General features: G+C 35.9%; 1 long non-coding RNA gene across 1 annotated transcript; it reads right to left on the bottom strand.

The window, feature by feature from the left end:
* Window positions 1–63,450: 63,450 nt before the first annotated feature.
* On the bottom strand, window positions 63,451–279,314 carry LOC141279065 (uncharacterized). The gene is made up of 3 exons (XR_012332817.1): window positions 279,153–279,314; window positions 220,496–220,586; window positions 63,451–63,516 (listed from the first exon to the last, which is right to left on the bottom strand). It is a non-coding gene; the product is annotated as an uncharacterized lncRNA (long non-coding RNA).
* Window positions 279,315–288,358: the final 9,044 nt, after the last annotated feature.

Raw genomic sequence — 288,358 nt, 5'->3', positions numbered from 1 at the left:
ATAGGGAACAGGGGAAAAAGGGACTTGGGCTTTTTTTAGTCATCAACCACAAGCAAAGAAGGTAACACATAGAGAATGTGAAGTAAATGGCAGGTAATTTTCACAAGAGAATTGAATAATAGTCATTTATATCCTACCATTTGATGGGAGAAGAAGAAGCATACCTCCACAAGTAGTTTCAAACCAAGGCAAAATGTGTACCAAATATCAAAAAAGGAGAAAATTGCCAACAAAAAGTAAAAGAAAGCAATACTAGAGCACTGATTTGAATGAACTCCAGCTATACAGATTTATTTTGCTCTCTAAAACAATGACCTAACCTAGGAAAACATAAAAGTGCAATGGGACTTCAACAACAAAATTCAAGATTAATAAAGCACAGCACATCTCAAAGATAACACAATCCAATTGCTACCTTTCTTATCTATGTAATTTCTCCTAAACAGATGGGTCACCAGAGAAGGGCATGGGATGTTAAGGCTGCTGCTGCTGCCACCAAGAAGCCTGTGTGCTAGCACAAGTCACTATGCACACCTACCCTCCATGGAGCCTGTGCAGCCCGCCACTGCCAGGGTCCCATGATCCAGGGACGACTTCCCCGGGAGAATGCACGGTGCGCCTCAGGCTGCTGCAAAGTCATGCTGGCCTCTGCTGCCCAGGCTCGCCCTGTATCCATACCCCTCCCTCCCCATGGGCTGAGGAAGCCAGAGGGGCCTAATCAGCTGCTATTTTAACCCCATCATGTCTGGGTAAAGAACAAATGCCCCCAGGCGACCTACATGAAGAGGTGGGTCCAAATCCAAAGCTGAACCCCGAGACCTGTGCGAACAAAGAAGAGAAAGGGAAATTTCTCCCAGCAGCCTCAGGAGCACAGGATTAAATCTCCACAATCAACTTGATGTGCCCTGCATCTGTGGAATATCTGAATAGACAACGAATCATCCCAAATTGAGGAGGTGGACTTTGAGAGCAAGATTTATTATTTTTTCCCCTTTTCCTCTTTTTCTGAGTGTGTATGTGTATGCTTCTGTGTGTGATTCTGACTGTAGAGCTTTGCTTTTACCATTTGTCCTAGGTATCTATCTTTTTTTTTTTTTTTGCTTTTTAACAATTATTCCTTAATAATTATTTTTTATTTTAATAACTTTATTTTATTTTACATTATCTTCTTTCTTTCATTCTTTTTATTTTTTCTCCCTTTTATTCTGAGCCGTGAGGATGAAAGGCTCTTGGTGCTCCAGCCAGGCAACAGGACTGTGCCTCTGAGGTGGGAGAACCAAGTTCAGGACACTGGTCCACAAGAGACCTCCCAGCTCCACATAATATCAATAGGTGAAAATCTCCCAGAGATCTCCACCTCAATGCCAAGACCCAGCTTCACTCAACGACCAGCAAGCTACAGTGCTGGACACCCTATGCCAAACAACTACCAAGACCGGAACACAACCCCATCCATTAGCAGAGAGGCTGCCTAAAATCGTAATAAGGCCACAGACACCCCAAAACACACCACCAGACATGGACCTGCCAACTAGAAAGACAAGATCCAGCCTCATCCATCAGAACACAGGCACCAGTCCCCTCCACCAGGAAGCCTACACAACCCACTGAACCAATCTTAGCCACTGGGGACAGACACCAAAAACAATGGGAACTACAAACTTGCAGCCTGTGAAAAGGAGACCCCAAACACAGCAAGTTAAGTAAAATGAGAAGACAGAAAAACACACAGCATATGAAGGAGCAAGATAAAAACCCACCAGACCTAACAAATGAAGAGGAAATAGGCAGTCTCCCTGAAAAAGAATTCAGAATAATGATAGTAAAGATGATCCAAAATCTTAGAAATAGAATAGAGAAAATAAAAGAAACGTTTAACAAGGACCTAGAAGAACGAAAGTGCAAACAAACAGTGATGAACAACACAATAAATGAAATTAAAAATTCTCTAGAAGGGAACAATAGCAGAATAACTGAGGCAGAAGAACAGATAACTAACCTGGAAGATAAAATAGTATAAATAACTACTGCAGAGCAGAATAAAGAAAAAAGAATGAAAACAACTGATGACAGTCTCAGAGACCTCTGGTACAACATTAAATGCACCAATATTCGAAATACAGGGGTCCCAGAAGAAGAAGAGAAAAAGAAAGGGACTGAGAAAATATTTGAAGACATTATAGTTGAAAACTTCCATAATATGGGAAAGGAAATAGTTAATCAAGGCCAGGAAGCACAGAGAGTCCCATACAGGATAAATCCAAGGAGAAACATGCCAAGACACATATTAATCAAACTATCAAAAATTAAATACAAAGAAAAAATATTAAAAGAAGCAAAGGAAAAACAACAAATGAGACACAAGGGAATCCCCATAAGGTTAACAGCTGATCTTTCAGCAGAAAGTCTGCAAGCCAGAAGGGAGTGGCAGGACATATTGAAAGTGATGAAGGAGAAAAACCTACAAACAAGATTACTCTACCCAGCAAGGATCTCATTCAAATTTGATGGAGAAATTAAAACCTTTACAGACAAGCAAAGGTAAGAGAATTCAGCACCACCAAACCAGCTTTACAACAAATGCTAAAAGAACTTCTCTAGGCAGGAAACACAAAAGAAGGAAAATTCCTACAATAACAAACCCAAAACAATTTAAAAAATGGGAACAGGAACATACATAACGATAATCACCTTAAATGTAAATGGATTAAATGCTCCAACCAAAAGACACAGACTGGCTGAATGGATATAAAAACAAGACCCGTATATATGCTGTCTACAAGAGACCCACTTCAGACCTAGGGACACATTCAGACTGAAAGTGAGGGGATGGAAAAAGGTATCCGATGCAAAAGGAAATCAAAAGAAAGCTGGAGCAGCAATTCTCATAACAGACAAAAGAGACTTTAAAATAAAGACTATTACAAGAGACAAAGAAGGACACTACATAATAATCAAGGGATCGACCCAAGAAGAAGATATAACAATTGTAAATATTTATACACCCACCACAGGAGACCCTCAATACATAAGGCAAATACTAACAGCCATAAAAGGGGAAATCGACAGTAACACAATCATAGTAGAGGACTTTAACACCCCTCTTTCAACAATGGACAGATCAAACCAAAATGAAAATAAATAAGGAAACACAAGCTTTAAATGATACATTAAACAAGATGGACTTAATGGATATTTATAGGACATTCCATCCAAAAACAACAGAATACACATTCTTCTCAAGTGCTCATGGAACATTCTCCAGGATAGATCATATCTTGGGTCACAAATCAAGCCTTAGTACATGTAAGAAAACTGAAATCATATCAAGTATCTTTTCCGACCACAACGCTATGAGACTAGATATCAATTACAGGACAAGATCTGTAAAAAATACAAACACATGGAGGCCAAACAGTACACTACTTAATAACCAAGAGATCACTGAAGAAATCAAAGCGGAAATCAAAAAATACCTAGAAACAAATGACAATGAAAACATGACGACCCAAAACCTATGGGATGCAGCAAAAGCAGTTCTAAGAGGGAAGTTTATAGCAATATAATCCTACATTAAGAAACAAGAAACAACTCAAATAAACAACCTAATCTTACACCTAAAGCAATTAGAGAAAGAAGAACAAAAAACCCTAAAGTTAGCAGAAGGAAAGAAATTATAAAGATCAGATCAGAGATAAATGAACAGGAAATGAAGGAAACGATAGCAAAGATCAATAAAACTAAAAGCTGGTTCTTTGACAAGATAAACAAAATTGATAAACCATTAGCCAGACTCATCAAGAAAAAAAGGAAGAAGACTCAAATCAACCGAATTAGAAATGAAAAAGGAGAAATAACAACTGACAGTGCAGAAATACAAAGGATCATGAGAGATTACTACAAGCAACACGATGCGAATAAAATGAATAACCTGGAAGAAATGGACAAATTCTTAGTAATGCACAACCTTCTGAGACTGAACCAGGAAGAAATAGAAAATATGAACAGACCTATCACAAGCACTGAAATTGAAACTGTGATTAAAAATCTTCCAACAAACAAAAGCCCAGGACCAGACGGCTTCACAGGAGAATTATATCAAACATTTAGAGACGAGCTAACAAGTATCCTTCTCAAACTCTTCCAAAATATAGCAGACAGAAGAACACTCCCAAACTCATTCTACGAGGCCACCATCACCCTAATACCTAAACCAGACAAAGATGTCACAAAGAAAGAAAACTACAGGCCAATATCACTGATGAGCATAGATGCAAATATCCTCAACAAAATACTAGCAAGCAAAATCCAACAGCACATTAAAAGGATCATACACCATGATCAAGTGGGGTTTATCCCAGAAATCCAAGGATTCTTCAGCATATGCAACACAATCAATGTGATACACCATATTCACCATTAAATTGAAGGAGAAAAACCATATGATCGTCTCAATAGAAGCAGAAAAAGCTTTCAACAAAATTCAACACCCACATATGATAAAAACCCTCCAGAAAGTAGGTATAGGGGGAACTTACCTCAACATAATAAAGGCCATATATGACAAACCCACAGCCAACATCCTCCTCAATGGAGAAAAATTGAAAGCATTTCCACTAAGATCAAGAACAAGACAACGATGCCCACTCTCACCACTAATATTCAACATAGTTTTGGAAGTTTTAGCCACAGCAATCAGGGAAGAAAAAGAAATAAAAGGAATCCAAATCAGAAAAGAAGAAGTAAAGCTGTCACTGTTTGCAGATGACATGATACTATACATAGAGAATCCTAAAGATGCTACCAGAAAACTACTAGAGCTAATCAATGAATTTGGTAAAGTAGCAGGATACAATATTAATGCACAGAAGTCTCTAGCATTGCTATACAGTAATGATGAAAAATCTTAAAGAGAAATTAAGGAAACACTCCCATTTACCATTGCAACAAAAAGAACAAAATACCTACGAATAGGGCTTACCTGGTGGCGCAGTGGTTGAGAGTCCGCCTGCCAATGCAGGGGACACGGGTTCATTTCCTGGTCCAGGAAGATCCCACATGCCGCGGAGCTGCTGGGCCTGTGAACCATGGCCGCTGAGCCTGCGCATCCGGAGCCTGTGCTCCGCAACAGGAGAGGCCACAACAGTGAGATGCCTGCGTACTGCAAAAAAAAAAAAAAAAAAAAAAAAAAACTAATAAATCTACCTAAGGAGACAAAAGACCTGTATGCAGAAAACTATAAGATACTGATGAAAGAAATTAAAGATGATACAAATAGATGGAGAGATATACCATGTTCTTTAACTGAATGAATCAACAGTGTGAAAATGACTGTACTACCCTAAGCAATGTACAGATTCAATGCAATCCCTATCAAACTGCCACTTGTATTTTTCACAGAACTAGAACAAAAAATTTCACAATTTGTATGGAAACACAAAAGACCCCGAAAAGCCCAAGCAATCTTGAGAACGAAAAATGGAGCTGGAGGAATCAGGCTCCCTGACTTCAGACCATACTAGAAAGCTACAGTAATCAAGACAGTATGGTAATGGCACAAAAACAGAAATATAGATCAGTGCAACAGGATAGAAAGCCCACAGATAAACCCGTGCACATATGGTCACCTTATCTTTGATAAAGGAGGCAAGAATATACAGTGGAGAAAAAACAGCCTCTTCAATAAGTGGTGCTGGGAAAACTGGACAGCTACATGTAAAAGTATGAAATTAGAACACTCCCTAACACCATACACAAAAATAAACTCAAAAAGGATTAAAGACTTAAATGTAAGGCCAGACATTATCAAAATCTTAGAGGAAAAAACAGGCAGAACACTCTATGACATAAATCACAGCAAGATCCTTTTTGACCCACTTCCTAGAGAAATGGAAATAAAAACAAAAAATAAACATGTGGGACCTTATGAAACTTAAAAGGTTTTGCACAGCAAAGGAAACCATAAACAAGATGAAAAGACAACCCTCAGAATGGGAGAAAATATTTGCAAATGAAGCAACTGACAAAGGATTAATCTCCAAAATTTACAAGCAGCTCATACAGCTCAATATCAAAAAAATAAACAACCCAATCCAAAAATGGGCGAAGACCTAAATAAACATTTCTCCAAAGAAGATATACAGACTGCCAACAAACACATGAAAGAATGCTTAACATCATTAATCATTAGAGAGATGCAAATCAACACTACAATGAGATATCATCTCACACCGGTCAGAATGGCCATTATCAAAAAATCTACAAACAATAAATGCTGGATCAGGTGTGGAGAAAATGGAACCCTCTGGCACTGTTGGTGGGAATGTAAACTGATACAGCCACTATGGAGAACAGTATGGAGTTTCCTTAAAAAACTAAAAATAGAACAAACACACGACCCAGCAATCCCACTACTGGGCATATACCCTGAGAAAACCATAATTCAAAAAGAGACATGTACCAAAATGTTCACTGCAGCTCTATTTACAATAGCCAGGAGATGGAAGCAACCTAAGTGTCCATCAACAGATGAATGGATAAAGAAGATGTGGCACATATATACAATGGAATATTACTCAGCCATAAAAAGAAACGAAATTGAGTTATTTTAGTGACTTGGATGGACCTAGAGTTTGTCATACAGAGTGAAGTAAGTCAGAAAGAGAAGAACAAATACCATATGCTAACACATATATATAGAACCTTAAGGGAAAAAAATGGTCATGAAGATCTTAGTGGCAAGATGGGAATAAAGACACAGACCTACTTGAGGATATGGGGAGAGGCAAGGGTAAGGTGTGACAAAGCGAGACAGTGGCATGGACATATATACACTACCAAACGCAAAATAGATAGCTAGTGGGAAGTAGCTGCATAACACAGGGAGATCAGCTCGGTGCTTTGTGACCACCTAGCAGGGTGGGATAGGGAGGGTGGGAGGGAGGGAGACGTACGAGGGAAGAGATATGGGAACATATGTATAGGTATGACTGATTTACTTTGTTATAAAGCAGAAACTAACACACCATTGTAAAGCAACTATACTCCAATAAAGATGTTAAAAATAAATAAAATATAAAAAGATGGATCAAAGAGAATGTGTATATGAAATAGGACACTCAGTCCTTTATTAAGATCAGAAATGTCTATAATATATTGGAAGTTTCCATACTTAAAAATGTAATTGTTGGGTATTTTGAAAGAAGGAAAATAGTTTTGTCTGATTCTTTTTGACTTTTCACCAATTTAACGGAAATAGAATATATTCTTTTTAATGACTGAGCAAGAGATGCCCTGAATATATGAGCTTACAGTGTCCAAACACACACACATGCACACACACACACATACATGCACACAGGAGGCAGAATAAATACTATAAATATCTTCTAATCATCTGAGTTTTAATAGCAAACACTGCCTTTCTCTTGGTTTACAGCAAAGGTTTGAAAAGCATGATTTAATGTTTCATTTTAATCAAGATATACCAATAATCTTACTCCAAAATTCAAAAGCATTTCTCTGAAATATCACAAGTAGCAGTAGCATAGATAAAAAAAAAAAAAAAAAAAAAAAGATGCCCCATAAGAGATAAGAGAAAATCATAGCTGTGTACAGAGACTCTAAGAAACATATAAGCTTTCACAGGAACTAATGTTTCCATGTAATTTAGTTTCCAGTGACATTTTTCAAAACCCACAGATGCCCTGACTATCCCCACCACAGTTGTTCTACTCTAAAAACAATGAATCTGAGCACAGAAAAATAACACTTTATCTCAAGTATACTGAAAACATCACTCACACATCACCAAACCCAGTATGTGAACTGATAGTCAAACACTCAATTACATGTCAGTCACAACCATGAAACCTCAGATAGAACAGAAACCAGTGGGTTGTAGACTGGTAGAAAATAACCTTGAAGATTTTTTGCCATGAAAGCAAATCCAAGTTGGCCTTTGTAAAAAAACTAGTGAAACAGTACTTTTTTCAGTTATGTAAAAATTGTTTATTGTCTTATATGAAAGACACAGATATGATTCTTTTGTAAAATAATTTGTTATTTGATTAATTCTATCTTTTCATCTAATGTTCAGGACTGGATTAGATTTGCTTAGCTCATATAACAACCTGTCTCTCCCTATTAATTTTTCATTTTACCATACAAATAGTAGCACATTAATCAACAAAACTCCAGTAACTTAACTGAGTCATTTCATGATTCAGTGAGTTAAATCACAACTTGAAATATTCCCGAGTTGAGAAAATTTATCAATATTACTTGGTCACTCTTCGCTATCTCTCGTCTTCATCTATGAAATAAATAAAATTGTGATATATTTTATTTTCTAAATATGGGACATAAGCTCTGTATTTAACTGCAAATTTAATTGACTCTCCCTGTTTAAGTAATTTCATGAATATCCACTGGAATAATTATTTTTGGTGGCATGGAATATTCTTTGAATGTTAATGTAATAATAGAAAATGATTTCTTCCATCTTATAAAGAGCTGTATATCAAAGGTCATTTTTCCACATATATATTTATTAGGAATATTAAATAATAGGTCATTTTTATTCCTTTATTGTCTGAGTTCAACTGGACACAACCTTATCCTAGCCTGCAAAATTCTAATAGGTATATTATGGAAGAGATGCAAACAGTAAAAGAAAATTACATACGTTGGCTGACTTAAATCTTTTTTAAAGCGTTGCTTGAAAGTCAAAAGTGAGCAGCTTTCTACCAGGACATTAAAACTTGGTACAACAATGTTTTTACTAAACCTGTATGCAGGAAACAGTTTGTCATTAGAGATGATATCTTCTAGAAAACTGAAATTGAGGTTATAACAATTTGCTGGGAAAGGGGGGTAGGGGTGCAGGTACCATTCTATGGAGTCATTTTCAGGAATGAGACAAATACTCCTATATACTGCCCAGTTCCCAGGCTACAACAGATTCCCTAGCAAATGTTTAGGATATATTATTATTTCAAGTTTTGTCTTCTGAAGATATTGTTATATAAAATAAGGATTAAAGTTAATTAGCTTAGAAGAAAAACAAAGTAATGGGAAAAAAGGACAGAATTAAACCTAAAGGTATCCACATTCCACTTTTTTTCCTGAATGAGAGTAATTCATCAATTGTTGAATCAACCTAGTGTATACAACATAAAGGACAATAAATAGTAAATGTTAATTCCTGTGTAAAAGAAATGAAGCAAGCATAGTGAACAATTTCATTATGCTTACATGGAGATACAGCCTTTATAGTTCTTGAACTAAAATTTTGATGATAAGATCAAATGCAAGTCATATAAACTTCATTCAAGAGAGTAGAAGTATTTTTACATTTTTTCCTAGCCTTAGATACAAACACTGTATTACTTATTGCCCATGTATATTAGCAAATGGTGCAGAGATGCTGTGTGTAGCTGACGACCCTTCATCTTGGCAGTGGGGCTACGGTGAACAGCTGAACATTAAGCACTGTTGACACACCCCCAATCTGTCTAGAATGCAGATACAGCTGGAACTGGCACTGGGGTGGTGCTAAATGTTGTTTTGCTCAAAACCTGGAGTGCTTTTAAAGTGACAGTTAATAATCTGTGAATCATATAAAATTGAAAATTCATGTTCTTCTCCTTGATCCCCTATGACCTAGATCATTTCTCACAATAACTAATGTTTAAACACTACTTATGTGTTGAAGTATTTATATGGATTCACTCAGTTACCAATGAATTGTTATTAGGCTATTTGAGTACATTCACATTTTTCAGATTGAAAAAAAAATTAACCATCAATTTGGCTTACTAACATTCAGACTCAATTCAAGATAAAATGAGTAGTCTTGAATATAGAATCATTACAAATGTTCAAATATTGGTTGAATGACAACTTGAAAAATATATTGATTCATTGTATGTGACTTTAAAGTTAATATTTAAATCTGATTTCAGATTTTTCTCAGTAGTCAGATTATTTAACTTAAGAGTAATCTTTCATCCTATTCATTTTTTCACTATATATATGTATAGATACATACGTATACATGTATATGTAGGGTATGCATTTTTTAAATAGTGGAATTGAAATCTCAACATTGCATTTTTGTTTTTGAAATGACTACTGCTTCCTGAAGCTATGTGCACAGTGATATCAAAGGCATAATATTTTTCTTTTAATAAACTTGTTGAAATTTTAGGTATTTGTATTGGTTAAATTGGCCTGGAAGATTACAGGTTGATATCACTGATGAATGTATACACAAAAATTCTCAACAAAGTACTAGCAAAATGAATGAAACAATACATTAAAAGGACCATACACCATGATCAAGTCAGATTTATCCCAGGGATGAGTTTTTCAATATTTTCAAATTAATCAGTATGATACACCACATTAACAACTTCAAGAATAAAAATACATATGATCAGCTCAATAGGTGCAGAAAAAGCTTTTGATAAAATTCAACATCCAATTATGATAAAAACTCTCAAGAATGTGGGCAAAAAGGAAACATACTTCAACATAATAAAGCCATATTATGACAAACCCACAACTAACATCATACTCAACAGTGAAAAGCTGAAAGCATTCCCTCTAAGATCAGGACAAGGATGTCTATCCTCACCACTTTTATTCAACATAGCTTTGGAAGTCCTACCCACAGCAATCAGAGAAAAAAAAGAAATAAAAAGAATCCAAATTGAAAAGGGAGAAGTAAAACTGTCACTGTTAGATAATATGATACTATACATAGAAAATCCTAAAGACACCACAAGAAAACTACTAGAGCTCATCAATGAATTTGGTAAAGTTGCAAGATACAAAATTAATGTAGAGAAATATGTTGCATTCCTATACACTAACAATGAAATATCAGAAAGGGAAATTAAGGAAACAATACTATTTACCATCACATCAAAAAGAATAAAATACCTAGGAGGCAAAAGACCTGTACTACCTAAGGAGGCAAAAGATCTGTACTCCAGAAACTATAAGATGCTGAGGAAAGAAACTGAAGACGACACAAACAGATGGAAATATATAACATGTTCTTGAATTGGAAGAATCAATATTGTTAAAATGACCATACTACCCAAGGCAATCTACAGATTCAATGCAATACCTATCAAATTACCAATGGCATTTTTCACAGAACTAGAACAAGTAATTTTACAATTTGTATGGAAACATGAAAGACCTTGAATAGCCAAAACAATCTTGAGAAAGAAGAATGGAGCTGGAGTAATCAGGCTGCCTGACTTCAGACTATACTACAAAGCTACAGTAATCAAAACAGTATGGGGCTTCCCTGGTGGCTCAGCGGTTGAGACAGGTTCGTGCCCCGGTCCGGGAAGATCCCACATGCCGCGGAGTGGCTTGGTCCGTGAGCCATGGTCGCTGAGCCTGTGCGTCCGGAGCCTGTGCTCCACAACGGGAGAGGCCACAACAGTGAGAGGCCCGCATACAGCAAAACAAAAACAAAAACAAAAAACAGTATGGTACGGGCACAAAAACAGACATACTGATCAACAGAACAGGATACAAAGCCCAGAAATAAACCCACGAACTTATGGTCAATTAATCTATTACAAAGGAGGCAAGAATATACAATGGAAAAAAGACAGTTTTTCAAAAGTACTGCTGGGAAAACTAGACAGCTCCATGTAAAAGAATGAAATTAGAATCTTCTCTAACACCATATACAAAGATAAACTCAAAATGGATTAAAGACCTAAATTTAAGACCAGACACTATAAAACCCATACAGGAAAACATAGATAGAACACTCTTTGACATAAATTGCAGGAATATTGTTTTAGATCAGTCTCCTAAAGTAATGGAAATAAAAGTAAAAATAAACAAACGGGACCTAATTAAATTTAAAAGCTTTTGCACAACAAAGGAAACCATAAACAAAATGAGAAGAGAACCTACAAAATAGGAGAAAATATTTGAAAGTGATGTGACTGACAAGGGATTAATTTCCAAAATATACAAACAGTTCATACAGTTCAATATCAGAAAACAAAAATTCCAATCAAAAAATGGGTGGAAGACCTAAACAGACATTTCTACCAAGGAGGCATATAGATGGCCAACAGTCATATAAAAAGATGCTCACTGGTCAAAATGGCCATTATCAAAAAAAAATCTAGAAACAATAAATGCTGGAAAGGGTGTGATGAAAAGGGAACCCTCCTGCACTGTTGGTGGGAATGTAAATTGATACAACCACTATGGAGAAGAGTATGGAGGTTCCTTAAAAAACTAAAAATAGAACTACCACATGACTCAGCAATCCCACTACTGGCCATATACCCTGAGAAAACCATAATTCAAAAAGAGTCATGTACCACAATGTTCACTGCAGCTCTATTTACAATAGCCAGGACATGGAAGCAACCTAAGTGGCCATCGACAGATGAATGGATAAAGAAGATGTGGTACATATATACAGTGGAATATTACTCAGCCATAAAAAGAAATGAAATTGAGTTATTTGTAGTGAGGTAGATGGATCTAGAGTCTGTCATACAGAGTGAAGTAAGTCAGAAAGAGAAAAACAAATACCGTATGCTAACACATATATATGGGATCTAAAAAAAAAAAAAAAAAAAAAATGGTTCTGAAGAACCCAGGGGCAGGACAGGAATAAAGATGCAGACGTAGAGAATGGACTTGAGGACACAGGGAGGGGGAAGGGTAAGCTGGGACCAAGTGAGAGAGTAGCAATGACATATATATACTACCAAATGTAAAATAGCTAGTGGGAAGTAGCAGCATAGCACAGGGAGATCAGTGCGGTGCTTTGCAACAACCTACAGGGGCGGGATAGGGAAGGTGGGAGAGAGGTTCAAGAAGGAGGGGATATGAGGATATATGTATGCATATGGCTGATTCACCCTGTACAACAGAAACTAACACAGCATTGTGAAGCAATTATATTCCAATAAAGTATTAAAAAAAAAAAGAAATGCAAATCAAAACTACAGTGAGGTATCATCTCACACCTGTCAGAATGGGTATCATTAAAGTCTACAAATAATAAACGTTGGAGAGGATATGGAGAAAAGGTAATCCTCTTGTGCTGTTGGTGGATGTAATGTAAATTGGTGCAGCCACTATGGAGAGCAATAGGGAGGTTCCTTAAAAAAACCTCCCTATTCCTTAAAAAATATTCCTTTAAGGAACTCCCAGGTTCCTTAAAAAACTAAAAATAGAGTTACCGGGCTTCCCTGGTGGTGCAGTGGTTGAGAGTCCACCTGCCGATGCAGGGTACATGGGTTCGTGCCCCAGTCCGGGAAGATCCCATATGCCGCGGAGCAGCTGGGCCCATGAGCCATGGCTGCTGAGCCTGTGCATCCAGAGCCTGTGCTCCATAACGGGAGAGGCCACAACAGTTAGAGGCCCGCGTACCACCAAAAAAAAAAAAAAAAATAGCGTTACCATATGATCCAGCAATCCCACTCCTGGACATATATCTGGAATAGAAAAAACTCTAATTTGAAAAGATACATGCACCCCAATGTTCATAGCAGCACTATTTAGAATAGCCAAGACATGGAAGGAACCTAAACAGATAAAGAAGATGTAATACACACACACACACACACACACACACACACACACACACAATGGAATATTACTCAGCCATAAAAACGAATGAAATAATGCCATTTGCAGCAACATGGATGGACTTAGAGATTATCCTACTGAGTGAAGTAGGTCAGAGAAAGACAAATATCATATCACTTTTATGTGGAATCTAAAAAAAAATAATACAAATGAACTTATTTATAAAACTGAAATAGACTCACAGGCATAGAAAACAAACTTATGGTTACCAAAAGGGAAAAGATGGGGGAGGAAGGGACAGATTAGGAGTTTGAGTTTAACAGATACACACTACTATACATAAAACAGATAAACAGCAAGGTCCTACTGTATAGCACAGGGAATTATATTTAATATATTGTAATAACCTATAATGGAAAAGAATCTGAAAAAGAATACATATATATGAATCACTTTCCTGTACACCTGAAACTAACACAACATTGTAAATCAACTATACTTCAATTTAAAAAAAAATTAATATTGCATTTTAGTTTCTGAAATGACTATTGCTTCCCAAACTTATTTCCATGATGATGTCAAAGGCATAACATTTTTCTTTTAAGAAATTTGGTAAAATTGTAGGTATTGGTTAACTTGATAATTAGTTTGATTGTTAGTGTTAAGAAGACAGTTTCTATTGAAATTTTCTATTTCTTTTTTAATCTTTTATCATTTCTTTTTTGACATATTTATTATACCCTACTAATTTAAGGATTCTTTGAAAACCCTAGCTTTTGACTCTTATATTTACTTCACAGAAAAAAAGAACATTATTACAAATTAATATTTTGCTTTGTACAGGAGAAATTTTGTTATACAGTTAAAGATTTGTCATTTTTATAGAAATAACATAGAACTCTAAGCATAAATCATGCGTTTGACTAATGCAGAATCTCTGAGTTTCTGAGCGAAGTTCTTCTGGCAAAAATTCATTTTATGATTCTTATTCTATTTGTTATTAAATTGTATGTTTTCCTAAATGCTTTTTTTTTTTTTTTTTGGTACGCGGGCCTCTCACTGTTGTGGCCTCTCCCGTTGCGGAGCACAGGCTCCGGACGCGCAGGCTCAGCGGCCATGGCTCGTGGGCCCAGCCGCTCCACGGCATGTGGGATCTTCCCAGACCGGGGCACGAACCCGTGTCCCCTGCATCGGCAGGTGGACTCTCAACCACTGCGCCACCAGGGAAGCCCCTAAGTGCTTTTTACTGAGATACATTTAAGGTGATCCTATCTACCCCTACTTTACACCTGTGCAACTTCTAAAAATGAATTAGGAAAATAGTAGAAATCTAATTTCCCCCTCTTATTTCATTTTTTGACCTAGCTTATATTTTCACCTTCATCTTATTTCTTCATGTGGTGAGTGCTATACTGACCCTCAATTTCTCAAATTTTTAGTTCTTACAGGAATGATCAACCTCTTGACTAAAAAGTAGAGTCACAATTTCATTGTGGCTCACAGTAGCTGACAAATCCACTGTTGTAATACAGGGTGAAATCCAGATACCTGAAAAATATAAAAGCTACACATTTAAATCTGTCAGAGTTGATCTCTATAATTTTGCTTTGTTTTATTTATTGATAGTTTTTTGGTTCTCTATTCTTGCTAGAAAAAACAAACAAACAAACAAACAAAAACAACAAGAAAAAACCCAAGAGCCAAGTTCTTTTGCTGTCTAGCTACCCTGGCACTAACTGACCAGGATGGTTTCTGGTAAAGGTTTTCGCTATAGAAATCAGTTAAATGATTAACAGAGACAAACCTACATCAAATTTTAAAAACTGATATAATTTAAAAGTGCTTATAGCAACTCTATCAAATAGGTGGATTGAATTGCTACACCCATTGGTTACATGTGACAGTCTCAGAGAAGTTGAATACATGCTCAAAGTCAGAGAGCAAGTCAGTGGCCAATCAGAACTAAAATGCTGCGGCTTGATTTCTGAACAATTTTGTAGCTTACATGAGGCACTTCCTGGGATTTCAGTGCATTTGCCTTAAACACAATTTCTTATCTGGTCATCTAAGAAATTCACTAAGTTATGCCAAAGTCACTGGAAAATATAATTCTTCCTATAGAAGTAAATGGGCCAAATATGTTATTTATTACAGTAGAAAATATGCCATCAGTTAGACAAAGACAGTGTGTCAGTTGTTTCCCTTCCAGAGAATAATTATGAAAAACTAAATCTCAAGGAGTACATGGATGAACAGAGAATAAAGGGACAGAATAATTTGACTTACTTCATGGTCTCTATTCTCTTTAATCAACTGATGGCTAGAGTTTGGTGTTTGAAGTTCAAATGGGTCTTTTCAAAGATGCACCAGAAAAGACATTTAGTAAAAAATTCTGAGCACATTTTGAAATGTTAAAATTAATATGATAAATTATACAAGAGAATTAAGTATAAAAAGTATAACAAAATTTAGAATATTTTATTATTTATTTAAAGATTGGCTTATAATCAAATTATTTATTAACTAATAAATATAATATATTACTTTAAGTTTTCCTTCCTTCATTAAGATTTTCCCACATCAGGAATAATATTTTGCAGCTTATGATCTTTTAATGATATATCTTAAAAACTGAAAGTGCATCAATATCTAAGGAGGAAAGTTATAGTCACAAAGGTATGAGAATTAGAAATTAAATTTCTAATTAACATCAAAGGTGAATTTAGAAAGAAGATACAGTAAAACTTTGATTAACAGAAACCTACAGCCTAGGCTTTCATTAATAAAGATTTTCCTTAACTTTAAGATGAGAACCATATTATAAGAAAATGATCTTATATTAAAAATTTGGTTAAAAAATAATTTAAATTTTGGACTAACTATATTGCTGTTCAGTCTTCTACATCACATATCGTCTAAGAGTAAGTGATACAGAGATCATAATCCTATAGCATGTAATCTCCTTAGTCCTCGCTGAGGATCAACTTGTTAGAATGTCTAAAATCCAATGATTAATGCTCAATTGACTTTCAGACAGGGATGCCTACTTCACCTTTGTTAATGTTGATTAACCAAACTAACAGAAGAGCACTATCTGTGTATAAGTGTTCTTAAGAGTAACAGGCACAATAATGCCTATGATTATTGAAATGCTAAATTAATGCAAAATTATCTAGACACATTTTCATCAATTACACATTCAAATGTTAAAATAATACTTTAAGTCTTAATGATCTTTTCATGCAGAGATAGGTCATTCTTTCACCTTTGTTAAAGCTACTTATATAGGAGATCTGATTTCCACTTAGGGGATATAGAGGCCATGAGATAGTTGATTTATTGCCTTGCTCAGAAAGTCAGGAAAATGATGCTGCGTGAAGATCATGCATATCCTAATTTTATGGAAACAAAATACTCATGAGTGTTTCAAGAATCAGAAATACACTGAGATAGAGACAATTGGAACTTTATAAGGAGCCGTCTAAGTGCCATTAAACAACCAGGGATTCCAGCAAGATAAGTCTCTGTGGAGTGAATGACTGGTGGTTCAGTGTGAGGGATCTCTCTTTCACCATTTTCCTGAACTTTTCACTCTTTCCAAGTGTTCTCTCAGGAGTCCCTTCATGATAATTCTGCCAAAAGAGATATATCTCTCCACCTCTACAAACACGTAGCATGGCTCTTCAGAGTACATACCTTTTCAGAGATAGGCCTCTCATGAAATATTCTTTTCCTCTCATTTCCCACTCTCACCCATTTCTACTTCTTGAAATGGGTGAGAAGGTTAAAGAGTCATGTTTTGTTTTGCTCTTTTTCTCTGAAAATTCTGCAGATGGAGATTTGTCTAATTTGTGCTTTAGTATATCTATGATACCAGCTCCTCAGTGAAAAAAAGGAGGTAAAAATAGTTTTGTTCTAATATCCTGTTATACCAATTCATGGCATTATAAGTGGTATTTATTTATTCAACATTATTAAACACTACTTATATGCTAGTTTCTGAGAATAGAATGGTGGACCAAATAAAGGTGGTATCTAACTTCATCTACCTTACAGCCTAGTTCAGAGATAGTACTCACGTGGCACTCATGAGGCCACACTCCTCTCACAGAGGCTTAGAGGGCAAAGCTAATTGACTTATGTCTCAGTTCAGCACAATTTCAGAGTAGTCACTGCCAATTCATTAAAACTGTCATCAGATAAGACATGTTTTTTTATTGTCATTTGTTAATAGTCAACTATAAACTGAAAGCAGGGAGTAAGCTACCATAATATGCCACAGAACACAGCACCATTTGATCAATAAATATTTCTTTATTTGTACAATAAGTATTTCTTGAATTAAATTAGTGTTATTGATGACTGGTTTTTACTTTAGAGTAATATTAAACAAATATTATGTGTCTATTGAATTACAGAAGAAGATGAGCTTATATATCTTCCTAAGTAAATTTGGAAAGGCCGAAGAGGGAAATTCTGCTATAAATGCATAGCAATTATAAATGCATTTATTAACTCATTTTATTGAGCACCTACTCTTATCCTAGCACTGTTTTAGCCTTTTTTGGAATCATCAATGAACAAAACAGACAGAACCCTGCCTTTATGGGGCTTACCTCATGGTGGGAGAGAAAAAGAGTACAGAGTAAACATAATAAATAAGCAAAATATATAGCATATAATAACATGGTAAAAGAAAGAAAAGAAGTATTGGGGAATAGGGTGAGAAACAAGGGAGATGTGCAGGATTAAATAGGTTGGTCAGTGTAAGCATTATCAAAGACTAAACTTAAGCAAATACTTGAAGGAAGTAAGGAAGGTTTCCAAGTAGTAAAAGGAAGTAGTAGTGGAGGAAGACTATTAAAAGCAATTGATCAATATTTTTAGAGCTGTCTAGGAGCAGGGGAAGCTGGGGGTGAAGAGGGGCAAAATTATACTTTAAATTATATCTGTCTCCGTAAGTTGCTGATATGTTAATAGAATAAGGAATTGAGGATAGGAAAGAAAGGTAGATAAGGTAGATGGCAGAACAGAAAATGTATTTTAACAAAAATAAGTAATCAGAGACAAAAAAGTACCATGGCCACATTTCTAAGTGTTTAAATAAGGGAGCTGAGAAGTGGGTATTTTAATGGGCTTTGAAATGATCTATCATAAATTCATCAGAGAAGGAGGTGGAGGCTATAAAAGAAAGGAGTTGAAAAGCTCTTGAATATCTCCCCTTTGGCTATGCTGTATGAATTATATTTAATGTTTATCTGTTTTTAACGCTTTCCCTATACATGAGCATCTACTCACCCATATTCTGCTTTGCCTCCTCTATTATAGATTACCGATCTATTTTCCTAATTGAATCCAACCTTACACTTCTGCACTAGATTGCTTTACCTATTTTTACCTCATTTTTTCTCTCTCCATTGGTTCTTTCCAATCAACATGCAAAATTATTCATTTTCCCTCTGAACAACAATTTTTAAAAAAGCAAAAAAACCAGAAACAAACCAAAAAAAACCTCTCTAAACTCCTCACATTCTGCTTGTAAACTCTTCCGGTCTTTGGCCCTGCTCTTCTACTGAAACTGCTCTTGTGAAAGTCATCACTGATTTTACAAAACCCAGAGATCACTCCTGCTTCCTCATCAATTCTATCAGCAACATTTGACACGGGTGATATGTCCCCACCTTTTGCATGACCATCATCTTTTAGCTTATAAGGAGCTATCTTTCTGGATTTCCCCCACTTCCCTGGCTGTCTTCTTTTCTGGTTTGCCCTAAAATTCCTAACCTCTAATTACCAGAGGGATTTCAATGTTTAATTCTTGGATGTTATTGCAGGTTCAGTTCTCTGAAAAAAATGACACTGAGGTGGAGTTAGGCATGTAAAATATTTATTAGAGATCAACATCTGTGAAAGGAAGAGAAAAACAGAAGGATTGGGAAGTGGGAGAAGTGGGGTTGCAGTGCAGAGTTATGGCAGTCTCGGTGGACTCCACTGGAAACAGAGTCAGAGTTGCCCTGAATTGAGCTGAAATAGAACAGGCCATCGGTCACTGGATGTGGAAGGCCCAAATAGGGTAGCTGAGGCAAAATCTGAAGTAGCTTTCAGATGGAGGCTGTGCACTGACAGCACTTCCAAACTCTTAAGGGGGACCAGGGCAACTCATCCCCATGTCTAACACAGATGTCTTCTTTACCTACATGCAATCTCTTTTTATCTCATGCATTCTTAGAGCTTTATTCCAAAAATACATAAAGTATTTCATGTTCATGGTCAATCCCAAAATGATACAAACCTCAAATAAAATATACCCAAAACTAGAGGAGGGAGATCAAGATGGCAGAGTGGGAGGACTCTGAGCTCACCTCACCCATGAAAACATCAAAAATACATCTACTGGGCTTCCCTGGTGGCGCAGTGGTTGAGAGTCCGCCTGCCGATGCAGGGGACACGGGTTCGTGCCCCAGTCCGGGAGGATCCCACATGCCGTGGAGCGGCTAGGCCCGTGAGCCATGGCCGCTGAGCCTGCACGTCCGGAGCCTGTGCTCCGCAACAGGAGAGGCCACAACAGTGAGAGGCTTGCGTACCACAAACAAAACAAAACAAAACAAAACAAAACCATCTACCTGTGGAACAACTGTCACTGAAAACAACCTGGAGACTAGCAGAAAGGCCCTTCTACAGCCAAGGCTATAAAGAAGGATCCACACAGAGTCAGGTAGGTAAGGAAAACCAATTGGGTTGTGACCCATGCCCCTGGCAGGGGACACAGAAGAGGAGATCCTCCCTGGGGACTGAGGGGTTTGAGCCACATATTGGACACCCTAGCCCTGGAATCCAAAATTGGGAGGACAATTCCCCTTAGCTGGTTTGAAAACCAGTGGGACTTATCAACGGACTGTAAGAAACCTAGACTCTGATCCTGAAGAACACAAACACACTTATTTACTACCAGTAACAGCAAGGAGGAAGCAGAATGAAATATGCCTGGGCTTTTGCCCATTACCTGTGATCACCTCAGTGCACACCCCAGTCCTCACTGGGCACCTACTCTAGCCCCTATTGCCCAGGTGCTGTTCTCCACTAGTGCAGAGGCTGCAGGTGCCACTTAGAGGGAATAGAACCAGCTCAGACCTAACACTCAGGGCTTCTGCTCTGGGCCTCAATACTGCACCCTATAGGGTAGTGACCGACACTGAACACAGGAGAAGCCTCAGCCCACACCTGATTCTGGCTCTAGCCCCTTCTTCTCCAGCCCTACCTACCCCCAAGGTGGTAGCTGCAGACACACCTTGAGGGAAAATGTGACTGTGCCCACTTCAGATCTAGCAGTTCCCCCACTGGGCACAGGCAGACTGCTTAGGGATGCACTCATAGAAGGACACCCCTTCATAACTAGGAAAGCTTAACTGTCTCACCCAAGTTCACAGACACAGAGAAAGTTAACCAAAATGAGAAGACAGAATTACATAAGGTAATATGAAATTTTAAAATATGTTTTTCAACTGTTAAGCATGACTTTTCCTTAAAAAATGTAAAAAAATGAGCATTATATCTTTTTGTTTTCTCCCAATGCCAGGCACAGATTTAGGCTTTGCAAAGGGTGACCCAGAGGGCTGGAAACACAGACTGCAAGTTCAAACTAGATGTCCTTTGGGGTAAACTGAAGCCAACAAGAGACAGAACACAGGAAGAACCCATCAGATCAATTTCTTGCTCATCAAGTAGGAGGTTCATGCAGCTTCTTCTAAGACCTTCCACATGGCCAGGTCTGTTTTCTGGTGAAGCTATAACCAACTCTAGAAGGTCCCATGTTATCTCTACTTTCCCTCCTTTTTTGTGTCACTTCCCTTTTTCCGTTACCATTGCACTGAATTACACCTTTCAAGAAAGAGTAGACATATAAGTGATTGCTCAGGTTTAATTTTGCTCTAGGGAAAAAAGGCTAGAACACCTTACTATCCCAGAACAATTACTCCAACAAGTAAACGAGGTGACTATTACTTGAAAGGAGTCTACAATCTCTAGTTAGTAATGCAGAGGAGACAAAAATGTTAAATTACAGAATAAAGAATTGGAGTCTAAATTCATATGCAAAAGTGTATGTGGTATAGATAATAACAGTAAGAGTCTGGAGAAGCAGTGTGATTGTTATAGGGTAAATTTATCAGGGAATATTGATCTTAAAGGATTTAAAGATATGACTTGGAAGAGCATAAATTTCAGGGTTCTAGCCTGGAGAAATAGTTGGACCAGGGAATGTTATGGGGGTATAAATGCATAAAAGGGAGAGGAGAATTTGTTTCAGGTAATAATAAAAAGCAACTAAAATAGGTAAGGTATAGATTGAATGCACAGGAATTTACTAAGGATATGTGCTAAAAAGTATGATAATCAAATATAGCTTCACACATTTACAAGAAGAGAGATGATTTCTCTTTCAATGAGATGAGTAGACAGTATGGTACACTATAAGACTTTCCCAAGAATTTCCCATAAAGTTCTCCTGACTTCATACTCAATATGTATATATTTCTACACACATATTTCTACTAAAATAACACCATTCATTTCTTTGTATTATTCTATTAAAATTCAACTTACATAGAAAATTGATATTTTAATAGATAAGAACAGATAAGTGAAATTGGGAGGTGTAAAGCTGCAACATGGATCATTTTTGGTAATGCAAGCCAAGGAGGAAAGATAAAATGAAGGGTTCTGTGATCCACAGAAGCTGATAATAGTCCAGAGACTTCAGTAATTCTGCCATGAGTGGATGAAGGCCACAGAAAAGAATGCCAAAGAATGCCTGAGATTCCATCTATCTTACAGTGTTGTGCAGGAACAACCCTGACATAGACTAAATGTAATTAAAAATAATCTAAGAGTGGTAATGCATTGGTGATAAAAAGGCATATAAATAGTAGATAGCATTCACTCTACTCAGCATAACTCATACACATTTACTGTCTTGTCATAGATTGGCAACTTGACAAAAGCCTGCACTGGACAGTGAAATCCATGGAGCCAGCAACCATTACTGCCTTATGTATCACTATATACCAGAACTTAGAACAGCACCCATCACATAGGATTCAAACAGTATTTATTGAATCAATGGTTTGATTATCTCAGAGCCTTCCCAAATATCTCAGTTCTCTGTAATGTGGGCTGTCAGTAATTTTTATGGCCTCCTTAAACCAAAATAAATAGCTAACAATTCTGTCTATTAAATAGTTAGATCCAAATATCTAATAAGTGTTTGTGCCCTAACAGCATGGCACCTGTTTCTCACTACATAAAATCTCAAACCTCCATTCCCTATTCAACACTGATTTCATCCCATACTTGCTTCTTATCACAACAACTGCTAAAAACCCACTTTCACAAATATACAACATCATCAAAAAGAATATTGCGATCTAATATGGAAACTACTTGATATCTGACAGAGATTACTAGATTTCCCAAGAAATTTAAAAGATCTCTCAGTGCTCCTGGAATTTGTTATGGTTCACTGCTTGGGAACCTCACAATTTAAAATAAATGAAAAAGTTAGTTATTAAATTTTAAATTTCAGAATTTTCCAAGAATTGGTTGTTAGCATTATATATACACACACAGAAAGTTAATTATATAGAAAAATAAGCCATTGTTTTACATCTTCATTGTAGAAAGAAAAAAGAAAAATAAGTACTTACAAAAAAATATAAAAATTAGGAAGCATATCCTGATTGATGTTACTTGCTTACCCAATGGAATTTTTGTAATTACATGCTGATATTAAATATTTTATATTTAATAAAATATAAAACTGAACTGTCACAAAAACTGTAAATATTTTTTATTCCCTACCACCCCACCTCTGACAACCACCAGTCTGTTCTCTGTATGAGCTTGTTTTATTTCTTTATCTTTTAGATTCCACATATAAGTGAGATATATGGTATATGTCTTTCTCTGTCTGACTTACTTCATTCAGCATAATGCCCTAAAGGTCCATCCATGTTGTCACAAATGGCAATATCTCCTTTTTTATGGCTAAATAATATTCATACACACACACACAGAACACATTTTCTTTATCCATTCATTTGTCAATGGACAATAAGGTTGTTTCCATATCTTGGCTATTGTAAGCAATGCTGCAGTGAATATAGGGGAGCATATATCTCTTCAAATTAGTATTTTTGTTTTCTTTGGATAAATACCCAGAAGTGGAATTGCTGGGCCATATGGTAATTCTATTTTTAATTTTTTGAGGAACCTCCATACAGTTTTCCATAGTGGTTGAACCAATTTACATTCCCACCAACAGTGCACAAGGGTTCCTTTTTCTCCACATTCTTACCAGCATTTGATATCTCTTATCTTTTTGATAACAGCCATTCTAACAGGTGTGAGGTGATATCACATTGTGGTTTTGATTTGCATTTCCCTGATGATTAGTGGTGTTGAGCACTTTTCATGTGCCTATTGGCCATCTGTATATCTTCTTTGGAAAAATGTCTATTCAGATCCTCTGTTCATCTTTTTTTTTTGCGGGCCTCTCACTGTTGTGGCCTCTCCCGTTGAGGAGCACAGGCTCCAGACGCGCAGGCCCAGCAGCCATGGCTCACGGGCCCAGCCGCTCCGTGGCATGTGGGATCTTCCCGGACCGGGGCACGAACCCATGTCCCCTGCATTGGCAGCTGGACCCTCAACCACTGTGCCACCAGAGAAGCCTCTCTGCTCATTTTTTAATCTGATTGTTTGTTTTTTGCTACTAAGTTATATGAGTTCTTTATATATTTATCAGATGTAAGATTTGCAAATATTTTCTCCTATTCCATAGGCTATCATTTCATTTTGTTGATGGTTTCCTTTGCTCTGCAAAGCCTTCCTTTTTAGTTTGATATAGTCCCACTTGTTTATTTTTGCTTCATTGCCTTTGTTTTTGGTGTCAAATCCACAAACTATAAATATGATCGTTGTTATTATCTTTATTATCAAATAGAAGAAAATTACTGATCTTTAACAATTCAACAACATATAGATTCTATATCCAAGGCATTTGTGCCCTGTATTATATAGTAGGGCACCTGGACTCTGGTATCACTCCTAAGTGATAAACTATTGGAATATGTTCTGTGTAGGACGTATAGCAACTGAGTAATTCAATCACTTCATTCTTAAAGTATTTAAGTTAATATTGTCTAGTAGGTCCTATGTGAAGAAAAACAAGTGAAAAAAACAAAATAAACTTCTATTGATGCCATAATCCACTTAAGCTACTATTCTATCTCTCTATTCCTCTTATAACCAAAATTTAAAAGATTTTTTGGGGGTAGGAACTTAATCCACAATTGGATGTACAAAGGAGTATGTATTGATCAGGGTTCTCCAGGAAAACAAAACCAATAGCATATGTGTGTATGTGTGTGTGTATTATAACTATTTAAGGAATAATACCTATAGAAGTATGTCTGTATCCTAAAAATACATATAATAGTTCTTTAAAACTTACCTGCAAAAACAAACCAAAAATAAAACACATATGTATAAGTAGTAGACATGATTGTACAAAGTCCAAAGGAGGAACTGGAGCTCCTCAGTGTGTAAGTATATTCCTTATAAGGAATATATTGCAACGCATAAGAGCTCTGTGACCTGATAATTTATTTCACATCTTGCAGCCTAATTTTATTCATCAGTAAAATAGAAATAATAATGAATCTCTGAAAAGAGCCTGAGCCAATAAATGTTTGCCTATCTCCTTCTATATCATCCTTGGGTTTCTGTATTTCTTCCAGATCCCTGAAGTACACAACCTAGTGTCGCTATAAAAATAGTTCACCTTGGGGCTTCCCTGGTGGCGCAGTGGTTGAGAGTCCGCCTGCCGATGCAGGGGACACGGGTTCGTGCCCCGGTCCGGGAGGATCCCACATGCCGTGGAGCGGCTGGGCCCGTGAGCCATGGCCGCTGGGCCTGCGCGTCCGGAGCCTGTGCTCCACAACGGGAGTGGCCGCAACAGTGAGAGGCCCGCGTACCGCCAAAAAAAAAAAAAAAAATAGTTCACCTTGGAACTGCTATTTCCCTTATGTCCAATTATTTATTTTTCTTTTTATCTACTATTCATTCTTCTTACTGTTTTTCCCACTCATTACCACCTTCATTTACATTTATCCAAAATATATATAACATTTTTATGTATCTAGATTTGATTTGTCCAAAATATGTACACACTTAGGTTTAATAAATTAATAAGTTTTCTATTTTATATTATATATATAGAGAGAGATTAAGACTGCTGTTCTTTCACAAAAATACAGAAACACTGTAGTTTTCAGCGTTTCCATTATCAAAGAACATATAATAGATTAGCTTTCACAAGCTAAGCTATGGGGCTTCCCTGGTGGCGCAGTGGTTGAGAGTCCGCCTGCTGATGCAGGGGATGCAGGTTCGTGCCCCGGTCCGGGAGGATCCCACAAGCTAAGCTAAGTTGGACTCCTTTAAGTTCAAATAATTTTAATTAATTACATTCTTTTATTTAAATATTGTATACAAGAATTCATTTTATGCTACTGATTATAGTGCCATTCTGTAGTGTGTCCTCAAGTCAACTACTTAGAATCCTGACTGCTCTCAGAGAAGCTGTGGCTAACCAAATAGCAGCAGTAGGTAGGAAAATGCTTTTAGGAATATCACAAACATATTTACACTTCAGCATAGGGCTTTACTGCATATACTTCTTACGTACTTACAGTAACAATTTTCCAGAGACCATAGTTCTAAAAAATAGCTAGCTGATTTTCTATCATCATTCAGACAAAATTCAGAAGTAGTAAGATAGCATGGAAGGATGGATAAGGTTGAGAGAGAGAGGTAGTAAAAACATGAAAGCAAGTTTTTATATAGGGTGATAGCCTAGTTTATTGTAAGCAAATTCTTAGTTATTTCTATTGTTGATCACACAATATTGAAAACACTGGGCATGGTCATTTAATTCTACTCAATGACTTAGTAAATGTAATGTTCTCCTTTTACCTCATATCCTCCGATTTTGACTAAAATATAGAATCAAGTTTACATGTATGCTCATAGGTGAATGAATCTAAGTCTAAGGAGGAATCTACCCCTGTCAATTATTCTTCAGTATTTCTGGAACCTTTAAAAAGACACTACATCCACACACAAACTTGACTGTCAGCTAGAGTCATCACAAGCAGCCAAGATCTCTCTCTCCCTCTTTGACCCTGGCTCTACCTGTAGACATACACTGTGTGACTATATCTGAAGATTAACATTGTTGCCATTATTGATTTCACTGTACCTGTATTACTCTGTAGAATAGGTGTCTTTTAGCAGAATAAAATAAATCATTTATCCATTTACTATCATTTTAAACACACTTAGGTGAAGAAAGCCATAAGACAACAGGCATTCCATGGTGTGATGTACCTTTGAGTACATTAAAATACTTCTGTCTACTTGAGGTTTTATTATTGATCTAAAAGTTTATTTTCTTTTGCAGCATTTTTATCATCCTGTATAATTTTCCAACACTGTATTACGTCCTCAGGCATTAGCTGTCCACTACTCCCAATGCATCATCTCATGCCTGAAGATATTTCTCAAATATGTGTTTCATTACAATGATTTGATCCTTCATTATTGTGAATGTTATCATAGATGATAAAGTTAAGATCAGACCATGAGTTTTTCAGAAGCTTTTGTAAAATTCAGGTCAATTTAAAATGACTATTTTTTAATTTAAATATTTAAAATGGTGTTAATTTTCAGATGTCTACTTTAAAGCTGTGTGTCCAGCTTGCCCCACCCTCCTTGGACCAGTGAACTAGCTGGGCATATTTTTCTCATAACAATGATAGAAGCACAAGAGGGCACACCTCTTACATATGCATATTTCAAGCACTGACCAAAGAAGTCTTTCACTCTCCAGTTCATTCTCCCAAGGCTAAGTAATGGAGAATTACACTAGCCCAAGAAAAGTGAGGGAAGAGTGAACCAAATATTCTTAAAAATAATCTAATCAGGAGAAGGGTCAATTATATGTTTCAGTTGAGCCAGGATTGTAGCTTGGTGAAAGGGGCAAACATGAAGAGAACTGTAAGATTTAGGATATGCAGAGGGTAATATAAATGGGACATAGGCATGGGCTATGATTAGGTGGAGGGGGTTTGTTGAGGTGTCAAGCATTATTTCTGGGAGTATGAATTCAATAACTTGATGCCTAGTGTGGCTATCCATATGGATAGTGAACAGTGGAAGAGGTGAGGGTGGTTTCCTAGGTGGGAGTGGGGGCTTAAAAGTAATTGTCATCATTTTTATTGTTGTTATTATCATCATTATTATTGTTATTAGTGGTTTGGAAAATTGAAGAGAGTAGATAGTCTTCAGCACTACATTTCCCATGCTTGGTCATAAGTTGACTTAAGGAGCCTGAAATCATTCAGCTTTGTCCAGGTCTATCAGCATCTTTTCTTCTACAAAACAGCCCCTATAATATCATCCATCCAGACTTCCCTCTCATCTTGATATTGCCATGGATACCTTAACAGTAAAAATTACTGCATCTATTCACTGTTCTGTGCAGAAATTACCTTAGATCCCATCTCTGCCTTCTGTTTTAAACTAGATGTGTGTGCATGTAGGTATACATAAACACATGTGATTTGCTTTGTTGCACACCTGAAACTAACACAACATTGTAAATCAATTATACTCTAGTATAAGACAAATTTAAAAATTAAAAAAATAAACACATGTGTGCTTCAAGTGAATTTTCCCATTTTCTGTCCCATGGACTTTATATGTATTTTACTCTGATTCCCTAATTAACCACTTTCAGACTAGTAAATTGGTTTGATGTGAACACCAGATTTTGTCACAAATATGTTACTTCTAATATTTCTCTCTTGGTTCATCAATTGCAGCCATAAAGCAGGCATCACGGCATCTCCCATACTAACCCTGGGCTTTGAGATACTCTACCCCCTGTTGGCCTCAGCATCCTGGGCCCCTACTTATCCAGGAGACAGGATAGAAAAGAAATTTTATATAGATTTCCATTTGTTATCTCTAATGTGCCAGAAGGGTTTCCATTTTGATGAAAATTTGAAACATTAGGTTTGGATTACATTTTGGTAAATTTTTTAAAATATAGAATACTTTTACTCTGATAATCATGACAATAAGCTCTGCTTAGAAATCAAAATGAAGCTTAAAAATTGGATTAAGAAAATAAAGCTTACTTCCACTTAAAATGTTTTTGCAACTGAAGTGATCAAATTACATTTTGATCTATTAATGAGCAGTACCACTTAGGTCAGTACCAGCATAAGTGCATCTAGATCACACACACACACAATTTCTGTTTAATTATTTAACATTTTCAGCACAGCTGCACTATGTGAGTATTTATTAATTGCCTGTAAAATCAGCAAAATATGTTCAGTAAGTGCCAGCTTGGCATTGTACATAATCACACATTTGAGCCACAGAGCTGTTTACGTCATTTTATAATCATGCTAATAATTACCAGACAACTAAATTATTCAGCAAACTATAAATGTTACATTTACTTTATCAGTTTTGTGTGTTGCCATGGAGATCAAATTGCTACCTCGATCCATAAATTCAGTTCTTTTATAATTTCCATCTTTATCGATATGAATGTGGAATGAAGTAATGACACTGGAAAGCACATGCAAACAAGTTAGTATTTTTTAGGTATGTTTTCTATTCACACAGCTTCTATATGATGCTATGAAAATTTATCAGGTTCTCTCTAACATCTTCAAAGCATTCCTGAGCTGTGAAATTAAAGGGAGAGAAATAAAATAAATCTTTATAAGGTACAATTTCCACCTTCTGTCAGGAACAAACTGATTAGAAAACTCTTTATAGGTTAAACTAACCATTACATTTTTATAGTTCTGTGTATTTCCAAACATAAAGAATAAAGCTTTCTCACTATAAACTATCCTCATACAGTAAACACTAGCATGGTCCACAGCAGCAGTCTATGTAACAATTTATCATATATCTAGTTTCATTTTTCTACAGTATCATTTTTATAGGCCTGCAAATTTCCCTCAGAATATTCCTGCATCTAAAATCGCTTATAACTTAAAACTATCTTGTGATAAATACTGAATGTGTGCCAATCCTTCCCATAAAGCACCCAGCATCCATTTTACACCATTTTCAGTATAAGAAACTTGGGTCATTTAAAGTGAGTTACTCTTTGTGTGGGTAACAGGTATGAAAGAATCCAAAGGTATACTCAGGGCCTTAACATCACTGGAAGATTATAGTTATATTGAAAACTTTAAAACTATATTACAATTTAATCAAATCTTAGCACTTTATATATAGAATTCTAACATGTCAGTGGTCTTTATGGGTGATAGACATCACCAAGCCTCTTGGGCTTATCTGTCCAGTACATATCTGGGGCGATATTCATATTAAAATGCCTCAACGCACTTTTGGCCTGTTTATGAATAGGGCAAGCCTAAGAGACTAGAGATGTCCAAACTTTGGATTGGGTTAGATACATGCTATTCATTAATTCATGCATAAATGTTCATTTATCTAATTGCTGATAAAACATGAATTTTGAAGATACTTGATAAAATAATAATATATTTGTTAAAGATTTATAAGTACTTTTACAGATATTTTTCCAATATATAACTGAATATTCAAAAATTAATAATAACAGTGGTCGAAATTTCAACAAATATTGGGAAAAGGGTATAAGTGAATTCAAGAAACCATAGTAGGAGATGGAATGTTATTAATGCCATAAGAAACAATACTATATAAATTCAAAAGAGAGAAAATTCAAATTCTTTCAAGTTCCTGGGGAGACAAAATTTTTTCTTCATAAAGTTGAGAGCTTCATAGGATAAAATGTAATCAAATATCAAAACATGAGGCCAGATCATGCAAGGCAACATTAAATCTTGCCTGGATTATTGATAAAGTCTCCCATCTGATTTTACTGCTTCTAGTCAGCCCCTTTCCAAGCCAAACTCTGTACAGATGTTGGCGACATTTTTCTAGAGAACAAATTATATATATAAGACCATTTCAACACTTAAAATCTGTCTACTGTTCTAAGCTTTCTCTAGAATTAACATTAAAACCATTGATATGACACACAAGTCAATTCAAAATGGTGCCCTTGCTTAACTTTCTTGTTTCCTATCTTGTCATTTTCCCTTCACATTCTATACATACCAGGCATAATGAATTTTTGCTTACTTCTCAAATATATCACATTTAATTTAGCTTCTGGATCTTTGTCTATGTAATCTCTTCTTTCTAAAAATATACTTTACTCTCTCTTTCCCTGGACAATTTCTAGTCAAGCTTTCTGCCTCTGATTATGTGTCAGTCCTTAAAATGTTCCCTAGTACTTGAAAACTGTATTAGGCACCTTCACTATATCCTCATTTAGTACCTGTGCTTCACCCATAATAATACATATAATGCTGAATTTTCTTTCTCTTTTTATTTTTCTGTTTTCTCTATTAGACTATAATATCTTTGAGGGTTTGCAATTCTCAGCTCTGGTATGAAATTTCTCATGGTTTTAGATAATAAGCAAATAAATATTATTACTTATTATTCAATAAACATTAAAATAAAATACAGATTAACAACCCTTCTTCTAATAAAGATCCTCAAGTCTAAAATCTTAAACTTGAAAGAAAAGGAAATTCTTAATGTAAATATCGTCCTCCAGCATTTATGAATCTTATGCAGCTTCAATTATCTGATCCATTAATAAGGCTAAAATATGGAGAGAAATTAATTGTAGTGAAGATTACAATTAATTTGGCACCTAATCAATATATAACTAAGTGAGCAATTGCTCATAAGAAAATACAGTATTTAAAAAATAAGAATCAAGATATTTATAATATTCTTCCTTATGTTATTCATATTTTAGATTAAATTAGGAAAAGATAAGCAAATTATCAGGGAAATGAGATATAAAAATCACTGTGACATACACAAAAGAGTTTCTGTTATTTATTTTATCAATAAAAAGATGAGTTAAAATTGTGTAATACGTTTTAAAGCCATCTTTATATACATTATGGTATACATTATGCTGACTAAATATGTTATTCACATTTTGTACCTAATAGATTACTTCACATCCTAACTCTTCCCCTGTCAACCTTTTCCTCTCTTCAGGTACCATCTTTTTCATTGCTTGCTAACCAACAAACTGCCAAAGTGTCCCTGGAGGCTTCTCTGTAGTGTGGTGAGACAGCCACTCTCTCAGAGAGCCCTGGAACTTTGATACTGATATGTCTCCCTAGGGGCTGCAGTGAAGATAAATTACTAGTTGTCATTTTTTAAAAGTGCCTTTTAGCTCTTCAGACTATAGTAAATGAATAAAATGACTTAAAATAGTAATAAATTGGGGTTTATCATTAATGTCATCCCTGCAGTGGCATGTCAATATCAAAGGGCACACTAGCAAAGAAAACCACTAATATTAAACTTCAAGCTGAGATACAGATAATATCTGTGCACTTGCTTAACAACTGAGGGGAAAAAAATCAAGCATCATGAAGGGAATAACAAGTGATCAGCAGGAAAATTAAGAACCAAAAGGGAACGCATAGAGATTTGGGAAAAGACAAATTCTATGTTTAAATTCAGAATTAGGCCAGAGAGCCCTTTTCTAGTACAGTTGACAATTCAGGTGCTTAGATCAGAATAAAAGGTCTCAGTATAAATTCAAGCTGTGCAAATTTCTACCTGTTGAAAAGTTGGCTCTCTATAAGCACTGCTGTAATCATTAGTTTGGATAAGTCTGGAATTCTACCGTAGATTTATCCAGTTAAAAGACTGGTAATCTCTTTGGAAAGAAGCAATCCTAGATGAATGAAAGTAGGAAAGTTTAGGTGTCACATGGTGACCTTTGTTGAATTACTAGCAACTCAGATCCAAGGCCATATATCTGATTCTTGAGCAAGAGAAGCTGCAACTAGAAATAGAAAAGGCTGCTTCACTAAAAGTTCTGCTATCAGAGGCATAAGGAAACACTTCTTTGGGTATAATGCTAAGCAAATGAAGTGAGAGAGGAGAATTATTCTCATTTTAGTGGGAGTACCACATAAACCTTATATGTCAAGAGCACTAGAGTATAGAGTGCAAAACTGGTATGCATTGGAGAGGTATAGCAACTTCTATAGAGAAACTTAGGGCACCTGAGTTTCTCGAGATGGTATGAGACAACACTCTTGATGCAGATAAGTGGCATTATGTACATCTGGCAATTAAGAGGGTTTAATGTATGTGAAAATGCCTAGCACATAGTAAAGCTCAATAAATACCATCATTATATTTTTTCTTCTATCTACATATACACTCACATTGTTTTTCATAACTTTAAACACCATCTATAACCTTAGGATTGACTTTGAAAGTGAAATTAACAGGATTTGCCTGGATTGGCTATGGAGGTTGGTGGAAAGAGAGGGAAAAGTCAAAGATGACTCTAAGGTGCCTTGCCTGACCAAGGAAGGATGGAATAATTTACAGAAATGGAAAAAAAAAGTAGAAATGGGAGCAAAATTTCTGACTAGAATATATTGTTCAATCAAGTATTACAAAGGCAAGCTGAATCTGGAGTCCAAAAGAGCAGTCAGTGTTATATATAAATTTAGAACTCATCAAGTATGAGAATTAATGAAATCATCAAAGAAAGGTATGTTGATAAAAAATGAAAAAAGTTCCCAAAGTCTGAGTGCCTGGACACACAAAAGTTTAGAGGTCTGAGAGGTGAGGAAATCAGCAAAAATGGACAATGGTCACAATGGTGTTAAAAGAGAACCTAGGAGGATGCATTGTACTAGAAGCAGAGTAGGAGAAAGTGTTCAACCGCTGACAAATGCTGCTTCTAGACCAAGATGATTTCTCAGAATCAGTCACTGAAGTTAGATAGATGGATAATCACTGGTGACACTGATAAACACATCGTGTATACTGTCCCTTTGTACAAATTAGGAAAAATATGTTGTTTCTGCTGGGTGGATAAAAACCCACTACGGCGTGCATGGTTTGGTGAGTAGAACACAAGTTAGATTTCATCCTCTACATGCTAAGTACCCCTGAGTAGTGAGAACATGGAGAACTGTAAGCTGCAGCCATGCAGATTATGAACTGTTTCAGTGATGTGGTGGGCCTGAGAAAATAACTGGGCAGATTAGAGAGGGAAAATGATGAAATAAACTAGAAATACAATATTAAAGATTTATTAAAAGGAGTTTTGCTTTAAAAAGGATAGAAATAGGGCAGTAGCTGGAGGGAATAGAGGATTTTATTTATTTATTTTTATTTTTAGCAGATGCTGTGAGTGTCCTGTCCATATACCTGCACTTTCATTTTTCTTGTACACACTGATGGCTTTTTATTATGACCTCATTCACTGCCTGAGGGCTTTTACTGTTTGCAGGAGCTTATGAGTCTGTTAGGATATGGTGGAGAATAACTACACCAAGGGTCATTATTAACCAATCAGTGTGGATGGATATTGGTAAGTAAATACCCCAGTACCCCAAATTCTTATTTTATGGCTAATGTTCAAACTCAGGGACCTTCTTAGAGTGTGTAAAAAATAATCTCATGTTTTGTAGTAGAGCAAATCAGTACAGCCTGTGGTCATTGGAATGTAGCTGTTACCCCAGTGAATGATTTTTCCTCCACTGCAATTTATTGGGTTGGCCAAAAAGTTCATTCGGTTTTAAGTAAAAATAAAAGACATTTTTCATTTTCACAAAGAACCAAACGAACTTTTTGGCCAACCCAATACATAGGACACCATAAGCAGTTTGCTTTTACTTGGCAAGAAGAGGAGCATATCATTCTTCCTTGGGGATGCATCAACTTTTTGCTTTATATCCCATTTCGCTTATAAGGATTTGGCACTTCACCATCCAACTGAATATCTTTATGCAATCACCAATAGAACTTAGAGACTGGGAGGTAGCAAGCACCTTTGGTGCCTTTGGACCACTCGTGGATGGAAGATAAACCCCATCATAGAACAGGTACTTTCCATCTCAGTGATGTTTCTGAGGCAGGCTGAAAATTTTTCTCCAAAAAAAGAACCAAAGAGGGAAAGCAGTGGGGGGTGGGGGTGAGGCGGGGGGCGGGGTATGAATTGGGAGACTGGGATTGACATGTATACACTAATATGTATAAACTAGATAACTAATAAGAACCTGATGTAGAGCACAGGCAACTCCACTTCGCTGTACAGTAGACACTAACACAACATTGTAAAACAACTATACCCAATTAAAAAAAAAAATCACTATATAATTCAATCTACTTAGTTATACTGTTTTTATTAATACAGATATGAGTTTTGGGGATTTTAAAGTGCATTGTTAATGACAATTAACAATCTTTAATAGCATAAATTAAAAATAAATAACTTGACAATTTTAAAATACATTTTTATTTTATACTTAAGTAAAATAGATTCTGTAAAATGGAATTTCCTTAAAGCATGTACATATAACAAGGGAAAAACACACGCTGAAAGATTATATGTTCCACTAATAACAAATGAGAGTTATTTTTTTCCAAGATATAGTGTTAAGGGTTTAAAATATTGAAAATATATTTTTATGTTATTAAACAAAATTTAGATTTTTATTCCTAATGAAAACATCAAAACATTTATGCAGAGAAGCTAAGCACTTCTAATTTTTAAATCACTGTTATTAGACTGATTTTAGAAGTAGTTTATAAAGAACCAATACCATAGCATAAGCAGTATCCAGGAATAGGAAACCACTTTCAGATATGAATATGAAATAAAATGTTTCTGAAAACTGTAAATCCTTAACTTTTTTCTTAATACTAAATATAAACCTTTTTAAAAACTTGTTATATTTAGTGAATTTCCATCTGATTCTTCTGTGTTGCTCTGGGAGATTGAACAGTTTTTATTTCATCAAAGAATAAAAAACATTATTATCCATTGAGTTAGACATAAATATATGTCAGCATATATCCGAAGGAACAGATTTGTCTTTAATGTTTTATTTTTACACATTTTAATTTATTGTTAGTAATTTGCCTTTAATAAGCTGTACTCTACTTGTCAGAAAGATTATTTAATCAAGTTTTAAATTATAAGTAATATGGGTCAATTATATAAATATATAACAGGTCTTAAAATGGGTTAAAAAAGGATATTTAACAGCATTCATGTAATATAAATAAACATAATGGATTAATATAATATGCATATCTATTAGTATATAAATGTAAACTAGTTTTATAATATATGGTGCAAAAATCTGTGAATTTGTACTACAAAACTATGTGGGAGGGCTCCCCTGGTGGCGCAGTGGTTGAGAGTCCGCCTGCCGATGCAGGGGACATGGGTTCGTGCCCCGGTCTGGGAAGATCCCACAAGCCGCGGAGCGGCTAGGCCAGTGAGCCATGGCCCTGAGCCTGCGCGTTCGGAGCCTGCGCGTCCGGAGCCTGTGCTCCGCAATGGGAGAGGCCACAACAGTGAGAGGCCCGCGTACCCAAAAAAAAAAAAAAAAAAAAAATACTATGTGGGAGATAGCTGTTCATTATATTTCATTCTCCTCTTCCCCTACCTCATTAGCTCCAAAAGAGACTTTCTTTGTCACTTTGAATATGATGGCATTTTATCACCTTTATACTTGGATAAGTAATTAATGGCGAGTAGATCACTTTTGTTATCGAGAATCTGAAAATGTTCACGATATCTTTATTGTTTCAAGTTTGGGAACTCAATTATTGGTACATGCAAAATAACTTACACTTCTATTAAAAATTTGTGTGGGCTTCCCTGGTGGCGCAGTGGTTGAGAATCTGCCTGCTAATGCAGGGGACACAGGGAAAAACGGAGCAACTAGGCCCGTGAGGCACAACTACTGAGCCTGCGCGTCTGGAGCCTGTGCTACGCTGTAACAAGACAGGCCGCGACAGTGAGAGGCCCACGCACTGCGATGAAGAGTGGCCCCTGCTTGCCACAACTAGAGAAAGCCCTTGCACAGAAACAAAGATCCAACACAGCCAAAAATTTAAAAAATTAATTAAAAGAAGGCTCAACATAAATAAAAAAAAAAATTTGTGTTACAGATGAAAGGTGCTGAAAAAACTTTTCCATTCATATCTAACAATATTCTTTATTCATCTTTATCATACAAAAAAAGTATTCCACTTTAAGTTTTAACTGAAGGTATCTTTTAGTCTGGTCAGATTAAGCAGAATGCATAAGCATCTAAGCCTCAGCTTGTAATAAATTTAGGTAATATTCCAGGAGGTTATACTCGTCCATTTGCATCTGCTTCAATGTGAGTAGAGAGGAAAACCTGTCTCCCTAACTGCCTCTTATGCTTCAGTTAAGTTTCTGCTTCTGCATAGAAGCAGAAATCCTAGCCTGGTTTGTTGTGAGCAATCAAATTTTGGCTATGAAGAGAAGAGTAAAAACATTTAATGCCTATTCAAGCCCAGGATAGCATAATTCTTAACTAAAATGTGGTGGTCCTTCTAGGATCAGCACTAAATAATATTCCATTGTATGAATTCACTAGTTGAAGAAAATCTTATTTGCTTTCAGTTCTTGGCCTATATGAATAAAGTTGTTATAAGCATTCTCATGGAGGTTTTTCTGTGAACATAAAATTTCAAATCATCTGGGTAAAAACCTAGAAGAGAGATTGCTAGATCTTTTGGGAAGCTATCAAACTGCCTTCCAAAGTGTCTGCAGTAGTTTGCACTCCCATGAGCAATGAATGCTCTACATCCTCGCCAAAAACATTTATTGTCTGTTTGGGGGATTTTAGATGTTCTAATAGGAGTGTAATGGTATCTTACTGTTGTTTTAACAATTGTTTTATTTGCAATTACCTAATGATAAATGATGAGCTTATTTTCATATACTTATTCATCACCTATGTATCTTATTTAGTGAGACTTCTATTCAGATCTGTTATCCATTTTTAAATTGTGAATTATTTGGTTTTTATTGTTTAGTTTTAAGAGTTCTTTGTTTATTTTGGATACAAGTTCTTTATTATGTATGTTTTCAAGTATTTTTTCTCAGTCTGAGCTTGACCTTTCATTCTCTTGATAGTGTTTTTCACAGAGCAAAAGTTCTAAATTTTAATCAAGTCTGAGCTTAGAAGATGACAGATCAGCAACCAGAAGTCAAAGACTATTTATTTTTATATTAATTTTATATTCTGTTAAGTTACTGAGTAGTTTTAAATTGTGTTAGGTTTATCATCGTTCCCCTTTTGTTTTCTAGCTTTACAATCATATCATCTGAAAGCAGAATTTTACTACCATTAATCTTATTCTTCTAATTGATTTCTCTTGTATGATTGTATTGACTAACAAATCCAAAACAATGTTAAACAGTGGAGGAGACAATGGACATCCTTGTTTTGTCCACACACACTTTAAATACCCATTGACAACTCCTGTACTTGCTACAATTTCCAGTTGATAGCAATTTTTTTCTCTACTGATAAAAATATAATAACTGATATTATTATTTATTATTATCCTATTATTTTCATTATTATTATTCTCTCAAATATATAGAAAAAATAATTATACTACCTGTCAAACTACATCATTGTTCTGTATAAGGCACTCCTCTTGTTTTATTTATTCTTTTAAAAATCGCACTCTTTGTTCTCAATTTATCCTCCCAAAAGCAAATACCCTACTGTACTGAATGCGTATCCTTGTGTTTTATGCATCCATTTAAAAATATGCCAGGATATGCTGTGAGAATAATTTAAATGCACATAAATTTTCTTGTGTTAAGATCACATTCTGTTTCTTACTTTATTCATTAAGCACTGTGTTCTTACAAGTTATTGGTACTGCTGAGTTTATACCTCGCTTGCTGTTTCTCATTTTTTTAGGGATCCAGAGCACACAGCCACTATATTTTATTTATACAATCTGCTCTTAGGGACATAAAGATCACTTTCAACTCCCCACTTCATTATGTTTGGCATTTTATGGTCCTGTTTGTGATATATACAGCTAGGTATGAAATAAATGTATACAGAGCATAAATATAAATAATCTGAAAATGTACTGCAGTGTTGCACCTTAGAATGGCCCAAACAGTATAAACTCCCACAAACTGCATGAACAGTCCAGTTTTCCAAAAGTCTTACCACCTCTTGACACTATCTATTTAATTCTTGCTAACCCAAAGGCCGTAAATGGGTAGCACCTTTTTAAACATTTTAATTTTTCTAATTATTTATGAGTTTAAATAGTTATTCATATACCTGCTAGTCATTTGTGTTTTCCTTTCTGGGAATTACCTGTTTGTACCTTTGCTCGACTTTTTTTTTTTCTGTTGGATTTCTTGTCCTTCATTTGTTGATTTTCAAGTGCTTCTTCTGTATTCTATCAACTCAGTGCTGGTTTAATATAGTGAACGTGTTCTCTTTCGATTGTTTGGTTATCCATTATCTCTGTCCACAGTGTTTTTGTTAAACCAAAATCCTTAATTTGGGTGAGAAGAAATCCATCTATTTTTCACTTACTGTTGTTACTTCTTAATTAATTAATTCTAACTCAATACGTATTTCTTATATTTAATATATATAATGATAAATTTCCTATTGAGTTATTTAATTCATCTGGAGTTGGGTGATATTTTTATAGTAAGTACGTAAATGAGTCAAGATATTTTACTTAAAATTTTACTCCCCCTATTGCATTTTTGTCTGGCTGAAGTGGATCTTTTAAAAGATCTCTTAGTGAAGCTCGGCAAGGTAAGTTTGCTTTACCAAGGGTATGTCTCACAGTGTATCCTCAAGGTCTTTGAACTGTCCTCTCATAATTCTTACCAGTGTACAGTGTCTGGGTGATTGTCTCAGAAAGATCAACCAAGTCATCATTTCTTATTTCAAGCATGACTAATATAGCTTTTATCCCAGACATTATTTTATAATTTTAATTATATATGTATGTATACACACATACACACACACACACACACACACACACACACACATATATGTATGGTTTCCAAGTCTTTTTTTTTTCACTGCTACCTGAAAACTTGGCTAGGCCAAAACACCCAGATTAATTTGTCAAACAGTGTTCTAGATGTTTATTTGAAGTTATTTTTTTGGATGGGATTAACATTTTTTTCCAGTTTCTTTGAGAAATAATTGATATATATCACTGTATAAGTTTAAGATACACAGCATGATGATCTAATTTTTCATTTATTGTGAAATGACTGCCACAATAGATTCAGCTATCATCCATCATCTCATAGATACAATAAAAAGAAAAGAAAAACAATTTCTTTTTGTGGTGACAGTTCTTAGGATCTACTCTCTTAACATCTTGTCTACAAATCATACAGCAGTGTTAACTATAGTCATCGTATTGTATTTTAAATCTTTTACTTGTCTTATAGCTTGAAGTTTGTACCTTTTGACCACCTTCCTCCAATTCTCCCTCCCCCACCCTCCCTTTACCTCTGGTAACAAGTTTGATCTCTTTTTCTATGAGTTTGTTTGCTTTTGTTTTTTTCAGATTACAAATATTAGTGACATTTGTCTTTCTCTGTCTGACTTATTTCACTTAGCATAATGCCTTCGAGGTCCGTCCATGTTGTCAAAAGTGGTAAGATTTCCTCATTTTTTATGGCTGATGGGATTAACATTTAAATCAGTAGGCTCTGAGTAAATCAAATTGTCTTCCATAATGTCAGTGGGCCTTATCCATTCAGTTGAGGTCCTTAAGAAAAAACACTGACCTCCCCCTAAAAGCAAGGAATCCTACCAGCCAAATGTCTCTGGACTTCAACTGCAAGTCTTTCTTGGGTCTCCAGTTTGCTGTCCTGCCCTGAAGATTTTGCATTTATCAGACTCCACAATAACATGAGCCAATTCCTCAAAATAATCTCAATAAATCTTTCTATTTTACTCTCTCTATCCTTCCTTCTCTCTTTCTCTCTCTCTCTCTCTCTCTCTCATTTTGTGTGTGTGTGTATTAAAATATGAAATAAACAACACTGCCAGACTCAGAATGAATAGGAATCAACTGAAGAGTGAATGAGTAAATATACAAATATAATTATATTTGTACTTTATATTTGTTAAGAAAGAGGATGGTAGAATACAGCAAATAAGAAATTATCATAATTCGACAGCTAAATAGGGTATGTCTGGTCATCTTATGAGTTTAGGGAACACTTAATGGAGGATGTGGGATTTTAAGAGCTGCATGAAAGAGGAAACAAGAGAGCTGAGTAGGCTAATAAAACAAAGAATTTCTTTTACCATATTATTTCACATATTAGTATTTACCTCTCTGTTGGTTTTGCAGCAGTCTGCCTTATGATGAGCTCTTTTTTGCTTACATAAGTATTTCTGAAGTTATAAACTCTTTAAGATGGTTTGACAAAAGGAAAAAAGCCTTCTCCTAACTAGAATTTCAAAGTTGTTTTGTTTTAACCATTCTTTTTCCCTTGTCTTTAGAAGAAAGGCTAAAGAATATTATCTGCTATGAGAGTTTTCTATCAGAAGGAAACTTGTATGCCCTAGTGGAAAACACGGTTGATGCCATTCACTCCCTTAAGACTTGTGATGTGAATAAATGCTAAGAATATATTAGATATACATTTAAATTGGTCTGGGTCAATTGGTTTTGGGAGAAAAAAAAGTAAGCCTTATAGATATTGTGTTCTTTATCTTCCTTTATGAGTGTTATTTCTGCAGAGATGTTCACTTCCTGATGATGCCATTACTTTAGCAATAGTTGGATTAAAAAGCTTCCTGGCTGAGATCTTGAACTGGGCATCAGAGGGATGGCTGAACTGATGATTTTAAAGAGTCCATAAACCATGAACTGATATGATACCTCAGATATCTGGCACTGTGATGTGGTGAAAAGAACAAGAAATTTTAAGTCATACTATATTGATTCTGTGTCTGATCTGTCATTTATACTAGTTGTATAAGCCTAACTTCCAAAAGCATCTGTCTCAGTTGGTAAAATGTGGATAAACAATGCAGCCTGTCTGTTGTGACTGTATATTGAGAGAAGAAATATAAAGCACGCACTAAAAATTAATTATATTTTCTCCCCTCTGTCAAATAAACGCTAACTAGGAAAGACTTAGTCATTTTGGTATTTACAAGACATTGAAATATAATTTTTAAGATACTGAAACATAATTACCTCACTGATGAATCAGATAATGGAAAACACACACAATTTCTCAGTCTTTCACAGCAACAACAACAACATTATCTTCAAGGATTATTTCAACAGTGTATTCCCACATCTTTCCTTCTTCGGTAATAGCTCAATTTTGAAACTAATAATGGTTTCTTTATTTATCATTAACATTACTACTTTAGGCTCTTATTACTGAATTGATGAATTCCACATTATATAATATGAGGATCAGTAAAGAAAAAATTTAAATATATGTCTATATTTTATAAACTAGTATATAAATATTTATAAGTAAACTATTTTATAAATATCTCTTGTCTTTACTGTTTTTCAAGCTCTTTCAGCTACAGTCTAAGATTGCATCACTGATTTATTCAACTCCTTTGGTTTAATGTACAATGGCATATCTACTTACCAACATAGCACATATCCTGATTGACAACATTGAATAGTCATTGGCATATCACTTTATGGCTTTAAAAGAAATATGTGTCCTGCTTAAAGTCACAAAAACTCAACTGAATAACAAACATGCAGTGACCATATCATTACATGATATCAAAACCACTTTTTCTAGCAATACAGAAAATTTTCCCAAGTTCTTGTATATGCAACTAAAATTTCTCTCATGGCATTTTATTTTTAATCTTCAAAGGAAATAGAGCATATTAGTTATTTAAATGTTCAGAATGGCAGAAGGAATATATTAGGCTGCTTCCAGTAACAAACCTTTCAAAAAACCTTTATAAAGAAACTTTTTGAACTAGCAAAAAATGAATTATTAAATGGCAGAAGCAAAGCAAGACTTGAGAGACATCGTGTTACCATAATAATGATAATGCTATCGTTTATCTTAATTCTCAGAACAGGCACTATTTTCCCTATTTTCACAGATGGAGAAACTGAGACATAGAGAGGCTAAGAAACTTGCCAAGGGCCAATGCAACACTAACTGTTGGAGCTGGGATTCAAACCCAGTAATCTGGCTCTGGAATCCGACCTTTTAAGCTCTATGCAGCCTCACATGTGCACCACAAAACTTACACCAAAAATACATGTGAAAACATCACCCAAGCTTCCTGACACATAACAATGTTTAGAGAATCTTAACATACAAACCAAAGCTTCTTTCAGTGACATAATCTACTACCACGGAGATTTTTAATACCAGGACTCCTTCATAGTTTCTGAAAATAATTAGGAAAAACTCACAGTTGGAAAGAGAGTGGTTGAGAACTTCTACTTTCTGGTCCCACACGTAAACAGCTCAGAAGTCGTCACTCAGATCCCCACAACAAGAAAAAAGGCGAACAAACTGAAAATCAACATCTCTTTGTAGATTCATCAGAGAACTGAGGCCTCAGGGGCAAACTACTGCCCAGAATCTGGAGAGACAGAAAGACCGATACAGAGAAGCATAGTTTACCAGGAGCAAAACCCAGGAGTAGTCACCAGCACCTGGAGTCAGTATCACAGCTGAAGCCAATATCAGTGGGATGACTTTAAATGGTAATTGATGAATTGTTGTAGGCTCAGGGTAGACTAGCTTGAAAGTTAAAAACTCTGTAGAGGCCCAGTATTAGCCCCCTCACCCTCCCAGTTTCTTTTCTTTTTTCTTTTTATTGGAGTATAGTTGACTTAACAATGTTGTGTTAGTTTCAGGTGTACAGCAAAGTGAATCCTTTTATATATATATATATATATATATATATATATATATATATATCTCCATTCTTTTTCAGATTCTCTTCCCATGTAGGTTATTACAGAATATTGAGCAGAGGTCCCTGTGCTATACAGTAGGTCCTTATTAGTAATCTATTCAATATATTCAATATATTGTAGTGTCTATATGTTAATCCCAATCTCCCAGTTTATCACTTTCCCCCCACATTTCCCTTTTGGTAACCATAAGTTTGACTTTGAGATCTGTCAGTTTCTGTTCTGTAAATAAATTCATTTGTAACATTTTTCATTAGATTCCACATACAAGTGATAGCATATGATATCTGTCTTTCTCTGTCTGACTTACTTCACTTAGTATGATAATCTCTAGGTCCATCCATGTTGCTGCAAATGGCATTATTTTGTTCTTTTTTATGGCTGAGTAATATTCCATTGTATATATGTACCACATCTTATTTATCTATTCCTCTGGGGCTTTTTAAAATAAATTTATTTGTTTGTTTATTTTATTTTTGGCTGCACTGGGTCCTCATTGCTGCACACAGACTTTCTTTTAGTTGCGGTGAGTGGGGGCTACACTTCATTATGGTCTGTGGGCTTCTCATTGCGGTGACTTCTCTTGTTGAGGAGCATGGGCTCTAGGCACACAGACTTCAGTAGTTGTGGCACGCTGGCTCAGCAGTTGCAGCACGTGGGCTCTAGAACACAGGCTTCAGTAGTTGTGGCCCATGGGCTTTAGTTGCTCTGTAGCATGCAGGATCTTCCCAGACCAGGTCTCAAACCCATGTCCCCTGCAGGCAGATTCTTAACCACTGCACCACCAGGGAAGCCCCTCCATTGCTCTGTTGATGGACATTTAGGTTGCTTCCATGTCCTGGCTATTGTAAACAGTGCTGCAAGGAACACTGGGGTGCATGTATCTTTTTGAATTACAGTTTTCTCCAGGTATATGTCCAGGAGTGGGATTGCCAGATCATATGGTAACTCTGTTTTTAGTTTCTTATGGAACCTCCATACTGTCCTCCATAATGGTTGTACCAATTTACATCCCCACCGACAGTGTAAGAGGATTTCCTTTTCTCCACACCCTCCCCAGCATTTATTGTTTGTAGATTTATTGATGATGGCCATTCTGACCGGTGTGAGGCAATACCTCATTGTAGTTTTGATTTGCATTTCTCTGATAATTAGTGATGTTGAGCATCTTTTCATGTGTGTTTTGGCCTTCTGTATGTCCTCCAGGACGCCTATTTCTGTCACTGTAAAGTTAGAGAAAAATCCCTTTGTACCTCATGCAGAAGGAGGGGAAAAGTAACCTTTTGAAATACACTCAGAGCTCTCCATTCTCCCCTCAAGGGAACCTATTGTACCACAGCCTAAACCTACTGGGGTTTTTACCAAAGATTAACCAAACTGGGAAAGAAAAATACCCAGTTCAAGCTCATTTAAAGACTTTGATACCTAATCATCGGATTATAGAACAATTCTCCTCCACCTACACCTTACTGCTATATCCGCAGGGCTCTGTTATAATAACAAGGAATTGAAGCTAAAAGAAAAGCAAGCCTCAGACTCTAATGAATCTTTAGAAAAACTCAAAACAACAGAAGAATCAGAAACAAGAACTCTAGAAGAAATTGTAGTCTCTGAAGACATAGTCACAGCAACCAATAAACATGGCCTAACTCCTAGCCAGATAAAAATAATCTTCACACTAAAGGCCTTTTACCTGATGTACAGTTATAAATATTAATTATTTGAGTAGATATTAATCTAGCTATATTAATAATCACTGTAATGAAAATGGAATAAATATGCCAGTAAAAAGACACAGACTGGGGCTTCCCTGGTGGTGCAGTGGTTAGGAGTCCACCTGCCAATTCAGGGGACACGGGTTCGAACCCTGGTCTGGGAAGATCCCACATGCCGCGTAGTGGCTGGGCCTGTGCACCACAACTACTGAGACTGCGTGCCACAGTTACTGAAGCCCGTGAGCCTGGAGCCCGTGCTCCACAGCAAGAGACTGCAACAAAGAGTAACCCCCGCTCACCACAACTAGAGAAAGCCCACGTGCAGCAATGAAGACCCAATGCAGCCAGAAGTAAATAAATAAATAAAAGACACAGACTGTCAAAGTGGACTAATAAAAACAAGACCGAAATATAAGTTGTCTATAAGAAAGATGTGTTTGGGCTCAAGATTCTTGTTCTTTAAGGAAGAATTATTTATTAATCCCCCTTGATACTGACTTTTTCCTTCATAAATTGTGGGGTTTTTTTAATAGATCTTTATTGGAGTATAATTGCTTCACAATACTGTGTTAGTTTCTATTGCACAACAAAGTGAATCAGCCATTTGCATACACCTGTCCCCATATCCCCTCCCTCCTGAGCGTCCCCCCCATCCTCCCTATCCCACCCCTCTAGGTCACTGCAAAGCACGGAGCTGATCTCCCTGTGCTATGCTGCTGCTTCCCACCAGCCAACTATTTTACATTCAGTAGTGTATATATGTCGATGTTACTCTCACTTCGCCCCAGCTTCGCCCTCCCACCCCATGTCATCAAGTCCATTCTCTACCTCTTTATTCCTCCCCTGCAACTAGGTTCATCAGTACCATTTTTTTTTTTTTTTAGATTCCATATATATGTGTTAGCATATGGTATTTGTTTTTCTCTTTCTGACTTACTTCACTCTGTATGACAAACTCTAGGTCCATCCACCTCACTACAAATAACTCAATTTTGCTTCTTTTTTTATATCTAGTGTATCTCTTAAATATGTTCCTTTGCAAATAAAAGAAATTCAGCTCAAACTAATGGAAGCAGAAAAGTGAACATTCCAGGTCATGGAATTCATTTATCCAAAACCTCAGGTCTTGGCTCAACCCAGCTCAAACTATATCACCAGAAGCTGGTTTCTCTGTTTCTCCACTACATTTCCTCTATGTGATTTTATTTTCAAATAGGTTTCAAGAGAGCTGTTAGAAATGCCCAGGTTCAAAGCCAACCAAAAACAATGAGATTCTTTCCCCACCATTTGGAACAAAACTCATTTTGTTTCATTGTTCTAAAGGTTTTGATGGCTGTCCTTAAACCCCCCATAGTAGCCTGAACAATGTAATGTGCTGTGTGGATTAGGTCTATATGGAGTAAATGCCATGGGAAATATGTGAGAGGAGAGGGAAGAATGTGTGATCTCTTGGACGGAAAACAGGTACAATTACCAGAACAACAATGTTTGAAAATACATGTCCACAACACCTATTGGACTATAACAACAGGTGTTTTTTTTCTACATTGAACTCAAATAATTTGCTCATTGTTTCTTTCTACATGGTTTCTAATATATTGCTGGAAAACTGAACTAATTTAAATTAAATCATACTGAGCTAGGCTGGGACCTGGGACCCTTCACCAGAGTGCTTGCACCTGGTAAATGTCTCCCCTGGCAACAGAGTACAAAAAAAACTCTAAGGGACTAAAAATAACTGCATGCATGTGCAGTCGGGGCAAGTATGAACAATAAGATACAAAAAGGCCACAAACCAATTGCCACTTCTGAGCTTCCAGGAGCAAAAGCAGGGTACTGCCATGATCCCTGCATACAGCACCACCAAGGGGTGGGCAGACCGCTTAGCTACCCCTCTGGCCTGACCCACCTATCTGCCCCTATCCTCACCCCATTTAAGGGACCAGCCTGCCCTCCTCAGAAAGCAACCAAGGTCACCTTTTTCTTGTTTTCCCTCCCTCCTGCTGCAGCACTAGTCCCATGAAAGCCTTGCCTGGCTTTCTCATCTGGCCTCTTATCAATTCCTATTGATTAAAGAGTCCAAGGACCCGGGTCAGTATCAACACTGAACTGAAAGAACATGAATTGAAATTAACTGAAGAAGTGAATATTAGAGATTCCTCCCAACTGCATGATTTTGTAGGGTAGAAAAGATTACAAGAATAAACTGGCCTTTCATTCTATTCCTCAGTGCAAAGTCAACAATAGTTTAAGCAAGAACAAATGGTAATGATCTAAAGCACGAAAGTGTTTTTTCCTACAATATCTGAGTTTAAAGTTGACAAATGGATCATTAGCTTTTGAGCTCTTTGTCATAATGCTGCCACATTCTTCTATGAAAGTTCTACATAATAACAATAAATCTTTCACAAAGAAAATATGTGAAAGAACAATTATAAGCTCTTCAGAAACATCTGAAGTTTCGGATATAGCATTTTTAGGATATGATTCACATCAGGTTCACCCTCTTCTCCATTCAGGCCTGCTCTTTTCATATTGAGAGCTTATATCAGATAGGTTACTGCACTCCAGAGATGGCTAATTAAACCATATTACAGAAAGCAAGAAAATAGGAAGAGAGAGAGGGAGAGAAAAGGAATGAAGGATGAATACATATTTTGTCTTGTGCATTTTTCTAATCAAACTAGTCACCTTCATGCAAGGCCTTCCCTGTTCCTGAAATGAGGCATAAGCAAACTTTACATTCTGGACATCAAATCACATGATGTGGGAAGACATTTGTAACAGTAAACACACCAAAGGAGCACTCTCAATCAGAATCAGAGCCAAATGTATTAAAAAATAAACTATCTTACCTAAAGACTGAATTTCCTAAACATTTTAAGTCCTAGAAAAATCAGCACTTTACCCTCAAACAGCCATATTACTGAAGCTTAAAAACTAACGAAATCTATAACATGGAAACACTGTAGGAAGAGAGTTATTAGCCAAGTCAGAAATTAATGTTAATTACAGTCCCATTATAATTTATAATTTTTTGCTTACTATGAAGTATTCTTACTTTATTAATAACATTCTCAAATATTATAAAAAGCATGGATTGCACAGCTTTGTATTTCTTATGAAATTTTCAGCTATGGTTAACTTCAGTACATAATGCCAGTTTTAAGGAACATAACCGGGCTCAAGTAACAATTATATTTCATAATAGAATAATAAAATAGTGTCAACACTATTTTATATAATATATATATTTTTCCTTCTGTTTTTTAAACAAGTCCCATATTTAGCTAAAATGTATGTTTTTAAAATTTACATTTTCATAATCCAAAATTACACAGTGAATAGGCACCTGAACTTTACCTGTTTCACAAAGACCCCAAACAGTTGCAATATAGATGAAAATTTACAGCTTTCAGGGCTTGCTGTGTGGGTGGTCACAGGATACCATCATTATTTGTTCTGTAGAGGCCACTGCATGGCTCCTGCATTTGCTCCTCTAGTACTTTCTCTCCCCTCTAACCAGCCTGACCTCTAACCTTATATCTTACTTGGAAAGCGAACCAGATTAGGATACCTGTAGTAGTCCAAAAATACTATAAACAGGGTGGCTTAAACATTAAATAAACATTTATTTCTCACAGTCTCAGAGCGGAGAAGTCTAGTAAGGCACTAGCAGATTCTGTGTCTGGCAAGGGCCTGCCTTCTGATTCACAGACAACTGTCTTTTTGCTGTGTCCTCACACAGCAGAGAAGGTAAGAGGGCTCTCGGTCTATTTGTTCTATTTTATGAGGATGTTAATCCTTGTAAAATTCATGAGGGCTCCACTCTCCTGACTTAATCACCTCCCAAAGACCCCCACCTCCTAATATCACCACATTGAGAGTTAGGATTTCAACATATGAATTGGGGAGGTTCACAAACATACAATCCGTAACAATAGCCGATGACTGTCTAGTTTGCATGTCAAACTCTATTCCTTATGGGCAGAGGATGTGGAGCCATGCTATAGTAACACTGCTTCAGGGAGTTGATCCTATCGGAGGATAAACAGAGCACTCAATGAAGAGTGGACATACAGATAATCTAATATGTTATTAAATCATACTAAAATCTTGCAGGAATAAAATATAAAGCCTATGAGTTAAGCTTTACCAAAACAAAACTACTCATATAACCTCTCACTGTTTAGTGGATTTAATAGAATGTGGGGGGGAAATCATAAGTATCACTCCACAAATAATATTTAGTATAATATCAATATCTTACAAGTTTTAAATACATATTCTATGATAAAAATATTCATAGTCAAATGTTTTAAAGTTAAATACAAAGTAATTTCTGCATACCTATTTATAAAAAGAAACTCCTGAAAGAGAAAGAGTAACAAATTAAATTAAAAAAACCCAGCATTTGACAAATGTATTTGATCACAGAAATTATTTTTTCAGATCACCTATTATAATCTCAGTTGATATGAATGTTTCACGGCACATAGCTTGAGATATCCCAAAATTTTAAAAATAGAGGCATGCTTTCAGTAATAACTCTGCCTACCAGCTTTGCAAGACGTTTCTGCAAAGGACTACCAAATGTTTTCATGGAAAAGAGCGCTGGTCGCATAAAGAAATATGGCTCTACCATTGATTTCGTATATAATTTTACACAAATCATCAGACTTCTATGGGCTTAATTCATCTACCTGTTAAACGGAAGTTTGGGGACCTCCAAGTGAAGATAGTATCTAGCTAATCACAGACAATCTTTCCTCTACCATTTCTCTTTTAAAAGACTAAACAAAACAAAACTGAAAGGAATGCAAAATCGCAGCTTGTCATCTTATTTTATATAAAACAAATTTTCTACCTTATAAAATAAGAGTGTTCAACTGAATAATTTCTGGAGTTTTTCTCTATCCAAGAAAAAAGAAACAACACACAACAAATACCTGTTGGTTATAAAAAATATTTAATGCTTAAAGAATAGAGAGCTATCCATTAGCCTAATGTGTAATCAAGTGGTAAATTATGTTTCTTTCTTCCTTTAGGACGTTTTTGAACTGTCATTTACCACTGAAAATATACTAAATTTCCTTAAATTTAAGGTATCATCAAATGCAAGAAACACCATTATTTTATGGTCCATTAATAAAAAAAAAATTTCTAGTTAAACTATATCATTATTGACTGAAAGATGTACACTACTTCAGAGATGCTAAAAGTGGGAAAAACTGTGCTCCTTAGAATCAACAAGATATATATATTTGGAGGAAGAAAAATTAAAATAACTTTCTTTGAACTTTGTAACACCTCTTATAATACATTTTTTGTAAAGCTACTTTCTCGAAGAGTCATTACAATATCCTTAAAAGCAGACCTTTAAGTAAGAAGGTGAAAAACTCCTTGATATCAACCTTGAAACATTTATGTTCAGCTGAGACTCCAAGATCCCATCATTTAGAAAGTGAAAAAATTCCCTTTAAAATGTATCTAATTCCTGAAAAAAAAAAGATTAGTGGCTCTTATTGTGCTAGGTAAAACTATAAATACAAATCTTCAAAATAACAGCAGTTATAATAACAAAGGCTTTACACCTGTGCTGATCAAGGAACCTGATAAATTAGCTACAGCGATGTCATAAAACCTCTTTCCAAAGTAAATACCAAATTAATTTAAATATCAATAACTGTAGATTAACGTATGTTTACATTAGAATGGCAGCAAAGTATCTTAGTCTGATCTCTTCACTAATTCTAAATTGTATCATTATCCAAGGATTAAAACCATCCAAACTTTCCCATAGCAATTAAAATGACATACAAAATCCTTACCATGGATTGCAAGTTGCTACATGCTCTGGCCCCTGCAGGGCTCTCTGACTGGGCTCTCACCTCTACCTCTTACTTACTCTTTCTCAGCCACAGTGACACTCTTTGTAACTTAATCAAGTTCATTGATCAACATGGGCATAAGTTTCAATTTTCAGAGTGCTAAGTATGGGCACAATCAATTAATCTTTGCTCCTACTATTTCCTGAACAGGGATCACTCTTACCCCAGACTTTAACATTACTGTTTAATCATTTTTTCTGTCTTAATGATTTACTCCAATGACTTGTCCTCCTAGAAGCTTTCACTAAGCACCATAGTTAACATCTTCCCATTTCCAGTAACTCCCAATTCTATCGCCCTATTTTATTCCCTTCATGTAGTTTTACCACTATCTAAAGTCATACAATAAGTCCCAATAAAAGGGTAGGTTTTTAAAAAATTTTTCTTTATCGCTCATTATTCTTTCCTTAGTAACTAAAATTGTGTGGCACTTCACTGATGGGTGACAGGTAAACAGGCTTGGATGGCTGAGGAAGGCACAAAAGGATCAAAACGGCAATGCTTACAAATCTGAAGTTATTTATCAAGAAAGGAAAAACACAGCAACAGCATCAAAGTCAGGGTATGTGTCACAGCAAAGGTTGCCTCAGGAGAGGGCTGCAAAGGCCAAGTGAGTACTACCACCCTCTCTCTGAAAGGCTGATATGCACACAGTTCTTTTTCTCAGATCAGGAACCACTGATATGTGTAGAGAACACCTCAGAACCAGGATGCCTAAAATAGAGTCTTTGCTGGGGTTTCTTGGGGTGTCTCACAGAGACCCTGGGCAAATTGTAAATCTCACTGTTACCGATAAACAATGCTGATAAGCTTGTACAAACTGCCTCAAAACTCCTAGAATCCGTAGTTAAAAACCAACACAATTATCAGTACATTTCATGTCATTCCTCAGGATTAGTGTCATGCAGGGACATTTCTTATTTCAGTCGAACAGTTCTGGCTAATTCCAGGTTGGAATTAATCCTACCAGCAGAGGCATAGAGTAGAAAATACGTGTGTGTGTGTGTATGTGTGTGTGTGTGTGTGTGTGTGTGTGTGAGAGAGACAGAGAAAGAGAGAGAGAGAGAGAGAGAGAGAGAGTATTGAATGAATTAATAAATGTTTACGTCAAGCTTTTTCTTAAGATTTGAAATTTTATCCTAGTTATCTCTACATAGAAAACAAACTTGGCTATATTTCATTCTGGTGACAAAGGCAACTAACTGTCCACCAATATTCGTGCTTCTGCTTCTGTAGCACAGAGAACTCGATGGGAAGCAGCTGCCCAGCCTAGGGCTACATTTCCAAACCCTCACCAAAGGAATATGAAAGAGATTTGTGTTGTTTCTGGGCTGAGGCAATTAAGAAGCAGGCATGGCTTCCCACCTATCTTTCCCCATGTATTAATACTTTCTTGATTCAGAGGACCTGAGAATCTAGGGGATGGTCAAATCATAAGATGGAAATTGATGCTGTCCAGGAACACCCTCATTTGCTGTTACATGTGTGAGAAATGGATCACTATTGTGCTAAATTGCTGATATGCTGGGACTTATTACTGCAGCTAGTGTTTTCTCTGCCAACACAGTTTCTACTAGAGAAGGGTACCAATAAAAAGAAGACTACTCAGTTAATCTCTGATGATTAGAGTTTACTTCATATAGTTGCCGAATTATAGCACATTAATTTTTGATTTAATAGCTGATATTTAAATTTCGATTCAGCAATCCATTTTTATATAATTTACTGGGCACATGTCAAATATGCTTCTCTTGTAATATTTTACTTAATGGGTAACGTAATATTTTATTATTGCTATTTGCTTGTGCATATGTGCTACATTTGATGTGTTCAAGATATTTTACAAAATAGACTGAAAGAACAGTCTCATATTTCTGTATTCATGCTTTGTACGTTGCCTACCAACAAAACATTTAAAAATGGGTTTTTCACCTTTTCCAAAGCATATTTTCACTCTGTATTTCTCCCCTTCCTAAACATAAATATTTATTCTATGTGATGCACAGTTTAGAATATATTAATAATCTGTATTATATCTTCCTCTAAATACCGCAACACAATATTAGGCCTTGAGCAAGTCGAATAAAATTTTCAACCGTTTTTGAATTGGTCATCTTACTTTGTGAAACAACCATTATTTAACTAATAATGCGTAAGCTAGTAACTACAGACAACTTTGTAATTACAGTGTAATTTATTATAAATAAACATCACTACTAGGTTCTTAGTAAGGTTACTTTTATATTATTTTGTTGAAGTATGTTATATTGTATAATATAGTATCCAGCATATAAATCTAACATTTAAAAACGCAATGAAGTATTGTGGATTATTCATTAAAGCAATCCTCTTCCTTTTGGAAGTTCTTTTAAAAAATACTTATAATCTTAGTATTATAAAGTTTTTTATGTCTCGATCTCTCCTTTATTTCTCTAAAAATAGAATGATGATTTGATGTATGTAATTTAGTCACTTGAATAAAACTACTTATTTAATGTTTTATCAAAAAGGAATGTAGGGCTTACCTGGTGGTGCAGTGGTTGAGAATCCGCCTGCCAATGCAGGGGACGCGAGTTCAATCCCTGGTCCGGGAGGATCCCACATGCCGCCGAGCAACTAAGCCCATGTGCCACAACTACTGAGCCTGTGCTCTGGAGCCCGTGAGCCACAACTACTGAGCCCATGTGCCACAACTACTGAAGCCCATGCGCCTAGAGCCCATGCTCCACAATGAGAAGCCACCACAATGAGAAGCCCGTGCACTGCAACTAAGAGTAGCCCCTGCTCGCCACAACTAGAGAAAGCCCGCGTGCAGCAGCGAAGACTCAACACAGCCAAAAATAAATAAAATAAATAAAAATTTATTTAAAAAGGAATGTAAATGTGCATATGGTAAATGTTTTTGATACCCCAAACAAGTGTTTAATAGAATAAAATACACCTTTCAGGTCCATTCCTTGTATTACTTTAAGAAAGTATTCCTGTTTTCTTCATTTTATTCATATCTTCCCCACTCCTTCCCCAAAGGCATTCAGTAATGAGATTCAGTTAAGAGTGGTAACAAAATTATTTCTGCTAAAGAAGAATAGGAATCAAAATTTTGTACATGCATTCTAGTTTCAAAAATTATCTGTCAAATAAAATTGCAGTGCTTATAAATCTAGTCATTACCAAATTCTGAATGACAATGCATCAACCATATGAAACACAAGTGCTTTGTTTTGTTTTGTCTGTTTTGTTTTGGGTCACTTTGCTTTTAAATCACAGTGCCTGCTAAACTGACTTCATCTTAAGATCTTCTTTCTTCCTAGAGACAGTGAATCTAGATACAGACAACCTTGCATTTGGTGTTTAGTGAAATTTTCTTTGTGAACAAAATACACAAATATGAACAACCTAGGACTACATAGTATCTTAAATCAATCACAGACTCACATTTAAAGGATAGTAAAATTGGGAATGTTTGAAAGCAGACTGAAGACTCAGTGATAATTGTAAAGGTTTCTATAGGAATTAGTCCTTATAGTAAAGAACTCCTGGGTGGAAGTCTTTGAAGTGATTGTTCTTATTTCTTCAATTGTGGAAATGGTTTACTTTACCTTCAAAGTTGGTAGGGTGAAAATTGTGGAAATGGTTTACTTTACCTCCAAAGCTGGTAGGGTGAATTAGTGTGACTAACTCTCTCAGAGAAAAAACAAACAAAGAAAACCAGAATTTTTAAATGTATGATTACCTGCATTACCATTGTGAACTGCTCCAGAAGTAGATCAAAGCAAGTCTCCCCTCCCAACTTGAGTATGGTATTAATTAATTATGTGGTTTAGATTATCTTAATTGATAACTGATGTGCTTATATTGTTATTTTTTAGATATGGTACATAGTAAGGTTTGAAAGGAGAATTCTTTATTGAATAAAAACAGAATAGTCAGTATCAGCAATTAAACACCAATTGCTCTCATGGTCGGCACCACCCCTGGTTCTAAATGTCAATGACCAGATTTAGATGATTCCACTTTGGAGTCAGGAGGAACAATAATCTGGAGCAATATGGAGTCATTGAAAGGAGTGGGGTTAGGATGAGCAGGCCTGAACTCCAAACTAGATGCTCAATAAGCTTAATAATACCACTAGAATAGAAGAATATTGTAAATGAAAAATTACTAATAGGTGGTTACCATTTTTCAGTTTGAAAAAACTCAGATATCTTTTTGTGCTTTAGTTACAATATAACTTAATTTCCTAGAAGGCTGCAACAACTCATTTGGGGAAAACAAAATAATAATTCTGAAAAGTAAGGAGAAAAAGGTTGTATTTTATGAGTACAATAAAAGTAATAAATATGTATTTTTTAACCCTAGGTAAAATAATGTATTCAGATAGATAAAATTTGAAAAAAAAAATTAAACTTAAATTAAGAATGACATATAAATAAATTCATCATGTGCCTATTAGCCACATGAATGTCTTCATTGGAGAAATGTCTATTTAGATCTTCCACTCATTTTTTGATCGGATTGCTTGGTTTTTTTGATATTGAGCTGTGTGAGCTGTTTGTATATTTTGGATATTAATCCCTTGTCAGTTGCTTCATTTGCAAATATTTTCTCCCATTCTGTGTGTTGTTTTTTCGTCTTATTTATGGTTTCCTTTGCTGTGCAAAAGGTTTTAAGTTTCATTAGGTCCCATTAGTTTATTTTTCTTTTTATTTCCATTTCTCTAGGAGGTGGATCACAAAAGATCTTGCTGTGATTTATGTCAAAGAGTGTTCTGCCGGGCTTCCCTGGTGGCGCAGTGGTTGGGAGTCCGCCTGCCGATGCAGGGGATGCGGGTTCGTGGCCCGGTCCGGGAGGATGCCGCGGAACGGCTGAGCCGGGGGGCGACGGCCGCTGAGCCTGCGTGTCTGTAGCCTGTGCTCCGCAACAGGAATGGCTGTGGCGGTGAGAGGCCCGCATACCGAAAAAAAAAAAAAAAGAGTGTTCTGCCAATGTTTTCCTCTAAGAGTTTTATAGTATCCGGTCTTACGTTTAGGTCTTTAATCCATTCTGAATTTATTTTTGTGTATGGTTTTAGAGAATGTTCTAATTTCATTCTTTTACATGTAGCTGTCCAGTTTTCCCAGCACCACTTATTGAAGAGACTGTCTTTTCTCCATTGTATATTCTTGCCTCTTTTGTTATAGATTAGGTGACCATAGGTGTGTGGGTTTATCTCTGGATTTGGTATCCTGTTCCATTGATCTATAAGTCTGTTTTTGTGCCAGTACCACACTGTTTTGATTATTGTAGCTTTGTAGTATAGTCTGAATTCAGGGTCCCTGATTCCTCCAGCTCTGTTTTTCTTTCTCAAGATTGCTTTGGCTATTTGTAATCTTTTGTGTTTCCATACAAATTGTAAAAAAAAAATTGTTCTAATTCTGTGAAAAATGCTATTGCTAATTTGAAGGGATTGCATTGAATCTGTAGATTTCTTGGGTAGTAGTCATTTTGACAATATTGATCTTCCAATCCAAGAACATGAAAAGATGCTCAATATCACTAATTACCAGAGAAATGCAAATCAAAACTACAATGAAGTATCACCTCACACCGGTCAGAATGGCAATCAACAATAAATCTACAAACAATAAATGCTGGAGAGGATGTGTAGAACAGGGAACCCTCCTACACTGTTGGTGGGGATGTAAATTGATACAGCCACTATGGAGAACAGTATGGAGGCTCCTTAAAAAACTAAAAATAGAACTATCATATGACCCAGGAATACCACTACTGGGCATATATCTGGAGAAAACCATAATTCAAAAAGGTACATGCACCCCAATGTTCACTGCAGCACTATTTACAATATCCAGGACATGGAAGCAACCTAAATGTCCATAGACAGATGAATGGATAAAGAAGACATGGTATATATATACAATGGAATATTACTCAGCCATAAAAAAGAACGAAATAATACCATTAGCAGCTACATGCATGGACCTACAGATTGTCATACTGGGTGAAGTAAGTCAGACACAGAAAGACAAATATCATGTGATACTGCCTATATGTGGAATCTAAAAATATGGTACAAATGAACCTATTTACAAAACAGAAATATAGTCACAGATGTAGAAAACAAACTTATGGTTACCAAGGGGGAAAGGGAAGAGAGGGATAAATTGGGAGATTGGGACTGACCTATACACACTACTATATAGAAAACAGATAACTAATAAGAACCTACCGTATAGCACAGGGAACTCTACTCAATACTCTGTAATGACCTATATGGTAATAGAATCTAAAAAAGAGTGGATATATGTATATGTGTAATTGATTCACTTTGCTGTATAGCAGAAACTAACACAACATTGTAAATCAACTATACTCTAATAAAAGTTAATTTAAAATATATGCACATATATAATATACATTTAGATATATGTACATATATAATATACATATACTAGTCAATCTCACATCAGGGAATGGTAAGTATTGTAATATTAGAGTTTCACATTACTCTTCTCCAACTCTCCAGTTCCTTTATTAATACTACTAGTAGGAATCCCTGGGTCATTCATTATAGTTGTTACTTTATCCACACTCCTAATAAAACTCACTTGCCTTCTATCAAAAGGCCATGTCTGAACCTTCCTAATGTATATTAATAGACTGCTACACTATCCCTCCACAGTAATATTTTGTTCTCTTTATCAGATGTTCAAATTATTTGAGACATTCTTATAGTAGGCCAACTAAATCAAATTCATAGAGTATGGCTTATTTTTTTTAAAAGGTAGCAGAGAGTAATTTTGTAAAGCCTTAATGATGATGATATTTTTCATATATTTCGAGAGAAGTATGTTCTCAGCCCCAGGATACAGTATGGGTAGGAGGTATATGAGTAATGGCTTGGCAGATCTCAGAGTGGACCCAGTTGATTACAGGCTGTTTGGCTTATACCAGCCAATGCAAGGACAATGATATTAAAAAGAATGTTAATAAATTAGCAAATACAAATTAAGACTTGAAGGGCTATTTGCTTGATACCTTTTCATCTATCATATTCTAATAACACTTTAAGAAAGTCAGATTAAAAGTGAGTTCAATTGTAATTACACTACAAACCATAAATCAACAAATTATGGTACTGCTTTTCTTTTGCATCACACAAATGAATCAAACTAAAAATCAAAATGGTGTGCAATATGTCAAATAAATGTCATGAATCATGTCATCCAAGCACTTCTTTTATGGAGAGTAATATATTTTCCCAAAGAACTCTCACCCTTCTCTGTTTAGAGCCCATAAAATATTTGATGGCTATGGTGGTTAGAGTCCTAGGATCAGAAGGCAGAAAGATCCTTGAGAAGACATTTACTTTTGAAACAATCAAGCTGGGTAATACTGGAAGCATCATTTACTGAACTTTTAAAGGAATGATATTTTATCAAAAATATTTAGAAACATTCTTTCATATTTTCTCTGTGAAACAAATTAAACCAGAATTTTTTAATTGAAAATAATAAATTTATTTTTAATTATTTTTTCATCAAATTTTTACTCCTTTTCTTCTTCCTTTAAAAGTTAGACACATTTTTCCATCCATATTCATCTGTACTATGCTCTAGGAAATACTTCTTTGTCTTTCTCCTTCAACTGTAATAATACCACCCCACCCCCACCCCCAATTTTATAACCATAGCTACAAAAGAAAGCTATTATCCTCAAATTTTGGTCAACTAAACACTTTCCAGATTTTGTAGTGCTGTCTTCTTGCCTTAATGGCCTTCTTCTTAAAAGGTTGATACTCTGTTTATCCTGGTAGTTTTCAAATAGCCTTCCTCGGAAGTATTCTTTGTAGGTTTCTATTTGTTTGTTTACAATTTATTCTGTTCCTCCTTTCTGCTCTCACACATTTTTTGCATGCATATATAGTTACACTATACATCACGTTCTACTTTCTTGAAATTATTTTTATAAATACCTCATTTGTTATAAGTTAATACAAATAAGCTATCTGGTCAGATATGCTGCTTCTCCTTTAGCTTGTGTACTTCAGCAATTATACTTTTTCATAATCTGTGCACCTCAGTATTTAATATCTGAGTCTTATACAACCTGATGTTTACTAAAAAGAACTAACATCTTGATTTGTTCTAAATTTTCCACTCCCAAGGTCTTTTAAATGCCTTTTTCATTGCATTTATATATTCTATAATATACATTTCATAGATTTCAAAATCATTTTTCTCAAGCTTTAATTTCAGTAATACATACCTATAATTGTAAGAAAATAAACTTCTTCTAACAAATCAAAATTCTCTGAATTATATTTAAACTATTTTATTTTTGTCTTCCTAGAGGTAGAAAGTTGCAGATTAGTATCCAAACTTGTATATATTTTTTAGGTGTACTCTCAACTTACCCTCTTCTCTGATTGAAATTACAAGTTTTCTTCCTATTTACATTTTTTACATGTGACTTGCAAAATGTTTTCAATCAACTGCTCCTGTTTATATTTATAAAATATAGTGTTGGTAAAAATTTTTGATAAATATTCAGATTATAATGATATTATTTCACCATTATACATTCATCTATCTAGAAAATCAATTCCAGAATAATAAGGACTTTGGCTTCTCTTTGTCCCTGGTTCCTGGGAGACAGTCTCTAAATCCTTGGTATTTTCCAGGTGATAGGAATATCTTTGTTAATCATGCTAGCATATGATAATGAGATGACTCATAATGGGGCCCTAGATAGTTTGTGCTAAAGAAGTTTGAGGACTGGCCATCCCAGAAAGTACGTTGGGATTTCAAGCTATGTGAAGCAACCAGACCTCCAGGGAGCAGAGGGGCACTAGAGACTGAGGTCAGCCACATAGCCAATGATTCAATCAATCATGCCTATGTATTGAAAACTCAATAAAAACTGTGGACATTAAGGGTCAGGTGAGCTTTCTTATTTGGCAATACTCTGGATATTGTCACAAATTGATGTGCCAGGATCGAGATGTGTCCTAACTCCACAGGGAGAGGACATGAAAGCTTTATGTCTGGAACCATTCCAGATCTCACCCTATTTGTCTCTTCTTTTGGCTCTGATTTGTATCCTTTGGCTATAATAAAACTTTAATCCTATGTATAATGTTTTCCTGAGTTCCGTAAGTTGTTCCAGTGAATTATCAAACCCTGAAGGGGTAAGGAGGAACCCTGAATTTATAGCCAGCTGGTCAGAGGTACAGACGGCCTGAGAACCCCCTGAACTTGCAGCTGGTATCTGAAGTAAGTTAGAATAATGCCCTTAACGTTGAAAGTTTGGCCTAACTCTGTATAGTTGGTTACAGAAGTGACTGCACCAATTAAATGGATTTCTGCATATGCTCACCATCCTCAACAGTGTGAACAAGTATTGCATACTTATTTAGATCAGAGTTTTTAAACCTCAGCATATTGACATTTTGAACTGGATAATTCCATTTTTGTGGTGGGCTTTCCTGTGCATTATAGGGACACTGCTAAATGCTGAGTGTTTGGGGAATCAACAGTTTACATATATGTGCCTTAAAGACAGGAGAGTGGAAATTCACACATATGAAAGTGATTTTGTATGTTAACACCAGCCGGAGTCAATAAATAAATAAATATATGTAATGATTATACTCTTATCTCATATAAGCATATATATTTCCAGAGAAATTTTCAATTTTTTTGCTGTTGTTGTAGCTTTTCTTTTTAATGGGACAGCACCTCTACTATACCTAGAACACAGATTCTGTGGGACCTCGCACAAAAATTGTTTATGTCGTAAATATTTTGTATTGCTTGTGTTTTCTCTAAAGCTATGTACTGAAATATTTCTTCAGCTGTTCCAAAAGCCATCTTATGTTCCCCATTTCCATAGGAAAGAAAAAGCAACATAAATATCATATTTCATAACTTTATACAGTTTCTGATCCAGTAATGGTTATCGTTCTTTTCAATGCCAAACATACCACCTAATTTTTTCTGTTTTTGGCAAACAGAAGGAGTTTGTAACCAAAGTATACATAATCAAAGAAATAAAACAATTTAAGTATATTTCAAGATGCATGTAAATATAATATTGTTTTAATATTACAATTTATTTAAATCTTGAGAGCATGCAATGGTTCAAAATTAGTCAATGTTCTAAAATTTTAGTTTCTCAATGATTTCTTCTTGACTAGCACTAATTGAATAGTTCCTTGTAACCTGGACCTATTCAAAAAACAGTTGAAGTAGGTTGATATACATCCTGTGAGATTAAAACTTATTAATTGAAGAAATCATATATAAGTGGGGAGGAAATGTATTTTGAGGATTTTTCAAGAGAAGCCCAAAGAAAGTAGTAGAGCAAAGAGAGAAGGGAAGAAATAACCAACTAGGTAAGAGTGTAAAGATTAAAAATAATAAGAAATCTAAACATCTTTATCCAGGGGCAGAAAAAAGGTAACAGAAAATGGGTTAACAATTTTGATACTGCTTTACATGCACATTGGAATTAAACAGTTAAGTAAATTGATAGTGGATGGTGGAAGCCAGGTTTCTCATTGTTGGCATTGGAGTTTACAGAAAAGGAAGGGGAGGGGACTATAATGATCCGTATGGTAACAGATTAGAGTTGAAGACAGCATGTTTAGCTTAATATATATACATACAGTTATATAGAGAAGTATTTATAGATAGCTAGATATACACAGATTAGTACAGACACATACTTTTTTTTTTTTTTTTTTGCTGTCAGCCAAGAGGGCCTAGAAGCAAGCACATCTCAGTTGCAACAAGGGCATCTGCACCCATCTCTTGGTTTCTAATTCCATTCTCCAATTTAAAAAAAAAACAGGGCTTCTTGGAGAAACAGAAGATTCTGGAATGGAGGCAGGAAATATATGAGATGAGACTGGAACATCTTGTAGTACCAGAAAGGAAATGCTAAATAATATAAATAAATAAACCAAAAAACAAAAACACACAATAATGGGTGTATGCCTGCCAAAGGGCCACAGGGGCCAACTGAAAGAGCCCCCAGTGGCCAAAAGTGGAACAACTGGAACAAGAAAAGAAAGAAGTTCTATTGAATTGTAACCCACAATAAAATAAATATCCTTGAGTCCATACTGATATAAATAAATAAATCATGAAGAAAAAAGCCTCCCATGAAGAAGAATTACAAATAATTTATGTAGAGACTCCTCCCTCAAGGAGAGGGAGCACATAAATCCTTACTCTTTAAAAAGCATCGCCACCTGTAACTCACCTGTATCAGTTTGCTCTAGGTACTAACATATGTCACATATCATTCTTTTTGGTCTTATAAAGCACCTTCATTAGTATAATCACATTTAAACTTTCCAATAGTTCTGTATACTAAGTAATCTGTTTACCATTTTGCAGAAAAGTAATTGAAGTTTTTAAAGGTCTCAGATATTTGACATATCCATGACGCAGGACTTGTTATTCTGACTCCATATCCAGTATCATTTCTCCTGTAACTCTCAATACCACACCTTGAAAAATATCCATCACCAATATGTTTAGGCCACACCTATAAGTATCAACGTATAGTGATAGTTTCAGAGAAGAACATACCCAAGAGTAAATGATATATAACTATACATTCCTCTATTTATGTAAGCTAAAACTGAGTTAGAATCACATACACAACGCACATAATTTTTCTTAAGTATACATGGAGATATACAGATAACGATAAATTATATGCATTACATGCATTACATTGCTTTTATATATCTGTGTGTATATATACATACACACACAGACACATATATGTAAAATCTTTATATTCACATAGATTGTTTTTTTGAATCAAATATATATAATTTCTCTAGTCTTTTAACTGCCTTAAAATGTTGCATTTTAATGCTTTATGTTAAACAATTTTCATTTGTTATTTTATTTCTATCTCAAAATGTTATTCTCTCCATTTTGTAGATGACAGAACAGCTTCTTTAGGGAAGTTATTAGCCTGTAAAGTTACTTAAATTATGATCATACAACCATTCAAGTGTTTAGCCCAGTCTTCTCTACATATATGGGGGAAACAAAGAATAAGTCATTTAAAAATGATATGTACAGAATATGTTAGCAGTCAGAAAGACAAACATAAGAATTAGTAATTTTTAGAAGTCTAGTAGCCTATAAATATTTAGCTTACTGCAACCAATTTTCCACTAGAGTGAATATAGACCTCAGAAGTGCAATATCATTGGCAAAAAAAATTTAACTTGAACTGAGTTTACCAACCTCATCATATCCTAGGTTAGTGAAGCAACCAAAGCTGATTTTTTTTTTTCTTGTTTAGTGCCAGTACTAAAAAAGAAAAGAAAAGGAAAGAAAGGACAACTCAATGTCAGGTATATTAATTTATAAATAGATATTTTACAAACTGCTGCAATACAACTTTGTAAGCAAAACAATTAACAGTAAAAATGTAACATTTCTATTTAATATTGTACGTGTTATTATCAGTATAAAATTTATTTTGCTAAAATGTTCAAAGAGATCTTTAAATTGTGTTTTGTGTTTATCCAGGAAGGTCAAATCACAGTACTTTCATTTTTCCTTTTTTCTGAGAACCCACTCATCAAGAGCCTTGGCATCAGTGCCTTGATGGCATTACCAGCTGCAATATCCTGACTTGTCTTTGAGAATTTTCTCTTATTTATACTGTAACCTCCTTACAATTTTTCATAGAGGGAAAAAGCAACACAGTAAAAAATCAGAAGTCTGACAGCCTCTGTTTGTTCAAAAATGACTGCTGCGAACATAAAAGGTCAGTATCTTTCTCATTGATTGTTTGAACAATAGCTGGACAGATTCTCAGCGTTTCATTTTCTCTTTCCCCCCAACTCCTTCAATCTGTGTCAATGCTTTGAAAAGCTTCAGCTTCAGAACAATTGTTCTCCAAGTCACGCTTTCCAAGGTGGGGTGGTATGGGGTGTGGGAGGCCCTCTTAAAAAGGAAATACTGTCTATAATTCATTTTGCTCATCCACCATCTTAAAAAATAAACAGATTATAAGAAACTTATTGGTAAGAAAGTTTAAAAGCTGACAACAAGAAACCAAAACCAAGAAAAAAAATGAGAGATTAAAATACACAAAATACACCTTTTTCCCTCCACATCTCCTACACTCTTTCCTTCTCCAAGGGATTATATTGAATATCACTCAACAGAACGTGTCAGTTGGGTTCTTGATATGCTCAAAAGCATTACTAAAAGATAAAAATATAGTTTGAAGCAGAATAAAGCAAACTGAAATAACCCAATTTCATTACCCTAGGTTAAAGTAAAGAAAATTAAGAAACTAACTTAAACATGCAACCACCATGAACAAACAGTAAAATGTTAAATTCAGGACTCGTATATTTAAATGTTTTAGTACGGAACTCACGCTTGACTTTACAATCAGCCTCCGTTCTTACCTGGAAACCTAACAGCACAAACTAGAATCCTATCCTTCCCTTTGTCAGTTGTGCCTTATTTTGTTGGTGAGAAATTAAGAGCTATCTGAATAGCACAAATATTCCTAATTAGCCTGTTCAGTTTATTTTAAATGTGCATATTATAGCATGATAGCAATAAAAGGATAATGAAAATGAGATATTTGGTCTACTTTGAAGGGAGAAGATAAATATCCCTCCCAGGGTTAAGAGCACTGGCAAAGGAAGAGCCCCAAAGGCTAAGCACTGAGTTAGATTTGAGGACAAGAAAGCAACAGTCCCCCAGGTCTCATTGAGAGAGCATCCACTCCCGTGTCAACTGTTATCACAGAGGAAAGATGAAAACTCATGGAAGAAAGTTCCCAAAGACACTTCCTACACTTCTGCATATCATCTACATAGAACAGTAGAGGTAAGGCTCAGACTTGGTGCTCTGGCGTATGGCCTAAGAGAATCTCGGAATTAACAATTCTTTCCTCAAAGGAAACACATAGTCTCACAGTGGAACGCTTAGTTGCTGGTTGAGTACAACAGAAGGTCTTCAATTGCCCCACCCTCCACCGAAGTGTCTGTTAGAGACTAGGAACAGGTACCAAAGAGCTTCCTGAATCATTTCCTGGGTGAAGCCTGGACTACTTATGTTTCAAACCAAACCAAGTTCTTTACTGTCTATCATATGGGTTTAGCATGTTGCTTGGAAATGTCAGGTGAGTAGCCATATGTGGCCTGTCAGTAGTACAAAAGTTCCCACAAGGATGAAAAAACAGCCTGCACAGGGGAGTTAAGATAACATCACTCTCTCTCTGTCCCCCAAGTTCTCTCTCACACAAATTTCTGGGCCTTCTGTTTCCTGTGCATGACCTGAACACAAATTGCAATTTTCTTTTGTTAAGCAATTCTTAAATCAGCTCCTGCTAGGATACACATGTCTGACAAGCCCCAGGTCAATCCCAGGTGGTGCTGGGTGGCAGGAGTGATTGTGTCAGCGTAGTAGCACTAGCAATATTCTTGGTAGTGGTAAATATTTATTCTTTGTTCTGTTCTATAAAATATACTTGGTACTTGATATTCATTGTGGTTCTCACAGCAATCTAGCAAGATATGCATTCTTTTTTATTAATAAGGCAAATAAGCCACACCACTCAATCTGTTTATTTACTGGACTTCTTACCCCATCACTTCAGCTCTCTAAATTTCTCTCGTGGTGATCACTATTAACTGTTCAGTATATATGCAATCAACTTTTTTTCCTACCTCTTCATCTCCCTATCTCTCACTAAACTGTCTTCTCTTCCATGAATTATGTCCATCTAAATATTCCTGTGAATAGTTAGATCAAAACATAACATAGTTTTTTATCATATATAGAGATCAAAACAAAGCACAGAGTATTTAGAACCTATATCTATATATATTTTATAACAGTAATTTTCTTTTTCTTTCCATGCTATGGGAAAGGCTAGGTATATAGGTCTGCAACTTGCTTTGACACTTATTTGATCACAGATGTTTCTCAAGGTGGTACACACAAATTACCCTATTTAAAGAAGACAAACATACCTACTGTTTATAATAGAGATGTACTACAACTGATATAAACATTCCTCCACAGATATATAGATTGAGATTTCAAGCAATGCTACAATGAACATACCCATATGAATCATTGTATTTTTCCAGGGATACATTCCTAAGCATTGATAAACTCTGCAAAAGTGTTGCAACAATCCAGATTCTCATCAACAGTGTGGAAGAGAGCTCAGTTTTCCATGCTCTTGGCAATACTACCCCTTAACTTTTTAAAATTTCGCCATACTAGGTAAGTTTTACTGTTTGGACTTAATTTGTGTTACTTTCATTATCAGTAGTGTTGAATATTTTTCATGTGTCTTGAACATTTGTAATTTTGTCATTTCCTAAACTGCATAGAAACATCCGGTACCTACTTTCTGTTGCTTGGCTCATTATATATTATTTCATTTTATATTTTATATATATTATACATCTTTGTTATTTTTCATTTACTTGTCCTGTCCTTTATTACATCAAGATTTTTTTGCTGATTATTTTTATTATTTCAAATAAATACTTATTTCAAATCACCCATGTCCTCTGATATATTATGGAAAGAGGAAAAGACAGGGGAAAGACATTTAAAATACTAGTGACTCCATTACATTGGCTAATGTGGTAGCTGTTCAGAAAAAAACAGATTAACAACTTCTTTACACAGCTGGTTCATCTTTTAAAGCATACTTAAAACAACACAGATGAAGCATGAGGCTTTTTTTTTTTTTAGCAGCCAGCATAACTGCTAATTTGCTTTCAAATTGCATTTTCAACTTTCTTTGGATTTATTAAAAAAGTGCATGTCAACAGACCAGAATTAAAAAGGTGACAAACTGTGAAGAATTAAAAGTTCTAATTTAACAGATGAGCAATTGCAAATAACAAAATCTCAGACAAACACAATTTAATGAAAGGTGACATGCTGGAGATTTTTTATTTTGTTTTGTTCCTTTTCATCAGGTAACAACAAATTAGTTTAGGAAGCCATACTAGAATGCCGTGATTGGGATAACCAGCTCCTAGCCCGTGCTGTTAGCTTTGTTCTTTGTGTTTCCTGAAACTATACATGACACTTCTTTTGTCCTAAGTAGATATTTTCTTCACTCAGATGTATCACAAGTTGTTCAAGTCCAGACTAGTTCTTATGTGTTATTGCTCTCAGATGCTATTCTTCTTGTGGTTCCCACTTCTGAAAATATATTTTTCTTAGTGTCCAGAACTATAGAGGACCTCATGGGCAAACAGTGAGAAAATATAAAAATATTTTTTTATGGGACAAAAGTAATATTTTGTGACTCATCAAAAAGAACATGGATTCTGTCTTGCCTTGCAAACTCAGAGAAAGCATTAATTTAAATTGGGAAAGGGGATTAAATGTGATTAAGGAATGGAGAACAATTGAATGTGATTAAGGAAATTCTTGTAATATCAGAATGTACAGAAATGTTCTTTTTTCATTTGTTCAGGCTTCTAATAAATGTTTGCTGATTAATTAGACAGATATGTATCCACCTGTTCCTTGTACATTTATAAAGCAGTAAGAGCAAAATGTTCATAATTTTAATGAGATTTGTATGCACAGCTCCCGCTTACACGTTTGTAAATGTGCACCTATGAATGTTCACCGTCCATCCCAGCACACTGATTCTGAACATTCAAGCATGCTTTCCTAGTTTCCCTTATTTTCTATTCAAACAGTTTCCACATTATTTTAAAGAGATAACAGGAATTAATACAATGAGAAAATAAACCTCCAACGAATATTTTTTCTTTTCATTTAAATGAAATTACAGCTTAAGGTTTTCTTTATTTTCCTTTAACATACACTTAATTCCTCTATTTAAATATGTATTTGTGGTTGACCTTGCAGAATATTCTAATTATCATTTTGCAAACATAATAGTATTCTAATTATTTGTAAACATATTTATTTGATATTTATTATTATACAAATTATATTAATAATATTGTTAAAATAAATTGCTTTAATATTTATTAACATATATTTATTATAAATTACATTTATAATAAATACTTATGTAATATTTATCATCTAACACAATAGTTCTCAACTGAGGGCAATCTGTCCCTCAGGAGATATTACCAGCTTCTAGAGGCAATTTTAATTGTCACAGCTGGGGAGTTCTACTGGCCAGTAGAACCTCTAATGGGCAGAGGTCAGGGATGCCACAAGGATCCTGCCATCCACAGAGCATTTCCCCACAAAAAAAGAGTTATCCATCCCAGAATGTCAATAGTGCTGAGGCTGAGAATTAAATTTATCTAAATTTGAGTTTGTGTTCATTTTCTAGAAGTGATGACACTATATACCCATGGCATAGAGTGACAGGAGATTAAAGAGGACTATGGAATGATATAGGTGGGTTTAGTTTCTTTGAGATTAATATCACCAACATTGTGAAGATAATGAATTAGAAAAACTTTGCCAGGCTTTGAGGTTACAAAGAAAACAAACTTAAAAAAATATAAGTTAACACATCATATAATAAGTATTTCAAATATATAAATCATTTCAGAAATAAATTTTGTCATTATTGATTGAAAGATAGAGTCTACAAAAAAAGTTTACCAATCAGTTAAATAAATTATTGAGGCAGGCTTTTTTTTTTTATTTTATTGGAGTAGAGTTGATTTACAATGTTGTATTAGTTTCAGGTATACAGCAAAGCGATTCAGTTATACATATACATATATTCATTCTTTTTAGATTGTTTTTTTCTCATATAGGTTATCCCAGAATATTGAATGGAGTTCCCTGTGCTATACAGTAGGTCCTTGTTGGTTATCTATCTTATATATAGTGGTGTGTGTATGTTCATACCAAGCTCCTGATTTATCCCTCCCCCCATGAGGTTCTATTCTGTAAAACAGAAAAATACAACTAAAATAGATTGTCTTGATATATTTCCGATCAATGAGAGCTAAAGTCTTTTTAATATCCTATATTAAAATAGCTATGGAGAAACTGGAAGATGTCAGCTGACTGAGGACTTTCTTTCCTCCTACCCTAAATATTTTTTAAAGACTAATTTTTAGAGCAGTGTTAGGTTCAAACTTAGCAAAACTGAGAGTATGGTACAGAGATTTCCCATGTGCCCCTTACATCCACACATGCCTAGCTTCCAGCATTATCAAAATCCCCCACCAGAGTGGTACATTTGTTACAGTTGATGACACTGACACATCATAATAAGCCAAAGTCCATAGTTTACATTAGGTCTCACTCTTTCCAAAATATTTTTATAAAATGATTTCATAATGGTGCCCATATATAACAAATATCTTTTTTTAAGTGTAAGAATTTTAATAGTGAGTAAAAGAAGACAGAATCAAAATGATGGAAAAAAGCAACTAGAGAAATGAAAAGCCAATAGATGAACAGTTAAAGGACAGCTGTAATGGGAGAGTGGCTCTGGGAGTGTCCCGAATCAAATTCAACAAATCAGGAGAGGTCAAAAGGGATCTCTGGGGAAAATCACTGTAAGTTTGTATATGATGAAACTTAAATGGTTAATTGAAAGAACTAAAATATGAAATATTCTGGTAAAGTCTGTGAGGAAAAAAAAACTGGAAACAAATATTTTTAGTTTCTAATGATAGTAACATATTATTTATCCAGTTATTATTTAAAACAGTCAGATGTGTTCACAGTGGATATGACAGCCATCCTATTAATTTTACCCCAGCTGCAGCATAGAGTTTTAATTGGTTTTCATCTCGTGAAGATTTTCTCTTTTTATCTTTTATTGTTGGGTTGAGAAGTGGTTGCCTGCAGTACCCCACAACTCCCTGAATTTGTAGACAGTATTCCACGGCATAAACGTTTACAAACTAGGCAATTATTTTCTGAACCTATTTTTTTTTTCTTAACACAACTTGCCAAACAGCAACTAACACACCACTAACACTCTGTTTGTCATCCTCTTTCTTAGAGTAATAAATTCCTTAGGTACACAATCTGCCTTCCATTGTACCACAGATGATATACCAGAGGACATCAACACGAAAAACTGAGCACTTGTTCTTTTTGTCTCATGCATGCCAAGAGTGACGCATAGTTTCTATTCATATTTACTTGGTCAAATCAATTCACAAGACCATATCTAACTTAACAAAGGCAGAAAAAATGGAATCCTATTATAATCCCATAAGGAGAAGACCTGGAAATATCAGTGAATATAGCTAATGATTACCACAGTCTCATTGATCCACACTAAATGTGAAATGTGAGCAAGTGAATTGAAGGAAAATCCTCCAGGACAAATGAAATCTGGAACCCAAGAATGATACCATCTTGGTTTCCAAATCTACATTTATATAATCAGAGAACTCTACTGTATAAACTTCTCTCACTAAGCCAACAATCCACCAAATGTTTATTGAGTCCTATTTTTAAACAACCATAATAGTACTAAATAATGGTAAAAGGAAAGTAGTAATATTTATGACATAGAGTCTCACAGTTTCACCAATGGCCACAAATAATTATGTTCCGTAAGTAAATACAGCATTTATATTATATGACAAAATTAATTTTTATTTTATGGGTGGTATACTCCAATAAACTTATAAGCAATGCATTCCTATCTGAATGGGGAACATCTAATTTAATTGGAAGTCCAATTTAGTGGAAGATGTGGTACAATTTATCCCTCTACACCAAGTAAATATTCTTAGTCAAGTAAAATCGTCTTGTCCTTAGAGTCAAAGTACCATTATATGAACTGTTGTATTGCCTAGCTTTGTAAATATTTTTTGCTGTTAGTTAAAATTTAAAGTGTTTTTAAATAATAAACACTAGAAATATATTGTTAGATGATATTTGCTTTATCAATCATATCCTGATTCCAAAAAGCATCCAACTTGCACTTACATGTCTTTCGTTCATATTTAGAAAAGGCATAAAGTCCTAACTGAAGATAATTTTTAAAATTAAAAAGAAAACATGGGGCTTCCCTGGTGGCGCAGTGGTTGAGCGTCTGCCTGCTGATGCAGGAGACACGGGTTCGTGCCCCAGTCTGGGAAGATCCCACATGCCGCAGAGCGGCTAGGCCCATGAGCCATGGTTGTTGAGCCTGTGCCCTGCAACGGGAGAGGCCACAACAGTGAGAGGCCTGCATATCGAAAGAAAAAAAAAGAAAACAGTTTTTGAGTTGTTCTAAGTTTAAGAATGATAACTGATAATCTCTATTTTCTTCAACCACCATTACCCCAAGGAAGATGAAAGCTCTTACATGAATCACTCTCCCAGGTTTCTTATCTCCCTACCTAGGAATCAGTCCATCAACAACTCTTCCTTGAGCACTTTCTACATGCAAAAATCCTATCACATACTGGAGATACAGCCCTCATGGAGCTAATTTTCAATGAGGACAGACATTTTTAAGAATCATACTATATATTTATAATTAAAAATTAACAGAAGTATTCTGAGAAGAAAAATAATTTGATGAGAAATAACACAAAGATGTAGGACGTGAAGCAAAGGCTTTTCTAAGAAAATAACATTTAAAATAAAATGTTTACTTAGGCAAGGTGTGGGGGAAAGAATATGTCAGGCAAAGGGAACATCATTTGCAAATGTTCTATTGTTAATTTCACCAGTGTGGAGAGGGAAAAATATCAGAAGTTCAATACCTAGGGACTAAGTCATATAGAGCTTCATAGACTGAGGTTTAAGTATTTTTAGATTTTAATACAGGTCAGAATTTTCTGAAAGGTTTTACACAGGGGAGTGAAATAATCCGATTTGTTTTGTAAATAATTCATTAGGTTTTAATGGGGATAATGGGCTGTGAGGAAGGAGAGGGATACAAATGGAAATGCTATTTAAGAGGTGCTCAGAGATATCTCTGAGAAAGGAGAGAGTGTCAGGAATTAAGATGATAGCAATAGAAGTAAGTATACAGATTCGAAAGCTACTTAATAGGTACACTTGGAATTTCTTAGTGCTTGTTAGGTGTGAATAGGAACAAAGAAAGAGGCTGCTATTCAGAAAGCCCAGTTCTGGAACCCAGCTAGAAAGCCTGAGCTTTACATTTCTCTTTTCTTAATAATTCACATTTCCTCATGAATTCTTCCATTACTATTTCATTTTTTTACGATACCTAATTTCTGGAATGTCTGATTTCTCTCCCCCCATGGCATAAAGGAAAGTTATTAGGGGATTTTGAAATCTACATTTCTAAGGATGTACCAATATATAGGTCTGCATAGCTGTAAGTCACGTGAATATCTTCACATGTCTGTAGTTACAACTGTTTACTATTATTTCATATGTTGAAATAATAAAAGTTATAAATAACTGAATATAAAAATACTTGCTGAAGAAAGAGTCTAAAAGTGAGCTAAGCTTTCCCATCATGATGGATCTTTAGAATCAGTGAGATCCACTCTGCAGGATTCTAGCTCCTGGGACTACCCACAGTGTGTCTGAATGGACAGAGAGACCTTATTTGAACCACATTAGGAGACAGCTATTGAAGAAGGTTAAAGGCAAAGATGGCTCCAACGGTAGAGGAAAACAACAAGTAGTCTTAATTTTTCTTGGCATTAAAAGGGAGTTTTGCTAGAAGTATGTGGATTTATACTTAAACACACTGAAAAAGACATATTATTATTTCCAAGCAAGTCAGGTATCCATCCCCACAGTACTCTATCAGGTCTCTCTTCCTAATTACGAACTGGACCACCTCTGCCACGTTTCCTTTTAGCTGCTTGCACTTGCTTTATTATCAGTCTCTCCCCAAGGAGTCATAGCTTGGTTCCCTAAAACCAAGTCCCTTTTAAATTCTGCTTCTCTTTTCTGTATATTTTGCGGTTAAGTAATTGGGGCATAACCTGACCTGGATATCTGTCTTAATATAGTAATGTACTATGTGTTTTTGATAACTAGTGAAGGAAATGTAATTCTGTTTTTTGCTTTTAGCAGACAAATCATTAAATGAACTACTGAATATGCATCTTGATGGTACCATGAAAAGATCTATGAAATAGAACATCTACCTGATTTTCTCTTAGTTATTAATGATGTAAAGCCATCCATAATGTTACTTCCTGTCAGGCAAGAAGAAGAAAAAGTTATAATAAGAACATTCATCTCCATATTTATTACAAAGTAGTAATTTAGAGGTAGTTACATTCTCTTATGAGTACCACTAGAGAGCTATTGAACTTTAAAAATTAGCAGCCTATACAATGGAATAATTACTCAACCATAAAAAGAAATGAAATTGAGTTATTTGTAGTGAGGTGGATGGACCTAGAGTCTGTCATACAGAGTGAAGTAGGTCAGAAAGAGAAAAACAAATACCGTATGCTAACACATAAATATGGAATCTAATAAAACAATAAAGAATCGTTCTGGAGAACCTAGGGGCAGGACAGGAATAAAGACGCAGACGTAGAGAATGGACTTGAGGACACGGGGAGGGGGAAGGGTAAGCTGGGACGAAGTAAGAGAGTGGCATGGACATATATACACTACCAAATGTAAAATAGATAGCTAGTGGGAAGCAGCCGCATAGCACAGAGAGATCAGCTCAGTGCTTTGTGACCCCCTAGAGGGGTGGGATAGGGAGGGTAGGAGGGAGATGCAGGAGGGAGGAGATATGGGGATATATGTATATGTATAGCTGATGCACTTTGTTATAAAGCAGAAACTAACACACCATTGTAAGCAATTATACTCCAATAAAGATGTTAAAAAAATTTGCAGCCTACTATAATAAATATTCAATTTCAATGTAAATGATTCCTCCAGAGCCTGCCATTTTAGAAATTTAGGAAGCCCGAAAGTCACGACACAAGAAGTAGTGTTAACAGGTGTTGTAAAGGAATCAGCAACCATTGATGTGGTTGGACATCCATAGAAACCGAGTTCCAGTACCATTACCAGAACTGATAGGTCAGGTGCAACTGCTCACTGCAAAAATGAGTCACTATAAAAAACAGCATTATAAATTTTGTGAAATTTAATTTCTGAATTTAAAACTTATTGTAGAATATTAAAGATAATCATTTAATGTAACTCATGAATTAATAATTCATATTAGGATTTGCATGAAGAACCTAATATGTAGGAAGTCATGATCTTAACTATCTTCAAGTAAGGGCACACAGGTTTTGTGTCTCTGTTTTCAATTATATATCTGTACATTTTAATAATTTGGATCCATCTTACAGTACAAATTTTCATAAAACTAAAGTGCATTATAATACATAATATTAAACAAGCTCAATCTTTAGTCACATTACTTCAAATGAGTAGGCGTTCTGTATGAGTAATTGGAATTATCTTTTATAGAAAAGTATATTTATATTCCACAGTATGTTTACACATTTGAAAGGCATCTGATCTTAGGAAAAGTGTTATACACACATACACATACACACACACACACACGTGTTAAGAAAACTTCTAGGAAATATGGCTGACTGAGCTGATGTGGAAACTTAAACACAAATAAAGCTACATATAATATTGTGTTTTTAACAGCTAAGCTCAAAATTAGGAATATAATATCCTTAGTCAATGAAGAGATAATTCAAACCCATAGTGGTGACTAGCAACTCATGGCTTGTGGCTTATGCGAGTTTTAGAACAAGACATTGAGGGTAGGAGTAAGCATAGGATAGGTTAGTGCCCATGATGGAATAGAAAAAAAAAAATGACTCCATAAGCTGTGTGGGGAAAGCAAAAAAGGAAAATAGCATTTTTCTGGCCCTGTACTAGAATGTTTCTTCATGCACAAGTGGGACCTCATTTACAGTACCCATGCTTTACACATAACACAAGCTGGTAAATGAGAAATCTCTTTCTCTCTTTTTCTCTCTCACTTTTTCTCTCTTCTCCTCTCCTCTCTCTCTCTCTCCCTCTCTCTCTCTCTCTCTCTATATATATATATATAGATATATAGATATAGATAATATTGACAGATATATATCACACATATATACACATGTGTGTGTAAATTCATATATATTACAATATATGTGTATAAGTATAGGTGTACACACACACACATATATATAACAACATTTAATAAATTAACAGATAGGCATTGCACATCAATGGCTAGTACCACCATGAAAAGAAATCCATGGAGATATATTGTGCCTCCTAAGGGAAGAACATACCACCACCCATGAAGTAGATCTGACAGACAAAAAAGTCTTCCTGAGTCTTTTCAGTTCATTAGATCCAACTACTAATACTGCACAGTAAATATAGAGACTAGAACATATTAATCATATGTTAGAAGCTATTAATCGTATCATTAATCAATTAAGAGACATAATCAGCAATGTCCAGACTGTAGAAAATAATGCAGATCATATGACCTAGTTATTTCAAAAAATAAATTATAAGAGAAAAAAGAGACAGAGTGAAAAATCTATAAATTAAAGGAGATAAGTAACATACAAACTAATCGCAATATGTGGACTTTATTTGGATCCTTAGGCAAATAAAATACTAAACACATATGACATTTATAAGATAACTGGACATTTTAATTGACTAGATATTTGATAATATTAAGAAATTATTTCATTTCTTATATTTAAAGGGTATTCTTTATTTTTAAGAAGGAAATATTGAACTGTTTATTAAGAAATTATGGAAATTTCTTTAAAATAATATGAGAGGGGAGAAAATGAGTGACATAGATGAGAAAACACCAGTCATGTGACGGTAACTGTTGAAACTGGGTGATAGATATTTGAAAGTTCACTATATTATTCAGTCTATATTTGTATGTTTGAAGTATAGTTCATAATAAAAAGATTAAGAATAAAATAAAATTATATATTTGGAGTGGTAAAATTTATTTGAAATAGGACTATAGTACACTACAATAAAAAATAAATGGTGGGCTTCCCTGGTGGCGCAGTGGTTGAGAGTCCGCCTGCCGATGCAGGGGACACGGGTTCGTGCCCCGGTCCGGGAGGATCCCACATGCCGCAAAGTAGCTGGGCCCGTGAGACATCGCTGCTGACCCTGCGTGTCCGGAGCCTGTGCTCCACAACGGGAGGGGCCACAACAGTGAGAGGCCCGTGTACCGCAAAAAATAAAAAAATAAAATAAATGGTAACTCAAGATATTATAATACAGACCATTCATTAAATAAAAAATAAAATATGTTAATCATTTTTAAAGATTAAATTGATAATTTAACCTTTCAAAGGCAGAAATTAAACTCTACACACTCTATAGGCCTCACAATTCTTGCCATGTAATAGTCACTGAATAATAATAATTTGATTTTATTTTTCCATATCAGAATATGAAAGAGACTTAGATGCTACAAGAGTAAGACATAATCAGTGAGAAATCCAAGTTGTATTTTCCACTTAATGATTTAGAAATACATGTATACTGATAAATGTGAGTATTCTTACAGCCAGAAAAAAGTAATGTTTATGTAAAAGTGAATTTTAAATATTTTTCATTAAGATGTTCATTAAGATGTTCTTTAAGGAAAATCAGTTAATATAAATTTCAGAATTGAAACATAATCCATTATTTTGAAAAAAGAAAACTACAATAAGCTAGAAGAAACTCATTGCTAACCCCATCTGAGAATTCTTAGGCCACCTATAAGCCAAGTTTCAATCTCTTATGGCATCATTCATAAACCACTAACCAAAATAACCACAAATGAGTGAAATATAATGAAAACATGAGCAATGAGCTTGATGCATTTTTTAAAAAGTAAATCACGTCAAGCAAACTCAATTACTTTCTCAATTGAAATACATAATTCATGGATGAAGTGAATGTAGTAGATGTGATAGATTTCTATTTCATAGAGTTGATGTAATGACTGAGAATTATGATTTGAAAAAAAGATCTAATTGTCTTACATGAGCTAGCATTTCATACTGAAAATTGAAACACCAATTAAATCTGTTGATAGAATGGATAGGGTCTACAAATTAGTAAGCAAGTCAACTCATAAATTCCTCCCTTATGAACCTTTGGTGAAAGATGACACACTGAGCTCTGCCATACCTCTCGAGTTCTCTAAAGACAGAAACCGAGACCAGGTAATCAAGGAACTAGGTGCAATCCAGGTGAAAAAGTAAATTTAAGCTAGGTAGGTCACCTGTACCCTTCTTCTTTCACTGAAGCTTTTTAATCATGGAATTTGAAAATATCTCTTGTCTCCACCTTTCCTGTAACTTTGAAAGAAAGCTCTAATAAAATCAGTGTCATTAAATGTTGGTAGATGAATGTGCTATGCCTCCTAGAAGGTTTGATGATATTTACATTTGAAAAAATTAATAGATAAAAAGCCTCTAAATTGGAAAGAAAAACTACCTTTATACATTATCATATATGAAAAATCCTAAAGAATAAACACACACACACACACACACACACACACACACACACAAAAATCAGAACTACTAAATTATCTCAGCAAGGTTACAGGACACAAGATCAATATATAAAAATAACTGTATATCTATACACTAGTAATAAACAATCCAAAAATAAAATTAATTAAAATTTTTCATTTATAATAATATAAAAACTAATAAAGTAGTTTGGAATAAACTTAACAAAAAAGGTGCAAGACTTAACACACTGAAAATTATAAGGCATTGGAGAAAACCTAAAAACAATGGAAAGATACTCCACATTCATGGATTGGAAGAATTAATTGTGTTAAGATGGCAATACTACAGATTCAACACAACCCCATGAAAATTGGAGCTGGCATTTTTACAGAAATTTACAAGCTGATCCTAACATTCATATGAAAATGTAAGGGACCCAGAATAGCCAAAGCAATCTTGAAAAAGAATAAATTTTGGAGACTCACATTTCTTAGTTACAAAACTTACTACAATACTACAGTAACCTAGGCTGGTACTGGCATAAGGATAGGCATAACCTTATGGGAGGGAACTGAGAGTCTAGAACTAAACCTTTACATTTATTTAGACAAGAGAGCCAAGACAAACAAATGGGGAAAGAATAGTATTTTTCAACAAATCATGTCTAGACAACTGAGTATCCACATGTAAAATCAAGGGATGATTTGTTAATAGTGAGTTTGCAGATGTTCATAAGGGAAGACTATTTTTGGACCAAAAGCTTACTAGAAGTTCTTAAAATCAAACTCACTAGTAAGCTAAAAGAATGGATACGCAGAGACTTATGCACCCCTCCATACACTGAAAAGACATTTTGATGTCTCACAATCAGCACTTCCACTGATTGTAATACTTCCCACTCTGGCTTTCTACGACACCCCTGAAAAAGCATGGCTGCCAGATCAGTACCCATCTCTATGGCTAATTGCCTTAATTTCCCTACTGTGAGTTAACATACATTTTATATTTATTCACTCTGCCTTGCACATAGTAAGAGCAAGTAGGTCACAGATGTAGGTATTTGTCTATTTATTCACTCATTCATCCATTCCATCCATTCATTCATTTAGTCAGTAAGCAATTATTGCATAAGTTTTCAATATCCTATATTATGATTTAGGAATAATAAATGTTTTAAGACCATAAGAATGTAAATTCCATGAGATCAGGGATTTTATCTTTTATCATCGTGCCCCCATGTCTAGAACAGTACCTTAGTAGGCACTCATTGAATATTTGTTAATGAATAAAAACAGCCAATACACTTTGAGCACTAGTATGTAAATCTCTGTTCTAAGTACTTTTATCTTTTTAAATCTCACAGCAACCCTTTGATAAAGATACCATTATCCACACTTCACACTTGAAACTACAGTACAGAGAATTTAAGTGTCTTGGACAATATCACACAGCTGGCAAATCTATGTTCTAACCAAGACAATCTGACTCGCAGAATTCAGAGATAATATAGACTACTTAGGTGTTCCCAACGTAGTTGGTCACGTAAAATACAACTATACACAGTGCAACCACATAAAATCAGACGAGTATGAAATCAGTTCCTACTTACTTCCCAATTTCAAAACTGCTATACACAAATACAAAATCTGCTGTAGAAGTGAAAAGAGAAAAAGTTATTGGCCACAAGAAGTAAGATAAATCAGTAAATTAATCAGCCCATTGGTGCCTGTGAATCCTGTTCATTTGCTTTATTAAAAACCTGGATATTTAGTTAGGTGGAATTTTCTTTTCCTCTACTGGAAAAAAAATCCCTTTTTTTCTCTAACCAAAAAATTAAGACCCCTCTTATATTTATCTTTTAAAAAAGTGCAGTCTATTTACAATAACACAGTTTATAAAAGATAATAAATCTAGCAAAAAAAAAATGTGCTTCAATGTGTGTCAATGCTTCTTTAGCTAAAGAAATACAATTTCTAGTCATTAGAGTTTAAAATGTGTTAATACTTAACATTTTAAAGAATTATTATATTTTGTTTAAATATCTTGTTTTAAAAATAGAATTGAGATATCTGCTGAGAAATGTTAGGGACACCCCCTTGATACTCCCTTGTTTTAAATTTTGTTTGTATCTATAACCTTGTAAGTACTGACTTGGGTGACTCCATTTTGATTACTATAGGTTCATAAAATCTTAAGACTGTAAGGGACCTTGAGAGGTCGTTTACATACCTACTCTCAGGAGGCACCTTACTTAACTGTCCCTGACAAATGTGCATCTATTCTACTTTTAAAGCTGCACTGCAAGAAGTTCATATAAATTAATCACACACATAGCTCTAGAGAACAGAGAGCTCAGAATGGCACTCCTGATTTAACCAATCAAATTATTATTGATTGCATCAGCACTTCCATGGTTCCGACTGCTTTTTGCTTATAAATCAGTAGCATCTTAAGGACTCAAAATTTTCATCTACTTCTGAGGATATAAGAGATCACTCCTCACTAGCATTTTTACTAACCAGACCAAGTTAGTAAAAGAAGAAGAGAAGCCAAAACAACTGTACCATTAGGGAATGCAAACTGGCAGTAAGTAAACTAGAATCCCTAATTCCAAATGATATCTTAAAATGGAAATCAGTAAAAGTCATGGTAAATATGGATATATATAAAATGCATTCTACTAAATGAATGCAAATACTGATAAAGATTTTCCCTACCTTAACTTTATATGATCTTTCCCTGTGGCCTTACTTCTATTGCACACATCATTCATTAGATTATGAAAACCATTAATGTCAAGAAGCAGAACAAAATGAATTCACTGAGGGGCTGCTATTAGCATATCAAGCAGCTATTTCTCACTAAGTATTCCTGACAGCTCTCATTACATATGATGGATGAACTTTATAAGTAGTAGTAGGTTTCTGAGGAAAATAAAATCTTTAGGCGTACTACAATGTGTGGCTGAATAACTAGCAATCATCTTTCAACAGTTTATATTTTTCCCTTTTTAATGGGAAAGGGTTATAAAATTCACAGGTAGGTTAAATGCCCGAGTCAAAATTCATTTAGAAACTGCAAGTCTAATTTATGACCTGAATATTTTAAGTGCTTTTAATTAAGATACATTGGAGCTAGTCATTCAAATACTCTACAAACATAGGAAATGACAGTAAACTGAGAAAAGCAGTTGAAAATCAGAATTTTGGTAACCACTGGTATTAGAGGGACTTAGAACAAGCAGGGAAACTCAGAACATTGGCTAAAAGGCAAAAATGTGATATTACTCCTTATGTTTTCACTAGAGCTTTAAGAAAACACTACAAACCTTTATAATAATATGAGTATAAAAAATAATAATAATTACAACAATATTGTTTGCTTTCCCAGCTCAAGTGAGAAGGGAGCATTGTAAGCCCAAAGGTATAACCATGTGACTCCCAGGCATTATATTATATACATCAGATTTCACAAACTGCGGCATAGATTGAATCCAGCCTGTAGAAGTATTCCATTTAGTCTGCACACTGTATTTTTAAAATTCAAATTTTCAGCATTTAAAAATCAAGGGATTTCTTATAACTGTCTAAATTTCTGGTTACTTCTTACAAATTTAGCAACAGTTGGTGGGAGCATCAGCATTTATTCACCCTTTTGCCACAAACTCCTCTCCATAGCATTCCTTGATGGGTAAGCAGAGCATCTGTTGTCTTTTATCATTAAGATAACACCATTATTTTTCTGATGGTAGAGAAATAGGTCTCTATGAAATGTGGAAAAACAAACAATAAACCGAGAGGTATATCTAAGTCATTGACTTAGGGTATCTAGTCTGGACTTATTTTAACTTTACGAAAGTGTTTAATATAATCTTTTAACATGTTAATTTCTTATTAACAATAGGAAATAAATTAATGTTCCAATAACAATATAGAATCGATTTTTACCTTAATATTATCTATATACCCTAGTATATGTTATACTTTATATATATGTGTGTATATATATATATTATGTGTGTATATATATATATAATATATATTACATATATATATATATTCACTACAGCTGTGTTTTCGAAATTGTAAAAAAGTAATTGTATGTGCACTTGTAAGCTACATAGACAGAAAACAAAATGTTTCAGTTAATCATATACACATTCCAAATATTTGGGTTAGTCATCCTGTTGACTAAACAAAACAACACATCTATATTGCTGAAAGCCTTTCTAAAACCAAAGAATTGGCCCTAACTCTCTTAACTATGTAACTTTAAAAGTACCCACTTATTCATAAAGAGGCTTACTTTTTCAGCCAAAGATAGTTAAGTACTGGTTAATTATTACTTTTATTATTTCAGTAATGTATTCCTTGGAAAGGAATATTTAAAGATGCATCTTTTTCATTTTTGTCGTTAGAATAATCTTTAGGAATTACTTCCGGATAAACCATATTCTAAAAAATTCATAGATGTTAATTTATCAACACACAAAACTATGTTTAGACTGAGCTAAAATAAACTTACATTAAAAGAAAAATAAAATTGGTTAATAAAATGCAATCTTATTTTCCATCCTCTTGTCCTATTTTACTTTTCTTTTGGGGGAAATGTATTTCGAATGCCATACAGAAACAGAGAGCCAATGAACACCTACTTAAGCATTTTACAGTGAGCATCGGTGTCTTATATAATGTAGTACCATCACTAGCACATAAAAATCTCAAATTTTCTTTTGTCTTATTGACAAAGACAGCTGGATGACAAAAATTCAAGTTCAAGCTCACAGAGGAAAAGTAAACTTTGATGATATATAATGTCAAATTGCACATAAACACCCCTTACTATGAACAAGAAGAGTGCTAAAGCTTTTAGATTCATGAAGAGAATGTAGAGCAATGGAGTTTACAACAGAGAATGCAAAAGGAAAATGGAATTATTTCAACTAACAATGTTTTCACACCCCAGCCTAAATACTACCAATGCTAGCGGTGGACAGCTGGAATATATATATTTAGTGCTTCCCTGCAATAGGATATAGACAGTAACTTCATTTTAATAAATGTGCAGTGGATATTCCTCTTCATCCCATGAACTCAGTTACACAAGAAGTACCCATTATACATATAAATCTGAGCTCTGGTCTAGTCAGGTTAGTGAAAAATTTGGAGAGACCTAGACTGAGAACAAAAAATAGAAGACAGGCTTCTGATCTTCAGTTTATCAGATTTGCTAGCCTCGTCTTCCATCTCACATCTGAAATTCAGCAGCACCTGATTTGGTGCCCCTTTAGAAGTGTGAATTTCTTTGCAGACCCTGGAAAACCAGGGTTTTCCAGAGTCTAGCCTCCCCCAGTGTAGTGAATGTTACTTCCAAGACTCATGAATGATACTAGGTATCCTTCTGTGTAGAAAGACATCTTACAGGAAATGGAGCATCGATCCCAGAAAGCTTAATTAGGAACAATGAACATATATGTTCAAGTAAGAAGAAAAATATTTACCAGGGGCTCCCAGGTCCCATTCAGGAATATTCTTCCTGAGAATCTCCAGAAAATAATATTATTTTTTAAAAAATGGGTTATAGAATTCATTTCCTCCCTGATTTCTCTCTATTTCCATTACCCTGAATTATTTGGCTACACAAAACAGAGGGAGGGAAGGAGTTATCAATAAGCAAATCATAATCAACTACTTCTGCAACCACCATCCTATGGTCTGGAGATGGACAGAAGTAAATAAGGCATGGATATGCCATTAAGAAACTTTATTTCACAGATGCAGGTAGAAACAATTAACTGCAATAAAGGCAAAAATTATACTGAAAAAGTTTCAAATGTGTTCTTAGAAAATACAAGGAAAAAATAACACCATCTTGGGGAAGCATGAGACAACATAGCATCACGAATAACAAATAGGAAATCAGCGCTGTCTTTTCTCTCCCTGGTCATTTCCCCAGGGATGTTCACCATGGAACGGTGTAGCTTCACATCAGGACCTTTTGAAGTAGGACGGAATTAAATGTAGACTTAAGAACAAATATTTGATGAAAATACAATTCAGCTTATTTTATAGAGTCTTACAATTGTGTATAAACTACTCATTATTTGAACATTACTTTTCTTTATTATAGATTATTCCCTGTCATAGGTCATAACTTTTTTCTACCATAGATGATAGATAGACAGGTAGGTAGTACATAGATAGATAGATAGATAGATAGATAGATAGATAGATAATTTAAAATGAGATTCTGGAACTCCATTCAAACTTGCATAGTTCTGAGAAATAAGTGCTGGAAAATTTTTTTTTTTAATATTGGGAGGAGATTTAAAATATGCTAATAATTGTTATCTCTGGGTAGTGGGTTTGCATGCAGTTTTTTTTTTCATTTTGTTTTGTTTTTTACTTTTTATTTTGAAATAATTTAAGATTCACAAGAAGTTGCAAAAATGACAGAGTCTTTATTTACCTTCACCCCACTTTCCCCAATGAACATCTTACATCTTATACAACCACAGTACATTTTCAAAACCAGGAAATTAACATGGACACTAACTAAAACTGCAGAATGTATTCAAATTTCACCAGTTTTTACGTGCACAGAATTTGTAGGTAATTTTAATTTTCTTAAATTTTTTGGCTTTTCACTTTTTTTTTAAATGTGCATAGGTATATGTAAGAAGATAGGTATGATGCAAATAAATATTACTTGCCCATTTTCTTTGCAGAAATGCCTCAACTGAGGTTTCCAAAGTAATGTCATATGTCATATACAATCATGTTTTAGGAACAGCCATATCCATTTTGATCACTTTTATATCCTTCCATATCACTAAGATAATTTAACAATAATTTCAGGATTTCCACAATGTTAACCATTCCATTGAAACACTGAACTTGTATGACAAAGCAATTTCCATTATTTAATATCTTAGCAATTAGGATTAATGTCATTATTTATGCATGCGAAACTGAAATATCCACACTGTTTTAATGTTTTGGTCAAATTTGATCATCTTCTTTCAAGGAAACTATGACTTATATGAACAATAAACTGAGCCAGGGTTATTTTACTATTTGACATTTTGAAGAACTGATTTTTACTTTGCCTCTGATTTTCTTCTCACTTTTTTTTTAAGAAATTTTCTCATGAAATGAAATGCTGCATTATTCATTCATCAACAAGTGTTGAATGAATGACATGTGAATGACAGTAGAGGAGTTAAAAAACATGATTAAGGTGTTATTCTTGCTGTCAAAGAGATAAAATGTGCACATAGATTACTGTAATGCAAGAGAGAAAGTATTAAGAGGCACTTAAGAGAAATGTAGAGAGAGTTCAGAGAGTTCCTTCCAATAAGAGAAAAGTAAGCCCAGTGGGAGGTTGTAGCACACTAAAGGGTTAGAGCACAAGCTCTTGTGCTGGATATAAATGCTCTGTTCCTTATTTGCCTTAGAGGAAACTTAGCTGTCTCTCTGGGTCTCATTTTTTCTAATCTGTAAAATGGGAATAATACTAATATATACCACTTGAGGTTGCTGTGTAGGTGAAAGAAAATATCATATGGAAAACACTTAGAAAGTACCTGACACATATATTTTACCTAATCCAACAGTGTTATGCATAATATTGGTTGAGAAAAAAAGGGGCATTGAGACTGCCCATTATGATAGAATTTGTGTGAAAGTTCTGAGCAAGCACTATTGTCCTGACCAAATCCTTTGTAAAATTTTTCTCTCCCTTTTTCACTATACACAACATATAAACAAGAAATTAAAATTCACTTTGTATCATTAGTTCTGAAATATTCTTTCATTCTTGTTTTTTTTTAATTTCTGTAAAAGCATTTCAAACTATTTCTATGGTTTTTCTCACAATGTTCATGTCTCCTGAGTGTTTTTCACTGCAATTACATTTAGAGGCAACCTTGGTTGGTTTGTATCGGGACAAGAGTCTGAGGAAAAAAGAGATAAAGATTCTAGAGGGCCTTTTGGTTTGTCTTGATTCTGATGATTCTAAAAAATTGCTATAAATTGCTTTTTGTCGATCTTGCACCCTCCTTCACATTGTTAGACATGCACGTGTCCATATCCTGGGTAGGATCGCAGATCACTGTATTGCAGGTGTGGCCACGCCCTCTGCATCTGCTGGAGCTGCAGTCCCTGTAGACTAGGGACTGTGCTCTCCTGGACTGAGTAAAGAGAACGACCCTCAACAATACATGTACATTTGCTGCTCTTTCTCTTCCCTTGCAAACTTGAATGGCACTTACTGAGTAGAAGGAAAAAAGAATCAGGGATGAGAATATGGCCCAGGGATAATTCGTGCTGAGTGTATTCAAACAACTCGAATTCAAGTGGGTGTGTTTCCGCCTCATCACAGATCTCCTTAAACTCTGCTCCCAGAACCTTGTCCAGTAGTGCTGTTTCAGAAAAGTTATCTTCAGAAAGTTTTCAGAAAGAAAAAATAAATGGTATTATCGACAGTGTGGGTTTGGGGTGAGACAAAGAGTGTCCCTAAATGTTGCATGAAACAAAAGCTTTCAAAAAATGGCAGTTTGCTATAAGATACTGGATTTTCTTTGCCTTAATGGAATTAAAAGGCAACTTAATGGACTCTTTCCACCTGAGCAATTTCAAATTTTCTCAAAACTCTTTAACAATTTTAGAAACACATTCTTCAGAATCCATTGCAAGTTTATTGAGCAATTTAATAATAAAAAGGAAACAAGGAAAATAAATCAATGGGAAGATTTTAGCCTAAAAACATTATCTCAACAGCATTATATCTGCAATATAACCACTCATATGTGGTGGCTTGTTAGCAACTGTGGTCATAAATCTTAGCGTCCAGGGTATTCAGAGAGGATGATATACTGCTGGTAGCTATCTATACACAAATACATTATCTTTTTTTTTTTTTTTTTTTTTTTGCGGTACGCAGGCCTCTTCCGCTGCGGAGCACAGGCTCCGGACGCGCAGGCTCAGCGGCCATGGCTCACGGACCCAGCCGCTCCGCGGCACATGGGATCCCCCCGGACCGGGCCACGAACCCGTGTCTCCGGCATCGGCAGGCGGACTCCCAACCACTGCGCCACCAGGGAAGCCCAATATCTGATCTTTTAATCTATGAACTGTAATCACTCCTCAGAACTGATGCCTTGAAAGCATCCTCCGTAGACAATTCACTTATGCATAACTTTCACTATGCCTTAGGTAGTAATTTCACTCCTTATCTGAGAGAATGTTACAGCACTGATTGTGTTCACTCAGCTTTCAGAGACCAAACCCTAACTGCTTTCCTACCTTTACACAGTCACACACTTGCCGCTGGCACTACCGATGGCCACCTGAAATCTAAGCCCTCCTCCCTGTTCTCAAAGCCAACCCTGAGTCCTGACAGGAGGAATAAACCACATCTAGCACTGGATTCCAAGGCCCACTTTCATGAGGTGTCCCTAACTAGCTTGTCAACTTCATAGAGCTGCTAACTGGGCTCCTTCCTTGCCCTCAGGTACCAATTTCCTTTCTTATCCAGTTTTTTTTCAGTTTGTATCAGTGGGCTTCAGTTTTACTTCTTATCCCAGTGGAATTTCAGTAATTTGGGGGGTTGTCATCTACTGAAATAGTGGAGATGTGACCTTTGGCACCAGGCACACCTAGGTTAGGATCCAGCCAGTATTGGCCATGTGAATTTAAGCAAATTTCTAAATCAGAGCCTTATTTCCTCATGACATAGAGGCTGTCATGATTAAATTCGTTGATATAATGTGTTTTATGTTTTTATGTGGTACTAAAAAGTACCACATGATGCCAAAAAAATTATTAGTTCCCTCTCTTCTTGCCATGACAGCAACTTCTAGATAGCTGGACAGCTGGGGCACCACTACACATGGATAGGTATGCCCAGTACTGAATGCAGGGATTTCAGAGTGCCCTCCTTCAGAGTGTCAAAGATAAACAGCTAGATACTAAAGTGGTAAGGACAGATTTTAATCAGTAATATACTGCTGCAATGGGAAAAAACTGTCCAAGGTGGACTAACTCAATAGAGTCAAGGAAGTGAAAAATTACAAAAAGTGGGAAAAAGGGATGATGGTCTATGTGAAACCCATATGAGTTTGCTAACTGGTGCTTATCAAAATTAGGTTCCTACCCTCTCACACAGACTGGGAAATGGAGCCCTATCTTTAGGTGTTTGCGGGAACAAACAGTAAACTCTTTTAGCAGCTTGAGTTTTCTCAGGCAAGTTCCTTTAGGATCATCCTTTAGGGTCATCCTGTGAATGCATCCTTGTGCTATATAAAACTGTAAGGGTTTTGTTCAAGTCTTTACAGGACAAGGTTGAAGCTTAGTTAAGAAAGGGCTCAGAGGGCTTCCCTGGTGGTGCAGTGGTTGAGAGTCCGCCTGCCGATGCAGGGGATACGGGTTCGTGCCCCGGTCCGGGAAGATCCCATATGCCGCGGAGCGGCTGGGCCCGTGAGCCATGGCCGCTGAGCCTGCGCATCCGGAGCCTGTGCTCCGAAACGGGAGAGGCCACAGCAGTGAGAGGCCCGCGTACCGCAAAAAAAAAAAAGAGAAAGGGCTCAGAGAAGCTTGCCTAGAGTTTGATCAGGAGAGAAACTTGTTACTCCTCTGCACCCCTCTTCCTTTTTATATGCCATCTGTTGAAATACAATTCTTCAGCCTGGTCCTCACCCCTACCTTGCCATTTCTAAAGAACCCAAAGAATGTTGTAATTTCTGAAAGAGTGGTTCTCCGTCAGCCTACGCTTCGCCTCTTAGCTCGAGCAAGCCAAAAACCTCGCGCCTCCTATCAGGTATCTGTCTTAAGAGCTAAATTCCTGCTTCCCTGTGTCACTACAAATGCCTGGGCTGACTGCCTTAAACCATGAGACAGAAAAAACATTCTTTATTTGCTCAATTCTGTTTGTGACAGCCAATTTTGTCCACCAGTAACTATCTAGTAAATAGTACATCTGTAAATTGTGTTTCAATATATATATTTTAATTCTCAATAAATTATATGTTTATATCTTAATTGAAGGCCTAAATAAATGATTTTTTGTGATTTGTCATCAGTCTTAACTTTTAGAGTCTAATATTCCTAACTGGAAATACATGTATATGTATGTGTATGTGTGTGTGTGTGTGTGTGTGTGTGTGTGTGTATACACACACACACACACACACACACACAGCTCTTTGAATTAGACTGCTTTAATTGTGGCCTTGATTTTTTTTAAAGGGTACACAAAAGTACATAATGTATTCAGTAGTCATTTTTCCCATTTTGGAACATCAGCTTAAATTGGGGTTTCAGCCAGTATATACGTAACATATGCATGATTAATAAATACACAGTGTATTTTCTTTCCTTTTTTTTTTAACTAGGCAAAGAATTTTATTCACTGAGGTCAGAGAATATGTTACACAACCAAAGGGGCTCAAAAGTTCTGTTCAGTTTTAGGTGAATCTGGTCAGCTCTCATTTCACCTGGATCTGATTTAAAGACTTCTCTCTCAAGCTCATCCCTGTAGGGCAGACTCGTATCTGGCTCCTCAGGTATCAGTGTATCAGCCCCAACCTCCTGTAGGGTGCCATTATAATCCTTTTTAGCTCCAGAGCAATTCTGTCCTGTGAGCCTAAGACATCAGATAACTATCATTTCCTAAGCTATTAAAATAAAGGCTTTTCAGCTTCCTCAGGTGCAGAATTGGAAAGAAGCCTAGAAGCCTGGAAGGCTTACCTGTCTGGCTAAGTCCCACGATCTATCAATTAAATGCAGAGTGGTTTATGTCACCAGTGCTCAATGGAATCTAATTTCTCATTCGAGCCTCTTAGCGCCATAGTCTCTATCTTCTGGTTTTTTGCTATTAAGTCTATTTGTTGCTGGTTTCCTGTTTCTTCTCCTTAAGTAGTACTATAATTAATGGATGCTATTGTTTCTCAGACTCTCTTGGGTTGCCGCTTAATCACTTTTACTTTGTATATTAAAGATAAGAAAGTTTTAGAAATATCATTAAATTGTTGCAACCCTACACCATTGCCGACAGCTATAAGCAGGTTACACAGTTTAATAATTACAGGTGGTAAGGATTATTATGGCAACTAAAGGTAAAAAGCAAACGTCTCGAATTAATTAATTTTATAGGTTCCATATATAGAAAAATATTCAGGAACTTTAAAGGTTCAAGAAAAATGCTCTACTACATTTGCACAAGTATTATTTAGACAAAGCGTTGACAACCGGAAGGATCTGGAAAAGAAGGACGTGCATGTGTTCTGTGAATGGTAGCATAGCTCCCCAAGTGAGTCCAATATAGTCTTTCTCTCTCTCTGCCCCCAGCTTCTTTAGAGAATAGACACATCATGATAAGACCAGTTTAGGAATGCTTTAAAGCCAACACTTCTCCATAAAGTCTCATCAATCTATATAGCTTTCATGAGCTGTGTTAAGTCTGACCATAAAATTTGCTGCTGTCTGAACAGCAAAGCATACATGGCCAGGTCATAATGGGATGATCCATGTAGCAAGAAAAAAGATCATCTTAGATGACACGTCGATATTAAACAAGCTCCCTTTTACCATCAAATTAATAAAACAAACGTATTTTCATGAAGATCTTTCAGGAACTATAAGTACCACTTGTTCTAAATAAATAAATATTGAAAAATGGTTAGAAATTTCAAAGTAATGAAAGGAAAGGCATTTTGTCTGCTGTCTGTCACTGGCATAGTTAAATGATATTCATCCCACAAAGAAAGGAAACTAGTAAAATATTTCTATTAATTCATTCTATTTTTAAAAATCATATTACCACTATGATTAAGAAGAATATTTAATGCATTTGAAAAAAATATCACAGTCTCTTTGCTAAGGAATGCTTTCTTGCTGAATAGAACCTGAGAATGTCCTGTTGGACTATTTCTAATTAAGGGATGATAAGTTTTAGCTGGAGAAGAACACAGGTTTAAAGGTGCTAATAGCAAAGAGTTTACCTCTCCTATTCAGCTTCCCTTTATCTTTATAGCTTTGGGTTTTAACTACATATTATAATTCTGAATAATATAGTTGGTTAGATATAATAAGAAATTCTGAGACATCGATTAAAGATGTTCTTTACACTGATCATGTAAAGGGTAATTTTTAGAGTAAGTATTAAAGAATAGAATGCTTTTGCAGTATCCCACTATGCTTACTTTGAAAGGAAAAAACATCAAAGTATGTGCAAACAGTATTTCACAATCTAAGGGTAGGAATAATCTTAGGTAATAGTATGGTTTTATAGTCAAGAAACCTAGGTTTGGAATCCATTTTCACACCTGACTTACCCAATTCATTGTCATCAAATATCTATCACTTCTTTCAATTACAAAACACAAAAAGTAAAAACATCTTCCCTCATAGAGATGGATTCCATAATCCATTTATTCATTCTTTTACCTTCAACTGCTATTCTTTCTTTCCATTTATCATTTAGGTTAAATCAAAACTCTTCCACCTCCATGGGTGAGAGAAGACTGGGAAAGGAAGTAAGACAAAGACTTTCTTTTGCTAGGAGGGGGGGCTATTTAAGGAGGGGCTCTATGAAGAGAAAGTACAGAAAAAAGAGGTAATATGCAAAAGTCTTCACTCCTTACTTCCCACTACAAACCACCAGAATAGGTATTTGGGATGGGGTGCATGCTTTGGTAGAAGCTCGCATAGAGGTTTGGGAAATCTGAGAACATGGCTACAACAAACATTACCTGAAAGACCATAGGATCCTCAGATTAGACCAAGGCCACACCCAAGATGATGTGCATGGGGAGGAAGCAGGGTCACAACAGCTGAATAAGTGCCAAAGGGCAGCCTCACAGTGGTCCCCAAAGCGTCCATGAGGTATAAAATGGCTTCCCATATTATTTCCATTGTCTCCCATTACTAGTGAATACATGTATTGGATAATTGGGTGTTCTCTTCTATGAATTTCCTATTTATAACCTTTTTACATTTTTAATTAGACTATCTTCTTTTTGTTGATTTGTAATAATTTTTAATTAGACTATCTTCTTTTTGTTGATTTGTAATAATTTTTATGTGTTCTGTATGTCAATTTTGTATATATTACAGCTATTTCCCCAGTTGGTTTATAGCTATGAACTATACTTATTGTATGTCTTGTTATGAAAAGTCTTCATTTTGGGGCTTCCCTGGTGGCGCAGTGGTTAAGAATCCTCCTGCCAATGCATGGGGCATGGGTTCGACCCTGGTCGGGGAAGATCCCACATGCCGCAGAGCAACTAAGCCCGTGCGCCACAATTACTGAGCCTGCACTCTACAGCCCACGAGACACAACTACTGAGCCTGCATGCCACAACTACTGAAGCGCGTGCACCTAGAGCCCATGCTCCACAACAAGAGAAGCCACTGCAATGAGAAGCCCACACACCGCAACAGAGTAGCCCCTGCTCGCCACAACTAGAGAAAGCCCGTGCACAGCAGCGAAGACCCAACACTGCCAAAATAAATAAATAATTTTTTTTAAGTCTTCATTTTGTTGTGACCAATATTATAATTTATTATGCACATGATTTCTTCTTTGTGTCTCTTTCATCAGGAACCCATCTCTACCTAGAATTCATTAAAATATTTGTTGATGCTTTCTAAAATTTTTAAAGTTATTTTTCACGTTAAGATCCTTAAACTGTCCGGAGTTTACTTTTTCAATATGGTGTGAGATTAGGATCTAATTTTACATTTACCACATGGAAACCTAATTGTTCTAATACCATTTATCAAATAATTCATCCTTTACTTACTTATTTTTAATGCCTCATCCATCATATGAATGCTTTTTTTGCTATTAAAATCATCTGATTCATCTTGTTTTTATTTGTTAGTATTAAATAACATTTATATAACTTCACTGATATTGAACAACTTTTGCTTTCCTGATATAAATGTTACTTAAATATGATCTACGAACATAAGAGTTTTTGATGTAACCGCTGCATTCAATTGGATACTATTTAGTCAGAATATTATATCTGTAGTCGAGTGAGATTGGTCTGTTGGTCCCTAAGTCCCTTTTTTTGTACTATTCATATTCGTATTTTCATATAGAAAAGTTTTTCTGTCATCCTAAAAGGTTATCCCAAAGATTTTTTAAAACTTGGATGTTTTAATATATTCCAGAATTAAATTCTTCAAAAGAATGCCTCTTTATCCTCTATCTGTTTCTTTAAGTATATTTCCAACCCCCTCCAAAAGATCTAAGCCATGGTTAATGGCAAACAAAACAAGTAGAAGTTAATAGTGTTATCAATGTGATAGAATATAAGATGCTATATTAACTTCACATTATTTAGTATAATGAAATGACACCATTTAATGAAATGTACAATGTACATTTTGCAGTCATACTGAACAATTTATAGTATCTTTTCTCTATTCATATATAAACACAAATATTTTAAACAAATTTATGTTTAATAATGGCAATGTATTCAAATGATTTATCTACAAAATTTTATACTTCGGAAAAAATCTGGTATGTTTATTTCCCATATTAATAAAATAAGTTATCTAATTATTTCTAAAGATTACAAAATATTCTAAACCAGTATACATGTTTTTCTCACCTATAGATATATAAAAGGAAGGATTCTTTCTAATGCTAGAGAAAATTCTTGACATAAGTCTTATAAAAATGTTGATATTAGAAATGTTTTAAGAGAAAAAATCATTTTCACCTCTAAAATATGTATCACCAAATATTTTTTTTCAGTGGCAAATCTGTTTTTTAACAAAAGCTATAACCAGAGGGCTGAGGTATGCCAAGTGGCACAGCTTATACAGTATAAGGTATAGGGATGGAGGTCTGGAGTATAAGTGTATTGATGAATTACTAGCTCTGACTCATTTGACTATATGGCTTTAGCAAGTCGCTTAACCTAAATACTATCCTGCAAGATCTCTTAGGAGACAGGTAGCAAGACTTTTTCTAGATCATCCCTTCTGTTTTCTGTTATTATGAAATTAAAGTGTATTATGGCACAGAATTAGGGAAAGTAGAACTTGGAAAAGACCTTTAAACTTTATCCAGGTCAAAATGTGATACAAAGAAGGATGCATCTAAATGATAACAGAAAGCTATACATCAAGGTTATTCTCAAAGACTTCTTTAGAATACTTCACAGTTTCCTGAATAGCTCCATTTCCCTGAAAGATCAATGACCAGCAGAGAAAATAATACCACTGGGCCAGTGTTATCTAAAGTGTGGCATTTCACCACAGGAAGGAGTGATTCAATTAGGTGATGGCCATACATATTTTCTACAATATTTGGCAATCCTAGAAAAGGTCTGAAAGAAGTCTGGATCATTATTGTCTTCAAACACTGTACTAGAAAGGCACCTTTGGTTGTTATGGCATCTAACACAGCACTCTTAAAAGCAGCACATCGGTCAGTTCCTCTGCACTGATTATTGGATGTCCCTGTTAAAACTAATACACCTCAATGAGTTTAAATTAGAAAGAAGGCAGCTATGGGTAAACCACAAGAAAATTAGCCCATGCAGGCTTTTATTCACTGTTATTCACTGTTATTCACTTATCATTTTGAAGCTTTTGGACAAATCCAGTAAGACTGGATCCTTTGCAATATAGTTCACAACAAAATGATCAACAATATAAGATGTAATGAAATCTGGGTAATACATTTCATATCACCAAACTATAAAACAAGTCAATTTCCGAAGTGACCAAATCAATACAATACAATTTATTGAGCTACCTACAAGATATAAGAAACCCCCAAAAAATGGACAACCGGGCTTCCCTGGTGGCGCAGTAGTTGAGAGTCCGCCTACCGATGCAGGGGACACGGGTTCATGCCCCGGTCTGGGAAGATCCCACATGCCGCGGAGCGGCTAGGCCCATAAGCCATGGCCGCTGAGCCTGTGGTTCTGGAGCCTGTGCTCCACAACTGGAGAGGCCACAACAGTGAGAGGCCTGCGTACCGCAAAAAAAAAAAAAAAAAAAAAAAAAACAGGACAACCAACGGACTGAGAGAAAAATTTGCAAACAATGCTGCCAACAGGGGATTAATTTCCAAAATATACAAACAGCTCCTACAATTCAATAAGAAAAAATAACCCAGTCAAAAAATGGGCAAAATACGTAAATAGACATTTCTCCAAAGAAGACATGATGGCCAATAGGTACATGAAAAGATGCTCATCATCACTAATTATTAGAGAAATGCAAATCAACACTACCATGAGGTATCACCTCACACCAGTCAGAATGGCCATCATAAAAAAGTCTACAAATAATGAATACTGGAGAGGGTGTGGTGAAAAAGGAACCCTCCTACACAGTTGGTGGGAATGTAAACTGATGCAGCCACTATGCAGAACAGTATGGAGGTATCTTAAAAAACTAAAAATAGAATTACCATATGATTTATTAATCCCACTCCCAGGCATATATGCAAAGAAAACTCTAATTCAAAAAGATACATGCACCCCAATGTTTGTAGCAGCACTATTTACAATAGCCAAGACATGGAAGCAAACTAAATGTCCATCGACAGATTAATGCATAAAGAAGATGTGGTGTATATATATATATATATAGAGAGAGAGAGAGAGAGAGAGAGAGAGAGATTACTCAGCCATAAAAAAGAATGAAATAATGCCATTTGCAGCAACATGGATGGACCTAGAGATTATCATACTAAGTGAAGTAAGTCAGACGGAGAAAGACAAATATCACACAATATCACTTATATGTGTAATCTAAAAAAATGAACTTATTTACAAAGCAGAAACAGACTCACAGACATAGAAAACAAACATGATTACCAAAGAACATAGTGGGGGTGGAGGGGGAGGGATAAATTAGGAGTTTGGGATTAACATATACACACTACAACATATAAAATAGATAAACGACAAGGACCTACTGCATAGCACAGGGAACCATACTCAACATCTTAAAATGACCTATAATGGAAAAGAATCTGAAAAAGAATATATATACACATATATATGTGTGTATATATGTATAACTTAGTCACTTTGCTATACACTTGAAACTAACACAAGATTGTAAATTAACTATACTTCAATAAAAAAAATTTTTAAAGAATCACAAAGATGGCCATTTGACCAAAGATACTATGTTCAGTCATTGCATATCATTACCATATATCATAGTAATTGAATATCCATTCACCACTAGAGGAAACAAGGAAGTATAATACTCATTTGTATAGAACTGAAACTTACATTCCAGTTGCAGGTATAAAGCTCATCCACTTAACTAAAAAACTCACAATAAAATGCAATATATAATTGTCAGATGAGCATTATGTATAAAAAGTATTGCCACATCACAATGAGGTGATATTATAAAGAAATATTTTTCTGATGATAAAAAATAATAGGCTTCAGATGAATGTAACATAGTCTAAGAAAAAAAGTGAGAAAAAGCCAAAGTGGTGCAAATGAATGTGAAGTGAAATACGTATCATTTGTGTTTCAGAAAAAGATCAAGTTGAGGATATCTGACTAGGATTGCCCAAGAACCAAGGATAAGCAAGGGAGTGAGATACAGAGAATATCTCTCTCAAGATACTCCACTATACATAGCTAATGGTCATTATCTGGTGGATTACTGGGTCTAAGCAATAGGTGTGTGTCAGTAGTATCTACCCTTATATGAAAAATCCTAGAATGCGTGGAAACCAGAACTACTAGTCCAAGGATCAGATCACAAGTTGTCAGCATCCTGATTCTTCTACTGCTTTAATCTGACTGCAGAAAACCAGCACAGTAAAAACCACTTAGAAACTCCCATTTCTATGTTTGCAATGCATAGTGACAGTTTCCTGACAGATTATATGACACTTCTGCAGACCACATCTATGGACCAAAAAGTTGTATCCAGATGCATTACAGGAATAGTCATTCAGTCTGAAGTTTCATTCTTTCTGTGGATGTCAGCAAATACTGTTAGTTAATAAGCAAAGAAAGAGAGAGTGACACAGAAAGAAACTAAAAAAAAAAAGCGCCAAGAAATCCATCCAGATAATTGACGACACATTAAGGTTAAGGCATAGCAAGAAAAGAGACTCCAGATACAAACCAAAAAAATAGAATCCAAATGAAAAAATGAAAGTTTTGAAATAAAGATTATGAAACAAGAATACCTTTGCCAGAATGATGAGTCATCATGGCATTTTTGTAGGGTACCAGTGGCCTCACACAAGGAATGGACTTGAGGCTGGACAACATAAAACAGAGAGATCACGTAGGTGATTATCAGAAACTTAAATTGAAAAGACAAGCTGTGGCTAGGTTTCAGAAGACCTCTAAGAAATTCTGCATCAGAATGGCTATATGCATCTGGATAGTCTACCTGAGACCTTTCACATGCTTCTTTCTACCCATAGCCTTCAGGAGAACATGTTGCTGTCCCCACATTCCTCAGGGCTTTTGCATTTAAAATTCTCTCTGTCTGAAATACCCTTCTCCCAGGTGTTCCCGTGGCCCACTCCCGCACCTCCTTCAGGGATTTTTAAAATGTCAAATTCTCAGTGAGGTCTTCCCTGACAACCTGTATAAAACTTCAACCTCACCCTCACCTGCCAGCGTGGCTTAATTCCTTTCCCTGCCCTGTAGCACTCTCTTTTATATACTAAATAATTGTACAGATGTCTTTATTTTCTATGCCTTTCACTAATTTGTGAGCTTAATGAACATAGACACCGTTAAGTTTTTGTTCCACTATTGAATCACCAGGTTCTAAAAAAGTACTTGTTGATACTCAAAATATGTGTGACTGTGATGTCTGGGTGTGAATAAGTAAAATGTTCCAAATAGAATTAGTGGCCTGAGCAAAGGGCAAAGGGATGCTTGAAAGCATAAAAGAAAGCCAACAATCCAGTTTGATAAGGATGTAAGGTACAGAGAGAAAGAGCCAAATACATAATGAGAACTTAGGTCCATAAAAAGGAATGACATGATAAGCCTAGGAAATAATATTAAAAGTTGAGATTATGTATCAATTACAATAAAAGAAAAATCATAGCCAGAGGTTTAAAACCTGAAAAATATTACTGTTGACCCAAACAAATTAAGTAAGGATTGTGTGCTAAAATACAGAAAATGAAAAGTGGTGTACATTTGCATTATATACTAAAATTCAAGAGGAAATATCCCTTTTTTTGGAATATAGATGATAGATAGATGGATAGATGTGAATGTATTTTAAAACAGAAGTAACATAAAGGGAGAGAAAATATTATTGTGTCCAGAAAATTTTACGTAAAACCTAAGAGCTCAAAAACAATTCCAGAGTTACAGTCTATCAACTTTATTCAAGTATTATAAGTCACCAGGAAACATTACTGTTACTTTGACACACATTACTTGTAACATAAACCCTAACTTGATTTCATTACTCTCCTTGAAATTTCTGATTTTTTTATTTTCTAAAAGACAAATTTTAGTATAACCTGGAAACAGAACAAGGTAACAGAGAGTCTATTGGGAAAATCTCGTATGTATGATGAACAAATGTATGAGAAATGAAGTTGGAGGTAGGAAAATTATAAAAGGAGTCTGAGAGTTTGTTTTTAATTTGAGTAAAGTGCCAGTTAATGAGGATGCCATTAGAAGTTCAAAATGTTAATTTAATGAAAACCTCTAATTATATTGTTAGATTTTCCTATTAACAATATCAACTTTTAGTAGTTCTCATTACATATTAAAACAATATCAAATAAATTAAAATAAAAGCCTTTAAACCTCTAGAATTAGGGTATATAACGACTAGCTGAATTCAAGAGTGAAATTTTATAAGAAGAGTTATAGTTCCCAGAAAGCAGAAAATTCTTTAAGACAAATGTAAAAAATTTATCCAAAATTTGTATCATAATTTCATCCCATGGTGCATATGCTGTAATTAGTCTAACCAGTGATTTAGACTTGCATTCTTCAATGTGGGTATTTTCACCCCACATTTTGGCCAATGTAGATGCCTACATATTGAAGGTGCCCACACTACTAGTTAGATAGGGCATAGGTAGAAACCATATATAAGACCCCCAAACTATCATTCAAGGACCTTGGTCTTTGATCCTAGATAGTAAATGTTTTAGAACCAAGTCTGGGGAATAAAGCCTTGATTTACATCTATTTCTGTGTTGTAAATTCGACCACTACCACAACCAATTCCAAGCCTTATATAAATCCCTGTTTTTTAAAGCTTTTACTCATTTGAAAGATTTTTTTTGACTGATATTTTCTATCTCTGTACTTGTTTTACTTTTAATGGTTAATATATGCATTTAATAAATAGTGTGTATTAATGAATATTTAAACAGTGCTGCAGTAAGTATCCTTGCCTATTCATCATTTTGTTGGTGTGTGGTATACGATATTTTAAATGCTTCATTAAATGTGTACTAGACACATCATGGCGCCATACTGACCACAGTCCAAAATTTTTGCTAAAGCAACAGACTTGTAAAGGCAAATTATTACATGACATGAGTTCCCTTTCTCAGCCTAGGAAACTGGAGTGTACGAGCTTCTGACTTCAGTAATCTACCAATCTATTGACTTGCCAACACTTATTACCATGATACAAGAGCATGAGCTCAGACAATTAGATTTTCTCTTTCAGAAAAAAAAATTGCTTAAAGATTTTAATTGTCTTATTACATTCTCCTATTCTCATCATCATCAAATATCTTTATTTTCTTGAATATATTAATTATTGCTATTTTAAAGCCCTTGTGTAATTATTTCACTGTGTCATCTGCACTTGTTTCCATTGTCTGTTTTGTTTTCTTTAGCTTTCAAAGTGCATGCTGAATACTGTATACGAAAAATGTTGAGGTTCTGATGATGTTTTCTTCATCCAGGGGAGGCTCCCCTTTCCTTTGATAAGCAGACAGAATGGAGGTTGATCACCTGCTTCCAACTAGGTGCTGACCTGAGGCTGAGCTACAGTCTGGTCTGTCAATCTTTGTTGTAGATCCCAGGGTGTATCTCTTTGTAGGTTTTAACTAAGTGAGGTGGGGGGCAGGTGTTTGCAGGGCCTCCCCACTGAATGCTTATCACCACCATGAGCCTGTAAAATCTCTGCTCTGCTTTTTATTCTCTCAGAAGAACGCTGCACTAAGCCCTTAGTTCTCTCTTATTATGAGGAATTCTGGTCCCTTAAATCTCAAATTTTTGTCTCTCGAGCCCTTGTGAGACTACCAAAATTTCCACCAGTTTCTCTGTCTCTGGGTAATATCAACTCTTATCCCATTCTGAGAATCAAAAATGCCCCGAGGGAGATAAATAATGGCTGCAGAATATCTTCTCCCTTCTGTGCTCAGAATCTGCTTTATCGGGATTTTGTCCCCTCAAGACCTGGTTGCTGCACAGATTACCCATTGCCTTCAGACATTTATTTTTCATCTGGCTTTCCAAATTTTCCTCAGTGAGAGCACTGGTCTACCACAAACTAGTCCATCACAGCAGGAAATTGAAATACCTCCCTTAGGAATCTGTACTAAGACAAAGCAAACCGACAGCAAGGAACAAAAGAATTAAATCATTTAGCAGTGGGTACTAAGACTGTAAGGACATGTAGGAAGGAGAAATTTGAGACAAAGTTAAGATTAATATGTTAGGCCAAAGTTATAAGAAAAATAAATAATACAGTAAAACAATAAAATAACATGAAGCCTATAGCAGCATCCCCTGAATTCAGTTCTCCTCAGAAAGTTGACAGATATTTGACAATAAAGGGTTCTGTAATACCAAAACCATTGTGAGAAATTAAGTTAAAGAAGGTCAAACTGGTTTTTTAAATACAGAAATCATCAGAGGCTTCAATATATTCACGTGTTTTCTGAATCTTCTAGATCTCTTATGCAATATTATCCCAAATGTATTCAATCGGAGAATCATTTCATTACAGAACTGTGAAAACTTGGACACATATGTGGTGCTGGACAAAATTCAATGACATTTGAAAAACTAAGTCTTAACATATAAAACAAACTAAAACAATATAGAGTAAATAGAAAAATGAGCGACTATTAGCAAGAAGCAGGAATTTATGCTATTGAGGTCCTACAAACACTTTACATGTGGGTATGGAGGCCTGTACTACTTTTTCTATTCATGAATTCCCCGGAACAGCCATACCTACCTAACAGCCCATAAAAATACCTGTAGTAACTACCTCCACCAAAAAAAGAACATATTTACTTATCAAGTGCAAAATAAAGTGTTTCAACCAGTATCTGTTACTTGATAAAAGTTTCTTTTCATTAAAAATTACGCACTACATTTACATGTTAATGAGAAATGCTTTGTTTCTTTGGACAAGTCTCATGGGCATTCCTCTGCACAGAAAAATTAGTCCTGCCCCCAAGTGGTGATGTTAATTATCATAGATTCTACTGATTTAATTAGTGTAAACACTGGGCTAGTAACTATCACCTCCTATGAAAGAAAAAAATAATGTATTTCTATAAAGACACACTTTTGACCTGAGAATGCTTCCATTATTTTGCATTCATTTAATATATTAATATTATTGTGAGGCTTTTATGTTAGGCTTTTATGTAGGCTTTTAAAGCTTTTATAGCTACTCTATAAAAATGAAACTTAAAATACCTTTTGTGAACAGCTAACAACACATAATTCAAGAATGAAATATCTCATAAAGCAAAGAAAAATGAGGAAACAAAAATCTACATTATTCATTTTCATTTGTGTTACACTGAAGAAAAACCCACTAAAGGTAATTAATTGAATTCTCTTCAGAGAAACTTTCAAGATGGCATATTGACCCAGTGTTCATTTTCCTGTTGCAAGCCAATGAAGTGTTATTATCAGGGTTTCTGCAAATGCATAAACTATTTTTATCCTTCATATATTAAATAGAACTTGAAGAGAAGTAGTGAATTTTACAAATGAGAACAAAACAGCAAAGGAAAACACCAGTGACAAAGTATTTTAGAACAAATAGTTTAGGCATCAAGAAGGTGGCCCAAGTATGTCCACTGTACCAGGTATAAGACAGAAGACAGTGGGACTGTGACAAATGAGGAAGCAGATGCTACATCCCCTATGCATCCCAATTTGGTGCGTACATAGTGTGTGGACAAAGCAAAATACAGCAAGCAAAGTGTAGATCCAGCACGCGGGTGGTCATTTTTCAACCTCTGCTTTAGACACTGCCAACCCCAAATAGTATTAAGAAGCAAGTTAGAGAAGATAAATTATATAATAGGAAGTAGCATCCATTGATTGCTTTCTACGGGCCAGGACTGTTGCAAATGTTTACCAGATATTATGTTAACATAACATCTTAAAAACATAAAATGGATAGATATGGGCTCTAGTAAAATTTGTGATTGGTCATTTTCTTTTGCTGAGCCTGGTCTTTGAAAAATAACTTATTTACTGAAGACTTACTCTGTATTCCAGGCACACTGCTAAGCATTATTTCATTTACTCCTTGTAACAAGCCTTTGGAGGGGGCTGTATCTGAGGAAACTGAAGCCCCAACAGCTTAAGTAGCCCAAGCAGTAAAGTGAGTAGGTCATAGGGGTGATTATTATATTACTGTTAGAAATCTACTTTTCTTGGTTCCATTGGTTTTTTGTTTTTTGCAACTTTGGCTTCACCACTCACTCCCTGCACCTACTTTTATTTATTTATTTATTTATTTATTGGCTGCATTGGGTCTTTGTTGCTGCGCGCGGGTTTTCTCTAGTTGAGGCGCGCGGGGGCTATTCTTCATTGTGGTGCGCGGGCTTCTCTTTGCGGTGGCTTCTCTTGCTGTGGAGCACGGGCTCTAGGCATGTGGGCTTCAGTAGTTGTGGCACATGGGCTCAGTAGTTGTGGCTCGCAGGCTCTAGAGCACAGGCTCAGTAGTTGTGGTGCACAGGCTTAGCTGCTCAGCGGCATGTGGGATCTTCCCGGACCAAGGCTTGAACCCATGTCCCCTGCATTGGCAGGTGGGTTCTTAACCACTGCGCCACCAGGGAAGTCCCATCCACTGTTTTTTTGATAAGTACTGGTGGACAACAGTACTGGCTCAGGGTGGACACAAGCCATGCAGTCATGCCCCTTGAGTCTCCCTGGTTTTTAATCTGTAGCCAGGGAGGCCAGTTAGAAAGCAACCCCATGTCATGTATATTTGCACTAAGTGACAAGGATATTCCAGTGTTTCAGCTGCCATTCTTAATCTGGTTTTTCTTAAGAATACACTAGCTGATGCTTCATAATTTTTTTAGAACTAGCCGTTTCTTTGAAATCCACACTATTTTAATAGGATACTCTTCACCACGAAGAAAATTTACTTCTGAAACATGCTTCTTTCAAAAGAAATTTGCAGACACCCACAGAAGTGATTAAGTGAAAGGAACACATTTTTCATGCATTTATGTAATGTCACATTTTTAGTCCAGTGTAATCTCTATAAATAAATTTGTATTGTCATGACAATGTGAAAATAATAACTGTTTCATTAGACATTTCAAAACTAAGCTTGTTTCTTTAAACCCAAAATCCTGTTTCTTTCCAAAAATAGTTCACTAGCCTTCTGTCTAAAAATCCCAGAAGATTCTCTCACTGCATGCCCCTCTGTAGTTAACTTTATCTCTGTATCTGACTCAATCCTCACTGTTTTCTCTCTTTATGTCCTACTTTCTGGCTGTTTTCCATCCCTATTCCTACTTCTCTCCCACCCACATTTCAGCACTTAAACCCACAATGCCTTATTCAATATCCAGGCTCTGGGGTGTTCACCAGTGTCATTGTGTTCCCCTCAAAGCTGGCTGCAACAGAAGGGTTTATCTATGAATGGAAATTTGTGACAATTACCCTTAGCAGAGCCATGAAATTTCTCACTGCCTTAGATTGCTAAAGTGCCATGTAAAAAAAATTAGCCTAGACCTCTAACCACAATAAAAGAAAATCTTTTCTCTCTGGAGATAACTATGATCAAGTGTGACATCTTTAAATTCACTTTATGTACTTTTGAGTCTCTATATCACAGGCCTCTAAGACTCTTGATCAAGAATTAAGATCAAGTTGTCTGAAAGAGAGATTTCTCGCAGAAATTCCAGAAATCCAACACTCCCAGCTCCACATGCCTCTCACCTCATCTTGCACAGTGACTGGTCACACTACTAGACTCTGCAGTCTTCTCATGATCTAGCATCTCTTTATAGGGCTTTCTTCCCCATTGTTTTAATTGTTAACATCCAACCCAAAATAAAACCCATTAAAAAATAAAATGTATCCAAGTAGCTCCCTCCATTTCCTTGCTTTAGCTGAAACCCAACCCTTCTCTAACATGACCACCTCTTCCTTATCCTCAGTCCTCTGGGTAGGAGCTGCTCATTCTCCAATATCCTGGGCTGCACTGACATTCCCCAAGCTCCCTACTAGTGGTTTCAAACCATAGATTCTTGACATTTGTACAAAAAACAAACAAGTAATTATAGTAACAATAATGAAAATAATAAACTTGAGATGATGACAGTTGGCTATGTGCCTTTTTCTACTGTTTAATTTTGCTGTCTTCTTCTGACCTCATGGTTATGCTTCTTCATTGGCCAAGTACCTTGGCTCATTAGCTTTCTTTCCTACCTGTTTCCATGTTTATGACCCACCAAGTAACCTAGGCTCAAATATCCTTGATGTCTTAATTGCCAAAAGACTTACACATATTCCTCGTGAGCATCCCTTCTTATGGCTTCTCCCTGACCTTACCATGGGATGGATAGGCCGAAGCATCATATCCAAACTACAGGTGAGAGTTTGTGGTGATTACAGCATAAAGTGTCTAGATATCTCAGGCTGCTAAGGTGAAACATGTAAAGAATTCAACCCAAAACTCCAGTCGAATTAGACATAAATCTTTCGAGAGTTGTTTCTCTTGAACAGATATACTCTTAAACTCTTTTTTCTTTTTTTGGCCAACTTTTTTTTTTTTTTTTTTTTTTTTTTTGGCGGTACGCGGGCCTCTCACTGTTGTGGCCTCTCCCGTTGCGGAGCACAGGCTCCGGACGCGCAGGCTCAGCGGCCATGGCTCACGGGCCCAGCCGCTTCGCGGCATGTGGGATCTTCCCAGACCGGGGCACGAAGCCGTGTCCCCTGCATCGGCAGGCGGACTCTCAACCACTGTGCCACCAGGGAAGCCTGAAACTCTTTTTTTTTTTTTAACATTAAACCATCAGCACTGTTGTTTCTTAAATTTATTTATTGTATTTATTTATTTTTGGCTGTGTTCGGTCTTCGTTGCTGCACGCAGCCTTTCTCTAGTTGCAGCGAGTTGGGGCTACTCATTTGCGGTGCGTGGGCTTCTCATTGCGGTGGCTTCTCTCGTTGCGGAGCATGGGCTCTAGGCACGCAGGCTTCAGTAGTTGCAGCACACGGGCTCAGTAGTTGTGGCTCGCAGGCTTCAGTAGTTGTGGCACGTGGGCTCTAGAGCGCAGGCTCACTAGTTGTGGCACACGGGCTTAGGTGTTCCATGGCATGTGGGATCTTCCTGGACCAGGGCTTGAACCTGTGTCCCCTGCGTTGGCGGGCAGATTCTTAACCTCTGCATCACCAGGGAAGCCCTATTCTTTTTGCACAGGCTCCGGACGCGCAGGCTCAGCGGCCATGGCTCACGGGCTCAGCCGCTCCGCGGTATGTGGGATCTTCCCGGACCGGGGCACAAAGCCATGTCCCCTGAATCAGCAGGCGGACTCTCAAACACTGCACCATCAGGGAAGCCCAGGGAAGCCCTATTCTTAAACTCTTAAAATTCAATCTATGAATCCCTAATCACCAACTTTCCACATCTCTTACACACTAAATCCCAGTGTTTGCATTCTTCAACTTTATCACAGCTATTTAGGGCCTTACCACTTCCTCTTTTTTTATATCAGTCTTGAAATATTTTCATTTTATTCCACGTCAAGCATACAATCCATGATTCGTAACTTCAATCACCTCTCTCTTTAGAATCATGTATTAGCCAACTCACATTCACCTTTCTTATTTAGCAATAAGACTTGGGTCCAGGTTCAACTCCTCCAGAAAGACTTTCCTGAACCTCACCTCCAAACAGGCAGAACTGCTCATTTTGCTGCCCACTGTACTCTACGTGAACTTCTACCAAATCTCTTACAATACTTTATTGGGCTTTTTTTGCATAGCTACTTCCCTCTCTAAGAGACTATAAGCTCTTTGACAGCAAAGATCATGTTTTATTTCTGAATCTCAGTTCCTGGCACAAAGATGAGTGCCAAGTATGCACTTAGCAAATGTCTCCTAGATTAATCAATAAATTATTCTTCAGAGAAACTGCATTGATTTCACTTGCCTCTGTCAGAAATGCTTAGTTGATCTCATTCACGTTTTTTTATTAATACTTAATTTTTAACAGTTTTAGGTTTACTGAAAAAAACTGAGAAGAAAGTACAAATAGTTCCCAAATGCCCCCACACCTCCCTCCCCATTTTCCCTTATTATTAACTCTTGATGATCATGATACATTTTTTTATATTTGATAAGCCAATATCGGTAGAGAATTATTAACTAAAGTCTGTAGTTTACTTTGGAAGTCACCCTGTGTGTTGTAGAGTTCTATGGGTTTTGACAAGTGCATAATGACATGTAGCCACTATTACAGTATCATACAGAATTGTTTCACTGCTCTAAAAAGGCCTTATGCTCCACCTATTCATCCCTCCCTCTCTCCCCTCCAAAACCACTGGCGACCACTGGTCTCTTTACTGTCTCCTTAGTTTTGCTTTTCCAGAATGTCTTAGAGTTGAAATCATATAATATGTAGCCCTTTATGACTGGCTTCTTTTACTCAGCAATTTTGCATTTAAGTTTCCTAAATGTCTTTGCATGGCTTGATAGCTCATTTCTTCTTACTGCTGAATAATCCTCCTTTGTATAGATATACCACAATTTGTTTATCCATTCAACTGTTGAAGAACATCCTGACTGCTTCCAAGTTTTGACAATTATAAATAAAACTCCTATAAACATACGTATGCAGGTTTGTGTGTGTGTGGACATAAGTTTTTAACTCATGTGGGTAAATACAGAGGAGCATGATTGCTGAATCATATGGTAAGAATAGGTTTAGTTATGTAAGAAACTGCCAAACTGTCTTCCTAAGTGGCCACTTTGCTTCCCCACCAACAATGAACAAAGAGTCCCTATCCCAGTACAGACACCTACTCTTAAACAAATGCTGATATAGCACTCTTTTTTTGAAGACTTATCTTTTCCAGTCATCATTCATTTCTGCTTCCTTTCTGATCTCATAACATTTGGTAGAAGTCCTTACACCACTTCCCACATAGCGCTTCCCATATGGTAGCATAAAGATGACCCTGCTACCCAAATGATGCAGGTCTCAGTTTTCTCTCTGTATTCCAAAACAATGTGTCTAAAGCAATGCCTGTAAGTTTTTGTTGTCTGCTTAATTAATTCATAAGTGTATAAATGAATGAATGTATAATAGGATATTTCTGTTTGCCTTCATGCACACTGGCACAGAAGGCTCTGAGTGAAAGTCTGGTTGTAAAAGTCTTCTCTGTTGTTTCTAAGTGGTAGAACTAAAGGACCAGTAGGATACTAGTAGAATTTGAATTAAGAGCTGGATCAGATTACAATGATGAATAATGCTACTGCTCTGGAGAAAAATACTACTGGAGAAAAAGCACTACCCAGAAGAGAATGGAGAAAGCTTATAACTAGGCTTTATGTTCTGTGCCCCTTTGTATAGGAACAAGCATATCTAACTCTAAGCACATCTAAGGGGGTGCAATAAACAGAACATTAAGCTGTGTGTCAGGAGAACTGGCTCTATCCCTGGCTCTGCTGGTGACCATCTGTGTGACCCTGGGCAAAGTCCTTACTTGGCTTTATCCTCTATTTCCTCATATGTAAAATGAAGGGTTTATTCAACCAACTTTAAAAAAATTGTATTGATTTCCTATTGTGTGTGTCCCAGATGCTTGGACCACAGCAGGACCCAAGCAAAGTCCCTACTTCAATGTGCTTACATTCTAGGGGTGAAGGAAGCAATGCAAAGAAGCAGTAAACAAAAGAGTACATATCAAATAACAATAAAAGGCATGAAGCAATGAAATGGAGAGAGCCTCCCCCATGGGATAATATGAAATTGAGTGGTCTGTCAACCTCTCTGAGGATATGGTGTTTAAGCTGAGTCCTGAGTGGTCAGAAAAAGCCAGCCAGCCTTATGAACATCTGAGGGGAAAAAAATTCTATCGTCTATGAAAAAAAGTGGAACAAAGTGCCTGAGACAGCCGCTGCTTCTAATTTCACTCTCATCTCTCAGATTCTGATTTTATTGTTGTTTGATCACGGCCATTGGAGGTGTGACATTTCACTAGTGCAGTTATACAAAAAAACTAATATTCTCCTTGGGAGGTCTGTGAATGGCAAACATGACTTTGCAAGGTAGTCTATCAGCCCACATTTAGTAATTTATAAATGTTATTTATGCCGTCATCCATCCTTACCCCTTCCTCATACAACAAATTTTAATACAATACAGCAAATTTTAAAAGTCCATCACTACACAATTGAGCACTTTGAACTGTTTTGTGTTCCAAAGATCATTTAACATTTGTTTTTGAGCTCACTTAATGATGGCTTAAGCGAAGAACTCTTTTGAAGTCATTAGTATTAAGCAAATCAAAATATGACTCAAATGCCAGGAAAATAAATTCTTATCTAATTTTCCTAGCTAAAGGGTCTTAATGAACTTTAATCAGTTTTGATGTTAAATTAGCAGAGCTAATGTTCTTGGTGAGTTTTATACATTCATTCATTTTCTTTATTTATTATATTCAATTTGATTCTTAGGTGATTATTATAGTCATTATTAGATGCAAAATAACCTCCTGAATTTACATAGCCCGTTGCATTCTTCACATAACTCACAAGAATACAATTACATATTATCTCCATTTCAGATATGAGGAAAGTGATGCTGAGGGAGATTAAAGAATTTTATGCAGTCTACAGTCAATCATAGAGAGAGCAAAGCTTGAAGGCCAGATCTTCCTTCCTTCCTTCCTTCTTTCCTTCCTTCCTTCCTTCCTTCCTTCCTCCCTCTCTCCCTTCCTTCCTTCCTTCCCACTATCCATGTGTCAGCCACTGGCAGTTCGGTCATGAATAAATCCAATCTCCGCCTTCAAATTCCTCACAAGGAGATAGAAAAAGACATACTTCCCCTTACTGTCAGCAAGGCTGCAGGAAGATATATACTCTATATATTATACCCATGGGAGCCTTCTCTCACAAGAGCCCACTGCCTTCCTTTCCATAATGTAAAAACAATGGGGCTGTATTTGCTTAAACATATCATTCACCATGAATCTGACTTATCGAATTGGAATCTCTACATTTGTTTCATTGAATAATAATAGCCACAGTCTGCATAAAAAAATTGGCCATAACAGAAGAGCTTTTTCAAATACAATTCAGTTAACTCTTCTCCAGTGTTGTTCTTAATTTGCAACAAAAGTTATATCTGATTAGGTTATATTGACTCGAATCTGGTAGGTCAGTTTTCCCATGCTAAATGTATGAACTTAACTAATTGTGTGGATAAAAAATTCCACAAAAACAGTAAAGTTGCTTTCAAATTTCGATTTAGAGAATATGAGCTTGGCTAACTTGTTCCCACCTCCTTCACATTTAACATGCATAGAAATAATACTTATTTTGGAAAGGAATAAAAAAAAGTAGTGTCTAAATAAATCAAGATTCTAAATTTGTTAACAAGGTAGCAGAGTCAATAGCATGAAGTTCGATTCAGATGGCTCTTGGGTCTTATCCTTGTGCTTCCACTTACTAACGGCATGGTAACTTACATTATTAGTAAAGTTGATTAAGCTTCATAAGCCTTGGTTTTCTCATCTGTAAAATGGGGATAGGGTCTATTTATTGGACTGATGCTAGGACTGTATGTATTAATATTTGTGTAATTCTCAGCACAGTTCCTAGTACATCCTAAATGCTCAACTAGATAATAGGAAGAATATAGTTCCTGTCCAGCAGAATTGCCCCCTGCATCCAATTCCCTTCAGTATTATAAACATCTACTACCCAAAATACTTCAAAGTAATAAAGCTTATATGAAATATTCATATCTACAACATCCATGATTATGATAATTAAAGACAAAAGGATCTAAAAGTCCACTTCTCTGTTAAGGACATTTTCTTTACAGTTAAGGTTAGTTTCTTTTTTTTTTCTATCTTTGAATATCACATTATGCTAAAGATCTTTAAATGACCAGCTCCAAACTCACTCGTTATTACAGGCCAATCATTTTATTATCCATCAGCCTATCCAACCTTCTTAACTATCCTAGTGTCTCAGAAGGCCTCAGAACAAATCAGGATGATAGTGGGATCATTCTGACTCTTTGTATTTGCCATAACATTCTCTTTCCTGGGTTCCAGGGTACCTCCTGAGGTTTTCCATTTGGTCCGAAGTAAATGGAAGCAGTATGGAGAATTTTAGACATCAAATACAATCGAGAATGAGTAGATATTGTTGTTCATAAACTGAGTTATTCTTGGCCATTAATTGTATTATTGCAACTACTTATAATTGTAATTCTTATTACAATGATACCAGATAGGCTCCTTTGGAAATGTCTTATTCAGAGAAGTGAAGGTCTCAACTAAATGAATGAAACCACCTAATTATCTTGTTTTTAAGTGGGTAAAGCAGCCAAACATCCATAAAAATAATTCACATTTCTGTCCCAATTCCACAGTACTGGGGATTGCAGCATGTGAAAGGGGTGAGGTAAAGGGGAAGTACAAGTCAGAATAGCATTCTGCAGTAACCATATTTATATGAAAGTCATCTGAAGTTAAGCAAAAGCCAACAGCAAATCATCTACACTAACAACAATGAAAGCACGTCACTGGGAATTTTTAAAGCTTCCAAGAACAACCTGAGCCAAATGAATGCAGTTAGTATTTCAGAAAAGATGGTACTGGTTTGTTAATAACTACTGCCTTTCCCCTGGACAGCTGTTTAAAAGCACCAAGTTTGAAATGTGCAACCACTCAGACTTGAAAGTGTTGGATTCCTTGTATTATTTGGAGTCACAAGCACTTGCTTCTAGAGGTTCCAAGAAAATGGGAAACATAATGAGAAATCAACATTATGTCCCAATCCCCTAGTATGTTAAATATTTGCTCCTATATAACATTTCCAAATGCCTGCTTTGCATTTGGGCTTTCCACCTGCCAGAGTCTGTCAAGAGAAGTCCCAGAGCACTTGCTGTTCATCCACTCTATGTGCCCTGCAGACTTATTTAATTGAAGTGCAGTTTACACACTTTGGAAGAATTCCTCCAGGACCAAACCCATGCACGAGAAATTGAGGACCAGCTCCCCAGAAAGTCATAGGCTTCATTTCATTGTCAGCCTCTGTAGAAAATGCTGCCAAAGAGCAAAGACATGCTACCTATGAATCTTATATCTCCATGTGGGTCAGCTTTCAATCAGTTGTAAGCAATCTATATCTGTTTAAGCAGATAGGGATAGTATCTTATCCTTTTCTATATCTGTGTATATCTATTCTTATCTTTAAGTAATATATTTGTACAATAAGACCACACACAAAAAGAAGCAGAAAAGGAATCAGTAATTTTTTTTAAATGACTGAGAATCTTCACGTCTTATCTTAAGATTTTCTTAGAAGGCAAATACTGCAGAATATCATCATCTAAAAAAAAAAAAAAACCCTCTTGATGCTTTGCATGTTAATTGCTGTTTGGGTTATTTTTTTATTGTAACTATTTCGCTAAGAACTTTGAGAAAGCTACAACATCTGAAGTGATTTTCCGTTTGTTTAGCTATTAAACTTCCTCCCATGCAATGTATGTTTACTTAAAGTATCTCTAAGTACACATTTACTATACGTTTGTTAAATTAGTTAAGAGACTTTAATTAGGCATTGGGGATTAGTTGCACTATTCCCAAATCTCTTTAAGAAAAATACATGAGACCAGTGAGCAGCTTATTCATAACATTGTTACTTTGAGCCATTAGTGATGCCATCATTTTCCCTCTTCATATTTTTAATATGTCAAACAAAATTCAATTCATAGCTCAGTTTGCTCATGTTTTATAAAGTAGCCTACAACAATTTTAAGTTAAATACGGTGCATCCACCTGCTAAATTTGGAACAGAAGAGGATGGGAAAGTTTCCAGAAAAGCTACATTAAAAGCGCAAATAGAATTTGTAATTTTTCTATTCATTGCCCATGGAAAGAATTTACAATAATATTCTTCTTCCATGTAAAAATATACAACATTATACTATCCTGCTTAATTTTGGGAAATTAAAACTAAAACCCAAGAGTATTTCCAGTGGGGAAAAGATTCTCCAACACTATTCCTATAACCATGAATCTGTGTTACTTCTATGTGTATTAAGAAGTAGATAATAACATCTTGTCACTTACTGCATTGTCTCAAAAAATTTTTGTGACGGCTGTGTGTCCAGAAGTCTGCTTGGCATATGATAATCATTAACACACAGTGAAGAAGTCTGACAAATTGAATCTTGCTTCCCTTATAGCCTGAAGGTATGAGTTCAGCCCAGAGAACAACCGGGTTCATACTTAGCCATCACACTGGAAGAAGGCATACTAAATCATCTCACTTCCAAAGGGATATTCCTCTGCAGGTTACATAGTCAAATTAGCCCTTAAAATGCACTGGGCCTTTGTTTCTCTCTAAATAAGGATTTCATGAAGCAATTCTCCCCATAACCTATCCTGATTTAGGCAAACCTGCATCAGCCTCCTCTGGGAGATGAAGATTGAGGCATGACCCACAAGTCCTTTGATCACAGCTTTAGCCTTACTCCCAACTGCTGTTAGTAGAAGGAGGAAAGTCCTACATTAAAACTACTGACCAAGAGGACTTTAACATTCCTCTCGGCTTGATTAAACATTAGACAGGGTTTGTCTTGACTATAGGCTCCTAACTTCTCTTTTCTTGGAGTATTTACTTTAGCACACTTGCTATTGAAATGTAAATCTTCTACAATCCAGAAATGTCTGTCTCAAGGTCCTGGAAGACACCTCTCTGAAATGTAATCATAAAGGAGAGAGCACCCTTATTTCCCAGTTTCTGTGGCAGGGTAGGAGCCTAACTTCAAGAAGCAAAAATCAGTAAAGGCAGATGGCCTAAGCACATTGATTAACCCACCCCTAACGTCCTCAAGGGCTTTCCATTAGCTCAGCCAAGAACTTAAAAATCCTCCCGCCATTGGTTTTAGCATAGTTGAGTCCAATCTCTCTCCCCTATTGCAATAGTTTCTCTCCTGTACTGAAATATTCTTGAACAAAACCTTCCTTGACTGTGTAACTCATCTGGTGCAATTTTTCTTTTACAATACTCAGTTTTTTTCTTAACAAGAGCAAGACAGATGCTCAAACCAAATTATTAGCAACTAGTCTTTTACTGCATGAATGGCAAAAAAAATTTAAAAGAAACTTACAAAATGAAAAAGTTCTGGCTACTACTGAAACTCCTTTCGTGGGAGATGAATTTATAAAGATTGCAGGCTACCTATGTTCTTATGGCTTTAATATGAATAAGTCAGGTCAGTACTCTTCCAACCTCTTTAATTCGAATATATCCACATAGACAGAATCCCAACATTTCTTTTTGACATACTGGGTCTGAGTCCTACTTGCATCCAAGTTTTTTGTTGCTTTCTTTTCTTTTTTACCTCCTCCTCTTCCTTCACCCTCAGGACACGATTCTATCCCACAGTTCTTAATGAATAACTCTTGATTGTTGCTTCCTGAGGATGAGGGCACCAGTGAGAAAGAAGTCTGAATGAAGATATGAGAAAATAATTTGTCTGTTATCTCTTTAATGATTCCCTAGTGGTGCCAATTCCCTCCAGTCCTGTAAAACCAGGCAGCAAAGATAAAAGTACACTCATGCTGATGAAGTCCTCTGCGATATGAAGAATAAATCTCATTGTGACTGACAGCAAAAGGTGAACAAAGAAAAGATTAACTTACATACAAAGGCTCCTTCCTCTTCCTTGGCCTTCAAAGTCTTCCATACAGAAGGAAAAGACTGCCAAGGAGGAAGAAGCCATTTATGACTTTCATGCAGAAATTCTAATATTTTTCTTTAATTTACTAATGCCGTGTTCTCCTTCATTTTTATGAACTTGTAAAGTCAACTAGATTAGGAGCAAAAATGTGTAACTAAGGTAATTGCTTCTATAAATCAAGGGAATGAAAAGTAGCAGCAATAAATTAAATGAAATAATAAAAATACTCTAAAAGTACTTTCCTATTAAACATGGTATGTACAAAATTGTGAGTTTATATTAGTCTCATTCCCTATGAACTCAAGATCTCACTTAGAAGACTTGCACTTGAATAATGAATAATGTGTATATCACACACATCCCTCAAATATTTCATATCATGTTATGCATGTACATATATACATGCTGTCAGTGAAGCTGCCATTAGATGAATTAGTCAATGCCATGAAATACTCTCTAGTGCCAAGAGAAAGAGCTGGTATTTACTGAAATTTATTTTTATAGCACAGGAGAAGTTCCACATGAGTCAAATAGTTCAGTATTAACAAAAATACACTAAATAGTGTGCATAAAAATAATGATCTGTGTTCCTTTCAGGAAATGAATGTGTATATTTAATTAATTTTAAAGAATAATTATGTCATTGAAAAAATAATGTCTTAATCAGATGTGTTAGCATCTGGAGAGTCAAAAATATCTAATACCATGAGTGGTAGGTATAAATGTAACGTAAGTGGGTGAAGCTATGTATTACAGTAAGAAGCAGGATACAATAAGGAGTATTATTCCACTTCTAAGCTAGAAGAATGTACCCTTCTAAGAACATTCAAAGTCATTTTAAAAACCACCTCCTGGGGGAATCTTCAAGGTGGCGGAGGAGTAAGACGTGGAGGTCACCTTCCTCCCCACAAATACATCAAAACTACATTTACAAGTGGAACAACTCCTACAGAACACCTACTGAATGCTGGCAGAAGACCTCAGACCTCCCAAAAGGCAAGAAACCTCCCACATACCTGGGTAGGGCAAAAGAAAAAAGAATAAACAGAGACAAAAGAATAGGGACGGGACCTGCGCCAGTGGGAGGGAGCTGAGAAGGAGGAAAGGTTTCCACACACTAGGAAGCCCCTTCACGGGCGGAGACTGCGGGTGGCAGAGGGGGAAGCTTCGGAGCCACGGTGGAGAGCACAGCAACAGGGGTGCGGAGGGCAAAGCGGGCAGATTCCCACACAGAGGCTCGGTGCCGACCAGCACTCACCAGCCCAGAGAGGCTTGTCTGCTCACCCGCCGGGGCGGGGGGGGGCTGGGAGTTGAGGCTTGGGCTTCAGAGGTCAAGAACCCAGGGAGAGGACTGGGGTTGGCTGCGTGAACACAGCCTTAAGGGGGCTAGTGCGCCACAGCTAGCCGAGAGGGAGTTCGGGAAAAAGTCTGAAACTGCCTAAGAGGCAAGAGACCATTGTTTTGGGGTACAGGAGGAGAGGGGATTCAGAGCACTGCCTGAATGAGCTCCAGAGACAGGCGTGAGCAGCGGCTAACAGGGCGGACACCAGAGACGGGCATGAGACGCTAAGGCTGCTGCTGCCGCCACCAACAAGCCTCTGCACAAGCACAGGTCACTATCCACACCTCCCTTCCGGGGAGCCTGTGCAGCCCGCCACTGCCAGGGTCCCGGGATCCAGGAACAACTTTCCCGGGAGAACGCACGGCACGCCTCAGGCTGCTGCAACGTCACGCCGGCCTCTGCCACCGCAGGCTCGCCCCGCATCCATACCCCTCCCTCCCCCGGCCTGAGTGAGCCAGAGCCCCCTAATCAGCTGCTCCTTTAACCCTGTCCTGTCTGAGCAAAGAACAGACACCCTCAGGTGGCCTATATGCAGAGGCGGGGCCAAATCCAAAGCTGAACCCCAGGAGCTGTGCGAACAAAGAAGAGAAAGGGAAATCTCTCCCAGAAGCCTCAGGAGCAGCGGATTAAATCTCCACAATCAACTTGATGTAGCCTGCATCTCTGGAATACCTGAAGAGACAAGGACTCATCCCTAAATTGAGGCAGTGGACTTTGGGAGAAACTGTAGACTTGGGGTTTCCTTTCTGCATCTAATTCGTTTCCAGTTTTATGTTTATCTTAGTTTAGTATTTAGAGCTTATTACTACTGGTAGATTTATTGATTGATTTCATTGTTCTTTCCCTTTTTTTTAATGTATATATATTTTTTCCTTTTTCTGTTTTCCTGAGTGCGTATGTGTATGCTTTTTTGTGTGATTGTGCCTGTATAGCATTGCTTTTACCATTTGTCCTAGGGTTCTGTCTGTCCGTTTTGTTTTGTTTTTTTAGCATAGTTTTTAGCACTTGTTATCATTGGTGGATTTCTTTATTGGTTTGGATACTCTCTTATTTCTTTCCTTCTTTTATTTTTATTACTTTTTAATTTTTTTCTTTTTAATAATATTTTTTATTTTACTAACTTTATTTTATTTTATTTATTTATATGTTATTTTTTCCTCCCTTTTCTTCTGAGCCATGAGGCTGACAGGGCCTTGGTGCTATGGCCAGGTGCCAGGTCTGAGCCTCTTAGCTGGGAGAGCTGAGTTCAGGACATTGGTACACCAGAAACCTCCCGGCGAAAGTACTCCAAGAGACCTCCATCTCAACACTAAGACCCAGCTCCACTCAACGACCAGCAAGCTACAGTGCTGGAAACCCCATGCCAAACAACTAGCAAGACAGGAACACAACCCCACCCATTAGCAAAGAGTCTGCCTAAAATCATACTAAGTTCACAGACACCCCCAAAACACACCACCAGATGCAGTCCTACCAACCAGAAAGACAAGTTCCAGCCTCATTCACCAGAACACAGGCACCAGTCCCCTCCACCAGGGAGCGTACACAGCCCACTGAACTAACCTTACCCACTGGGGGCAGACACCAAAATCAATGGGAACTGTGAACCTGCAGCCGGCAAAATGGAGACACCAAACACAGTAAGTTAAGCAAAATGAGAAGACAGAGAAATACAAAGCAGATGAAGGAGCTAAGCAAAAACCCACCAGACCAAACAAATGAAGAGGAAATACGCAGTCTCTTGAAAAAGAATTCAGAGTAATGATAGTAAAGATGATCCAAAATCTTGGAAATAGAATGGAGAGAATACAAGAAACATTTAACAAGGAGCTAGAAGAACTAAAGAGCAAACAAACAACAAGGAACAACACAATAAACAAAACTAAAAATTCTCTAGAAGGAATAAATAGCAGAATAACTGAGAGAGAAGAATGGATAAGTGACCTGGAAGATAAAAGAGTGGAAATAACTACGGCAGAACAGAATAAACAAAAAAGAATAAAAAGAATTGAGGACAGTCTCAGAGACTTGGGGACAACATTAAATGCACCAACATTCGAATTTCTCTTCTTCTGGGGTCCCAGAAGAAGAAAAAAAGAAAGGGACTGAGAAAATATTTGAAGATTATATTTGAGAACTTCCCTAATATGGGAAACGAAATATTCAATCAAGTCCAGGAAGCACAGAGAGTCCCATACAGGATAAATCCAAGGAAAAACATGCCAAGACACATATTAAACAAACTATAAAATTTAAATACAAAGAAAAATTATTAAAAGCAGCAAGGGAAAAGCAACAAATAACATACAAGGGAATCCCCATAAGGTTAACAGCTGATTTCTCAGCAATAAATTCTGCAAGTGAGAAGGGTGGGGCAGGACATATTTAAAGCGATGAAAGGGAAAAACCTACAACCAAGAGTACTCTATGCAGGAAGGATCTCATTCAGATTCGACAGAGAAATTAAAACCTTTACAGAGAAGCAAAAGTTAAGAGAATTCAGCACCACAAAACCAGCTTTACAACAAATGCTAAAGGAACTTCTCTAGGCGGGAAATACAAGAGAAGGAAAAGACCTACAAAAAGAAACCCTAAATAATTAAGAAAATGGTAATAGGAACATACATTTTGATACCTACCTTAAATATAAATGGATTAAATGCTCCAACCAAAAGACATAGACTGACTGAATAGATACAAAAACAAGACCCATGTATATGTTGTCTACAAGAGACCCAATTCAGACCTATGGACACATAGAGCCTGAAAGAAAGGGGATGGAAAAGGATATATCATGCAAAAGGAAATCAAAAGAAAGCTGGAGTAAATATACTAATATCAACAAAATAGACTTTAAATAAAGACTTTTACAAGAGACAAAGAAGGACACTACATAATGATCAAGGGATCAATCCAAGAAGATATAACAATTTTAAATATTTATGTACCCAACATAGGAGCACCTCAATAAATAAGACAAATAAAAGGGGAAATAAGCCATAATAAATAAGCCTCAATAAATAAGCCATAAAAGGGTAAATTGACAGTTACACAATAATACTAGAGGATTTTAACACCCCACTTTCACCAATGGACAGATCATCCAAAATGAAAATAAATAAGGGAACACAAGCTTTAAATGATACATTAAACAAGATGAACTTAATTCATATTTATAGGACATTCCATCAAAAACAACAGAGTACACTTTCTTCTCAAGTGCTCATGGAACAATCTCCAGGATATATCATATCTTGGGTCACAAATCAAGCCTCAGTAAATTTAAGAAAACTGAAATCATATCAAGGATCTTTCATGACCACAAAGCTATGAGACTAGATATCAATTTCAGGAAAATATCTGTAAAAAATAAAAACACATGGAGGCTAAACAATACAATACTAAATAACCTAGAGATCACTGAAGAAATCAAAGAGGAAATAAAAACATACCTAGAAACAAATGAGAATGAAAACATGATGATACAAAACCTATGGGATGCAGCAAAAGCAGTTCTAAGAAGGAAGTTTATATCGATATAATCCTACCTCGAGAAACAAGAAACATCTCAAATAAACAACCTAACCTTACACCTAAAGCAATTAGAGAAAGAAAAAACAAAAACCCAAGTTTAGCAGAAGGAAAGAAATCATAAAAATCAGAGCAGAAATAAATGAAAAAGAAATGAAGGAAACAATAGCAAAGATCAGTAAAACTAAAAGCTGGTTCTTTGACAAGATAAACAAAATTGATAAACCATTAGCCAGACTCATCAAGAAAAGATGGGAGAAGACGCAAATCAATAGAATTAGTAATGAAAAAGGAAAAGTAACAACTGACACTGCAGAAATACAAAGGATCATGAGAGATTACTACAAGCAACTCTATGCCAATAAAATGGACAACCTGGAAGAAATGTACAAATTCCTTGAAAAGCACAACATTTCCAAACTGAACCAGGAAGACATAGAAAATATAAACAGACCAATCACAAGCACTGAAATTGAAACTGTGGTTAAAAATCTTCCAACAAACAAAAGCCTAGGACCAGATAGCTTCACAGGCAAATTCTATCAAACATTTAAAGAGCTAACACCTATCCTTCTCAAACTCTTCCAAAATATAGCAGAGGGAGGAACACTCCCAAACTCATTCTACGAGGCCACCATCACCCTGATACCAAAACCAGAAAAAGATGTGACAAGAAGAGAAAACTACAGGCCAATATCACTATGATGAACATAGATGCAAAAATCCTCAACAAAATACTAGCAAGCAGAATCCAGCAGCTCATTAAAACAATCATACACTATGATCAAGAGGGGTTTATCCCAGGAATGCAAGGATTATTCAATATATGCAAATCAATTAATGTGATAAACCAACAAATATCAACAAATTGAAGGAGAAAAACTATATGATAATCTCAATAGAGGCAGAAAAAGCTTTTGACAAAATTCATCACCCATTTATGATAAAAACCCTACAGAAGTGGGCACAGAGGGAACTTACCTCAACATAATAAAGGCAATATATGACAAACCCACAGCCAACATCGTTCTTATTGGTGAAAAACTGAAACCAATTCCACTAAGATCAGGAACAAGACAAGGATGCCCACTCTCACCACTATTATTCAACTTAGTATTGGAACTTTTAGCCACAGCAATCAGAGAAGAAAAAGAAATAAAAGGAATCCTAATAGGAAAACAGGAAGTAAACTGTCACTGTTTGCAGATGACATGATACTATACAGAGAGAACCTGACGATGCTACCAGAAAACTACTAGAGCTAATCAATGAATTTGGTAAAGTTGTAGGATACAAAATTAATGCACAGAAATCTCTTGCATTCCTATACACTACGGGTGAAAAATCTGAAAGAGAAATTAAGGAAACACTCACACTTACCATTCCAGCAAAAATAATAAAATACCTATGAATAAACCTATCTAAGGAAACAAAAGACCTGTACACAGAAAACTGTAAGACACTGATGAAAGAAATTAAAGATGATGGAGAGATATACCATGTTCTTGGATTGGAAGAATCAACATTGTGAAAATGACTACACTACCCAAAGCAATCTAGAGATTCAATGCAATCCTTATCAAACTACCAATGGCATTTTTCACAGAGCTAGAAAAAAAAAAATTCACAGTTTGTATGGAAACACAAATGACCCCGAATAGCCAAAGCAATCTTCAGAAAGAAAAACACAGCTGGAGGAATCAGACTCTCTGAGTTCAGACTATACTACAAAGCTACAATAATCAAGACAGTATGGTACTGGCACAAAAACAGAAATATAGATCAATGAAACAGGACAGAAAGCCCAGAGATAAATCCACGAACATATGGTCACCTTATCTTTCATAAAGGAGGCAAGAATATACCATGGAGAAAAGACAGACTCTTCAATAAGTGGTGCTGGGACAACTGGACAGCTACATGTAAAAGAATGAAATTAGAACACTCCCTAGCACCATACACAAAAATAAACTCAAAATGGGTTAAAGACCCAAATTTAAGGCCAGACACTATAAAACTCTTAGAGGAAAACATAGGCACAACACTCCATGACATAAATCACAGCAAGATCCTTTTTGACCCACCTTCTAGAGAAATGGAAATAAAAACAAAAATAAACAAGTGGGACCTAATGAATCTTAAAAGCTTTTGCACAGCAAAGGAAACTATAAACAAGACGAAAAGACAACCCTCAGAATTGGAGAAAATATTTGCAAACGAAGCAACTGACAAAGGATTTATCTCCAAAATATACAAGCAGCTCATGCAGCTCAATATCAGAAAAACAAACAACCCAATCCAAAAATGGGCACAAGACCTAAATACATTTCTCCCAAGAAGATATACAGATTGCCCACAAACACATGAAAGGATGCTCAACATCACTAATCGTTAGAGCAATGCAAATCAAAACTACAATGAGGTGTCACCTCACACTGTTCAGAATGGCCATCATCAAAAATCTATAAACAATAAATGCTGGAGAGGGCGTGAAGAAAAGGGAACCCTCCTGCACTGTTGGTGGGAATGTTAATTGATACAGCCACTATGGAGGGTCCTTAAAAAACTAAAAATAGAACTATCATACGACCCAGCAATCCCACTACAAAAATAGGCATGTATCACAATGTTCACTGCAGCTTATTTTACAATAGCCAGGACATGGAAGCAACCTAAGTGTCCATCAACAGATGAATGGATAAAGAAGATGTGGCACATGTAGACAATGCAATATTACTCAGCCATAAAAAGGACTGAAATTATTTGTAGTGAGGTGGATGGACCTAGAGTCTGTTATACAGAGTGAAGTAAGTCAGAAAGAGAAAAACAAATACCGTATGCTAATACATATATACTGAATCTAAAAAAAGAAAAATGGTTCGAAGAACCGAGGGACAGGACAGTAATAAAGATGAAGAAGTAGAGAATGGACTTGGGGACATGGGGAGGGGGAAGGGTAAGCTACGATGAAGTAAGAGAGTGGTGTGGACATGTATACACTACTAAATGTAAAATAGATAGCTAATGGGAAGCAGCTGCATAGCACAGGGAGATCAGCTCGGTGCTTTGTGACCACCCAGGGGTGGGATAGGGAGGGTGGGAGGGAGACACAAGAGGGAGGAGACATGGGATATGTATATACGTATACTTGATTCACTTTGTTATACAGCCGAAACTAACACCATTGTAAAGCAATTATACTCCAATAAAGATGCTAAAAAATAAATAAATAAATATTCAAAAAAAAAAAAAGTCATCTCCTGGCCTTCACAAGTCTGCTGCCTATATATGTTCCCCAATGTCCATGTATGAAATCCTTGAAGTATTGATTGACCCTGTTTTGGGGGTATGAAATGTACATTTGCATAATTTAAGCATATTTTGGATATAAAAGTCCATTCTAGTTGTAATAATCATAAGTCAGGTCAATGAGTTGTATTTGAAGTGGTACTTGGTTTGCAAACAGAAGTATAAACAGATATAACATAAACTATGTTGACAGTTCTCTCTTTGCCCCTTTCCTCACTTTCTCCCATTCTTGATGCACACACCTGTAAATAAATATTAATGCCAATGTAATCTTCCCCTATTACTTCTGCATTTTTTCATTTGGATGTATTTTCTGGGGTGTATTTACCACATAAGCTCTTAATGAATTCATGACGGATATTTTAGAAATAGACTTTACTTCCAGGTCCTGTCATTTGAAATGTTTTATATTAGATGATTAGTTTGACCTTCATTATATTTCAGAAACTTTCACCCAAGTTCAAATCATTATTTGCAAAAGTGCTCTAAGCACTGGGGCTTCGAAATGGAAAGGAAGCAAGCCTAATAAGTTCTTTTAGCGTTTATAGAAGAAATCAAAAACTTGGAAGGAAGAAGAGGCAGTAAACTGACTGATGATCCCTGCATAATGCAACATACAACAAACCCATGAGGAGCTCACAAGTGTGCATTCTTTCAAATCCGTAGAAGGCTTTCAATGACTATGTAAGTTATATGCCATGTACCATAGTAAGCAGTCTAGGAATAGTAATTAATAAATAGCAACAAGTATATGTAAATTGAATTGCTATAAAATAAATATCTCTCAGTGCTTCTGAAAATAAAGACTGATTTAGTTACTACTTAAATCTAATTATAGAACAGATTTTGTTCTCACTAAAACTAGATTTTCTTCTACTAGATAACATTTGATATATTTTGGCACATGCCAACCTCTATCTCCTAAAGCAGTTATGTCAGATCCTCCCCCAAAGCCCTCCTAAACAAGAATTAAATTAAAAATCTAAAAGTCTCTGGGTAGTATATATCAGGGAACAGCAGCCGTGTTCCCAGTGAATAGACAGCTCAATGAAAAGCAGCTACTATTTTCACAATGTGTCTTGATCAATTTAGGACTTCAGGTTCTAGGAGCCCAGATTCATGCCCATCTGGCAGTGCTGAGAGGCATGCACTTAAATATCTGATGTGCAGCAGAGCTAACATTACCACACAGGAACCAGGCAGTCACTCACTCCTGATTTTCACCACTCACCAAGTGCAACATATTTCCCGATTTTGCTGTCCAAACCGCAGGAAGAGAGGCAAGGAAGAAGGAGACAAGATGGTAATGCAAGAAAGAGCTAATAAAAGAACCAAATGACTCACAACCAATCTGGCAAGCAGTGATCAGGCCTATTGTGCCTCCAGTCACTATTCTGGAGGCAAAACGGCCTTTATCTTTCCCTAAACAGAAAATGCTCCAATTGGGTTTCTCCTCCTGAAAGCTTGCAGATATTACCACAAAATGCCCCTCACCTGTCCTTAAGAGTGTAACGGGAGGAAGTTAGTGTCTTCTGGTATGATTTCAACAGACTTTATTCTTACAAATGTTCTGTATTCTAATATATGTTTTAAAAAATATGTATTTCTTTTCTTTTAGACAATTAGTTTATTATGCTAATGGCCCCATGTATAAAATTTTATTTTCCAATAGGGTTATGATTTTAATCCACAATTTAAAATATGAAACGTTTATCTTTTGCATTTTATGGTAACACATGCTTAAGAAAAATAAAAAAGATATTGCTTTCATTTTCTTACTGTTTGTGGATATGACATTTGGTAGCAACTCTTTAGCATTTACTTTAAGTGTAAGCAGTGTGGGTTGTTGCCAGGGTGGGAAGAATGAACAAAAAGGCCCCTTTCCTTGAAATTCTTCAGTAAAAGGTTGGATACATTTTTGAAGTTCCCTTATCTTTAAGAGTCCCCTATATAAACATAAAAACACAATGCAAAATCCAACAACTATTGAGTAAAGATATATAGAACTACATGTCATATAATTACAAATAGAGATTGAAAAATAAAATGTGGATTTAAATGTTTTATCACCCAAGTTATAGACTTTTCTGAGATAAATCAAAATACTTTCCACTTCTCAGTTATATTTTAAAAATATTTCCTACCCATCAAAAGTGTTTTCTAATTTTTGATAGATGTAATAAAGACATTAGAGGAAAACCTTAAACCATAACCATTCCTATAAATTTGAACCTCACCTATATACTTTATTAAAAGACAAAATATTCCCTTCCTTCTCTTTTTTCTTTCAAAAATATTAACTAAGCTCCTATATGTGCCAGAAACTGTTCCAGGCACTTGAAAGACATCCGTGAACAGAACAATAATTCCTGCCCTTGTGGAGCTCACAATCTAGACAGTAAAAAGACACCTCATGAAGGAAGAAGTAAAACTGCCACTGTTTGCAGCTGAGATGGAAAGATATATCATGTTCTTGGATTGGAAGAATCAATTTGTTAAGATACTTCCCAAGGCAATCTACAGCTTCAATGCAATCCCTATCAAATTACCAATGGCATTTTTCACAGAACTAGAACACATAATTTAAAAATTTATATGGAAACACAAAAGACCCTGAATAGTCAAAGCAATCTTGATAAAGAAGAACAGACCTGGAAGAATCACACTCCCTGACTTTAGATTATACTACAAAGCTACAGTAATCAAAACAGTATGGTACCGACACAAAAACAGACACATAAATGAGAGCCCAGAAATAAACCCATACCCTTATGATCAATTAATCTACAGCAAAGGTAGCAAGAATATACAGTGGATAAAAGACTGTCTCTTCAATAAGTGGTGTTGAGAAAACTAGACAGCTACATGTAAAAGAATGAAATTACAACATTCTCTAACACCATATTAAAAAATGAATTCGAAATGGATTAAAGATCTAAATATAAGACCAGATGTTACAAAACTCCTTGAGGAAAACATAGGTAGAACACTCACACAAATCACAGCAATATTTTTTTTAAATCTGTCTCCTAAAGTAAAGGAAATAAAAGCAAAATTAAACAAACTGGACCTAATTAAACTTAAAAGCTTTTGCAAGGCAAAGGAAACCACGGACAAAACAAAAACACAACCTACTGAATGGGAGAAAATATTTGCAAGTGATATAACTGATTAGGGATTAATATCCAACAAATATAAACAGCTCATACAACTCAACAACAACAAAAACAAAAACAACCTGATTAAAAAATGGGCAGAAGGGGACTTCCCTGGTGGTCCAGTGGCTAAGACTCCGCACTCCCAATGCAGGGGACCCAGGTTCAATCCCTGGTCAGGGAACTAGATCCCACATGCTGCAACTAAGAGTTCGCAAGCTGCAACTAAAGATCCTGCATGCTGCAACTAAGACCTCGTACAGCCAAATAAATAAATGTTAAAAAAAAAAAGTTAAAGGGATTCCCTTGTGGCGCAGTGGTTAAGAATCTGCCTGTCAGTGCAGGGAACACGGGTTCAATCCCTGGTCCGGGAAGATCCCACATGCCGTGGAGCAACTAAGCCCATGTGCCACAACTACCGAGCCTGTGCTCTGGAGCCCGCAAGCTACAGCTACTGAGCCCGCGTGCTATAACTACTGAAGCCCGTATGCCTAGAGCCCCTGCTCCGCAACAAGAGAAGCCACCGCAATGAGAAGCCCACACACTGCAACGAAGAGTAGCCCCCGCTCATCGCAACTAGAGAAAGCCCACATGCAGCAATGAAGATCCAATGCAGCCAAAAATAAATAAATAAAATAAATATTAAAAAAAATGGGCAGAAGAACTGAATAGATATTTTTCCAAAGAGGAAATGCAGGTGGCCAACAGGCATATGAAAAGATGCTCAACATTGCTAATCATCAGAGAAATGCAAATCAAAACCACAATGAGATATCACCTCACACTCGTCCGCAGGGCTATCATCAAAAAGAATACAAGCAACAAATGTTGGTAAGGATGTGGAGAAAAGGGGATCCTCATAGACTGTTGGTGAGAATGTAAATTGGGGCAACCACTGTGGAAAACAGTATGGAAGTTTCTCAAAAAACTAAAAATAAAACTATCATATGACCCAGGAATTCCACTCCTGGGTATATATCTGAAAAAATCAAAAACACTAGTTTGAAAAGATACATGCACTCCAATGTTCATAGCAGCATTATTTACAATCGCCAAGATATGGAAGTAAGCTAAGTGTCCATCAACAGATGAATAGATGAAGATGAGACACACACACACACATACACACACACACACACACACACACATATATACACACAATGTAACACTACTCAGCCTTAAGAAAGAATAAAATTTTGCCATTTGCAGAGACATGGATGGACTTGGAGGGCATTATGCTAAGTGAAATAAGTCAGACAAAAGAAGACAAATACTGTATATCATGTATGTGGAATCTAAAAAAATACAACAAACTAGTGACTGTAACAAAAAAGAAGCAGACTCACAGATACAGAGAACAAACTAGTGGTTACCAGTGGTGGGTGTGGGCAATAAAGAGGTAAGGGAGTGGGAAATACAAACTACTGGGTGTAATATAGGCTCAAGGATGTATTGTACAACATGAGGAATATAGCCAATATTTTGTAATAACTGTAAATGGAAAGTAACCTGTTAAAATTGTATTTAAATTGTTTTAAATTAAAAATTTAAAATAAAATTTTTTAAAAGACACAACATGAATAACTGCTGTGTGACCTTGTGCAAGGCACTTAAAATCTCTGTGCTTCAGTTTTTTCATCTACGGGGATATTAACAGTGTCTATACCATAGGGTTTTGGTAAGTATTAAACTAGTTATACATACAAAGTATCTTGCACAGAGTAAATCCTATATAAATGTTAGTTTTGCTTACCATTACTATTTTTTTCTAATTTATCTAAAAGTATAGAAAAATAAAAATATTAAGTTGAACCATTTGAAACTGACTTTTTTTAAAGCAACGGCATATAGTTCAACTTATAATTTAAGACAATAATTCTTATCTCTGGCTACACATTAGGATTAGCTGAGGGAACTTTAAAACTACCAGTTCCAGGGCCTGCCCTCTCCCCCACCTCAGATGTATTAAGTTACAGTTTTGTGGTTGAGATGCTGAGTGTCATTTTTTTTTCAAAATTACCAGGTGATTCCAAAGAACAGCCAGAGATGAGAATTACAGCTGTTTCTTTACACACTTTTTTCATAGGACATACTGAGAAAATCACAACAATGTGATGTCAAAGAAAGCAGAGGGAAAGAGGAAGGAATGGTCAATGATGCTAAATGCTCCAGAGAAGTCATATAAAAGTGAAATTGCCTAATCATATTTAGGGAGGCATATTCACTTAGGTGTGCCTTGAGTTAATGACTGCCTCCACTGGAAAACACAGCTACTTGAGTACTGCTCCTGTCCCATTTCTGATACTCAGAAGTCATCCAGAGTATAGGATTTAGGTAGTCAGTTGTGAGAAATATACATAAGGGAAAAAATTTTTAAAGAAAACTTTTTTTTTTTTTTTTTTTGGCTGTACGCGGGCCTCTCACTGTTGTGGCTTCTCCTGTTGCGGAGCACAGGCTCTGGACGCACAGGCTCAGTGGCCATGGCTCACGGGCCCAGCCGCTCCACAGCATGTGGGATCCTCCCGGACAGGGGCACAAACCCGCATCCCCTGCATTGGCAGGCGGACTCTCAACCACTGCGCCACCAGGGAAGCCCAAGAAAACATTTTTGATCCACATTCTCCTGTCACTGTAGCAGAGCATGAGTAAACAGATTCATAAGTAAATAGACAAAGAAAAAGTTATTAACAGGAAATAAAATATATTTAAATTTTTACTAAGATTTTTCTGTGTACAAATCTGAAAGTATAAAATAGAAAGACAGCATATTTTCAAACATCTACTCTTGAGAAACAAAATAATTGTGCTGTAATCCAAAATTTATCATAGGACAAGAAGATCAACATCTACCAATCCATGAGAAACAGTTTGAAGCTGGCTCTCTCAAACTGGAATATGGAAATATTGTTCTTAAAGTATAACGGGTTATTTTAAGAAAATCTTTATAATGTAAACAGTTCATCATCAACAATATGAAATCCTTATCTGAACTATGTAATGGTTGAATCAACCAGGGAAAAGGGATCTCAAAAACCTCAGTCCTTAGTCTTGTACTCTTCAACACTTTTAACATGAAGATACAATTTTCTTAAAGTAAGTTTATAAAATCTGTGAATGATAAGGAAATTTTGGAAAGAACATAATTTGTATGATAGGATAAACATCCAAATAGATCTTGACAGATATGAATAACAGGCCACATCTAAGAGCATGAAATGAAATAATAAAATAATTGCTCATCTCATCTCTTTGGTTGGGCTAACAGCCCAGTCTCTATGCTCATATAGCACCTTGTGCATATCTGAATCCCAGACACCATGTTAAAATAATACATTATGTCATAAAATCCCACAGCATTTTTCAATTATAAGTTTATCTGCTACTGCCCCAGCACAATATATGCCTATTCATTCTTACACTTTAAATTATCTAGCAGAGTACCTAACACATTGATAATTTTTGCAGAGCTGAACAGAAATATAATTTAATATACTACTACAAAAATGAACAACAGGGGCTTCCCTGGTGGCGCAGTGGCTGGGAGTCCGCCTGCCGATGCAGGGGACACGGGTTCGTGCCCCGGTCCGGGAAGATCCCACATGCTGCGGAGCGGCTGGGCCCGTGAGCCATGGTCGCCGAGCCTGCGCGTCCGGAGCCTGTGCTCCTCAACGGGAGAGGCCACAACAGTGAGAGGCCCGCGTACCGTAAAAAAAAAAAAAAAAAAAAAAAAAAAAAAAAAATTAACAACAAAATAGAGTAAATAGATGGCATTAGTAAAACAGAAAAAGTGTAAAATGGACATGTGGAAGGGATATGAGCTGCCTTCAAATATTTGAGATATTGTCATAGAGAAGCAGCCATAGAATCATTCTTCATAATTACAAGGTAGTAGAATTAGTTAATGTGTAGTATTTACAAGGACATAGATAAGAATCTTACATCAAGAGAAATAAAAAATAAACCCTTAAAGTGGAAGTTATGGCCATGTATTGTTTTCAGTTTCCTAGCCATGATGTTTTATAATACATATTGGTGGCCACTTCTGGTAGAAGAAAATTGGATATCATTCATTTAGTCAATAATGTTCTCTGTGTTCTGGGTAGAGTGCTGTGCTCTAAGGACATAGAGCCCGTGGTTCTACGCTCAGGAAACGTACAGTTTAATGGAGATACAAACAAGTAAATAGGCAATAATGATCATCTTGCGACAAATGCTACAGAGTGCAATAATGGGAGTGCATACAAAAGACAACCTCCTCTTGGGAGATCAGGGGAAAATTCCTTTTCCTGTCTCTACAATTTGGAAAATTGAGGTAGGTGATCTTCAATTTCTTTGAAAACCTGATTTGTCTAGTTCCACACACCCCACCAGTTAGAGTATTATGTACTGAAAGAGTTAGACTACTTACCTTGAAAGTCAGTTAGAGGTTTGAAGATGCTTTTTGCCTGAATGATAGCCCTTCATGACACATATCTGTCACTCCTCCCTCTGTTGTGCCGGCAATACAATTTCTATTATGTATACACACATATAAGAAATGTGGCTATTTCTACTGTCTTTAATTACATTGATTGGCATGTGACAGACAATATTCTGAGGACATAGTAATTTTTTGTTTTCATTTTCTAACACTGTTATCTATTAAAATAGCAAAACTTAGAACCGCACAATTATGTTAAAATAAATAGATATATAGGATTATAAAAGTTAATAACTCAACTAAGGTGATAATCTAATGATAATTCTTACATGAGGGACAATAACAAAACATCATATATATATATGTATATATATATATATATATATATATACTCTATTTTTTATACTTGAATGTTTTTATTAGTGATGTGGTCAGTTGTTTTTAATGAGGATTATAAAATGTGATCTATTCTGATTTTTATTTCTAAAATATTGAAATTGAAAACAATGTGTCCTAGAATTTTTTTTTTAAAAAACATGGAAATGCTAAGGAATAGCTTCTGGGTTCTTTGTATAATTCTAAGCCACAACAACATATTCTGAAAATCAAAATTTTTAAAGCTAAGGTTTTTTTTTTTTACACTTAACAAAAAAGTAAATGGATAAATGAACATATAGAGAGGCTGTTAAGGTCAAATTGAAATTTTCTAAATTTAGAAGCAGGTCTTCAAAAAAGGTTACACAGTTCACTGAATCAGCAATATGCTAAAGACATATTTCTATTTGAATGTGATTAAATAAAATAGTTAAAATAAAAATACTGTCCCTTCTATAACCTGAAGTTGGTTTTTATATGAGCTCAGATGGCAATTGCCATACTTCTCTTCAAGGTTCCTTAGATTTTTATAACACATAAACTAGCTCCTTGAGATTTATCACTTTCAAACTTGCAACAAAAATTTTAGGACACTGCATCAGAAGGATAGGTACTCTGATGTAGTAATTAACAGTACTTTCAGATATGTTTGACACACTTCTCCAAAAATACTGCAACATGAGAAATCTGGCAATTCTTTAAAACGTTTAGAACAATCTTGGCAACAGGATGTGAATACTTTAAGATGTGTTAAATAATCCATTCACGTTTACCTGTTGCTAATTGTGGCTTCACTTTCATCAGAAACATGGAAACTATCACAAACTCTGCTCCTCATGGTACATAGGTATTTTTAACTCTTGTCATTTTATTTTTTTCAGATCTGTATTCTGACTCTTAGCATTGTCCTGCTTTTTATATGCAATTACTATGTGTCTGGGGACAATGTATCCACTGCTGCAGGAAAGGGGAAAAGAAAAAACATCACCAACACCCAGCAAAAAGTTAGGAGACTTAAGCAAAAAAAAGATCAAACATATTCAATACTATGCTGCAAGATAAATTAAAAAAAAAAGGAAAAAGACATTTTTAAAAAGTAAAATTGCACCTCTAAAGAATGAGTAAAGGCAGAAGATGAAATAAGAAACGAGAAAATCGAAAAAATAAAGGCTCTTAATATATTAAGCTGAAGGTGAATAATTAAAAATATTAGTAGGACAAAGCACATTTCATGGTAACTAATTTGAAGTTAAAAATGAATAATTATATGTGAGCTTTATAATTAGATTGGACATATTACATAATTCTAGCTGTGTAGTCCTATGCCTTTTGTTAATGCCCAATTCTAATGTAAAAATAAGTAAATAATAGGTATTAAATATCCAGTATGATGTATATGAATGTAATAAATGGAGATATATATGTCAACTATTTTGAGTTATACTATCTAACGAATACTCTAGAGTATCCAAGTGATTAAGAAAAAGCAAAATTTGCTTGCATAGGTTAGCAATGCCTCTAAGATGTTATGTGACTACAAAAGTAAAACCAGCTATTCAGCATCACTCATAGTGATAAAGGAAGGAGAATTACAGGATCACAAATATTGAACACAAAAAGTTAAAATCCAATATGGATATATTAGTAAAGCAATATCACTTTGCAAAATGCTTTAGGATATATATATATATTGATTCTACTCAACAGAAACTTGAGAATTTTCAATTATCTAATTAAATTGGGCCATAAATTTTGGCTGACAAGAAGTAAGGGTTTTAAAATATATACCCAACGAAAATTCTGAGTTATCTGGATTGTCTTTATATGTGGATTAACAAATGTCAATATCATGTTTGCCACATTTATCTTCTCTTCATTGTGTACAAACAAGCCAATGTCATGTATAAAGAACCCAGTTCAAGATCGTTGGGGCTTTCATTTTAGCTATCTTTTCTCTAATACTAAATTATATTACAAATTTAAAATTAAGCATCATATTTTATCATATAATTTTAATATTTTCATTACAGTAAAATATATAACAATGTATTAATGTCTTTCTAAATAAAATTACACAAAAATATTAAAAGATCAGTCTAGAAAATGCAATCATTAAATAAATTAATTAAATTTTAGTTCACTTTTTCAGAATTGTTTGTTTGAATCTTTAAAATTAGTTCAAAATTATCAGGAGCCAAAAAAAAAAAGTCAAAATCAATTTAGACTACCTCCCTCCCAAGGTATTTTTTGTTGTTGCTGTTAACATTTTCTCAAGCATATAACTAATTTTAGGTCTTTATAGTGAGTTTGGTCTATCAGGCATTAATGAGCTAATAAAAGGGAAAGATCCTAAAGTTGAAATTTCTTCAAAATTATAACTCAAATTATTACCTAAAAAATTTTCTATATTCCTGCAGAGATAGATAGATGATAGATTACATAGATATACAGATAGATAAAAAATTAGACAGATCAATAGATTGATGATAGAAAGGACACGCACACATACACAAACACACACACACACACACACACACACACACACACACACAGATCATGCACATATAAAAAGAGAGCTCCCAATATATTTAAAGGTAGGTCTATACTCATTATATATGAAAATAATCATTATTTTAATAAATAATATTTTCATCGTAGTATATATACAATTAAAACATGTAGTATAAAAGAATATTTTCCCCAAATTTTGGATTTTGTTCTTATATAATTATAATCAGGCCCAGTTAGGAAGTGTTGGGCACTCAATATACACTAACTAAAATTAAAATAACTGGATTAATTTATAAACTGTGCATTAAGTCTTTTCCTTTGGACACTTTTATATTCATTTGTTATTCATCTCTTTAGCATAGTTCTTACCTTTGGATTAATATTTAATATAGGAGTGTCCTTTCACTTTGATTTATGCTCTATCCCCTCCATACATTACTGTTGCTTATATATAACACCATCCCGCCCCCCATTGGGAATGATATAGTCCCAGCATTTTCTGGTGGAAGCATAAATCAATGGCCTCACTAATTCATAACAACTTCACTTAGTGTGTGAGATCCTGCTGACCCAACAAAGCAAACCTTACAGTTGTCTCCCACATCCTCCTCTTTCAGAACACCATGCTTGTATTCCACATATGGAGCAGAACAAAAAAGGTAGGGAAAAGACTCTGCTATTTGCCTCTGAGAAGCTTCTTTGACATTCTATGATGAGACCATGTGCCTCTTAGATTGTCATATATGGAGAGTTCTAAAATATATGCTATGTATCACACAGGAAAATGCACATTCTTTATCTTTATCATAGAAATTCCCTATATCATGGTGGTTATAACCAGTATCAATACAGCAGTCACCTAGACCTCTCTTTGGTTGTCACATATTGTTTTTCATTGAGTGCAGAAAAAGGTTAAGGTACAATCCAGAATCATTCAAGGTTAGTTGATCTTTAATAATGACACACTGACAGATGCCTGCCACAAAATGGGAGAGAGGGCAAATTTAACAAGCAGTCTACAAGTTGGGTACCCAGAGAGCTTACTTCAAGTCCACTTAAGCACCCAAACATATTCAACTACATGTTTCAAATCCCACAGATCTCAAATGGAAGTATTCTATTTGAATAAAGTTGGAGAAATATTTATATTTTACTGTCAGGTTCACAAGGGATTATATTATATATATTGTATATATAAAATCATTTATAATCTTTATAGCAATCTTGTGAGGTACTCAGAACAGGAATTCTCATTTAAAAAACTAAAAAGATGAAGTTCAAAAAGGTTAAGTAGACCAAGATATGAGTGTGTGTGTATGTATCTGTGTGTATATATAAATATATATTAATATATATATAAATATATATATATATGTATCATCAATACTTACTAGTGTCTTCTCTGTACTAGCCTTGCTCTTGTTGAGCTTACGGTCTATGGGAGGAGTCAATCATTTAATTAATTACTTCATCAAATATTGAATTATGCTAATGATAACTGTTAAGAATGGAGAATCCAAGAATCACAACTAGCTGTTGGACAATCATCAACAGGAAGACACTGGAACTCACCAAAAAAGATACCCCACATCCAAAGACAAAGGAGAAGCCAAAATGAGATGGTAGGAGGGGTGCAATCACAGTAAAATCAAATCCCATTAACTGCTGGGTGGGTGACTCACAGACTGGAGAACACTTACACCACAGAAGTCCACCCACTGGAGTGAAGGTTCTGAGGCCCACGTCAGGCTTTCCAACCTGGGGGTCCGGCAACGGGAGGAGGAATTCCTAGAGAATCAGACTCTGAAGCCTAGTGGCATTTGATTGCAGGACTTTGACAGGACTGGGGAAAACAAACACTCCACTCTTGGAGGGCACACACAAAGTAGTGTGCACATCCGGGTCCAGGGGAAGGAGAAGTGACCCCAGAGGAGACTGAACCAGACCTAACTGCTAGGTGTGGAGGGTCTCCTGCAGAGGCGGGGGGTGGCTATGGCTCACCGTGGGGACAAAGAAACTGGCAGCAGAAGTTCTGGGAAGTACTCCTTGACATGAGCCCTCCCAGAGTCTGTCATTACCCCACAAAAGAGCCCAGGTAGGCTCCAGTGTTGGGTTGCCTCAGGCCAAACAACCAACTGGGAGGCAACCCAGTCCCACCACCCATCAAGAGTCAAGGGGATTAAAGTTTTATTGAGCTCTGCCCAGCAGAGCAACAGTGAGCTCTACCTACCACCAGGCCCTCCCATCAGGAAACTTAAACAAGCCTCTTAGGTAGCCTCATCCACCAGAGGGAAGACAGGAGAAGCAAGAAGAACTACAATCCTGCACCATGTGGAACAAAAACCACATTCACAGAAAGACAAGATGAAAAGGCAGAGGGCTATGTACCAGGTGAAGGAACAAGATAGAACCCCAGAAAAACAACTAAATGAAGTGAAGATAGGCAACCTTCCAGAAAAAGAATTCAGAATAATGATAGTGAAGATAATCCAGGACCTCGGAAAAAGAATGGAGGCAAAGATCGAGAAGATGCAAGAAATGTTTAACAAAGACCTAGAAGAATTAAGAACAAACAAACAGAGATGAACAATACAAGAACTGAAATGAAAACTAAACTAGAAGGAATCAATAGCAGAATAACTGAGGCAGAAGAACGGATAAGTGACGTGGAAGACAGAATGGTGGAATTCACTGCTGTGGAACAGAATAAATAAAAAAGAATGAAAAGAAATGAAGACAGCCTAAAAGACCTCTGGGACGACATTAAGCGCAATAATATTCGCATTATAGGGGTCCCAGAAGGAGAAGAGAGAGAGAAAGGACCAGAGAAAATATTTGAAGAGATTATAGTCGAAAACGTCCCTAACATGGGAAAGGAAATAGCCACCCAAACCCAGGAAGCGCAGCAAGTCCCATACAGGAAAAACCCAAGGAGAAATATGCCGAGACACATAGTAATCAAATTGGCAAAAATTAAAGACAAAAAATTACTGAAAGCAGCAAGGGAAAAATGACAAATAACATACAAGGAACTCGCATAAGGTTAACAGGTGATTTCTCAGCAGAAACTCTACAAGCCAGAAGGGAGTGGCGTCACATACTTAAAGTGATGAAAGGGAAGAACCTACACCAAGATTACTCTACCCAGCAAGGATCTCATTCAGATTCGATGGAGAAATCAAAAGCTTTACAGACAGGCCAAAGCTAAGAGGATTTACCACCACCAAACCAGCTCTACAACAAATGCTAAAGGAAATTCTCTAACTGGAAAACACAAGACAAGAAAAGGACCTACAAAAACAAACCCCCCAAAATTAAGAAAATGGTAACAGGAACATACATATCGATAATTACGTTAAACGTGAATGGATTAAATGCTCCAACCAAAAGACAAAGCCTTGCTGAATGGATACAAAAACAAGACTCATATATATGCTGTCTACACGAGACCAACTTCAGACCTAGGGACACATACAGACTGAAAGTGAGGGGATGGAAAAAGATATTCCATCCAAATGGAAATCAAAAGAAAGCTGGAGTAGCAATACTCATATCAGATAAAATAGACTTTAAAATGAAGAATGTTACAAGAGACAAGGAAGGACACTACATAATGATCAAGAGATCAATCCAAGAAGAAGTTATAACAATTATAAATATATATGCACCCAACATAGGAGCACCTCAATACATAACGCAAATGCTAACAGCTATAAAAGAGGAAATCGACAGTAACACAATGATAATGGGGGACTTTAACACCTCACTTACACCAATGGACATATCATCCAGACAGAAAATTAATAAGGAAACACAAGCTTTAAATGACACAACAGGCCAGATAGACTTAATTGATATTTATAGGACATTCCATCCAAAAACAGCAGATTACACTTTCTTCTCAAACGTACACGGAACATTCTCCAGGATAGATCACATCTTGGGTCACAAACCAAGCCTCAGTAAATTTAAGAAAACTGAAATCATATCAAGCATCTTTTCCGACAACAACGCTATGAGATTAGAAATCAGTTACTGGAAAAAAACTTAAAAGACACAAACACATGGAGGCTAAACAATATGTTACTAAATAACCAAGAGATCACTGAAGAAATCAAAGAGGAAATTAAAAAATGCCTAGAGACAAATGACAATGAAAACACAATGATCCAAAACCTATGGGATGCAGCAAAAGCAGATCTAAGAGGGAAGTTTATGGCAATACAATCCTACCTCAAGAAACAAGAAAAGCTCAAATAAACAATCTAAATCTACACCCAAAGGAACTAGAGAAAGGAGAACAAATAACACCCAAAGTTGTTAGAAGAAAGAAATCATAAAGATCACAGCAGAAATAAGTGAAATAGAAACAAAGAAAACAATTGCAAAGATCAATAAAACTAAAAGCTGGTTCTTTGAGAAGATAAACAAAATTGATAAACCTTTATCCAGACTCATCAAGAAAAAGAGGGAGAGGACTCAAATCAATAAAATTAGAAATGAAAAAGGAGACATTACAACAGACACTGCAGAAATACAAAGCATCATAAGAGACTTCTACAAGCAACTCTATGCCAATAAAATGAACAACCTGGAAGAAATGGACAAATTCTTAGAAAGATATAACCTTCTAAGATTGAACCAGGAAGAAATAGAAAATATGAACATACCAATCACAAGTAATGAAATTGAAACTGTGATTAAAAATATTCCAACAAACAAATGTCCAGGACCAGATGGTTTCACAGGTGAATTCTATGAAACATTTAGAGAAGAGCTAACACCATCCTTCTCAAATTCTTCCCAAAAACTGCAGAGGAAGGAACACTCCCAAATTCATTCTATGAGGCCACCATCACCCTGATACCAAACCAGACAAAGATACTACAAAAAAAGAAAATTACAGGCCAATATCACTGATGAATATAGATGCAAAAATCCTCAGCAAAATACTAGCAAACAGAATCCGACAACACGTTAAAAGGATCATACACCATGATCAAGTGGGATTTATTCCAGGGATGCAAGGATTCTTCAATATATGCAAATCAATGGGATGCACCATATTAACAAATTGAAGAATAAAAACCATATGATCCTCTCAATAGATGCAGAAAAACCTTTTGACAAAATTCATCACACATTTATGATAAAAACTCTCCAGAAAGTGGGCATAGAGAGAACCTACCTCAACATAATAAAGGCCATATATGACAAACCCACAGCAAACATCATTCTCAATGGTGAAAAAAACTGAAAGCACTTCCTCTAAGATCAGGAACAAGACAAGGAGGTCCACTCTCACCACTATTATTCAACACAGCTTTGGAAGTCTTAGCCACGGCAATCAGAGAAGAAAAAGAAATAAAAGGAATACAAATTGGAAAAGAAGAAGTAAAACTGTCTCTGTATGCAGATGACATGATACTATACACAGATAATCCTAAAGATGCCACCAGAAAACTACTAGAGCTAATCAATGAATTTGGTAAAGTTGCAGGATACAAAATTAACGCACAGAAATCTCTTGCATTCCTATACACTAGCAACGAAAGATCAGAAAGAGAAATTAATGGAACAATCCCATTCACCAATGCAACAAAAAGAATAAAATACCTAGGAATAAACCTACTGAAGGAGGTAAAAGACCTGTACTCAGAAAACTGTAAGACACTGATGAAAGAAATCAAAGATTACACAAACAGATGGAGAGATATACAATGTTCTTGGATTGGAAGAATCAATATTGCGAAAATGACTATACTACCCAAAGCAATCTACAAATTCAATGCACTCCTTATCAAAATTATCAACGGCATTTTTTATAGAACTAGAACAAAATATCCTAAAATTTCTATGGAGACACAAAAGACCCCAAATAGGCAAAGCAATCTAGAGGGAAAAAACGGAGCTGGAGGAATCAGACCCCCTGACTTCAGACTATACTACAAAGCTTTAGTCATCAAGACAATACAGTACTGGCACCAAAACAGAAATGTCAATCAGTGGAACAGGATAGAAAGCCCAGAGATAAACCCATGCACCTATGGTCAACTAATCTATGACAAAGGAGGCAAGGATATACAATGGAGAAAAGACAGTCTCTTCAATAAGTGGTGCTGAGAAAACTAGACAGCTCCATGTAAGAGAATGAAATTAGAACACTCCCTAGCAATGTATACAACAATAAACTCAAAATGGATTAAAGATCTAAATGTGAGGCCAGACACAATAAAACTCTTAGAGGAAAACATAGGCAAAACACTCTATGACATAAATCACGGCAAGATCCTTTTTGACCCACCTCCCAGAGAAACGGAAATAAAAACAAAAATAAACAAATGGGACTTAATTAAACTTAAAAGCTTTTGCACAGCAAAGGAAACCATAAACAAGATGAAAAGGCAACCATCACAATGGGAGAGAATACTTGCAAAGGAAGCAGCTGACAAAGGATTTATCTCCAAAATATACAAGCAGCTCATGCAGCTCAATAACAAAAAAACAAACAACCCAATCCAAAAATGGTGGAAGAACTACATAGACATTTCTCCATAGAAGATATACAGATTGCCAACAAACACATGAAAGGATGCTCAAGATCACTAATCATTAGAGAAATGCAAATCAAATCTACAATGAGGTATCACCTCACACCTGTCAGAATGTCCATCATCAGGAAATCTACAAACAACAAATACTGGAGAGGGTGTGGAGAAAAAGAAACCCTCTTGCACTGTTGGTAGGAATGTAAACTGATACAGTCACTATGGAGAACAGTATGGAAGTTCCTTAAAAAACTCAAAATGGAATTACCATCTGACCCAGCAACCCCACTATTGGGCATATACCCAGAGAAAACCATAATTGAGAAAGACACATGCACCCCAATATTCACTGCAGCACTATTTACAACAGCCAGGTCATGGAAACAACCTAAATGCCCATTGACAGATGAATGGATAAAGAAGATGTGGTATAATGGAATATTACTCAGCCATAAAAAGGAATGAAATTGGGTCATTTGTAGAGACGTGGATGGACCTAGAGACTGTCAGACAGAGTGAAGTAAGTCAGAAAAATATATATATATATCGTATATTAATGCATATATGTGGAATCTAGAAAAATGGTAAAGAAGAACCGGTTTGCAAGGCAGAAATAGAGACACAGATGTAGAGAACAAACATATGGACACTGAGGGGGGAAAGCAGGGGTGCAGGTGGTGGTGGTGGTATGATGAATTGGGAGATTGGGATTGACATGTATACACTAATATGTATAAAATTGATAACTAAAAGTACCTGTTGTATAAAAGATAAATAAATAAAGAAATAAAATTCAAATAAAAAGAAAAGAGATATATGATGAAGGACTGAGCGAAGGCAGGAAAGAGAAGAGATAGACACTGTAAATGTAGATACAGAGTAAAGTAGGGAAAACACATCACATGCCAGAGTCTGACATGAAATTTTCCTTATAAAAAAAGGAAATAATAAGTAATATTCCTATAAATTGAAAAAATAAAATCAAATCAGCAACTTATTGGCTAGAATACCAAGGCGGAACGGAGATGCTGGAAGCAGGCTTTAAAGACAAGAATAATGGATTCATTGTCAATAAGACCCTCCCTCTCTATCTACCCTCATAGCCCATCTCACCTTGCCTGTTTCCCTTTACGTGGTATTTGCATCCTCTCTTATTCAGGTAGTGGTAAGCATGCCTCCCAGGAGTCCATGTGTGGCCACTACAGCAGGTCATGTATCTTTTTCCCGACATACAAGTACATTCAAAAGAGATTTACTGAGTTCCTACTATGGGCAAATCACTTCTTTAGATGTTAGTGATACAGAGTCAAATTTAAAAAATAATCTTTCTGTGTTCATGAAGCTTCCATCTAGTGGAAGGAAGAAGAAAATTATTAAAAAAATAAAAATACAATATGTCAGATGGTGATGAGAACTATGGAGAAAAAAAGGAACCTAAGAATGTGATCTTATTTTGAAATAAGGTCTTTGTAGATGTAATTCGTTAACATGAGGTCATACTGGTTAGGATGGACCTTAAATCCAATGACTGGTGTCCTTATAAAAAACCTATGTGAAGACACAGAGACACACAGGGGAGAACCCTATGTGGCAAGAGAAGGAAAGATTGGAGTGATGCATCTACAAGCAAAGGAATGCCAAGTCTTGTTGGCAACCACCAGAAACTAAGAAGAGAACGTGAAGGATTCTTCCACAGCATCTTCAAAGGAAGCATGGGCCTGTTGACATCTTAAGTTCAGACTTCCAGCCCCAAGGAATCTGACAGAATACACTTCTGTTGTTTAAATCATCCAGTTTGTTATATCTTATTACAGCAGCCCTAGGAAACTAATAGAGAGGTCCTCTTATTTTACAGAAGATACTAAGATATGCACATTCCAGGTTTCCTCTTCATGCCATTTAGTAGATAATGCCAGACTACCACCAGAGAGTCATCTCCCCAAATGTCCTGTCACTTCATTGAGCAGAGAATCCTGACAAGACAGCACGGGCCTCAGTTCAAGGGAGTGCAGGGCTGTACTGCTCAACTCAGTCTGGGGTCTTCCATCTATAGATTCACCCAGCGCTGTCACCGAGTTCAAGTAATCACTGCAGTGCTGGCTGGACATGCCGAACTCCTGGCTCTTTTCCTTAAAGCAGCCGGTCTCAGCTACCTAGTCACCAGGAAAGTTGCCCGGATCCTCCAGTAGGTGGCTGATCAGAGATTAGATGTTTTCACTGTTCTCAAGAGGCACCCAGGTGTTCAATGTTTCTCAGCCCTGATGCGTCCGTAGGGAAGCCTTCACGCTCCACTCTGTGTGTTGGGACAGTCTTGCTCTCAGGTGTACTCTGTTTGCACAATCTTCATACTAACTCTTCCTCCACTCCAGCAATTCAGCTGTGTTATCCAATTCATCAGTTTCTATGGGGAGAGGTAGTGAGAACCCTTTAGTTTCAGTGAGCTACTACCCCTTCCTCTGATAATGAGGGGCTGCTGCCCTCAGTGAGCCAGTCTCCTGTCTCCTCTCAGCTCAGACTGCTGCTCCATCAGGTAATCTATGGAGAGATTTTTTTTTTATGGGAGGAAAACCCAAAGTTTGTTTTCACCTAGTCGTATTTTAACGGGAGACAGAGGTAGCAATCCCAACTTTGCTGCCTATGTGAAGAACTTGGGAAACATTGGTCAGTTAACCTCTCTATGGAGACTAATCCCCAAAATATTATCCTACAAAATGTGAGGAAAGTACCCCAATCGCTGCTTCCCAGAGTCCCATAGGAAGTCAGGACTAAGCACAGCTAGGATGAGCAGGCTCTGAGGGGAGAGAAAGATGAATGGATTGGGACAAGGGATTCCAATAGCTCAAGACCCTAATTTACTGATGGAATTTCACTACTGGGGACTCAAATCTTCTTCATCTGAGGCCAAACGAACTGCCAAAGGCTAAGAGTTGTATCCTAGTGTCCAAGTGTTCTCCACGCCTGGCTGTGGATATAGTTAGGCTTTAGCTCATGACGGACAACAGCAGGGAAAGGAAGTAAAGATGCAGACTCTGAAACTAAGGTGAATTAGTCACACTTGGGCCTATGCTAAATGTCAGTCCCATGCAGAAAATCATGGAACAGCCTCAAGGAAAAACTAAATTAAGATTCTAACAGTCACATGGTATGGGTCACTCAGATATAACAAATTCAAATATTCTTGTAGCTTCCAGATTTTCTAGGGAGAGAAAAGCTAAAACATCATTTTCATTTTGTTTAGTAAGAACCAGAAAAGGAAAGTGATCTCTCAAATATACATAGCAGAGCAGATGTACCACATTTTGTATCCAGAGTTACTCCAGTGTAACAGGTAAAATCTTTTTGAAATACCTATGCCCCATCTGCCATTACTAAATCCAGGAAAAGGAAGATGCCACCCTAGCAAGTATGACATAAGTGATTTTTCTGAACAGACAGAAAGAGGGAGGGGAAAGCCCAATCTTCTTTCCTTAGTGATTGCAGAATGAAGACAAGAAAGTAGAGGAGAAATAGATAAGAAGGCATATCATTCCCAATCACCCTTCTTTGCAGTGAACTCATGGAGAGGGACTGTGTTGGAGTGTTAGATGGGTTAAGATGAAAGTCATTGAATAGAGGGGGTTTGTGCTGTTTTTCCACTTGGAATTATAGCAGAAGTCAGTTTCACAGAGTATTACCAAAACAACCCAGGATAGCCCCAGGGTTAGGGAGATGAAGTCCTGACCTCCCCTCACTTGGACTTCCTAGAATCCCATTTGGTGCAAAAAGTATTGGCAGGCTTCTGTGGGGGGAGATCATTGCAATGAGTGATATTTGTTATTTATCTGAAATCCACAGGGTATACCTAAGGTTAGGGAGCAAAGATAAGTTACAACAGGACCTCAGAGGGGACTGATGTGAAGCCAAGACAGCAGGAAAGACTCCTAACCAACGTGAGAAATAACTACACAGGCAGGAGGTCCCTGCTATAGTCAGAGGATGCTAGCAGGACACTCAGCCACCAGGTAAGACCATCATTGCAAAGGTCAGAGAAGCCAGAAAAATCAAGCAAAGGCTTGTAGATGGAAATATTGAGATGTGTACTGCCTTCCTTGCTGCCAGATTACATAGCACCCGTGACACACACGTCACCCTGGAAAGAAGCAGGGAAGAGGAGGAAATCTACAAGACTGCATTATTCAAAAAAGACAAATACATGAAGAGACTGAATTTATGAGACTGAATTTATCAGACGGATCAAATTTAGTTTCATGAGTTTGTTTTTTTGTTTTCTTTTTTCCCCTTGCTGCACTGCAAGATCACATCAGATGTAGAAAACAAAGCATCCACATTGAGACTGCACATCAGAGTGCACCTCAAGTTATCTGAGATCGTAATACATGATAAAACAAAAGCAGACTACCAACGTTTCTTGCATTACTACAGGGGTTCTTGAGTTTTTCAAGAAAACACTGTCACAATGACCACTTGCAGATTTAATTCCATACTTTTAGGAACTAACAAAATAAAGGTGAGACAAAAGAAGTTGTTGAAGGCACAAATTCAAATTTCAATCAAAAAACGGATAGGGCAGGAAGACAAGGTACTATCTCCAGATTCCTTTCTAAATGTTACTCTTAATTGCTTCAGATTAAAACCATGTTAAAAGCATTTTAGGGGCTTCCCTGGTGGCGCAGTGGTTCAGGGTCCGCCTGCCGGTGCAGGGGACGCGGGTTCGTGCCCCCGTCCGGGAGGATCCCGCATGCCGCGGAGCGGCTGGGCCCCTGAGCCATGGCCGCTGAGCCTGTGCGTCCGGAACCTGTGCTTCGCAACGGGAGAGGCCACAACAGTGAGAGGCCTGCGTACCGCAAAAAAAAAAAAAAAAAAAAGCATTTTGCATAAAATTAGCCATTCGCAATGAAAACTGTCAGAACTCAAATAGATCAACTTTCTAAGGTCTCTCTTTCCAGAGGGTAAATAGTTGCTAAATATAGTGCCAGCTTTAAACAGTTGGTCTGATATAAGAAAAGAGATCCTCTGAGTTTGAAAGGAGCATGAGGTAACCTATTTGGAAGATTCAGCAATACATTCTAAAGAAGTATTTTGACAAATGTCAGCTGGTGGTAGAAGTAAAAATTGATCAGTTGAATCTTAAGTGGAGTTGATGTGTCTTCTACATGTTAAATTCTTGCGATTTTAATCAAATGATTTATGTAAAAAATACTGCACTAATATATACCTTACAAGGACATTCATATTTAAAGCACACGATTATCTGCAATATTCAATCAGCTTTTTATTCTGTAACTAGAATGTGGTGGAAAAGAATAGAGGCTTATTTTATGTGAGCAGCAAGTAATTTTCACTAGAGAGGTACTTTACTATTCCATATCTTTCTCCCTAAGGCAATACAAATCACTGTGTTAAAAAATTATAAATTTCAAATTAAATGGTAATATTTAAAAATAGCATAGAAATGTGAAATACAAGTGGAATAATTTTTAAGGAAGAGAAATATGCTTCTTCTTCAATATGTCTAGTCGTGCAAGCCACTCTAGACTTCTAGACATTATTTTTACAAACTAAATTAGAAACAGCTCCCACAACTCTAAGGCTATTCATGTGCTGAATTGTGCCCTGCTCTTGCTGAGAACCCAAAATCCAGCATCAAATTTCACACTGATTAAATGCAAAACAAATATGTGTTGACATGATTCTATTTGTCTTGAAGGAAAATATTTCCTTTTTATCAAGTGTATATGTACATATAGTTCAAAATTAGAAACTCTTTCCAAAACCAATTTTTTAAGTTGGAGTTATTTAATTGGGAGTCTATTTTCATTCCAGTTATTTTTTCCCCCAGTAGGTTAAGTAACACATCATTTTAGAGAATTCTAAAGACATTCTCATTATAAGTAGTACTTAGGATTTACAAGAGGTTAGGGGAATAGCTTTTTAATCTGGTAATTGCTTTTATGTGTATTCACTGCCCTGTTGCCCCAGAAACTCAGTGAAATGCTACTTGCTCCCTGGAGAAATGATCAGATCTCCATATTGATAAGATACCACATATATCCAGTTTTAACTTTTTTAACATTAATTCCAGGGAAACAAGAACAATGGTAATGAGATTTCTTTAAAACTTGGCTTTATTCCTCGTTTCCTTGGCTAGTGAATGACCTGAGAGATTGCCTCCTCCAGCCCTGCCTCTGCCTTGTGTGGTATCTGAACAATTCAAAAAAGAAGCCTTCTACCTTTCCCAAACCTATTAATTTTATGGCCTATATCCAAGCAAGATGAATATGACTTCCTTAAAATTAAAGATTTTAAAATGTCACCCTAATTGGACTATCAGCTGGATTTCACAAATAAATTAATAAATACAAAAGTTAAAGTGCATTAAAACAGATTATACAGGTTTTGTTTATAAAGCAGCCTTACCCTTTGGAATTTTCACTTTTTAAACATGAGCTATTCTCAGGCACTGCTCTGTGTCTGTACTGAGCTAATTTCAGAAACAATCAGCTGCTTGCAGCCCCTCCATATGTCTACAAATATCTGTAGGTGTGAAAATGTCATAAACAAAAGAAAAAGTTCCTATATTAAGCCCACACACCTTACTGTGAAATGAATTAGATCAGAAAATGAAAATCAAATTTTCCATTAAGTATTTCTGCAGCCAGGTTACTGAAGAATTTATTGTTCTTGAAGCAAAGAATTTCAGATAAACAAAAGAGGCCCAAACTCAGAAATTATCAGGGTTTTTTCTTATCATTCTGTTTTTGTTTGGAACCAACAAAAGTCCACCAGCCTACTTTATTAACTGAGAAGCAAGAGAAAGAAAGAAAAGGAAAAACTCACACTTTAGAAAGGAACTCCCTTCCCCTATTACACTGAAAATTAAATGATAGAGGAGAATCAGTACCTGTTTATTTTTCTCCTCAGCTTTGCGCATATCACAACTACTGATGCTGAGGGTTATGGTGACTCTGGTTAGTCATCCTCAGCAAGGAAAATTTCAAAACCAAGGAAATCTAAGATATTCTTCTCTGACTTGCTAATTCAACTTTATATGAAAATTACTAGAAAAAAATCATTCCGGTCTTTTTGGTCACAGAAAATGAAACTGAAGATTTATATCCTGTAGTAGGTAAACTGAGCATTACTATGAAAAATGAAGAGAGGGAAACGACCAAGCAAGGAGATTATTTACAATTAAACAAACAAAAGGATTGCTTTAAGAAATGAGTCTTGATCAGGGAATTTGGTGAACTCAGTTTCAAGTTATCAGCCAGAAAAAGAAAACAAAATTTCCTGAAACTTCTAGAACTACACAATTTTAAATTTTAATGCTTTTCTTGTTGCCTCCCATTAAGTTGTTGAATGTCAGTGTACAAAAAGGAACTGTGGTACAAGACAGACTGACAATCACCTATTTCTGTTACCTTGGCCTCTGTAGTAAATGCTTATGGATTATATATTTGAGGAAACTCAAAATCTAGAGAGTATGGGGAAAATGTATATGCATTTGGTAGAAATGATGCAATTCTACCACATTCTCTTTGCTTGCTCCAAATATTAAGTAAGTAAATTTATTGGAAAAATTCAATCTGAAGTTTATATAAAATCTATGCTTTAGGGAAAATGGAGATAAAAATAATATTTTTTAGGTAAGTATATCCTCTGAAGGAGAGAGATGCCAACTTCCTAGTCAACAAAGTGGTTACAAGCTTGGGTATTGGTATCCACAGTCCTCAATTCAAGTACAGCTTCCTACATTCATAGCTGTATAATGGGGAAAGTTACCGAAGTTTTCTGAATTGGAGTTTCTGCTTATTCATGATTTTTTAAAATAACACTTTCCTCTTAGAGCTGTGTTATGGACGGAATGTTTGTATCCCCCTCAAATTCACATGTTGAAATCCTAACCCTCAATGTGATGACATAAAGAGGTAGAAACTTTGGGAGGTAATTAGGTCATGAGGGTAGAGCCCTCATAAATGGCATTAGTCCCCCTTAAGAGACCCCAGAGAGCTTTCTCTCTCACCCTTTCTACCAAGTGGGGACACAGCAAGAAGACAGTCATCTATGAACCATAAAGTGGGCTCTCACTAGACAGTGAATCTGCCAGTCCCTTGATCTGGAACTTCCCAGCCACCAGAACTGTAAGAAATAAATTTCTGTTGTCTATAAACTACCCAGTCTATAGTATTCTGTTACAGCCGTCCAAACAGAGTAAGACAAGTTGTTACGAACATGACATTAAATTGCTTATGTTAATGTGTTGCACAGTATTTAGCATATAGTATGTGTGCTTTTATTTCTGGAATTGAGATTAACATGATTTTCAAAAGGATAATTTAGGTCACAATCATTGTATTATCAGTCAGTTAATAAAATGGCTCATATCAAAGGTCACTATAAATTTTATTTTATAAATATATCTGTCATACTTTTCTGTTATAACTCCCTTAGGACACAGTAACAACAGTAACAACAACAGCAAAAATCATTATATAAGAATGTAGGCCATTTTAGCTTTTCATAGAATCGGTAAAGCCCAAAACTTAAATATATCAAAAATCCTGTCTAGAATAATTCTTTTCATGCCGTTTCTCAGGTGAAATCTACCTACCTGCTTTTTTCCCATTTAATCAAATGTTTATTCAATGAAAGTATGTATAAAAACTTACAAATCTGATAACTCAACTATGTATGAGATAGGATGATGGGATATTCCGTTTTTAACATATACGTACAGCACAGTTATTAACTGTTTTTCCCTTTCTGCTTCGGTCCTTATTTCTGGCTCCTGTTTTGTTGTGTGAGACCATTCTGGTATTGGCTTAAGGGAAGATTAATGGACAACTTTTATCACTTTCAGGCCAAGGGAGGAAATTTTAGGTGTTAAAAAAAATTGGAGACTACCTGTTAAGGTAGCATAGAAATTGCTTAGAAAATAACTTGAACTCATTCTGTGAATCTTGTTCTTAAAAACTTTGTGAAACTCCTTTGTAGCTCATGGGTTAATGTGATATCACAAATTTCTAATAAAATTTCAAGACCATATTACACAATGGTTAAAAACCACTGGGTTTAGATCAGATAGAAGTGACGAGCCTCCTAGTTCTAATGCTTCCTGGCTTGGTGATTTGGGCAACTTATTTAATCATCTGTAAAATGGGGATAATAAAAATCTAACTTAAAAGGACTACTATGTGGATGAAAGAAGATGATGTATATAAAAATACTACAATATGTCATATATAAATGCTGAACAATTGTAAGTTGCTGGTAATATTAATTTTTATAGTCTTTTGACTATATATTTAAAAAAATGTTATTAAGTTGCAAGCAAATGTGTTATGTTTTCTTGGAGAACTTCTAAGTGCAACAGGTAGAAAAGTGTTTTATTAATACTAGATACCCCGCTTTACATTTTCTCCATTCTTTGGCAAAAGAAGAAATCCATTTTTCTTCCAAAGCTACTTCTACAGAATTTCTGTTTCCTTGAGGCTCTTACTAATGGTCATCTACAAAGAGCTTTTTCTCAAAGGACCTTATGCTGAAAGTAGGAGATGAAATAATGTCTATTCATAAGTACATGATTACCAAATAGGGCAGTGTATGTTTTCATTCCTGTGAATCTATGTTGCACAGCCTCTTTGAAATTAATGTCTCTCGTATTTTCCATTGTTCTCAATTTATAGAAAGATTATATTCTGTTTTATAATCTATTGCTTATCCAACTTCCAGAAAATAGATAGCTGAGATATACTTGCTTTGAAAACATATATAGCTATATTTAGTACCACCACCTACATGATCTAAGTTTAGATCAATACAGGGGTCTCAAACTTCAAGTCCCAAATGTTAAAACAGTAAGTCTCAGAACTCATGCATACATCTGAACACTAAATTTCACAATGGAGTTCTAGGTATTTTTATTTTATTTTATCTTATTTTACCTACTCCATCTAACTTTAGGTCAGTCACTAGAGTTCTCTCCACATCTTATTATACCATTGAGTTGAAGGTGTAATAGAAGTACCAAGAATACTGAAATAAGCTAAATAGGTTACTCTTATAAATAATAAACAGTTGAAGAAGTATTACAAAGTGATATACCCGAGAATACAAATGAACAGAGTATTAATTATGCATCTGACTAAATCTGGCCACAGAAATGATCAAAGGAGACCAGTCAGAAAAGCTTCCTGAAAAAAATGCACCTTTGAAGTTGGAAAGGCAAGTGCAAGAAAAGGCCTGGAGGCAGAAACATAACAACATGCAAACCAGGATGAAGAGCTTAGATAGGGCAGAAGATTCCCCCATTGATTAACCAGACAAAAAACTTGATGAGTAAATGTAGAAAAAAATGAGCCCCTAGGATGCACTTTTAACAAGTAGTTTTTCATGAAAAGATCAGAAAATTAGTCTTTCCCCTAGCCAGTGTTAATTGAAAATGCAAAGGTCTTTCATGAGCTGATGCAGGTTTCTGAGCCATGTTGTTTTGGTTGTTTTTTTTCTGAATGGTGGCTATAGTATTTCAAAATGACACACGGCATTAGGTCACTGGAGGTATCCAGTTAAATAGCAATCAGCAAACCATGTGACTGCAATTGTTTCCTCCACCCCACCTCTCAGAGAAGCCATTCCTGGATACCATTTGTTACCTGAATGATTTTACAATGTTGATGAAATTGTTTTGTCAATGTTTGCAAGCTTTCATGCTATTAGCTAGGTTTTCAGCAGAAAAGGGACTGGTTATATGTTCTTTTAAGTGCTAAAGCAGCAGGCACCCACAAAATACAGCTTCATTGATAAATTGTTATCATCCTATGACTTTCAGATGTTAAGCATGCACCTGTTGCCTGCATTAGGAGGGCAAATTAACAGAAAAACATCAGTTTTGTTATATTTTTGAACTGTAGTGGTAAAATATATCAGAACTTGCCTGAAAATAACAAAACATTCTCATATCAATCATAAAACTCATGCTCCTCAGCTTCCTCAGACAGAGTTTCAATTTGCCCAGAAGAGAGATGGATTTCTCTCAGCCAGGTGAGATGACAGGTATGAACTAAATGAGCCCAATTTGGGGGCCTTGGCAGAGATAAGGTCTTCAGGATGAGAAGTCAGACTGGCACTTATGACTTTTATCAGAGACATACCTTTTGTACCAATATAACGAGTAAGTTCATTCAGAAAAATATCTGTGCAGTGATAGCAAGATAGATTATGCAAGAATGATAATGCCTGAAGGAGGTAGCTTTACCTTAGGATTTAGGAAGACAGCAAAAGGATTTGCTGAAAGTGACTAAATCACAGGTCTAGATAAGAATTCTAAATAACTGATTACAAAACATCACACAGAAGTATATGCAGCCACAATGGATCTACATTGACCTGTGATGTACGTGTGTATGTTCATCTGTGTGTACAGACATACTTCTAGTTTCTACTCAATAAAGAACTAATGGAGACATTTAGCAAGTATTTTTCTTTTATAAATTTATTTATTTATTTATGTTTGGCTGTGTTGGGCCTTCTCTAGTTGCAGGGATTGCTGCGTGCAGGCTTTCTCTAGTTGCGGCGAGCGGGGGCTACTCTTTGTTGTGGTGCGCGGGCTTCTCATTACGGTGGCTTCTCTTGTTGCGGAGCATGGGCTCTAGGCATGCGGGCTTCAGTAGTTGTGATACGCAGTCTCAGTAGTTGTGGCACACGGGCTTAGTTGCTCCGAGGCATGTGGGATCTTCCCAGACCAGGGCTCGAACCCGTGTCCCCTGCACTGGCAGGTGGATTCTTAACCACTGTGCCACCAGGGAAGCCCTAGCAAGTATTTTTATTCATCCTGTATTCTTCTCCTTCCACATTTTTAGAACCACCACTCTTCTTATAACACATCATTTACTGTAAGAGTAGCTGTTTCCTTATTTCAGGACTCCTTTTTCTATTTGCAGAAGTCTTTAGTCATTCTATTTGCAAAAGCTCATTTCCCATACAGACTCCATCAATGGATTGCATAAAGGCTTTGCTTATCTCCAATGTACTTTACAAAATGTGAACTGCCTGCTTTTCTTAATGAAGTGTTGGACGCTTCAGATCCCTACAATTCTGAGCACAGGATGCTGCATGGCTTCTGTCACAATCATAATTCTCTCTAGATCTTTGCTAGAATAATTATATCTGACCCAACTATGGCAGGTATAAACCTGACTATGGTCCACACTAAAAACAAATCTTTCCTTCCTCATTCTCAACACAATGACCCTTCTTGCATCACTTTAGTCAATATTTCTGCACCAACAAGCCTCATAAAGAAATTCAGTGGCGTTCAAGTTTAATGACTCCAAACATACCAAGATGTAGGCTGACACAGGATAATTTTACTTTTCAAAATATTGAGAGTTTCGATCAAGAATAAAATATTTAGGAGGAAATACATAAGTTATAACTGAATATTTTGTCCACAGAAGAGTCATCTATAGTGAAAGAAGGTAAAGATGAAGAAGAAAAATAATATACTAAACAAATTAGTACAAGACCTCATAAAAACACCTACAGTTTAATTATAGAATTAGGGCTACCTTTCCTTAATATTTCATCATAAGTTAGATATATTTGTCATATACTATATAAGTTGAATCTTATATATAAGATTATATCAATATATTGTAAAATTTAGTCAAAGTGGCCAGTTCTAGAAAATATATTATCAGAGCTGAAGGAAAGCTGAATTGTAACTGCCTACAAGGTATGGAGGAGGGGACAATGGAAAACAAGCTGATTTTCATCATAAAATGTGTCAGGTGCAGAAAGTAAGATGGAGTTAACAGAAGCATTCTTTAAAAGCCTGTTTAATGAGGAGTTGTACTCCCAGATTGCTCCCCTCCCCAGCCCACTGTCACCTAACATAGCAGAAGATGGGAGGTTTTACCTCTGCAGTTGAAGGAGACATGGTCTGAATTGAACTTTGAGGCAGAGCTGAGGGTGGGACTGGATAACATTCTGGAACCAGGCACATTAAGTAACAGTTTGCACATTAAACTTTGATACCCCTTCCTAGTCCCTGTACTTTTCCCAGAATGTTTGTAGGTTGGTTTATACCATCACAGGCAGAAGAAAGAAAAAAATGTCCCATAGAAAGACTTATAGATACTATTATTTGGGGATTCCTCACTGAAAGGATCAGATCCTCTTTGGATCACCTTCCTGTGAAGCATACCAATTGATAAGTTTCTTTTCTGAACAGAAAACTTCCACTTTTCCAGCCATATTATTTATATTTTCAAATAACACTATGATACAATATTATGTTATAATTATTGTAATAATTTTAATGAGACAAGTTGTCAAAACATTTAGGAACTGTTATTGTTTTGAATCGTTCAGGAGCACTTAGTATTGTGATCGATAGTTAAAATATTCAAGATAATTCAACTTAAAATAATTTGTGGTTTACTAGTCATGTAAACAGTATTTAAATGTTTGAGAAAGTGCTTAATAAAATATGTTTTTTTTAATTGGGTATTACATATAAATAGTAGCTGTATTCTTCTCACATGCAAAGAAAGGCCTCTTGAGCAACATCAACCCTAGAGACAATTAACAAAGCTCAACAAAAGCACGTGAGACAAAGTTCCGAAGCAGTTGGGGGGGAAACACTGCTTTTGAGATAAATGTCTATAGAATATCCAGGCAGAAATACCCAATAGTTAGCTGAAAATACAGATAATATGTATCTGGAGTTTATAAGTGATGTTGGGGGTGAAGTATCAGTGCCAAGATAGTAGTTATAGTCAAAAGAGTTGATGAGATGTTCTAGAAAGGTGGCATTTGAAAGCCCTAGGATTTTAGTTCAATCTTAGTTTTTCTGGAAGTACCTTAATGGCAATGTCCTCAAACCTAGTACCACATAGAAGTGAACTGCTATTTCAAAAATTCTAAAAGATCAAGACTTGAATTCAGGCAATTTAGGATATACTTATTAGTAATAAACTTGTTATATGATCTTGAACAGGTATTTTCCACCTGTTGGATTCAGTCACATTATGAATTGAATAATTATGTTTTACTAGGTAGTTTCAAAGAAAACTCTTCTATTCAATGATTCTATGAAATCTTATGACATAAACAGCATAGAACTCTAATTTAGCCCTGATCACAAGTCAGAAATTAACTGTCACAAGTTTTGATATTTCCATATCACAATGATATTTTTAAAAAATGGACTTGAGGCTATGGGGAGGGGGAAGGGTAAACGGTGACAAAGCGATAAAGAGGCATGGACATATATACACTACCAAACGTAAGGTAGATAGCTAGTGGGAAGCAGCCGCATAGCACAGGGAGATCAGCTCGGTGCTTTGTGACCGCCTGGAGGGGTGGGATAGGGCGGGTGGGAGGGAGGGAGACGCAAGCGGGAAGAGATATGGGAATATATGTATATATATAACTGATTCATTTTGTTGTGAAGCTGAAACTAACATACCATTGTAAAGCAATTATACTCCAATAAAGATGTTAAAAAAAAAAATGAGTCGGGCTTCTTAGTATTGAAATAATGCTAAAGTATTATTTTAGTGGCTCTAATTTTAGTGACACTATTATTAGTAATCTATATTAACAAAACCTTTTCTCTATAAAATTTAATGTGTTTTCACCTGGAAAAATATTTATACAATATTAAAAAGATTAAGAGGTCTTGATTAGAGACACAACTATTCAGTCATCTCTATTTATAATTTCTATGAATTATAGTTATATATATACAAATTCTAAGACAGATCCATTATCTAATAAACCCACCCCTTTTAGTTAGAAAATACTCAGCTTTAACTCATTATTACTAAATTCAAACCACAAGTATAGTGACGTATCTTCAGTTCTAAATAGTTTTTAAATTTTTGGTTATTGTAATGCTTAAACTTTTGGAATATCAGAGCCAGTATCCTTTGTTACAGTTATTCATTATTTTTATAGCCAAACTAAGAAAATTAATATATGCTATCAGATCATAAAAATGATAGACTTGTATCTATCATTTAGACTATAGTTTTGTTCATCTGAATATAAAAGTCCTTAAGCAACAAGATTTTTCTATTTGATTAACTACCCAGAGAAAATGAAAGCCTGAAAATCTTTTTTTGCACTACTGTAGAAAGCTAGGTGTTTAAAATGAAGAGCATGATTTACTATAAAAAGACTTCTGAAATTATTCATTAAAAGAATACGATAAGGTATATTTTAAAATGTCTTCTTTCAGCTGAAAATTTTCACCTAATTTATTCAACTATATTTCTGAAGACAAAGTATTATTGTATTCCTCCATCCTGTCCTTTAGGAAACAAGTGCATTAATGTCTATTATTCATAGTTATTCTTCTAGATTTGAAAGCATAGTGCAATGCAATACTGACCTGAATTGAATAATGCACATGCAAGTGCCTTTACTTCCATCTCCTTACCCTCACTGTTTTTTGTCTTCAAAGTTATCTTATGGCAGCATTTGAATATGGAAAGCTACATTGCACAGTTTCAATCTGACAAAGAATGCAAAGCATTTGAGGTAGACTGACAAAGGGAAAGATTGCACGATCCTTAAACTTGAAGGAATCAGGAATAAAAAGAAAAGAAACATAACAATGGAGAGAAAGAAGATGAGAATAACCAGCTGGCAATAGAGAAATCAGATTTTACTTCTAAATCCATTTTTGATAACTTTTTGTATATTGCTGAATTTTTATATAATTTCATGCATAGAGAAAAGCTGCAAGAATAGTACAAGGAACTCCTCATACCTTGTATCAACATTCAACAAATTTTTTTACATTTTGCTCAATTTGCCTTATTAATCCATCCTCTTCTATCTCTACCCACCACCTCTCTTCTGTCTCATCTCTCCCCACCTCTCATGTGTGTGCACAAATACACACATACACATATGATTTCTTCTGAGTTTTTGAAATTAAGTTGGAAACATCATGTCCCTTTACTCTTACATTATTCAGTGTACACTGCATAAGAACAAGACCACTGTCTTAAATAACCCATAATTCAATGAGCAAAACAGTAAAATACAACATGGATTCAATACCATTATTTAACACATAGTCCATAATCAAATTTTACTAATTGATCCAATAATATCCTATATAACTATTATTTTTCATCTGCCCAGGATTCATCCAGGACTTTGTATTACATTTATTAGTCATGCCTCTTAAAACTCTTTTGGTCTGGGACAGTTTATCAACATTTCATTGTCTTTCTTGACCCTGACATTTTTGAAAAGTTGAGGCAGTTATTTGGTAGAAGAGCAGTTTAGGTTGTCTGATGTCTCCTGATGAGAGTCGGGTTATATATTTTGGCAAACTTTATTTATGTCCTTCTCAGTGCATCATATCAGCAACACATGACGTCAGTTGTCCCAATTTTTTAATGTCAACTTCGATCAGTTGGTTAAGTGATGTTTATCTGGTTTCTTCACTGTATTTTTCACTTTGTAATTGATAAGCAATCTTAGCAGAGATACTTTGATACTCTATAAATAGCCTGTTCCTAATCAAACTTCCACTCACTAATGTTAAATCATTTTGATTTTCTAACTCTATCATTCCTTCCACAGTTATTATTCAGCATTCTTCTATAAGGAGCTTTTCCTTCTCCCTCATTAATTACTTTATTTATTGTGTTATATAAGTATAAATTCTCAGAATTTTTCATTAGTCAATGACTTATAATTCATTACTATCATTATTTTATGCTAAAGATTGTATAATTGAAATGTACAAGGAGAGAACTTAAATGTCTCACAAAAAATAGTATATATATATATGAGATGATAGATGTTTTAATTAACTTGATGGGGGAATCTTTTTGCAATGTATATATATATATTTATATATATATATATATATATATAAAATCATCACTTGTACACTTTAAATATCTTACAATTTCAATTATACCTCAATAAAGCTAGAGAAAACAAAGAAAAATCTCAAATAAATAAGCTAACTTTACATTTTAAGGGATTCTAAAAGGAAGAAGAAACCGAGCCCAACTCTAGCAGAAGGAAAGAAATAACAAAGATCAGAGCAGAAAAAAATAGAGACTAGAAAAACAATAGAAAAGATCAACAAAACTACGAGTTGGTTTTAGAAAAGATAAACAAAATTGACAAATCTTTGGCTAGACTAAGAAAAAAGAGACAAGACTCAAATAAATAAAATCAGAAATGAAGGAGAAGATATTACAACTGACCACAGAAATTTAAAAATCATCAGGGAAATGCAAATCAAAACCACAATGAGATATCACTTCACGCCTGTTAGAAATGCTATCATCAAAATGAACACAGATAATAAGTGTTGGCAAGGATGTGGAGAAAACAGAATCCTTGTACACTGTTGGCGGGAATATACGCTGGTGCAGCCACTATGGAAAACAGTGCGGAGGCTCCTCAAAAACTAAAAATGGAACTACCATATGATTCAGTAGTTGCTCTTCTAGAGTATATCCAAAGGAAATGAAATCAGTATCTTGAAGAGATATCTGCAATCTCATGCTCATTACAGTATTGTCCACCAATAACAAAGATACGGTTATCAACCTAATTTTCCGTCACAGATGAATGGATAAAGAAAATGTCATTCTAATATAAACTATTACTCAGTCTTTAAAAAGAACAAAATCCTGTCATTTGTGACAACATGAATGAACATGGAGGACATTATACTAAGTGAAACAAGCCTGGCACAGAAAGACAAATGCTGCATGAGCTCACTTATAGGTATAATCTAAAAAGGTCAAACTCATGGAGCAGAGGATAGAATGGTGTTTGTCAAGATCTAGACGGTGGTGAAAATGAGATGTCAGTCAACGGGTACAAAGTTTCAGTTATGTAGATAAGTTCTGGAGAGCTAATGTACAGCATGAGTATAGTTAGTAATACTATATTATATACTTGAAAATTTCTAAGAGAGAGATCTTACGTGCTTTCACCACACACAAAAAAGTGAAAACTATGTGAGGTGATGGATGTATTAATTAGCTTGATAGTGGTAATCATTTCACAATGTAAATGTATATCAAAACATCATATTATTCGTTGTCATCAAATGTAACCCAGAATTTTGAGGTAAAACCTAAGGATGTCTTCCAACACAGCAGCAACATTAGGTGTTACACTTCTTTTGTATTTATTTTAGTCACCACCTTCATCCTCTAACTCATTTAACATGTTAAACGATTACTTTTCAGTGATTATACAGTGGTGTTTGGTTATAATCTATATCTAAAGCACTTTGACTATAGTATGTTTTATCTCTATTGATTTGAACTGATAAAAACTGAGTGTCTGCAAACAAGATGGAGATACTCTTATTGCCATCTATGCAGTGTGAGGTAACCTCAGATTCAATTTCAGTAACGAAAATTGAATTTAGAAATTCAATTTCTAAATTTACCAAATAGAAATTTACCAAACTGCAAAGCAAGCATGAATTGGCCCCATTGCTGTAACTGTTCTGGAAAGATAAGAACATGAAGTTTCAGTAGACAGTTTGCTTAAAAGCCCTGCTCTGCGACCCCAGATAATTAAAAGTGATTTCAGTCTGTCCATGTTAGCCAGTCTCTACTCCACCCCACCTCAAAACGCCACCTCAAAATTATACATGTACCAGTCCCAATCCTATAAAACTTTCTTTGTAACTTTCCAAGACCTTGTATTTATTTGTTGGCAAGATTATTAATAAAATCAACTTGTTTTTTGGTAATGGTTTTCCTGGTGATTTTTGTGGGGGCTTTTACAATTTCATGAGGCTCCACGGTAATCTATCTACCTTACATGGCTTAAGACCTTTGATTTGGGACTCTGTGGCACTTCCAAGACCCACCTGAGCCACTCTTACCAGAAGCCTATCCTAGGCTGCTGTGGTGAATAACTTTCTAGCAATATATATGACTCTGATTTTTATAAAGTAAGCCCTCTGCTCCATTTAACTTGTATCCTCAGAATTGGTCCTTCAGGAATATTTTAACATCTAATTAAAATAAATACTATTTTCCTTGGTGAAAACTGCCTACTGTCACTTTTGCATCCTTATTTGTCATGTCTAAAGAATGTCATTCTCTGTTGTGCACTGACATAAGGAAACTCATAGGATAGAAGACAGACATACTACCTACTAAGCCTATTCTCCAAAACTTCCCTGAAGACTAATAAAAAGTTCTCCTTGGACTGTCATCCTTCCTACAACGAACTATGCCTTAAGTCACCATCAAAACTATTAAGAATCCACCTCATGTTGACTTGTGTCGAGGACCTTAATCTTGGAGAAATTGTTTCCCCACAAATTCTGCCTGTCAGGGGCCACTAACTGGTTAGTTGGTGTCTAGACATGGCCTGATCATCAGGATTGGGGGAGAGGGGACTCGAGACATGGAATATTATAAGCAGACACTTTTAATCAACTGCATTTGTTATTCATGGGTATGTATAACAGTAAATATAAACATTTCCTAGAATCAGGTTCTTAAATGTGTTCACATCCCAATCTCACTTCATGTACATATCACTCTAAATGGCATAATTTTTTATCAAGGACCATTTGGAATTATAGTAGCCATTTTGTGGAACATCTGATATATCTAATATTATATATCTTTGAGGTGGACAATGAAAGAAAGGTAGTAAGATTCTAAACATCCAATAATCATTTTTCCAACTTTATTAAGGAATTATTGACAAATATAATTGTATATGTTTAAAGTGTACAATGGTGATTTGATATATGTATGTATTGTGGAATGATTACCAAGATCAAGATAATTAACACATCCATCACCTCATATAGTTAACTCTTTGCATGTTTGTGTATATGATGAGAATGCTTAAGATCTACTCTCAGTAACTCTCAAGTATACAACACTTAATTATTAACTATCCAATAATCATTTTTCAATTGATACGCAACAATCTTCAAAAGAAATACAGAATTCAAATTGGCATCCTCAAAGCTCTCTTTGGCAAAGTTTAAAGAGAAAGTCATTTCAATCTTAGATATACTACTCTCTATAGGCCTGTCTCTTCCACTTTATCTTGGACTACCTTCTACTTATCCTTCTGCCACTCTTTCAGCCTCTACAAGAATGATTCTCTACGAAAAGCCTCTATAAGAATGTTCTTTTCCTCAGAAAGTTCCCTAGAAGGAACCTTTCTAATTTCCCTTAAGGTCTAATAATCCTCAAATCAGGCCTATTATGCAGGTAAAAATTCAATATTTGCAGATGGAAATTCAATATTTGTTTCAGGCTGAACTTCGTGTCATTATCAAAGAATTTTGTAAACAAAAAGAAGAGAAAACTAAATAACACCCCTGTCAATTTTATCATCAGAGACTTATTGTATAGTAAATGGACTTTCAAAAGAGTCTTTTTAGAAGCCCCAGAAAATTTGTCTACCTATGAACAATTTATTGCTGAGTCGGTCGTCTTTGTTTGTACCATGTAAGCTTCAAAACAAAATGGAAGAATTGCCCTTGGTCAAAAATACTTATGGGCTAAAAACAACAGATAATCTATAAAATGTTCATATTGATATGTACAAACAGTCTAAATGACTGGTTTTCTTAAGGTAGACACCAAAGAAGGCAATAAAAATAAAAGGCATAATTATTAGAAACAAGAAGCAAAACATTTAATTTGCTAATTATATAATCATTTATGCAGAATATTTAATATAATCTATCAAAAATGCTACTAGAACTAATAAATGAGTTTAGCAATGGTGCAGAACAAAAGTTCAATACAAAAATAAACAAACAAAAAAATTGTACTTCAATATCTCAAGAATCATTGAGAATTGAAATAAAAGCCAAATTATTTTTAAAAATACCAATAAAAACATAAAACATTTTGTGATAAATTTAATATGATATGTGATGGACCTGTATAATAAGAACTATAAAATAATATAGAGAGAAATTTTTAAAAATGAAGAACTCTACAATATTCAAGGATTGGAAGACTCAGCATTGTTACACTGGAACTTCTCCCTAATTTGATCTAAGGATGCAACTCAAAACTATCAAAATACCAAGTTTTAGATAAATTGGCCAATTTCTTTCTATGAAATTCAAAGGGCCTATAATAGCCAAAATAATTTTCAAAAGTGAGTAAAATTGGAGGACACTGTTATTTTAAGATTTACTGTAAATCTACAGCAATCACATCACTGTGGTACTGCCGCAAGAATACGCATGTAGATCAATGGAAGTAAACGAAGAGTCAAGAAATAAACCAATATATACATGCTCAACTGATTTTCACCACTAAATTTACCGAGACAATTCAGTGGAAAAAGAATAGTCTTTTCAACAAATATTCTTCAACTAGAATAACTGAATATATATGGGAAAAACTGACTTTGAACTTTCCTTCACATTATATATGAAAATTAACGCAGAATTAATCATAGACATAAATGTAAAGTGGAAACAATAAAATGTCCACAATTAAATGTAGTAGAAATTCTTCTGCAATCATAGGGTAGATAAAGATGTCTTAAATAGGACAAAGCAGCACAAATACTAAAGAAAAATAATTGATAATTTTTACCTTATCAAATATAAGACTTCTGTTCTTTGAAAGACACTGTTAAAGAAATGAAAAGGCAAGCCATAGGCTAGTATAAATATTTGTAAAACATTTATCTGATAAAGGACTTAATCTAGAATATGTATTTTTAAAAGCTGAATTCAATAATAAGATGACAACTACTAACCCAATAAAAATGAGCATAAAAGTTAAACAGCCACTTCAACAAAGAAGAGATATTAATGACAGTTAAGCACATGTAAAGATGCTCAGGATCATGTATTTAGGGAAATGCAAATTAGACCCACAATAAGATACCACTATGTATCCATTAGAATAACACAGATTTTTTAAAGACTGAAAATGTCAAGTTTTGGCAAGCAAATGGAGCAACCGGCACTCTTCTATATTGCCACTGAAAATACATAATGGTACAGCCATTTGGGGAAAGAGTTTGTCATTTTCTTATAAAGATAAACATGCATCTACCATATGACCAAGCAATCTCACTCTACATATTTTTCCATAAGACATGGAAACACACTTACCTCAAAGATTTGTACACCAATATTCACAGACTTGATTCCTGACTTAGTTTTATAGATGGCATTTACTTAAAGATTGAACAAAGAAAATACCAGGCTAAGTATGCAGTAACCATCTTTGTTTAACCTTTAGAATTCAATCCTTTACCAGAGGCTTAGCACAAATTCCTAGAGGAAGTTTTAGCTTTGTCTAGAGCCTGCCAATTTGCCAAAGAAAGAAAGTCAGTATCTATACTGATAGAAGATATGCCTTTGGGGTCGTACATGACTTTGGCATGCTATGGAAAAGGGAAAATTCCTTATAGCTGATGCCCTCAATACAAATATGAGGTAAATACAAGAATTATTAGAATCTTTTCAATTGTTGAAACAAATAGGTATCATTTAAATAGAAGTCACAATATAAAGGACAAACTCCGGAAACATGGCTGTTCAGTGAAAATATAATCAAGCCATAAGTATTAGCCAAATTTATATTTTTGAATTTTATAGCTGCTACTTCAAAAAAATTGAAATCAAATGTGCATTTAATTTGAATAATATATGTTAAACATATGTGACCAAAATATTATGATTTTAATATGTAACCAATACAATATTAATTCTATATTTTACATTTTTTCTTTTTATTAAGTATTCAAAACCCAATGTGTATTTCACACTTACAGTACATCTCCATTCAGACTAGCCAAAATTCAAGTTTTCAGTAGTCATATATGGCTAATGCCTACTGTATTGTACTGTATTATCCAAGCTCTAGGCACTGACATTAGACATGCCCTGGCTCTCATCACCATTCCAAACAAGCTCCCTTAACATAGACTGGCATAAAAAAGCCATTCAATGATTGAGGGATAAATCTATGAATTCTTTCAAAGAGTCCATTATAAAAGCTAAGCTTAGATTCTGAGAAAAACACCGTGAATGATCTGGTTGAATAATTCATAAAGATAAATTTTGTGATACCAAAACAGCTGAGTGTTGGTACCTGATAGCCTCAAATGGCTATTCATGAAAATTATTCATGAAAATTCCCATTATAAAAGACAAAAGTTGCTTACCACGGAACACTAATATTGATGAGTGATGATGTGGCTGGTTCACAACTCATAATCAACATAATTCTGGAAAAAAAAACATGAATCACTTGGAGATATCTTCACCTATTTGGTCTTGCATCTTCTTTAAGCTAAGTTAGTTAAATATTATAAGGGGGGCTTCCCTGGTGGCGCAGTGGTTGAGAATCTGCCTGCCAATGCAGGGGACACAGGTTCGATCCCTAGTCTGGGAGGATCCCACATGCCGCGGAGCAACTAGGCCCGTGAGCCACAACTACTGAGCCTGCGCGTCTGGAGCCTGTGCTCGGCAACAAGAGAGGCCGCGATAGTGAGAGGCCCGCGCACTGCGATGAAGACTGGCCCCCGCTCGCCACAACTAGAGAAAGCCCACGCACAGAAACGAAGACGCAACACAGTCAAAAATAAATAAATAAATAAAGGAGATCCTTTAAATAAAAATTAAAAATATATATATTATAAGGGGCTAATTCAGTATATTTTCCAAACTGTCTTATCTTCAAGAAATTAAAGCTGCTTTTCCACAACATCTCTCTTCTCCACCATTGCACAACCCTCAACCTGAATGTTCGGTATTTTGAAAAAGTTAACAAAGAAAGGCTACACATGAACCTGGCTGGAAAGAATCCTATCAAGTACTATTGACTACACACAGTAATCAAATTCAGTGAGTTGACACCTGGGTCCATATTCCACAATATAAAAAGTCCAATTCCATTTGACAATCCAAACTCTTGGGTGATCTCAAGATACGGCCTCCAGATAGTCTCCAAACATAGATGAAATCATAAAGCAGACAACTTCTACCATGATTTTGGATCAGGTACATGACTTCTTGATGTCAACAGTTTCTGTTCAAAACCCATTAGATAAAATCCAGATGACCAGAAACACAAATTATCATGTTTTAATCTGCACGATCATGTTCTTTATTTTCCTGGATATTTTATTTTCTCTCTGTTGGCTTAAGGTTCTAGAAGGTTATAACACTTGTAGCTCCTTCACCATTGCTTCCTAAATGTCCCTACTCTTATTACTGTTCTTATCATCCTTCATCCAATGCCTGGCTATGATTTAGTCACAATTTGGCTAAAAGATACAATCAAATCAAAAGTCAAATTGTTCCCAATTTTCTCTGGGTGCCATCCAGCTTCCTTTAGTACCAGTCCCATCTATAGAATCAATTGGTTTCATGAGTATTTGTTTTCAACCACTATATGGCAAACACAACCCTAATCAGTCAAAAGTCTAAAACTCCCTATGACATAATACCTAGCATTGACCATTTCCATCTCTAACAAAACAAACCTGACACGTTTCACAAGAAGTGGACTTTGTAACTGAACATTCACAGAAATAGAACATAATGATGAACTAAGAAATGGGTTGTATGTATACACATGCTCTTCTCTTTTAGCTATTATTGAAACTCTATTCTCTTTTTTTCTTTTTTTTAACATTTTTATTGGAGTATAATTGCTAACACACCATTGTAAAGCAATTAAACTCTGTTCTTAATAGCATTCTCCATTGCCAGAAAGACTACGCATAAAGCTTTGATGGTGATCTTTATGGGAAAGTAGACAAAGTATTCTTTTCATATTAGTTTATTTAGCTGATTGTGCCTATTATTGTCAGTTTCAAAATAGAACAGTAATTTTTATTTATTTATTTATTTTATTTTTTTAATTTAATTTTATTTATTTTTTTATACTACAAGTCCTTATTAGTCATCATTTTATACACATCAGTGTATACATGTCAATCCCAGTCATGCAATTCAACACACCACCACCCCCAACTCTGCGCTGCTTCCCCCCCTTGGTGTCCATACATTTGTTCTCTACATCTGTGTCTCAATTTCTGCCCTGCAAACCGGTTCATCTGTACCACTTTTCTAGTTCCACATATATGCATTAATATACGATATTTTTTTCCCCTTTCTGACTTACTTCATTATGTATAACACTCTCTAGATCCATCCATGTGACAACAAATGACACAGTTTCGATCCTTTTTATGGCTGAGTAATATTCCATTGTATATATGTACAACATCATCTTTATCCATTCGTCTGTCGATGGGCATTTAGGTTGCTTCCATGAACTGGCTATTGTAAATAGTGCTGAAATCAACATTGGGGTGCATGTGTCTTTTTGAATTATGGTTTTCTCTGGGTATATGCCCAGTAGTGGGATTGCTGGGTCATATGGTAATTCTATTTTTACTTTTTTAAGGAACCTCCATACTGTTCTCCATAGTGGCTGTATCAATTTACATTCCCACCAACAGTGCAAGAGGGTTCCCTTTTCTCCACACCCTCTCCAACATTTGTTGTTTGTAGATTTTCTGATGATGCCCATTCTAACTGGTGTGAGGTGATACGTCACGATAGTTTTGATTTGCATTTCTCTAATAATTAGTGATGTTGAGCAGCTTTTCACGTGCTTCTTGGCCATCTGTATGTCTTCTTTGGGGTCTTCTGCCTATTATTGGATTGGGTTGTTTGTTTTTTTAATATTGAGCTGCATGAGCTGTTTATATATTTTCGAGATTAATCCTATGTCCGTTGATTCATTTGCAAATATTTTCTCCCATTCTGCGGGTTGTCTTTTCGTCTTCGTTATGGTTGCCTTTGCTGTGCAAAAGCTTTGAAGTTTCATTAGGTCCTATTTGTTTATGTTGGTTTTTATTTCCATTACTCTAGGAGGTGGATCAAAAAAGATCTTGCTGTGATTTATGTCAAAGAGTGTTCTGCCTATGTTTTCCTCTAAGAGTTTTATACTGACCAGTCTTACATTTAGGGCTCTAATCCATTTTGAGTTTATTTTTGTGTATGGTGTTAGGGAGAGTTCTAATTTCATTCTTTTACATGTAGCTGTCCAGTTTTCCCAGCACCACTTATTAAGAGCCTGTCTTTTATCTATTGTATATCCTTGCCTCCTTTGTCATAGATTAGTTGACCACAGGAGCATGGGTTTATGTCTGGGCTTTCTATCCTGTTCCATTGATCTATGTTTCTGTTTTTGTGCCAGTACCACATTGTCTTGATTACTGTACCTTTGTAGTATAGTCTGAAGTCAGGGAGTCTGATTCCTCCAGCTCCATTTTTTTCCCTCAAGACTGCTTTGGCTATTCGGGGTCTTTTGTGTCTCCATAGAAATTTTAAGATTTTTTGTTCAAGTTCTGTAAAAAAAATGCCATTGGTGATTTGATAGGGATTGCACTGAATCGATAGAATGCTTTGGATAGTATAGTCATTTTCACAATATTGATTCTTCCAATCCAAGAACATGGTATATCTCTCTCTATCTGTTTGTACCATCTTTAATTTCTTTCATCAGCGTCTTATAGTTTTCTGCATACAGGTGTTTTGTCTCCCTAGGTAGTTTTATTCCTAGGTATTTTATCCTTTTTGTTGCAATGGTAAATGGGAGTGTTTCCTTAATTTCTTTCAGATTTTTCATCATTAGTGTATAGGAATGCAAGAGATTTCTGTGCATTAATTTTGTATCCTGCAACTTTACCAAATTCATTGATTAGCTCTAGTACTTTTCTGGTGGCATCTTTAGGATTCTCTATGTATAGTATCATGTCATCTGCAAGCAGTGACTGTTTTACTTCTTCTTTTCAAATTTGTAATCCTTTTATTTTTCTTCTCTGATTGCCATAGCTAGGACTTCCAAAACTATGTTGAATAATAGTGGCGAGAGTGGACATCCTTGTCTTTTTCCTGATCTTAGAGGAAATGCTTCCAGTTTTTCACCATTAAGAATGATGTTTGCTGTGGTTTTGTCATATATGGCCTTTATTATGTTGAGGTAGGTTCCCTCTATGCCCACTTTCTGGAGAGTTTTTATCATAAATCGGTGTTGAATTTTGTCAAAAGCTTTTTCTGCATCTATTGAGATGATCATGTGGTTTTTCTTCTTCAGTTTGTTAATATGGTGCATCACATTGATTGATTTGCGTATATTGAAGAATCCTTGCATCCCTAGGATAAATCTCACTGGATCATGGTGTATGATCCTTTTAATGTGTTGTTAGATTCTGTTTGCTAGTATTTTGTTGAGGACTTATGCATCTATTTCATGAGTGATATTGGTCTGTAATTTTCTTTTTTTGTAGTATCTTTGTCTGGTTTTGGTATAAGGTTGATAGTGGTCTCACAGAATGAGTTTGGGAGTGTTCCTTCCTCTGATATTTTTTGGAAGAGTTTGAGATGGATGGGTGTTAGCTCTTCTCTAAATGTTTGCTATAATTCACCTGTGAAGCCATCTGGTCCTGGACTTTTGTTCGTTGGAAGATTTTTAATCACAGTTTCCATTTCATTACTTGTGATTGGTCTGTTCATATTGTCTGTTTCTTCCTGGTACAGTCATGGAAGGTTATACCTTTCTAAGAATTTGTCCATTTCTTACAGGTTGTCCATTTTATTGGCACAGAGTTGCCTGTAGTAGTCTCTTAGGATGCTTTGTATTTCTGTGGTGTCTGCTGTAACTTCTCCTTTTGTATTTCTAATGTTACTGATTTGAGTAATCTCCATCTTTTTCTTGATGAGTCTGGCTAATGGTTTATCCATTTTGTTTATCTTCTCAAAGAACTAGCTTTTAGTTTTATTGATCTTTGCTATTGTTTTCTTTGTTTCTATTTCACTTATTTCTGCTCTGATCTTTATGATTTCTTTCCTTCTGCTAACTTAGGGTTTTGTTTGTTCTTCTTTCTCTAGTTCCTTCAGGTGTAAGGTTACATTTTTTGAGATTTTTTTTTGTTTCTTGAAGTAGGCTTGTATAGCTATAAACTTCCCTCTTAGAACTGCTTTTGCTGCTTCCGATAGGTTTTGGATCATTGTGTTTTCATTGTCATTTGTCTCTATGTATTTTTTGATTTCCCTTTGATTTCTTCAGTGATCTCTTGGTTATTTAGTAAAGTATTCTTTAGCCTCCATATGTTTGTGTTTTTTACATTTTTTTCCCTGTAATTCATTTCTAATCTCATAGTGTTGTACAAGGTCAGAAAAGATGCTTGATATGATGTGAATTTTCTTAAATTTACTGAGGCTTGATTTGTGACCCAAGGTGTGATCTATCCTGGAGAATGTTCCATGCGCACTTGAGCAGAAACTGTAATCTGCTCTTCTTGAATGGAAAGTCCTATAAATATCAATTAAATCTATCTGGTCTATTGTGTAATTTAAAGCTTTTGTTTCCTTATTTATTTTCATTTTGGATGGTCAGTCCATTGGTGTAACTGAGGTGTTAATGTTCCCCACTATTATTGTGTTACTGTTGATTTCCTCTTTTATAGCTGTTAGCAGTTGCCTTATGTATTGTGGTGCTCCTATGTTGGGTGCATTTATATTTATAATTGTTATAGCTTCTTCTTGGATTGATCCTTTGATCAGTATGTAGTGTCCTTCCTTGTCTCTTGTAACATTCTTTATTTTAATGTCTATTTTATCTGATATGAGTATTGCTATTCCAGCTTTCTTTTGATTTCCATTTGCATGGAATATCTTCTTCCATCCCCTCACTTTCAGTCTGTATGTGTCCCTAGGTCTGAAGTGGGTCCCTTGTAGACAGCATATATATGGGTCTTGTTTTTGTATCCATTCAGCAAGCCTGTGTCTTTTGGTTGGAGCATTTAATCCATTCACGTTTAAGGTAATTATCGATATGTATGTTCCTATGACCATTTTCTGAATTATTTTGGGTTTGTTTTCGTAGGTCCTTTTCTTCTTTTGTGTTTCCCACTTAGAGAAGTTTCATTAGCATTTGTCGTGGACCTGCTTTGGTGGTGCTAAATTCTCTTAGCTTTGGCTTGTCTGTAAAGCTTTGATTTCTCCGTCAAATCTGAATAAGATCCTTGCCACATAATCTTGGTTGTAGATTCTTCCCTTTCATAACTTTAAATATATCGTGCCACTCCCTTCTTGCCTGTAGAGTTTCTGCTGAGAAATCAGCTGTTAATCTTATGGGAGTTCTCTTGTATGTTATTTGTCATTTTTCCCTTGTTGCATTCAATAATTTTTCTTTGTGTTTAATTTTTGTTGATTTGATTACTATGTGTCTTGGTGTGTTTCTCCTTGGGTTTATCCTGTATGGGACTCACTGTGCTTCCTGGACTTAGGTGGCTATTTCCTTTCCCATGTTAGTGACGTTTTCAACTATAATCTCTTCAAATATTTTCTCTGGTCCTTTCTCTCTCTCTTCTCCTTCTGGGACCCCTATAATGTGAATGTTGTTGCATTTAATGTTATTGCATTTAATGTTGTCCCAGAGGTCTCTTAGGCTGTCTTCATTTCTTTTCATTCTTTTTTATTTATTCTGTTCCACAGCAGTGAATTCCAACATTCTGTCTTCCATGTCACTTAGCCATTCTTCTGCCTCAGTTATTCTACTATTGATTCCTTCTAGTGTAGTTTTCATTTCAGTTATTGTATTGTTCATCTCTGTTTCTTTGTTCTTTAATTCTTCTAGGTCTTTGTTAAACATTTCTTGCATCTTCTCAATCTTTGTCTCCATTGTTTTTCCAAAGTCCTGAATCATCTTCACTATCTATTCTGAATTATTTTTCTGGAAGGTTGCCTATCTCCACTTCATTTAGTTGTTTTTCTGGGGTTCTATCTTGTTCCTTCACCTGGTACATAAGCCCTCTGCCTTTTCATCTTGTCTATCTTTTTGTGAATGTGGTTTTTCTTCCATAGGCTGCGGGATTGTAGTTCTTCTTGCTTCTGCTGTCTGCCCTCTGGTGGATGTGGCTATCTAAGGGGCTTGTGCAAGTTTCCTGATGGGAGGGACTGGTACTGGGTAGAGCTGACTGTTGCTCTGGTGGGCAGAGTTCAGTAAAACTTTAATCCGCTTGACTGCTCATGGGTGGGGTTGGGTTCCCTCCCAGTTGGTTGTTTGGTCCGAGGCAACCCAACACTGGAGCCTACCTGGGCACTTTGCTGGGGCTAATGGCAGACTCTGGGACGGCTCACACCAAGGAGTACTTCCCAGAACTTCTGCTGCCAGTTTCTCTGTCCCCACGGTGAGCCAGAGCCTCCCCCCACCTCTGCAGGAGACCCTCCGACACTAGCAGGTAGGTCTGGTTCAGTCTCCCTTGGGGTCACTGCTCCTTCCCCTGAGTCCTGATGTGCACACTACTTTTTGTGTGCCCTCCAAGAGTGGAGTCTCCATTTCTCCCCGTCCTGTCGAAGTCCTGCAATCAAATCCCACTAGCCTTCAAAATCTGATTCTCTAGGAATTCCTCCTCATGTTGCTGGACCCCCACGTTGGGAAGCCTGATGTGGGGCTCAGAACCTTCACTCCAGTGGGTTGATTTCTGTGGTATAAGTGTTCTCCAGTCTGTGAGTCACCCACCCAGTAGTTATGCGATTTGATTTTACTGTGATTGTGTCCCTCCTACAATGTCCTTTTGGCTTCTCCTTTGTCTTTGGATATGGGTTATCTTTTTTGGTGAGTTCCAGTGTCTTCCTGTCGATGACTGTCCAGCAGCTAGCTGTGATTCTGGTGTTCTCAGAAGAGAGAGTGAGAGCACGTCCTTCTACTCCGCCATCTTGGTTCACAGCCCAGAACAATAGTTTTTAGAGGAAAAAATTAAATTTGCTGAAGTTGGTTGTCCTTTGACCCAAACCACATTTAATACCATGGTCTCATTTGCTGTATATAGCATACACACACACACACACACACACACACACACACACTTATAAACACACACATAATATATGGATACACACACAGTATTTTCCAAATTGGCAAATCATTCGTATGTATAGTTAATCCATTGTCACTAAAATAATAATCTCAGGGAAAAGAAACATTAGGAACTCTGAGTAGGAAAACTCTTCTGAAAACCCTGACATGAGTAAACAGAATCTTTGAAGGCATGAAAACACAAGACAGTAAAGATGGGAGAAAGTGACATTCACGAAACATCTGTATTTCTGACTTCTTGGTTAGACAAGTCCTCCTTAGCTGTTCTGAGACTTTGAAGTTTACCTAATCTACCACCCATTTATAAATAAATCAAACAGAAGCTACAAAAGGAAGCCAAATCATCCATCATGCCTTTAGAGGCTTACTCTACCTAAAAACAAACATCATTTAATTTCAGTTTACTGTGGCAGAAAGTAGAAATAACACAGAGTCTTTATAATCCTGGTACCGCCTCCTGACACGTGCCAAGTTGCTGAGTGATTTCAATATCAGGGTTGACTAATCATTTTCATCATTTATTTTAAATGAACAGTGACATGTTATTAATTAATATTAATCAGGAAATTACCACATAAGCAGAAAAAGAATGGTTGACCACACATGGCTCATTAGGCTTATGTAGCTTAAGACATGAACTGGAATTTTAGACTCATGGTTTACGGAATTTTATAGAAACAACTCATTCAAATATTTCTAACATAATATGAAAGATAAAAAATAAATTTTAAGAAAATCTTAAAGAAATGAAATGTGACTTTTGGCCCATAACCTTGGCTAAAGGAGAAAGAAATATACTTTTCACAGCAAAAGAAGTGCTACAGATCAAAGAATAAAGGTCACATGTGAAGAAGAAATCCTATCGATGAATGAATATCTCCACATGTTATTTTGTGTTATATTTCCCATATTTATAGGAGAAGGCAGAGCAGAATAATAGGTAATAAATTGTTAATTCAAAACTGCAATTGAACCATTAATTTGAACCTTTTTGCTGATTTGAAGAAGACATATTACCAAGTAAAAATAAGAAAATCATGTCTACTTCTGTATTTTCTGTGCATCTGAGGCCTTTGGCAGACATTTTCTTGAAAATTAATGAAGTGAGCTTGTCACCTGAAAGAAAACAGCTGATATTTGTTGCAAAGGTTTCAGCATCATTCATGGTAACTAACATAATGCGTGGGTAAAAGATCCATTCAAAGAGCAAGAAAGGCCAGTGGATTTCAATGTCATGGAGTACACAAAGCTTTTTGATGTGGTTTCTGATTGCACACTGCAACTAACCTCTAAGAAACTAACAGTTCTAAGTGGGTGGTTGCAGTATTAAGAAAAAGTGTTGAAAATAATACCACCTTTTTCAACTGTGAGGCCAAATTATCCTCATACATTTCAACTAAAACAACATATTGCAACAAATTAATGAGACTCCAGATGTCTTATATTTCACCAGCTATTAAATAAATTTGCAAAACTGTAAAACAAGGGTATTCTTCCTGTGGGAGGCCACATTCTCAGATGGCTTCCAAGATTCTTTTCTGCTGGTGTACATGACCAATATAATCACCTCTCCTTAAGTGTGGGCAGGACCTGTGAATATAATGGCATAGTCATGCTCCTGATTACATTACATTATATGACAAAGGTGATAGGATAGTAATGTCCCTGGTTGTTACCTTATCTAAGACTCAATGTAGACTGAAAATAGTTTCTCTGTTGGCTTTGCAAAAGTAAGCTGCCATGTTGTGACACAGTATATATACAGTAAAATTGCATTTCCATAAGCTCCAAAATAGGTGAAACCAATCTATGGTGTTGGAAATCACAATAATGGTTACCTTTGCAGGAGCATGGAAAATAGTGACTAAAAGGGGGCATGGGGAGAACATCTGGGGTGTTGGTAATGATCTATGTCTTCTTCTGGATGCTGGTTACATGCGTTTGTTTAATTTATAAAACTTCAAGTAGCTGTACTATTGTGATTAGTGCCTTTTGATGTATGCATGTTATACCAACTCAGTCATTATATTGAACAAGCATATTTTACCACCCTCTTCTATAACCAACAATACTACATAAGACAAAGTGTTTTGGAGTTCAGTTGCTGGGTAACAAATTACCACAAATTTAGGAGTTTTAAATAACATACATTTTCATTGCACAGTTCCAATGGGTCAGGAGTCTGTACACAGCTTAGCTGGGTCCTCTGCTCAGGGTTTCTCAAGACTGCCATCAAGGTGTCAGCTAGGGTAGGTTTTTTCATGGAGCTCAGAGTCCTCTTCCAAACTCAAGAGATGGTTAGTAGAATTTATTTCCCTTGTGTCTGTATGACTAGTGTTCTCAGCTCCTAGCGGCTACCCTCAGTTCCCTGCTACGTGGCCCTCTCCATAGGCAGCTCACAGTAGCTTCTTTCTCCAAGGCCAGCAGGAGACTCTCTCCTTCTAAGACTGCATCTTATATAATGTAAGCAAATCAAGGGAATGACACCCTATCAACTTTGCCACATTCAATTGTTAGAAACAAACCACAGGTTCCATCTGTACTCAAGAGGAGGACATTATACAAAGGAAGAGGAAGGGATTATTGGAAGTTGTTCTAGAGTTTATCCACTACGCAGAGTATCAGTGACTGCTATTTTTTAAAAAATGACCACTCTTTATGTAGCATTTCTTCAAGCCCAGAAAATTTCACTTGGGAGATTTCCAAAATTAATTTCTCTCTTGAGAAGCTTTAGGAGCTCCTTTAGAAAATGTCATTATAGCTGGGCATGTATCAAATGATGACTAGTTTTTAGAATAAAAAATATTAAAATCAGCATGCCCTTGCTGTGTTAATCAGAGACTTCTGGGTTGTTAAATTAGCATGAATTATAAGAGTAAGTATTTTCCCAGTCTTTTTGATCCTCAACTTCAGGAATCTGTAATGTTTTCTTTAACAGGTACTTATTCTATACGATAGGATATAAGCTAATGCTTCTGCATGTGATATCACAGATAATAAAATATACCAATGAGACCATTAACTAAAGGATTTCCTAAGAGTTTCTATTAAGTGTAAGGAAAGTAATTCAACAATAAATTATTTTTCAATGTCTGATTCAGTTAATTGAATGAAATCAGTTCAATTTCAAATGTTAAATATATTTAAATGAATCATATCAAGACTTGAATTAACTTCAAAGAAGCACTTGACTTGCAAAATATAAGGCACGGATATGTAAGGCAATCATTCCGCACAATGATATTTCTTGGGAATATATAGGCTCAAGATTTTAAAAAGGGTAAAAATATATGACAATAATAATTAATGGAAGAGAAAAGTTATTACTGAACAGAAATAAAGATATAAAAAGTTTATTGTTTTATCATTGCCTCTTCCTTTTTCTTCTTATATCTCACTTTCTCCCTCACTTCCCCATTTGTTTTGCAATGTACTATTTATTGCCATATCTTTGGAACCTAGAATAGTCAGCGTTTGTATATACTAGGCACTCAAAAATTATTTGTTGAACTGATGAACATGTGGATAGATACATCCTATTTCTTGTATTTTTACCTTTTTATTGCCTAATTTTTTCCAAGTTTTTATTTTTTGTGCCCTCACATGTGCCGTCTCATTTTAAAAGTCTGAAGAATAACTATGAAAAATGAAAAGAAGTTGCCGTTGGTTTAATTAAGACAGTGAAGAATTAAGATACTGAAGTAGATAGAAAGATCTGCTGGTTCAGGTTACAGGAAAAGAAAGCCCTGCATAAAGAATAAATCCCCCAATGCATCAAGGAGAGATGAAATTCAATACTATTTTAGGTGGAATAGAAGGTTTGAAAGAGCCTCTGCTCTTACTCTGTGCTGCTGATTCGGTTGCCCCTGCTAATGCTGCATGGCAGGTGTGCGAGTCCCACTTTCAAGTCTGATATTTCACAAGATCAACTGGCATTTAAGCTCCTCAGGCTCTCCTCAGGAGTCATTCAATTAATACACCAAAGAGCTTTTGGTTTGCTATGATTCCTCAAAGGTCAAGTCGTAAACATTTAAGGGATATGTGATGATTAAAAAGACTATTCACCATAGATGGTTTAGCCTAAAACACTTTTTTTCTAATTTTGACTACAAATTCTTAAGAACAAAGCAAGATAACGCCTCAACTATCTGCCCGGACAATATTATTTTGGAGTTTTGTGAGAATAGCATGTTCTTATTTTAAATGCCTCTAGTAATATGACACAATTGATTTAATGTAAATTAAATATTTTTGTCTAAGTTCATATTTTCACCATTATATTGAGTACATGTGGCGCTTTTTATAGATTTATTTTTACAATGGTTTAGCTTTTGTATCAGCACTTTCATTAGTAAATATTTTCTGAGATATTTTACTTCAACAACCTGATCTAATAAGTATGAAGGTTTATTGAGTTCAGGGGGATTCTTACTCTCTGCTTATTAGAGACTATAAGTACTGGTTAAAGGTGTATGTCAATAGTAAGGGAATAAAATGAAATGACAGTGTTGGAGTTCTCAGGCAAAAATGTCACTCATAATAGGGATTCGACAATTAGGGGAATTTAGTCCCATAGCAAAGGGCGAAGGTCACTGAAAGACAGAGCCTGCCAACAGTGCCTGAGATGAGTGTCGGCTGTTTAGAAAGCATCATCTTGGTTGTCCTAGGATGAGCCCAGATGAAACTCAAGGCTGCTGAATCACATGTAAACTTTATGAAACAGCTTCTGCTGTTGACTTTTGTTTTCAGTCCTAAGCAATTTTGAGAAAAAGGAGCTTTGACAGGATGATTGTTTCTTGGTTAGATCATTAGCATTCATTCATTCAACATCTATTCACTACACACTGCATACCAGGAACTGAGAAAAAAATTGAAGAAACTGTTTCTGATTCCCAAAGAGCTGTACATAAAAGCAAAGAAAATAATCAGGATTAGAAGGAAAAGTATGTGTAAGATATACTAAAATCACACAAAAATAAAATTAAAGAAGAAGATATCAAAGAACAGAGAATAAGGAACTTTAACTAAGAGGACTGAAGGAGGGAAAACAAAAGAGAAAGCATGTCTGAATAGGAAAGTATTAGAAATGAGTTCTTACAAAAAGAGGAAAGGCTGTAAAAAGGAGAAATAAAATCCCTGGATAATATAATCATCTGCATGTATATAAATATTAAATTATCCAACTAAACACGTCAACTTTAAAGGTATAGCATGGAAAAGAATAATAAATTATAATCTGGGAATATGACCCTTCTTACCCATTTAAGACTACCTCACATTTTGAGTGAATGTATTCAGTCCAGTAGTTGGCTAGCTAAATTATATAACTAATTTTACTAGTTTGAATAATTGTTTTTCAAAGAATTAGTGGATTAGGCCATATTAAACCAGCCATATTGAAAACTATCATCTTAGTATAACAGAGACTTCTTTTATAGTGAGTATATTAGTATATAATCAGAATATCTAAAGAATATAAAACAAATTATTTGTCCCTCTTTGAATAAAAATAAGCAAATTAGTAATGGAATTTAAAATATACGTATATAAAACATGTTTATTTCTATGTTTTACAGGTTTAAATTTAAGAACAAAAAAGTGTGTATTAGTTGTTTCCATGTAAAAAAAAAACTTCAACATCTCAGTGGCAACACCAATATCCATTTTCATGCTCATGAATTCTTTAGGTCATCTGAAGTTCCAGTGATCTAGGCTGGTCTCAGCGGGGGCAGGCTGGATTCTAGGCATTTTGGTGGGTTTAAGTCTACTCTACATGTTTCACATCCTGAGGCCCAGACTGATGATATAGCAGCTACCCAGAGCATGCAATGTTCGTGGCAATCACAGAAAAGGAATGGGTTAATAGAAAGAAGTGATGCCTCTAATGGTCTCAACTAAAAACCAACACACTGTTGCTTCTACACACATTCCATTGGCCAAGCAAACTGCATATAGATAATTCTATTAAGAGATGGAGAAAGGGACTGGGAAACTCTAATCCAGTCTATCACAAGGTGAATTATGTATAACATTTGTCAATTTACATTCCTTCTGCTTCTTTATTGGGCTTGTAGGAAAATAGATTTGAGATGGCTACACTTGGACCAACCTCACGACCAAAGCACCCATGATCAAGACTATTAGGTGAATTTTAAGAAAATGAGCCCTTTCGGACATAGGAACACTCTGGCATTGATATCATCCAGGAATACTGAGCAGAATCACTGCTTTCTCCTCCAAATACTTACTCGTGTTGAAATTAGCTCAAACATCACAAGCCAGTTTTTATATATTAGGAGATGAATTCTTCCAACTGCTGATGGGGACTGGTTTTGCTAAAAAGGGTATGACTAAGAACACATACACTGTTCTGGATTATATTACAAACTATAAATTTTACTTCTTTTTAAACATTTTACTGGTTGCTATTTAAGTGTGAAATATAAATTTTTAACTAATCTAAGTCCACCTTCAAATGTCACTGTATTGCTTCATGGGTAATGTAAGTACTTATAACAGAGTAGTCCCAATTCTTCTCACCTGTCCCTTAACAACATTACTGTTGTTCATTTCACTTATCCACATGCTATAATCTCCCAATACATTGTTACTATTATTACTTAAACAGTTACCTTTTAGATCAATTAAGAATAAGAAAAATACAGGATTTTACTTTGCTGTTATTTATTTCTTCTCCAAATTCTTCCTTTCTTTATGCAGATTTGAGTTTCTGATGACATATATAATTTTTCTTCTAAAATAACTTCTTTTAAAAGTTCTTATAGGATAGGTCTGCTGGTGATGAATTCCCTCAGTTTTGGTTTTTCTGAGAAATTTTTTATTTGTTTCACTTTTGAAGTGTAATTGTACTAGATATAGAATCTAAACTGATTTTTTCCCCCTATTTCACTCCACTTCCTTCTTGCATGCTTTTGATAAGTCTGTTGTAATTTGTTCCCTTGTTCTACAGGTAAGGTGGGGTTTTTTCCTCCTCTGGCTGCTTTCAAAATTTCTTCTTTGCCTTTGATTTTCTACAATTTGAATATAATATGCCTAGGAGCAGATGTTTTGTCTTTTATCCTGCTTGGTGTCCTCTGAGTTTCGTGGAACTGTGATGTGGTATCGGTCCTTAATTTTGGAAAGTTCTCAGCCATTATTATTTCAATTATTTACTCTGCTCTGTTTTCTCTTTCTTCTCCTTCTGGTATTACAAGTACGTGTATGTCGTACTTTTTGAAATTGCCCTGGAGTTCTTAGATGTTCTGGGGTTTTTTAGTTTTGTTTTTAATTCTTATTTATCCTTGCATTTCAGTTTGGGAACTCTATTGAGCTATCTTCAAGCTCACTGGCTCTTCTGGCCACTTCCAATCTACAGATTAGCTCATTAAAAGCATTCTTCTTCCTGTTTTTTTAATTCTGAATTTTTAAGTTTTTAGCCTTTCCTTCTGATTCTTTCTTAGAGTTTTCTTCTCTCTGCTTACATTTAACACTTGTTCTTGTATTTATTTACTTTCTCCATCTGAGTCTTTAACATAGGAATCATAGTTACTTTATATTCCCTCTCTGATAATTCCAAAATTTGCATAATACCTGTCTGTCTCTGGTGTACACATTGCCTCTTCAGATTGTATTCTTTTTCCTTGTCTTTTCACATGCCTTGAAATTCCTGGTTGAAATTCAAGGTAATAGGAATTGAAGTTATAAGTATGACGTATAAGGTGATAGGAATTGATGTTATAGGTAATAGGAATTGAAGTTTTAGGTAATAGGAATTGTATATGGTGATAGGAATTGAAGTTTTACGTTTATTCCCCTAGGAGTAGGGCTGTATTTAATGTTGGCTTTAGCTGTAGGTGTCAGAGACTTCAAACTACAATTGACCTTGAGTAACACATGTCTGAACTTCGTGAGACACCTTATACACGAATGTTTTTTCAATAAATATGCACTACAGTACTACACTATCTGCGTGTGGTTTAATCCATGGGTGGGGAACCACAGATGTGAAGGGTCGACTATAAATTTATACAGGGATTTTCAACTGCACAGGGATTGGCACCCCTGACCCCCACATTGCTCAAGGGTCAACTGTACTCTAGTGTCCTTGTTTTTGTCTCCCTTGTTTCCTTTGGGCTTCTCTCAGAACTCCTCTACTGTTAGAGTCTGCATCTTACAGTTCTCTCAGCTGTAATCCACTATATTTATACTAGAGCCCTGTTGATGTGGTAGTAAGGTGTGGGAAAGGCAAGCATTTTATAATCTTATGACTAAATCTCAGGCTTTTAGTTATCCTGTGTCTCTCAGCTGTGACCTTAAGTGTGTTTCTTAGCTGCCTCCCATCCTCCCCTTAGGTGAGACAGAAAGGCTAGAGAGTAAATACACTTCTCTGAGGAGGGATGAGGTTCTGGTAAAGTCAGTTCCTTGGGATAATAGGCTTTTGTACGGAGAAGTCTCTGTCTGTATTTCACCCTTTCTTCCCTTCACCCAATGACATCTACAACAAGATATTTCTTGACTCTTTACTAGGAGAAACTGGCAGGGCTTCCAGAGGGACAATCCACAAAAGTGTGGGCTCCTACCCGCCTGACTGTGGACCCCAGGAGTTTCTCATTCTCAAGCTAGTCCACACTCAACCTAAATAAATTTATCAAAATTACCATTTAAATATCCCTAAGAATATTTAATGCTAGGAATATTTAACATTAAATATTCCTGGCTCCAGAGTCTTCTGCTCCAGGTACGTAGACCTCAGCTGTGACTGTTGGGATCTGCCTGTCTCTCCAGATTTCAGGGTGTTAGCTTGCCATGTGACATCAGTTCTCTGATGGGTCCAAGAAAAGTTGTTGATTTTCAGTTTGTTCAGCTTGTCTCTTATAAGGTTGGCAGTGGTGACTTCCAAGCTCTGTACATATCAGAGCTGAAACTAGATGGATTGATGTTTGGGAAACAAATTTGAATTTTAAAAAAGAATAAGTAAATCTTAAAATCTGTAAACATTTCTTTAAGTAGAAGCTTATTAGTCAAATTCTCCCTTAATGATAATCAGGTATGTTCTGAGTATTTAAAAAAAAAAAAAAAAGAAAAAGAAACAAAAAACTCTGCTATTTTCATACATCTGTGGGAGCATATCTGCTCTAGCCAACCAAGATCCAATGGAAACTCATTCCAACATAGACATCATTTACTCCTGTTCTGTGAAGTCGTCTCACTTCCTTTAAGTGTCTGAATCTAATGCTAATGAGATCTGTAATATATGTATGCAGTATCTTCCTACCAATAAAATACCTGAAAGCCTACAGGAATCAACTTCACAAAATAAGATTGTGACTTTCAAAATTTGTTGATTTGATACAACATCTCTTTGTTCTGCATATTTTGACTAAATGGTACAATAATTTTTAACCTAATCTTGGCAATTATGTTTCTGAGTGTGTAGTCCAGGACCATTGGTATAATTAGGTGAGACACTTGGTACCTAGACACATGAATCAGAATCTCTGGCGTAGGTCCAGGAATATATATTTCAAAAACTCTCTGTGTAACGATTATGAGCACTATAATTGCTCTATACCAGTGGTTCTCAAAGTGTGGTTCTGGACCAACTTGTTTTAATAGTCCTTCATGTGATTCTGAGACATATTAAAGTTTCAGAACGATTGCTTTGTACTATGGGAATAATTAATAATAATAATAAATATGAGCTTTGCTTCGACAAAGGTGACCCCTATTTCCCAAAGAATCTTGAAGCTATAATGGATCTTTTGACTATTTTCAAGAAATCATTTTAAATAATCAGAGTGGTAATTCAATAAATTTGAGATCAATAGCCAGCAATAGGTTTAATATGTTGCTAAACTGTTTTTCCTGCTTTCATCAAAATGACTATTTCTATAAGGTGATATATCTCTGCTTTTATGTTCTATATTTTACTGTATTATTTATTTTCAATTTACAGAAATATAAATTATTTGACAACACAGGGAAATAAATGTTTCCCAAATACATTCTGCACATATTACCTCTGAGGGTGAAAAGTCCAGATTGAAGTAAGTAAATATTCATATTTTTAGTCTTTTAATTATTCTAAAATGTAAATTTCAATATATTGCAGTTTCCAAATTTTCAGGAAAATATTATACATTAAAAAATTTGTATCCCCTGTATCTCACCTTGCTTTTACCTCAATGTATATTAGTATCTATAAATCTGTAAAAGGGCAAAGTACTTTTTTAGGTATTATAAAATATTTAAGCTCTTAACTAATGTCAGTTCAATATAAATAAAGTACTCAATGACATAATAGATGAATTCAAATGAGCTCTAAAAAAGTATGTGATGTGTTGGTTTTTAATAATTTTGCTAAATACATTCAAATTTTTATGAATGAATGAGGAAATTATTTGAGGTAGTGTAATACTACATCAAGCATGAGGAAACAGAAATTATGATTGTATTTTTTTAGTAGTGCTCTCATTCCAAGTTGATGTGTGAGTCTGATGTATTATTCTCTGAATTCATCAGTTGTTTGTGTGAGACAGTCCTTCCTGGCCTAGGTGTGAAAATTTTACAGAGATCATTATAAAATTGTAACTATCATACTGGGTAATTTTTTGAAACAACACTATACCTTTATTACCATCTTTATTCACCCAGTAATAACTCACATGTTTAAAACAAAAATCTGAATACATTGTGAGCTTATGTCTTTAAAGTTACCATTTCAATATGTTTTACATGTCAAGCATGTTGCAAACAAACTCAAAACTGTGAAATTTCCCATTACAGTTAATAAACAAGAAATAAATTTTAAATCTTAACCTATAAGCTGACATAGAGTTAATGTCCAATGATGTCTATCTACCCTTTGATATAAAAGAAACCTCTGAAATAAATTTAAATTACCAAATATTAACAACAGAAAGAACACACGGAAAAATTGTTATATTAATAGAACAAAAACAATATGGATTTTTCTTTTAATTTTGAAATGTGTCAACATTTTAGGGTGAAATTTATGTACTTTAATCCTATCAAATAAAGTGAACATGTAGTCTTTCTAATTTGAATTTCTCTATTACCATCTACTTTTGCTACTGCAATATATAAATATTCCTTCAGGGTAGCCTACAATATGAACAAGGAGAGATAAAAATTCATATTATACATAACATTACACTTATCATTTCTCTAGAGGAATTTTTCTGACTTCTAGAACTATTCCAGAGCCAAAATTCCAACCTTATTTACCGGGCAAGAGATCTATATTCTAGAACCAATTAATAAATTTCTAGATTTTAGTTTTATATAATTAAATCTCATGGAATTTTTAAAATAATATTTTAATGTTAACATTGATGTTTATTTTAATTTTATTTTTCAAAGTATACGCAACATCTATCTTTAGATTATTTAGTGGGGGAAGAAGGAGTTGATATTTTTGACATTGGTCCTAATTCTATAGAAAAAAATCTCATACCCTTCCATTTAAGCACTTCGGTATTAAAGGAGACAGAAAAAAAGTATTGTGGTTTCAATGCTCTTTCCTCTTTTCCCCCTACCACTACCAGACTAGGAGAACCTATATAAGGAAGAGATGACCTCTGTTGAAGAGAGGCAAAAACCAAGATCACACAACCCTGAACCATTTAGACAAATCCCTTGAGGACTGTCATACACCTAGGAACACCTGGGAAGCTTATAGAAAAAAAAAAACCAAAACACACACACACATATCACACCAAATAAAAACTAGATAAAAGCTACTGGAGATGAGATTTTTGAAATCTGGTTTTAGTCTCTGCAATACAATAATTATTCATTTTGCTTACAAACAAGCCTTGCCTTTGGTGGTCAAATTTGAATGAAAGACACAGATTTTCTTTTTTTTAAGTAAATATTCCATTTCACCCTACTGAAAGGGAAACTGCTTACTCTGAATAAAAATCTAGAGTGAGCCTTATCTGATTAACTTGAAATAACATTTATTAAATATCCCTCCATGAAAGACATATATCTCACTTCTACTCCCTATTTTGTTAGTCATATTACAATTTCTATATTGTCAAGATTTAGAATATTTATATTTTGTTTTAACCATAATTTCCAAAAATTTATATATTTAAATAATTTAATTCTTACTATCAGTGTCTTTCTTTAAGTTTTCTAAATTTATCTCCTGGTAAGCTAGATTTATTTTATTTTGTTTTGTTTTTCTAAGAAGGATTCGTGTTGCTATAGTTTCTGAACTCTTACATGTTTGAAAATGTTTGTCTGCTGTTTTAGCTCTGAACAATTTGGGTGGATAAAAAATTCTTAGAGCACACTTTCTTTTGTTATGTATGTTATAGCCAATGCTCTGTTGATGGGCTACATAAAGTATATAGCCAGCTTGATTTATTTTTACTAGCAATGGTGATAAATTATTTTTCCCAAGTGTCTAGCATTTTTGGTCTCTGTCTTTAACATCTAGTAATTTTATCAAGACATGTCTCAGTATAGACAATTTTTTTTCACCTGTTTCCTGAAAGAGGTGTTTCTACTTGAGAATAGAGAAAGTGTGTCTTTGGCCTCACACACTGTTCAGGGGTAATAGAAATGGAAATGTCCGTTGTGTTGCTGGAGTTGAAAAACAAGGAGACATAGCAGGAGCAGGTGTTGGGCTCTGGTGTGGAGTCTGGATGGATCACTCTTAAGGACGGTGCCTGTGAACAAATGGAGCTACAGGGATGGAGAATAGCACGCACTGTTCACTTGGATTTAATTCAAGTGTAAAGGATGTCATGCTCTCTTCACATTAACTTAATCTAAGTACTCTAGTGATTTCCCCCAGTGATGACTGGACTGGAAGATGCCTTCTTCACGGTGACAGGACTACAGAAGAGAAAAGAATCCAGAGAGCCATTGGAAGACATTGCCTTCTCACTCCCAAGCTGCTTGATCACCATCTTTCTGAAAACATCAAACTAGCCCCAGGGGCCTCCATGAACCCCCTCCAGAGCACCTGTGACAGAAACTCTCTTCTGTTGCTAACTTTGGAGTGCATGGAGATCCCAACTGAATGTCATCCCTCTGAAGTGGGCTCCCAATCTCTTAAATCTTTTGTACTTGCCCACAATGTCTGAGTAGTGCTGAGCACGAAGCAGTCAGTAAATACTTACTCGATTTACACACACACACACACACACACACACACACACACACACACACAAAATTTTATCTGATAAAATTCCAGATAAATTATTAACTGGAAAAAATTGCATATCACCAACTTAAATTTTTATTTTTATAAAAATCAGTAATGCTATGTATTGGCAAAATGTTATATGGGATTTCACATGTAAGTTACTTCAAATGGGTTCTTTGGGGCTGACAAATTCTTCTATTCTCATCTATTTAACAGATTTTAAACAGTCCAATTAGTATGGTTCAATCACAAGACAGAAATAAGAAAAAGTTCAGGCTTTTATGGTCATAAGGAAATAAAAGGGAAAGTAAACAGGGATGGATACTTTTAATTTGCAACTTTTTCTATTTTCCAAAATGTTTGTATCTACCAAAACACAATCAAAAATCAAATTTACCTTCTTGTGTCCACAGCACTGTACCAAATATTTTATAGGGCACTTTATATAAACTCAGAGTGCCCATAATACACACACATCTATAAAGCATGTTAATAAAAGATGTGAGGTGCCTAAACTCTTATTTTCAAATTTTGGTACATTTCCGTTTATTGCTAGTTGTTTGTTTTCACCATCCACTCTCCTACCTGACTGACTTCCTGCAGAAAACATAAAAGAATCAGTGCCTTTTATTTCTTTCAAAGAAGAATCTTATTTCCTGCTTATATTAATCATACCAGCCAGGACCAGCAAAAGCACCACCAAATGATTCATCTTAACCACATTAAATTTTATTTAAAGCAAGCAAATTCTATGTGTTTCAAATAGCATTACCCTTCCTAAATTATTACGAGGCTGACAGTGAAAGAATGCCTAAGACAGTAAGCATATGCAGTGTGTGTGTATATAATAATAATTATATATGTAATTTTATATATTTTAAAGTAGTTTGATGTCTTCTCTAATATCTTTTTCCATATAAGGCTATTTATACTCTATAGCCCTGTACTATATAATGGAGAAATAGAACACAGAGTTTCATTCAGTAAATTGTCAATATATTCACTCTATGAGGAGTAAATATGTTAAAGCTCTTTTTGCAGTTTTATTTCCCTCTGAATGTTATTTGCTACTCTTTACTGAAAAGGTCATAGTATAGTCAAATCTTTTTGTTAGCATCTGGGAGTAGTGTTTCTCAAATAGGAGAAGTGTGCACAGAAAAAAAAGAGGTAAAGAAATCACCTGTTATCCTCAATATGAAGGAAAAAAAAAACATTGCATATACTCAAAAAATTTTTCACACAGTCCCTAAAATGACTTCCAAAGAAACACAGTCCTTTCTCAAAAGTTAGTTTGAACATGAGACGGAGATTTTTCTGAAGCTGTGAATAATTAAACCACTATGTGAAGGAGCTACTTTTCCTTGAATAAAATTGTTAAAATCTCAGCCACTTTATGCATAAAATCTTTTGACAACTTGGAGTTAGCTGTGTAGCCTATAACAAGGCTTTTATCAAGCACAATTTGAAAAATAAGTGGAAATGTTAAAAAATGAAATGCAGAAGGTTTTTTGTATTAGAACCAAAGGGAAAAGAAATCTTCCAGGGAAAGGAAAGCAGACACAGTTGCAGAAAAATATGAATGGCAACAAATAAATTGTCTTAAAGTATTAAAAATAGATTTTCTATTTTGACATTGACACTAAACTGCAAAACATTTCATAGTATGTAAGGAAAATGCCATCAAGCCTCACTCATAAATAAGGGATGAGAGGAGAGAAAAGACTGAGGTGAAGCTCAATTGAGTAAGGAGCTTTATACAGTTTTGTTTTTCATTTACCACGTTCTATCTGCTGTTCTTTGGGAATTTAAATTTTCACACTACATTATGTTTAATACAAATATGTTTCTCCCTGGGTTTTCTGGATTGATGTGATTGAAAAAAGCAGTGAGAACCCAATTGTGTTAAATAAATATGTTTCATGTATTTCTATGGGTCTGAGTAGGGAAACAAATAGACTCAGCTAGCACAAGAGATAACTCAACATTTAGTCACTAGTTTGTAGCTCAACATGTCCAATTAAATGGATTATCATTCAAGCAAAGCAGCTAGCATATTGTTTAACTAGCATTAAGGGAGTTCCTATTCCACAGGATGTTCCGGAACATTGTGTCCCTTAGAGGAAAACAACCATAAATTTTGTAGCCATAGCTGCCGTTTGAATTTTACAGTCAACAGGCTAATGCCTGCTTCTCCTCTTAGAAGTTTTCCTGGAAGTTACCCACTTTTTCTTCCCTACATTTTAAAAAAATTAGTGCATAGTATTTTTTGGTACCCAGTTCTCTAGGTGTGCTGTGTTTCGTATGGTTTAGCATGGGGTTCGGTTGGTGTTAGTTATTCCTAAAAATATAAAATACCAAAAATTATCAAACCATATATATTTTTGGTTAAATAGCAATTTTAAGAAAAAATGACAAAAGAGGAAAACATAAATATGCATTGGAATTAAATATTCTGCTTTTCATATATTTCAACTTTATCATTATTTAATTTAGATCAGATAATCTCCTAATCAGGTATAAAATGAAAATTTACCCCAAGTCTTTAATTGGGCTCCAACATTTCTGTCCTCTACTCTTTCTGCCTTAGCTCTTCACCTCTTAAGTGTCTAGGTACAAAAGCTTAACACCTCAACGGTCCAGTTTAATTATTCACTCTCCCTAATTGACCTGCTGATGGAGGCTTATCTAAAATAAGGCATTTATCTGTGGCCTTATTGTTTCCATTTAGCTATAAAAGGCTTAAGGCTTTTTTATCTCTTTGATGAAGGGTAGTTGCTTCTCCCCTTTACACAGTTCCTGCTACGACAAACAGAAGAAGGCCAGAGATACTTACAAGTTGCATATAATTTAGGACGAAATTTATTCCCTTAGCTATCTTCTAGTCATTCACACCTCCCTCATTTGGAGCTCATTGCTCATAGCCTTTACTAATTACTTTGCACAAAATTGTTAAAGGTAATAACTTAATGAACCCAGCAACTCTTAGCTGCTTAACAGAAGCTTTGCCTTTATTTTTTTACACGTATCTGAACACAATAGTTCAGAAGAATTTAAATAAAATTATAAAGTATATTACCTCCCCCAATTTGTCAAATTAAAAACCTACTTTGGGCATTTAAACTGTGTAAAAATAATTTATCTTTTCATAATTATTTATAGACCATAGGAAATAAGTAATGCATTTTTTTAAATTGGCAGCTTGAAATTCAGTCTCTCAAGTAGCCTCTCTCCTGTCCCTAAACATTATTAATCCATTCTCCTGTATCCATCAAATCTTCTGACTCTCCAACTCTCATTCTGATGCTAGGGCTCACCGCAGCACCATAAGCAAATGTGTATGTTGAATGACAGATGAAGTCAATACAATAATTTCTATTGGGAAGTTCCACTTATTCCCAGTAAATTGCATAGCATTCTAACAGTCCTTTATTGCAAAAAGGTTCCAAAAGATCTATCTAGATGGGCTTTTCTGCTTTCAGGAGTGGACCCTGTTCTCACTCGAGTAGCAGATCACACCCTCTTATCCTGCTGGAATAATTCCTACTAGACCAAGGACAGTAGTTCTTGCCTTCCAAAGAGAATGCCCACCATCCAGAATTAGGAAAAACTCTTGCCAGGAAACACAATCTCTCAAGTAGTAGATGAAAGCAATATCCTATAATCTCCCTGAAGATCTCCCTGAAGACCCCTTTAGGTCTGATTCGTTTTTAGGTCTATCATATAGTATCTAATGTAATAATTTATATGCAGGAGACACTCAATAAACATATGCTAAATATATAGATTGAAGAATTAAAGAGTCACAGTAAATGTTTTAACACTCAGAGGCAGCAAAGGTGATACTTTCCATGATTTAAAAAAAAAACTATGGTAAATACACATGGCCAACAGGCACATGAAAAGATGTTCAACATCGCTGATCATCAGGGAAATGCAAATCAAAACCACAATGAGGGATCACTAACACCGGTCAGAATGGCTATCATCAAAAAGAACACAAAGAACTGTTGGTGAGAATGTAGAGAATAGGGAATAATTGTACACTGTTGGTGGGAATGTAAATTGGTACAGCCACTGTGGAAAACACTATAGAGGTTTCTCAAAAAACTGAAGATAAAACTACTATATGAACCAGCAATTCCACTCTTGGGTATCTTTTTGAAAAAAACAAAAACACTAATTAGAAAAGATACATGCACCCCAGTGTTCACAGCAGCATTATTTACAATTGCCAAGATATGAAAGCAACCTAGGTGTGCATCAAGAGATGAGTGGATAAAGAAGATGTGGCATATATATAATGGAATACAACTCAGTTATCAAAAAGAATGAAATTTGCCATTTGCAGCAACATGTATGGACCTGGCAGGTATTATGCTGAGTGAAGTTAAGTCAGAAAGACAAATACTATAAAGTATCACTTATATGTGCAATCTAAAAATTACAAGAAACTAGTGAACATAACAAAAAAGAAGCAGACTCACAAATATAGAAAACAAACTAGTGGCTACCAGTTGTGGGGAGGGAGGGGCAAAATAGGGGTGGGGGAGTGGGTGGTACGAACTACTGGGTATAAGATAGGCTCAAGGTTGTACAGTACAACATGAGGAATACAGCCTATATTTTGTAATAACTGTAAATTGAAAGTAACCTTAAAAAACTATATAAAAATTTTGTTTTAATTTTAAAAGAAAAAAATTATAGTAAAAAAACAGTAAAAGAGCAAAATTCAGTAAGTGAAGAAACTAAAACTATTTTTATTGAAAAATGTGAAAGTGAAATATTATATTTATTACATTTTATTTTTTTAACATCTTTATTGGAATATAATCACTTTACAATGTTGTGTTAGTTTCTGCTATATAACACAGTGAATCAGCTATATGCATACATATATCCCCATATACCCTCCCACTTGTGTCTCCCTCCCACCTTGCCTATCCCACCCCTCTGGGTGGACACAAAGCACCGAGATGATCTCCCTATGCTATGCAGTTGCTTCCCATTAGCTATCTATTTTACATTTGGTAGTGTATATATGTCAATGCCACTCTCTCAATTAGTCACAACTTACCCTTCCCCCACCTGTCTTCAAGTCCATTCTCTACATGTGTCTTTATTCCTGTCCTGCCCCTAGGTTCATCAGAACTTTTCTTTTTTTTTAGATTCCATATATATGTGTTAGCATACGGTATTTGTTTTTCTCTGACTTACTTCACTCTATATGACAGACTCTAGGTCCATCTACCCCACTACAAATAGCTCAATTTCATTTCTTTTTATGCCTGAGTAATATTCCATTGTAAGTATGTGCCAGTCTTCTTTATCCATTCATTTGACAATGGACACAAGTTGCTTCCATGTCCTGGCTACTGTAAATAGTCCTGCAATGAACATTGTGGTACATGTCTCTTTTGAATTATGGTTTTATCCAGGTATATGCCTAGTAGTGGGATTGCTGGTTCATATGGTAATTCTATTTTTAGTTTTTTAAGGACCCTCCATACTGTTCTCCATAGTGGCTGTATCAATTTACATTCCCACAAACAGTGCAAGAGGGTTCCCTTTTCTCCACACCCTCTCCAGCATTTATTCTTTGTAGATTTTTTGATGATGGCCATTCTGACTGGTCCCTGTGTCCGGTGTGAGGTAACACCTCATTGTAGCTTTGATTTGCATTTCTCTAACGATTAGTGATGTTAGGCATCCTTTCAAGTGTTTGTTGGCAATCTGTGTATCATCCTTGGAGAAATGTCTCTTTAAGTCTTCTACCCATTGTTGGATTGGGTTGTTTTTTTTGAAATTGAGCTGCATGAGCTGCTTGTAAATTTTGGAGATTAAGCCTTTGTCAGTTGCTTCGTTTGAAAATATTTTATATCATTCTGTGGGTCGTCATTTCATCTTGTTTATGTTTTCCTTTGCTGTGGAAAACTCTTAAGTTTCATTAGGTCCCATTTGTTTATTTTTGTTTTTATTTCCATTTCTCTAGGAAGTGGGTCAAAAAGGATCTTCCTGTGATTTATGTCATAGAGTATTCTGCCTATGTTTTCCTCTAAGAGTTTGATAGTTTCTGGCCTTACATTTAGGTCTTTAATCCATTTTGAGCTTACTTTTGTGTACAGTGTTAGGGAGTGTTCTAATCTCATACTTTTACATGTACCTGTCCAGTTTTCCCAGCACCACTAAGGAAGAGGCTGTCTATTCTCCACTGTATATTCTTGCCTCCTTTATCAAAGATAAGGTGACCATATGTGCATGGGTTTATATCTGGGCTTTCTATCCTGTTCCATTGATCTATATTTCTGTTTTTGTGCCAGTACCATACTGTCTTGATTACTGTAGCTTTGTAGTATAGTCTGAAGTCAGGGAGCCTGATTCCTCCAGCTCCATTTTTTGTTCTCAAGATGCCTTTGGCTATTCGGGGTCTTTTGTGTTTCCATACAAACCGTGAAAATTTTTGCTCTAGTCCTGTGGAAAATGCCATTGGTAGTTTGATAGGGATTCCACTGAATCTGTAGATTGCTTTGGGTAGTATAGTCATTTTCACAAGGTTCATTCTTCCAATCCAAGAACATGGTATATCTCTCCATCTGTTTGCATCGTCTTTAATTTCTTTAATCAGTGTCTTATAGTTTTCTGCATACAGGCCTTTTATCTCCTTAGGTAGGTTTATTCTTAGGTATTTTTGTCTTTTTGTTGCAGTGGTAATGGGAGTGTTTCCTTAATTTCTCTTTCAGATTTTTCATCATTAGTGTATAGGAATGTAAGAGATTTCTGTGCATTAATTTTGTATCCTGCTACTTAACGAAATTCATTGATTAGCTCTAGTAGTTTTCTGGTAGCATCTTTAGGATTCTCTATGTATAGCATCATGTCATCTGCAAACAGTGACAGTTTTACTTCTTCTCTTCCAATTCGGATTCCTTTTATTTCTTTTACTTCTCTGATTGCTGTGGCTAAAACATCCAAAACTATGTTGAATAACAGCAGAGAGAGTTGGAAACCTTGTCTTGATCCTGACCTTAGAGAAAATGGTTTCAGTTTTTCACAACTGAAAACGATGTTGTCTGTGGGTCTGTCATATATGGCCTCTATTATGTTGAGGTAGGTTCCCTCTAAGCCTCCTTTCTGGAGAGTTTTTATTATAAATGGGTGTTGAATTTTGTCCAAAGCTTTTTCTGCATCTACTGAGAGTATCATATGGCTTTTCTTCTTCTATTTGTTAATATGGAGTTTCACATTGACTGATTTGCGTATATTGAAGAATCCTTGCATTCCTGGGATAAATCCCACTTGATCATGGTGTATGACCCTTTTAATGTGCTACATCATTCTGTTTGCTAGTATTTTGTTGCGGATTTTTGCGTCTATGTTCATCAGTGATATTGGCCTGTAGTTTTCTTTTTGTGTGACATCTTTGTCTGGATTTCATATCAAGGTGATGGTGGCCTCGTAGAATGAATTTAGGTGTGTTCCTCCCTCTGCTATATTTTGGAAGAGTTTGAGAAGGATAGGTGTTAGCTCTTCTCTAAATGTTTGACAGAATCACCTGTGAAGCCATCTGGTCCTGGGCTTTTGTTTGTGGAAGATTTTTAATCACATTCTTAATTTCAGTGCTTGTGACTGGTCTGTTTATATTTTCTATTTCTTCCTGGTTCAGCCTGGGAAGGTTGTGCTTTTCTAAGAATTTGTCCATTTCTTCCAGGTTGTCCATTTTCTTGGCATATAGTTGCTTGTAGTAATCTCTCATGATCCTTTGTATTTCTGCAGTGTCGGTTGTTACTTCTCCTTTCTCATTTCTAATTCTATTGATTTGAGTCTTCTCTCTTTTTTTCTTGATGAGTCTGGCTAATGGTTTATCAATTTTGTTTATCTTCTCAAACAACCAGCTTTTTGTTGTATTGATCTTTGCTATTATTTCCTTCATTTCTTTTTCATTTATTTCTGATTTGATCTTTATGATTTCTTTCCTTCTGTTAACTTTGGGTTTTTTTTGTTCTTCTTTCTCTCATTGCTTTAGGTGTAAGGTAAAGATGTTTATTTGAGATGTTTCTTGAGGTAGGACTGCATTGCTATAAAATTCCCTCTTAGAACTGCTTTTGCTGCATTCCATAAGTTTTGGGTCGTCATGTTTTCATTGTCATTTGTTTCCAGGTATTTTCTGATTTCTTCTTTGATTTATTCTGTGATCTCTTGGTTATTTAGTAGTGTATTGTTTAGCTTCCATGTATTTGTAATTTTTACAGACTTTTTTCCTGTAATTGATATCTAGTCTCATAATTTTGTGGTCAGAAAAGATACTTGATACGATTTCAATTTTCTTAAATTTACTGAGGCTTGATTTGTGACCCAAGATATGATCTATCCTGCAGAATGTTCCATGAGCACTTGAGAAGAAAGTGTAGTCTGTTGTTTTTGGATGGAATGTCCTATAAATATCAATTAAGTTCTTCTTGTTTAATGTATCATTTAAAGCTTGTGTTTGCTTATTTATTTTCATTTTGGATTATCTGTTCATTGGTAAAAGTGGGGTGTTAAAGTCCCCTATTATTACTGTGTTACTGTCAATTTCCCCTCTTACGGCTGTCAGTATTTGCCTTATGTATTGAGGTGCTCCTATGTTGAGTGCATATATATTTACAATTGTTATATCTTCTTCTTGGATTGATCCCTTGATCATTATGTAGTGTCCTTCTTGTCTCTTGTAATAATCTTTATTTTAAAGTATATTTTGTCTGATATGAGAATTGCTACTCCAGCTTTCTTTTGTTTTCCATTTGCATGGTATATCTTTTTCCATCCCCTCACTTTCAGTCTGTATGTGTCCCTAGGTCTGAACTGGGTGTCTTGTAGATAGCATATATACAGGTCCTGTTTTTGTATCCATTCAGCCAGTCTATGTCTTTTGGTTGAAGCATTTAATCCATTCACATTTAAGGCAATTATCAATATGTATGTTCCTATTACCATTTTCTTAATTGTTTTGCATTTGTTTTTGTAGATCTTTTCCTCCTCTTGTGTGCCCTGCCTAGAGAAGTTCCTTTAGCATTTGTTGTAAAGCTGGTTTGGTGGTGCTGAATTCTCTTAACTTTTGCTTGTCTGTAAAGGTTTTAATTTCTGTCAAATCTAAATGTCATAGGCCCTTGCTGGGTAGAGTAATCTTGGTTGTAGGTTTTTCCCTTTCACATCATTTAAATATGTCCTGCCCTGCCATTCTCGCTTGCAGAGTTTCTGCTGAGAAATCAGCTGTTAACCTTATGGGGAGTCCCTTGTATGTTATTTGTTGCTTTTCTCTTGCTGCTTTTAATATTTTTTTCTTTTAATTTTTGATAGTTTGATTAATATGTCTCTTGACATGTTTCTCCTTGGATTTTTCCTGTATGGGACTCTGCGCTTGCTGGACTTGATTTACTATTTCCTTTCCCATGTTAGGGAAGTTTTCAAATATAATCTCTTCAAATATTTTCTCAGACCCTTTCTTTTTCTCTTCCTCTTCTGGGACCTCTATAATTCGAACGTTGGTTCATTTAATGTTGTCCCAGAGGTCTCTGAGACTGTCCTCAATACTTTTCATTCTTTTTTCTTTATTCTGCTCTGCAGTAATTATTTCCACTATTTTATCTTCCAGGTCACTTATCCATTCTTCTGCCTCAGTTATTCTGCTATTGATTCCTTCTAGAGAATTTTTCATTTCGTTTTTTGTGTTCTTCATCATTGTTTCTTTGCTCTGTAGTTCTTATAGGTCCTTGGTAAATGTTTCTGTATTTTCTCCTTTCTATATTCAAGATTTTGGATCATCTTTACTATCATTCCTCTGAATTCTTTTTCAGGTAAGTTGCCTATTTCCTCTTCATTTGTTTGGTCTGGTGGGTTTTTACCTCGCTCCTTCATCTGCTGCGTATTTCTCTGTCTTCTCATTTTGTTTAACTTCCTGTGTTTGGTGTCTTCTTTTCACAGGCTGCAGGTTCATAGCTTCTATTGTTTTTTGTGTCTGCCTCCATTGTGTGAGCTTGGTTCAATGGCTTTTGTATGCTTCTTGGGCAAGGGGAGTGGTGCCTGTGTTCTGGTGAGTAGGGATGGATCTTGAGTTTCTGGTGGGCAGGGCCAAAGCCAGTGGTGTGTTTTGGTGTCTGTGAACTTAGTATGAGTTTAGGCAGCCTCTCTGCTAATGGGTGGGGTTGTATTCCTGTCTTGCTAGTTGATTGGCATGGGGCGTCCAGCACTGGAGATTGTTGGCCGTTGGGTGGGCCTGGGTCTTAGCGTTGAGATGGAGATCTCTGGGAGATCTCTCATTGGTTGGTACTACATGGGGCTGGGAGGTCTCTGGTGGTCCAATGTCCTGAACTCAGTTCTCCCACCTAAGAGGCTCAGGCCTGACACCAGGCTGGAGCACCTAGACCCTATCAGCCACATGGCTCAGAAGAAAAAGAAAAAAGAAAGGAAAAAAAAATAATAATAATAAATTGTAAAAATTATTAAAATAAAATAATTTTTTTAATAATAAAAATAATGAAGAGAGCAACAAAACAAAAAAACAAATCCACCAATGAGAACAAGTGCTAAAAACTATACTAAGATAAACATAAAAATCAGAAACAAATCAGTCGCAGACAGCAAACCCCAAGTCTACAGTTGCTCCCAAGTCCACTGCTTCAATTTTGGGATGATTTGTTGTCTATTCAGGTATTCCACAGATGCAGAGTACATCAAGTTGATTGTGGGAATTCAATCATCTGCTGCTCCTGAGGCTGCATGGAGAAATTTCCCTTTTTCTTCTTTGTTCACACAGCTCCTGGGGCTCAGCTTTGGTTTTGGGCCCACTTCTGCCTGCAGGTCTCCATCAGGCATCTGTTCCCACCCAGACAGGATGCAGTTAAAGCAGTGGCTGATTAGGGGGCTCTGGCTGACTCATGCCAGGGGGAGGGAGGGGTACGGTAGTTAAAATTGGAATGCGACCGTTCTGCGGCAGAGGCTGGCGTGACGTTGCAACAGCCTGAGGCGCACTGTGTGTTCTCGCAGGGAACTTGTCCCTGCAACATGGGACCCTGGCAGCGGCATCTTGCACAGTCTCCCGGAGGGGTGTGGATAGTGATCTGTGCTTGCACACAGGAATTTTGGTGGTTGCAGCAGCAGCCTTAGTGTTTCATGCTTGTCTCTGGGGTCTGAGCTGATAGCAACAGCTCGTGCCTGTCCCTGGAGCTCACTAAGGTAGTGCTCTGCCTTCTGTGGTCAGACAGGGAAGGAATCCCCTCTCCTCACACACCCCAAAACAATGGTCTCTTGCCTCTTAGGCAGATCCAGACTTTTCCCGAACTCCCTCCCGGCTAGCTGTGGTGCACTAGCCCCCTTCAGGCTGTGTTCACGCAGTCAACCCCAGTCCTCTCCCTGGGATCTGACCTCTGAAGCCTGAGCCTCAGCTCCCAGCCCCGACCCACCCCAGCGGGTGAGCAGACAAGCCTCTCAGGCTGGTGAGTGCTGGTCAGCACCGATCCTCTGTGCGGGAATCTCTCCTCTTTGCCCTCTGCACCCCTGTTGCTGTGCTCTCCTCCGTGGTTCTCAAGCTTCCTCCCCAGCCCAATCCCTGTCTCCACCAGTGAAGGGGCTTCCTAGTGTGTGGAAACTTTTCCTCCTTCACAGCTCCCTCGCAGAGATGCAGGTCCGGTCCCTATTCTTTCGTCTCTGTTTTTTCTTTTTTCTTTTGCCCTACCCAGGTACATGGGAATTTTCTTGCCTTTTGGGAACTCTCAGATCTTTTGCCAGCATTCAGTAGGTGTTCTGTATGAGTTGTTCCACATGTAGATGTATTTTTGATGTATTTGTGGGGAGGAAGGTGATCTCCATGTCTTATTCCTCTGCCATCTTGAAGGTCATCCTATTGCATTATTTTTATAAAGCTTGTTATTTTCAATACACAAACATACACATACAAAATAAGTAACCTTTAGGGAAAAAAAAGTTTTATGCACTAGTTCTATTGACCTGTGTGTCCTGATTGTTCTTGGAAATGCCACACACACACAGACACACACACACACACACACACACACACACACACACACACATTCACACACACTCGTAAGTGAAAGCCCATAGATCACAAACGCCACTGAGGTCACCACAGATTAAAGATGCAGCCAGAATCCCTGGCTCCTTTGCTGCCTTCTCATGAAGAAAAATAGTGTTTTTAAATTTTCTTAATGAAGTTACATTTATCATTTTTCTGGTCCCTTTTTTCTGCTCTCAATACAATCCTGTCATCTTTGGAGTTGATGTCAATGAACCTGAATTTTTCTTAAGTCAGACTCCCAACTAAGTGAGATGAATGAAATCAATATTCTTCCCTTTACAGGTGAAATGAGCTTAGTAACATATATAGTACTGTACCTTCCTCTCCTTTTTTCCCCTTTGTACTGCAATCCATCAATGTATCGCTCTTGGCACCTGAATGAATGCATCTTAATATGAGATTTCAAGCAACAATTCTTTCTAAATGTAATGAAATATTTCAGTCTTTGTTCTTAAAAAAACCACTCCTAGATCTGTGTTCTTTGCTCCTTCACAAGAATTTATTTCTATAATTTTTACAGGATTCTCAGTATTCACAAGCAATTAGTCAGGTCCTTGAATTCATGAAATATCTGATCTCTACATACAAAAGCTTAAATGTTATTCAATTCTGAGGGCTGACTGAAAAAATAGAAGGACTTTCAGAAAGGAAATTTCATATTCAAGGCCACCATGCTTCATGGTTTCGTTGTGTTTCATGAAGCACCTGTTTGCCATTATTCATGAGGCTTCTATTAATTCTAGAATTCCCTCTGCAGTAGTCCTTTTAATAAGGAAAAAAGTAACTTTATCAGATTGCATGATGATGCAGCTGTAAATTATAAAATATTGTGTGATTTTTAAAAAAATTTTCAATTCTGTAAATCATTATTATTGACCTATTCTAATTTTACATCCTAATTACATCTTATGTTACATCATATGATGATTTAAGCAGGTGATAAAAAGAATTAAGTAAAGAAAATATTAATTCATGCCGATTAAGGGATAAAAATCATTTTTATTTTTGTTTATTCATACTTTTCAGTTTTGAATACTAATAAGAAAGAATTATTTAGTATTTGTCATAGGGAAAATATGGAGACGTTATAAGCTAGAAATTTATTACATAATAAATATTGACAGATGTATTTGGACTAAGGTAAAAATAGATGTATTTGGACTAAAGATTGGAAATATTCCGGATCTTACCTTAGTAAATTTGGGGAGACATTAAGGAAATCCAACTAGATAAGGAGACAGAGACTACAAAGTCTCTAAATTATTGTTACCATATGGGTGGGATGAGGCAGGAACACAAGTGAGTTTCAGCCAAATGGAGGCAAGGTCCTGGCTGAAACAGAACTTAACTAGCACCATTACCAGTTACAATTCACCCCCCGAACCCCCATGCCCACCCTGCTTCTAATAATCACATTATATGTGAAAAGCAACAAGCAAAGGAAGTAAACAGTAATTAGTAAGTAAATAGTGAATTTCATCTTAGAGAGAAGTCTGGGGAGTGTCTTCAGAGGGGTTTGTACAGTGGACAAAGACACAATCAAAATTGGACAGATGTGTGAATGCTGAAGATTTTATCAAGCCCAATAACTTAAGGAATTCTTGAGTATCTCAGACCTCTGGTATCTCTCATGTAGTCAATGCAAATAAATCTTTGTGTATACATGTTGCTTCACCTGTTGTCTACTACTGATTGGCAGAAAAAAAGGGACCATGAGATGGCCGGCTCATCCTCCAGGTTTGGTGGTTCCCGTAAACTGACCCAAATGAGGGGATTATAGGCATACCTTGGAGATATTGTAGGTTCAGTCCAGAGCACCACAATCAAGTAATTATCACAATAAAGCAAGTTACACAAATTTTTTGGTTTTCAGTGCATATAAAAGTTATGTTTACACTGTACTGTAGTCTATTAGGTGTACAATAGCATTATGCCTTAAAAAAATTTACATACCTTAATTATATTTTATTGTTAAAAATTTCTAACCATCATCTGAGCCTTTAGCGAGTCATAGTAGTAACATCAAAGATCACTCATCACAGGTCACCATAACAAATACAATTATAATGAAAAAGTTTGAAATATTGTAAGAATTTCCAAAATGTGATGCAGACACGAAGGGAGCAAATGCTGTTGAAAAAATGGCACCAATAGACTTGCTCAATACAGGATTGCTACAAACCTTCAATTTGTAAAAAATGCAGTATCTGTGAAGCACAATAAAGGGAAGTGTGATAAAATGAGATATGCCTGTTTTTCCCTGGCACTCACACCACTCATAAAGACTGAATGCACCCAGGGGATAGGGTAACATAGCAGGAGGACAATACTGAGACTCAAAGACATTCTCCCAAAAACCTAATGAAAGGAACCAAAAATAATCAATGTCAATAAAACAAACAGTAAAGCAAGCAAAAACCCATCAGCACTCTTAGTAAGAAAAAGGGTACAGCTTTTTTACTTTGAAAATTGTAATCCAGAGAAGAAAGAAAACTCAAGGAATTAAGGCTATGCAAATAAGTTTTAAAACCTGATATAAAGAGGTTAAGACATAAAATATAAGCTTTGTCAACTGCTTATAAATATCTGTGTTTCTAGACATTGTTTGCTGGCTGCAACAGCAGCAGCAAGTTGGCTTCTGCTTCCCTTCTGCCTTCTAAATCTCTCACAGGTTTATCAGTTTTCCAGAAAATAACTGAAATCCAAAGCCCTAACTACAAGGGAATCTGCAAAAAAAATGTGGGGCTTTTCAGTCTCTTTACCTGGAAGAAAAAGTGGAAGCCAAGCAATGGAGCTACTATTAACATTTAAAGAAAGCAAATATTTTTACTTTTCCCCTTTGGCCACATACACATGGTGTCAATTATCTATATCATAAATGAGATATTTTACCGACTTTAATTTTCAAATATATGATAATTAGGGAACAATATACACAAAAATATAATTAATATTTATTCATTTTCCCTAGTATATTAATGGTAGACATAGGCATGGAGTAAATATTTTAAATGATTAATTATTTGACATCACTTCATGGTTTCTTCATGGAGAAATGAGCTCAGAGATACCTAAAGTCTGGAGCTACAGAGAGATGCTGCTGGGAAACAACATCTTCACCCTATCCTGCAGTAAATATCAGAATTTTTTTCAATAATTTCCTGCATCTTGTAAGGCAGTAGACACAGGGCTAGATCTCTGCAACAGTCAAGTGGCTCAGGTTATATATAGCAGAGTTCTAGAGGATGGTATAGACTCCTTAGAAAGTGCACTGTTACTTTCTCACCAACTGTTCCCATGTGGAACTTGGGAAGACCCGAGAACTCATAGCTCTATGCAACGTTATCTCTCACTTCTTGTTTTATTTCAACAACTTCTTAAAGTTCTATATCCCTTTAAAAACAACTCCACAATCTCTTACTATGATTATTGGTATTTTTTGCTATATATCCGTATCATTTGGGACAATGATGCAATTTGCAAACTAAGAATTGAGATCTCCTCAGACAGTGAAAAGCCTTATATTAGATCCAGAATACAATTGGATTGGCTTTTAATATAGTTTGGGGGGGATTTAAGCACAATACTTTCAAACTAATGACACTATTATGAAGAAAATCCTACTTTTATTAAAACAGTAGAGATAAAGACCAATGAATTAATTTTACAACCCATTTCTAGCCATCTGAAATATTCTACAATATTTAATTTGTCACTTTTCCCAGTCTAATTGTATCTTTTTTTTGGCTTCCTCCTTATCTTCAGCCCAACTTTCTACTAGATATAATTTGATTCCAATCCTTGCTCTCTCTCTCTCTCTCTCTTTTTTTTTTTTTTTCTATAGACCAGATACAACAAAGGCCTGTGTGGGTTAGATTTAAGTTATGCATGATCTCACAGCAATTGTTAAATGAAGTCTCTGTCTTTGGGGGACTTAATAATTCAACAGTTATTTCTCTAGATTACCAACCTGAGGGTACCAAGAGATTGTACAGGGCAAAAATAAGAGCCTACATTAATTCTCTGAATTATGCCTTCCGGATTCTCCAGGATCAAAATGGAAAAAGAGAACCTGAATTTTTTCCCACTACTGACTTCATCCTGTTGCCTTGTGACAATAATGTCTCTGCTTGGCTGACTATCCGTGACTCTTCCAAAGAATTCTTGCAACAATTGGACAACTTGTTCACTATTTCTGCTGCTATCAACCAATTATAACTGCATCCACTCATGCTTACTCAACCTGAAGACCTCCTTCACCCTGGGTAGGAAGCAGGGTGCCAGTGACAGCTATGAATAGCAGATAAATCCTTAGGGCAGGTGTAAAATAGGAAGCACACACTTTCTGTTGGTCTACTGTTTCTCCAGATACCAAGAGAACAGACTGGAATATGGGAACTTCCTAGATGTTAGAAAATCACAATAAGTATCCTCCCTACTTACATGAATAAAGGAAGCAATCATTCAATCCTTATATAGTCTTGATTCTTTCTCCAAAATGAGGTATACATAGGCAGGGATTTTTAGCCTTTTAGGAAGAATAACTGAATTGTTTTATGGGTCATTTATTATATAGCATCCATTAACCTGAATTTTATGATATATTTACTAAGAATATAGAATGGCTGTTTTCTTTGTCAGTGTCCATGTCCCTTCACTATTATTTTCTCTCTTCTCTGGCTATTTCACCTCTGTCCCCATCATCATACCTTCATCTGCTACTTGAACTCTAAAACCCAGACTGCATCTAAGACTTTATCTTATTCTATGCTATTTCCCTAGGCAACCTTAACTACCCCTTCCTTAAAGTTATATTATCTTCTAAAAAATATATTATCTTCTAATAAATATCCCCCACTCTGAATCTTCTCTGAACTCCCAATCCATATATCCAACTGTCTACTTGGCATCTTTGCTTGGATGTCTCAAAGACTCAGCAGATCTTCAGCAGAAGAGTGGTGTTTGCCTGTATCCCCTCAACTTACTTCAGAGGTGGACCGTCTACTGTGGTATATTCCAACAACCTCCTGCACCTCTGTGCCTAAGGAAGTGTCAGCGAGTTAACCCTTCAGAGAGGTATTTTTTCTCACCAAGGGCTTAACCACCAACCTTTAACTATTTTCTCCAAACCATCAAGTTAAATACTCCTGGATCATTCTCTTGATCTCTTCTTTCAGTCTTATGTATATTGCCAATCTAAACACCAAGTTTAAAACCTGTGTGCTATTTTGATCTATACCTTCACCTTTCACAAGTGCCTAACTATTCTGCTTATTCCTTAGAAACACTCTGGCTTTCATGTCATCCTTCCCTGAATAGAAAAGTTCTTAACCTCATGGTAATGTTCACTAAAAAAACTACCAAAACTTTTGAGAGCTCAAGTCTAATGGTAGTGTTTAAAGTTCTGTCAGATATACTATGATTGCAAAGAATGCTGCCTTATAGGGACTTCCCTGGTGGTCCAGTGGTTAAGAATCTGCCTTCCAGTGCAGAGGACGTGGTTTTGATCTCTGGTCAGGGAACTAAGATCCCACATGCCACGGGGCAACTAAGCCCGTGCACTCTGTAGCCCACACACAACTAGAGAGCCCTCATGCCACAACTACTGAGCCTGCGTGTTCTGGAGCCCACACACCACAACTAGAGAGCCCACATGCCACAACTACTGAGCCCGTGCACTCCAGGGCCCACATGCCACAACTAGAGAAAAGCCTGTGCACTGCAACAAAAGATCCTGCATGCCGCGATGAAGCTCCCACATGCCGCATGTAAGACCCAGTGCAGCGAAATAAATAAATATTAAAAAAAAAAAAAGAATGCTATGGTGTAGTGATCACCAAACATTTTGATCATGACTATCAGAAAAAGTTTGTTCTTGCCAATGTTCCCCCAATATTTATATATTTATATTGATTGGTTGGTTTTTTATATCCATGCATTAACATATTTTATTCAGTAGATAAAAACACAAAAATACACATTTAAAAAATGATTTAGATTAAAAAACAATATTTTCAAATAATTTTGTGTTTTTAAAATTTCTTAACAATACAAAAAGAATTTTGCTCTCAACAGAATATTCTTTTTGATAATCTTCTCTGACACAATGTTAATGACTCTCTGCTTAATTATTTTTGAAAATTTTATTTTAACGTTTAATGAAAGAGCAATATAACTGTTTCTATGCTCACATTATTTCAATAACTGATTTTAACAGCCTCCATAGATGAAAAATATATATTACAAATATACATAAAATCAAATGGGAGAAGCTCTTCACATGCTTAGCTTACTGAATCATGGCATTTATTTTTCAGTTGCATCTACAAATTATGTGATAGGGTTTTTTTGTCTAGTATTTATCCTATATTAACAACAACAACAAGAAACCTAAAGCAAAACATCATTTCCCTTTGAGATAGGAAACAAAACAAAGCAGTATCACCAATCTTATTCAACATTGTATTAGGAATCCTAATCAGTACACTAATACAAGAATAGCAACAACAGCAAAGAGACAAAGATTGGAAAGGAAAAAACACAACTGTCACTATTCCAAAGTGATGTGATACACATCACATACACAGAAAATTTCACAGATTCTGTCCTATATCCACCCTCTTAACTACCATGCTATCTATACTGCCTTTGTAATCATGGAGAGGGAAGGGGAAAAGGAAACACTGAACCAACTAGAACCAATGGTTCAAAAAATATGGGGGCTAGTAAGTTTCAATTTGTAGGACAGAAGAGCAGGCTGGGAACTCAGGCAAGTTTCCTGAGTTTGCTGCAGTTTTGAGGCAAAGTTCCTTCTTTCCCAGGAAACCTCAAATTTTGCTTTTCAACGGATTAAATGAGGTTTACCCTAGTATTATTGATAGTAATCTCCTTTACTTAGAGTTAACTGACAGTAAAATTTTATTGCATCTACTAAATATTTTCATAGGAACATCTAAAGTAGTATTTAGATGGTGCCAAACAAGTGGGCACCACAGCCTACCCAAGCTGACACGTAAAATTAACCATCATGCTTACCATTACTTTTTTACAAAGTCATCGTGACACTGACACCAAAATCTGACCAAGATATCACAGTAAAAACAAGACCATGGCTTTAAATATGGTGCAAAAGTTTAAATAGGCTTTGGGCAAATGGGATCAAGAAATCCATCAGAGGACTTCCCTGGCAGTCCAGTGGTTAAGACTTTGCCTTCCAATGGAGGGGGTGCGGGTTCAAACCCTGGTCGGGGAACTAAGACCCCACATGCCTTGAGGCCAAAAAACCAAAACATAAAACAGAAGCAATATTGTAAACGACTTTAAATACGGTCCACATCAAAAAAAAAAAAAAAAAAAAAGAAAAAAGAAAAGGAAATCCATCAGAAGAAGAACACATGACCACAAGTGAAGTTAACTCCAAAATATATGGATACTTAGAGCATGTACAGATATAATCAATAATAATAACTGCTTACACCATTACAACTTAACACTGCTCTAAACTGTCCAATGCAAGTACATGATAGAAAGAAAGAAAGAAAAATTGAAAGATAGAAGCAGGCACTAGTGGTAGATGATATATGTGCAGAATACCAAGAGAATCAAATCTTATAAAGTATTAGGAGCAATAAGAACTCTACTGTGGCAGATTACAAAAATCAAATATAATAGAAGGAAAGTTACCATTTACAGAGTAAGAAAAAGAAAATTCTTAGGAATTTACAAAATTAACAAAAACAGGTAAAATCTACATAAAAATTAAATTCTACTGAGGATATAAAATCATTGACTAAATGAAACAAAAACTGTTATATTTGTTTTTATTTAAAATGCCTTTCTTCCCCCATGCCCAAAATTATTCCTGTATTCACAGGCAAGAATTGGAAATGGGAAAGCCATGTTCTGATAGAGCAAGGTGTGTAGATGGTAGTACATGTAAACACGAAATATCATGAGAAAGACTTGAGCTTCACAGTTTATAACTAGTTTTCTTAACAAAAAACACTAAATTTTGTCACAATTAAAATCCAAGTTATTTTCTTAACCTTTTACATTGAAATATATCATCACAACTCATGATCCAAAAACACTGGGATTGCTTTTTTAAACATTATTTTAACCATAATGTCACAGACTTTAAAATAACCCTGGAAATAGGGTTGCTTGGTATTACTAGAAAAATCGAAGAACACAGAGAAAAGATGAGTAGCAGCTGAAAAGTTCTAGATGTAACAAATATAACCAGTATGAGAAAGGTCAAGGAGTCATGCAAAAAATGTAACCTATGGGTGTTAAATGACAAAACTTTGGACAAATTAAGATTAGATTTCCCTCCAATTCAAGAAAGGAGAAAGAAATTCAATTTAGGAAAATGAGATACATCGCTCTCCTTCATGACCTTAATTACAATGGAAATCCATTCCTATTATATGGTAAATATACAAATAGAAATATTTGATCAGTCCTTAGTTGAATCTGCAGATGTGGAACCCGTGGATTGAGAGGACCGACTGTAAGGGACTTGAGTACCCATGGATTTTATTATCCACAGAGGGCTTCCTGGAACCAATCCCCTGAGGATACTTAGGGACAGTGTATATGAAAGATCATAGAAGAAAATTTTAAAAAATAACTATTTAGGTGGTGAGAATACAGGTAATACTTTTTCTCTTTGAGCCTTTCATTTAAATGTTTTACCTTAAGTTATCTTTTTGAAATTTAACCAATATAACATTTAATGCAGAACATTTTTTAATGAACTATATTTGATGTATAATATTATATAAATTCCAGGTGTGCAATATAGTGATTCACAGTTTTTAAAGGTCACACTCCATTGATAGTTATTATAAAACATTTGCTATATTCCCCGTGTTGTACAGTATATCCTTGTAGCTTATTTTATACCTAGTAGTTTGTACTTCTTAATCCCCCATCTATATTTCCCCCTCTTTCCCTCTCCCCACTGGTTACCACTAGTCTGTTTTCTGTACCTGTGAGTCTGCTGCTTTTTCTGTTATATTCACTAGTTTGTTGTATTTTTTAGATTCCACATATAAGTGATATCATATAATATTTGTCTTTCTGTCTGACTTATTGAACTTAGCATAATTTTAAGCAGCAATTCTGAGATTCAAGTTAAAGCTCAATGTAAAGTCTCTAGCATCCAGAATTGAATTTTCACTGTACCTGTCCTCCAACTTAATATGTCAACAATGTTAAGATTTATTCAATTACAACTAATGAGACAAAGTCTGATGGTAAAGTTCACAAATGTCTACTTCTTTATGAGAAGAGATTATTAAGCCACAACATTCAGTTTTAGCCTGAACAGATGGGGCTGAGTTACATGGGAAACTTTTCTCTAAACACTCTTCCTAAATTATGAGAGACACCTTGTGTCATTTTCTTGAGAATATTTTTAACTGGCAAGAGAAATTATATTGAAGGAGAATTCCACCAGCTTAACGATTGCCACAAATACATAACATAATTCTGGGAAAGTGTGATTTGTGGTTTTTCTTTTATAAAGAACAATCTTTTGAGAAAAACTTTTTTTCTCCTTTGTTTCGCATGACTCCACATAATCTCCTATATTCGCTTTCATAGTTATAACTAACCTCCCGATAGCAAAATATATAGTGTACAATGAAACTCAACAGTTATAAATCTATTAATGTGAGTGTAGAGGGGATCTCAACTATTCTCTTGCTAAATATTAAAATGAAAAAACTATGAAAAAACATTTGAAGGCTTGCTGAAGTTCTATAAATTTCAGAAGTGTCTTACAACAAGATATATTATTAAATTCATCACTATTCAGCAGTGTTTTATAAATTATTCTTAATAAATATTCACAGTACATACATTTGAGAACAGTAAAGTGAATGCATATTTAAAAGTTCAGAAAAATCTCAGTCAATGTTAAAAGCATTCATCTCTGAAGCATTTATTATGATAAACTGTGAGCCAAGATGAATTGGGAAACTTTCATTTTCCAGTGAAATGACAATCCTGGATTTTCTGAGGCTTAACTATGCACTTTATCTACAGCAAATGGACTCATAAAAAACACTGAATTCACATATGACCCAGTTCCTCTTGAGAGTACAGTAAGCAAGTTCTCAGAATGCCAGGCCATTAACAAAGCCTCCTTTAAAAAAAAAAATTATGCGTGTGGAGACAGGTTTGGGTTGATAAGAAAACTTACATTCTGAAATTGAAGATTGACAGCAGTGGTACGGAGCTAGAGATATGCAATTAGAGGAGAAACCTGCAATATTACAGATGAGAGATGGCAAAAGCAGAAATTCAAAGGAGAAAAGAACTAGTTTTTGAAGATTTTCTGGAAAAACATAATGGCAGGATTTTAGAAGAGATGAGACTGAGTAAGATGCTTTCTTTATGGGCTGCTAAAACGGTAGCACTGCCCACTAGACAGTGAAGTTTGAGGAAGGAGGATGAAAGAGAACGTGTATTTGTTTTATTGACAAATAAAGATAGTCTATGATAGCCAGAATGGGAAATGAGCATTTATTAAAGTTATATTACATACTACCAGGTCATCAACAATGATATTAACCTTACATTTCACGTAAAGAAACAAAAGCATTTCATTTGGTTTAGTCAGATGTGACTAAGGCTCATCATTAATTCTTTCTAAACATACATAATAAGCATCTTTCAGCCATTTTGCTGGGAACTAGGGGCCCAGTGAGGAGTAAGATTGTTCCAATCCACATAAAGGGAGTTGAAGAGACTGGTAAGTAAATAGGTAGTTACAGTAAAGTGAGATGAGTGCCAGCCATAAGTCACAGTGTCCCCTCAGACACCAAACAAGGCACCAAGGCCATGTAGGAGATGTTAGGAAAGTCAGACTTAAAAACCACTAAGACATAATGAAGACAAAGAAGGATGAAGATGTGTTCCAAGCCGAGAGATAAGATGTACAAAGACCAAAGGGAAAAAGAGTTTGGCTAGCACGATTAAAGTAAATAGTTTGCATGAAGAGTTGAAGACTTGATAGAAATGAAGACAGAGATGTAAGCTGGGGACAGACCCTAAAGAACTTGTAAATGTCCTGCTTAGAGGAGTTTGGGTTTTATTTGAACTAGTTAAGAATATCAGGGAGGAAAATGATGCCAGTATTGAGAAAGAGGAAAGCAGCAAAGGACATTGAGAGATGTTGGGAAAAAGTCAAGAGAGTCAAGAATCATGGAATCCAAGGGAAGAAATTCTGTTTAGATGAGAGAGTGATAAATATTAGCAAATGCTAACATAAGGTAAGGATGACAGAGACACAGATGTGTCTATTGTATTTAACGACATAGGACATAGTGAAAGTGGATTTATTGAAATGGGTGGAACAGAACCAAAATTTCAAAAGTTTAAGTATGAACAGAAAGTGAAAAAGTGGAGAAAGAAGGAGTGAATACCCATTCAAGGAAGGAGATATACTGACCACAGAGTTGGGCATGAGGTAAAGAGAGGGGTTTGTGGCAAAAGGAACTTAAGTGTACCTCTGACCCTTAAACAATGCAGGTTTGAGCTGCACAGGTACACAGATTTTTTTCAATAAATACCTACTACAATACTATACAATCTGAGGTTGGTTGAGTCTGTGGATGCAGAACCACATATAAGGAGAACTGACTATAAATTAAACATGGATTTACCCCCACAGTTGTTTAAGGGTCAATTATATTTCAAATAGAGGAAGGGCCTATTTAGGAAAACTTGAAGATACTGGAGGAAAAAACAATTACTGATGAAGCAGAGTCCATTCAATAAATGGGATTCACTACTGCCTTAAATAGTAGATTATAATTATTTGGAGATAAAATTTAAAGAGAAAATCATAGATATAAATTTGTGTCATTTTAAGGCAGGGTAACAGGAAGTTAAGGAGGGATCTCTTAAGTCATGTTTTAAGAGGGGGGTGGAATAGTGTAACATAATAACAGGGATTGCTGCAAAAAATGGATAAACAAAACACCTATAAAAATAGGAAATGACTTCTGGTTAGCCCAAATAGTACAGTTAATGCCAGAGATCATGGATTTATTGTAATGGAAATTTGCATTATTATGTCACATTTCCAGCAATCAGTAGAAAGCCAGAAGTAAGACCAGAGAAGACAGAAAACTGGTTGAGATGGGATTTTGTTTTGCCAGGAAGATGGGAGGAAAAGACAAGAGGGCAAAGATTGTGTTGGTATTAGAAAGAGAATCACTGAGGTGAGGAACCATAGGATCCAGGCTGAAGAAGGGAGGAAGCAAGAAGAGTGCTGATGGCCAGGAGAGAGTAGAGGTCCTAACAACTCAAAAAGGCTGAGCAACCTTGGTAGTGGGAATAATACAAAGTCATACATTTACTATTCACCTAGTATATTCCAGGGACTTTGCACTTAATGATTATCTAGCTCTTACAATAAGTCTGTTAGTGCTGATTCTACACTGACCAAGAGAAGTCAGCATCCTGGGTTTCTGAAACCTTTCCATATGAATTCATACAATCCTTATAATTCCTTAGCATGTGCTGAATATCACACATAGAGTTGTATGGCATGTGCTCCAGCTAAGGACCTCCTGTGTTTCTCTTCTGGATCCAAGGAGTGATAAAAGGAACGAGAGAGTGAACTTTAATGTTTAATCTAAAAAAGGTAGTAACGTGTTCCTTTATATTAGGTGCAATCAAAAGGTTAAGAATTCTAAAGCAAGTGTATAGCTAGGTTTAAAACTTGACTGACATAGCTTAACTATTACTTAGAAAACTAAAGTCCAATTTGATTAAGTAAGCTATTGAGGATAATAACACTGTTAAAAAATCCAGAATTAAAATCCAAACTCAATTGTGACTGATTTAAAAGTTCACATTCTTCTAATGTGATACATTCTCCTTTAATGTGAGAGAATTGAAAGCATAGCTACTTATAGATATAAAGTGGAATATTTTAAGATAAGAATTTAGAAATGACATAGTTATGGAAAGGGAAAATGTCCAAGGTGAATCTTGGGAGATACAGCTGAAGTGGAGTGAAGAGACTGTCTACGGATACAGCTACAGTACTATAATCACTACATAATTTCTCTTCTAGAGAAATCCAAATGTGATTTGACCTCATATTGGAGGATGGCAGGATACTGTTCACAAAAAAGATTGTAGATGGACACCAAAGTCCTCAAAGAGTGACAGGGAATGATCTGGAGGTCAGAAGGTAGGAATGGGGAAAGATAGTGAGATGGATAGATAGTTGTCCACATCTTCAAAAAATATGGTTGTTTTTTCTATTACTGTATATTAAAAAAATCAGAAAAAAATAAAATCACAAAAGCTGGATTATGAGAGTGGTGAGGATGCTTATCCCACTTCCAGTATTGAGTTTTTTGGCTTATAGGATAATGCGTGACATTAACTAAAAGACCTACAACGAATGCAGTCTTTTTGGAGCTATCTAAGATTCAGTTAAGGTAGGGAGATTTGGAGAAGAACATAAAAATTTTATACCACAGAATGAGGATTTCAAAAGGCAAAAGAGAATGGTTTTAGAAGAAAAAGAGCTGTGAAAGTTGGCTCAAGAAAAAAAAAAAAGGTTGCAAGTGTAGAGTACTGATTACTGAAAAAGCTGGTATTTGGGGTAGTTACTAAAGATAATGGGTATTTAAGGCATAAAATTTGACTCCTATAAACTTCCCCGAAAGAAAAGTCAGTCCCAACAGCCTCCTGGAGCACAAGCAGGTCTTGTTCTTTTGGGAAGAATTCATATTCATCAAGACTGACTGAACTTCCAAGAAAATCCAGTGGATGTCAGCAAGCACACAGCAGGATTTGTCCCCAGGGCTCCCATGGTGTTGGCATCCATAGTAATCCCTGCTCAATCAGAACTGACGCAAGATTACAGAAAAGCTACTTTCAAAATTTTCTCACTAATGTCAAGCACCTGAAAAGTCACTTGTTCAAAATTTTAGAGATCTAATATAGAACATTTGGAAAAATATTTGATCTCTAAAAACAATTATCTTTAGAGAAAAATTAGAGTGTTCTATCAGGTCACATCTAGAAGCCACACATTTATGAACTTAAAAACTATTAATTTATTTCTTCTAGTTTTGAATCAAGTTTGAATAATGCCAAGGTCAGTAAATTATATACAGATAGATAGATAGATAGATAGATAGATAGATAGATAGATATATGAAATCTGTAGTGAAAAGGAAAAAATCCTTTTAATATTCCATTAAATAATGTAATCTTGGGACTTCCCTGGTGGTCCAGTGGGTAAGACTCATGCTCCCAATGCAAGGGGCCTGGGTTCGATCCCTGGTTGGGGAACTAGATCCTGCATGCATGACGCAACTGAGAGTCGGAACGCTGCAAGGAAGAAGAGCCTGCATGCTGCAACTAAGACCTGGTGCAGCCAAAATACAAAAAAAAAAAAAAAAATGTAATCTTAAAACTAATACCACCATTCTTGATATATTCAATGACATGCATGTATGATATGTTTAGCCCCTTTTTTTAAATTTAATTTTATTTTTTAACATCTTTATTGGAGTATAAATGTTTTACAATGGTGTGTTAGTTTCTGCTGTATAACAGTGAATCAGCTATACATAAACATATATCTCCATATCTCCTCCCTCTTGCATTCCCCTCCCACTCTCCCTATGTTTAGTCCTTTTTATGAAAAGTATTTAACTCTTACCTCCAAATAAAATCAATATATATCATCAAAGATGTTTTACCTGACTCTCTAGTTCCCTGGAGGGACACAAAGATCATCCACATACTATTCTAGAAGTATCACAGTGGCTGTCAATTTAAATTAAGAATAATGTGCACTTACGTACTACTTTAAAAGTATAAAAATACTGATAAAAAATAATTATATTCTAAGTGCATCTAAATTAGCCCTCTATTTTTAACTGAAACAAAAATACAAAATATTTTATGTTCTAATGAGCTGTTTAATGACCCTGCTGTTTGATGTTACTCCATCACAAGTAAGTAGATTTTCTGTGGCCCTACCCCAAAGAGAGAAAAATAAATGCCTTTCTTCCACCTTTAGAAAGGAAGAAAACAGAGACCTCTGACATAAACAAGTCTCCAACTTGGTGTTAACTGACAAGTTCCAGGCCACCATGGCAGACAAAATAGTTATCCACACTATCCTTTCACCTCTTCTTAGGTACATGGCAACCTAGAATGAAGGCTGCAATTCTCAGCTATGTGTGGCTATATGATTAAATTCTGACCAATAGAATATGAAGGGGAATGATATAAGCAACTTCCAATGTGTCCTAAAAGGAGGAATGATGACCCTTTTCTCTTCCTTCCTCCCATTTGCTACTTTAAACTTGGAACTGGTGGGGAGTCATGTTGGGACACGGCAGACAAGGGTAACATTCTAAGGATCGCAGAGCAACAACCAGAAGGAACCTGGGTCCCTGGACTTCATGGAGCAGAGCTGCCATACCTGGACCTTCTACTTACAGTTTATTATGTAAGTGAAACAAACTTTCATATTGCAGATGAAACTATATCCTAACAAAAATTTCTACTATATTCTCTAAATTCACTGTAGTATGACACTGCAACTTATGTACTTGGCATAAACGGTGATTTCAGAGAAGAGTTATTTCTTTTCTCTGTGATTCCAGATGGCAACAAGCATTCTTCTGAATCAGAAAGAGAGAGGTGATAAATAAAATATTCATTACCTTTATACAGAGCAATCCTGAAATAGAACAAATCCAAATAAATAACCCAGTCCCTAAATTTGGAAAAATGTTACATAAATTTCACCTGCACAATAAACATTTCTTGGTGAAAGCAAGTTCTTTCAGGCACCAAAAATTATCATCTAGTAGATCAGGCAGTGTGTTAGAGATTATTAGCACTCAATAAACACATTTGTGCTCCTCTCTCTCCCAGCTGCACTTGCAGTTAGCTCAGAGCCATGTGACTTGGTATGGGACAATGAAAGGTGGGTAGAGACCGCTAGCTCCTTTGTCTTCTGCCATGGCAGGTTTAGGAAGCACAAGTTCTCAATGGTCCACCTATAAAAATGGAGGAGGACAATCACAGGGGATGCTCTGTTGTGCCACCAAGATTCCTTCATCAGTGGTGACTGCTCTCAGCTGAGCTGAACTCTGGAGATTTCCTCGGCAGAAGAGAGCTTCTTTGCCAAAACTATTACCCTTCTCTAGGGGTAACACACACCTAATAACTGGTCAATACAGAAGTATAACAGCCTTCCCGCAATCCCCACGTAAGACAACCCTGAAGAACTAGCCCAGCTCCAGATCTTCCTGTGAGATTAACTGAGGCCTCTGGTAAGACAGCATTATAGTTCAACTCTTCCCTCTGCCCAATCCTACTTTCTTGCCTCACCCACTGATGCTGACTCCAAGGGCTCCCCCACCACTAACCTCCACGGACACAAATCTTCATCTCAGAGTCTGCTTTCTGGGGAAGCCAGCCTATGACAAACAGTCAAATTGTATCATATTTTGTCTGAGCAAGAAATAAACCTTTATTGTGTTAAGCCTTGGGATTTTAGGATTTATTTATTACTCCAGCAAAGCTGAATGATAGTCATTCAGATTAGTTGTATTTCCAAGGTCAAAAGAGAGAGAACTTCCAAATCCCCACCTACTACTACTGAAGGTCTATGAGAAAGGTAGGAGGAAGAGATAACGGGCAACATTGCATTTTGATTACTGACATCTGAAGCTGAGTTAGATTGTGAGTTACCTTAACTAGAGACAGACAAAGAGCTTTGATGATTTCTGGGCTTTTTTTTCCTTATAAGACACCTTGCTAAGAGGAAAGAAGTTCTAAGCCCATTTATTTCTTGCCTTGGAATGAAAAGAACCCACTGTAGATTGTATTTTGATCACAAATATTTTTCACTGCCTTCCCTGGGGGATTATTACATACCACACCATTTAAATCAGGCCTGGCCATATGACTTGCTTAGGACAATGAAACATGACCAGAGTGGTTAAGTAGCATTTCTGAGCAGAGGCTGTAAAAGCCAGTGCACTATATTTTTTTCTCTCTGCCATGAGAACTTGCAATGTTCCAGATAGTGGCTAATTCCTCATTCTTGAGTCCAGAGTTCTGGACTCAAGGTGGAACAGAGTCAGAACTGATCCTCAGTGATCACGTAGCATGAAAAAGGAATAAATATTTGTACCATAGCCCCTGAAATTTTAAAGTAGCTTGTTACTACAGCAAAACTTATCTGATGATTGGAGATCTTAGAGAGAAAGGTTCAAACTTAGACTAAAAATCAACCAATCAATCAATCAATCAAATCCAAAGACACCACACAAAACAGAAGGAAAAGATTTAATCCTTCACCTGTGTCACAATGAAAATTCCAACCAGTCCCTGCAGTGTCCCTGACTTTGTACCAAATTAGCACTGCAGATTTTAAATATATCAAAGCCACTAAAGTTAGGTGATTAGAACTCTAATATCTCCCTCTTTCTCTCATTCTCTTTCAGGAAGGATTATTTGATAATGTTTTTTCATCAGGGCTTCCAGTACTATTTATTTCAAACAGACATATAGACATATGACAGACATATAAAATCTTGTTGGTAATATAAAACACATTGCGGATCACCACAGATGATAAATGCTTCAAGGTTCCACCTGTGTTTTCAAGGCAATAAATTATGACGATGTTATTTATGGTCATAATCATTGAGTAATCACGTAGAAAAGTGTTAATAACACTTCATCAAATTTTAAAAAAAGAAGAGGGCTTCCCTGGTGGCGCAGTGGTTAAGAATCTGCCTGCCAATGCAGGGGACACGGGTTCGCGCCCTGATCTGGAAAGATCCCACATGCCGCAGACCATCTAAGCCCGTGAGCCACAACTACTGAGCCTGCGCATCTGGAGCTTGTGCTCCACAACGGGGAGAGGCCCGTGCACCGAGATGAAGAGTGGCCCCCCTCACCGCAACTGGAGAAAGCCCTTGCACAGAAACGAAGACCCAACATAGCCATAAATAAATAAATAAATAAACAAATAAATAAATTTTTTTTAAAAAGAAGAAAAAATGTACTTCTCCCATACACCCCTTGCAACTTCTCTCTCACACATACACATAAACACATATATATATATATACACACATATACACATATATATGAGTACATATATATAAGTACATAAGTATACAAAACTTAAAACTCTAATTTTACATGTCAGAAATATAGATAGATAGATATAGAGCTAGATATAGATAGAGGTATAAAATACCATCTGTTTGTGGACAGACAGCTACATATTTTCCTTAGGCCTGGAATGTCAAGTTCTCCCTTGTATAGTTCACATGAAGAAGTTGAGATGGGGAATGAAAAAAAGGGAGAGAGTAGAGAGTAGGATACAATGAAAGTACTAAAGACACACAGACAATGTCAAAAGCAGATTCATAATAAGGAAAGCTGCCAAAGGTGTTGTCAAGCAGGTAAATACATTTCCATAGGAACTTTTTCTTTGTTAAACCAAAGTAATTGGAAATGACTGGCATTAAACATCAATCAGAATTATAGTGGACATCAGTTATAATTGATAGCTGCCAGAAATCAATGTAATCATCAGTACTATAAAAAGTTCTTTGTTATCTGCTTTCAGAATATCTCACAAGTCTTTCCTCAGTTGAAATTTATGCATTTATACCAAAATAGCAAAGGTGACTCTAAGTTATTTTCATAATTTCTTTATTCTTACTTTATGGTTCTTGCTTAAAATCTCTATTTTATATTTCTTCAAAGATGGAAAAAGGATTATGAAAGTAGCCAGTGAACTTTAAGATAATCTACGTTCCTGCGATATATGGCAGTATCATTTTTCACACCATGTAATAATGCGTGAATTCTGCATTATTCCTCTTTTCATCACAAGTTTGTAATTGTTTCTTCTGAACACAACAGCATAACTCATATATTGATTCTAATGCTGTAAATATATGGAATGACTGAAATAAATGTTTTGGTAAAAAATAAAGTTGTGGCATCCATGTATTCAACCAATATTTAAACAGTGTGAGGGATAAAGGTTTGTGTGGATAGGCACTTTTTATGCTGTACATGTTTGATTCAATGTTTCTGACATGCAAGGCTCTGAGTGAATTGTGAGTCCCAGGGGAGCAGCATGAGTTGTTAAAACTGGGTGCTTAAACTTAAGTGATGTATTTATAACCATATAAATTGCTTTCATAAGGAGCAGCTCCAATGGGGCTTACTCAAAGTAATCATATTTCATATAATACAATATCGAGTGTTGGGAAGGAGTTTGGAACAAAAGCCATGCCAGAGAAAGGTTTTCTGAATTGGCAGCTGGAAAAGCAGAAGAATAGAAAAATACATAACTAAATAGGGATAAAAATTAAATAAAAATGAAGAAGAAAAAGAGAAAAGGTCTTATATCCAATAGGAGTGCAACAGGTGTAGGGTTAATTAACACGTTGATAATTCAGGGGGAAAGCAAGCAAGAAAGAAAGTTCCCTCACAATTTAGGTGGAGGCAGTGGTCAAAATGACATTCCTCAACTCATAGGATTCCTCTTTTCTACTCTGTGCACAAATCTTTAATCGTATTTTGAGTGAGGACCCAAATATTTAGCATTTTTCGATCTCTCATCCCTAGTCCATACCTGATTCTGGAACACCAGAGATAAGGATATGAAACATTTCCAAGTCTCATTTTTCCCATAAGTGTATTTTCCTCACCCTGTGGCAACCATCACTCTGATCACGTATTACTTTTGCCTGTTCTGAATTTCACATAAATGAAATCACACAGTATGTACTATATTGTATCTATTTTTCCCTCTCTCAATATCATGTTTTTGAGGAGCATCCATGTAGCAGCATTTTTAACAGGCTACTGCTAGCCTACTTGCCATAGGGTAGGCTGCTAACAACTACTCCCTTCCTCTAGAGGATTGCCTCTGGCTGATGGCACCTCACATTTAGGGCAACACAGAGTCAATGTTCAACAGGTGTACAGTACAATAGGACAGCATTTTTGTCTCAAGCTGGCCAGAACTCTGTGGTGTGATCCCTCGTGAATTAGGTCAATCCCAGACTTTATTCCAGCTCAGCTTTTTCTCCTTTGCTATTTTGCTTCTCTCACTCCCTACTGTTTTCTTTTTTTAGAAGAAAATGATGTACAACTGAATCTCTCAGAAAATGATGTACAACTGAATCTGCCTCATGTTCTGTTTTTAGGGTTGAGTCAGAAAATTGGTAGTGAGAATCATCCTAGGAAGCTGAGTCTATGGGATTCTAAATTAGATTATCCATCAGTCAGCTGGTAATGGACCCACGATCACTGGTGGTGGGTGTAATATTGATAATCTCTGACATGCTGTAGGAGTGTAATTGTTTATACTTTTACATGGAGTGCATGGAACAGGACCCATGTTGAAGAGTATGCACTACTTGTACAGTATCTCTGGCATATGAGAGGTGTGAGCGAAATAGTATTTGTAAGGACTCTGGAATGGAATAGCTGTTGCTGAGTACCAGTGATGCTTTGAAGAAAGGAAATAACTAATTCAGGACCATCAATCACCAACTGAAAGCAAAGTACTGAAATCCAGAGAACTGCTTTGTCAGATTTTAAAGAATCACCAACTTTCTGTAACTGGAGAGCTTACTGTACTGAGAACCAGGCTCAGGACCTAATCTTAAGAGCAGGAGAACTTCATAAAAGGTTGAATTCTCAGCCCAGGCAAGACTCTGATTTTATAGTTCCAATAAGGACGAAGTGGGTCCTGGAGACTTTAGCTGGGGATATGTGGGTAGATGCACTTAAAAATCTTGAATACACAGGGGCTACAGGAGGGTCCCCTCCCCATGTGAGAGTATAGCGGATTACATTTTAAAGGGAAGGGTTCTATAAAAGGGTAGAGGTTGAAGTTACAGAAGAGAAATGAGATAATTACTAAATATGTACATGAAGTGATGAGACAAGATTTTCAATGGTCACAGTGAAGAAAGGAAGATTGTGGCTAGGCTTGCCTGGAACTGAGGAGAGCGTAGATGAAGTTGGAGACCATGAATCTGTAGTAGCAATAATCTTTTCACCTCTGCCCAAAACATAAGATTAAGCACAAAGAAAGTGGATAGTTGGATTTACCCAGTTCAGGGGTTTTATTAGGTTAGCAAAACAGAATGACAATGAGAAAAGGTTGTGAGACTATTCATGGATATGATGAACCATGGGATCTAAAGAATTCAGGGAAGGAAGAAGACAGGAAGAAATAAGTGGGTAGGAAGAAAGCTAGGAAGTTGTGATCTGAAGCAAACATCTGAATTTATCAGGTTAGCAATAACAAAGTTTTGCAAAGATGCAGATCTAGGACGCAGCCCATCAGAGTGGTGGCTGAAGTTCTGCCCTGTCAATGGACAAAGTCAATAAAGACTGGATAACAGGACAAGCCCAGGGATATAGAGATCGTTATTTCTAGAAATTTTGAGACTAATACCAATAGGTTTTACATTCCTAGTCCTCTTGATCACTGATATGTACCCCTCATTTGCTAAAGATTTTAAACACCTGGCTCACAGATTTCTCTTCAGCACAAATCTTTCTAGCAATGTCCTTGGGTACTTAGTAAAAAGCAAAATTTCTGGAAATTATTCAAAAATACTGCAGATTAAAACAAAGGTTAAAAAAAAACAAAGGTAACTGGGACTTCCCTGGCGGTCCAGTGTTTAGACTCCGTGATTCCACCGCAGGGCACATGGGTTCAATCCCTGGTCAGGGAACTAAAATCCTGCACGCCACACGGTGCAGCCAAAAGAAAAAAAAAGGTACAAAATTTAAGAATTGGTGAATCTGGCTAAGGGCTATATGAGAGTTTTCTGTAGTAGCCTTACAGCTTTTCTAAAAGCTTGAAATTATATCAAAGTAGTTTACAAATGAATCTGTTATAGAACTGAAATAAAAGAGGGCTTACAGATGATTCTATGATATATACCAGTCCAAATATAAAGACCTATTTAAATCTAATAAAACAAACAGCAATAGTCAGCCGTATTTCAATCAGCATCTGTGCATTATGAAAGTGTCTCATAATGCAATTATTCAATTTTTACAAATATTTTAGTACAAATAAAAGCAGTTTGTTTCATCTGATGCTGCTGTGGTTTTGTATGATATATGCACCTTTATCTTTGAATTGGATATTTGGTATCTCTCTTTCATATGATGTACTTAATAAATACTTATTGGACAAATGATTAATGCAATGAGCGTACTAACACCTTAGCATATTTCCATACCTTTATCTCATCTTATACAACAGCAAACTCTGCTAAAAATATAGCTTCTCTAGTCTTGGTTGGTGGTGTACTTGCTTCCAGCATGTTTTGTATTTATATATGTTTGCATAAGCTACAATACTTATTATCTCAAATTAGTTATTGTTTCACAGTCTGTAACAGTATGAAATGGAAGATGATCTCTTTTATAAATTTCTGGATGTGTTCCAAGAAAACGCTTAGAAAATTACAGCAGACAAATTAACAAGCTCATAATAGGAGGTAATTCCGATCATCTTCACCACATTCCTCTTTATCACAACAGAATGAAAATGAAATACCTACAATCTTGAAAACAGACAGCTTTGGGAGGTTGCCATCTTGAGTTAATTAGAAAAATCTACGTCTTCAACATCTCACATTGACAAGAAGCAGTCAGGCCTTGCCTCTGAATCCTAAGCTTGCAGAGCAATGTTTCTGAGGAAGAATATGTACCCCAATTAGAAACCCACTTGTCAGATTCTTCACCCGAAAGGCTTAGATCTGGACTATTTCAATAGATGTTTCATATACAATGTCACAATTCCGAAGGACAGGTATTCTTATCTCCATTTTCAGGATAAAGAAACTGAGTCTGAGAAAGATAAAATAAATTGCCTGAGACCACAAAGCTAATAAGCAGTAGATCTAGAATCCAAAATAGGCCTGCTGCCTCTGGAGACCACACACCAAACCATATTCAATTCTGCTTCCTATTTCAGAATTAAATATGATTTGCTTTTCCATATTCTGATTGCATGTTCCAACCCATCATATCTAAGTGCTCTCTGTGAGCATTTCCATAAAGCAGAAGTAATTCCCACTCCTTAGGAAAGTACACCCTCCATCGCATTATACTTTTCAAGGGAATATCAAATTAGAGAGATTGTGAGAAAAAGCTGCACATACCTGGTCAGCCTTGGTCTCTCATTCGGGGCATCCTGCCCTCCATGCACTTGAATTCTCTACTCATCTGTGTTGAACATTTTATGGAATAGGCTCAACCTCTGGGAACAAGGCTGTGGTTGTCCAAGTCGGACAATGTTAGGGTGGATAACTTCAATTTAGGATATATGCATTAGAAAGCTAATTTTAATGAGTGATCAAGCTAGGTTTCCTAATTCTGCTTTTTCATCATTATTAAAACCACCTTGATTTCTGACATAGAATATTGACAAAGAACATAGACTCTGAAGCCCTACTGCCTAAGGACAAATCTGACTCCACCATAGGTACATGGAAAAGTTACTTAAACTTTCTGTGCCTCATTTCCTCATCTGAAAAATGGGGATATTAATACCCACAACACAGCTACCAACTGGCCAAGTCAAACATGCTTATACTACTCCATAGGAGCTGCTAAGCCCCAGATGCTCTGTTTTGTTATATAAAGAAGGTCTCTTCATTCTTTCCAGCTTTGTGACTTATTCATTTTGATCTGTAGAACATGCTATGATGATCTCCTTCCAAAAGCCCAGTGCTAATTCTGTGGGAAGAGCTACATGCTTGTTAGATAGATCCTTGGGTCTAATATTCCTCCTCCCTCCTATTTTGGTTCTCTAACGTGGCCCTTTAGTTTTAACTTTCTCCCTCCACAAGATCCTACAATGTAAGGTTTCCATTTTAGATTATGTTTTCTAATTCTGTCTAAGATCTTCTGTTCTAAAGGCATAACCATTCTGAAAAAAAGACACCTTGAATTTCACATCTGTACAGGCTGTGCACTCCGTGGAAGAGGATGACCTTCCCTCACAGAGGAGGATGGTTCTTTAGTGAAGGGTATACAAGTTGCTGTGCTCCTCTGCTTGAAACTTCAAACAAGCTCCCATTTGCACATTTAGTAGTTAGTTCCTATAAACTCCTGGAACAGTCTGCACAGATTCCATTCCTCCTTGCATGTGAGGTTTAGAATTAAGGTTTGGAAAAGTTTTTGCCTTTGCTGTGCTAAGCAACTCCCTTGATTAGCCCTTTCTGCAAACACCTGCAACAACCCAGCTGTGCCTATTACCTGAGCTTTGCTGCCAGCCTTCAGCACCACGTTCGTAATCAATCTAGACTCACATTTTTACAAAGGCTCCAGGTCTCTCCCTACGTTTTCCATTTATGAGCAGTAAGGGCTACTACTTGTCTAATAATTCTAATGCCAGCTAATTATCATTCAAAAATTGCAAATATCCAGAGCACAACTTAGAATTTTAAAAATCCATTCACCATCTTTCCTGGAGAAATACAAACATGTATTTATTCAACAACTATTATGTATGGGACATTTTTCTGGGTAGTAACAATGCAGAGATAAACGAGACAACTTTCCTGTGTCTCAAGACAGAGATCGTTAAAGAAACTAATAACTAAAAATTCCCAGGCAAGGTCAGAAATAGTAGTATGTGCCAAGTGCAGTGGAAATACAGAATAGAAACTAGAGTGAGGACAGAAAATAAGACTAAGTGATTTGAGCTAATGCTTGAAGGATAAAAAGGAGTTAGCCAGGTAGGCAAGGAGACAAAAAGCATTTCAGACAAAGGAGACAAGAGTCCTGCCCTCTCAACTTTCTTTTCCCTTCTCTTCTTCCATCGTTGGATTTCCCTTTGCTTGAGTTACCTTTGAGTTGCCTACAAGTTCCATCTCTGCCTTGCAGACTGAGCCTCTTTATCTCAACTAACTCTTGCCCTGCCATCATTTGGAACTAAATTCACACTATTAATACAACTGACTTCTCAACTAGCCCCTGCAAATTTAACTAATCTTAAAGAACTTACCTTGATTAAATGTTGCCTGTCATAGGCTATTTCCCTAGATGGCTTCCTAAGAACACTCTTCTTTAAAAAATATATATAATTATGTTAATGTACAGCTTGTTCTCCAACTCAAACACACCAAACACAGACACGCACCAAGTCATATAGTTTAAGTAAACCAGTATACTATTTCCTTTTATTCTTTAAAATTTTTTGTTGTTTCCATCTAGAGGGAGGTCAAAGGCATATTTCTAACCAAAAATTAATTGCTAGCTTTGAAGTATCACAGCTTCACTAACCAACAAAGCAGAAATACTCTTACCAGTGAATGTGGCAGTCTCCATTATGAAGTCAGATTATGAGGGTCTACAATAGCTGTTCAGCTACAACAGGCTGACTTGGTAGCAATTTGTCTGTCGAGTAATAAAATGTACATAATAATTAGCTTGAGTCTCTAATTAATCTGTGAATGATTTTTGTTTTTAAATTATTTAGCATTAAACATTTTTTATTAGATTTCAAAACCTGAAGCCCCAGGCATACATGTATAATTTTAAAAGTATCATTTGTCTCAAGTCTTAAAAAGGGCTTAATACTAAATAAATTAAATGATAATATTACCAGTAATTTTTAAAGATATTATATCTAAATGTAGAAAGTATCTTAGAGTACAGAAGGTCATCATTCTAAATGTTCTATCACAATTTGGAACTTGACAGTAAATATAAGAGATATAGATCATGTTTAACACTACCCAAAATCATAGACAACAAATGTATCAGTTTATCGTGTATATATTTTTTGCTACAAAAAGATAGAAAACAGTGTTTTAATTCATCTTTGTTTCTCTAGGGGAACTGGACAGTGTTATCAATAAATGCCTATCACTTAGATGATTTCACTAATAGGTATTTATTAAATGGAGTCAATTATATATCATGACTCAAACATGTATCCCACAGTCTTATGTTGTCATTTTTTTCTAATACTCCAGTAGGTGGATCTTCTATAAATTAAACAAGAAAAATAAATTATCCAAAAGGGAAAATATTTCAACTTTAAAGTTATTTACAAAATATATTACTGAATTTGAGGACAAGATTTTGTGTTCCATCAGTATGAATTAGAACCGGAGGTTAGGAGAGCTAATTTTTATATTTGTCAAAAATCAAGTTTGAATTTATGAATAAAAATACATGTCCTAGGATCACACAACTCACCGTGAAGCAATTTCTCAGAAATGAAATCAAAGTATGATGGACTTTACAATACTGTCAAGTATTCTTGTCATCAGTGGCTCAATTTGTCTTTTTAAATACTTTCCTATTTTTAATTGTGACCAAAGTTCAGCATTACAACAGCAAGTTAATATTCCATAATAAAATGAACCAAAAGAATTTTTATTTTGCTGCTGGTATCAATCATAGGTATCAAGATAAATGCAGCATAGACAGATGGATGGACGGATAGACAGACAGATACATAGATACAGACAGAGAGACAGACAGGCAGGCAGATAGACATAAATGGCTCATTAAATGTAACTGAGACAAATATATAATAACAACACACTGAAATCATAACAAGTAAATTAAACTGACTGTGGGAAAATAGAGATAATTTACACAATTTCATCTTGTCAAAAAATTTTGGCCATATCACATATCTTTGAATATATACACACACTAATATATAAAAGATGTCTTTCAATGATTATTTCATCAGATCCAAGAAAATGTGGAGTATTACTGCATACTATTTTTAGTCCAAGTCTACCAAAAATGTCTTTCAAACCTTAATTTTTTCATTTCTAATGAAAGGAAACATAATTCCTAATAAACTATTAAAAAAGGGAGAAGGACTTTCATTGCACTGCCACTGGTGGCTCCTATGGATTAAAATGCTACGTCTGTAGTGGGGTCTTAAGTGATTTGGGTTTGGCTAAGTCCTTATAAAGAACTCTGAACACCCAGTGGCTATTTGTGTGGTTAGGATAGGGTGACGTTTCAGAGATGGGATAATGACCCTAAAGGATGTAGGGACACCAACAAGATGAATATGCACATTCCACAATCCTTTCTGAGACCAACCCTAGCAAGAAGACTGTGAAATGCAAACCTACACTATCTACTTAACTCACTACATCCTACTTCCTATAGGATAAATCTCAACTGGAAATCCTTTAGAAGATAGAAATAATATTTGAAAGAGAAATAACTGTTTTAATCTACATTGAATAAACCTTCTATTTTAATCAAGTTTAAATTTTTAGGAGATTTTTACAGGTGGTCTTGAACAAGAAAGGTAACATCTGCTCAGCCAGCCAGATCAGCTAAATAAACCCTGGCAAACAATAGGAGGGCAAATATTTCCTTTGGTTTAAGATGTCAAACTAAGAAAAAGAAAAAAACACCGCACCTATAAACACATCACGCTCATTTCCCCAAACCAGGGCAAAGAGTTCAGACCCAGGCTACAGGATTTGCTCCTCTCCCAAATGCACATGGCAAGCAGAGGAGGATGACACTCTCAGGAGAAGTGAATCGGCACTCACCTCCACAAAACTAAGATATTCAAGGTACTTAGCATTATGAAATAAGAACAATAAGCAGAAGAACTACACCTAAGGAAGCAGAACTAACGAAACAGAAAGAACCTGAATTTAAAGCAGAATTACTATCTTATGGGAGAAAATAGAATCTTACAAACATGAAGCAAGGGCGTGTGGTTTTAAAGAAAAATCATTTGAAGATATTAGATATGAATAATGTATTAAATGAAATAGAGAATCACTGAATGGGTTGACCAGCAGAATGAAAACAGATATAACAACCATCACGTTGAAATCCCTCTTGGATATCCCACCGTTATCTGAAATGTAATTTGTCAAAAACTGATACTATATTTACCTCCCCAAAAGGAATGCCCTTCTAGTTTCCATGTTATTATTCAGCCCAGTATCCTTCTTGAATCACAGGGTTTGCCACCTCGAAGTTATTTAAGCCATTTCATGGCTTGAATTATACTGAACACTCTTTGGGGAGCTCATTCATTTCACTTCTTTTGCAGCTTCTCTACTCTCCAGCAGCATATAGTAAATACTGCACCAATACTTTCGCAATTAACTATAGCTATATCTCATATTGAGGCATATTAAACAAAATCTCAGATTTGGAGCATCTTTTAGAACCAGGAAGCAATTTTTTAAAAAGAAATTCAAACTATGGCAAGGGTTGTCAATAGTATCAATATGTAAATTATTCATCCTCTTAAACTTGTTTGGAATCAAAATGATATCCAAACCAAATTTCACTACAAAGCAGTGTGTGTTATTAGAGAAACTAATTTGTAAACTTTGATACACATTCATCCTACTGTTCAGTGCTAATGCTGATATTGCAATTCAGCGTGATCTTATAGAATACACTAGACTTTGACAGTTAATTACTATTGCATATGTAATAGTAAAACTCTTGGGTGAGTTTTCCTCACCCAAGAAAATGTGATTTTTTGGTTATTATTTAATTTCCTTTGTGTCCTAAATGTTAGTGTCAGCTCAGAATGTATAAAAGAGAGCCCACAGAAAATAAATCTATCCATTATTATTATTGAAATAGCACTGCAGCTGTTTTGCATCTGTCGCTAAAATCTTTTTAGACATTCTCAATTGAGATGCTAATAGCCCTGTGGATATGCAGTTCTGGACCCGTGTGAACAGAACTATGTAAATATTATACACAGCTGTAAAGAAACAGCTTTTTACATTTTTTTAATAAAAGCTTACCTTGAAGTTCTTATATTAAAATCAAACATTTTACTATTCTTCAATGGTTTATGTGGCCAATAACAGACACATTTGGAATTGAGAGTTAGAAAATTAGCTGCTTATATCTCCTGCCACGATGGATAGAAAACGTTACCCATGATTTCCATAATGATAACAGACATTTACTAAATAATTAAGCATGTAGTTATCTGGTCTCATTTCACAAATACATAAACTGAAGCTTTAAGAAAGTCAAGTAATTTGATCAAGATCATGGAGCTAGAAAGTGGCTGACCCTAAATCTAATTTTTTTAATCATTATGCAGACTTCCTCCACTCAGTGATAACCTGCAGTTGATCACCACCCTATTTTATACAAGAGGAACATGTGTAAAGGCTCGTCTAAGATGTAAAGCATAAGGTTATATAAAGCTATTACAGGTTTCAGAAGCAACAGCCCATAATTCAGAACAATCCATTTTAAAACTACAGTGGATGTTGTTCTATTTCTGGGGAAATAATGTATATTAATATAATATATCCTTTAGAATTACCTCCGTACATTTTTCCATCAAGTAACTTATTAGTTAATAGGTATACCATCTTCAAAAGAGATTTTTTAAATGCATACAATATAAAAAGCTTAACGGAACTCCATCTGGGACTAAATACAAAGAGACATAACTTCAGGAAGTTGTGTTTTCTAGTCTCTTTCAAGTCCTGACAGAAATATCTGTTTGATCATATTAGAAAAAACTGCTTATGAGAAATATTTTAGAGTATCCTTAGAATATCATTCTATGAATCATCTATTATAGACATACCTCAGACCACCACAATAAAACTAATATCACAATAAAGTGAGTCACACAAATTTTTTGGTTTCCTGGTGCATATAAAAGTTATGTTTACACAATACTTTAGTCTATTAAGTGTGCAATAGTATTACGTCTAAAAAACAATGTACATACCTTAATTAAAAAATACTTTATTGCTAAAAAATGCTAACCATTATCTGAGCTTCAGCATGTTGTAGCAGTAATATCAAAGATCACTGGTCACAGATCACCAAAACAAATATAATGATAATGAAAAAGTCTGAAATATTGCAAGAATTACCAAAATGTGACACAAAAACACAAAGCGAACAAACGCTGTTAGAAAAGTGGAGCCAATAGACTTGCTCAATGAAGGGTTGCCACAACCTTCAACTTGTAAAAAAATGCAGTACATGCAAAGTGCAATAAAGCCAAGCAAAATAAAATGAAGTATGCCTGTATATACATAAGCCTATAAGTTCACCAGTTAGGTCTCCTGAAAATCCTTGAATTAGGGATAGAAACATGCTTAAAGGTATGGCACCCTATTTTAGAAAGAGTTTAGGTCAAATCTTGTATTTATTTTAACCCACAGGATTGAAAATACATTAACATTAATAAACTGTTCCTTAGTAACAAATATTTCATGTAGAATGGCCTACTTCCTCTTCATCAGATGCTGACACACTGTTCAAGTGTTCCTAAATGATCTAATGTGCTCAATCATTGTAATTTGGATTTAAAATATAGCATGGCTAGTAAACACTGACTCATAAACTCAGCAAGATTGTTAATAAATACTAACACACTGGCCCACTGTTATTTATTGAGCTTGTTTGGGTTTTTTTAGGTTAATATTTAAGTCATTTAACATAAATTCAATCTCTAACATTCCTGACGTTCTGGTCTTGCCATACTAAGTCATCCTTAGTTATAACATGCATCACTGGCCTAAAATGGCTATCTACGAGAGCAATATGGTATTTTGGGAAAAAGCATGTATTTCAGAGCAGAGCAACCTGGATTCAAATCACAGTATTGTCGTATATTAATTAACCTAATCTCTCTCCATGCTATTTCCTTTATTATAATAAAAGAAGAATATGACAACCTCACAAGTTTGTTGGGAGAATTTTTATATATATATATATTTATATAACTATATATTACAGATATATTTAATTATATATAATGTATATTTATATACTAAATATACATCTATGTATTTACAGTGCATATATCATTATAAATCCTCTATAAATAATTAATGAAAATAAATGAATATATTGAATACATAAAGTTATTGATAGAAAGTACTTTCTTCCCTTTTGTACACCTGGTCATGAACTGATATTTTATAAACAAAGGAAAACCTTAGTGATTCAGACTAATTAGGAAAAAAAGAAACCACCCAAATTAGTGAAAGACCTCAAACTACAATTTTTTTCCAGGGGAAAACCTGTATATTTAATAATTTAGATGCCAATTTCAGAAAAATGTACTATAATATTCCACATCATTCTTCCATTTAACAGTGGCATGTGATTTCATTTTCCAATTAAAGATAATTTTCATGACTAATGACCATGTCTTTTTTTAATAGAATTTTATAGAATTATATCAAAATTGCTGTTTCTCACATTTCCAAGTAGAAGGCACTACTTTGGAAAAAAAGATAAATTCACCTAAAATAAATGCTATCTACTTATATATACACCATAATTAACAGCAAATACTATAGAATGCTAACTATGGGTCAGGTAATATTCTATGTGCTTTAACATATAATAAAATAATTGTAGGGCTTCCCTGGTGGTGCAGTGGTTGAGGGTCCGCCTGCCAATGCAGGGGACACGGGTTCGTGCCCCAGTCCGGGAAGATCCCACATGCCGCGGAGCGGCTGGGCCCGTGAGGCATGGCTGCTGAGCCTGCGTGTCCGGAGCCTGTGCTCCACAACGGGAGAGGCCACAACAGTGGGCCACAACAGTGAGAGGCCCGTGTACCCCCCACACACACACACACACACAAAATATATATATATATATATATAGTAATCCTATCAGGTAACTACTTTTTACTGATAAGCAAACTGACTTTCCCAACTGATCTGTCCAAGACCACAACACATACTAAGGGGCAGATCAGTCTAACTGCAACGCTCACGCTCCTATCCACTAACTCCTGTATAATAAATGTGAAAATCAGATTTTTTCTTAAGTATGTTCTCTTCAAACATAGCATCTTACAATGTTGATCACATTATTATGTTGCTTAGTCAAAATTAATTCTTTATAAAGTCCACCCTGTAATTAGCCAACTATAAATTACTATAGTCCAAATAGATTCATCTCTGTTGATCATTTTTAAAGAAGAGAACACTGAAAACAAATTTTATCAACTGAATTTGGATTTTGCAATGCATATTTTCCTAAAGGTAATCATTAGCTATACTTCAAACTATACATTAGTTCTGAAACTTGGTTAATATGGTATAATTGTGAGAATTGAATTTTGTTTATTTTTTCATTCTCATTTGAAAGAAGTTGAAATAAGTAAGAATACAATATGAAATTTCTTTGGAAGGTCCCTAAAAAATAAAAACTGATTTTAATTCAATAAGATTTAAAATAAAATAAATCTTTGGTTATACCCTTGATTTTTAAATTTCTCAATCCCTGTGGGGGGGTTCATACTGAATTAGCTCATCTTTAATATTCTTTCAATGATCTCAAAAATAAATTTAGAAATTACAAAGTAGCAGGTGAGAATAGATCTAAATTATACCAAAAATAGATTATATTCCTGAGTGTAAGGCTTATGAAAAAAGAAAAACAGTTATTTTAAAAGGCTGTATAATTTGATTTGATATTAAGATTTTTTGCCAAAACATGTCTACAATATTTCTGTATTGTTTTCTTTTGCTTAGAGTGGGGTACAGATCTAAATGAGCTCAAGTTTTCTTTTAAGTCCATAAATCTACAACTCAGTATATGCTAGGATATCTGTGATGGAAGAGTTACACAATTCTGCTTCTGAGATTCATTTTATATTTCTCAGTTCCCTAGTCAATACCCCCATTTGAGAATATCTTTAATATGAATGGTAAAATTAAGAAATGTTCTTATATTGTAGTAAGAGTAAACAAAATTTGGAGAAAGGGGTCTGTAGACACTTGACTGTAATGAGTGAAAATAAATCTCAAAGTTTCTAGAAACAAATGATTTTCATGGAAGTGCTTGATCTCCAGAGACAATTAATATTGTTTTAATTTTGGGCAAACCAATTAAAGTCTTTATAAATGTTTGTTTGTTGAGTTCAGAGAATATAAAAATAATTCATGGCCCATTGACATCTTTTTAAATAAAAAAAATTAGCCCTCTAAAACTGTCAACACTTCAGTAGAGTTTTAAAGTTTTTCAAGAAAGCAAAAATTCAATGTCACATTACAAATTTAATTTGAATTGACTGACCAAACACTAAGATTAGTAATATTAATTACTTAGAATGTGATGTGATATATAACATTTTTTGTATATTTGTGAAAATAAAATTATTGTTTTCTTTTTGAGTCTGAGACTCCCATCATACAAAAACTCTTAACCCTTCATTTAATTCAGAAAATATAATGCATTTGATGCTGTGTTATACAGGGTTAATCCATTCTCCACAGTGAATTCCACAAATTTTAGCAATAACATATTCTGTTCCACTGTCATCCGTATAAAATATTGTTTACACTCCAGGACTATTGCTTCAGGAAATTATTGATAAGAGCAGCTGCTCCTTCAGAAGAAAGGTAGAAAAGTCCTTTCTGTCCAGCCAGGGGCACTTTCAGTCCCTTGCTTTATCTCTATGGCACAGAAGCATGCAAGATTGGATTTCAGACTTTGAATATAAATAAAATAAAATAAAATAAAATGAAATAAAAATCTTTAGAAAGAAACTCTTTAAAACTTCACTTGGGAACTTTTGTCAAGCTCTGAGCCATCTCCCTTTACTCAGAATCCTTTGTTAAAAATGAAATGAAAAGCAGAACCTAAGCTATACAGAGTAATCGGCATCCAACTTCAAATGCAACTCATTGCTACTGAACTGAACATTGTAATTGCAATTATAACTCTACACTGGTTCATGCATAAATTATTCAAATTCTGGCAATAGATTATTCAAACATTATCTCCAAGAAAGGCTTCTGAAAGCTCACTAACAATTATGCTCCAACTCTTTACTAACAAATGCCCTGCAATCAAAAGTTTAATCTATTTTTTAGACCCATAAGTGGTCAATAAAATTGTTTTAAGACAAATCTATTTTTAGCTATAATTCACTATTAAAAACTTCTTTCTTGTCAAATCTCAAAAAATTCAACGCTCTGTCTCTGAAAAGAAAAGGTTGAGAGTTTACACTGTTCAAATTGAGTATATGTAATTCAAAAGACTAACATCTTTTATAAAATATGGAAATATGAATATTATTGAAAAAAAGGAGATTCTCAATTACTGTTAAAATGGCAGTACAATGCCAATTTCATATAACCTAACTGGCTTTCTCCACTATGCTGCACAAAACTGTATTTTCATATAAAAAGCTGAATCAAACATTAGAGTAAAATTCAGCTGAGTTTTAAATTTAATCATTTAGACCTGGCTTTTGTGCAGGCCATAAAGTTCATAAATCCTGGGGTATGTTGTTGTTCATGTTGTGGACTATATGAACTGTCTCTTTAAGGACTATTTAATCCACAATTTACACAGACATACCTGGGGTCCCTGATTGCCTTCCCAGAGCATTGCATCAAGTCGGTAGCATAGAATGCTTTCTCAACTATTGTTGCTGATCCATCATAAGTGTCACAGTAACCTTGATTTAGTGCATTTTTAAAAAATAAAGTAGGGACAAATGCTTACTGCCTAACCACTGGACAAGGGATTGATTACTTATCATACTGAAAAGTCCAGAGTCTGATCTTGTTTCCCCCACGACTGGGTCTTTCACACGGATTGCTTCTCATTGGTCTGAGTGGGTCATATCCCTGTTGCTGAGACAAACATTGGGGCAGATGAAACTTTATTCTCAGATTGGCTTGGCCTATGTCCCATGACCAGGAATAATTTACATAAGAGTTACAGATCATGCTATTATCCCTTCTTGTTATTTGTACGTTTAAAACATAAATACTCCTTTGTCATGGCTATACACAGATCACAAAGTATCAGGGAATTATCTTGTTATTCATTACCTATATTGTTAAGCCTTTGGATGACATTTACTCTTCCATAAGTGAATAATACATACCCCTATGTGTGAAAAGTAAAGGATTGTGCTTTATCTTACTCTCGACTCACAATCTCTTCCTACTGAAGGGAAGAATTTACCGGCTGGCCCTACGAGCTGTCATTCTGCCAGCATAGCAGAGGTGCACACTATATACAACATATGAATTTGTCTATATGTTTATAGTTATACTCCACATCATTCCATGAAAGATTCCAGTATGGTTTACAGGAATCTTTACTACAAGATGAAATAAAAAGTATTTTGGCATTATAACTAAATAAAAACAAGAGCAGTAAGACAGGAATACAACTTGAAAAAAGAATAACCGTAATAACTGCCATTAATTTGTATATAATTTAAGGTTCAGACCAGGAAGAACAAGGTGAACATGATCAGCTTCCTAAAGAGTCAGAGTTTCTAGAAGACTTAAAAACACACATACAAAGAGACATTCTTTACATAGTTAAAACAATCACCAATATCTGATTTTACTTCCTCAGTGAACGGAGCCAAGAACACAAAAAGGGAGCACTGGCCAGAAGGTAACCTTGGAGAAAGTGCCCTGAGATGGTAGTTATGATTCCACAGTAATAAGTAGAAATGTGCAGCCTTATCTTTATTCTGTTTATGAAGCCCTCTGGCAGGGAAGGAGGGGAGATGCAAGTTAAGGATATACCATAAACTAGTCAATGTACAAGTGTGAAATGGCTATGGAACTATTAGCAGAATTTTTGCTGCCAGCAAAAAGAAATTCATGTTTACAGGAGATGTACTTTATTAGTCAGGACTCTCTGAGAGGTAAAAGAAACAGCAAAATCCTGTCTTCATCCTTCTTTTGTTATTCAAAAACTTAAATTGCCACGGAAACCTTGCATATCAAAATTATATTTATTCAAACACATTAATAGCAAAAGAACCAGAAAGTGTATTTTAAAGAAATAAATAGCATTAATTTTCTCCTTTCAACTTTGCTGCAGAAAAAAGTGATTAGATTTTGGATTTGCATTAATGAATAATTTAGGAGTTATGAAGAAGACACTAATTGTTGATGGAGCAACCTTTGCTGAAGAACACTCTATTTAAATAAACAGAGTGCCTCAGGGTATTTTTGTCAGTCTAAGGGGAGCCATTTTATTTCACTCTAGGAATGTCTACAGTTCAATGTTGCATTAACTGAAAGAGTTTTAAACGGCACAGTTGCTTATGCATATCAATGGAAAATCTCAATAGAGATATTATTTCTGATTTTTGGATAAAAAATAAAAGGGGAACAGACCACATGGGATAGAGTTATAAACAAAAATAGGGAAAAACCATAAAGAGTTTTACAAAAGAGCCATTGATACAACAGTATTACATACTCAGCTGATCTGTATTACATAGTCTGTAGTTGTATCAATTGGTAATAAACTCATAGTCCGTATAACACCAACAATCACTTTACCTATAATCCAACAAGGAGATGCACTCAATTCATATTTACCGAGTGCCCACTGTATATGAGTTGCTTTTCTAGACACAGAAGACAGAGAAGCCTTTAGATTTTTACAAATCATAACAGCTCACCAATATTAAATGTACTACAAGAAGTGAGCATCAAACTGGAGAGGAACATTGTTTTGGATCTTTCTATTTCTAGGATTTAGGTTTTGTAACGCTGCATTTTTTAATGAAGAAAAATAGATGTGTTGTTAGACAACAAAACAGAGAATAACTATAATAATTTCTGTGGAAGATTTATTCACATGGAGGGTTTGAACCTGGAGTGAGGGATGAGGGAAAATGGAGAATGGTAAAGGGCCAGTTTGCTACGAAGCAAAACTCATTCCTTGTATCCTATGGGTTACTTAAAGTATAGTAGAAAAATAAAATTTTGTCTACATTCAACTCTGATCAAGCATATTTCTGCAATGAAAACAGACCATAAGAAATACAACAAAATATTTGGATAATGAGATTATGGTTATTTGCATCTTATACATTTTTTCACTTTCCAATTTTTCTGCAATAAATATCAGTTACTTGCAAAACTAGAAAAAAATCAATAAATTATATTTTTAAATTAAGTATAATATAATGCTAAAACTAATGAAAAATAAATCTGTATTTGCTTTCATATTTTCAAACGACATTTAAATGATATTTCATATTTATGTAAATAGGTATATACTTGAATGCACACTTACATACATATATTGCCCATATATTACACCCTCAGCACAGAGTTTAGCATGGGATCATGTTGTAAAAACTACCAACTGTTAAGAATGATAAAGACATCAATTGTCACATCTCTGGTCAATATTTTAGAATGCTTAAAATGATCATGTATTTCCAAATGTAATACTAAAATGTACATTCAAACTTTTTATTAGCTCTGAAGGTTTGTGTATTTTTAATATATAGCTATGGAGACAGGCTAATATGCCTTCCTTAGTTGTTAAATACTAAATTAAAATTTCTGTTAATTTGCTATATTAAAGAAACCTCTATTTTTGCATATTGAAGAAACTCCAAATAACTGTAGTTTTTCAACTCAGCAGGATTTTCAAGAGGAAATATGCTAAAAAATATAGGCCTGGAGGAAGAATGTAAGTTTAAGAAAGACATAAAGCAAAATAAAAAGGATCTACACACCCAATTAAATTTAGAGATTTTATAACTTTCTACTATTTTCAAGAAGTATGGTAGCCTAAAGGGAATGTCAGAAAATATATGGTCTCATCCAATTCAATCAATAATTCTATTTAATTGACAAATATTTATTGAGAACTTATTACCAATCACCAAAATAGGTGCCAGAACTCATATTCAATGAGCTATATTTATGGGGAGTAAATATTAGTTAACCTTTGTTTTTACATTATAACCATCCTTATATTTTGAACAGGTTCTCATTCTGACAGATATATAATTTGGTCTCACATCTCTCCACCTCTTACATCACATGCACACACATACCCATAATTTGTTGGATTTACTTGCAAGATGAAGAAAATGTAAGTATAGCCAAGGTGTCAGAGATAGGGAACTCCCATCTGGTCCCTGATCATCATCTATCCTTGGAGACTTCAAACCTCTTGCCGTGTGGTGACTGAACATCAGTACATTCCTGTTGCTGTTCATTCCTTTTTGCAAATCAGAGCTCCCTTCCAGGTCCTGGATCCTCATGGGTAATTCCTTGCCACTCTGAGAATATAGGAATTTTTTCTCTTACTTCAAACCAAGCAGAGCTGCAGGTACTAGAAGAAACATACCGAAGACCTTCATCTTACATTATCTTATACTTCCAATTGCTTCTGCGATATCCTGCCAGATTCTTTCACTTTGACCTAATATTCAGGGACATTCAATACCTTCTTGTTGCTTCTTAAAAGAAATCCATCTTCCATATTTTGCTACACAAATCTCCTGAGAAATCTGAGTTCATCGTAACTTTTCTCCCCCTACTGCCCTCCAAGGTCTATCACTCTAGTGAGATTGTTCTCATTGTTGCTCCCCATATACATTGCCCCAGCTTCAATCTTGTTAATGATGCTCACCCTGCTTCACATGTACTTTATTTCCAATCAAATCTGGAAACTTTCAAGATTCAATTCTAGGCATCTCTCTTCCATAAAGTTTTCCCATCTTGATCACTCCTTGGTCAGGCAACTATTAACAATGTGTACATCATCTTTTGTTTTTATAGTACTTTCTATTCTTACTATACTCTATTTTAAATGTTCATGTATTATTTCATTAGAAAATGAATTGTGACAGATAGAGTTCATGGCAAGCAGTATTCAGCTGGACAAAATGCAGTAAATAAATACTTAGCAAAATGAATTAAACATGTATATGGAGTCCTAAAGAGAAAACAAGAGTATGGCTGTTTCAGAAATTTGTCTCTCTATCTTGACATGATAGATCCAAGTAAATTCAAAATACACCAGTAAACAAATATTAGATTTCTTTCTTTCTGACATGTAGGCATTCTAGAGAATTTTAATATTACAAAAATTCAATATGTTGATACAAAACTAATGCTCTGACGACATCACTTGGTTTTTAATACTTTGATAATTCTTGACCCAACTGCCTTCACTGGTGCAATGCTCTAATCCAATCTCTTGATAAGAGTGTTTATTCCCCAGTCTTTTAGAAATAAAAATCTAAGTTTGCTCTGGCTGTTTCTTCATAAGTGCTTTCTACTCTAATGCATTATTTAAAGTAAATGCATTATTTAAAGTAAAAACATGTGTATGAGACTATTTCTATTGGAAATGTTATGTTCATATGTTTGCAGAGATAGAAAAACAAGAATACAAGAATACAGTCATCACCTTTGTATATTTAAATAATTCACATTGCCAGAGGTCCTTTATGCTTACTAAAACAAGGTGTCTTTCAATAATCTGTTAAGAGAGTATATTAAACAATGGATCGCTAGATACAGTTTTCTTCCTCAATTCTACTACATTTTCTTTTCTGATATTAGATATTTAAAGTATTGGTAACAATGAAACTTCAGTGGTGCATTATTTTATTGGAAAGTTTTTATTTCCCATGGGGTAATATCCTTTTTGGAAGCACATTCAATATCATTTCTAAGGGTTGTTTTCATTCTTTACTGGGAAGATCTCAACTAGGAAGTAAATTCCAGGGACATTTTCTCTTCAACTACAGCTGAATCAACAGCACCTGGAAAAGTCCCTGGCATTCAATAAATATTTGTTAAAGAAATGAATGGCTACATCAGAAAAAAAAAGATTATTTTCTCTATGTACTTTCTCTTTTCCTTCTTGTGCCTTTCTTAAAAGTACCTAACCTCCCTTTTTTCCCCTGGCTACACATCCTACTGATACCTTCAGGAACTAACTGACAGAAACAGTTTTAACTGTACTTAGTGATAGCAGAATACTAGTTGATGTGCAGTGGGCAATATTTAGAGATATCAAGCAAATATTTAAAAGGATTATGTAAACTTACTTCCCCTCCTCCCAAAAATATTGCTTGATTTTCTCTAGGTTTAGCAAGTGTGCATAAACATAATAAAAATTAAGTTTTGAAAGCTCTCTTCCCGTAAGAACCTAGGGGGAAACAAATACTCCCTCTCCTTAGTCTATGTCTACATAGCATTTAATGGCTGAAGGAGAAGAAAAGAAAGAAAGAGAGGAAGGAAGGGAGGGAGGGACAGAGGGAGGGAGAGAGGGAGGAGAGAGAGAAAGAAAGCCTAATATCCACTGTATCAAAATATGCTATTCATTTTCTTAAAATCAGTTAGCTGTTTTAGATCATATACATTTAAACAGCTAATTAGCTTACAGATATAAGTATTTCACTTTAAACAGATTTTCACTATCAATATAAACACTTGTTCAGAAGGAGTGCCATCACATAAAGATGACAGCATCTGAGTAAATCTCCAAGAAAATCTCAAACTCTTAGAGTTCTGACTTTTTAAATTATACTGTACATTACTAAATTCCTTTTTCCATATGATTGGATTATTAACATTTAAGAAGCACAGCCAATTCATATTTAACTTTTATTGTAGGAACTCACCATGTGGCAGTAATTCCTTTATAAGAACAAGGAAACTATGCACCTCCAGCTGGGATAGAAATGGGATTGGAGAAGAGTTCCTCCCTCTGCTCACCTTTTCATTGTTCCCATGTCTTTTACTATAATAAATCGTTTTAAAAGGAATGTTTTACAGTGTCACTTCTGCTTACTTTACGTGATCTTCAATTTTGGATACACGTTAGTATTTTGAGATATAGATTGCAGGACATGAAGACATAAAATAGTAATATAAATGGTTTTGGAATTTTTGCTATCTAACTATTATTCTAAAGTCCAGGGTCCTTTAGGTTTTGTTTTTGTTTTATTTCTTTTTACTTTTTAAGATCATTTATGCAGAAGTATATAGACACCAGGCACATTAAAAGCTATTGTATATTTTCAGATAAAATAACTGGATTTTGTATCCATACGAAAAGAAAGCATTATCTTTGAATACACAAGAAAGAAAACAATATTTTATAGCCAAGAAAAATTCTGCATAATTTTTCATAGAATATGTAACATGGATAAAATATAGACTATATGCATATAACCAGACACAAATTTTGCTCTTGCTTTTATAATAATTGAGATCATATCTATAACCTTTCAGCACCTTGTTTTTCTCATTCCAAAATGCATCATGAAACTCTCTGCAGGTTAACTAGGAGAGAATTAAGTCATTATTTTTAATGGCAGCATAATGTTCCATGGTGTGGATCCCCCTAGTTTATAAAGCCATACCCCTCTTGACTGGCATTCTCTTTGTTTCCACTATATATCTTTCCTTTTCTTTTACTCAAGATATTTTCACATACTTTGTTAAGTAATGATGCTTTTGTTTATCTATATAATATACTCCTGTGAATAAAGTTGGAAAACAAAGGTATATGTATCTGTATCTTAATACTGACACATTACTCTCTCAAACAGCAGCATTAACAGTCACTTTTCCTAGTGTGTGAAACAGTTAACTCTTCTTCATACCACATCACTCACCAGTGATGAAAAATATAGGATTTTTTTTGACAGATCTATGAATATAATGTAATGTCTTCTTGTTTGGTTGTGTGTGTGTGTGCATATTTCTCTACATTTCCACATTAGAACATTTTTTTCTCACATTTGCTGACTATTAAGACCAAGATCTTTGCTACATTTTTAAAGACTTATTAATATCTTTCTCATCCGTCTAAAAGTAAGATACATAGCATGCTGCACAAGGTATAAGCAAGTGCAATCCAGAAACAAATCAAAATGAAAATACATGACTAAGGGTTTATTCCAGGAATGCAAGAGGAAGTCCATTATTTCTACAATATTAATAAAAGAAAAGCATGTGATCATATCGATAGATGATTAAAAGATATTTGATAAAATTCAGCAGTTATTTCCAATAAAACCCTAAATAAAATAACAAACAAAATTTCTAAATACATTAAAGACTATCTTACCACTTCCCAAAAAGAAGCATTACAATAAACAAACACTAAAGTCTTTCCAGTTAGACAGAGATGAATGCTATCACAATATTAAATACTGCCTTGAAACTTTTAACAAAAGCAAATATCCAATAAAATTAAATAAGTAGCATAAGCACCAGAAAAGAAGAGACAACATTATCCTATTTGGATAGTAGAAAATCCAAGATATTAAATGTTCAAACAAAATTAACAAAATATTTTGCTAATAAGGAGGACCTTCAAGATGGCGGAGGAGTAAGATGTGGAGATCACCTTCCTCCCCACAAATACATCAAAAGTACATCTACAAGTGGAAAAACTCCTACGCAACACCTACTGAATGCAGAAGACCTCAGACTTCCCAAAAGGCAAGAAAATCCCCACATACATGGGTAGGGCAAAAGAAAAAACAGAGACAAAAGAATAGGGATGGGACCTGCATCTCTGGGAGAGAGCTATGAAGGAGGAAAGGTTTCCACACACTAGGAAGCCCCTTCACTGGCGGAGACGGGGGCAGGTCGGCAGTGGGGGAAGCTAGAGAGCCACGGAGAAGAGCACAGCAACACGGGTGCAGAGGGCAAAGTGGAGAGATTCCCGCACGGAGGATCGGTGCCGACCAGCACTCACCAGCCCGAGAGGCTTGTCTGCTCACCCACCGGGGTGGGCGGGGGCTGGGAGCTGAGGCTCAGGTTTCGGAGATCAGATCCCAGGACTGGGATCTGGGAGAGGACAGGTTGGTTGCGTGAACACAGCCTGAAGGCGGCTAGTGTGCCACAGCTAGCTGGGAGGGAGTCCGGGAAAACGTCTACAACTGCCTAAGAGGCAAGAGACCATTGTTTCAGGGTGCGTGAGGAGAGGGGATTCAGAGCACTGCCTAAAAGAGCTCCAGAGACGGGTGTAAGCTGTGGCTATCAGTGCGGACACCAGAGACTGGCAAGAAAAACTAAGGCTGCTACTGCAGCCACCAAGAAGCCTGTGTGCAAGCACAGGTCACTATCCACACCTTCCGTCCTGGGAACCTGTGCAGCCCAGCCCACCACTGCCAGGGTCCCATGATCCAGGGACAACTTCCCCGGGAGAACACACGGCACACCTCAGGCTGATGCAACATCATGCCGGCCTCTGCCGCCACAGGCTTGCCCCGCATTCCATACCACTCCCTCCCCCGGCTTGAGTGAGCCAGAGGAACCCAAATCAGATGCTACTTTAAGGCTGTCCTGTCTGGGCGGGGAACAGATGCCCTCAGGCGACCAACAGGCAGAGGCAGGGCCAAATCCAAAGCTGAGCCCCAGGAGCTGTGCGAACAAAGAAGAGAAAGGGAAATTTCTTCCAGCAGCCTCAGGAGCAGTGGAATAAATCTCCACAATCAACTTGATGTACCCTGCATCTGTGGAATACCTGAATAGACAACAAATCATCCCAAAATTGAGGGGCTGGACTCTGGGAGCAACTGCAGACTTGGAGTTGGCTTTCTGTAACTAATTTGTTTCTGGTTTTATGTGAATCTTAGTTTACTATTTAGGGCTTATTATAACTGGTAGATTTGTTTATTAAGTTGCTCTCTTCCTTTTCTTTTTTATATATATATATATATATATTTTTTTTTTCCTTTTTCTCTTCTTGTGAGTGTGTGTTTGTTTCTTTGTGTGATTCTGTCTGTAGAGCTTTGCCTTTAGCATTTGTCCTAGGGTTCTGTCTGTCCATATTTTTTTTTTTTTGCGGTACACGGGGCTCTCACTGTTGTGGCCTCTCCCGTTGCGGAGCAAAAGCTCCAGACGCGCAGGCTCAGCGGCCATGGCTCACGGGCCCAGCCACTCCGAGGCATGTGGGATCTTCCCAGACCGGGGCACGAACCCACGTCCCCTGCATCGGCAGGTGGACTCTCAACCACTGCACCACCAGGGAAGCCCCATTTTTTTTTTTTTTAAGTATACTTTTTAGCACTTTTTATCATTGGTGGATTTGTTTCTTAGTTTGGTGGCTCTCTCTTTCTTTTGTTCTTCCTTTTTATTTTCTATTACTTTTTTATTTTTAAACATTTTCTTTCTATTTTAATAACATTTATTTTATTTATTTTTATTTATTTCTTTTTTTTTCTCCCTTTTCTTCGGAGCTGTGTGGTGGACAGGGCCTTGGTGCTCCGGCCAGGCGTCAGGCCTGAGCCTCTTAGGTGGGAGAGCCGAGTTAAGGACACTGGTTCACCAGAGACCTCCCAACCCCACGTAATATCAAATGGCAAAAGCTCTCCCAGAGATCTCCATCTCAGTGCTAAGACCCAGCTCCACTCACTGACCAGCAAGCTACAGTGCTGGACATCCAATGCCAAACAATTGGCAAGACAGGAACAAAACCACACACATTAGCAGAGAGGCTGCCTAAAATCATAATAAGTTCACAGACACACCAAGACACACCATCAGATGCAGCCATGCCCACCAGAAAGACAAGATCCAGCCTCATTCACCAGAACACAGGGACCGGTCCTTCCTCTACCAGGAACCCTACACAACCCACTGAACTAACCTTACCCACTGGGGGCAGACGCCAAAAACAATGGGAACTACAAACCTGCAGCCTGCAAAAAGGAGACCCAAAACACAGTAGTTAAGCAAAATGAGAAGACAGAGAAATACACAGAAGATGAAGGAGCAAGGTAAAACCCCACCACATCAAACAAATGAAGAGGAAATAGGCAGTCTACCTGAAAAAGAATTCAGAGTAATGATAGTAAAGATGATCCAAAATCTTGAAAATAGAATGGAGGAAATACAAGAAACGTTTACCAAGGACTTAGAAGAATTACAGATCAAACAACCAATGATCAACAACACAGTAAATGAAATTAAAAATTCTGTAGAAGGAATCAATAGCAGAATAACTGAGGCAGAAGAACGGATAAGTGACCTGGAAGGTAAAAGAGTGGAAATAACTACCAGAGAAGAATAAAGAAAAAAGAATGAAAAGAATTGAGGACAGTCTCAGAGACTTCTGGAACAACATTAAATGGACCAATATTCGAATTAATGGGGTCCCAGAAGAAGAAGTGAAAAAGAAAGGGACTGAGAAAATATTTGAATAGATTATAGTTGAAAACTTCCCTAATATGGGAAAGGAAATAGTCAATCAAGTGTCCAGAAAGTGCAGAGAGTCCCATTCAGGATAAATCCAAGGAGAAACACAGCAAGACACATATTAATCAAACTATCAAAAATTAAGTACAAAGAAAAAATATTAAAATCAGCAAGGGAAAAGCAACAAATAACATACAAGAGAATCCCCATAAGGAGGCCCGCGAACTGCAAAATTTAAAAAAAAAGGAAATGAAGGATACGATAGCAAAGATCAATAAAACTAAAGGCTGGTTCTTTAAGAAGATAAACAAAATTGATAAACCATTATTAAGACTCATCAGGAAAAAAGGGAGAAGACTCAAATCAATACAGCTAGAAATGAAAAAGGAGAAGTAACAACTGACACTGCAGAAATACAAAGGATCATGAGAGATTACTATAAGCAACTATATGCCAATAAAATGGACAATCTGAAAGAAATGGACAAATTCTTAGAAATGCACAACCTTCCGAGACTAATCAAGAAGAAATAGAAAACAGAAACAGACCAATCACAAGCACTGAAATTGAAACTGTGACATAAAATCTTCCAACAAACAAAAGCCCAGGACCAGATGGCTTCACAGGTGAATTATATAAAACATTTAGAGACGCACTAACACCTATCCTTCTCAAACTCTTCCAAAATATAGCAGAGGGAGGAACACTCCCAAACTCATTCTATGAAAGAGAAATTAAGGAAACACTTCTGTTTACCACTGCAGTAAAAACAACAAAATACCTATGAATAAATCTACCTAAGGAGACAAAAGACCCGTATGCAGAAAACTGTAAGACACTGATGAAAGAAATTAAAGACAACACAAACAGATGGAGAGATATACCATGTTTTTGGATTGGAAGAATCAACTTTGTGAAAATGACTATACTACCCAAAGCAATCTACAGATTCAGTGCAATCCCTGTCAAACTACCAATGGCATTTTTCACAGAACGAGAACAAAAAATTTCACAATTTGTATGGAAACACAAAAGACCCCAAATAGCCAAGGCAATCTTGAGAAAGAAAAACAGAGCTGGAGGAATCAGGGTCCTTGACTTCAGACTATAATACAAAATTACAGTAATCAAGACAGTATGGTACTGCCATAGAAACAGAAATATAGATCAATGGAACAGGAGAGAAAGCCCAGGGATAAACCCATGCACATATGGTCACCTTATCTTTGATAAAGGAGGCAAGAATACACAATGGAGAAAAGAGAGCCTCTTCCATAAGTGGAGCTGGGAAAACTGGACAGCTACATATAAAAGAATGAAATTAGAACACTTCCTAACACCACACACGAAAATAAACTCAAAATGGATTAAAGACCTAAATGTAAGACCAGACACTATAAAACTCTTAGAGGAAACATAGGCACAACACTCTATGACATAAATCACAGCAAGATCCTTTTTGACCCACCTCCTCGAGAAATGGAAATAAAAACAAAAATCGGACCTAATGAAACTTAAAAGCTTTTGCACAGCAAAGGAAACAATAAACAAGTGAAAAAGACAACCCTCAGAATGGGAGAAAATATTTGCCAGTGAAGCAACTGACAAAGGATTAATCTCCAAATTATACAAGCAGCTCATGCAGCTCAATATCAAAAACACAAACAACCCAATCCAAAAATGGGCAGAAGACCTCAATACATTTCTTCCAAGAAGATATACAGATTGCCAACAAACACATGAAAGTATGCTCAACATCACTAATCATTAGAGAAATGCAAATCAAAACTACAATGAGGTGTCACCTCACTCTGGTCAGAATGGCCATCATCAAAAAATCTACAAGCAATAAATGCTGGAGAGGGTGTGGAGAAAAGGAAACCCTCTTACACTGTTGGTGGGAATGTCAATTGATACAGCCACTATGGAGAACAGTATGGAGGTTCCTTAAAAAAACTAATAGAACTATCATAGGACCCTGCAATCTCACTACTGTGCATATACCCTGAGAAATCCACAATTCAAAAAGTCATGTACCAAAATGTTCATTGCAGCTCTATTTACAATAGCCAGGACATGGAAGCAACCTAAGTGTCCATTGACAGATGAATGGATAAAGAAGATGTGGCATATATATACAATAGAATATTACTCAGCCATAAAAATAAATGAAATTGAGTTATTTGTAGTGAGGTGGATCGACCTAGAGATTGTCATACTGAGTGAAGTAAGTTCAGAAAGAGAAAAACAAATACCGTATGCTAACATATATATAAGGAATCGAGAAGAAAAAAACACCGTATGCTAACATATATATAAGGAATCGAGAAGAAAAAAACAATGGTTCTGAAGAACCTAGGAGCAGGACAGGAATAAAGACACAGAAGTAGAGAATGGACTTGACGACACGGGGAGAGGGAAGGGTAAGCTGGGACGAAGTGAGAGAGTAGCATGGACATATATATACCAAATGTAAAATAGATAGCTAGTGGGAAGCAGCCACATAGCACAGGGAGATGAGCTCTGTGCTTTGTAACCACCTAGAGGGGTGGGATAGGGAGGGTGGGAGGGAGACAAAAGAGGGAGGAGATATGGGAATATATGTATATGTATAGCTGATTCACTTTGTTATAAAGCAGAAACTAACACACCATTGTAAAGCAATTATACTCCAATAAAGATGTTAAACTTTGCTAAGGTAAAAAGACAAAATATAAACATGTGACACCAAATAGCTTTCTCTATTCTAGCAATAAATACCAATAAAGGACAACACAGGGAAAATCTCTTTTTGATGATGACAAAATCAAAAAATATATTTAATAATAAATATATCAAGGAAGAACAATATAAAGAAAACTATAAAATGTTATTAAAAGAGATAAAAGAAGATCTGAACAAATGGAAAGTCATACCCTCTTCCTGGTGAGAAAGAGAAAAGCAGGCCTTTGACATCTAGGAGCTGACCTGGCACTCACATGTAGTCTTGTCGAAGATACCCAGTTTCATAGAGTAACATCATCAGACAAGGCTACTCTATCACCAGGATGAATAAATAAGAGTACTACCTAATCATGTCTGAACACAGACAAAATATGAATATTGTCCAAATAACAAAACTAATCACACATCCTACATCCTGGTTAATGTGAGCGCCTGCTTCTTCTTTATTGTTTTTAACATCTTTATTGGAATATAATTGCTTTACAATGGTGTTTTAGTTTCTACTTTATAACAAAGTGAATCAGCTATACATATACATATATCCCCATATCCCTTCCCTCTTGCGTCTCCCTCCCACCCTCCCTATCCCACCCCTCTAGGTGGTCACAAAGCACTGAGCCGATATCCCTCTGCTATGTGGCTGCTTCCCACTAGCTATCTCTTTTACATTTGGTAGTGTATATATGTCCATGCCACCTGCTTCTTCTTTACCAATTATAGGTGTAGCCTCACTTCATTCCCTGCCTTCTAGATGAGATCTATGATTACCCCCGATTGCAGAGTCGCCTCTCTGCCTTACAGGATCCAATTCAGGACAAAGCCCAACTGACTTCCTTGAATCCTCTCCAAAATCACTTAACACAGCCTAAATCCTATAATAGACTCTTTTTAGCACTCTGAGACACCCTATGATTCCCCATCATGTGTGTTGTCCTTTGTCTCAAAGAACAATAAACCAACCTGCTCAACAACAGGTTGTTCCCAGTGGTCTTCGGCTGGTTGGGCATTGACACTGAATGGAATGATTAAGAGCACAATCTGTCAATTCTCCTAAATTTTATGTTTATTTTAATGTTTAAAGCGATTACAATCAGTCCCCACTATGTGCGTGTTGTGGGTTGGGATTTGCTCAAAGTGATCTTCAACTTCACAGAGAAATATTAATGACAGAAAAGTCTAAAATATATATACAAAGAACAGCAGGAGGGAGGCGGGTTTATAAAAAAGCAACAAGATGGCTCATGTGGAGATGGAACTGTTCAATATCTTTACTGTGGTGGTGGCTTCACAAACCTACACATGTGATAAAATTGTTTAGAACTAAATACACACACACAAATCAGTGCAAATGAAACTAGGGAAATCTGAGTAAGATTGGTGAATTGTATCAATGTCAATATCCTTGTGTGGCATACTATAATTCTGCAAAATGTTACCATTGGGAAAAACTGGGCAAAGGGTGCAAGGGATCTCCCTATATTATTTCTTAAAATGACAAGTGAATGTACAATTATCCCCAAAGTTTCAATTACGAAAAAAAATATCAAGGTTTGTGGAGGAAGGGAACTTCCATTATCAGAATGTATAGTTTACTCTAAAATTTGTGAACACAAACAATAGGTATTGGTATGAAAATAGATTAGCCAATGGACTAAAGTATAAAATCAAGAAATATATTCATATACTCATTATTATTCATAAATATTGATTTTCAATTCAGAGATTATTGTTTACATCAGAGAAAATAGCTTCAAATTTCTGGGAAGCAATATATAAACTTCGTAAGTTATTATCATCTTATATACTTTAATCAAGTTATTTCATATATTAAATGTTTCAATGAATAGTAAGCAATACAGTTGCTCTATCAGAATAATGTAAATTCTATTTTTTTAGTTGCATATTACATATAAATCATGTTTTATGCATGAGAAATTACAATTCTAGTGTATTCAGTATAAGTGCTAGCATTTTTTTATTTATATTAATTTATTTATTTATATGATTTTTAATATCTTTACTGGAGTATAATTGCTTTACAATGTTGTGCTAGTTTCTGCTGTACAACAAAGTGAATCAGCTCTATGTATACATACATATATCCCCATATCCCCTCCCTCTTGAGCCTCCCTCCCACCCTCCCTATCCCACTCCTCTAGGTTGTCACAAAGCATCGAGCTGACCTCCCTGTGCTATGAAGCAGCTTCCCACTAGCCATCCAGCAATGGTTTTTTTTAGTTAAACACTGGAAAATAGCATCTAGCATGAAAATACACGCTTACTGTTATTGTACAAGCAAAAGAGAACCTTTCGATCCAGGTAACATACATACCTCCTACGAAACATTTCATCTCTGAAAATTTCTCTATAAGGCCAAAGCGTCATGCTTCTAATCTCCATTACAGATCTTCAGATAAATCTAAACCTAATGCCTCTTTCCTAAGACTGCCTTATTTCTGGGAAGTAAGTTTCTTATTCCTGCTCTGTTATAATTTATCTTGAATTCTTTAATTCTTTTTCAGCTGGTCTCCTTAATCCTCTTAATTACAGCTTCTTCAAAACTCACCCTTATGTACTCTACTTGCACCATTATCAGATCATTTCATTATCAATTATCTGTAAAATTAGTTCTTAAATTATTCTTGGTTTTTAATAACTTGTTCTCACCCATCAACCTTTCTAATTCTAAGGTAGTATTTTTAGATACGTTTCTTATTCTCTTTCTCAGGGCCATTAATCAAAGACCATACTGATTTTCTTTTCTCACAAATACTGTGAAATGCCCTGCCTCTCCTCAGAGTCCAGGACCAAAAACAGTGTTTCCCAAAGTTAGTGGGCCTGGGAATTTCTTGAGGTGTTTGTCATAGATGTAAATTTCCACTTCTGTTACCATAAATTCTGACTGGAAGGTCTCCGGTGGGACTCAAGAATCTGTATTTTTTTTCTGAAAACTATTTTATGTTTTTTCTTATTTTTCCTAGTTTTCACTGAGCTATAATTACACATAACAAGAAATCTACATTTTAAACAAGCACCCTACATGACTCTGATATGGGACATATATGGACAATTCTTAAGAAACCCAGAAGGAAGGGCAGATGGTTTCTATTGAGGAGTCCTTCTTAAGTCCACATTCTGACTGATTATAAAACATCATCCACCATTGGAAATATCTCAGTGTTTTGGTCAATATTTGAAAGAATCTAGACCTGTTTCTAAGCAAGACATTGAGACAGTACAATTAGTGATAAGGGGACATGGAGGCCACATGAGCTCAAACAACTGTTTTCATATCACTAAGCCTCAGTTTCTTCCTCTGCAATGTGCGGGTAACATCTACCCCATAGGGAAATCGTGAGGATTAAATGAGATGATATGTAAAATGTTTATCTCAAAGTGCCAAGTAAATATTAGCTCATATTTTTCTGCTGGGAACTTTTCACACTTTTCTTAGATGTTTTTATTCTTAATAACTGTTTACATTTCTAAAAGAGCATATTCCTAGTGGAACATCTTGCACAGTGCTGGGATCCTGCAGGTGCTTAAATGATTATTAGCTCAGAATCTCAACAACAACAATAAAATACTTTGTTTTCCTCATGTGTTTAATTTTCCTTTGTTTGAGATGATGAATATTCTCAGAATTCTGAGAGGAAAATATCATAAGCATAGTGTCTGTTGAGAATGAAGACACCACTCTCGTGTCACCATATTATATTGACCCTTCCCTATGTCTTAATATAGTGCCCCGAAGTCCCAGAGAAAAACATTTTCTTCTGTTAGAAACATAATAGCATCACAAGGTATAGCCATGGATCTGTTTGTTCTGAGCAACAAAAATATTTCACATTTTCCCTCAAGTTTGAAAAGGGAAACAAAAAAAGAGCAGTAAAGTGTTATCTTATTGAGAGTCTAACCAGAGAAGACTGCCTCGGTACCCCCAACAAAGTCCCCGAGAAAAATCACTGTTGTTTGTGGCCCTAAGAAAAAAAAAAAGAGAGGCAGAACACCTTCTTCATTTCAATTAGTGTCCCACCAAAGGGATTTCATAATTCACTTTCTAATTAGGGAGCAAAGAGTATTTAGAGAGCAGACACCTGGAGAATTCTAAAATGCTTCTACTCCAGCCCCAGGAAACAATGTGCTTGTTATTTCTTTACTCTGCAGCAAGTGCCAAACACCATGCCTACTACCCTCAGGGAGTTCCTGGTCTGATAGCCGGTCTTTGACCAACACCTCCTTCCCCTCCTCCTCCTGGCTTGGACATTTCTCATCAGTTGTCTATATCTTCATGCCAGGGTGGTTCTCTCAGAACCATAATTCTTTCTCTGTACATTTTTTCTTTTTCTTTTTCTTACTCTATCAAAACTATCCTATTAGCTTTGGTGCCTGAGAATATATGACTAACTTCTGGCTAAGACGATAAGATATTATAGAGATCAAATATAGTCATTTCAATTCTAGTAAATCTTTTTTTCAACAGATTCTTTCCCTAAAGGGGGGATGTTCAAGAACAGGTAAGGCTGTCAGTGTCTTTAAATTATGTTGCACATGCAGCCATAAACTCTGCATTCCACGTCTAACTTCCAATAACATATTCATCCAAAAAAGTGAAAATCGAACACCCAGTATGTACTAGGCATGCTTTCAGATTCTAGATACTTAGAAGTTAATTTTAGCTAACATTACTGAGTATTTATGCCATTCCAAAAAACTTTATGCCCTTTACATAAATTAACTCATGATAACTCTATGAGTAAGGAAAAATTATCTTCATTTTATATATGAGAAACAGGTTCAATACACTTGCCAAGGTCACACAGCAAGTAGGTGCTGAAACCATGATTGAAACACAGGCAGCTTGGCTTTAGAGTTCACATGCTTAAGCATTATAAACTTTACCACTTTGAGAAATCTTCCATGAGACTGAGAGCCCCTAGTCTTATGGAGCAACAGATGTGGAAAGAAATAACAATAATAAAACATATGAGCCACATAGTGAATGCTGTCCCCTGAAGGATGTATTCTTCCAACTGCTGGGAATTCCTCTGCCATCAACTGTCTTTATAATTGCTCTCGATGAAAACAATCACCTTGCCCAAGTTCAACCCTCTCTCCAGGGCAGCTCACATCCCATGGCTGATGGACATAAAGGACTGTTCGGAGGGCCATTCAAGTTTCACATCTTTCCATGGAGCTCACTGGAGTCCTTTTTGAAACTACATCACAGGCTAGTATCACCCTCTGCTCAACCCTGCTTCCTTCCCTTTGCTTGCACAGGTATTAATCCTCGCAATACTCACTAATAAACATCCTGCACCCTAATCTCCATCTCAGATAGGAGAGTTTGATCTCCATCCTGAAGGCTAATCTCCATCTCAGAGTCTGATTCCAGGGAATTCTGACCTAAGACATGCTATAATATAAGTAAAATTTGAGTGAATTGAGAAGCGACAAAAGAATTCATTAACTTCCAAAGGAAGTTTCATTGGCAGTGGGTAGGGTTGAGGGAAGAGTATCTATTTTAGTCTTAGTTGTAAAGAAAATCCAGCATGGCTAGTTTCCATTCCAAAACAACTAATTATTAAAGGACATTAGGTAGCTCACAGAACCCCTGAGAGGGTTGGTGAACTCAGCTCTGAAATTATACCCACACACATGTGTGACGCACCATGCCCACACACATGCATGACATCTTACCTGAAACATCCCTGCCTCAGACAGCAATCCTCGCATCTGCGACTGAACTCCAAAACACTTGCTACTGCTACCCAGGGAACTGTGCACCTCCACCATCATGCTTGTCAGAACACTATCTCCCCAGGCGAGGCCACCTCGTAACATTGCTAATCTCTGAGTCCACATCTGATTTGTAAAACAACTGTGGCTACCTACACCCTAGTCACAAGGGCATCTGAGGATGTGCATTTTCAGAAGGTGGAACTAACGTGAGAAAGTAACAAGATAAAGGAGAATGTTCAATGATGGTGACTGGCCATAGACAATCATCCACTACAGGAGGATTACTTGTATTTTCCTCTTCATAGAGCAGGGAGTCTGTGTAGTCTTTCTGGGCTATGGAGAGTTCTACAGCAATTGGAATAGGAAAGTAATAGCCAATTTCCCTTTCTTAACCAAATGTTTACTGCTTTTTTCCCCTCTATATGCCCACAGAAAGTATTAGTATCAGATTAATTATGTATATTTATCATGTTTTGAAAGCATTTTGCCATTCCTCTTAAATTGTTCACCCATTTTTTAATGGTTTCAATTAATTTTTACATTTTAAATTTATTGTAGATTGTGTATTGTACATCATGAACCAAAAATCAATTATTGTACAAAATATGCTATTCCTAGAAGTAACCATCCAAATGGTTTCTGCTTGCTGAAAAGAATCATGGAATTGTGGTATACATTTCTATATTTTACTCATAATCACAATGCAATTCTATCCTTCATAAGAGTAGGTCCATTCTGTGTTATTTCTGATTTAAGTCAAACTACCTTAGTTGAAAAGAACATTTACCATAATTATTATTAGTCAGTTTATAATAAACCAACCTCTGCTGCTACTTTATAACATAAATTATAATTTAGTCTCATACACTCATTACTCTTCTAAACTTACTAGTTAAAATCTTCAAATTATAATAATCTCTCAATATTACTCTGGTTTAGTCAAATGTAGGGGTGATTTGTAAAACTATGATCTCAGGTACGAGAATCAGTAACGGGGGTTAATATTTCATGCCATCAAGTCAGCTTGATGTTCGGCACCTTTTGCCTTTGAACTGTTGACAGGCAAACAAGAACATCAAAGAAAGCAGGAGAGACTGGGTTAATCACTCTATTTTGTCTAAAAATTTTTCCACACAAGGCAAAACACACACATTCACACATACAACATTTAATTTAAAAGGTCTTTTGATGGAATATTTTATGGGACTATTGGTTGTTAAAAGCTATCATACATTAGGTTTGTACCAATGTTTAGCACCTCTTTACCACTTGATCTTTTTGGGGTACAACTCAAAAGCAAAATTACGTATGTTTAGCATTAATAGTATTTATCCTGAGAATAAAAACAAGACATTTCCATGACTTTCAAAATTCCTACTTATAAAATAATTTTAATGTGTAGTGCATTTGCCTAAATGGATGAGATAAATCTTTGTAGCTGTCTTCTGAGTCTCAACTTTTCCTTAGATGTAAAATACTGATGTGCTTGTTAGGATTCAAAGGGGTTAAATGTAATTTGCATCTGATAGCTTTGTTTCTCATGGTAATTATGTACCTAGAAAAATGAAAGAATGCAGTTTCTGACAAACTAGGCATTGGCTTCAAAAAAGAAAGAATCATATTTTAATTAATAAGTGATATGAAAAGGAAAACAATATTTGACTACTGAACTGCCTATACAAAGAAAAATCAACAAATAGATTAGTTGAAAAAGTCATTCCAACTAGTTTGGGGACTTGGGCTGGAGAAAAAAAGAAAGGCATGATTGACGTTTTAGCTTTTAGTTAATTGCCTTGGTACTGTATTCATACAACATGGCTCCATTGCTTTTCTGGCACTCCTGAGCAATTCTTTACCAGCAATTCTTTACCACCATGTTACCCAGGTGAAAAACACTGTAAAATAAGCAAAGAAATAATGAAAAATCTTTTCATATAATTATAATAAATTTATAAGTATACTTGAGGTCAGGATTGTTTATATGCCGATTTCCTCTAACAGTGCTGAGCAACTGGAAATTGAAACCAAACAGATAAATTGAAAAACTCAAAGCTTAGTGGAAATGGGGCTGGACAGAAGCAAGATCAGATGACAACAAAGATTAAGTACAAAGCAAAGATCTGCCATGTTTAATGTGTAAGAAGAAAGATTAATAGCTAATGCTTTATTTGAAATAAGATGCAGGAAGAATTCAGCCAAAAAAAAAAAAAAAAATCCTAATTGTCAGTAAACAACACAGTGTAGAGTTAGTCAGACCAAGGCTTGAATCCTGTCTCTACCACTTCCCAGCTAGGAGACTCTGAGAAAGTTGTACTAACTTAGCTTCAGTTTCTTTATCAGTAAAATGAGGCAAATCCTAACATCTACCTCATAGATAGGTATTAGGATTAAATTTCCTTCAATAGAAAAGGCACAATTTTTTTTTTTCTGAGACCAGCATAATTCACCCTAACACTGAATTCATGTTGAGGAAAATAAAAATGAAGATAGTCAAAAAGCAGTAGACCAAAAAGAAACGAAATTGAGTTATTTGTAGTGAGGTGGATGGACCTAGAGTCTGTCATACAGAGTAAAGTAAGTCAGAAAGAGAAAAACAAATACCATATGCTAACACATATATATGGAATCTAAAAAAAAAAAAACACGGTCATGAAGAACCTAGGGGCAAGATAGGAATAAAGATGCAGACCTACTAGAGAATGGACTTGAGGACACGCGGAGGAGGAAGGGTAAACTGTGACAAAGTGAGAGAGTGGCATGGACATACATACACTACCAAATGTAAAATAGATAGCTAGTGGGAAGCAGCCGCATAGCACAGGGAGATCAGCTCAGTGCTTTCTGACCCCCTTAGAGGGGTGGAATATGGAGGGTGGGAGGGAGGGAGATGCAAGAGGGAAGAGATATGGGAACATATGTATATGTATAACTGATTCACTTTGTTATAAAGCAGAAACTAACACACCATTGTAAAGCAATTATACTCCAATAAAGATGTTAAAAATATATATATGTATAAGAATGTAAAAATATATATATATAGTAGACCAATTAATAGAACTTGAATGTGCATGTAACAGCATGGAGCACACCCTGACAGAAATAGGCTATTTAAAAGAGATTTATAGGGTCCCCAACTTCTCTGATTTTATCTACTCTAATGTAATGGTCAAATCATATCCCCCAAATCCAAGTATCCATATGCTATGAGACATAGAGTGGTTTCCAACTCTGATTTTTGAAGAGAACAAAGGTTTTTGTTTTTACTTTTTAAAGAATAATAATGTAGTAAACATATACATTTTATTATATAGTGATGAAAAAATTTCTTTTAAACTATTAGAGATACCAAGATTTCTCATAGCTACTTTGTTTAGCTTCCAAAGCTGTCCAGTAATCATGAGTTAAGATGCAGTTTAATATAAGCCCTGAATTTCTGGTGTCAAATAATATTCAAACAGGTATATTTTCCATTTATCCCACATGAAGCCAGGCATCTTCCTGGTAATTATCTGGAAACAACCTAGCAGTTACTCCTGTTACTTTACGTTTACTTTACGGACTCAGATTTTTAGGGGTTCAGAAACCAGCTGAACCCTGGCCCAGATTAAAAACAAAGAAAACACAATAGAGCAGTATGTGTTATCTGCACAAAATAAAGATACAGAAGACTCATCCTTCTCCCTACCTCTTCTTCATCTCTAGTTTCGCCCCTAGCAGCTTTGCTCCCTGGTCCCGTATCTATCAAATCCTTGTGATAAAATTATTTCAGTGCCCTTGTTGCAATTTACAGAAAATTTTTAGTCTTAAGTGAACTTCCATCTTGGACAAGTACAGGACTCAGGAATCTAGCCATGAATAGATACTGGTAGCCCTAGGAGGATGGGCATCAGGCAAATGGGACGATGATAACATGCAGAGGAAAAGGCAGGATGAGAACAGAGAATAGAAGGAATTCCAGGCAGAAAGTGGAAACTACATCCCAGGCAAAGGCCCTGGGACCAGGAATGGCAAAATGGAAGATGGGTGATTACCTAAGACATCGTTTTACCTAATGAAAGATCTTAAAGTGTTCTGTGTGAGCTCTACTTTGAGTGAATACTAAGTTAATTTGGTTTAGTAAATCTCGGCATTTGCAACTACATAGTAAAGTGTTTTCCTTCAATATACTCTTAAAAATGGCAGCTGTTAACTTTGTCACCTTCAGTTGTTTATATTCTGCTGAGCTCTGTCCAATGTGATCCTTATTTGTATGCTCTGTGACACAATAGAGTGATTGGAATGGCGATATTCAATTCCCTTTATCTGAACGAATCTCTATCAGTTTGGACAATAAGCAAAAAAATAGATTTACGACTGGACAGAGGTACTTTCGGCAAAATGTTTCATGGTAACACTATTAAATATCAGCTCCTGTGACAGTACTCATAGATATTCCTGTTTCAATGTTTCAATCCCAGGGGAAAGAAGACTTTACAAACACATTGGGGTGTCAGTGTTTTCACAGGAAAATACTGATATTCTGCACTTCTAAATGATTAATACTTTCTTTTCCCACAAAACAATGCATGCTCCTATTTTCAAAAACATTTATTCATATTCCTGCCATGTGGTTATTCATAATAACAAATGACTATAATTATTTAGAGACCTGTAGAAAAAATTGTATACCCTAGACATCAAATTTAAGTTGTAATTTTTAGACTCGATAGTCCTAAAATTTTCCAGAGAATTTAGCATAATATCTACATCTAACAGAATGGCTCTCACTATCACCTCTATATAGATAACTACGTGACCGGCTGTATGTCCAGCCCTGATGTCTTGAGCAACCGTCTGCATCCCCAATTTCTTAATTGAACATCTCCACCCTGATGTTACCAACTGACACCTCAAAGTTAAGTCCAAAACTAATATTACCTCCTCCACAAAATCTGTCCTTAGCACAGTCCTTAAGAAAGCCCTTGCTTTCCATTTCCTCCTCTTTCTAATCTATCTGGAACACAATGCTTCATCTATCTTCCCACTGATGATGTCATGTCATTCACTCTACTCAAAAACTTTTCATAGCTTCCTATTGCCAATTAGATAAAGTTCAAACACCTTGATTAACCTGTTAATCATAGCCCTCTATGATCAAATCATAATCTATCTTTCCAGTCTTTTCAATTTATGCACACTTCGCGTCAACATATCAAACTTATTTACCGGACTGCTTTTCACTGCTTTAACTGTCTGAACATTGTTGAGGACATTGCCTAAACCTTTTCTAAAAGATTGCATGTAAATTTTTTTAAACTTTGTGTTAAAGTATTGCTTCCTTTGGTAGGTTTCCTTTGTTTTAATGCAAGAGTTATACAAATGACCATACTCTTTTTAATTATCATCATGACTGTTATGCTGCTTAGACAAACTTGTAGATCAATTATATCAACCTGAGCCATCCACTCTAGACACACCAGCTTCTCACAGTATGAAAGCATGGTCAGCTGTATTCATCATCATTCACTCTAATTTACATATTTCTAAATCCTAACCAATCTGCAGTTCCTTGCATTTACCTCCCACATGTAGTCATTCATAAGCCTCATTCCTCCTGTAACCAAACAGCCTTCTTCTGAAATATGTAACTGCTTTTCAAATAAAATCCTATCTCTATTTGTAAAATACAAATGAAAAATAAGAGGCTTAATTCTCCCTGTTGAAAATAAGCGAAGCAGATTTTCCTCCCCTCCTTTTTCTTTGAGCATTTATTTACTTGTACTTTTAAGTATCTTCTTCCTTTCTCCTTATCCTTTTGAAGACTAAATAAATTAAATAGGCCTTTTGTTAGCATTAAGACCTGGGAATGTCTTTCTCAAGGACCTGGGAGCCATCTTTTTGAAATGTAAATGTCAGGAGACATAGTGCCCCTATCTCCCAGTTTCTGTGAGAGGGTAGGAGTTTAACTTCAGTGGGTACCTCGCTCCAAGTTGCAAATTTTTTTCCTGTCATAAGAAATATGTTTGCTTTGCCTCTTGATAAAGCCAATTGGCTAACACCCCAATCAATTACCAGGTAAAGCTGGGATGAACTATATGTGACAAATGGTGCCATGAAGTCTTCTTATTGAAGACTAGTTATTGCTTATCTTGAGAAGATACATGTAATGGGTCGTATCTACTTGACTACACAAAAGGGTGAGATTCCTTCCTGTATTTGCCAATTGCCTGTGATACACATCACATTCTGGTTTAATTGTTTATTCAATAATAAAAGTGTTTTCTTTCCCTACTATCTTTGTGGAAGGGATTTCTGGGTTGGAAGATTTTGTTTTTAATTATATTTCTCTATCTCTATACACCATAGATATTTGGGGTGTTCCCCCTTATAAACTGCTATAATAGGTTTGAATCACTCTATCACACTAGATGCTCAAGTAATGTCATATTTCAAACTAACCTACAACAACTACATACTGTTACCATAATTAGAAAGTTCTTTTGATAGAAATCAGTATAGTCTCCAATAGTTAAAGGTGAGGGCACATGTGTATGCACATGCACACACACAAAAATACACATACACACCCCTTGCTACTAGGTCATATATAATAATGAAAGCCAGTATCTGACAAAAGACAGTATCTGACCACATTCTGCCACCTATACAAGTATGTCTTATCAAGCAAACACAAAACGCTAAACTCAGTAACTCGATGCAGTCTCAATTCTCTGTCCTTTCAAGTACTCTAAAAAGTACCTACATGAAAATCCGGTCAAGGCAGTTGCAGTAATAATTCTAGCAGCAAGATTAAGCTAAACTATTAGCCAAGTGTCAGATAACGGAATCCTCCAAAAGTCTCTGAACACAGATCAGATGGAAATCTTAAGCCGAGGGTACGTTTCTGAAGGATATAGGCTATTGGACTCATTAGACTATTTTACCTGATTCATAGAGTGGGATTGTTTGTGTATTTCTAGTGAATCCACATGTCTTGAACAGTACTCATTTCACTAACAAAACTTCAGTAATGGTAAAATTCTATTCTCCATTAACTACATGGCACACCCTGTGGGGTTGATGGAAAATTCAGATAGCTGAATTACTTTTGTAGTACAAGATTTTCACGAGTCTTTCAAATTCCTGATCACTGCAGTTCAAAAGTAACTAACCACCCTTTAGTGAGGATCAAAGCTAAATAACAGATGCATATTTTACCGTGCTTTTGCTAACATGTCAAAGTAAATTATAGATAATATAACATTATGCTTTCAAATTTAATTCAATTGGCCTTGACCTCAATGAATGACACTGGCAGGAAGCCTCTCCCCTTGGACCATGAAAGAATGTTGCACCCTAACACTGCAGCATCCCAGAGCTCAGGCCTGGATGGTTTTCATTTGTAATCTAAACTCTTTCCATTGGTGAGTTCATCAGGTCTGAAGGCTTTAAATGTCACCATAAGCCAACACTTCTAAACTTATGTCCTGAGCCTGGAACTCTCAAGTGACCTCTGGGCTTGTTGAACTAACTACCCATTTGACATCTTCCATCCCCACTTGCATGTTTAATGGACATCTTAAAACTTATTATGCCAATAGTTGGGCCCATGTGTTATCTTTCTTATTCCAGGAGTGTTTAGTTTGGTGGCTAACATATAGTAAATTGGTCATTTGACTTTTTTCACTGATGGAACTTGTAAATTTCTCACTTCACATAAAAACCAAACATTCCAAAAAAATTAAAGTAATTTTATCCCAATTGCATTTAGCATCAAAGGTTACTGTGTACACACTCTAGGAGCATAAATACTATGGTTAATAATTCCACTGAAATTTTTGGCTTAAGCTCATTTGATTGCTGACAAAAGAAAAGTGAAGCCAGTACACAACGATATTTGGCATTAATTTCACTAACAATACACTGCCACAGGTCATGGGAAACTATCTGTCAACAACATCAAAATCGTCATTATACAAACCATGTAATTACCTCTAGTCAAAGGAAAATATTGTGGAATTTGTTAGGTGTATTCCTAAGACAGATTTAACAAAGTTTAAAAATGCAGTTTAATTCAACAAACATATGTTGAGTACCTACAGTGCACCAGGTGTTGCTGTTGGCACTCGAGCAAGCATGATGACACTGTTTTCTTTCTCTTTTGTGTCCCTCAGAAAGAGATGAGAAGAAAGGTGATATGACCGTCAGCTACAGAAACGACAGCAGGTCACTCTAATGAATCTGGGTGTTTTCTTGCTGGCTTCCCTAAGATTGTAACATTTGTGAAGTTGAGCCATGAGGAAGTAAATAAGTGACACATCCCAATGATAACAAATCTAGTGTGGGAGAAAATGGTATATTCAGTCGAGTGTTATCATAACTGAGAAGATCTGAGGATGTGAACAAATAAGCATCATTTACAGACAAGGTCTTCTAAGTAGACCTGGTGAAAGAACACAGAGTCTAGGACTGTGTGTTAGGCAATGAGGCACTGAATAAGAATAATTGTTACTATTATTATTTCAAGCATTGTCCATGATCGATACTGTTCAAAGTTCTTCAAATACATTAACTCCATTAATTATCACAAGAACTCTAAGTATAGTTAATATACTTACATACTAGTAAATATTATAATGGATCTAAGATCAATACTATTATCATTCAATTTCACAAATAAATTAAGTCTGGGAGAGGTTAGCAATTTGCCCAAGGTCATAATTCTTTGTATTGATATGCAATACCTGCATATTATATCTGCATAATTCCCATTTTCAGAAATATCAATGGCAAGCTTACATCAACAGAAAAAAAAAGCAGATACAGACACGGTTTACTCCTCTAAAGAATACAGAAATAAGTCACCATAGTAAGGATAGAAAAATGAGAAATCAGCAACATTTTTCAGGAAAGGCACAGATGCAAGCATTTGTGCCCCAAAATGTTCACAATTGCACATACAGCTGAGAAGGGTACATGTGAGTGAGTAAATGAGTGCTGTATCTGAGTCTAGAATAACTGGATATTACAGTTCACACAAGACAGTCCTGGTTTACACATGTTATCCCTGCATAAGTGTACTACTGACTCCCTTGTCTCTCAAAAGTGTCCTGTTTGGATAGTGTATTACACGATCACCCTAAAAATGAGCCTTCTGAAAACTTAACTGTTCTTCTAGGTTGTATGTACATATAATAAGACCAAATGCATGTGTGATATCTGAGGATGTGTGTGTGTCAAGGAGTCCCCTCATCTAGGCCAGGTGATCTTCACTAATCTTGAGGTTGTCATATACTGCACGATAGTGGAGAAAAGAGAAAGCACAACACTCAGAAATAAGCACAGCCCTCCATTAGATTTTCTTTGCTAACAAAGCTTGGTCCAAGGATCTTTCTGCATTCAGCAATGAGACTGGAAAGCAAAGTTCACTTACCTAGACATCTCTGAGAGTCAGGCTGAGACTCCTTGGTTAGTTATAGGAATATCATGAAATATCACTTGGTTTGTTAATTACCTTCTTAATATAGCTTTCTGCCAAAGTACTGCTTACAAATGGCCCTTCAAGGAAAAGTCAAAAAAAAAAGATACAAATACATACACACATGCACCCACATACACCAGCACATTAACACTGCTGAAAGGAACATGTACCAATCAAAGAAACAGTCCTTAAAACCCATAATCAAGCCATTATTGGGCAATGACAAGTAACAAAGAAGCTGTATGTCTGCTAAATCCTGTATTGCCTGCTAGAAGCTCAAAAACTCAGACAAGTAACACATCGGTTTATAAAGTTCTTATTAAACTGAAATAGTACAGAAATAAGTGTTAAAATATGCAAATAAAACATTATATTTAAATCAACACATACATGCTTGCTTCAGAAAGTGACTAATGGAAACATGGTAGCAGTTATATGTTTTGATAAAGCATAGCTCAACTATGTCTGCTTCTTATATTTACGGATTTCAAGGCAAAATCATTTCACTGAACCAATAACTGAACTGTGGACAATCCTCAGACACTGAAAGAAATAGCCAATTTACAATGTTTTCCTGAAGTCTATGAACTTAATGTATTATTTTGATGGTGTCAGACTGAATTGTAAACATCTTAATTGGAATTTTTTTTCATATTTCACTTTTCTTTTAGAAAATGAAATATGGTTTAGAGTTACAAGTAAATGCATTGCTTTGAGAGAGGCAAAGACAAAGAGGTTTTGAAAGGGGAAAAAAATGAAGATTGCATGAATCCATGCTTTGACTTCCAAATCTCTTACCATATGTACAAGACTCCTCCATGTTCCATCTCTGCTTGTCTTCCTGGCCCTACCTTACCATCACCATCTTCCTGGCCCTAGCCACCATCACCATCCTAGGGACTTGAGCTTTTCCTGATCTTTGACCCTGCTCTGCCAAGTACCTTGCCAAAATCTCTATAAACAGTTACAGAAATCACAACTTGCATGCAGTTTGAAGACAGAGAATTTGCTTCCTCATCTCTGTCCTCAGCACAGAGCATACCACCAAGCACACAGCAGTTGCTTAATGAATATTTGTAGCATGAATAAGTGAAAAGTTATGCTCAATATTTTCATTTAAAATGCAGTATTTAGTCATCTTAATATAGTCAGAGAGATTTTTTTAAACCTCCGGTCTGAATTCCTAACACCATGTTTTGCACGTAACAACTGCAGTACTGTGCTTCAGAAAAAGAAAAAAAAAAAAAAAGTTGTTTTTTTTTAACTATTAAATAATGCAAAAGGATCAAAAAAAATCCAGACACCATCTCATAATCTCTTACTAATAGAGTGCATTCCTTATTTTCCAAAGCTATCCTTTGAATCTTCTAATGCAGGAGCAGGTATGAGCATGTGCACGTGCACACACACACACACACACACACACACACACACACACACACACACACACAGGGGCACACTTACATTTTCCTTTTTTCCCCTCATTCTCCCCCCTATAGAGTAAGATGTGGCTACTAGTCAGTCAATCAGTCAACTTGTGAAATGCAAATAGCAGCTCACAGTGATTTTTTTCCAGGCTTCCTAGTCCAGGCAGCAAAAATAAAATATATTTCTCAGAGAAAATCAAATGAACCTTATGTGAATGAATTGTTTTCTTTACCATTTTCATTTTTTAGAAAAAGCAGAAATGCTTTTACCTGGAAAGTACTTTCTTTGACTAAGTTAGTATCATGCCGACTGACCTTTACTTTATTGCTCCACCAGCTCTCTGGCATTTTAATGTTTTGGTCTGTAATAATAGTCGTAAAGAATGGAATGGGCTTTTTGAAGCAATTTTCTCCCTAAGGATTTAAAAATCAGTCTTTATTTTTCACATACTCAAAACAAAGCACTTAAAAAAAATCAAATGGAAATGCAGTTAGTGCAGAAGTGGGCTCATTTACACTTCAATATCTTTAAATGCTGGACAAAAGAGAATACTGCATGTAGATATTTTTAAATGTCTTTTTAAGTGTGAGTGATTTCTGGGTTCAGGATCAAATGCAATATATTATAAGATTATGATCTCTGCTTCACAGAGCTTCCCGGGATAAAGAATCTTAGGCCAGCCCAATAAGGGGTCAGAATTTCCCATGTGCGTACACAGCTTACTCTACTGGAAGCATCCTTGTGCCTGACTCCAACCTGGTTCAGTTTCCAGTCTATCTTTAAAAACTTGACTTTCTCTGGTTCCACAATCTCTGCTAGTATACAGCCTTACAGCTGTTTCCCAAATAAAAAAAAAAAGAGAAAAAAGAAAATCAAAGGCTTTTTCAAGTTGGGAAACAACCTTCCCCTGCTGAGTTAACAGATTTCTCTCCCTTTTGTTTCAGGGAGGAAACAGAATATACTCTTAAACTTTCCCTCCATCCCCCAACAACTGCAGCTGTTTCCTTCTCAAAGACCCATGACTATGATAGCCAAAAAAATTCTTACCAAAATTTTAATAAAAATTCAAACAGAAGTTATGAATGTAAAATTTAAGACATTTTTGTCAATTATTTTAATTCACCAATACATTCCAATTAATAAATTACCTGAGAAAAATTCTGTTTAATTAGTATCACTGATAAAAATGATTTAAATTTGTTAAACAAAGATGTCAGTGCTCCTAAGTAAATATTTTGTCATAAATATATTTTCTAAATAACCAAGAATATACTACTCAAAAATAAGACCATTTTAAGCTTTTGTGATGGATTATTATTTAAGAATATGGTCTTTAATGAACTCATCAACAATTATTTAAAGAAAAACAGTGATCAAGACACTGACCTAGGCACATACTTAGAGTTAAAAAAATCAAAATAGGGCTTCCCTGGTGGCGCAGTGGTTGAGAGTCCACCTGCCGATGCAGGGGACACGGGTTCGTGCCCCGGTCCGGGAAGATCCCACATGCCGCAGAGCAGCTAGGCCCGTGAGCCATGGCCGCTGAGCCTGCGCATCTGGAGCCTGTGCTCCACAACGGGAGAGGCCGCAACAGTGAGAGGCCCACGTACCGCAAAAAAAAAAAAAAAAAAAAAAATCACAATATACAAATTCCCCACTGAAATAAAAGATTACACTCTATTTTAAGATTAAATAATAAGCACACATGAAAGAAATTACAAATAAGAGAGTACCTGTGTACAGATTTTAGCTAGGCTATATAAGACATCTACATAAAAGAAATGTGCAGCAATAAATGCAAGTGAAAAAGGAATTAAGAATGGAGAGATTATTGTGAATTTGTGGCAAGAGAGAAGGTTCATCATGAATCCCTCAACTTTTGTCAAATTATTCCCCTCCATCAGTGTTTTTTGACAGACGTCTGGATTGTAGTTGCTCAATTTTTCTCATCCTTGTTTCTCTCATCACCAAAGACTAATACTTGCATGGAATTGCCAAAGTCTTCATGTTCTACCCATTCAACACCCAAACACATAATCTCACAATTTTTTAACATTTCAAGTTAAAACTCTTCACCTCAATCTCCACCAAATCACCTGATGGCCTTAGAGTTTACTATCACCCAGAATTGCTTCCTGGTAAATATGTAAACCTATAATATCCCTCTCTGTTACCACACTTCTCTATGCCATTATATCACTTTCATGTACTCTTTAACCACATCCAGACCAGTTCCTCACTCTCCATCCCTCTCACACAACCTGTTTTCTTCAGCTTTTTCAGTGCTCTCCTGTTCTCACCTTCTTCCCTAGCCAGCCTGAACCCCATGGCTGATAAGGTTAACTATCTTTCCATCAGTACCTTCAACTCCCCACAGCCTCACTCTTTTTCATGCCTTCTCTACAAACTGTCATCTCTCCATTCACCAGTCCAACATTTAGATACCTAAGCACTATTACAGAAATGCCCAAATTCTTATGTATTCTTGATATTAAAAATATTCTGTAATGAAAGAAGATAGGCTACTAGGAAGAGGAGAGTAAGATACATTTATTCAAGGCCTTGGGTGGAGTGCCATGAGAATGATGTGCTGGTTAAAGTCACAGACCACAGTTCAATCATGACTTTCGACAGAACATATTCAGTGGAGTAATTGTTGCCAAATCAGGGTAGATGAAGGGATGAATCTGAGGTGACAAACAGGAGACAGTGAACATATCTTTTCAAGAAGACTGGCAGTAGAGGAAATGAAAGATAAAATGATAGCTAAAGAAAGAGATGCGGTCTGCAAAATCTTTTTTAAAATGGATGATATTTGAACACAGTTACAGGCTAAAAAGAAGAAGCTAATAGGAAGGGAAATGCTGACAATAAAGGAGAGAAAAAGCATCAATTTGTAGATCAAAGTATCAGAAAAAGAGGTAAGAAATGAGATCAGAGGTGCCTATGAAGGAAGAACTAAATGGAGAATAGAGGGGAAAAGAATATAAGAAAAGATTTAGATGAGCTTTTAGGTAAAAGAGACAGAGTTGAATAAATTCTAAGTTGAGAGTCTGCTTTTGTTCAGATCATTTCACTTCAACCTGCTTACATTCTCTGTTCCCTATTTTCTGTTTCTGCCTTGTTTCCTATGAAAAGATTCACAATGTCCCCTCTTATCTAACGCTTTGTACCACTTCTATACTCATGACTGCTGGCTTCATTCATGTGCGTCCTTTCACTGCCTTCGTCTATTCAGTCTTGTTAACCCACAACCTCTACCAGCTCAATTCCTTGAATCCTCTGTGACATCAGCTCACCAGATTCTCTATATCTCTATGAACAGGAAACAGATGAGCAAGAAACACTCTTCAGGTTTTGTTTGATTTGATTCTCTATAGCATTTAATGTTCTAATATATTCTATCTCTAGGCTTCATTCATCTATCTAAAGTGTCCCCCTAATGTTGGTGATGCCTAAGACTTCATCCTCATTACTGGAGACCTAGACAGAGGAAACCAGAAGGTATTCTTGGAAGCTGCCATCCAGGATTATCTCTGAAAAGTGTGATTTGACTCCCTTCAGTAGTAAACCAGCAGAACATGAGTAAAATTAAGGAAATTTAGAAAAGCAACTGATTTGGGGAAGAGAATGAGTTAAGTTTTAGATTTCAGGCTGATAGTCTCCGTTCGTGCCTCCAGACCTACTCTCTGCTCTTCTCTGGTCTACTCAGGCGGAGACTGATCTGCACGGTGTGCATCATTTATGTTCCCTCATCCTCTGGATTCCTGTTAGGCTTGGCCAATGAGAACTCCAGGAAATAGGAGGGTGGGAGGAAATAGAGGTCAGGTATTTTTTTCTCCCTGCTTCTTCCAAGTTGGACTGCAGTTTTAGCAGGAGCTGCATTCCTCTACCCATGGCCAGAGCATTTCTCAGGAAGGCCTTCTTTCATAGCTTCCGTTCTCTCTGGGTTCTGGTAACCACTCTCTTACCTAGACATTCTGAGTTTCTTAATATTGTTAGTCCCTGGATCAAAGACCATCCTTTGTTGATTCTCTTATTCCTGCCCACATCTCTGTAAATAGTTTACACATTAAATCTCTTCAATTAACCCTTTGAATAAGCCATCTATTTCCTGTCTGGACCCTTATTGATACTGAAGTGTTTTGTTTGAAATGACAGCACGACATGCGAACAGTGAGACGGCAGCACTGAACTGGAGAAACAAAGGAATGAATTCAGATCTAAAAATGTATGTTTGGAAAAATATCTGTGCAAATGTGATAATAGAATCCACAGTAGAGGATGAAATCTCTAAAGAACAGCATGAACAGGAAGTACAAAGTAAATAACTAAATACAAACTGTGGGATGTATTCATATTTAGAACAAACGGAAAAGAATGAATGAAAGGAAGAGCAAAAAGTAGAAAAAAATTAAGTATCAAACAGATCTTAAGGTTTGCTGCAACCCAAATTCACTTAACATTTTTATTGTACAATAACATCATAAATTTTAGGAAATTTGGTGACTCTGGCCTCCCAAAACTATTAAATCTTGTTGTTCTAACATCAAAAAGTAGAGTGTTCATATTTGAGTATGCAATGGGTGTGACTATCTTTTCTAAAAATATTTTAACAAATTGTTTGCTTCTGTCCTTATATACTTAGCTATCTGTATATGTATTAATACAACTTTACATTATATAATTTAGCATGTTTTAATACAAAAATAAAATAGTTCTATATAATGCAAAATAGCTGGCCTAAGCATGGAAAGGTATGAATTACCCATGATCAACTCTGTGTTTTTTGGTTTCTGTGTGTTTTTTTAATAATTTTCCTTTTGTTTTGAACAGAAATAGCCCTGATATTACAAATAACCCTTTGCCAGCTTAACGAAACCGCTGGGGTGTGGGAAGTGCTTAAAGCATTGCTTTTCTTATTTGTTTTGTTTTAAGCAAGGGACTAGAACTAAAGGTGAGGAGGATGTCTGCAGAAAGGAACAGAGACCAAATTCACAAGCCAACACTTTACAACAGTTGGTATCTACTGGTTTGGCCAAAAGGTTCATTCAGGTTGAAACCCGGACGAACCTTTTGGGCAGCCCAATATTACCAAAATTTGTCTTTCGAATGAAGTAGAAATTGTTCCGTCAGTATATTTGATGATGTAGTTCAAATACAGAATAAAGCCAATTTTAGCATGTGGGAGGAACTTTGCATCTCAGCTATGTCCATGTTGAACTTTCAGTAGCACTCACTATCAGGCCGGGCTCTGTTTCTTCAGATCCATTCCTTGCCCTTCTCTTGCTCTCTCAGTGTCCTAATGGGGGTTGATCCTGGCAGTCTGCGTTTACCAAGCTCCTGGGTTTGGCCAGCTGAAAGCACTGCTGAGAGACTGGGGTTCAGGAAGAAGAGAGAAGTAAGATGCTTGCCCTCTCCTTTGATGCTACAGGTGTCTCTGACAGCTGCTGTGTCTTTCCTTGGTTTTAGCACCTGCCAGACAAGCTCTCCACAATTCCATCTTGTACTCAGTGACCCAACGACCTGAGTCTCTGGGCTCCAGCAACACCGGCTCTTACTTTTGCCCCTGCAGCCCAGAGCATCTGGTAGCATCTTTTGTTCTTGCAGATCTCCCGGATGCTTCACTGTTCCCTGGTTGGCTTCTTACTCTCTTCGATCAACTAGATAACCAATTCCCTGCATTAAATTCCCTCTGTCTTAAATACACTGAGTGTTTTCTATTTTCCTCATTGGTCCCTGACTGATTAATACCCCTGTATGCTGCTCTGTGTTATGCTGATTTGCATATTTGTTTCATACTCTCCATTACTCTTTGTAACACCTGGCACAGTGCCCAGCACAATGTAAATGTTTCACGAATATGTGGAATTGCATTTCTAAAGGGAGTTTTGTGAGGTTTAATACTTAATGGAAAATTAAAACAAAATCAAGGACCTTAATTAGGGACATAGTCATTCACAGTAAACTTAAAAGCAGCTATTAAAACTATCCAGTAATAACTTATCTCATTGTGACACTGATTGAGGAGAAGACCACAGCGTTCCTGACCTCCTCCCACACCAAATCATTGCAAATCCTCTTAGAATTAATAGCAGTCATAACCCTTTTCATAGGTGAAAATGCAGCACTCTTACCAGAACAGTAACATAACAATTGTAATGGCCTGTAATTTATACCACGATTTGTAAAATGCAGGCATTCTGTGATGGTTTCCATGGCTACATGCATAGAAAGAGGAGTGAGGTTACAGATGAAAATAAGCTATGACTGAACTGTGAGAAGTATAAAGACTAACTCTGAGAATGAGGGAGAAATGTTTTAAAAAAATGAAGTGTTACGATTGAAACCACATAATAAAATATGTGGTTGTCATTATAACCTGACAGTGATGTGATTAATTCAGAAATACTATCAAAGTGAAAAGAAATGAGTTACTTGAATGCAAATAAAAGATAACTCGACATTACACAGAAAGCCAACAGAACCAGACACTCAGCAGCACTCCCAGGTGGAAAGGCAAACTTCCCTGTTCTCAAGACCCCACAAAAGCATCCAGATACTACTAAGACTGTCCTCTCAACTATCCTGGAGTCCTGACTCAGCAAGTAACAACCCAGTATATTCTGTGTGATTGCTGTAAAGCTTGGAGAACTAAAGGTTGATTTCACCGGGTCAATCTTTTAGGATTTACTTCTACCATCTACCAACTTTCTCCCAATAGCCTAGACTTCAGGGCTGCCTGACTTCTCATACTACATAAAATAAAGGATAAACTGGAAGATAAAGTTGTTATATAAATTAACTCATACTTTATTATTTAGACTTTGCTTGCTTTAGTACATTAGTACTAAAACAAGCTTAGCAATAGATAACAACAACTACATTGAATGAGCATCTATAAAAAAAATTTAGAATAAAAACAGGAAATGGACAAGGAAACTCTCATTTAATGTTCAGTAAGTAGTACAGAGCTACTTAAAATTCAACTCTTTATCACTAAACACTAATCGCTATTTTTCAATAGATTTTGCCTTATCATAAAAATAACTGAGACTGTGACAAGAGAATCTAAATCTTTTACAAATGTATGAAATGATCTCACTGAAGGAAGTGGGGGGAAAAGTCGCTGACCTAAGCAACTTAGGAAATGAGTGAAGTCTGTTAAGAGAAAATCAAAAGGAACTATATATAAGCACTGAATTTTAGTTAATGAAGTTCCTTCCCATAAGAGTACAAGTTAATAATCTCAATACTACTATACACGTATACTGGAATTGAATACTACATGTATGGATGGTGAATGGTGAAATCCACTATTAGAGTGGGAACTAAGGGATAAACAAGGGGAGGAGGCTAGAATGATCCATGTGGTTGTCAGAGAGGAAGAAATTTTCCTCTGCCCTTCTAAGTTCTTCTGGCTGGTCTAAGAATTACATTGACATGAGATAGATTAACAGGGAAAAAAATCAAACAAAAGTTTAATAACATGTATATGTGGAAGAGACCGGGAAAACTCAGTAACTTGCCAAAATGACCAAAACTCTCACCTTAAATACCATCTTCATCTAAAGACAAAGGAGGATGTTGGGGGTAGTGGTTTGGGACCTCAAAGTGGAAGAAGGCAATTCACATGGAGATGGAAAAGCAAATGTTTGGTAAACAAATGTTTGCTGGGCCATGTAGAGTGGACTGATCTCTAGGCCTTGCCTGTATTCTTTGCAGATGTCTCTAGTAATAACTCTATCTCAGACACAGGCCCTTTATTTAAATTCTTTCAGGTAGTTAAAGGGGCTGTAACAACAATAACTTTCTGAATCTTCTGTTTCTTAAAAATAACCAGCCTAAATTAACCCTCATGCCCAAGAGACACATTTGGTGTGGCAAATTTTGCTCCCTTAAATGGTATTAGAATCGGAAACATCAGTATGAACTTATGTTTAACTTAATATAGATAAGATGGTTATATATATATATATGTATGTGTGTGTGTGTCTGTGTGTGTGTGTGTGTCTGTGTATGATGGTACATACACATTTATTTCCTAGCTCTGTCAACTGAGAGAGCCTAAAAGAAATAACACCCCAGTAGAAACAAGCACACTTAGTGCTTGAATCTTGGTTTCTTCAACCATTCTCCAACAAAAGGAACCAGGGTTTCTTGGAGAAACAGCTGATTCTAGGACTGGCATAGGAAATATACAAGATGAGTGTGGAGCTAATTGTAGTGCCAGAAAGTAAGAAAGTGCTCAAAACAAAACACAGACAAAAACAAAAAAATACGCACATTGATGAGAATATATCAAAGAAACACAAGAGCCAATGAAAGAGCTCCCAATGAACAAAGCTGGAAGAAATAAATAAACTAGTATTGAATTATATGGCCCAAATGATAAAACAAATATCCTTGAGTCTATATTGATATAAATAAATTATTGAATAAATAAATAAACGGGGAGAAAGGATAAACCTCCTGTGCAAAAGAATTTCAAATAACCTTAATATAGAAACTCCATTCTGAAGGAGGGGAAGCATAACTTACCACTCCTTAAGTACAGACTGACGTTCATCCAAAGAGTATTGTATGGAAAGGGTATAACAAGTGAAGGGAAGAGGAACTTTACAGTGGAGAAAACCAGCAAACACTACTTCAGCCAGGTAATCAAGGTTGACAGCAACAGTGCAAGGTCATGATGATAGTAGGTACCCTTGACATATTGTGATGAAAATGGTACTTTACTTTGTGATCTTCCTCCCACAAACCGTAACCCATAATCATGAGAGAAAAAATCATATAAATTCTAATCAAGGGGAATCCTACAGTCCTGACTAATATTCCTCAAAACTGTCAAGGACATCAAAAACAGGAAAGTCTGAAAACCTGTCACAGCCAAGAGAGGCCTAAAAAAGATATAATGACTGAATGTAATATAGTAAACCGGATGGGATCTTCGAACAGAAAAAAATACATTAGGTTAAAAACTAGTAAAATTTGTCTATAATCTATGGACTTCAGTTAATAAGAACATATCAATATTGGTTCACTAATTATAACAAATGTACCATACTAATGTCAACATTAATAACAGGGAAAACAGGTGTACAAACGTATATGGGAGCTTTCTATACTATCGTTCCAATTTTTCTATAAATCTGAAACTGTACTAAAAATTAAAGTCTACATAAAAAGTGGTAATTACAAATATAACAAAATATGTTTATAGTTAAGAAATACTCCACAGCATGATTTTTTAAGTTCTAAAGAAAGACTATAAAAGCATTCAAATATCTTTAATCTATTACACTAAAAATAATAGTCTTACAATGCTACAAGTTAAAGTAAAATCTTCAATATTATTATAAATTCCTTAATTCCATCAAGGAGAAAATTCTAAGTCATGGATGACCTTAGAATGATATTCTATCTGGACTTAACTTACAGCCATGACTTTCTTTCAAAACTATCATCAAAATCAATACATATTGTCATGGTCATACTACAGAGTTTAGGTGTGGCTCTGAAACCACCCTAAGTTTGAACTCTGAATCTGCTACTTACTAAACAAATGACCTTGGCCAAATTACTTGACTCTTATGTATGGGTTGGCTAAAAAGTTCTTTCGGGATTTTCCATAAGATCATACAGAAAAACCTGAACAAACTTTTTGGCCAACCCAATACTTGCGCTTTATTACACATATGGTTGCATGGAATTAATGTGATGATTACACGAGTTAGCATATGCAGACCACTTAAAAGAGCGTCTTTCATGTAGCATATGTTCAATAAATGTTAGTAGTTTTCTTTAATTTTTACCAAACCTCCCACATACTAGGATTTGAGTTCCATGAAGTCAGAGATTTTTGCCTGTTAGAGTCACTACTATAGCTCACGTGCCCGAAACGATGCCTGTCCCGTGGTAAGTGCTCAATAAGCAATTTTTGAATTATCATCATCATCACAGATCCAAATCAATGGAACCAATTACTCAACAGCATAAATAAACTAGGCTGACCCCTTTAGCTATAAAATTTCTGAAAAGAAATATTCTGCTGTAGTGGACATAGAAACAGTCAGGAAGTTAAAACAAAGTCTCAGTCATGTCAAGCCTTCCCTCTGAGCCTCTGTTAGTCACTGTTGATTAGTGGTTACCCTTATATTTTTGTGGGATGAACTTCCAAATAAGGAATATGAAGTAAAGTATTTTTACTCTATTTCCTACCTTGAAACTCACAAAAAACACCCAACATTTTTTTAAAAACAGAAATATCGCCATCATCAACACAACAAGCAAATGGCTCTTAACTTTAAACGAAGACCTAGTGACGGTGTTAAGGAATGAGTTGGAGAAGGTAGAATTTAGCCACCTCCCCCCTTTTTCATCAACAACCCACAGTTCACACAACAGAAAAAATTCATTTGTATCTAAATATGATCTTTTCAATATAATGAAGCTTCAGGGAATTTCCTACATCACTTCCCTCCTTGTTTTTAAGTAATTTGACACAAAACTTTAGTTTAAGTAATTTGACACAAAACTTTAGTATAACAATTGTGTTTTTAAGTAATTTGACACAAAACTTTAGTATAACAATTTAGGAAACAATTGTGTTTCCTTTAAATGCAAAGCATATCTGTCAAATCCCATTGCAAATGATATTAAATTTGACATTTCACCTGAGGAACCAAGATTTATTGATAATGACATTCCAAGGTTAGGTATCTGACCAACACTTTTAAAACTGTTAAATGACTTCTAAATTCCTCATCCACTTCCAGGTTGTGGCAGATTGAAAGAAAATATATAGTAAAAAAGCTCTAACCTACAAGCTAATGGAGGGTAATGGAATCACAGAAAATATTAGATTAATCCAAAAAAGGCAAAAAAGAAAAGAATAAAAAGAACACATGAGATGAACAGAAAATGAATAGTAACATGGCTAATGGAAATTCAAATATATGCAACTTACAAAAGAAACATCTTACATATAAGAACACAGAAAGGTTGACAATAAGAGAAGGGGAATGAGAACAGTGTGGATTTCTTCTCTCCTATGTAGTCCTTACTGTTTTCTGGAATTTTATTCAGTTAGGTTTCTTTGTGTTTTCAACTAATAGATTTTTTAAAATGACTTTATTGTTTATCTGCCTTGTTCAATTCTTAGGCTAAGAGTGACAGAATCTTGAGACTTTTGAAAACCCCATCAGAAGTAGAAGTAACTCTCATATTTTTTCATCTTTCAGTTTAAACTATTTTTAAATTTCCTTTGATTTCTTTTTGATAAATTTGGTATTTAGAAGTATATAATTTAATTTCCAAAGTTGAGCAGATTTTCTAGTATGAAAATATACAGAATATGCATCCATTTCAAAATGTATATGCAAAGAAAGTTGAAGGGGAGAAATAATGAAGACAAAAACAGAAATTATAAAACAAGAAACAAATACAATAAGAAAAAAAAAAGCCAAAACTTGGTTCTTTGAAAACACTAATAAACTATCCAGTAAAACCAAGAAAAGAAAAAAACAAGCAGGAATATCAGGGATGAGAAAGAAGACATCACTATAAAGCCAAGAAACAGTAAAAAGATCATAATAAAAGATTTGAAGGACCTGTACCAAAAATTAGGAAATCTAGATGAACTGGACAAATTTTGGAAAAACAAAACGTACCAAAACTGATCCAAGAAAAAAAAAATCTGAATAGTTTTGTATCTATTTAGGGAATCAAATATAAAATTAATTATTCCACAAAACCACTTCAGGCCCAGATCATTTCAGTGGGTGCCGGAATTTTTTTTAATGACTGAAGGAAAAATACCAATTTAATATAAAATATTTCAAAAATAAAAACAAATATTACAAGTTGTTAGATGTATCTAGAATAACTTTAACATCCAAACTTGAAAAGAGCAGTAAAAGAAAGAAGAATTATAAGACAATCTCTCTCACAAATATAAAGAAAAAAAACCCTAAATTAGTAAATAAATAATGGACCCCAAGATCATGGTATCAGAATGTTGTCAGCCACACATACATAACCATCTTCATTTATTCTGAGGCTCGAGAGCACAGGATTCTTCTTTGGAAAAAGCACAAACCACAATATGCCAAGAACTTAATCTTCCCACACAAAAAGGCTGGCTCTGTCACATAATCATACAGTGAAACCTACCAGCAGATATGCTCTGCCATACACATAAAACTTCCAGGCAGTTTTTTATATCTCACTTTTAAATTGAAATAAACAACAAAGAAATCACTAGGTAGAAGAGGAAAGCCACTGAGTAAACAGAGACAAAAAGCAAATAAACAGAAATAAGAAGAAATAGAGAAAATGCAGGGAGCAGAATAAAACTAAATGAGGAAATACACCTAATATTCTTGAGGAAATAAGAGAATTGTGTTTATAAAATAAGACCAGGGCTTCCCTGGTGGCGCAGTGGTTGAGAGTCCGCCTGCCGATGCAGGCGACGCGGGTTCGTGCCCCGGTCTGGGAAGATCCCACATACCGCGGAGCGGCTGGGCCCGTGAGCCATGGCCGCTGGGCCTGCGCGTCCGGAGCCTGTGCTCCGCAACGGGAGAGGCCGCAACGGGAGAGGCCACAACAGTGAGAGGCCCGCGTACCGCAAAAAAAAAATAAATAAATAAGACCACTTTGCTATACAAAAGGAAAAACTGGGAACAATAAAGAATTTGGAAAATAAAAATATGGCAATTAAAATTTTAAAATTAATAGCAGGGACTTCCCTGGTGGTGCAGCGGTTAAGACTCCATACTCCCAATGCAGGGGGTCAGGGTTTGATCCCTGGTAAGGGAACTAGGTCTCATACGCATGCTGCAACTAACAGTTCTCATGTCCCAACGAAGGAGCCCTCAAACCACAACTAAGGAGCTCACCTGCCACAACTAAGACCTGGTACAACCAAATAAATAAATATATATATATATTTTTAAGTTTAAAATTAATGGCAATTTTGGAAGGGCCAGGAAAGTCTCCAAAAAATAAAACAAAATGATAAAAATATTGGGAAAAAAAATTAGAAAGTTAAAGGATCCATACAAAAATCCCATATGTAATTAAGAAGACTTTTAAGTCAAGTTACCGATAATTTAGTTGTCATTAATAAGAAAGCAGGAAATTATGTAAGAAAACAATAGAAAAAAGAAAAATATCTCCTAGATCGACTGTCTAGCATAATAAATATTTTTTAACCTAGAGCAACACTTAGAATCGTGAAATGCAGACCAAAAGGATAAAGAGAAGATACTAAAGGGTTAGACAAAAAAATTAGTTCCCTTTGCTCATTCTTAGGAAATCTACTGAAAGATATGCTCCAACAAAATGAATATGTAAACAATTAAAAGAGGAGACATGGGATCCTGTAAGTGTAGATGATGATGAAGAGAAGCCTCAGAATGATAAACATGCAACAGACCTAGACAGCATAGAGTTGGTCCCAGCAGTAGGGTATTCTGGGGAGTAAAAGATAAATCATGTGATGCAGTTGGCCTTGTAAAAATCAGGACTGAGTGATTACAAATCTCCCGGTTTATCTGAGAAGAATTAGAAAAATAAATTAAAAGATTAGGCAATTATTAACTCTTACACAAAGTTGTATAAGAAAAACATTAATTAGAATAGACCACTTGACTAAACTGTGAGCACTATTTTCCTAGTTAAAATAATATGTACTCTAACCTTCATTAATTCAGAGTTCTGATATAGCAATTTGGGGAGAGGAAAAGAAATTAGAGAGCTTCCCTGGTGGCGCAGTGGTTAAGAATCCACCTGCCAATGCAGGGGACAAGGGTTTGAGCCCTGGTCCAGGAAGATCCCACATGCTGTGCAGCAACTAAGCCCATGCGCCACAAATACTGAGCCCACACACCTACAGCCCATGCTCTGCAACAAGAGAAGCCACCGCATGAGAAGCCCGCGCACAGCAACGAAGAGTAGCCCCAACTCGCCACAACTATAGAAAGCCCATGCGCAGCAACAAAGACCCAACGCAGCCAAAAATAAAATAAATTAATTAAAAAAAAGAAATTAGAAACATGGGGTAAGCAGGTTCTATGGTGCAACAGTTAAAAGTTTCTGAATTATAGTTGCAAGTCAATACATAATATCTAGAATATAGAAATAAATAAATACCAATAATGTAAGTTGAGTTCCCTGGGAAACCGACTTTAGATGAAAATTAGCTTGTAGCTTTTTAAGAAGTGCTCTTGGGCTCAATATCTATGGAAGGGGAGGAAAGAGAATAGGATTGGACAAAGGGAAAAACTAACGCACTTTCAATCAATCATCTCAGCTAACCCTGCCCTGAAGATTGGATGACCATTTAGAGCAGTCTGGAGTTAGAGAGACTCTTTGAAAGAGTCTTGAAGTATGTGTGTGTGGAGGGGGGATGGGGGGTTGGCAAATGAGGAATTTATATCCATCCAGCCATCCTCCCTGTTCTGCCCTGTAAATTCATCAGTGGACACAGATTAACCAAGGAAGGGGCATGATCTTAAGGGAGGTAGCTGTCTTAACTGAGGCAATTCCTGGAAGACGCTGGTGACTGGAGGCTATCTGCCAGTGGTATGTCCAGCATCTGAGTAATAATTCCTTTATTTATGAAGGGGAGCCTGCACAGTACATCATAGCCTCCACCACAGAAGTATAAGTGTATTATTTGAAAATGTTAAGGTAAGTATCTGAAGAAACAGTTAAAAGAGCTGAAAGTTGTTGCCTCTGAGAAGCTGGTCTAAAGCTGGTTAAAGAGGAATGCCATGTCCCATTTTAAGCCCACTGGTATTATTTGATTGCTTTTACTCTGTTTATTAGTTGACAAAGATAAAAATGATAATTTTTAACAGCAGGACACACAAAAGAACATGTAAATGTATACTTTTAAGGATAGATAAGAGGAAATACTTTAAACTTCATTGTTATGTTAAGGTGGTGGGAATACAGTTAGATATATATACATATTTATATACAGGAATATAGGTAGAATATAGAAAGATACCCAATGTTCAAGCCTTCTATAAAGTTATTTATTATATTTTTAATTTAAAAAGATAATGAATAAGCTTATGTAAATAAATCAATGCATTTGTGAAATCTGGTATTTAAGGGAAATATTTAATTATTTATTTCTTTATTAACGGAGATTCATCTACATCTGTTGTATCATGTTGGAGTTTCAGACGTGGCTTTGAAAAATATACAACATCTATCTATCTATATACACACTCCTAAGTATGAGAGATTAATTTGGATATATATGTGTGTATGTAAGTATGTATATGTCTGTCTATCTATCTATTTATCTCTCTCTCTAAGGCTTATCATGGTGAATTAGAGATCAGATAACCCAAGAAGACAGGAAATCTATTTTACCTTTACCAACATCAAGCTATAAAATATCTCTCTGAATAAAGTCATTATCAAAAGTTCTCCCTTCACCACTTAGCAAATTCCTATTCAGCTCTCAAGGTCAAACAAAAAAACATTTCCCTTCCAAAGCATTCATATATATTCCTCCCTCCTCCACCCAGATGCAACCTCTTTGTCCTTCATAACAAGCATAGAACATAGCAAATGTAGCTGGTTAATAATCCAAGCTTTTAAAACTTGATTTGGAACAAACAAACAAAAAAAACCTTCAGAGGTGCTTATTAAAAATACGGATTCTCCAGCCCCCACCCTAGAGTGTCTGACTTGGTACCCATGGTACTGGGGCTATGAATCTGTACTTTAAGAAATTCCCCAGCTGATTTATTATGATCAGGCAAGTTTTGTAAGCACTGCTAACAGTATAAAAAGCAAATGCTTTGGAAGATGAGAGATTTGCATTCTAATCAGAGCTAGAATCACTAGCTGTGTGACACCCAACTAACTTACTCAACTTCCTGGTTTTCTCATCTGTACAATGAAGATAAGCTTAACTTCATTAATTAAATAACATATATCAGGACCTAGCACAGTGACCAAATATTGTGACTATATAGCATATGACAAATATTCTTGGCCTTCCTTTTAACCCCCTCCTCTACACACCCCCCCATTAAAGCACTTACCACCTTACTTGATACTCAATTATTCATAACTGTTTTCATTGCTAGATTATGAAACCCACAAGGTCAGTACCACATTTTTATTCTTGGGTCCTTAGTATCTATAATTGTACCTGGCATATGGTTGGTGCCCAAAAACTACTTATGGAATGAAATGACCAGGAGAACTTCCTAATCACCAGTTCCAGTTCTTTGCCCAGATTTACTACCTTGACCAACCTTTTTCACTTCCTCCCACTCCCAACAGATTGCATGTTATGGTGTATTCCCTATGATGAAAAAAAAAAAAAAGTAAAGAAACCAATACTCTTGATACCTAAATAAAAATTAAATTATATAGGAAAATTAGAATAAAATTTAAAGAGATGAAAGGAGTTTGAAATGGTTCTCCATAATTGCTTCTTTGTGCCACGCAAATGTGTGGATTTCATTGTTTTAATCTGCCATATTTCTGAGTAACAAGTATACTTAGGTAGGCATTTCGACTTTTCCTAGAATAGAAATGATCATTAGTGTGAGTCTAATTTAGTTTCCTGCTGAAGGTGATAAAGACAGCTCATTAATTCTTTCTAGTATAGAAGTACCTTTCACTGTTTCAAAGTCTTCTCATGATCTGGAAGGTACAGCCAAATGATGGGATTCAAATGATAACATCAAGACAGGTAAAATATAATAAAAACTATTTCTCAAATAACATGTAATTCATTCTTTGGAAAAAAATATTTTTTTAGTGAAGTAAAAACGAACTGGTTCATTACTTATTAGCAGCCAACAGATGTAGGAGGATTACTTGACAGTTTGATTTTTCATATCTGAAGAAGAAAATTAAGTGTGTTGCTAATAATGTTGTGCTCACAAATGTATTTCATTTCTTTCTATTCGAGGTATTGTTAACTTTGGAAGCTCTTAAAGAAAAATCAGGAAGGCCAAGACTGCGGCCTCACACTCAAAGAAACAGCATGCAAATGTTGTTCCTGTCATTTGCTAACTCATTTTACCTATCACCTTACTGCCCAACCTTACTGATGACTCACCTTTCCTGGTACTTTTCTTAGATTTGGAAGTTGCATAGCAAAATACTTAAGTTCTAGGTCTCCAAGAATACATGAATTTGATGCCCAAACTGACCATTTAACTTAATGAATTTGGACAAGTATTTAGTGCCTCTCTAATTTTCAGTTATTTATTTGTGGAATAAAGATACAATATTAATGTCATAGGACTGATATGAAAATTAGATAATGAATTTAGAGCCCTTCCATTGCCCTGGTTATTATTATTTATTATGTTCAGTTAAAACTTCCAGGAGGGGGCTTCCCTGGTGGCACAGTGGTTGAGAGTCCGCCTGCCGATGCAGGGGACACGGGTTCGTGCCCCGGTCCGGGAAGATCCCACATGCCGTGGAGCGGCTGGGCCCGTGAGCCATGGCCGCTGAGCCTGCATGTCCAGAGCCCGTGCTCCGCAACGGGAGAGGCCACAACAGTGAGAGGCCCGCGTACCTCAAAAAAAAACAAAACAAAAAAAAAACTTCCAGGAAATTAGCAGATCAAACTTCATTTTGTGATATGCATTTCCAGTTGTCTAAATTTCCATATGCAAACTCTTATGTACTACTTACTACTTTCTAAGCACTGTACTAAATCTCTGTATTTACTTTTCACAACAAATCATGAGGTAAATAATCACCATCATGTAAGTGAGAAAACTGAAGCACAGAGAAGTGAAGTATCTTGTCCAGAGGCAGCAGCTAGCGGGTGTCAAGCTGTGATTTGAACCCAGATAGTCTGTTCTGGAGGGTTTTCCCTAAACCATAACTTTCACTGCACCCTGCTTAGCACAACCTGACTGAGAGCAGGTAGAGCACCAACATAAACTAAATTTATCTCAGTTTAGAATTAGAGGGAAAAAAATCATACAGAGATGAAATAACTTCCAAAAAGCTTCAAAGAAATGCTGCATCAAAGACTTGGTTAAACTCTGATGTATCAGCTCCTTGAGTGTTTTGCACTTTCTTGGAAAGCTTGCCCTTGATTTGTAACTAAGAAATATGAACTGACTACTCTGAAAACCCAAATCACAAGCAGCTGGCTGAATATGAAGAGACTTCTCCTTCTTTTGTTTTCGCTTTGCCTGAAAACAAATGCCAAAAGCAATAATTTGCTAAATATTTTTTAAACACAGACTTTTAGTTTCAAGGCAGAATGCTGTTATGACTGAAGATTTTGCCTCAAAAATTGTAAGTCTAATTATGACCATAAGTGAATGCTATCTCATGACTCAGAAATTTCTTGTGTTTTTGTTTTGACTTCTTCATGAATTATAGGCACTTTTATTACTGTTTCACAGATAACAAAAGCAGTCCAGCAAGGTTACGTGAATTGATTAAACAGTTAATATTACCAGCCCTGACATTTCTGTACCCGAAAAAGAGATGACAAACATTAGTCCCTGTGCCTTGGTTTTAGACCCTCAGAAATCTCAAAGAGACATTTGGGAATATCTGCTTAATCTACCTTCATTCTGACATTAAAATCTGTCCTCTGGAATTAATAATTAGTAACAATGTTATAGATAGTCTGAGTCCAAATATATCCTCAAGAGCAAATGCCCTTTTTATTAGATTAAACAAAATATATTTAGTGTTCTCAGTCATACACTTCTGCAACCAGAAGGTGTATATCACATTTATATATATTAGAAAATACTTTCAAAAATTCAAAAGCATGTCAAAAAATGTTCGCTCAAGACAAATTTTGCTCCATAATCATACAAAATGAATCAACCTTGAGTTTTAATAATGTGACTTTAACGAAATACTATTACATGCATTTAGAATTGGTACACAATGTATATAATTATATGTATAATTATATGTTAAGTGTTGTCTTTGCTTATGATATTTTAGCCAACAATAAAACATAGATTTTTTTAAATTAACTGATCAGAATAGCTTAACCAAACAAATAAACAAGAAAAATCATTCATATAACACTAGCACATTTAAAACCATACTTAAATGCTGTGATGGTAAATATTTCAGTAGCCATGAACGCGACAGAAAACTGAGAATGGACTATTTCCCAGTAAGAACTCCAAAGCTAACCTAAGATGTCCACTGATAGATATGGCAAACATAGGCCTGGAAAATGACAGGGATAAAAGGTACTTCAGAAGCCATTAAACCAATCTTTTGCTGCTCAGATTTACATGCTGATCTCTAAAATAAGTTTCAGGTTTAATTTCTCCTCTTCTTTCAACCCTACAATCAATCCATCCTATAGATTCTCTCTTAAAAGTGTGTATCTTCCTTTTTTTTTTCTTTCAGTTGTTAACATCCTAAATTAAGATCTTTCACCTGATTCCTGAATCCTGGAATACTCTCCCAGGTGGTTCCCGTTTCCATTTCCTCCCTGCAAAAATCACACTGTTGCTTTCTGAACATATCACTGACTTGCTCAAAAATGCCTCACTCATTTTTAGTTCGCAACCTCGGGAGTACCCCTGGGTGGAATTCAAAATTAGTCCCGCAACACGGAAGGCAAGCAGAGCTCAAAGAAAGAGGCAGGCCACTCCAGACTGGTAGGTGGCGGGTTTCATAAGCAAGGAGACTTACCTACGTGGCTGTCTCCAGCAGCCGGTGGCTAAAAGAGTAGGTCTCTGCATGTGCTGACAGAATCTTAAACGTTTACACAGAGGTCTTCACCGGGTTCAGTCACGGATTCGGTACAGATGGTCTCAAGAACACCTTACTCTCTCAAGGCTGTGTGCCTGAAACAGCTCCTAGTATGGGGAGAGCGGTAGAAACGTTCATTCCAAGGACAGAGAAACCTATGGGAAGCTGCCAATTTCCCGCAACCAGTTCTGGGTCAACCGGCAGTCACATCCTCTGGATGACCTCCTCCAATCCTAATCAAGACAGTGTTTTCTTCCCTGAATTCAACATCCTTCACAAGTATCTCCAACCTACACTTTATCTTCCACTACTTATATGCTTGTACTTTATACTTCAAAATAATGGACTACTCCATATTTCCCAAATATTCTATTCTCATTCTCCTTCATAGTTGATTTACAATGTTGTGTTAGTTTCAGCTGCAAAGTAAATCAATTATAAATATACATATACATATATCTACTCTTTTTTAGACTCTTTTCCCATTACAGGTCATTGCAGAGTATTGAGTAGAGTACCCTGTGCTATACAGTGGGTCCTCATTAGTTATCTATTTTATATATAGTAGTGTGTATATGTCAATCCCAATCTCCCAGTTTATCCCTCACCCCCTTCCCCCCCCGGTAACCATAAGTTTGTTTTCTACATCTATGACTCTATTTCTGTTTTGTAAATAAGTTCATTTGTACCATTTTTCTAGATTCCACATATAAGCGATATCATATATTTATCTTTGTCTGACTTCACTCAGTATGACAATCTCTAGCACCCAATGTTCATTGGAGTACTATTTATAATAGCCAAGACAGGGAAGTAACCTAAGTGTCCATCAACAGAGGAGTGGATAAATCTGACATTTCTAATGGTATCCACTATCTTTGCTCCTCTGGCATGCATTCCTTCTTCTTCTAGTCATGGTATCCCAGTTGCACTTTGAGAACTACTTCAAGCCCCCAGGACAGAACCTTGATAGGCTGTTGGTCTCTGCCTTGCCTTCCTCTTGCTAGGGGGACCATATGTGTTCCAAACTAGGCTGGGAAGATGCTCTACTCCTGGAATTACACCAGGATTGAAATCTGTTGGATATCAGACACACTAAGATAACTTCATATGATCATGGCTCACTGATTCCTGACTTTCAGATATGTGAAGCTTCCTTCTGTCTTTTGAAGATCGGCTTTTCAACATTTCCTTCATTTCTGTAAATCATCCTATTTTTATAATAAATGTTTTTTATAAAAGTAACATAATCATGATGTCTAGCTTAAAGTCAAGGAATTCTTGATCATTAAATCATATTGGTCCCTTCTCAAACAACGCCTCCTCTGTAAAGATATTTATGACCCTGAAAACCAAATTTGACTTTTCATACTTGTAAGGGTGGCTGATGGCATTCTGAGAGTTGAGCAAGTGCAAGAACTATGGTTTCACCACTTATCACCATTACTCTATATATAGTCCCTCCCCTCCACTTTCAGGGATTCCTCATGTCCCTGTATGGAACACTTCTGGTTCAGTACCCCCAAAGTATCAGCCTCCTGGCAGAGTCAAGGAGATAAAATCCCTAGAATACTTGGACCAGGGAGGAACCCTAAGGGCCTAACTATTTCTTATACAAACTTTCAACTGATCCTTGCACTCCAGTATAAAGACTTCCTGAACCTTTCTAGTGCTTCAGAAACACAAATCTTTTTGTTTCTCATTGCTTCCTCTGTATGAAATTAGGTTTCAGCTCTGTCCTCCTGCCATGTCACTAGCAACTGGTTCATCTGCTTTCAGTCTCCCAAAATGTTGTTGACATCTTTGTATCACTGCCTTCAATTCTCCCCTTACCTGGGCCTTAATGGGTTTATCTCTTTTTAAAATTACTTTACTGTCATATTAATGTGGTTTGGAAAGGAAGCAAAAATAAACATATTTGTTCAACCTGCTATGTTTAATCTGAAATCTTGAAAGCTACATTTAATACTAAAAATTCTCATCAGTATAGTGTGGCAATTACAAACATGCCCTCTGGAGTAAGACACTTCTGTGTGAGTCAAAGCTCTACAGTTTACTAGCTTACTTACTGATAGCACTATATACCAATTTCTCTGGACCTAGTTTTATATCTAAGAATTTCGAGATTTGCTGTAAGGATTACATAAGAAAATACATCTGAAGAACATAGTACAATGCCTAGAAAAAGCTTACTGAATATTACTAAGAGACATCATATATACATGTATATAAGTAACATATTTTAAGTATTTCCTTTATGCTAAGCAACTTTGATCTTTTAATGACATAGTGAGGCATGTTTTGTCATCTCCATTTCTAATAATATCCTGAGAGCTACATGACTAATGATAAAAAGTTAGGAAATACAGAACCTTCCTAGTGAAACCAGAGAAAGCCTACGTTCTGTGCTTGAAATCAATGTTTTCTTAGATCTAAGCTTTTCATATGAGAACTTTCACATTTTGTACTGTCATTTTCTGTTAATCTCAGAAAGTAATAAAAATATAAGTATGTTTTGGACTATCTCAAGCACCATCTTAAAAAGTATGGGAATTTGGTGCCTGAGTTTGCATTTTTTGACTAAGATTTCTTTGGTATCGGGTAACAAAAATATTACTGTCAACAATTAAGAATGATAGGGCTTCCCTAGTGGCGCAGTGGTTAAGAATCCGCCTGCCAATGTAGGAGAAATGGGTTCGAGCCGTGGTATGAGGAGATCCCACATGCCGCGGAGCAACTAAGCCCGTGCGCCACAACTACTGAGCCTGCACTCTAGAGTCCGCGAGCCACAGCTACTGAGCCCATGTGCCACAACTACTGAAGCCCGCACACCTGGAGCCCGTGCTCCGCAACAGGAGAGGCCACCCAATGAGAAGCCCGCACACCCACCGCAAGAAAGAGTAGCCCCCGCTCGCCGCAACTAGAGAAAAGCCTGAGTGCAGCAACAAAGACCCAAGGCAGCCAAAAATAAAAATAAATTAATAAATTTAAAAAATAATAAAATAACATAACAGTTAACCCTTTAAAAAAAGAATTATGAATGATAAAACAGAGCAGATTTATTATGTGGAAAATGCATTCTATATCAGCTTGAGGCCGGGTGATGTCAAGACACACTCCTGAGAGAAAAGTTTTAACAGTAGTTGCAAGAGAGAAGAGGAGAGACCAAATTCAGCCATCACTAAAACCTCAGGGGTAAAATGTGGATGTGAAAACTCAGCACCTTATTCACATTGCTACTTCATTTAGTTCCTCCAAAATAATATCATCAGGGACTTCCCTGCTGGTTCAGTGGTTAAGAATCCTCCTGCCAATGCAGGGGACATGGGTTCAAGCTCTGGTCCGGGAAGATCCCACATGCCATGGAGCAACTAAGCCTGTGCACCACAACTACTGAGCCTGTGCTCTAGAGCCTGTGAGCCACAACTACTGAGCCCATGTGCCTAGAGCCTGTGCTCTGCAACAAGATAAGCCACCACAATGAGAAGCCCACGCACCATAACAAAGAGTAGCCCCCATTCGCCGCAACTAGAGAAAGCCCACCTGCAGCAACAAAGACCCAATGCAGCCAAAAATAAATAAATTTAATTAAAAAAATAATAATAACATTCAAAATATCATCATTAGCTCATCAAGTTAAGGCTGATTATTTGGATTTCATTGGTTTTGAAGTTTTGTTCGTATTTAATTAGCAAAAATTAATTTTGTAATTTGTAAGGATAACTAGCATAAAATTGCTATTAATTTTACATGTATATATTTAAGTTAACATTATAATAAAAATAATTTACTCATCAAGGAGAGAAGAAGGTTGGGCAAAATTACTAACAATTTTGAACTATGGGTTGTTATGAGTAGGAACTGCCAACAACTTCAAGCTCCCTAAGATGGAGACACAAAGGATGAGTTTAAAATGCAACAGCCAGAAGACAAGGAACTGTCACTAGAAGAAAGTGGACATGGATTCTGAGACTGCTAATGATGACTGTGATTCTTTGGAGTCAACAGGGGAACGGACAGGGCCAAGAGTTATTAATGCAGGCTGAGGACACAATATATGTGAAAATGCCTCGCCTGTTGGATTTCCAAAATATCGATAAAATGAGTGCTTCCTGTGTTTCTTTTCCTCCCTTCAACTTCTGCATCCACTTCATTTTATGAGCCCTAAAATCCTAAAATTCATATCATGACCATTAACACATATCTTTTACTCCTTCCTAAGCCTTGAAAGCTATACATTATTTTTTGTCAAATTCTAAATTGTTTCAAAAAATAGAAATTTTATAGAGATGGATGTTGATACCCTTTCATCCAATATTTGAAGTGTATGTCATTTGATCCTGCTTGAGTTGTGTAGTTTTGTCTCTCACACTGTTTTTCAAGAAATTCTATTCCCTAAAATACTCCTGAGAGCCTTGGAGAAGGCTATAAATACCAAATTACATTAATAATAAATTTTTTTAATAAGGACAAATTTTTAAAGTTTTATAAACTTATCTAATACTTGCAGCAGATATTTTTATGTTACCATTAGCCAGATAAAAAGTCATATTAATTGAAATCTTCACTTTCCAAATTTCCAAATGACATAGGGCAAAGGCCTTTGTCATCATGGACTTAAGATTTTATAACGAAAGTGCTTGTATTTCTCCTATGAAACGAAATCTCAAAATCCTAAAATATACAAATTTTAGGACTATGTGGAACATAAGCCTCCCCCGTCAACCTTCTACTTTCAGAACAATGTTGCTCCTTGATAAAAGAAATTACTTACACACCTTTAGGATGTCCAGATCCACCAACTTATTTATCCCATTAACCTTCTTTAAAAGCTTGCATAAGAATGTTTGAATTTGACTTTCACTAGGAGTCAGATGTATATGACTTGAAATTTTTTTTCTGTTCAGTATGCACTGTCATATTTACTTTCAAACTTTTTAAAATTTAGTATAACTGTCATATAACATTATATTAGTTTCAGGTGTACAACAGTGTAATTTAATATTTGTATGTATTTCAAAGTGATTACCACAATAAGTCTAGTTAATATCCATCATCATACATAGTTACAATTTTTTTCTTGTGATGAAATGTCATATTTACTCTTTAACTTACACTGTGCTGCAACAAATAAAAGTGGATGAAAAAAATAATTAAGTCAACTTGAATGAGGCTGTCTGTGAGAATGCTTTTCTATGCCATCCAATTCGATAATAAGAAAAAAATTTAAAGAGCAATTTCGACTGGGGAAGAATTTTTATTTTACAAATTATATGAAAATAATAAGTAAACAGTTGATGCACACTGAATATTTATAACGGTATGTCGCAGGAAAGGAGCTGCATGATATTTTTGAGGAATTCTGCATAATTGTTTTATTATGTTGAGAACTGTTTTACTGCTTAAATAGTCCTATTATCAGGATAAGAGAGCAGGGAATATATTTTCTGAAAGGCAAAGAATTTTTAAACTAGACAGTTTGGAATAACTAACAGAGATTTCACATTTGGCACTTGAGATGATTTTGGTGAAATTCATTTACGTGTGCAATGTAAATTTTAATAAGAAAATACCTTCATTTTCAACTATCCCAAATGGATTTTAATTATCTTATTCTTTTATATTTTATTTGTAAAATGTATTAAGGACAATGTCATTTAAGTCCGGTGACAAAGGCGCTAACTTTTTTAAGCCACAAATGATGAATATGGTGCTTATATTTGGCATATCCTGTGGAAAACACAGATGGAAATGTTATCATGACAGCTTATCTACCTGCAAAATATTTACTGACTATTCTTTGTGCTAAGATGATAACCTGCTCTGCCATTATATTTATGTAAAATATATGCTATGTATGTAACATAGCATCATATTTTCTTCTCTTTCATTTTGTATAATATGTAGCTAATGGCTATTGCTGTGATATTTCTAATTTTATTATTCTAATTATTTTACAATATTGAGGCACATAATACCTTTTAATGTTAGCTATATCTCACATGATATTTGTAAGATGAGACAACAGTATTATTCAGTTGGATTTCCTCATATATATATGTCACACACAGACATATTCTAAGTGAAGCAGTGTCTTTCTCTCGCAAATACTGTTTACCCATTTTGATGTGTTTTAAACTATTTCCCAGAAATGGGGTCAATAACAGGTTGCTGCATTTAGTATTTCATTAGATTCTAATTGTGATTAAGGGGTATATTTGCAGCTCACCTTATGGGTATAGTTTAAAGATGTAAAGTAGCCCACAAGGGACCTCATTAGCATGCTGATTACAAGTTAATCAGTAATACCTAAAACAGGGAAATAATGAAACAAAAAAAACAAATTTTAATGTGCTGATTATTAGATTTTCTTGACGTTTAAACGTTTAAAAATGGCTAATGTTCGGTGCTTTCATTCTTCTAAATTACGCTACCCTAAGGCAATAGTTTTGTGCTTTCAGGTAAAACCACTGAGGGACAGTCGTCATTGGGTCATCTGTTTTACTGTGGTTTTTTTCAACTCAATAAACATTTAGAAAATGACTACGAGGAACAAGGCACACTGCTGGGCACTATGATGAATACAAATGCAAGCAAGAAGGAAGCTGACATGTCAGAAAACACATGACACCGAACAAAGTAGAAGTTCCATATGGAGAGGGACACAAGATTTGGATGAGGAGATCAGACAAGGATGTGAAAGTACTAGGATTCAGTCTAAATCTTGAAGAACAGAGCACTAAAAGGCAGACAGTAAAATGGCACTCAAGGAAGAAGAAATACTATGGAGAGGTAAAAATTGCTTGACAGCATTTGAAAAACACAGAGTAGCACTAAATTTTTTAGAGAGCAAGGTACATATAGAAGAATGAAAGGAGATAATTGATAAAGAAAAATTGGGCCCAGATTGTAGAAGACCCAACTGAATACAATGTTGAGGGGTTTGAACTTTTATCTATAGGTAGCAAGGATCTGCTGGAGGGTGTTTGTTTTTAAATAAACAGGTTTTATAGTACATCCGTTTTTTAAAAAGAAGCACATGCTCATTTCAAAAATTTGGAAAATAGAGGGAAATATAACCCATCTTTGTACCACCTTGAGTCATTTAAGGTTTTTTGTTCATAGAAATGATGGATGAGCAGAGACATAAATGAATCACACTAGCGTTTTTAAGAATAAGATATGAGCAAGCCAGTGTGAATAACATAAGTATGCTACAGCTTCCTTTCTTTTTCTTTGAATGTGAAAAGCAGGCCTATGAATTTTCTAGCATTTGCATCATACATTTTACATATTTTCCAAGACACTTTCACATTCACTGTTTTATCGTATTGCCATGAAATATGGAGCAGGGCTATCATTAACATTATATCTTAGTGAACAATTAAGTGACTTTGCTAAATTCAAACAAACAACTAAGACTGAGTCAGCTTAGAATTAACATTTCCCAGCACATGTTTCAATGTCCTTAACCACTGTATTTGTTCAAACCACCAGAATAAAGGCATGGAATAGCAGTGTTCTGCATAATATTCCTCCACATATTCACAAAACCCATCCAGAGCATCTATTAGTGCCAGGTGCCAAGGCATCATGAGGATAAGAGGTAAATTAGACATGGCCTTGATCTCAAGGTCCTTGGCCTTTCATGGAACATTCATAGTAAATATCACAGTAAACATTATTGGACACCTTCTCTTTTATACACAGTACTCAGCCTTGTTTTATGAAAAATTATTTTTCTTCTGAAGAGACTTCAACCAGAGTAGAGCATTACTTCTGATTCTTCTTTGCATCCCTCACTCATGCCAAAGAGAAAAAATGACTTCTCCAATTAGTGAGCTTTGAAGGAGCATGACTGAACTCCAACTGACCCTGTCACAAGCTAGTCTGCCAAGCAGATGGGTGCAGTTTGGTCTTCTCTCTGCTGTGGAGTGTCCCCTGAAGGGGAAGCCTATAGTTATTCAGTTGTGCCAGTGACTGGATTAGTGAGTTTGACTCAGGGGTGAAATACTGGTAAACACACCTGGCTGTGGATCTAAAGTCACGTCCTCCAACTAACTTTCTTAGTAATACAGTTGACATCTTTATTTCCTTATGTCTGATTATGTCTAATCTCAGTTGGATCTATACTCAGTATGGGAAGAGAACCATTATTTAATGACCATGTAAACATTGTGTCTCTTACCTCATTATTAAGAACCATAGAGAACAGACAATAATGTTATTATTCTTCCCAGTGAGAAACTGATACTTAAAATATTAAGGAATTTACCCATGGTAACATAGCTGCTTGGTGACAGAGGAGAACCATGAGCTAAATCTCTGTGCTTGACCACATTCCAGACCACAATACAAGGTAACAAATGCCTTAAGACAGACACATCATGTTGCTATGTGTTTGATTCCATAAACAAAGAGCACAGCTTGTTTTCCATAGTAGTGGAAAGTCTAAAGGGGAAAAACACCTTTTGAGAACAATGGCACTCATTATAACCCACCTAAGCAAATTTTAAAAACAAGGGGAAAAAAATCACCAGGTCTTACTTATGAATCAGATATCATAATTTACCCAATTCTGTTCTACATAATATGACTTTTAGCTACTACTCCCCTTCCTACTGGATGGCACTAAATATAAATTTCAGTTAGAGAAATAAAGGGACATAGTTTCCCATGGGGTGTCACCAAGACCTAAATTGCATTCCAGCAAGAAAAACCTGGTTTAAAAAAAAAAGAAGAACCTGGTTTCTCAACCCAACCTAGGACTCGGCCCAGTCAGACTCAGGAGTCTGTATTTTACTTGGAGTCTGATTACACTTGGAGATTCTCCCTGTGAGAATCAGTTAAGTGCAACAGCACCATGCAGGGAGGTGTGCTATGGATTCATTATATCATATTATGGAGGAGAAATCCTATATGTTAATCATAATATAGCTAACACAAACATATAAAAGAAGGGCTAGAGATCCTACTCTGCAAGTTAGCTTCTATGCCGGAGTCTCCCTAAGACCACAGACCACTGCCAGGTTCAATAATTTGCTAGGAGGACTCACAGGATGTGGCATGTAATTGTACCCAGGATTATGATTTATTACAGCAAAAAAATATATACAACAAAGTCAGCAAAGGAAAAAGGCACATGG

This window comes from Tursiops truncatus, chromosome 7, assembly GCF_011762595.2.
Source record: "Tursiops truncatus isolate mTurTru1 chromosome 7, mTurTru1.mat.Y, whole genome shotgun sequence".
Classification (NCBI taxonomy): Eukaryota; Metazoa; Chordata; class Mammalia; order Artiodactyla; family Delphinidae; genus Tursiops; species Tursiops truncatus.
This window is presented reverse-complemented; position numbering and strand designations above follow the sequence as displayed.